General features: G+C 41.7%; 10 protein-coding genes across 16 annotated transcripts; 2 read left to right on the top strand and 8 right to left on the bottom strand.

The window, feature by feature from the left end:
- The first annotated feature begins 41,597 nt into the window (after positions 1–41,597).
- On the top strand, positions 41,598–46,791 carry tardbpa (TAR DNA binding protein a). 3 transcript variants are annotated; one of them, XR_011695205.1, is made up of 7 exons: positions 41,598–42,382; positions 42,549–42,712; positions 42,816–42,956; positions 43,963–44,133; positions 44,225–44,309; positions 45,129–45,275; positions 46,077–46,791. XR_011695205.1 is itself a non-coding variant. In XM_071520146.1 (5 exons), exons 1-5 carry the CDS (start codon positions 42,142–42,144, stop codon positions 44,696–44,698), a joined length of 1,191 nt encoding a protein of 396 aa, XP_071376247.1. In that variant the 5' UTR covers positions 41,598–42,141; the 3' UTR covers positions 44,699–46,067. The 3 variants fall into 3 exon arrangements, 1 of the variants encoding a protein (XP_071376247.1); XR_011695204.1 differs by having other exon boundaries at positions 44,225–44,345; XM_071520146.1 differs by lacking the exon at positions 46,077–46,791 and having other exon boundaries at positions 44,225–46,067.
- A 939-nt stretch (positions 46,792–47,730) lies between these two features.
- Positions 47,731–48,302, bottom strand: sst6 (somatostatin 6). Its single transcript, XM_071520137.1, has 2 exons — positions 48,213–48,302; positions 47,731–47,919 (listed from the first exon to the last, which is right to left on the bottom strand). Exons 1-2 carry the CDS (start codon positions 48,300–48,302, stop codon positions 47,731–47,733), a joined length of 279 nt encoding a protein of 92 aa, XP_071376238.1.
- Positions 48,303–51,106: 2,804 nt separating this feature from the next.
- On the bottom strand, positions 51,107–59,080 carry pgd (phosphogluconate dehydrogenase). Its single transcript, XM_071520141.1, has 13 exons — positions 58,983–59,080; positions 58,415–58,490; positions 58,096–58,275; positions 57,882–57,947; positions 57,672–57,790; positions 57,360–57,429; positions 57,096–57,230; positions 56,771–56,960; positions 55,326–55,456; positions 54,325–54,458; positions 53,297–53,396; positions 52,541–52,663; positions 51,107–51,693 (listed from the first exon to the last, which is right to left on the bottom strand). Exons 1-13 carry the CDS (start codon positions 58,988–58,990, stop codon positions 51,574–51,576), a joined length of 1,452 nt encoding a protein of 483 aa, XP_071376242.1. The 5' UTR covers positions 58,991–59,080; the 3' UTR covers positions 51,107–51,573.
- Positions 59,081–63,060: 3,980 nt separating this feature from the next.
- kif1b (kinesin family member 1B) lies at positions 63,061–125,673 on the bottom strand. Of its 3 annotated transcripts, XM_071520138.1 has the most exons (47): positions 125,420–125,673; positions 123,989–124,142; positions 106,815–106,891; positions 106,479–106,658; positions 104,650–104,718; positions 103,661–103,839; positions 102,740–102,851; positions 101,966–102,043; positions 101,794–101,859; positions 101,131–101,206; positions 100,428–100,506; positions 100,141–100,283; positions 97,240–97,373; positions 95,393–95,472; positions 94,507–94,582; positions 92,964–93,043; positions 92,400–92,506; positions 91,915–91,998; positions 91,336–91,516; positions 90,793–90,865; positions 82,595–82,700; positions 81,924–82,072; positions 80,344–80,522; positions 79,410–79,547; positions 77,888–78,139; positions 75,443–75,561; positions 74,799–74,884; positions 74,303–74,432; positions 73,751–73,904; positions 73,182–73,272; positions 72,932–73,050; positions 72,715–72,770; positions 71,247–71,355; positions 70,875–70,941; positions 70,536–70,620; positions 69,770–69,875; positions 67,638–67,752; positions 67,393–67,526; positions 67,134–67,195; positions 66,875–67,020; positions 66,416–66,676; positions 65,937–66,008; positions 65,709–65,830; positions 65,365–65,517; positions 64,848–65,040; positions 64,345–64,463; positions 63,061–64,251 (listed from the first exon to the last, which is right to left on the bottom strand). In XM_071520138.1, the coding sequence occupies exons 2-47, from the start codon at positions 124,092–124,094 to the stop codon at positions 64,209–64,211; spliced, it is 5,346 nt and encodes a 1,781-aa protein (XP_071376239.1). In that variant the 5' UTR covers positions 124,095–124,142; positions 125,420–125,673; the 3' UTR covers positions 63,061–64,208. The 3 variants fall into 3 exon arrangements, with proteins under 3 accessions (XP_071376239.1, XP_071376240.1, XP_071376241.1); XM_071520139.1 differs by lacking the exons at positions 63,061–64,251; positions 64,345–64,463; positions 64,848–65,040; ... (22 more) ...; positions 81,924–82,072; positions 82,595–82,700 and adding exons at positions 84,323–88,481; positions 99,361–99,402; XM_071520140.1 differs by lacking the exons at positions 63,061–64,251; positions 64,345–64,463; positions 64,848–65,040; ... (22 more) ...; positions 81,924–82,072; positions 82,595–82,700 and adding an exon at positions 84,323–88,481.
- A 998-nt stretch (positions 125,674–126,671) lies between these two features.
- Positions 126,672–149,220, bottom strand: ube4b (ubiquitination factor E4B, UFD2 homolog (S. cerevisiae)). 2 transcript variants are annotated; one of them, XM_071520134.1, is made up of 27 exons: positions 148,932–149,220; positions 147,465–147,684; positions 145,782–145,917; positions 144,718–144,805; positions 144,216–144,360; positions 143,842–144,067; positions 140,299–140,440; positions 139,713–139,813; positions 139,380–139,494; positions 138,874–138,957; positions 138,094–138,150; positions 137,210–137,326; positions 136,818–136,916; positions 136,608–136,721; positions 136,021–136,219; positions 135,222–135,360; positions 135,034–135,133; positions 134,776–134,903; positions 134,452–134,550; positions 133,943–134,178; positions 133,052–133,178; positions 132,444–132,588; positions 131,997–132,131; positions 131,605–131,796; positions 130,338–130,512; positions 128,599–128,745; positions 126,672–127,827 (listed from the first exon to the last, which is right to left on the bottom strand). In XM_071520134.1, the coding sequence occupies exons 1-27, from the start codon at positions 148,953–148,955 to the stop codon at positions 127,763–127,765; spliced, it is 3,555 nt and encodes a 1,184-aa protein (XP_071376235.1). In that variant the 5' UTR covers positions 148,956–149,220; the 3' UTR covers positions 126,672–127,762. The 2 variants fall into 2 exon arrangements, with proteins under 2 accessions (XP_071376235.1, XP_071376236.1); XM_071520135.1 differs by having other exon boundaries at positions 135,222–135,354.
- Positions 149,221–149,903: 683 nt separating this feature from the next.
- nmnat1 (nicotinamide nucleotide adenylyltransferase 1) lies at positions 149,904–158,387 on the bottom strand. Its single transcript, XM_071520147.1, has 9 exons — positions 158,286–158,387; positions 157,737–157,876; positions 156,910–157,093; positions 155,113–155,237; positions 153,776–154,159; positions 151,484–151,807; positions 150,953–151,131; positions 150,687–150,788; positions 149,904–150,568 (listed from the first exon to the last, which is right to left on the bottom strand). Exons 2-9 carry the CDS (start codon positions 157,849–157,851, stop codon positions 150,509–150,511), a joined length of 1,473 nt encoding a protein of 490 aa, XP_071376248.1. The 5' UTR covers positions 157,852–157,876; positions 158,286–158,387; the 3' UTR covers positions 149,904–150,508.
- Positions 158,388–158,463: 76 nt separating this feature from the next.
- Positions 158,464–162,106, top strand: lzic (leucine zipper and CTNNBIP1 domain containing). The gene is made up of 7 exons (XM_071520133.1): positions 158,464–158,644; positions 158,950–159,086; positions 159,290–159,425; positions 159,555–159,653; positions 159,800–159,895; positions 160,150–160,231; positions 160,338–162,106. The coding sequence occupies exons 2-7, from the start codon at positions 158,986–158,988 to the stop codon at positions 160,391–160,393; spliced, it is 570 nt and encodes a 189-aa protein (XP_071376234.1). The 5' UTR covers positions 158,464–158,644; positions 158,950–158,985; the 3' UTR covers positions 160,394–162,106.
- A 295-nt stretch (positions 162,107–162,401) lies between these two features.
- On the bottom strand, positions 162,402–204,062 carry clstn1 (calsyntenin 1). Of its 2 annotated transcripts, XM_071520142.1 has the most exons (19): positions 203,830–204,062; positions 187,774–187,896; positions 184,105–184,134; positions 182,355–182,550; positions 181,237–181,445; positions 180,363–180,512; positions 179,758–179,943; positions 179,249–179,497; positions 176,570–176,691; positions 176,230–176,392; positions 175,774–175,821; positions 174,399–174,556; positions 173,904–174,052; positions 172,311–172,555; positions 170,244–170,414; positions 169,212–169,357; positions 168,855–168,990; positions 167,210–167,394; positions 162,402–166,068 (listed from the first exon to the last, which is right to left on the bottom strand). In XM_071520142.1, exons 1-19 carry the CDS (start codon positions 203,909–203,911, stop codon positions 165,874–165,876), a joined length of 2,943 nt encoding a protein of 980 aa, XP_071376243.1. In that variant the 5' UTR covers positions 203,912–204,062; the 3' UTR covers positions 162,402–165,873. The 2 variants fall into 2 exon arrangements, with proteins under 2 accessions (XP_071376243.1, XP_071376244.1); XM_071520143.1 differs by lacking the exons at positions 175,774–175,821; positions 184,105–184,134.
- Positions 204,063–222,578: 18,516 nt separating this feature from the next.
- Positions 222,579–246,759, bottom strand: ctnnbip1 (catenin, beta interacting protein 1). The gene is made up of 4 exons (XM_071520144.1): positions 246,660–246,759; positions 238,222–238,336; positions 236,252–236,342; positions 222,579–224,834 (listed from the first exon to the last, which is right to left on the bottom strand). Exons 2-4 carry the CDS (start codon positions 238,315–238,317, stop codon positions 224,776–224,778), a joined length of 246 nt encoding a protein of 81 aa, XP_071376245.1. The 5' UTR covers positions 238,318–238,336; positions 246,660–246,759; the 3' UTR covers positions 222,579–224,775.
- A 1,722-nt stretch (positions 246,760–248,481) lies between these two features.
- Positions 248,482–254,625, bottom strand: pik3cd (phosphatidylinositol-4,5-bisphosphate 3-kinase, catalytic subunit delta; the record flags this gene model as incomplete). Its single annotated transcript, XM_071520136.1, has 11 exons — positions 248,482–250,006; positions 250,572–250,704; positions 250,813–250,958; positions 251,712–251,835; positions 252,586–252,753; positions 252,850–252,928; positions 253,056–253,165; positions 253,817–253,983; positions 254,072–254,171; positions 254,260–254,403; positions 254,504–254,625. Coding segments are annotated over 11 exons (1,431 nt in total), but the record flags the coding sequence as incomplete, so codon positions are not given.
- Positions 254,626–255,000: the final 375 nt, after the last annotated feature.

The raw sequence follows: 255,000 nt of genomic DNA, 5'->3' as shown, positions 1-255,000 counted from the left end.
GCAACAAGAAAAGTAAAAAAAAAAAAATTGCAAATGGGCATGACTTCGCGGTGCAACACACAAACACAATCGGGCAAAAATACGCCTCTCAAATTGCTCCTATAGTTCCACTTTGCCTTTGAATGGAAGATGGAGGACAGTTATGTCGGGATTCTCCTGTCAGCATATAAAGATCTTGACAAACAAATTAACGCATGGAGGAAATATTGTTGGTCTTCCTGGTGTGTAACGTTACCTGAAGTAGTATCTAATATTTTAGCTATAGGCTAAAAACGTAATGTTAGCTTTCTAGCCTACCTATGCCATCACATCCAAATAGCTATAGCCACTTAGCTAGCTAGGTCACTAGAATAATTTAAAAATTACGTTTTCCAGACATATGATTATGGATTTTATTTGGGTATAATGAAATGAATAAAATGATAAAATACAAAATAGGTCTATATAAACAAATCATGTTAAACAAACTGAGAATTTGCTCTGATAGCCTACTTGACCCAAGAACACATCAGTGAAACACAAGCGAACTTTATATAGAGCGAAGCAAAGTGGTCATGCTCGGTCTGTGTGTAGGCTGCTGTTAACACTTTTGCCTCTGTTGTTTACTGATGTCATGTTAAATGATTTCTGCGTATTGACATTCAAATTTTTCAAACAGTTACCTCTGGCTGCCATTCGGAGCCGCCAACATGCAAAGTTGTGTCACTTTAAGAAATAGTAGTGGGTCATATGCCATGTACTGTATATGTATGTTCACCCCTTTTCACATTTTGCAAAGATTGCACTTCTATTTGTGTCTGGTTTAAGTGTCATAATTAATCAACTACTATTTATTTTTATCAGCATTTAAATTTGAATATCATATTGCAATGATGCTGTCTGGAAAAAAAAATGTTACTGAGTCTATTTACAGCTATTTACAGGATCTATTTAAAGTTTACCTTCCTATAGGCAAAACACTAATGTCACCTCCTCTCTTTGTTTTCCTTCTCTTTCTCACCTTTCCTACCACCAACCGTACATCGATAATTTACTGTAAAATATTCTGGGCATGAGACTCCTTGAAGGTATTCCAGGAGCAAAGCCCTCAGGAATAGTGGGGCTGTGATAATGTATTTTAAACTTGAACTTTCCTTATCTAAATTCTGCAGTCTTGTGAACTATTGACAAACAGATTATTGCCAATTAGCAGTTTTGTGATGTGCCCTGTTCTACATAATAAAGAATCGAGAGGATCGATAGCAAAGTCAACTAACAAGGTAGATAGTGCTTTAATCTTTACCTTCCTTGTAGAGTTTAGGATGCAAGGATAGTGACCTGGCTTGCACGTGATACACTACAATACATTTTGGATTATTGTTGATTGATTTGAGGGGCAAACTGTAATACCATCTCATCACACCTTAGGAGTTCATTGCCTTTCAACTTTAGTACAGTATTTAAACTGTGAACAAAACAATGACCAATTCACAGAAATTCAAGGTTAGGTTGAATAATTTCACACAAGTACTTTATCTCATGCTTTTTTTAAGGGGATTAAAGGTTTTGAACGGCATTTTGACTTTTCTCGATGAATGCGTAGCCTTTAGCACTTTCCGCTTTTACATTTGAATAAATTCAGATTTAAAAAATTCTCTTTTATAAATATTGTAGGGCTTGTTCATAGTTCAGATCCATCTCCTATTATCTGCGGCTGGATGTTGTTACATAGTGTGCATATTTAATGTTGATGTGGCCTTACAGCACATGGCTTGCACCAGCTCTCCTATCTCTTAAATCAGCAACATGATGACTTACTCAAAAACATTAATGCTCTGTTAATAGCTAAGGATGTAAGTGGTAAGTGAAGAAAGTGGACTATATGGGACAGAAGTTTCTGTATGTGTTATGGTGTGTGTGTTGTATGCACTGCACCCTGGGATGTGTTAAGGCAAAACCCCCACGGTCACTGCAGAGGTAGAAGCATCCCATCCATCAGCGGGTTCCTCCTGATGTTGCAATACTGTGATACAGAATAATAAAGAAGTAAGAAAGACCAGAAAATCAATAGATTATTCTGCAGATCACTTGATTCAGTAATGATCCAGTCCATTTATCGCCAACCATTGATTCATAAGGCCTGCTCTCAAGGGCGTACCCACCCCACCTCTGCCCTGCTGACTCCTTTGCCATTGCTACCACTAATTATAAAACATTAAAAGCTAATCACATGGTAGGCCAAGGTTAGAAAAGACATACAGTTTGGTTAAACTAAAGTGCTCTCTCCATCTTGAGAGAATCGGTAGCTTTGATTCTAATAAATTCATATTCATACAGAGGAGCATGAGGTGAGGTGTGTTTATGTCAAGAGGATATAAGAGGAATACTCTTGATTAAACTGATTATGAATAGCAACACATGGCACTGTATTGCTCTTAATGTACATAACGCTATTGTTTAATTCAGGGACACTAGGTCAACCAAGGTAGGGCTGAGTGGATCATGCTGCAGCATTTAATAATATGAAATAAATCTTTGAAAACACAAGCCTTGCAAATGTTTAATGAGCTTATGTCTAATCACTATATGCATGTGATTATAGTGTGTGACACTGGTTGTGATGTAAAAACAGTGTGAACAAGTGCTATTTTTTGTGGCAAAACTGACATTTTGATCAATCAAAAAGACACATGCCCTCCACAAGCCTCCCAACTGTCCACTGGCAAGAGCCTGATCAAGGTCGACTTATTTTCAGTCACATTGCATGGGGGGCCAGAGAACTGGCGTTCACCTTAATTAAATAAAGACATGTACAAATGTCCTCTAGCAGGCGGCTGTCTTATGGAAGTTAACAGTGGTGGCAGCTGCCTATGTATGGTAAACAGGGAGCATTTTTGAAAGGTGATGGTGGATACTGAGGGAGGAGGGGGCGAGGGGAAGCGCAGATTGGACAGCTGTCGCCGTACCCACCTCACTGTGCTGACTTAGAGCTAATGCTCGATCAAGCCTTTGTATATATTTTTCCAGTGCATTTCAACACGGCGTATACCTCGTGTTTGAGGCCGCGCAGAGACACATTTGGTGCGACAGATGTACGCAACACATGAGCAACAGAGGGCAAGAGCTGAAATTCCTTAGCCAGTGAATTACTCTCACTGTCAAACTTCTGGGATGATCACGAATTTCTCATGACCTCACAGAAACTCAGTGAAGTATGTCACCGAGCGGTACATTTTCTCACATACAACTTCACATTTTTACCAAAAACAACATGTAGACAGGTGTAAAAATTGCTTTAAAGTTAGCAGGAAAGCACACAAGCTGGATATTTGTCTCTTCATCCCACAGCAATGTGTTTTCTCCATTTACACTATTTACATGTTCAACCAGTAGACAATAAGAGGTAGGTGGTTACTTCCTCAATCACTTCCAACAGGAAATTGAGGTGTGGGCCTTCCAAGAAGATTACAGTATGACAACATCTAAACTTTTCCAGAGAATACTGCATTCTGAGGGAAGAAAAAGTTTTTTTATCCAGAAAAGTAACTTGAAAATATTTCTTTAAACAATCTATATTAGATATTAACGCCATCCAGCCTTATATATGTGGCCAAAGTTACAGTAATGCTGGTCACACATAAGAATGATAACTAGGAAAGGGCCATTGTTAAAAAAATAATAAGAGAAGCTATATTTACATGTCCGAACTGAAAAATGCCATCTTCAACAGCGCTGGTCACCGAACCATATGGTGATGATAAGATGGCGAGGTAAAATCTAATTTTAATAAATTCCTAATCAGCTTGGAGGGATACTGAAACAACATAGTTAATGGAAATGTGTGGAGTCAGCAAGGTCTTTCACAGCTGTGGTCTTTAATAAGATTTGAGAGGCATTACAACAACATTGCAGTCAATGTCATGTTGAGCTGCTCCCTCTGTCTGTAACTCCGGCAGAGGGAAAAAAGAACAGACAAATTAGAGAAGCTAGGGGAGGAAAACATGGTCATCTGTTTCAAAAGAGCTGAAATCTGATCTCTGGGGGGAGAGGCATAGTCGGAGGTACTGTATAGCACATATCTCCTTCTGATCGTTCACGCTTTCTAATTACAGAAGGTGAGGAGGGCCATAATTTTATCGTATTTGTTTTGCATCACTGCAAAAATAGAAAATGAGGGCTCGCCAAGCTGCACCAATTTACTTCATTTCGACCTTGATTAAAAGAAAATTAATTGCCACATCTCTCATTATGTTGCAGGCAGCATTTGATGACTCGAATGGAAAAACTCAAAAATAAGATGCAAAGGCTCAGAGGGAGTGCAAGCTCAACCCGCATGTTCAGGAGACAGCACATTCCTCTAATGATGAAAATAAACAGGCCCTCTCAACAGAGCCATCACAAGACAATGACAAAGATATTTGCCCTCATGTTACAATAAATTCAGGAATTTGGGATATAGTAGGAGATCGCAGAACTTGGATATTTTGTGTATATATACTCTTTGTGTATGACACAGGTTTATCATATGGTATTATGTTTTTAGATTACAGCCCAAATTTGTGTGTGCAAGTAATACAAAATGATTATTCCTATTTTTTTAAATAGATTCATCAATAGGTTTGTTACTGCAAAGAACTATTGCTTTCCACACCTGGATTATGAGCCTTCGAAACAAACCATTTTCCACAGTTGTTACAGAAATCTGCCCCTCATAAATAATCACAAACTGAACATTTAAATCCTATTTATGTCCCTCAAGCCCCTGCGGCTCCTCCCCTCCCTAAGCCACCATATGTCTCTGTGGATCAACTTCAGAAGTTTTCAGTAACCATGGTGTATGATTACATGAGAATTTCTCTCAGAGAAGGTCTTCACGAGGAGTAAAATGCTAAATGCTATTTTTGAAATGAAATTCTCCTTCATGTGGCTGCACCTGTTTCCCTGGGAGAGTAAAGAGAGCAGACGCCTGATAGAGTGGGCCTGACCCTGACACACACCTAATTCTAAAATATTTATTAGCTTTTGACACTCTTTAAAGTCAAACTCTGGGACAAAGGGTACCCTGTTCCTTTTGCACTTGTTTGACTATACTTATTCTTTTCTCTCTTGGCTGAGCGGCTTCAGCTGCTTCTCTGTGACTACAGTGACAGAGACATTAAATGCGACTAGCTCCAGCACCCACCGGTGCTGACCTCACGCAGGTCGACCCGGCACCAGCATCCTTCCACGCTTGGACTCAATCAGCGGGACTGAAATTAATGTTTTGCTGTTGTTGTGAGCTTGTGCATGTGAATTTTTCATGCTCAGGTGAGTTATTTGTAAGTGAGCGTGAGCATTTAGGCGAGCATGCGTACTTACTTGCGAGCATGTGCGCGGGGGGGAGGGATCATTATTTGGCACGCCTCGTCAAGTCATCATGAAGGCAATGGAGACATTTGAATAATTGATTGAAATAATGTAAAGTAATCCAGCCAGCTTTCATTCTTGGCTCACCTGCTCCTAATTCTGAGACTGCTCTCGATTGACAGGGGACAGAGAGGGACATTTAAGGACATGGGAGTGACATGGAGGAGCACATTTTACCCACCATTACCCACCGTCTCTTATTTCTCCACTGTTCTTACCAGTGATGTAGTGCTACAAAATATGGTGTGTTAACTAATACCTCCAGTCAGTGATCATCATAAGGCATGCAACCACCAGTACAGGGAAACATCATTTATAATTCCAAAAAAACACTAATTTATGCTTTTTTCCTCCTTAAAATACTGTATCTACTTTGAATTAATGTAAGAAAGATTTATGTCAGTCTAAAAAGGAAAGGAAACTCTGTCCCACATAAAAAGGTGGTCAAACATCCCTTGTTCTTGCCCTAAAACAAGCTTGAATTAGCCTTTGTTAATTTGATTTTAGGTGTGGGACATTATTATATCCACTAAGGTTACATGAGAAATTTAAACTCATGAGAGGAATCTGTATCTTATAGCTGATAACCTTTAGGGGTCCAGAGAGCAAAGCACATCAGTCATGCGAGGCTGAATGTCTTTGTGTAGACTGGATCTGAGTAATCAGCTCTGACTCTGTCACTCTGTCTCATTGTCTCTCTCTCTGATAAAATTATATGACTGACCACAATTATTCCTTTAGCATCTGAATGCTCACAGGGTCCTTGTCCCTCTCCAAATTCCATTAAATTCTTTATACATATCTAATTTTTCACTTTATTTTTCTTTTTTTTTTTCTTTCTGACTTACATTGAAATGAAATCAAGTGAGAGTGTAAGATAAAAGCACACTTTAGAAATGTGTGGCATGATTTAAAATGCTTAATTTTTGTTTACCTTTTAAGGCCCAGGTCCAACATCCCAAACATTTCATCTCAGAAATAAGACAAGAAGCAATATTTATGCATTTATTGTAGGTAAGTGTCATATTAACAGATGCATACAGTCACACACTCATGCACACACCTGCTCCTACTAACGCCTTGCAAATGTGCAATTTGTTTATGTATTCTTAGGTTACAAATCGCTTGAATAAATATGGTAATGTTTTACTATTTTGTAAAATTTAGAGTAGGTGCAATGGTGCAATGGTGTTGCTTTTCCACTGGTCCTGTAGATCTATGATGGCGTAGCCTGATGTCCTATACAGTAGTAATTTGAGGGAAAGTACATCATTAGACTTCTGTATTGATGCTAGCATTGGATTATGGCACCTGGGATTGTAACATCACATGTTGTGTACTGGCAAATGTTTCCTCACTGCCTCTGAATTCTATGTTTGTATGATGTTTTTGAAACCCATATTTTGTTTTCCCAAGCCTGTTTCCACCTTAAGCAACAGAAGGACCTGTGGCAATAGCAATAAGCGCTTGCTTAACTCTGAGGCTAGGTGTTGAAAAGAAGTTGGTCCTTCACAACTTCCCTGGCAAGATCTGCAACCCCCCCTCCCCCCCAGCATTTGTTGAAATACCATAGGGACAAGCTGAGTTCTTTTCAGTATGTCATGGTGAGTGGTGTTGGGTACAGTATATCACCTGATATGGCGTTTATCCTTGAAAGCCTTGTTGAATATCTCAAACTCCCCTGGTAGGGGCAGAACTTGACATGTCTGTCCTCGCTACAGCTGCTATTGTACAGTCATACTGTTCTCATTTGATACTTCGTCATAATTTAAAGGCTCGACTGAGGAAGGGCATGGAAAAGGAACATTTTTCAAGTATCTAATCACATGTTGCATAACCAGGCAGTGTTTCCATATGATCGGGCAGTGAGTAGTTTGTCCTCCCCTCCTCCCTATTGAATAGCGCCTCACTGAAAGTGTTCAGTTTTAGGACACAGAGGTCACACCTGTTGTGGAACTTGATAGAAGGCTTATTTATAAACTTTCAGAGCTCTAAATTCCTCCTTCAGAGAAAACGCTGACATACAACGAGTGAAGGAGGTCAGCTGAAATGCTTGTTTATGAACAGAGCGGCAACTGGAAAATCCATATAACTCTGAAATGAGGAAATTAACAAGCCATCTGATCAGGTTGCTTGGGGGGCGTTAAGGTTGAGGGAGGATAGCTGTGATTTGGACGATCACATTGAGGGGAGCAGAGCAATCTCCGGGCAGAAAGCAATCTAGTTGTATCCTTTACAGTATATCAGCTGCCATAATCATGACTTTATTAAAGCCTGCATTGTATTGTGATATGAAGAGTGATTAACAATGCAAACAATGGATTTATAACAAACTTCACAGCTTATGTATTTTAACTATACATTGTCTTTTTCAAACTACAGCACTCTTTAAATCACGTTGTGTATTCTAAGCGACCTCTGTCAAGTCTTTGTAGTAATTTGAAAACTAAATATTACACAAGGTCCGCCTCCCAATCCGCCAAGGTTAAATGCTGTGCTTTGCTCCCAAAAAAAGGCAAAAGTCACCACGGGGTCCAGAGAGGAGCGTCTTAATATATTGCCTAAATTTAGGTACTGAGTTATGGCCCAGGAGATATCTGGGTGGGCTCATGTGACGTATGAAAAGTTCTGGAAACGCTGAGTGGATTTGCAGTATAAGAGGGAATACATCATGGCTGTGGGGGAGAGCTGGGAGCTGACTGATTGCATGACAGGTGCTGGTTGATGTGTGTCAGATGTATGCCCTTTAGATACAATTTTTTAAGACTTGTGTATCATTTTGGTGTTTTATGGGAATACAGTACTGTATATTGGCACACAGGGAATGATCAGAGTGTAAACATTTCTTATTTTTGACCAAAAGTGTTCTTTTGCTTTACAGTGAGAATGGACATTTTTCCCCTAAGTCTTTACTTAAATATTTAGATCTAACAATAATACAGATAAATAAAATATCAGAGCAGTACTAGCAGCATCACAATCTGATCAAAGTTGCAGCTCTATTTCAGTTTCTCAAGCACGCTTTCTGATAGAAGAATTAGGAAGGGTGCTAATATAAGGATCATCATATTCTGCTGAGCCCCTCTCTCTCGCTGTGCCATGTAATATAATGTTGTTCCTTTAACATTTAGCAGGGTTCAAGTCATTCTGCACTAGTCAGGAAGTTGTAAGGACTAGATTGCGCACAAGTAAGCAGATACTCCACACTTTATTATAGACATCTGGGTATAATATTAGTCATCTCTGCCAATACCAGCAAACCTAACAGGCAAACCATGTGACAAGGGGCAATACCAGACAAATCGATGGCACAAAACAGATTGCATTGCAGAGATTCCTCTGCTGACAGGCCACGGGATAGTTTTGGCTTTTAAAAAATAGCGACATCTTTTAAGGTGACCCCTAGAGTGCTTCTTATAAAATTACAAGAGACAGAAATCCATTTGCAACTGTGCTATAACACTGAGATTACATTGTTACTTTAGAGCCTCGGTGCAAATTAATTTGAGGTTCATTTCATGTATTATATAAATGGATGGTGGTAGGAAAATTAAATCCCAGTATTGCACATTTCTATATATTGTTTTATTTCTGCAGAGGGTGTTTTGGATCACTGTGCTTGCCATTCAATTGGCCAGCAGGGCAAGGTTCCAGCAGATTTAACTCTTTTATAGCCTCAGCTGTCAGGAGGGGAGGGGGACAAAAACCATCTCAAATGTGTTGGTCATGTAAATAAAAAAAAGAGCAAAGGACATATGCATATCTAAAAGTCAGGGATTAATTGTTTTGGGAAATACGAATACCTTGATTTAAAAACAAAATCATTACATTCTCCCTGGAATGAAAGTAAATGCATTGGTTATCTGTGTTTCAAGATAATAAATTATTTCTCCTCAGCCACAATTTCTCTAATAGGAATCCAAGAGCGACCAAATGCCAATTTGAGAATTCCCCCTGCTCATAAGTGCTCAGCTGAACTTGTCTCTGCATTTTATTTGAAGTTACAAACTCACCTGGCAATGAGATCCAATGAACAGCTCCAGATGATTTAAGATCCATGTTCTCAGGACCGGACTGCAGCAGAGTAGAACACAAGTTGTGTTATTGCATTACTTTGTGGGCTTTAGACTTTTAGTTGCAGCTGTAAATCATTTAGTGCATGTAGGTTTTCATTTAACTGTGCCTATAGAGGATATGATTAACTGGTTAAGAGGTATAGCAGGTGATGCTACAGTGTGGACCTACAGGAGTATTTGTTGTACTTTAATTACAGGCGCAATATTCCACCAGGATTAAAAAACCTGACTGCTGCACTGACTAAAATAAGAGAATGTGACTATTATTGTAAACACCAAGTATACAAAATCTATGATAGAACTTTTTTTTTTTACCCAAACCCTACAGGAATTACATTCAAACCAGTGAAATGTTTGGATGACTGACTTGAACAAAATATTATTCAGAATATGTATCATCTATGCAAATGTATCCCAAAATACTCTATATGGTCTAATTTGCAGCTGACAGACATGTAATAACGTGTGTAATAATACACAATAGGTCATATTTTCACAATGCCACATATTTTCAGTCAGTTCAGAGATCTGAGTTTCAGATACACAAGGTTCTTCTATGATCCCATTTACTTTGGAGTTTGGTGACATGGTGAGTCATTACCTGAGTCGCCATTTATCATATCGGGCGTCTCTGTTTCATTTTTGCATCGAGCATTATCGTTATCTGTAAGGTTGTCACTCTCCGACGGGCTCAGCACCCCTGCACCCAACACCAGCCACACATATGGAAACTGCGCACACAATGTCAATGGGGCGGCCCTGTCAGGTATGAATACTGGAGCATCTCATACCCTATCTGGGGACCTTGGAGCCATGTGTCGACAAGCATCGCACTGTTAGCTACATCGCCTGGTCATATTGGGGACAGGAAAGAAGTGGCGGAACAGAAGCACTCCAGATGTTCTTCATCAGTAGGCCACAGGGGAAGTCTGTTACCACAACACCTGGCTCATTCTGCTGTAAGCTGGGAGGCAGAGCAGGGACGCTCTGCCACAGTCTGGCTAGCTGAGTGGAAGTACACTAAGGTATCCACTGTTCACATGGACACTGATGTAAACTCCTATCTTGGAAATTTAGCAGCAATCTGTTGTATATTCACTACCATTCGCAACCCAGGTACCAACCTCCATTATTTCCTATGGAATGAAGCCAGTGGAACAGTGGCCCCCACCCAACTCATCCACACACACACACACACACACACACACACACACACACACACAGTATCCCTGGAGTCATACAGTCTTTAAGTCTATATTTGGAAATACACTTCCATAAAGCTTTGCATATATAACACAACAGGGTTTCTTCAAATCAGCAGCCCATCAACTGAAAAGATTTGGACTAAATGAGCTGATTGCACCTCTTCTCTGTTGAAACTATTATAACTGACATTGTCCTGAAATAAATTAAAAAGCAAATGCTCTGCTCAACACAAGATGAATGAATGAATGAATGAATGAATGAATGAATGAATGCTTCATGGCACCAAATTCTTGGGATAGTGTCTGACCACAACTTGTCATGAAGCCCACTAAGGCAAAGAAACTACATCTGAGTATGAAATAAGCTTGAAATGAGTAAAAAATATGCCAGCTGAAACTTGAATTTCTGTCTTGTGTGTGTTTGAGTGTGCGACTGCAGCTGTCACCTTGCAGGGTTCAGATTTGGAGCTGTCATGCTGAGGAAAATGGTGTTTGTTTGCATTCAGGCAGAGAGGAACAGGAAAGTGAGGAGGGCAGCGGCCCAGGTGAAAAACGACAGATGCCACGCTCAATAATACCAATGTTAAAATCTCCTTGACCTGGGGGTCAGCAAAGAGCAACCCCAAATCGTTTCATATTTTCCTTGCAGGATCAATGGCAGCATAAATTTGGGCTCAATGACAAGAATAATTTAAAACAGATCTATAAACGATAGAATGCAATTCCCTCCGGACAGAGATGCATAACAATTTTCCAGATTGACAGGATGAACCTCGCAAAGCTTTGCACGGGATTCGCGCACATGCGGATGCGTAAAACACAACATCAGGCGTGTCCGTGCAGGAGCGAGCCGAGCCCCGCTTCATGGATATATATGTGTCTTTATCTGGTGAGTTCAAGTACATATCGAGAAATCGATCTTTTCTGAATTTCTTACGCTTTTCTGCTCTGATCAGCAAGGATAGGAAGGACAAATTGTTTAACATAGTTGAATAAATAATTCTATCAACGCTACCCCCCCCCCTCCCCCCTACACACACACACACACACACACACACACACACACACACACACACACCACCTCCTCCTCCTCCTCCTCCTCTCCAGCCAACTGAGGCCCGCTCTCATCACCTCCAGAAAGAAGATATATTGTAGCCAATGTGAATTGTAAATCTTTCTAAATCAACCTCAAAATGGATGCTGCTGCAAAACATGAGAATTGCCTTGGATATTGGCTTTAACTGTGTTTGATTTTTCCCGTTTTGAATTGAACTGAAATAGGACAAAAGTGAGACATCTGCACATAGGCTTATCAAATCCAAACCTGTCTGTTCAAGCCTATATGCAGACACCATTTCCCTGCTTAGGGGACAAGATTATTGGAGTTCACGCTAATACTGTTTTGCAAAGCATAAAAGCCTCTTGCTGATAAATATTAATTTGAGCCTTCATGATGTATTTGAAAATTCCAGCTAAAATGTCACCACATGGAACATTAATGTAATATTTCAAGGCCTGAGAGCAATACTCATATTGATTGCATTTATTTGACTCTGGGGAGGAGAAATAATTCTTCAATGTGGAGACACATCTGGTAGCCAAAGATGCGAAGCAGGGAATGAGAAAATGCAAAATAACAATAAAAAATAATAGGACTTGTATTTAAATGCATTATCCCAGCATTGTTTTGATATCAATGCCTTATTATAGCCTAGAAAAAGACAGATGCACCCAGGTCTTTTACTGCTACCTTTGAAAGGTTTAATTTTCTATCAAGTGTTTAATGCCCAACAAGAAGAGAGCAGATCGCTTGTATTGAGCTATTCTCTCTCTTCTCTGCCATTTGCAGCAAGTCTCCAATGACAAACAGCTAAATGACAAAAGTCCTGAAACCTATCCTCCCTTTTGTATTAATACTGCTTTTCTCACAGTAATAAGCTACACAAACACTTTCTACTTCTGCCTTTCTACATGTGCGAGTTTATGCAGAGACAGCCAACTTCAAGGCTTTGTAATGTAAGGCTGCTGTCCTTTGTTATTAACGATATTGACTCACATCAGGTCAGGCGTCTGACTGTCTTTGTGCAAATTAATTGAAATTTGAGTAACGGCACCTTGACCCGGAGCCCGTGCGTCACCAGCCGTACACACTTTATTAATTGCATAAAAAATAATTGGGCGTTTTGCGTCTTGATTCATTTGTAAACGGCCACGTGAAGATATGTTTGTTTGTTTTTTGTTAAACTATTTACCATTAGTAATCAACAATAACCTTGCATCCCACTGCACCTCTTACCCAGAATGTGGAAAGATGAAGAGAGATGAAGAGCGATCCAAAATTCGTTAATGGCACAAGTTGCATAAAGATGAAGATAATTGCTCCGTTTTAAAAAACAGTATATTCACTGTCTGTGTAGCCTGTGGGCATGTCCAGCACCGAAGATATGAACAGCATGTATAATTACAGTTAGTCTAACGATTTTGTTATGTATGCCACTGAGTTGTTGGTAAAGCTTTACGTTAGATCTATGGAAAATTACCGATTGTGCCCCTCTGCGCCACACAAATATTCATATCAGTAAAAACTGTATCGCCAAGTGCTGATGAAAATTTCTTGTCCTATCGTCTTCCTATATCACACTGATGCTGTATAATTACCTTGAAATAACAACTGTGAATATGATAGCGATTTCGTTAAGATATACAGAATAATGAAGTGCTTCTCACAAAAGTTTTCTCACTTTTAGCAGAAAGGCTCTCCATCCTGTGAGCTGCTGGTTTGAATACAGCACGGCTAAAGCGCCTCCCACTGGCACGTTTCAGTACCTCAGCTCCCACTGACAGTGTGGGAAACAGTTTGCCAAGTTATTGACTTTTTATTGCGCTTTCTTTCTTTTTTTTCCAAAGATGTAAAAAAAAAAAAAAAAAAAGAATGTTTCATATTATTGCATTAATGACATTTGTCAAAAGAAACTGTGATCGGCATGACATGATAATGAGGCAAATGAGGACCCAGTGCAGGAGACCAAATATGACATTTTGGTCCAAATGGTGATGGTTGGTGTCTTGAAATGAACTTTTTGGGCTCATCTGCAAAAGGCTTGTAAACTACAAGAATTTACCTGCCAAGAATATTTTTTTACCTGCTAAAATCATATAGATTTTTCAGAGAAATGTCCCTAAAAAAAACCCTACTTGTTTTCAATGCAATTTTCATGTACAGAATCAGGTACTGTGTATGTTATTATCTCCAAAAGTTAGCAGCCGGTGTGGCAGGTGACTCTTGGTTGATTTATCCACCAAAGACAATTTTTTCTGGCGTTTGGTTCTTGGCAGGTGTTAATTTCGGACCTTCCCCCTCACCTCCACACTCAGTGTCAGAGACAGATCTCTGGGTCACCCGCTTTTGAAAAAAATCTGCTTTCAAACATGAATGTTGATCCTGTTAATTTGCATTTTTTTAAGATTCTTTGGGGGCATTTCGGCGTTATTGGATGATTTCCATTGGAGAGCGACAGGCAAAATGCAAGAGAGAGAGAGAGATGATATGTTGCAAAGGTCGAACCTACATGCCACCATGACACTCCAGTCCTGTTTACTTTGAAATCTATCAGTCTACATCAGTGGTTCTCAACCATCGAGGCCCAGGAGTCTGCAGGTTTTCGTTCCAACCAAACACTACAGAAGCTGATTTCACCGGTTCATTCTCCCTCTCTGGTTGAAGCTGTGCAAATCAATGAAATCAGCTGCTGTAGTGTTTGGCTGAAAGACTCTCGGGCCTTGATGGCACCTGGCTGAGAAACACCGGGCCGCAGCAAATAAATTGTTCACATTCCTGTCTTACTTTTCATTAAACTTTTGAATTCGCGAACTTGAAATACCAAGAGGCGTTTCCTGCTTCACTTTTACTGCTTCACGCCACCAGGAACCAGGAAGTTTTCTCAAAATTCATAACAATAAACATCCAGCCAAGGATATCCTAAATAATGGATTTATGAAAACCCAAGACAACACCTTCAAAAAGCAAATACCTTTTATCGCCATCTGTAGCAGGCACCTGGGAAGGTGGTCTTTGTGTGTAGTAGAGTGAGGAGGGAAATCATGGTTTTGGCGCAGACAATGTGAGCATTTAAATAAGAAATGGAATCCGAGCCCTACTGTTTACTTTATTTCTCAATTCCCACACCGCTTCATGAAAGCAACACAGAAAAAAGAGCGGAAAACAGAAACAGACAAGTTTTCTTCAGGTGTAAAGAGACAAATACCTCAGGAAATGTCAAGTTTCAAACCATACGGGCAGGACAGAACAGCGGCACAAGGCATGCTTATGAAAACAGAATGTCAGTATACCATATGTGATAGTTATCAAAATACTCTGGTGTAATCTCTCTCTCTCTCTCTCTCTCTCTTTCTCTCTACACACACACATAAAACACACACAGGCGCTTTTCACTTTGCTTTTTGCTCGTCAAATGTGGGGGGAAAACAGTAAAGAATTTGATTTCACATAGAATTACAGCTACCAAGAGCGCATTCTCTGGTTCTGAACTGCATATGACATAAAACAGAAGTATATATATATGTGGGGTAGGCAGGTCAGCCAGGCATTAAGCAGGGGAACAGTGGCATTAGTAAAGTAGCTGCACTGTGTGGCAGGTGATTTAAAGGTTGTCACAGTAGCAGCAGAAGTGTACAGAGACAGGATTCCCGTCAAAGCTAATATTTGTGATGAATCGCTGTCACGCGAGGGGTAAATGTAACACTAATAGACATGGGGAGATCTACTGTTAGCTGGTTTTGCTAATGAGCATATTCTTTCAGAGAGGTGGTGTCACTACGGCGTGCTGCTTCCATACAGTAAGGAGAGAAATGAGGGGCGCTTATATTGGATTGGGTGTAATGAGAGTGTCATAGCCGCGCTGCTGCGAGGAGCTCAGTGAGAAGAAGTCAGATACCGAGACCATAAGGCCCATGATGCTGTTTAGAGGCTTTGTTAGAAGACGGTGATCTTTACTCGTATTTATTATAGGCCATATCTTGCAGAATTGTTCAGCAAAAAGACCTGCGATACCGGTCACATGAGACCCTTTGGGTAAGTCTCTGAAATGCTGCTTTTTCAGCCTGCCTGAGACCTTGTAAGCCTCTTTTGGGTGGCATTAGGATGCGTCTGTCTGCAGCGAGGAGGGGGATTTTCTTTTCCCTGATTGGCAAGTGTTTGGTTTCCGGTTTAGAATACCCAGCTCTAATCCAAGTGCTGTTACAGCGACACCCAGTATGGGGCCGGTTCCTTCACGGGGGGGTCGGGGGGGGGGAGGTCACGGGGAAGTCAGAGTGACAGAGTGACTGGGACTCCGGCAGACTAAATATCTCCCTCCGGCAGGTGGGATGACTATCTGGCTGACTCCTACATGTTTGGTTTCCTCCGTGAGCTCAAATCTGGTCTGTTACACTCGGACAAAATGGACAAGACAACTAGACCTACACGTTAAAATAATGATACTGACATATTTGTTGCGCCTCTGATGATACACTACAGCAAGAAACACAGTAACTCTGAAGTCATTCCTCATGCTAGACTTCCACCCTTTTGCTTTTCCAGCAGCTTTAGTTGAACCATAGACTCAGACAGCGTCATATTTCATTTTCGAGTACTGATGCCAATGTAGATTTACAAATGTGCCTATATAAACCAGCAACCACAAAAGAGGAGAAGTCACTGATCTCACAATTACTTAGTCCCTTTGGCCGTCCACCCATTCTTTGAACTCTATCTTGTGAACTGAGCGCGCCTTCCTCCATTGAAACGAAACGTGGCAAGACCACATGATGTTACTCAATCCATTGAGTATTCACAATTACAATGCGGTCTGTTGCATTTGCCCGAGCCAAAAAAATATCCTAAAGCCTATCAAAGTCTGAAGGCCTAATTTGTCTTGTTGGGGGTCTCACTCAATCCCCTGCATCCAAGTAACACACCGTGCTCTTTCGCCTACCGCCCCCCACCCCCCCCCCACCCCCCTCAACACATTCAGCCCGAGCCCTCAATTGCTTGTTTAACTTGACACATAATTACTGTGGAAATATTTGTGTATTTTGTACGAGTGCCACAGCCTGCATTGCAACCGACTGCCAAGTCCTCGCAGCTCCCACTGCAGCTATCGCAGCCAGAATCCCTGATTAAAACAAGATGCTTTCATTTGGGCCAGCTTTGGAAGAAATCACTCCCAGAGATGGGCCTCTCCCTGCCAAGCCCTACTGCAGCAGGGTCTGCTGCCGTGTGTGGCAAAGCCGACACATGCACACTGTACCAAAAGAGCTGTTTTTGAACCCAAGCGCGCTACTGATCTAAGCCTGTTCCTTTAAAGTGGTGTTTTGAAAGACCACTCAGTCGCTCAGAATCGTGAGGTTTTCAGATATAAACATCGGGGTTGAGGCAGCGGCGTTCACGTTAACTTGTGATATTGCTCTGAAAGGATCGCTTGATATTTAGAGACAGTTGTAATTAATGAAAAAATGCAGGGTGAATATGAGAATCTCCACTGACAGGCTGTGATGGCACATCCATGTGGCAGCGATGAGGCAGCGACTGGACGTTTGAGGAGTCTGGCTCCAGTGCCAGGTCGACCAGTCAGCCTTGACTCACCAGCAGCACAAATCTGCAAACTCCGGAGAGTCACTTGAGTTTTGTCCTGAGACAAGTCATGCAACTTGAATGCAGACCATGTAATATTGAGTCACCGATAAATAAACAACTTGTTTCTCTGCTCATTTGGAGTTTGAAGTTGATTTCAGGACCCAATAACCACAATATAGACTTCAATAATTATATTTCCTACTGTAGGTTGTGATGTACAGTAGCACATTGCAACACATTCCAAGTAGCAAAATAAGTAAAACAGACCACTTCAATCAATGTTGGGGGCCACTTTCATGTAAATTGGGACCTCATTCACAATATCCAAAGCAAATTATCATCATTAGATTTCCAAAACCGTGCCACTGATTTGTCAAGCTGTGAATGATAATGAAGTTGTCTAGTTAATGAAGGGCTGAAGATGCAGGCTTTCACAATCATGATCATCTTCTATATAACCCTTATGAATATTTAAGGGTCTTAATTCTGTATATAATTGTGCACCAAAGCTTGGCATCTCTATAGACTTCACAAATAAAATATGTAATGGGGTAGACAGACCCAGCTATATTCCATTAATCATTGAAATTAATTAACTGGCGAATATACAGGATGTTACACTTATGGGATCCATGGGGAACTGTGAAGAAGGAAATGTATGGCTCACCGAGGGTGCGCGGATTTCTGTGAATTTTGTGTGTGTGGAACACTTTGTTGAAACTCTTGAAGCACTTTAGGAGTTTGTTTATGTCGTTCAGCATTTATATCCTGAGGCAAAACGTACCATTAAATTGTTTTTGTTCTGACAAGAGAAAAACATGATTTTTGAACGTGCTTTACATGCATGTTTTTTCATTTATGTTCATTCTACAGCTCTGGAATACCATAATAAGTTTTGTGTCATTTAGGGGAAATAAAATATCTGATTAATCTTAATTTCACCACTTGTTCCATTCCCCTTGTCCGTATTATAGCACTATAGATATACAGTAGCATGTCTTTTGTATGTCTAGATTATAGGGAGTGCTTAGAGCTGAGGAGCACAAGGCTGGAAATCAGGAAGTAAATGCTCCATCGTATTGTGATCCTACCCAGCGCCTGTTCCCAGAACAGCTTTGGGAGTAAACCAGAGTGGATTTGAGTGTCATGGTGGAAATCCTCAGTCAAATAAAACAAAGTGGGGCTGCATCGATGCTCTGTCTTGTTTTATATGATGGCTTGAAATAAATGAACTTTAAATGGAACCTTGGCAGGGACGTGGGCTATTGATCGATTGAAGCAGGAGCTGAAGTTTAAGGGCACAGCTTTCCCGGGGCTGGGGCTGTAACTGGAGTAATGAAATTGATTAGGCCAAGGGAGGGTGACAAGCCAGTAGAGTCAAGCCCTTGATGTAAGGAAACAAGAGTGCCATCTAATTGGGGTGTAATATGGGTCTTTAGAGGACATTAAGCACACAAGTGGCGGAAGGGAAGCCACTTCACTGGATGGAGCCAAGATGATGTTGCACCGGTGTTATTATTTTGTAATTATTCACCCAGCTGATTGCATTATGGGAGTCAAAATTGAGAGTCCAGCCAAAGGTCAGCTTACCCAAACTGTGGCAGGACCATTTAAAACAGTCAACGTCCACAACTGTCTCCAGTCTGATATTTCTCAGTACCACAACTACACTACCAGTCAAAAGTTTGGACAAACCTGATTGAATGTATACTATGTTTTTCATTATCTTAAAGCCATTTGATCTAAAGGCTTATGCTTAAATCCTTGAAATGTATTTCTTAGACAAATATAAAAACCGAAATGTTGATGACTATATGAATTAATTTCTTGCCTTTCCATCAAGGCAAAGGGCGGCTACTTTAAAGAATCTAAAATATAAGATAGTTTTGATTTGTTTAACACTTTTTTTGGTCACTGCATAATTCCATTTGTTTTATTTAATAGTTTTGATGCCTTTACTATTATTCTAAAATGTGGAAAATAGTTAAAAAAAAAAAAGAAAGAAGAAAGAAGATAAAGAAAAATGTGGTGTGTCCAAACTTTTGACTGGTAGCGTACACATAGGACAGAATGAATTGAACGTTTTCTTGTGTAATGATGAATCTTAATCAGCGCTGACCAATGTCAAGTATCAGCTTGTAATGCCTCGCCCGGCATTACTTCACCCAGCTAGACCTTGTGGTTGTTGTGAACTAAAGTGTAACTCTCATTGGGATCACGGGGAGTGCAGTGTCCTCCCACCGACAGAGGCCCTGTCCAGTACAGTGGCATTTATCTCCTGGCCTGAACTGTCTCACTCAACAGGATGGCCAGAAGTTACGGTGCATTACAAGCACTTAGTGCAGTGATATCAAGGTTCACCTCCGATTTCCAATCTCAGGCCAGAATAGGGGGCTGGGAGGCCGTCATTAAAAAGCCATTACATGCCCATATTTCATATACCAGTCTCTCCTATGTTTCAAGGTGTTAAAAGCTCAATGTATATTTCCTCTATATTTAAGCGGCAGGACAACGGAGCAGCACATAGCATCTCACTAGCAGCCATTGACCTTGGCCTAGCCAGCCTTCATTAGCTTTTAGACACTTATCAGTCATAACTGGGTTTGTCCTCTCCGCAACGCTTCCTCCTTCACTTCACTTAGGCTGGCAAATAATGGCTGAAATCCATTTATCTGCCATTTCCAACAAGTGCGTGACATTAACAAATTATCTACTTTTCACTAAGTATGGCCAAGGTACCCTCTAAAGGATTCCACCACTCTGCTGGCCAAGGTCAGACCTTTTTAGAAACTGCCTTTTTTTTTCCACCTGAGCTATTTTCTTTCCTTCCCATCTTTAAATATTCATTCTGCTTTTGCATGCCGGGCTGAGATTTTATGAGCACTTTCAGCCATATTTCTCCAAACACCCATCTTTATTTGGTTTTGATTATTTATGCTCCACTCTGACTTTATAACTCACATCCCTAGGAAAACATTGATCCAAGAGGCAAATGAATCTAATTAGGACCCCTTTCCTCTGTGCTGGATATTGACTTGTTTTGAAAGGTGCCTCTCCATTTCAAGCGAATGTCTCTGGAATGCTCAGTCCCAATCTCTTTAAGGAAAACTTTTGACTGCTGATGATTACCGAGGAGATATTTTAGTCCATAAATGCAATCCCGTATAGATCTATAGAAGAGCCTAGTGGTTCATAATGGATTATATGAAATGCACCAAGGATGTTATCAATGTACCTATTCTGCCAACAAAACAACTGGTAACTCCCAGTTAGCAGTTGTTATTGTAGTTGTTAGGGCTTTGCTCCTTTTATCCCTTTTAAATCTTTTTATGTTATGTCCCTTGCATGTTAATTTTAAATGTAGAGAAGTTGTTGTTCAATCTCTGCAGTGTGCTCTTCTACCAGGCTCAACCTGTCAGTCCAGTCAACAAGGCCAGTCTAGGAAGTGATGATGTACCATTAGTCAGGAACCATCTGAGCTAAGAAGAATCTTTGTTCTTGACACAGAAAACTTGTGTTCCATCTCGATCAGCGAGGAAATGGGGCCTGGCGAAGCGTGTGTCGTCCCGCATTTGTCTTGAGTCCCCGTCCCAAGGCGCCGCTGCTTGTTCGCAGCATTACGCTGCTGGCTTTTGATGTAAAGCCTCTGCGTTTAGCCATTTCGCGCAAACCCAATTCTAAAATATTCCATTGCATTCCATGTACTTGATTTCTATTTAAAATGGTCATGATTATTTTATTTTGTAACATTAATGGAAGTACATTTGGGGTAGAGGGGGTTTGGTGAGGCATTTGCAATTCATATTCCCTTGCATGATTACATTAAAAGTATGTTCTGTCATATTTGATTAATGTATTGTGTTTTCCTTAAAACAGGATTAAAATATGAAAACCGACAGAAATGAGGCTATTACAAAGAATTATCAATTTTTAATAATCTACTCAAGGAAAAAATGAAGTGCTGCTCAGAAATGCAGAGATCAAGATTCTGCAACATTTTTAATCAGTGTTAGGCTGCAAAAACAAGCCGGGCGTCTTTGTTTTAAGGCACTTTGCAGGAGCACAGACACAATTAACATGAAAGGCTTCCAAGCCAAGCTTTTATGTTATGAAGCTTGAATTAGAAACATTACTGACCACCATTGCCAGCTATACATGTTGCATCATACTGCATGGGGCGTTTATACTAAATTGTCCAGATTCAGACATTTTTATGAGTGTATTTTTGAGGGGAAAAACTATAAAACGACGCTTTCTCTTCAAGGAATACTCTAGCAACAACATTTCAAAGTACAAACAGCACACTCCCTTGGTGTATTTGGATATCTTTTAAATCTTCTTATAATTTACACAAGCAATCATAAAGTTTAATGCCCACTCTTTAATTTCAACACGCGAGCGCAAATGAAAACATAAATAATAGAGAAATACAAGCTTAAATACTGGTAGTGCTAAGACTGTTGTAAAAAGCACTTTACCTGTCAGTTTCTTATGAGCATATACATCATTATATTGCATCTTTAGACGTTTTCTGTGTAGCAAATTCTGAAATATATTTTCAGGAAATGTTGTCTATTAATCTCTTATGGGAAGACATTTTTCATGGTACACGAGCGAAAAATGCTACATTCATTGAGATATTTAACCTTGTGAAAACACTCCAGAAAAGCAGCTCGGGCTCTTTAGTCAATGTCAATAGCCATTTTTGGAACAAAGTGTATGTGTACTGGAATAAACGGGGCCTCCAATTCCGCTGTCAGCCATTTAGCCTGACCGTGGGTGACTGTGAATTAAAAAGAGGGGCCTTTATGTGCGACCCTGCAGCACAAAAGGCTACATCCATAACTTATAGAGACAGGGAGGCCATTAGCCGCCACTGCCGGGCCACCTTTACATAATATGGTGTGGACTAATCACTGAGCTGAGGAGTCATACTGCCCTAAGTCTACTGTATATCCACTCCATCCACATGCAAGAGATACGAGGTGAGATCCGGAAATGATAACAAACTGCACCGGGTCGCAGAGGTGCTTGGTGTTGTTACCACTTTGATAACCATTTTCTATTAATGACTACACTCTGCGTTAATCCTCGGGTAACTTTTCCCATATGGGATCTATTGACCGTTTGTGTGTGTGTGAATGGGAGCCTGTTTCTGAAAACAAATCACATCCATATGGCCATATGATGCTGGGACAAATAAAAATGTCTCTGAAAAGCCAATTATTAATGCTGAAGCGGGGCTTTTCTGAGGGCGAGTGAAGACAACAAAGTGTGATTGAGGAACTAGAACCACATGGGCCGGGTTGATGATGCTTACAGAGGAAGTTCCAACAACAAACCATTATCAGCTGTCAGTATGGGAGAGTGTGAAGCCATATGAGCTGTGGTTTGTCCCAGGTTGAAAGGGGACTGATCAGTCCGTAGGTGCATGTCATACACTATCCCTCACTATCATCTTTAGCCACTTATTCAACTCCATTGTGTGTATCCTGCTGCAAATTTTCTGTTTTGTCAGAAGTAACCACATTGAGTAAAACCGGTCCATTGTTTGATATTGTTATCATACTTGAATCTTAAGCCATACAATACGCTGTCATACTATCTAATAAAATGACACACAAGTGTCTTTGATTGTGCTCATCTAAACCACTTAGGCTCACAATAAAGTTGCTACTTGTACAGAAATCAGGTAAACGATACCGTGTATCCTGCTTAAAAAGGATTTGCAAACCATTTGGACTGACTGCTCTTCATATTACCTTAATGTCTCCCAAAAGGCCAAAGCCAAGAATGAATTATTGATAGCCATCATATGGATCGCACGCTGTGGCTCCACACGCCTATTAGAGGGTTTTGTTCATTCATTTACGCTAGCTTGGACTGCTGCCTTGAACTACGCATCACTCTCCTTCTTTTACTTTTATCCATTAGCAGTTAACAATAACTGAGAGTATGCAGGTTGCAGCAAACAGCGAAAACAAAGTGACATCGTGGAGATCATTTGCATGGTTTGTGGTGTGCTGAGATCATAGTTTACTGTCTGTAATTTGACCTTTGACATCTCTGGTTAGCTTCTTTGTTGTGCAGTCCATTTAGGCTTTCCTCCATTTCTACAGGGAAATTTGAAAAGGGAGACAACACTTTCTGGTGAAATGATAGTTGGGATGATAATTGCGAAGTTTAAAAACAGAAATCTAATTGTGCGGATCCCCCTGGAGACTAATATTGGACTATCTTATAAAAGGCCCACGGTATCCCTGCAATGATTTATTGCTGAATTCCAGTCATTTTCAATACATTATAGTTTCCAAATTGTGTTTAAATTGAGTGTAGAGGAGAAGAGGCCATTAGGAGATGCAGAAATGAAGATTATATTTAAATATTCATGCACTCGGTACCTTATTATTGAATCTGTACACTAACAAAATCAATATTAAGTGCAGTTTGACATAAATTTATTTATGAATTTCGACTTTCTAAGTACTGGCGTTTTTTCACTCAAAAAAGGACGAGTATAATGCTGTAATGATATCAAAACAGAGTGTCAGGGTGCATTAGGCTGGGAGTTTATGAACCCGCACATAAAAACTCGGGAGCGTCCCTGTAGAAGTGCTTACTGGGCAGAAATGTCGCTTTTTACAAACATCAGTCATTTTACAGCCCTGTATCGCAGAGCGCTCCTCGGCTGTGGGTGATAGTTAGAGAAAGATGCAGTCATCTTGTTTGTCCTAAATGAGATCTTTGCAGTAAGCCTACTTGTATTAAGGCCTGGGAGTCGGACTGTGTAACATTTAATTAAAATGGATGTCTTTTGTTGTGCCTAACCTGTCCCCTTAACTGTTTTTGTTTTCAGGCCATGTCTTTGTTTAGATGACAACACAATGCGACACTTATGACATGGGGACTGTGTGGTTCAGAAAATTTTCTTGTTGGCATGAATCTTAATACGGTAGCATAAAATAGCATGTGATTGGCTGTCCCTTGTTGAAAGCCTCAAGGAGAAAGATAAATAAATTACCAGTAATAAAGTATCTGTTAAGAGTTTCTTTTTATATTATATTGTGTTACTGTGAGCACATGAATAGCAAAATGTCCCATTCGTATCACACATGCTTTACACACTGTATAAATATCTACAAATATAATGAATTTACATAAGTTTTTAAAACAGTTTTTCATCCTTTGTTTATAGAAATGCGAGCAAAGTTAAAAGGCTCTTTATTGGAGAAGCCACATCTCTGGACACAAGATGATGCCATAAAAGCAGGAAGGCATGGAAAAGCAAAACATCAATCTGAAGTAAGAGGGGGAAGCAATAAATCAGAGAATCATAGCGCTCAGCCCCGCCTTTAAAATCATTTAAACAGATTCAAAAAGCCTGATTCTGCTGGAGTCTGTCTGTAAGCACCCTTATAAAGCCTTTATGTGCCCTAGACACAGAGAATAAAACCACAAAACCTTATTGAGAGGAAGAAAACTGATGCCCTGTTCCTGAGAAGTGGATGCTTTAAACGCCAGTATCGGTATCGGGATCGCAGAGCGGAGATAAGTAAGTAAGGATCGAGGAAGTCGTCCATCCAAAGCATTCCTCTAATATGTTTTACAGACCTTTTCAGGTCTCTGTTTCAAAGTTGTGGTCCACTCACACACAGAGTTAAAGGATTTATATGAGTTTATCAGATGCAGAGTGCATCTAGATGTTAGCGTTGTTTCAACATTGTGCGCTAACGCTCACCCCCAGCCACAAAAAACACAAATCAATTACAATTTCCTTATTTCCTCATTGAGACACTTATTAGCTGTTCTGCTTCAACTCAGTGCCAGTGCATTAGGTGGATGTAGATGTAATAGTGTGCATCAGTCAGTGTAAAGTCATGAACAGGACCGGGATTTTACCTAAGGCACATTGCATGTCCATGTGACAGGTCAGTTCCACTACATTCACAGACCTTTTCTAACGGAACTAACAGATATTTTATTATCTTTTGATAAAAAAGCATATCTATAACCCATAATCCTATTAGGGATCTGGAGCATCACTAATCCATGGTGGATATACTGTAGTTGATCAGGGTCCCAGGATGCTCACAGGTCCCTCCTACAGTAAATATGGCTACCAGCCCCACATGAAATGACAAAAGCATCAGCCTTATGAACTGTTATAGGAAGGCAGCACATAAAAATCAGTGTCCACCTGTGTCCATTTTGACTTAGTTCCTCCATAGAGCTGACACAAGAGAAAAGTTAACTCCAACTCGAAGATATAATGTTAGTATCTGTGCCATGTCACAGTCTAACCTGAGGGAAAGAGCTCTCGCCTGTAGAGGGGTCCTGAGGTTATTCAAACGAGTTTTAGATGGACAGTCACTCAAAAAAGTATCTGTAACGGGGACTCCGCTAAGCAGCTAGAAGATGGATGGAAATTGTATAGACATTTTATATAGAAATTAATTAGAAATTAAAATAACAGAGAAATCTACTTTACTGAAATGGTTACTCCCTGTTCTGGGCTTGTCGCACATTTCATATGTTTTTCATTTGTAGATTCTATCTTGAACAATATTTTCCTTTCAAATTTGTTTAACTTGTTTTTTTACTTGCTAACAAAGCCGAAACCCATGTCCCTCCAACACTTCTTTATAAGATTTGAGGATGCAAGGTCGGCTCTCCATCAGAATAATCAAGCACAGCAAACATGGGATGTGGCATTCAGTTATGAATAGCATCCGAGTGCAGGCTATGAGGTTTCAAAAAAATAAATCAACCCCCCTCCTGTCACTGTATGTGAAAATGTAAAGGATGCAGTTACAGTGAGCTTCTCCTCCCTGGTTTACTATGGAAGCCAATGGAGAAACTGGACAGGAAAAACACACTTGGATTGCACCGTCTGTAGTCTGTTTTCGCCTATAGCAACAGGAAGGTGATGATATATGTTTGAAGGGAGTGGGCACAAACACCCTCTATAATGGAACCATATATCCACATACTGTGTCTGAGTTTGAGTCCAGTCTATACCCTAAAATGCCATTAAACCTCATTAAGATGTATTGAAGTGAGCAGGGTTAAGATTTGTTGGGAAGAGAAACAGAATAAACAAAAAGCAGATTTGTAAGGAAAATATTGTTTAAAGGGAAAAAGCAAAGGGTGTAAATACTAGGTTAATGTGTTTTTTATGCTTTGATAAATTTCTAAAAAATTTACTTTTCACTTTTTCAAGAATGTATTTGATGGATCCCAGACAAATACAATCTTTGGTAATTTGGTAGTAACTTTGTAGCACAACAAAATATTTTTGAGCCACTAGCTGCTCATTATCAAATCAGTCGTACAAGATGAACCCATTTAGAGGGAAATATATTCAGTTCACAGCCAAAATCCCATTCACTTTTTAAATAATTATAATATCAAATTTAGACATTCATTGAGTCTGGTCAGTGAGGACATTTTGAGCGAAAGGGCTCCTTGCATTGTGTTTTTCGCCGGCTCCAGTGTGTCCTCTGCCTGTTTCAACCCCACAGTCCTCCTCCTTCCCTGTTCACCCAAGAAATGGAATCATAAAAACCGTTCATGCTAAATGAAAAAGGGCATCATAAAGCTGCATTACATTGGAGTACACTCCTCTGCACCTTCCATCCTTATCAATATCATCCTTCGTCTCCTCATGCATCTCTCTCCCCCTTGAAACAAAGCATAAAAGCCATAGAAAGAGGCACAATCTGTCATTCCTGTAATATAAGATAAAAGTCTTTAAAAGCTAAAGGTCCAGGCTGTTTTTTCCCCTCTAGCCAGGAGTCTTTAAGACTGCTCCTCAGGATTAGCAATATAAAGAACTATATATTATTTGCAGAAGAGCTTAGCGGGCAGAATCTGGGCATCTACACATAAGTCAATTTATATTAGAATTTCCATACATGCATTTTCTTGTTACCGTCAATATGCAAAAATGGTACTTACTAACAAATAATGCATAATGTACTAGAGGCAGGGCATCAATAACCGCATTTGAGCTTTAAAAGAAAATGCAAAAAGGGAGAGAGCGTAAAGATAGGCCATATAAAATATATAACACATTAAACACGAAAACGTCAAAAATATAAAGCTGGCTCTTTGCTCAGGAGACAGCGGGTCATTTATCTAGGAAGAGGAAAAGGAAATAAAAAGCCTCCATCCAGAGCTCTTGTGTATTTCATTTACTAACAAAGTCAGGTTATCTCTTTACAGACAACTCTCTTCATCCTGCCAGGCCTCCGCCCTCCACTGTGGGGCAATCAGAGGGAGAGAGAGAGAGAGAGAGGGAGAGGGAGAGAGAGAGAGAGAGAGAGAGAGAGACAGAGACAGAGACAGAGACAGAGACAGAGACAGAGACATAGAGAGACAGAAAGAGAAATGATGAGAATAAAATGTAAATCCCTCATTATCCGAGTTGCTCTTTTAATTTAAGGGCAAAAAATACTCTTTTTTCAGCTGACATACAGCATTGAAGTCACAGCAAACTACAGGAAAATGAACTCGCACATTCCATTTAAATGGGAAAACACCACAGAAATAGAAAGGATTAGAACAGAATCCATTCTGTTTCGGTGGAGTACACACTCGGACGAGGTGCGGCTCCTGCCAAGGTTTCTTGTTTACATTCAACATCACAAACTATTCTTCCAAAAAGGATTCGCGGAGAGAAAATGGCACTTGAAGAGCAGCAGTTTGGGAAAGCACTCCTGAATAGAAAACCTGTCAATGTACACCTCCTTCGGGCACTTTGGTACACCACATAACACATGTTTCTCTCTGCTGGTTGGCTCAGATTGGAGAGGATGTTGTGTAGTTTGTGGTGAGGTGTTCTGTTGCTTCTGTTGCATTTTCTCCCACTGGTTTGACATTCAAGATCGCTCAATTATGTATGAACGGCAAGCAATATCCTTTACCATCAGGCCCCAATGTAACATATTTCATTTTCAAGGGCTGCAGAGCACAATCAGACCCTCTGTGTAATTACGACTTATTAAAAATGATTCCAAATTATCAGTGGATCTGTGGGCTGGTGTCTGGGTCCAAACTGAGAGCTGTTGCACTGTATTACTGGCAGAATACCTTCCCATGGGTTGATGGTCTGTCAACCAAGAGCCATGTCGTGGCTCTCAGATCACTGAACATTGAACACTACAAATTAATAAAAGGAAAATGACAACCATTACTGAACTTGTATACGTGCTATATTGTGTGAGTGTGTGCAGTATGGGCCTATTGGAGTCAGATGTTTTTGTACTCCAGAAATTAGTGGCTTTTGGGAATAAACATTATTGGAAAGTCGCCCTTGCTGACTTGTTGCAATACACTTTAAGCACTTTCGTGACTAGTTTTTGCTCCCTATACACAGTCTCATAATGAGAAAACACGGTTCAGCAGAGAAAAGACATCTCAAACAGCATGTTTACCCTTCACACAACATGGAGGAATTAAAAATGGATGAGCGCCCCATCCATTATTTCAACCTCCAAATGGCAAAATCTGTATAAAGCTCTGAGTATCCGTCTGGGTGAAAATAAATAAATCAAATATGCACTTCAGCGTTTCCTGCCCTTTTTCAGCATAGGATATGGTGTCGTGTTTGTGGAGGGCGCATCCTGCTCTTGAAAACATGATGAGCTTTCTAAACATATATAAATAAATCAGGAGTTTTCAATTAGGTTTCACATCTTTTCTGTTAATTCAAATGATTTTGTCACTTTTCTGGGGCAGTGCATATAATATTTAGATTGCTCTCGTACTTTTCTCGGCCCTATTCTCCCAGTTGAATTTTCCCTATCTGAAGTATTCTAATTTGCGAACATAGTGGTGTCAGAAGTGATTTTGCAGTAAAGTCACTAATTATATGTAACATCAAGGCAATGTGGAAAAAACGTTAAAAATTTAGCATCACAAGACAAATGGAAAAATGCGTGCTGAAACAAGGAAAAGAAGCACTACATTCACAGTTTTTCAATTAATAATACATGTTTTTCCTGGCTTCACGAGGACTCGCCCAGAGTGACTTAAGTGTCCAAACCCACTCTCATCTTTATCTGGGAAAAGAGTGTTAGCGACTTTTCACAACAGCAGTCCTCTTTGCACTAAATCATCTATAAAAAAACATTTGTTTACTGTGTGGTACATTGTTCTGTGGGCTGACAGATTCTATGTACAGACTTGCAAAAACAATGGGAGGAAAAAAGAGAACAGTGAGTTAATGAAGATCATAACTTATAGAAATAAAACCTATTTCAACATATCAGAATGTTAATCAGCTATATGAGTATGAGTCTTTACAATGGTCTGAGACTGGAAACTGAAAAGTTCAAATCTTTTCACACTCCTGTTGGGAGGAATGGCAGCTCCGGCCAATTCATTTATGTGTGAATGAAGTGTTATTTAAATTGCTTGGACCGTTTTCTGTAAATTGTCTTTGCAACAGGCCCTTGGCAAAGTTGTTATTGACAATATGAACTGGTTCTTAATTACCCCACCTGGTTACAACAAGATTGAATAAAAGTATTAGAGCCTGTGGTTCGCTGTGGCTCCCCAGCCCATCAGCAAATGGCTGCCATGTGTACCGTATAGAGGTGCTAAGGAGGTTGATAAACTGTTGGTACATCAAGCTGACAGCAGCTAACATGACCTGCCCTCTGAACTCTGTTAACCCAAAGTGACACAGTGGGTCACACTTGGACCGACAAACAACTTTGCTTCGTTTTGACGGTATTTTTCATGGCTCCCTTTACACAGTAATTATATTCTAAATCATTATGTGTTGTAAAGTCTATTGACCCCTTGTAAACTTATATTTACCAAGCTGGAACAGTTAATGAAATATTCTTTTAATTAGCACTCCTCTTAAGGGTGGAAGATCTAAAGGGCTCCCTGTTTTGTTTTGGCTTTGTGGTTGACTGAAGGGTGCAGATCCACTGTTCTAAGATAAAACACTAATATCTTAATTAAGACGTGCCGTTTAACTGTTTGCAGGCAAAGTCAACGCCATTTTCTGAACCTCTGCGCCAGAGGCAACACCTGCAGTATAGGAATATTCACCATGCTATGAATCAATAAAACAATATCATAATTTCTCCTTTTGTTGTTTTGTTTTTTTTAGGGCCGGGTCGTTTTTCAAGCTTGACTGATTGAAAGTGGTCTGGCTACTCAAGGTAACAACTGGAGGGGGGGTTTCTTTGCTTCTTGTATAATGCAGTCTTTGGCAGGCTCTCTCATTGTATTAGATACATTAGGACGGAAATGTGCACTAACTTAAAAATGCTCATGTGAAAAAACATGGAATGTATTAAATTAATGGTCTCTTTTGCCTCAGGGCAGTAATGAAAAGGGACCCCCAATGAGTTCATTTTTCACGGCTTTGGTTATGCATTCAACACTCTAATTGAATTTCAATGTAAGTTTTACAAAGTCTTTATTACAGTGACTCTTGATGTAAATTACATGTGATCTATCGTGGGACTTTCACCCATTAAGTAATTTAATTGTGACATGCACTTTCTACGCACCTCATGCTTTTATGCCTATTCCTCCTCATCCAAATTGTCAGTTTCTTCTATTATCGGCACTGTTTATGTGGATTGAGCAAAGTAGTCTGCATATACTCTAGGCAACATTCATGAGAACAGCTCCTTAAAAGGAGTAATTACTTGTCTCCCCCACGCTAGGAAAGGGGACAGCGCCCGACAGCTAAAGTATACTGGAGTATACACAAGTCACAAGAATTTGCAAGATGTTCACAGATGACTGCACAAAGCGCATTTTCTCTGGGAAAAGTAGATTATTAGATTTATCCTGTGAACAGGAAAAATACAACACATGCCACAAGTAGAATTCATTAATATCTCCAAATTTCTGCATAACAAGGTTGATTTTCTTTCACCCAAAACTATTCAGTGGCTGCTGTTACATGTGAATTATTTTTGAAAGGCGTGTTAGAACACCTCTTATAAAAACACCACGTAACTGTTGTGTCTGGAAAAATGTGCAGGCATGTGTGTGTCATACTGTATATCCAACAGAATTTGACTCAAAATCCAATTTGAGGATTTGCACAAAAAAAGAGATACTACTATTTAATGTTTTCTTTGTTATCTTGTTTGTGTCTTGTGTCTCACACAATGTGAACTGTCTGAAATGCAACCTGGCAGTCAGTCTTCTCTGTCTCCATCTAGTGTTTCTGCCTGAACGCACTTTTCAGCACTCACACATTCACAGCATAAATAGAGAAAACCGTCACAACCCTCTTCTCTCACCATTAGGCTACTTTATGAGCACAATGTCTGAAAACGCTAAAGGTGGAACTGTGAACTCTGTCATTGTCAGTAGCGGTGAGTTGCTGCTGCTAAACTTGAATAGAACTGACTGTGTGTGCACACGTGTGAATGTGCATGAGTGCGCTGCAACACTGAAGTTGAATTGACCAGATCATTAGAAGGGGGAAGAGGCTTGACCTGATATTTCCTCTGTTGTTTGGTCAGGAAAGGGACGTTATTGTAAAAGGGGCTGTAAAGATAAATAACCTTGCCGTTTCCATGGCAAAGGCACAAACACTGACTGCTGAGGACAAAAGAGCAGAAGACAATAAATCCAACACTGTCAATTTTGTTTAGTTTTCAGAGTGTTTTTGAGGGAAATATGGTTTCAAAACAAGAGGCCGTGACCATTTTTCCACGGAGAAAGGGAAATCAGATCAGTTTTTTCTCCTTTTTCTGAGCAGGCCACAGTTTCATCTTGTATATTATTTTCCAGGCCACGCCATCCTGATTAGTAATAGGAATATCTGATACCATATTTTGCCTTTGGGTCAGGAAACTCCTTCTACAGCTGTATACATGTTTTTATAGCCTTTGAAAGAGAGGGCATTGTCTTTAAATTCCTAAGAATGGTTTGTCCGACCTTCGAAATTAAGTGGAAAACCATCCCCAGCAGTTTTTTCACAGGCTAAACAATCATGGGTAAACATGCACCTTTGTCTGGTTCACAGGGTCAGATAGAGTTCACTCCACTGGAACAAATCCTGGCTCAAACTTACCATCATCAACTTTTATTATAATTCCTAAAGACATAAAAGTGTAGGCTTACATTTGGATTTGTACTTGAACATAAAAACGGAACAGGCTCATTTCAGGACGTTCCTCAAAAACACTGACAACCTCAAAAGCTTCAGGTTGAGTTGTTTGACTCAGTTGTCTTCTTCATCACCATTTATCTCAGCCACCAAACCAGATCAGGTCAAACCCAATCTAGGATGTAAAACCTCCATCATTACCCTCTCCGTCCCTCTAGCACCGAGTCATCTTCTCATCCCGAGAACAGAGGAGCGGCCTTATCGCTCTAATACAAGAGCAAACACAGGAGTCTTTACAGCATGTCGTCTCACGGCGAGATTACTGCCCTTTGAGAAGCCCTAAGACACAACCAATCCTGAGTAGTATTTTATCTTGACAGTTTGCAGCGCTTTGTTTGCCTTTTCTGTGAAGCCCGGGGATAAAACAGCAGCCTCGGCGAGCTGTGTCTGATTAAGATCTAATTGTTAACATTCACTGTGCCTTATTATCAGCCTGTTGTTGCCATGCACGCAGCAGGTAAAGGCCTTTTTAGTGCTGGCAAAGTGTTATGAGAGACTCTTGCCTTACCACACTTGTGTGATGCTCAAGTACTAGTTAGCGCTAAGGTGGCAGGAGAGGAGCCCCCAGCTCGTCGACATCAACAACAACAACAACATCAACAAACAGGAATTGATGGCGAGTGTTTATTATCTGGTTTAATTGCTCATCATCTGGAGGATCTGACAGTTGCGGTTAATGAGAGAGGGAGAGGAGGCACGCACTGTTGGCAGCGAGCTTCATAGTGTAAGACGTGTGTGTGTGTGTGTGTGTGTGTGTGTGTGTGTGTGTGTGTATAGGAGGCTGGTGGGAGGAGAAGAGGGTAGACCACATTCCAGCTCGACAGACGCAACAGAGGCACACCAAACGCCAAATCGTTTGTTTATCAAATTATCAAAACAGTCCCTAAATCAGGAATTTCAAGGTCCCCTCAAGCATCTTGTTAACCTGTGTGCCATTAGCACACATTACTCTACACCATACACACACCCGGAAACATGTGGACACACACACGCACACCAGGCTGTGTACAGTAATCAGATGCCGAGCATAGACAGGATATCGCTGAAATCGAGCCCTTTCCTCAATTTTTCATCTGGGCTGCAGGCCTGGCCCGGCTCCAGCAGGGACCTCCCTGACATTGTGCAGTGTCACGCACACATGCAGCCATGGCTTGACAAAGGAAGCGTCAAGACCAATATAGGCCCTCAGGCAAGTGCTATTCCTCTTCCCCCTTCACATGGTGCTCTGATCACTTTCAAGCATTGGTAATTAGCACATAGACCACAGAGAGGGTCTAGCGGACAGAGCGATGCTCCCTACAGGAGAACTTGACTGGGAATAAAGGGAGCAAACAAACATGTGGAGAAGATGGAGGAAATTGCACATTTGCAGATGATATCGCCCCTCCATGCAGTGCTATCAGATACCAAATACACAGACACACACACATAAACACACATATAAACACACACCACCGCAACCACCATCACAGACTCTTTGTCCCATTCATAAATTTCTCTCGTTGAGAAACATGGGCATCTCTTAAACAGGGCATACCCGCCCCTTTTGCTACTATTCCAGCTCAGCAGGCCCACATGGGAACAATTAGGGGCATACACAAGTTTGGCGAAGGTCCGTAGCAACCAGCCGCATCTGTTTTTATTTACCTTTTGCACTCGTGCTGGATAATGTCATGAGCACATCTGCTACTGTGCAACGTAACCGTGGTTACATGCGTGGTTGACCCATGATTTCGTAATTACCCGCCGAGCGAGATGAAGAGGCCCAGCAAACCACTCAAAGCCCCACATACCCTTCCTCCCCCTCTTCCTCCCTCCGTCTCTGCAGTGGCATGAAATCCCGTCTACCTCTCCAAAACATGCGAGGCCCCGGTGCTGAGAGCTGCAGGCCGAAGAGCACAGAGTGCTGAGTGATATTTAACGACCAAAAAGTGTGTGTCACAGTGATTTTGACTTCATTTTGATGTCATTAAATGGCCTTTACAAATGTCAGTTAATGGCTCTCAAGTTATACCATCTATGGTAACACTTTACTGTACAATGACCTTATTACAGTGTAATATCCTGTTTATTAACCTATGGAAAAGTAAGTAAACTACAATATAACTGTGTAGGTACTTGGTGAATATCTCCCTAATACATAATGTACTTACAGCAGCATAACAACACTGTTTTAATAGTAATTTAAACACCATTCAAGACTTTGAATGGTGTGTTACACCATTGTAAGTACATTATATTATTGTGTACTTACAGTACTTTTCCACAGGTTAGTACACAGGTAAATACACTGGAATAAGGCCACTGTAAAGTGTTACCTGTCAGACAACACTGTATCTGTGCCTTATTAACTGTTGTTCTTGTTATGTTGTTATGTTGTCTGTGTATGTAACTGATGTCCTGTTGTTCACTGCTGCCTTCTTGGCCAGGTCTCTTTCGTAAAAGAGATTTCTTTTTCATCTCAATGAGATATTACCTGCTTAATTAAAGATTAAATAAATAAATACAAATTAATGACAAATACTTTGTGTTTGCAGTTTCATGGTGGTTTATGAGAATTCAAAGATCTTCTACAGATCCGTGTAGATCAGCTCAGTGGGATTTAAATGAGAGAGAAGCAGATCTGTATCTTACACAGGAACTTGTAGGCTTGGCAGAATGTTCCTAGTTTAAAAAAATGATGACACCCAAGTACAACCGGTCATGTAAGCAGGCTCAGATTAGACACAGGTGGCAGATTTAATTGTATGGCAGCATGAAAGATGGCTCCGCGTTGTTTCAGAGCCCTTGAAGGCGCACCAGTCTGAATGAAACAAACAAAACCGGTTTTCACCCTTTTCTAACATCTTGTGGTGGTTTGAAATGGTGGAATTTCACGTTATGAGGCATCTTCACACAACAAATTGAAAGCAGCCAATCAAGACCGGACTTGTTTATAATAATGATGAGTGATTATGAGCAATAACAATGAAGACCATATATGGATGACTTCACAGAAGCGGGTGTGGGGGTTGGGTGCCACCATGCTTAGCATCTCCCAGATGTGCAAACCATATGCTGCGACTGAAATTAAAACAAAAAAGAAACACTGAAACATGAAAGGGATTTTTAACTTTGTAAAGACAGTTAACAGTCTATACAGATAGAGTAATGGCCGAGAGAGGCCACATGAAAGAACGAGGGATGTTGCTGTACTTTTTGCACCACTTATTCCATTTCCTGCTCATAAGTTCACTGAGCAGATGGGGACCAAAGGCACAAGGAAATTTAGATTTTCTGCCCCACAGCCCATTGTATATGATGCATTTAACTGCGTAACACTGCACTGTTATCATTTACAGAGCCTTTGGTGCATACCAAGAGGTCACAATAACAAAGGTGAAAAAGAAAACAAGAGTGTCACTGCATCTTATCTTTTCTTAAGTAATTTTAGCTGAGAGAATTTGGTTCACCAGTGTGACTGTGTATAGAATGAATTCATGGTAGTAATAGTTACACCAACAAATGATAAAGCTGGAAAAGATAACTGCCAAATTAAAGTGAACTACACTACATTATTGGTTATTGATGAGTGATAAGCCTTTGCTCATGCACAGCTCAATTACAGACAAAAAGCAACTGAGATTGAAAATAAATCCACTGCAAAAAATATTAAAAACTGGTTCATTTGGAGTGTGTGAAGTGCAAAACCTCTTAATATTTCTAGAAAGGCAGCTGTCCCATCTTGAGAATTTACAGAAAACACAGTCAACAGCGCCCTCTCCTGTTCACAAAGTGTACTGCAGCTGTGCTCCATAAAACAATGCTGAAATCATGCTTAGATTCAGAAAACTGATTTAGTTTCTTTAAAAAAAGAAGTAACATGTTTGTGCAGCTGGTTTCAATTTGCTGAAAAGAACAATTTCACCCTGACAAATACAAAACTTATTGCAAGTGTGAGATTCGGTGTGGAGAGGACATTCAGCGTCATTCAAAAGCAATCCTTTATTATGAGTTTCAATAACACAAGGCTTTTCAGGGAGCTGGCACCAGCCTTAACAACTGCAGGGCCTTCTTTACATCAGCCTGTTGTGCAGGTTGGATGGAGACATGTTTATTAAACGCATGGCTTGTCTGTGTCTGGATATTGTCCACCCTGAGGCGATGGCTGGCAGAGAGTCCTGGCTGTATTTCTGCTTGTGTAATCAACCTTCACAGCAGTGACTGACCACCGCATCACCTTTCACGACTGCAAACAGACATGCAGCACGCAGCACCGATGAGATCTTAAAAAAGACGTGAATGAAACAGTTGAAGCTCGTGTGGTCACATCATAGAAATAGCATTTGAGGTGTAGTTTCGCTTCAAAACTACCTTTTCCATATAAAGAGATAACTGAGAAAGTATTTAGTTAGTCACTTCTACTGACTCTATCACAAGGCTTTTGTAGATGTTGCTGAATTTAGCAAACTGAGGCCTTCACCACTGTGACGTGTGGATTTATATGATCTGTAACTATATTTGACTGGTGAAAGGGTGACAGAGGTATGCCTGGTTTGCTTGGCTTCTTGAGTCATTTCCAACAAATGGTCTGATTGTGTTTCCATCGGATGTTACGGATATTTGTCAGCTGACAAATCACAATGCAGGTCGTTTCTTTGGATCTTAAAATAGGTTGTTTTCTGCTAGAGTGGATACTTTGGATAAAGCTGTTTGAGTTGTGGCAGTTGTTCACATATTTTCCATTATAAGAACAGCTTCTTGGAATTATTGTTTGTCAGATTTCTGCTCCTCAGAAACCCACTTGTACCTTCTCAGCTTTTGCTGTTGTTCTTCAGATTTCTACATGTTGTGTTGAATTTTTAGCATCCATTTGTTCAGTAGCAACTATTGTGAGGAAAGACGCTGCTGACGGCTCAGTTGTAGCTGATGACCCAGGGAATTCTAGCTGTACTGAACTACTTACAGTGGTTGCATCTTGAAAATCTAAAGATTCTGTTTCAGTTGTGTTGATAGTGGTGGTGCCATTGACAAACTCTGTAGATACATTTCCACTTTGACTGTTTGACATCTCATTAATGTGGAAATTAAAACCGCTGGCCTCTGACTCTATGTAAGGTGAATTGGTGGTGGAAAAGTCTGCACTTGTCTCCTCAAATGGAGTTGCCTTGTCTGGTTTCACTGCAGGGATGGTGGAGGAGTCAGAGGGTCGTTCTGTAGTTAAAGACTCCAGTTTTAGGGTGTGTGTGGGAGGGGCAGGCGCTGTGGTGGAGGCACAGGGAGGAGGTGTGATGTGTGGCACAGCTGGCCAGGCTGCAAGATTTAAACAAACATGAAACAAATTAAGATCCAAAAGCTATATTTATGATGTTATATTTTCAATTTTATATGTATTTCCAGTTGAAAGAGTAACATTAAAGGGTCAGGTCAGTCATTTTAAATAGTTTTACAAAGGTTCTCCAACCATTAAATTAACAATAGTGACAGAATCCATCTCGCAACACCATTCCTCTGCAATGCTCTAGTTATATAACAGTAACTCTCTGGTAGCTTCTCTGCAGTAACTCCATAAACACCTCCCTTGGTAATATTCCACCAACTTAGCCTGCTAGTCAACACAAAGATTGTAAAAAATGGTCATGTCCCTAAAATCCACAAAAGCAGTGTACTGTATGTTAACAACCGTGTTCACTTTTACATCACATTGACTATGTGGAAATTGTAATAACAACTAGCCCTAATGTCACAACCAGTAAGATTGCAAGATATCAGGTAGAAGTCAAATAGAAATTAGTCACATAAGTGGTGACATAAGGTTGATATCTGATAGGATTTAAAAACAATGCTGTTTAAAATGCAACTGGTAAAGTTTAAAGAGTAACTAGTAAACCTCTATTTGTGACTAGCAAAAAAACTGGATTAGTTAGGCCTACTACACTAAAAGCCTTTAAGTGGCTAGTAGTCAAAATGACATGCGATAATTAATCACCCATTTAGTTTTACTGTTCTCATCAGGCAACGCACTTACCTGTGCATGGCAGTGTGTTCTCCATGGTCCAGTGCATCTTGTGATTTGTCTCTTTGAAGGTGAGCACAACATCTACTCTGTAGAACGGCTGCCAAAGTTGTAGATTGTCTGTACAGGACTGTAAAAGAAGCTTGGTTTAGAAATGTGTAGACTGTAATGAATCCTTATGAGAAAATGTTAAACGAAATACTTAAATTTCAACAAATGCTCCAAACTAGTCCAACTGCATTACACAAAATGTACCATGTCATGTTATCTGTGGTTTGGAAATATGAGCTTTTTGGATTTATGACTCATCGTTTGTATCATTATGACAATTTGAGAGAGCAGCACCAACCTTGGTCTGGAGGATTTCTGCTGTAGGAATAATCAGCTGCACAAATTCACCTGTCTCATGCACAGTGAATGTATCTGTCTGGTTCACTGACACACTACTGACTGTCAGTGTCTCAGTCTCTTGGCTGCCTCTCTTTGTCAAACCCATGCGTCGTTTGAAAATGTGCAGCACGGTCTCCTCTGCTGTGGACTGGGTCACTGAAATTTAGATCAGGGATAAAATGTGTTTCTGGGAAAGGCATGGCAAAGCCACAACTCATGATGCAACACAATGGCAAGGGAAAGTGTAATTAACTTTAAATACTGGTTCTCTCTTTGCCACCCACCATTTGGACACGTAGCTTCCATACTATATGCATATTGGCCACTGACCAGCTTCAAGGCTAAAAATTCCCCTTCTTTTTCCATTACCTGTGAACCAAAACATGTTGAATCAAAGATAATTCAGAGTGGATTTCAGTTGTAATGTTGCCAATGGCCACTAGGTGGCAGGATGCTGCTTCGGGTTTCTTACTTGCACAGGACTCAGGATCTCCCTCCTCCTCCCTTGGACTGTTAAGTCTGGTCCGTTCATGTCAATGTTGACCTGGATCAGACTGGCATCCTCCAGAGCCACAATAAGGTTCCCCCTCAGAGACAGTGACCAGTGCAACTGTAATGCATATACAAACATGCAAACACACAAACTCAGAGAGACAGACAAGATCTCTCTCTTTCTCTTTCTCACCCATCCACAAACACATGTGTGCCCATTTATGATGTTTCATTTACTTCTGGGTAATTCAATGTAGGATAGATTTCAGTGATTACCTCATTATTCCAGCTGTCATGGGGAACCTGTCTGGTCACCTGCAGACATGTTATGACCAAAAAAGTTGCTATTTCTTTATGCAAGACAAAGCTTATCACAATAACAAAGCAATCCAAAATACTTGACAAAAGAAAGAACACTTGAGACAGAATAATGACAAATGAAAATAGTTAATCTCTATTCAATTAATTCCAGATTACCTGAATATACTCTGGGTCACACTGGATGTGTTCTCTGTTGGGTAGAATAGAAACCACTGGACACTTCATCATGAAACTGTGAGGTCTGCCTCCAAATCGATTTATCCTCTTCACCAAATTCAAGATAAGGAAATTGTAGCCATGCTAAACAATCAGAGCAGAGTTACAACCAGGCCCAGCTGCAAAGGTCATTTCAGAGAAAAGATTCAATATATTCTATATCCCAAAGAGTGACATACTGTACCTGTTGCCGGACAAAACATCCAGTGTAACTGACTCTGAAAATATAGTTCTTGTCAGTGTCTTTGTGTAGTGAGAATCCACAAGCAGACAGCTGGAGGTTAAGATGATCCAGGGACGCAAGGTTGGCTTGTGAAAATAAAAAGGGATTCAGAGGCAATAGATTTTTTTTTTATATCATATCATAAATTCTGATTGTGTCAGGAACAATTACCTCGAATCTGTAAAGCCCCTGACAGCCAGAGTCCCAAACCTTCAATCCTCACACTGTGGATCCACATCTCCATATATTCTGAGAAGCATGACACGTCTCCTTCTGAAAAGACAAACATTTTCTCAAACACAGTGTGGAGGCACCATTGATAGTTGTAGACATGATAGAATAGAAGGGTTACCTGTTAGTTTTACTGGTGGGTTATCCATCCAGTCTCTATTCTGAATGCAAATCACAGTTCCCCTGATGACACACTGTAAAACACTGGAGAAAAGAAGGTCGAATTGAGCTTATATATTTTAAAGATGGTGAATAGTTTAACTCACTTGTAGTACAGCATTATGCTACTCACCAAGTCACAAGCAAGATGTCAAATCTGATCTGATCCATGCCAGTTCCACTGAAGAAAACGTCAATGGGCGGTCTGACCATAGCCTATTTATAGCCTAGGTAAGGGGACTGGTGTCACTGGGAAAGTAAAAAAAACAAAAAAAAAACAGCTGTGTTTGCTTTGAAATGTGAAAAGCAAGTGACAAAAAGAAAAGGCAGGGAGGGATCAGAGTGGATCCAGCATGTGTGAAAAAGAAGTGTTTAAGCAATTGTATTCAAAGCTAAATCAGCTTGAAAAGCTTTTTGTTATTAAAGAATGTGTGATAGTGATATTGATATTTGACTGATATTTGATGGATTATTGATATATAGTGATTGCAGTCTCACTTTATATTTTTGTGAATGGGACTGGTCACAATTATTTTTATATATTTGGACAAAAATTCACTCTACCACTGTAAGACAGGCTATATGACATAAGTCTTCAAATGCAATTGTGGATTCTTGCTTTCCGCTCAACTATTCTATTTTTCATTGTATGTTTTCATAGAATATGCCTATTCAATAATATAGCTTACACAAATTGCAGCCACGTTATCGGGGGAAAAAGGTTAAAATCAACATATATCACCGTCTGTTTTACAGATCACACAGGGCACCATATTGTTTAATAAAACATTATTTTCTTGAATATATTTTATTTCTCAATGCGCACCTTTTGTTTGGGCTTTTAGGGTGAATCTATATGGAGGGGTACATCATGGTACTGTAACCATGCTCACTGCAAGTTCTGAAACGCAAAATAAATTTTAAATTGAACCACATGGCTTACAAAGGCTTACTTTACCAAGCCAACTCACTATTGGTGATATAAGGTGCAATTATTGGCTAAATGTATTGATTATATTTATTCGCATCCCCATAGAAAATAATAGTGTGCCCTCCCAACTCGATGATGTCATCTCTACAAGATGAGCAGCCATTTTGTTAGCTAGCTTGAGGCTAGAAAGATTAGCCAGCGCGTACAGCAGAAAATACTGCAATTTTCTCGAAATTCGGGTTTTGGTTTCACCGAGTAAATTGATTGGTTTCTGTTGTCGTTTACGTGCGATACTTGACCATACCGTCATACATGCGAAGAGGAATCGTGTATTTGTTGACAAAAACACGGAGCACGAAACTGGACTGTCCATTCATTTTTGCAAGCGTGTCTGTGGTTGCTAGCTTGCTAGCTAGCTAACTTGTCCAGGGCAGGCGCGCGCTGTCAGCGGTGAAGAAAACACGCAACGTTCATGGCCGCCAGCTATCAGATTTTTGAAAGAGTTTTGTAGTGAACGTTAGCTTTCTCGCGGTTTTCTATCATTTTGTCCGCACACAAATCCACATTTGTTTTGACTGCGTTTGCGCCATAGTTAGTTCAACCAGCTAGCAAAAGTTAACTTGAAAGGCCATTGCATTCAGTCAAGCAACTGTCGTCCCTACAAACCAGCGTGCATCAGTCTACTTGTTACTAACTCTATCTGGATCGAGGCTTGGCCATTCAGAGACCATGTCGGAGTTGTACATTCGGGTGGCTGAGGATGAAAGCGAAGAGCCGATGGAGATCCCTTCAGAGGACGATGGCACTGTTTTGCTGTCAACAGTAGCAGCCCAGTTTCCTGGGGCTTGCGGCCTGCGGTACAGGAACCCCGAATCCCAGTGCATGCGGGGTGTCCGACTGGTCGAAGGGGTCCTGCATGCACCGGAGAGCGACTGGGGAAACCTGGTGTACGTCGTCAATTACCCCAAAGGTGAGACTGGGTTTAGTATGACCGACTGAGGTTTAGCATGTAGCTTGATTGTTGTGTGCCACCATCACCAAGGGTCAAACTTTGACCCTTTGCCTCATTTAAAGTAGAGTGCTGTTTACACTTACACGGGCTCTTTACTCATGCAAGGTGTATCCTTTCATTACAGACAACAAAAGGAAGATGGATGAAATGGATGCTGCCTCAGCTGTAAAAGTCAAACGGGGCTTTCAGAAGACATCAGATCTCATTGTCCTCGGCCTGCCATGGAAAACATCAGAGCAGGACCTGAAAGATTACTTCAGTACCTTTGGGGAAGTCATCATGGTGCAGGTAAAAACATCTGATCTGACTTCTTATATGTATTTTTAGTCAACGTTACTGGGTAATTAAAGAGAGTAATTAATCTCTCACCCACTTTCTCCATTCTCTCCAGGTCAAGAGAGATGCAAAGACTGGAAACTCCAAAGGGTTTGGGTTTGTCCGGTTCACTGATTACGAGACGCAAACCAAAGTGATTTCGCAGAGACACATGATCGATGGAAGATGGTGCGATTGCAAACTTCCCAACTCAAAGGTATTTTTGGGCACCCTTTCTCTGAGGCTGGGTGTGGACAAAGACCTCATGGTGCCATTTGTTTCTGATACTATGGGTTTCAGTTCAGTACACTGTCGATAGTATATTGGAGCTGCATGATGGCTGCCGGTGTCTGAGGACTGCTGCCAGTCCTCAGACACCGTTGGGCAAAAGTCGAACATGCAAAAAAGCAAACTGAAACTGTGTGATGCGGCTATAACTCCATTTAAATATATTGATAACATACGCGTTATATAACTGACATTTGCAAACAATTAATGGACACATTACAAAACAATTGTTTATTATCTCAGCCAACAAAGTTGGAAGGAGGTTGTATTTTCACCTTTCTGTTTGATATATTTGACTGACATTTTTTGGACAGATAGCCCCTGGCCCAAGGATCAGTTGATAAGATTTTGGTGGTGTCTTTTTTTTTTTTATGATTTTTTGTTTTTTAGTCTTAACTATTATGCTGTGTTCGTCTACTAGTGGGAAAATCCAACATCCGGGACTTTTAAAGTTGGCTGCTAAACAGCATTGCATTCACCTGCTATTTTGTCAGAAAATTAGATCCGGAAGACAAGTGATAAACAAACATAGATTGCAGCTTTGTAAGTTGCAATCTGTTTGTTTATCGCTTGTCTTCCGGATCTAATTTTCTGACTAAATAGATCCGGAAGACAAGCAATAAACAAACATAGATTGCAGCTTTGTAAGTTGGAGATTTGTTCAGAATTGGCTGGAGTTTGCCCTCTAGTAATCTTTGAATTCTGATAACTTTATCAAAAATATGAAAGCTGCAAAATGATTACTACATTGACACTGTAGCAAGTAATAAAGGTGAAAAATATTTGCCCTAATTTTACAACTTTAATGTAACGTGTGCTATTGGGCTCTGGAAAATCTATTTTGAATAAGGTAAAATTAAATGTTTTTTTGTTTCACAAGGTATTTAACATCGATTAAATACATCATGGCATGCTATGCCTCTTCGTCCTCTCAGGCAGGTCCAGATGAACCCATGCGCAGCCGGAAAATCTTTGTTGGCCGCTGTACGGAGGACATGACCACCGATGAGCTGAGGCAGTTCTTCATGCAGTATGGCGAAGTCACTGATGTCTTCATCCCCAAACCCTTCCGGGCGTTTGCTTTCGTCACGTTTGCTGATGACCAGGTAAGATTCTCTATAAAAATCAGAGTTTGAGTGTCAGTTGAGAACATAATGATGGCTGTGGTGATCATCTCTTCCTCACGTCTTTCCACAGGTCGCCCAGGCCCTGTGTGGAGAGGATCTGATCATCAAGGGCGTCAGCGTCCACATCTCCAACGCTGAGCCTAAACACAATAATAGTAGGCAAATGATGGATCGAGGGCGGTTTGGGGCTGGTGGGTTCGGTCAGGGTTATGGCAATAGTCGCGGCGGGCTAGGGAGCAATAGCAGTGGGGTTAACTTTGGGGCTCTTGGTCTTAACCCAGCAATGATGGCTGCTGCCCAGGCAGCGCTGCAAAGCAGTTGGGGCATGATGGGCATGCTGGCTAACCAGCAGGGTCAGACCACCACAGCAGGCACAGCCACTACAACCCGAGACCAGACCTATAGCTCTACCAGCACCAGTTACAGCAGCCCCAGCTCAGCTAGCCTCGGTTGGGCTGCAGGCACTAACTCGGCCTCCAGCAGTGGCTTCAGCTCCGGCTTTGGCACCTCTATGGAGTCTAAGTCTTCTAGTTGGGGAATGTAGAGAGCTTTGAGTTGGTCTTTTTGTTGCTATTAGGCTAATCTGGTAAGTATACCTAGGGGGGAAAACTAGTCATATCTCATGTCCCTGTTATTTAAAAATATATTGCCTTTCATTTTGTTGAAGAGAAAATTTATACATATATGTGACTAATTATGTAGCCAAGCATTGAATGGGTGAAGTGTTAATTTTGTTAGTGGGAACTGCCACACTACCTTTTTTTTTGTTTTTGAGAAAATGTTACTTTGAGATATGACTGTGCATGCAAGGTATATATTTCTGAAACATGCACGAGTATCTCCAGAGCCCCCCGCAGCCAGTTGTGAAATGGGCTTGATATAGTTTAACCTCTGTATGCAGTTGATTGTATCTTTTTTTTGTTTGTTTTGTTTGACGTTTTATGGAACCGCCTTCATGAAAATCTCTTCTACAGTTCACCAACTCTTTTCCAATTTCCCGGGAGGAAGCGCCTCATGGGCCGCAATGTTCGACAGCTCTCAGTATCAATTCCCTTCTTCCCATGTGTAAATGCTTTGCCATCAAAGAACACAGCTTCACTCTGCATATACTGTGTTAGACGGTGGGTGTTGTCTTTTTCCTCTCCCCTTTTTCATGGATATAGAAATCTTGTCTGCTCTTATCGCTTTTGAGATCAATGAGTGGGATTGGTGTTGGACAGAGTGAGAGACTGAGAGTGAGCGAACGGGAGAGCGCAAAATGAAAGAACGCAAGTGTGAAAAGGACTGTTTGTGCAAAAAATTTTTAAAGAGCCAAATGCCTGCGAGAGTTGAGAAGAACCTGTGGCTTTGTGCGAGTGTGAGAGGAAGAAGCAAGTACGAGTGTGTTCCTAATGACCATCACAAGGACATTTATTGCATCTCGAGATCCCTAAGGTCTCTCCTTTCACTAATTATTTTCTATCAAGCTTAAATCTTTAAACAAAAAAAAACACCGTGAAATGTTAAACGCTATGAGTATTTGTATTCTCTCGTAGCTTTTTCTTGCTGTCTGATTTGATGTGAATGCTGTGTATGGTGTGTGCTTTATTTTCTCCTTGTTACCACCCTTTTCTGTGTGAAAATGTGACATGGTGCCGGTGAAGTCTGTGTGGGAAAAACACTGGGGGCAGCTTGAAAGTGTGTGTAAGGTTGCAAGTGAGCTCAGTGTGACCTCAGAGGTTGAAGTGGCGAGTGTTTGACATGTCCCCACTGAAAGTTTGTGTTTGAAGTGGTTATGAATGCATTTTCTATGTTTTGTGAATCAAAGGGAAGTCTCCAAATAAAACTGAATTTGACTAGGTATAATTCCTTCTTGACAGCGACTTATTTTTGACTTTTACATTAATTAATTGAACTGCCAACGCTTTAATTCGCATGTATAGGGACCTTGGACACGGCCAGCCCAGGTTTTCGTCCGAATCCAGATTGGAGTCAATTTTGGAGAAGCTGAAGACTGGAGTGTGGTGCATTGTTGGGTGGGCCAGCACAAGCCAGCAATGGATATGCTGCACGAATGCCTTAATCCTGAAAAGGATCCTCTTCACCTTACTAGCAAGAACCCTTGGACCACCCCATATTGAAATTTAGAGCGGACCGTACCTAATTGGGCTGAGGTATTTGTTGATACCTTCAAATGAACAAAAGTAGGACCAAAGTCACACCTGCAGTTCTAGACACTTGCAGTTTGGCAGTGATCATGCTTTTCTGTCTGTTCCCCTAAACTGTTGTTGAACACCAGACCTGGCGATAATATCAAAGATTCATTTGTGTCGGTAAATGCTTTGTCCTAATAACAGCCACTGATAACTGTAACTGTTACTGGTATAATTTTAAGTTCAACATTTTTCTAAGTAGGTTTTCTTTTCATGTGGTCATTATGTACAATTTTAATCGAGCAGGACGTGATTTTTTTGTTTTTTTTGTTTGTTTAAACCATGATTGTAAAGTGGTTGGAATGTGTAAGAGTTAAGTAAATTTTGCAGGGACTTTAAAAAAAAAATGTTGATTGAACATGCCAGCAGGAATTCACACTTTGTGTATTGATATGGAATTATTTTTAGTCCAACAAGAGTGTAAAATAAAAGTTTGAATTTTTAATCACCTGTGGTTCTCTCTATGTAGATAAGGTGTAGTGTGATAGCATTGTGCTTAATCTCGGTGCTGTTTCAGTTTTCTCTGGAGGTTTCTCATTCCCTGCTTGGTGCAAGGAACAGGTTACAAAATGTTGCAGGTGTAGTTTGCTGTTCAGCCTTCTGGTTGTGCTGATGTACTACTTTGTCATATCTGTTGGAACAGAAGACTCCTAAATTATACCTTTGTTACACCTGATTTTATCATTGTAATCCATCTATTAATGTCATAACCTTGTTTCTGATGGGGGAGGTTTTGCTTTTGCTCATTATAGTCTACATGAAACTTCCCAGTATGGACATTTACCCTTTCTAGACCTTTTAAATATAGGACTGGGACCCCTGAAGCCCAGCCTTAAGGTAAAAATGTTTGTCTTGCTGCTGAAATGCTGTTGAGATACCTAGTCAAAAACAAAAATAAATGCAGTCTGAGAATGTTTTTGAACTGAAGCTTAATATATTTTGAAACTATGCATTCCTGCTGGATGTCATCAACCAGAGCCTGTACTTTCACCTACTGAACTGTTATGAAAAAGGCCTTTTATTGGTGATTCCACAAAATGGGGTAAAATGTAAGATTGGTGCTTAGCCTGCCAGCTGAAGTGTCTGTTTTGTTAATAGGAGCTGGATGATGTAAATACAATTACAGCAACTTTCTTGGTCTTTATAGAGAAAAGCTAATGGATGATAGTGAAATGAATACATGGCAGAGGGTAACAATTTATCCTCACAAATTAAATTAATGCATGGCCAAGAGTAGCAATTAACATACAAAGACAGTGACCATACAATTACCGTACAGAGAGTCGTGGATCACAAATAATCCTTTTATAATTGTAATTTATTTTCAGCTTGCGGTCATAAAGATGGGATTGCACACTATGAATCGGTATGCTTTCTCCCACTGCTAGCAGGTTGAGAAGGTCTTCCAGAAGAAGTTCCTACAGGGCGATCTGCTCCGGGACGGGATGTGGTTTCTGAGCGACCTCTCCTCCAGCTCTTCATGGAGACGCCTTCCTGGATCCATGTACTCAGACGGTAGCTCATTCATTCCTGAAATCATCTGCTGCAGGTTCCTCTGCTCCTCAGCCAACTCCTAGTGGAGGAGAAACTTAGACTCACCCTTGATGTTTTATACCAGTGGTTTTCAATCCTGGTTTTGAGTACCCAGAATACTGGTGGTTTTCTGTCCAAAGATGTAGTAAAATGCAGTTTATTGCATTCACCTGGCATCCCAGGTGTAAAAAAGTCCCCGATTAGATTACTAGAATGAAAAGCAGCAGGACTCTGGGCCCCCGAGGAGCAGAATTGAAAACCTTTGAACCCTAAAACCTCTTAAGACAGCAGGTGATACAACACGGGCAGTGAGGCAGAAGTCTATACACTTACTGTCTTCGGTCTTGTGTAGCTCAGTGGGTGACACATGGCACCAACACAGCTGAGTTTGACTCCCACTGGGGCCACCCATGCTGAATACATGGGCACTTGTGACACTGCAAGGCGCTTTGGACAGAAGCATCCAACAAATTGCAAATTCAGTCATTTTTGCCAAACCAAGTTAGACACATAAAAATTGATTGCAGTTAGCATTAATTTCATTGGAAACATAAGATTTGATGTAAAATCATAGTAAATCTACTGCTAGAGGACTATCAACTCACCTGATTGTGCCGAGGTCCCAGGTTGTCATCTATGGGCAGAGCAATAATAGTTTCCCTTATAGCACATACTGTGAAAGCCAGGTGGACTAGACTCACTAGCACTCTCATGCTGCTCTGTGTGGAGTAGCTGCTGAAGATCTGAATGGAGCTGCCGCTGCCTGATTTATAGGCCCTCACACAAGAGATTGACGCAGTAGACAGCAGAGGCAATTAGCCAAATGGAGCCACTTTCCATGTAGCCACCCACACAAATTTGTCATCTCCATATGTATTCTAGTTTGATAATCACAGTTAGGATAAAGCCATCTGTAAAAAAAAAAAACAGTTGGATAATATTGTGAAGGTTGTTTAAACCAGAACATAGTGAGCTCTATCGTTCTATTTTGTTTTCTTCTGAATTGCCAAAACAGGAGGCTGACCATCTGCACAGTAACAGAATGAAAAGAAAAGTCAAAAGCAATCCCATTACTTGAGGCTTATATATTTAGCTCATACATATAAAACGGACAGACAGAAGCTATCAACACTTCACTGCACTCATAGCAAGTAGTCTCCCAGTTTTTTTTTTATTGTTTGCTCTTTCAAATGGAGAAAGTTCACTTCAACAAACTTGCACTTTCATCCACTTTATGTCATGCAACAAAAGCTTAATATTGTTAAGTAACGACATATAATTCAGCTGTTGATGTACACTATATATGGTCATTGGGTTCAGTGATGTTGTGAAAAAGAACTTTGTAGAATCCAGGAAGTAGGGGAGTTTTGGTCTTGATGGAAAAACTTGTTTCCATGTGTCCTCCACTCTTCCTCCTCCTGCATTATGCATTATTGCACATGGCTTCAGATGTACGGCCTGGTGTTTCCTTACTGCCTGTTCACCTGCTCAGTTTGAGGATGACTCAGCAAACTCATCATCCCCCCGCACTGCCATCACTGAGCTGTAATAGCCTCTTGTGCTCTAATGCAACCTCCGTATGACATTAGCCCTCATTAAGAATACAAGGCCCTAATTGTAGAGAATGTTCTTTCCTACGGATTAATTGGGCATTAGAGAGAAAGAACCATAACACACACATTTAATTTTTTCAGCAAGGCAGGGGCGTATTAACCAGTGGGATGAATCAAAATAGCAAAGAAGTGCTAAGTGGGTAGAGGGTCTCTGGGGACCGCAGCAGTGACGATCTTAGCTTTGATAATGGAGCCGTCTTTTTATAACTGAAGTGAACAAGACGTGAGCAAGCATATTCATGGCAATGCTTATGCAATTTGTTTGTTCTGCTCTCTGTGCACCTTCAAGATCAAAGCTCTGATGTGAAGAGTCAAACAAGGGGGTCTTTAAGAAACGCATCTGTTAAGCTTCAGTGACTCCATCTGGTGTCCCACAAAAGTTGAACAGAAGCACCAACAGTCTCCTAAAACAATGACCTCGCAAGGACCAAAGCTATAGGAGCAGCAGGTGCACTGAGGTGAGGCTTTGTTTATGGTTCAATTACAGGTGTAACACACTGCTGTCAGTTGCAGCGTCCTTCAGTAGTGTGGCGTGAAAGCAGCACTGTTATTTACTTCAGGAGCCTGACAGTACTGTTGAGAATCCCTCAATTTGAGGCTTTAGAGAGAAAGCAGGGCACGCAATGCAATGCTTAGAAGTAGTAAATTAAAGGGAAAGCTTTCATCACAGTTGGAATACTTTCTTCAATTATTACTTTTTTCTTACTTGATACAACAATGTGCTGAATAGCTGCCAGTTGTCATCCAGAACCAACACTAGAGCTTTTATCTGAACCAAGATGATCCTTTTTCTGACTAAACTGGCTTGGCAGGCAGCACCTTCATCAATATTAGACGCACTGCAGGGTGAGGATGTTGTCCTCACATTTAGAAGCTTTTTCACACCAGCTACAGTTGACTGCTCTATTTTAAGACCTTTTTTTTTTTCTTCATATCCTTTGTCAAAAGTGGCAGTGTGTGCCAGTCATATTTAGGTCTATGCATGAATTTTCAGTGTCAGAACAGTGCAGTCCAAGACCAATTTGACTGTGTCCAGTCCACAGATAGTGTAGCTATGTTGCCTTTTCTGTTTTTGACCGGGCAGACACAATCCACAATCAGACAGAAATTACTATTATTCAGCTTACAGTGCATTTCAATCCATTTACTAGTGTGGATATATATTGCCTTCATATACTGAAAAGGTATATGTCTTATAAGTGTATCCACCTTCCTTTTAATGAAATACAATTCTCTCTCTCTTTGTATGAAGGAACATGTTGAGTTAAGTATCTCAGGGCCATCTGCTGGCCATCCACTGTAAGGACAGTAAGTAATATGCCAGTGTACATTTCACTATGGGACAATTCAATTTAACTAATTTTGATCATGTATTAATATTCACTGTACATACATTAAACATTTATTGGCCGACACTGAGTAAGGCTAGTGGAACAAGTGTCTATTTTTGACCAGACAGTCCTCTTATATATACTGTTTATATATAAGGAAACTTATGTCACTCACTGCCAAATTTAACCCATGCTACACACACACACACACACACACACACACACACACACACATCCCAATCCTGTTTACAGCGCCTGGCTGGAGAGTAAGGACCACGCAAGCTTATTATAAAGGGATTGAAATCTTTATTTAGCCTAATACATTACAGTGCAATGGTTCACCTTAATCCAGCGTTAACACCGTGAACCCCGGGGCTGACATGACTGGTGAACATTAGCCTGATAGCCAGCGTAGGATCCGCCCCTGCTTGGAGTAAACACTTGTTGCTCCCCCTGTTGTGTGGCGACTGTGATAAAAGTTCCTACACAAAACACGCTCCACTAACTCAAAAGGGGGGAAGAGTTTACAACACAAGTATACTATGATTCCACTTCATGATAAATAAAACTGCAACAATACTTTTAGAATGTTTCAGTAGGGTAAAAGTTTGATTAAGGTGGTTGGTCTTAAATATTCAGGTTTGGTGTTGGAGAAGGAATGTGTAACATATCTTCTTTCACATGTAACTTCCCCTCGTCCTTGGTCTTCCGTCTTTGTGTGTGTGTGAGTGTGTGATGTGGAGACGCTCCTTAGGCGTTATAGGAGGAGGAGGAGACGTTTCCGCCGTGGCCCGTCCAGTTGGTGTGGATGAATTTCCCGGGGTTTGACAGCAGTTCATATGTGTGGGCTCCAAAGTAGTCTCTCTGGGCCTGCGGAAACAGAAACAAAAAAAAAAAAAAAGACAGGGTTGAGGTCAATTCATGAATGAGCTCATCAATTCCAGTTCAACTGAGGAATTGAAATTTTAATAAACCTACAGGACAAAGTTGGATTTAATTCAATTAATTTCAGTGCAATTCCATGTTTTTTTGTTTTTTCTTACCACTTATCTGAGATTACATGTAGTGTTATATATTATCAATACTGAATATCATAAAATGTTAAAAGTATCTTTCAAGTGATATTTGATGCATAACATGTAATCGTAATACATACATTATGATTGAATGCATTTGATTTGTCTTTCATTTGATTGATAATGTTTGATTGATAATGTTTAGCAAGTCAAGACAAACTCTCTTAGAAGTGGAACTTCATGGAATTTAGTGGAATTAAATTCTGTTTCCCGTCATTCCAAATCAATTCCAATTCTGTTTCCTTAGAGCTGGGTGCAATTCCAATTCCAACTCCAGGAACTGAAGTGGAATTTACCATGCATTCCCAATTCAATTCATGAATGGCCCCAACCCTGATAAAAACCTCTGATACCCTCAGAGAGAGCCATTTCCTCTTTATGCTGATACAATGATTTATAACATTATACATTTCCTGCTTTGAGAAGTTCTTCTAAACAGAGTCCAAGGGCAGTATGGGTACTCAAAGTTATACAAACACACACACAACACTGTCAGGGTCTTAAATCCCACTAGCTCCAAACACAAACACACTGACATGACGTCCCCACACTACACGTGATCTTTTTTAATCTCATCCACGGTTTGCCATATGTTCAGTGGGGTCGGCTGACCTTCCACTGTGTGAGCGAGTGTGTCTCACCTGGAGGAGGTTAGCTGGCAGCATATTGTGTCTGTAACCGTCATAGAAGGACAGAGCTGTGGTGAAACAGGGCATGGGGATGCCATGCTGGACTCCAGTGCCGACTGCCTTGCGCCACGACTCCTACAACAAGAGTGGGGACAAGTAAACACACGGTCAGATGCACACCAGATGACATTAGCTTCAAAAACAAAAACATTACAAAGTTGTTTTAATGAAGCCAAAGAGCAATATGAACAATCTTAGAAGACGAGGTTGACAGAAGACAGACAATGAAAGCATTCAGTGTGCCCTCTCTTAATCAATACAACCCAAAAGAAAGTCACTCGACTTCAGATTGAGAACTAAAACAGTGTCCGTCTTAGGCAGCTATTAAGTAATTTAGTGGTACTGTGGCTTAACTCCATTCCTTTCTAAAAGAGGAAACAACAGGCATCCCCTTCTCCATTATCTTGACACCGCAACTTGACCTGACTTGTAACGCTTCCTTATTAGAGTGATCCAATCTCTGATGTCTGAAGTCCCTGGGTATGGGGGGTAATTGGGGGTGTAGCCTCTCCTGTAGGTCTGCTCCTTAATTTGTGTTGTTTTGTTTTCCATGTTCGGGCTTGTGTGCTCGTTTCTGTTTTTTGTTTATGTATGTTGCAAAATTCAAAATAAAAACATTTGAACTAAAGAGGAAACAACTGCTTTTGTGTGTCTTTGTAAACATGGCTATTGCAGTTTGTCCTTGCACCACTTCCTCCTTCCTCCTACCTGGCAGTCCTGTACGGCATTACTGAAAAAGTTGTCCAGCAGCAAACTCTGCAGTTCAGAGTCTCTGTCAAACGCCTCCTTGATCTTCCCCAGGAAGACACTGTGGGCAGCGGAAAGCACAGTATTAGCCAATAATAAAACAAGATTGTGCTCAAAATAATTGGCCATATCTTTAGATGACTTTGTGTGACATGCAAACAAACAAAAAAATATATCATATCCATTCAGTTTAACTCTGCAAACTGTAACCAAGCTTCCATTCAAACAAACATATTGCTCTTTGAAATGCCTACAGTATATGCTAAAGCTTGGCTGCACCCCGGAGGAAGTGATAATGGAGTGTTATTTGTTTTAGGTTTATGCAACATCATTGCCAGGTTGCGCATATACAATCTGAATTTCCCCATTCTTCTCTCACTCTGATTTTACAGTTTTCTCATTCCAGAATTACAACATAGGGCAGTGCCAAGAATAGAGCAAATACTTCCTTTATGAGACTATACACTGGATCTTTCTTGGAGACTCATTTAATGGAAGAGGTAGGCCTGCTACCCCTCATGAGCTTGAATCATCTTACTCCTTTGGTCTTTAAAAACAATCCAGTCATTGTATGTGCATAGAATTGCATAAACATTTATAAAGTCAAGTGTAAAAACAAAAAAATGATTGCGTTTTTCAAGACGTTCACTCATACGATCATATTGTGGTCACAGAAATATTGTCAGGACACTAAGCTTTGGACCCTGGCACTTACTACTATTACTACTGGCTGCTTGCAATATTGGCGATCTAGGAAAAGTTATTCTACTGTTGCACTTATTGTAAGTTGCTTGGGATAAAAGTGTCAGCTAAATGCCTCAAGCATAAATGACATGAGCAGAATCCATTCCCACTCATCAAGCCTTCTCAAAGATGCACGACCACAGTTTTCAACATCGATGTGAAAGATCTCTGTTGACAGAAGGTTGCACAAGGCGGCAGCAGGACAAACTGTGCTCCGATATGAGGAAACATGAGATTCACTGTACCTTCGGATGATGCAGCCTCCTCTCCACATCAAGGCGATGGCACCGTAGTTGAGGGACCAGCCGAACTCCTTGGCTGCCTGTCGGAGGAGCATGAAGCCCTGGGCGTAGGAGATGATCTTAGAGGCATAGAGGGCCTGGAGAAAACACACAAATCAGTCAGATATAATAAGATAACAATTAAAATATTAATCTCATCAAAAAACTTAATTCCTCATTCAAAATCAGGTAGGCTGAGAACAAGGAGCTAAAACTTAAGCCGGTATGCCGCTTATGAAATGTTTTTGGTCATAGTTTTAAACTGATCTAGGAGCATCATTGTTCAGTGCGTCTATAATATGCATATCACCACGCTTTACTCTTCTGGATGTTTTGAATCCAAAGTTCCCCAACTCTTTGTGAAACAAAGCCACTGCAACACTCAGTTTTATAAACATTCAATACTTTAACCAATTGTGTTCTGCAAGCTGAAATTCCACTTCAGCGTCACCTCCAGAGGGCGCATACATGCAAATTGGAATAGTTAGAAGGAGGACTGGGATAGACAGAATCATAAACTGGCTGTTGACAGTGACTACATTTAATTTTGCACTGAATCCAAACAGCTGAAAACATTCAACAGCGTCAATCCACCATGTCTTGAATTGAATCCCAGTCCACCTAAACTGGTTGACAAAACTGGCACCACAAGTGAAATATGGAACCATTTTGCTTACAGTCAACAAAGATGGGATACCCAAATGACATCTTAAAACCCCTGTTACTTCGTTATAGGGGCATCTCAGTGACTTAGCAAAGCATCTCAGTGACTGTTGTTCTGTGACATTGCTTGATGTTTTTTCTCGTTTGCCTTGGTATCGTAGTAATATAACATTTTTAGATTAGAATTCTGGTATCGTGACAACACTAGTGTCAACATTTCATGCCATCAACCTTTCTCTCGCCAAGCTTTGAAAGTTCTGTGCTTTGAAAATGTCCCACATATTCAGTGATGTGTGTCCTACCTTTCTGATGTCTTCTAGGAAGGAGGCCTTGTCACCGCTGAACTTGACCCCCTGGGGTCCCGAGAGGCTGCGGCTGGCCTCCACTCGCTCATCCTTCAGAGAGGACAGGCATCTGGCAAAGACAGCCTCCCCTGAGACACAGAGAGAGAGGGAGAGTGGAGGAGGGGAAGGGAAGTGGAACGACAAGGTTAGCTCTTTGAACACATCACATGTTGTAGGAGCTGTGCACATCAGCTGTGAGCAGAGTCTGAGCAAACAGTAATTTAAGGTGAATTGAAACCTATCTGAAGAAATTATTGTAGAGGTTATCATTTAGGTAAGGTAGCCAATGCCATGCCCATTGTACACTAGTGAAATGGTAGCCAGCTCACCGCTGTGCCACAGTTGACATCATGCCAAAACAAAGACAATGCCAAAGGCTCAACATGACTCAGCAGTAGTAACCCTCTTGTTACAAGCAAGGCTGGCCTTCACCACATCAGGAAAAGCAGGGATTGCCACATTTAAAAAAAAAAAAGAGAATTTACTTGCCACTGTGTCAAGATAAAAGGAAAAAAACAGTTGGGCAAGCATGACTTGCTAAACACTGATACAGCTAGGTGATGCAATGAGAGGGGGAGGGGAGAAAACAAAACATGTGTCCCATGAACTGTCCTGGTGTGGAATGTCATCCCTATTGGGAGTAGAAAATCCACCCTCACATACTGTACCAGCCTGCCTGTCTGCTCCCCATTCCTCCACACACACACAGGCTCAGCTCTCACACAATGCAGCCTTTTGTTCTGCCTCTATCTCTCTGTCACAGTGGATCCCCAGCACTCACTGGCAGGACCGGAGCAAGGAAATATCAAATATTAAAATCTCTGGCAGGAATTCAGTAAGTGTGAGGGCAAGTTGGTCATAACATTTCTGCTGCAAAGAACCTAGCTACATTATTGAACTTTTATAGTAAATACAGTCTATAATGTCACTGTCAACCAGGGGGACTATGCAGCCTAACAGGTGTCTGTGTTGACTGTTGAGATGAAGACAGCTTTGTCCTGGATTAATCTCAATGCCTGACCTCCAGCTTGCCCGTGGACATTTATGAAACAGTCATACAGTCACAGCAAACACCAAAGCCGCAGAGAGTATCACAAATCCCTCTTATGTCACTTCAGATGAGCAGGCCACTAGAAAAGCCTTCAATCTTCTTAGGAGCAGCCAGACATTGATCACATTCTCTAGAAGAAGCTCACTGGCCAGCTAAACATTAGCCCCACAACTCTGACCATTAGGCCTACTGCACTGTAATTAGTTTGTTGATGCCATGTTGAAACCTGTACAGCTGTGAGGTAATGCCTTTCGCAATGTCACCATGACCACCATTTACTGAAAGCAGCCAGCAAGAGAAGAACAAAGAAACCAGATACTTCCTTGTATAAAATCTCCTCACTTCCTCTTACCGATCAAAGTGACAGGTGTGCCGTACTCCAGGGCTGAAATGGCAGTCCACTTCCCAGTGCCCTTCTGGCCGGCGCTGTCGCGGATCTTAGGCAGCAGATGTGTGCCATCAGAGTCCCTGTATTTCAGGATGTTGGCAGTGATCTCAATCAGGAATGAGTCCAACTCTGTCTTGTTCCAGTTGTTGAAAGCCTGGGTGGTTAAACCACAGCGTGATGAAATGCGGTCAGCCAGGTTGTTTCATCATAACCATACAGGACTGACATGACATGGAAAATGTTGAAGTGAATAGATACAGGTTACATCATGACGGTATGACTGGCTTACCTCGGCCATCTCGTCGTGGTCCATACCCAAAACATCCTTCATCAGGTGATAGGCCTCACAGATCAGCTGCATGTCTCCATACTCAATGCCGTTATGGACCATCTTCACAAAGTGACCCGCTCCCTCGTCTCCGACCTGCCAAAGGAAGGAAGCAGAGGAATATTTTTCAAAGATGATTTGACATGATCATAATTGCTACACCTTTACTAATCAACATGTTAGGCGTTACATAGTTACACATCACTAATAAAATACTCCACTCACCCAGTCACAACATGGTTCTCCTGTTCCAACCTTGGCAGAAATGCTCTGGAAGATATCTTTTATGTGTGGCCTAGGAGAGAAACAGTACCACAAGTGTTCAATGTGATATGAGGTACAATAAAAGATCAAACGGTAACACTTTGAAATATCCAGTGTTTTAAGATGTCAAGTGTTTTGAAGTGATTTGTTCAAAGTCTCACGTAAGTCCAAATTTATCATTAGTACTAGTGTTTGTTTTAGTATGCCTCATGTCCCACATTCAACTGACAATTTGAGGAAATATGATGTGTAGCACAGAGCTGTGTGGCTCACCAGGCCTCTTTATGTCCCCCTGGCATTAGAGAGGGTCCATAGCGTGCTCCCTCCTCTCCACCACTGACTCCACTGCCCACAAACAACAGGCCCTTCTCCTTCAGACTCCTGCACCGCCGCTACACACACACACAAATACAGACACTATGAATATCCTTGGTATGAAATAAAGACAGATTTTTTGGAAAGCAGCATTTCTCATCAACTTACTGTTGTGTCTCTGTATTCAGAGTTGCCACCGTCAATGATGATATCCCCAGCCTCCAGAAGAGGAACCTGAGAAAGAACAAATGGAGCAAAAGCCAATCAATATCAGAGCACCACAAAAAATAAGTGAAACAATATTAAAACCACTATTTTCCTCAGCTAACTTCAGAAGATTTGAACACTGTTCAGTTCATCTGTAACAACTCAGGCCGCTGACCAGCTTGTCGATGAAGTCGTCCACAGCCTGACCGGCCTTGACCAGCAGCACAATCCTCCTGGGCTTCTTCAGCTTGGACACCATGTCCTCCAGAGACTCGGCCCCGATCACCTTGGATCCCTTGGCTTCGTTCTTGAGGAAGTCATGCACCTTGGACACGGTCCGGTTGTAAGCACAGACCTGTCAGAGGGATACAGCGAGTACAAGTGAAGAGGAGGAAAGTGGAACAAGTTTCGGACTGTTTGGCAACGCAAAACAGAAACACAATACTCGGGTAACTGGCAGAATTTATGGAAGCAAATATAACTCATTATCTTACCACAAAGCCATGGTCATTCATGTTCAGGATAATGTTTTGGCCCATGACAGCCAAACCAATCAATGCAATGTCTGCTCTGTGGAAGGAAACATAATCAAATTTATAATGGGCTCTGCTGGGGCATCTGGTCTCACACTGAGCATCAGCAATGACGGTTTAGACTAGTCTAAATAAAAAGAAACAACAAACACTTGACAAACATACTTCTGACTTTTTTGCAAATTATGTTAGCTGAACCCAAAAGATTAATGCATTTTAACTACAGGACGAACCTCCACTTATTTGTAATTTCAAAAGTCCCTGGCATTTCCCAGAGTCCAGAGCACGACTATCTGGCTGGAAAACTAGGTTTGTCATCCGGTTCAATTTTCATGTTAACTGTCATGTCAAACATGCTGCAACTGAAAGACTGCAATGCCTGGTTGGCTAACAAGCTAGCTAACTCCGTTTAAAATAACCGCTGAAGATGATGAGTCTCGGCAAATGAGGAAGAAATTTCTAGAACAATCAGAATGATTCGGCAGTACAATATCAGCCACAGCCGATGAAGAGGCGTTTGGGAACTTACTCAGCCATGGTGCTCAGCGGGTAAAGTATCCGTCTTCAAATGACAGTCGAAGTCACACACCAATCCACTTTTCTTCAGATTTCCTCGTTACTTCCTCGTTCTCCACTTGACGGGGCGAGGGGAACCTCCCGTACGCCCCTACCGAAATATCAGCCAATCAGATAACGTCCAACAAGCTGAAGCGATGTTGTTCAAGAATTGTCATTGGTCCAGATGAGCTGAGCAGAGATATCCGTTCTTCTATTGGCTGCACCCGCCGTCATTCACAGTACATAGATGCACGCCCACAAGGAAGTGGGTACCGTGGAAACCGCCTGTTCCGGAAGTAATTTCTCAGCAGGATCGTTATTATTCGCATTAGTTACTCATTTAATGGTTATGCTGAGAGTTGTCGTCGACCTTTAAGTGTCTATTTTTTCTCCTACTTCCTGGAAATCTCTGGTAGATGACTGTAAAATGTTTCTGCATTAAATCACATATTTTAGTGGCACATGTCTTTACAAGCAAAAGGGGTGGAGGAGAAAGTCTCCACATCCAAAAAAAAAAAAAAAAAAAAAAAGCTGAATAGGCCTATTATTTCTACAGTGGTGGAAAGTGGTGGAAACTAGACTTTCCCACTCAAGTAGAGGTATTGTTACTTTGCTGATATTTTACTTAAGTATAAGTAAAGTACTGGTGCAAAAAAATCAACTGAGGTCCAAGTAAAAAGTGGCTTATTTAAAATGTACTCAGAGTAAAAGTTACTGAGTTACTTTTTAGAAAAGAGAATGATGTTACATATGATCTTTTCCATGTAACTCCTAAAAGATGAGAGTTCAAATTTGATTCCTTTAATTGGAAAATTTGGAAATTACAAAAAAAGTCCACAAAGTAAAGCCTAAGTACTCTTCTCCTGTTTGCTGACTGACTATTTCTGAAGCAAGAGCCACACAATGTGTGCTCTGTAATGCAGTGATTCTCAACCTTTTCAAATCAAGGACCCCTAATTTAGTATACATTAGAGCCACCGACCACCATTTGATGATATTTTGTCTCTCTGACCCAAATCTGAGAATATTTTTATTGTTAGATATGATTTTGTCCAGAATCCCATGACTATCTGTATTGTAGGTAGAGAGATAACAGTGAAACTAACTATGATCGAAACAGTCATTCTTCTACATTCTCTAATTGTGTTAACTTCTTGTAAATGGAATAATGGTGAAGTTTAACAATTCATCAATTTGCTGCGGACCCCGTGGAACCCCCTCAAGGATCCCTGGTGGTCCCCGGACCCCGCGTTGAGAACCACTGCTGTAATGGATGTGATTTAAATGTAGCGAAGCAAGTGACTTAAAAAAAAATACTCAAAAAAGTACAAGTAGGCCACAAAAAAGCTACTCAATTACAGCAACATGAGTAATTAGTTTCTTCCACCCTTGCATTTCTACTGTGCCATGAAAGGTCCAATTCATCACTTTAATTGATCAGAGAGAGGTATGTATAGTTACCCTGTGTTTTTACATGTATAATTCTCATGATAAGCTCATTTTTAACAGCAAAGCATGCAGTTTAAAATCTTCCCAAAATAAGAAAACAGAAATCAGCAGTGTTTAATGGTGCAAACATGTAGGCTGAGATGAGTGTGAAGTTGTGCATGAAGGAGAAGACAAACAGGGATCATTTGTTCTGCTAATGCACAGGTTGTACTTTTATTGTTGCCTCATTCACTAAACAGTTCAATGGTGCAAGATTACCATACACAGAATTAGGATATCTGCATGACACGTCTATGCTATACAGCGAATGGATTATAATTATTACAAATACAGGAAACATATTTACATTTTAATTCAAGCCCCATACAACACAGATATTTACAAAATAAGTATGAAAATGAAACCAATCTGACAAATAATGTACAGTGTTAATGTCTTGGTTTGTCATTTTTTGGTGAACAAATCCAAAGGGAAATGCAATTAACAGATATTAATTGTCAGAGGGGAAGATGCAAAATATCATGGCTAGTTTTGTTTGAAAGGCAGCATGGGAAAGTGTTGAGGTGAAGAAAAGACACCAGCACAAACAATGGTATACTGTCATTTTAGATGTCTTATCACTAGCTACTTTGTATTATATTCCCTGATATTAATAAAAACAAAACAAAAAAACAACTCAAGAGTAACCACACTTGTTTTGTTATAATTCGGATGGCTAGCTAGCATGAGTGGTGAGTAATGAGTAAATATTCTTAAAATCAAAAGCAGACTTTCATTCAAACCACCTTTCTAATAAAAAGGAACGACTAATGTAACCCACCTAATGTAACAGGTTATATTTGAGTTTTTTCCTTCTTTATTTAATGATGGAAAAACACACAGCAACATCCTGATAGTACATTCAACTCTCTCCCAGCTCAGTCTGAAAGAGGATGCCACAACCATCATTTGGTTCATTCTGAGTAGAACAACTAAACCGCACAGACTTTTATTTGATCAGTTAGTTAAACCTTTTTATTAATATGTGCAAAGAGCTGCAAACTAATATATACATTGCAAACAATAAATACACAATCCAAAATAATATACCTCTGCAAATGAGTCGCTGAAGTGAAAATCTTTGCTCTGACAAGTATTCATATCAATATGTTAATATTATCTCATACATGCCATAGTTCAATATAGTGAGGTTAATGCGAGGTACAGTAAACTTTGAGCTTTTGATCAGTGCATAGAAGTTGCTCTATAATCTTTTTGAAGCATTATTATCCTAATAGACCAGTTAGTCGGTACCTTGAGGAAGAAGATTTTCTCAGAAACAATCCAACAGGAGAAGTTTTGCGAGTTTTTCTCTGACCAGCAGGCTGGTTGACCTGAGGGCAGCAGCGCCTTTCTGCCATTTTCATTTGTTCTGAGAAAATGTTTTCTGTTCTCACATCTGCAAAAACTGTCGATACATAGCCAATCCTTGTCACTCTAATAATAAAGAGCAAGTTAGACCTACAGTGCCTCTGTTTCCACACATTTACTGTCCCTTTTAAGAGCACATCAGGCATACTACTGGTTGGTTGGCCAGAGTTTCTTCATGCCCGTTTGTACCATTCACACTTCTACCAACCCTAGAGACAGAGGCACCGCAATTTCATGATTTACTAAGAACCAAATACAGCGGCTATAATTGTACTAGAATGTACAGAGCAAATATTTTCATTAACAGTATTAGAAAAAAAAGCTTTGAGCATATTTTGTCCCTTTGATGCTAAATTCTTTCCGGTAAACCTTCCTAGACACAGAAATATTATCCAGTGTAGCCTATGTGCTCTCTTATGCACTTCTCATAGTCAGATGGTGCTAAGAAATGATCTTGTACTCAATATGTCCGATCTTGCCCTCGTCTTGCTATAGTTATGTGTTAATGTGCAAAATAAGATTAAACACCGATATAGCTATATTAAAAATCAAGAAACAAATGCCCTCTTTTACATTTCGTATCAAACTCCACTGTGGAATAACCGCATAATAATAATAATACAAAATAATCAACAATGTTAGTAAAATAAAAAAATCAACCCCATAAGAGTTAGCTGAGTTAAGAGGTTTAGATTCAAGAATGCAAAAAAAGAAAAACAAATGGAAATCTATGGTGCATCAGTCCAACCTGTTGAACAGCAAGAACTTCACTCTAAAGAGACGTTACCATGACAGTGAATGGACCCATGGTACAGGCCATATCATACAGTTGTCTGTCCTCAAGGCAATGTGCTAGCACCTTCACCTAATAACTGCCAGGGTCAAGGCTAGAACACCCCTCCTTTGTTCCTTCGTCTTTCACCGTGTTTTGTCTTCAGTATCACCAGTGTGCGATGATTAAAACAACGGAACATACAGTATTAGCAAATGTTGAGGTTCTCTGAGCTACGAACCTTCACATGTTGGTGTTAAGAAAAGTGCTAAAAGAGCTAAAAGATCTGACAGGAATGTCTTAAATGAGAGGCAACTACCACACTGATCCTAGCACATATGTACAAATGATATTCTCCTCAGAGTACTGTCCTCCCACCTCCTCCTCATCCCTCCCCCCCCCACCCCGAAAACCTTATTTCTGTAACTTGGTTTACGTTTTGTTTTTTTTCCCCATAACTGAACTATACAGCCGAGTTGAAATGGCAAAAGAGCAGAGACGCATCTGCTGTTACAGGAACAATCCGATGTCATGTTTTCACTGCTGAGATATAAATAATCTTTACGTAATAATCTTGCTCGTCTCTTCAGTTAGCATGTATTTCTGATGTTGAAACAGACGCATGATTGCAAGTAATCACTGACTGACGGCACTATTGGGGTTGGAACTGGTGTATATACAGGGGATAGGAGGGTGGAAATATAACTATCACATGGATAACAGTGGAAATCCAATGCTGCCGTTATGTCTCGCTGAGCGGGGACCTTGATCGATTTCCTGTGTTCACTTTTTGACTCTAAAGGCCAAGTAAGGGGCGGGACAGGGGAGCTAGATTCTACTTTAGGAAGAGGCAGCGGCCTAATGCAAAGTCTCATAATGAAAACCTAAGAAATCACTAGCAGCAATAATTCTTGAACCAGCCTTGCTTTCTGTAGGAGAGCGTAAACTGATATTTCACTTGGAGTTTCATGTATTTTTTTTCCCTTCATGGTTCCCACTGTTTATTTGTAAGTATTTTTTTTGTGAGTAAGCAAACCTGGTCTTCTCCTGAGGACTGCTGCAGTTGTCATGCGGGCACGAAAAAAAAAAAAGGAATCAAAAATAAAACTCTTCTTGAGAGACAAATAACACTGATAGAGACAATTTTCTTTTTACAGACGATTCATAAACTGAAAAATAGTGGCCAGAAGAAACGGTTTCTGAAGAATCGTGCACACACAAGTAGACTATTACAACATGCTACTAGTTAGGGGGTTAGGGAATGACAACAAAGCGGAACGGAAAAGACCAAAACGTCGTCATAAAAACAAAAACACAAAAAGCGGGGGGAGGGGGAGAAATAGAGAGGGGGACAGCTAAGTTGGCAGAGGGTTGCGGGGAGAGAGGGGAGGCAAGTTTTTCAGGAACTGAAACTTTTAGTCGCTTGAAAGGAGACTTAAGCCACAGGTCTACATACAAGAGAAAACCGTCAAGAATCACAATGGTTAATAAGTGTTAACACTTTGTATGTTCAAAGGCTTGTCAGAAGAATGGAAGCCGTGGTTTCCTGTGTGCGGGTCAACTTAGTTAGTTCTTCATTAAGCCACTGCGCCTCCTCGCCAACTTGGATCTGTGGGTACAGCATGATTTAATGTTGGACAATGTTTTGGACAAGGTTGTGTCGCTACATGTTAAGTGTAGTGTGAGAGAACTGAGTGTGTACCTTATCGTTCCTGCTAGCAGCGGGTTAAACGCGTACAGCCAGTCGTTCATGTCCTTGTCGTTGTTGGCCTGCAGGAGGATTCCTCTGTGTTTCGTGCACACAGCAAATGTGTTGGGAGTCTAGAAGGAAACACCACATATTTGTCATACTGCAACTATCCGGGGGTTTTCCAGAGAGTGAAAGTCAGCTAGAAGCCTTCCATGTTGCACCAGCAGCAATAGAAGGAGTGTAGGCAACTTAGGAGTGTAGCTGTCGTTATTAGACCCATGTAACAGTTTTTGCATGCATTCGGTATGTGAATGACTTGCAGAGTGATCATCATGGATGCACTGTATGTAAGCACTATTCATCCTGTGTGTGTTCATGAACCTTTTGCAGTGTTTGTTCCTATCACCGTATACACAAACGGTTATTTACTGTATGAACATTCAGTTATTTAACTGTTTGCAGTGATTGCAAGTTACTAAAGGTACAGGAATCAGCTTGATAGCTAAGAAGTCTACCTTGAGCATGGCCTGCTGGTCTTCACTGTATTCCACCTGTGCTGTGGACAGGTTGAGGACGCCCCGCTCCACTGGGTCCTTGTCGTTGTTGTAGATGAAGACGTAGGGCCGGCGCACGACCACAAAGTGCTTCACCCATGAGTTGGAGCGTGGCTCCATGAAGCTTAGGAAACCCTTCTTAGACACTACCGATCTGATAAGGAATGAAAAGAGAGAGAGATTATTTTTTACGTCAATAAAAATCTGTTCAAACCGTTGTTCTGGGAGTGCTGGGAGTGTTTTTGTAGGGGAGCATCAGATCAATTCGGTTGCTTCTAGTTGAAATCGGCTCAGTAGGTCAAATCAATTCACCTCATTTCTGCTTGGATTGGAAAACAGGATCACCGATTTTTGTTTTGCGTGGGCTGCAGTGTGCATCTTATTGTGACCAATGTTTTAATTTACACTGCGACACATAATATGAAGAGAAAAAGCTCTGATTGTAAGATAGTAAAAGACCAAACATGGCAGTGCTCACCCGGGCCTCATCTCTTCAATATCAGGCACCAGGTTGAGGAACTCGTTCTTGCCGGCCCGGGCCAGGTAAGACGTCTCCAGAGTGGGAACCATGGGGAAGTTCTCATAGTCTGAGCAGGAGGGGCTGGAGGCACGGGAGCTGTTTTCTGGAGTCCTAAAGAACAAAGTATACCAACTCAGTATAATGGAGACAAACTAGCTGTCAAATTTACTGTGTTTTGACTTTGGAAGTGAACTGGGCCTTGCTTGCAACAATTTATATAGAAGATACTAGAAATTAAGCATTACTGGTCTATAACGACATTTAAAAAACGAGTGTTTGAAATAAGTGTATGGAAGTTTTACTTCTGGTCTAGGGAGCCGCAGCGGGAGTCAGACAGAGACGGGCAGGTGGAGGAGGGGGTGAGGGTGGCGCTGCTGAAGCTGGTCACCGACGGGTCGCGTCCCATTGGTGAGATGTCAGACAGCTGGGGGAAACAGAACAAGAGGGAGGCATTGAGCATACTGGCTTCTGTTTCCAAGGCAAACATTGCATAAGAAAAAACAAAATTTGTGTTTTTTTCCTTTTCTCACCTTGCAGTCGCTGATACTGTTGCACACCTGGTTGTATTCGCTGTTGAAGGTGTGAGTCAGGAGGCGCAGGCACTGCAACAAAGAGCAAAGGAGAGTTCAGTCAGTTCATAGCACAGGACGGAAAGCTTGCTGTGACTGTTTGTAAATTAAATGTCAGCACCACCATCAAAACGGGCCAGACAAAAGTTTATCACTGTGAATATCCCACTCATTCATCCATTCGACAGGTTGACAGGGCAAACACATAGACACATTCACACCTATGGGCAACTTAGATTCTCCAATTCACCTGAAATGTTTTTGGACTGTGGGAAGAAACCTGAGCAAGAAACCGGAAACCCATATAAACATGGAGAAAACATGCAAACTCCACACAGAAAGGACTGGGGCTGAGATTCAAACCCAGGACTTTATTGCTGTGAGGCGACAGTGCAAACCGCTGAGCTCATCCCATCCCATATTACATAATTTGCTCTCACCTTAGTTGCCAGCTCCTTCTCGCGATCCACCAGGCTCTCGATGTCGGCCGAGTCGTAGCCGCTGCTCTCGCTGGGCGTGATGGCGCTCTCAAAGGTGGTGCTAGAGATCTGTGAGGAGATGGAGGTGGAGGTGGACAGGGTGCCTGAGCTCATGCTGGACGACAGGGACTCACTCAGGGACTTGGCGGTGGGAGCTGATCCCACTGGGGGCGTCTCTCCCAGCTTCTCCCTCAGCAGCAGCAGGTGGCGGGTCTTCTCCACCTGGACAATGGAGAGGTGCAGGGCGAGGTTAGGGTCAGGCTTTTCCACGAATAAGAAATATTTTATTGAGCACCAATATGTTCATGCAGATGAACATATTGACGGATATTTTCAAACATCTCTAAGAGGGAACTTTTCTTAAAGGAACTTTCTTAAAGTCCACTCATGGTTGGTTCATATTTGGTTTTGAGGACCCACCTCATGCAGCTGCTCCATTTTCTCCAGCTCCCACTGGTGCTCCAGGATGAGGCTGTCTCCTCGGGGCCTCCAGCCAGCCAGGTTCTCCTCTCCACGCACGTAGGCCACCGATGTATCCAGGATCTTCCTCCTCCTCCGCTGCATCCCTGCCCAGGACAAAAACAAACATCAGCGTGGAGTTCTAAGAGGAACAAAGATGGGCCCATAACTTGTCCTATAACATTTCTCTAGGCGACGCTGTAAGATCTAGACTGCTCACCTGGGCTTCCGGTGTCAGACATCTTGCACAAGCTCAGCTCATAGATGCCAGTGACTCGATTGCTGTAATGGAGCAGAAGAGGCTCTATTAAAGGTGTGTGTTGTGTCAAGGTCTGACTTCAAAGGCATGTGGACTTCAAACATGGCACACAAACGTATCGACATGACATGGCAGAAAGGTGCTTATTCATCAATGAGAGTGTATGCCAACTGTCTTTAATTGGTAGAAATGGCCACAAAATGGCAGCCGGCAGCCTTACCAGTCCGGGGTTTTGGAGTACCCACTCCCAAAGAGGTTCCTAAGGGAACGGGGAGGGGAGATCTTTGCGTCTCGGGAGTAGAAGACCATGCAGATGTCTTTGGTAATAATGGCAGGCTGGATGCAGTGGTCAAGCTGTCGAGAGGAGACACAGTAAGCATGTCAACCATGTTGGCAACAGTAAAGTACAAAGCTCAAGAGAGGCGTGATGCTAAATGGAGCCAATATAGTGGAGCAGTCACCGACCTCCAGATATGCAGACAGGGTCATGTAGATCTTCTCTCCATATGGAGTGACTCGGTTGAGCAGGAGGGAGTTGTGCAGGGAGCTGTCCCACACCGCCTCGAAACGGTAGAAAGTCCTGAAGAGACAAAGCAAAACTTCTTTAGCTCCAAACAAATGAGAGAAATCAACCCACACAGTACTATCTTCTGTGACTGCAGTGCTAGCAATGTCAAACCACTTAACAATCAACTGTGAAAGATCATTACACAAACACTAGAGTGTGTAGGACTGTGGATGCATACAGTAGCAGTGATTAAACTATAAGTCACCACACCAAAAGCAGGGCAGATCACAGAGTAAGTAGCAGCATATCATTTTGTAAAGTGAGACTTGTTGATGACTTGTGAACACTCCTCAGATATTAGACAGTCAACATTCCAGTGTGTGTGTGTGTGTGTGTGTGTGTGTGAGACACTGAAGGAGTCCTCCATCACACACTCATCCCTAGTGATGACAGGATGCGAGGAAACACACTGAGGTGAGACCTCGAGAATAGTTACATCATGAGCAGGAGCCACACTAGTTAAGCAGAGTGTTAAGAAATGTGTTGAGAGCATGGCGTGCTTCCTGTTTGATAGAACAGGCACAAACAAGAACGGGGAAATTGGGGAAAAATGTACTGTATGCCATGTTAAAGCTATGGTATACATGGTATCCCTTACAACATTAGGGAAACACAAAATCTTGTTTAAAATATCTTTCATATCCCATTCCTAATTCAAAACAATCAAATTGATATTACATGAACTGCCATGACTAATCTGACAGTGTTACGTTAGAAACAAGGTCAAGGGATGGAATGAAGATTCCTCATTGAAGTCAAACAGACCGCTTTGCTGATCTATAAATGAAAAGGATACATCAATTTATCGCTCTCTTACGTCAGATCATTTAATAGTTCTGTGTCTGTCTACTCTCCAAGATGAACGTCAGAGACAGGTTCTTTCAGATGACTCATCTATACAGTTCCTGTCTTTAGCAGCAGGGGGCACTCTGACCTACAGACTGACTGCCAGGCTCAAACCGCCCTATTGGTGTCCCATTGGTCTACCTACACATGCTGTTCATGGGTTCAAGACTTGTAAAGTGTGTGAACAGCTGAAAGAAAGCATTCGCTTGGAATCCAAGTGCCAAAGACAATCAACATACCACTGTGGTTTGAATTGGCTTGTAGTATTCAATAATAAAGTGTTATCAAAAAACACAAACTAACACAAAAGGGGTAGCATTTGCACGTAAGACTGCCTTTAATACTTGTCCAAAAAATCATTAGCAATGCAAATTATTAGTATTTTTAGACACTCAATATTGATGGAAATAAAGGCAGTCCTAATGCAACATGCTAGGAAAATAAACTTGACAATGAAACATAAATTGTGGAAAACTTATTGCTATAACTATATAGGACTAAAGAGAGCCATAAAGCTCTTTCACAGAAGGAGCTTTATGTTCTCTGGTTGCTGGTACCTAGCAATATCCTTATCAATAGAAAGCCTGAGCAAAATCAAGAGTCCAGCCGCAGCAGGAGGAGAGAGAATACACAGAAAAAAGAGAGAAGCAGAAACAGTCAGGCAACAGAAACAATGGAGCAAATTAATAGAGAAATTAACAGCAGTGAAAATGGAAATGGTCATGCAATGACTCCAATGTGCATTCAGTAATACAGAGGCGAGCACACACACACACACACACACACACACACACACACACACACACACACACACACACGACTTAAAGATATTGCCACATTCTGTTTCTAAACTGTGATTGCTTCTGAGATTAAGAAACCAACCATGTGGCAGTAATGTGATTGCAGCAGTATAAATTGAGTTGACTATTTCTCTTGTTTGCTGCATTGTTTTAAAATGTGTTTATATTCAATATAAGCCTATAGTGACTGTAAACAGAATGTAAGCAATGAAACTTCAGTGCTTACACACACAATGCCTTACAAGACTATAAGATTTTAATACATATAAACGGCTGTATTTACACTATGAAATCTTGTGTTTATGTCCTATTTTGTATGTAAAACTGTATTTTAGGTAATCCGAATATTGCTCAACTAAAGATCATGGGGGCATTTCTCCTACCTGTTGGAGTTGTGGGATGACTTGATGTTCTTGGCAGAAATAATGTTAAGGGACAGGACAGCGTCAGCAGCGCTGTCATCCACCTCGGCCTTGTTCCTGATGCGACCTGGTGGGGCACAGAGCAGCACAACGGATCAAGATCACTGCTATCAAAACAGCTCAGATCGCACGCATAATGGCTGAATTGGGTCAGCAGGGCGGTTTAATGGTTAGACACATTGTCCTGTAACTGAAACCTAACAAGTTCAATCCCCACTACAGCCAGTATGTACATTAACTGTCATATATCCTGTCAAAGTGTCCTTGAGCAAGACACTAAACTCATGCCTGCTCACTCAATATCAGTTGTTCTGGATGAGACTGTCAGCAGCTAAATGAGTAAAATAAAATTGTAATCATTTGTCCTAACAGCTATATAAACCTACTTAAAGAGAGAGATGGCTTGAGCAGAAACAGAATCAGTGAGCATAAATAGACTCTCCATACTGGTATAACCATGAAAAGTCATGCACTACATTTTCTGTGCTGGCCACACAAACTGAATTCCTTCAGGGCGATAAAAGGTGTCGTATCATATTGTCACTGCATTCATTGATCTTGCTGTGCGGATGAGGAAACAGTTACACAGCAACATCCTGTTCTCTCAAACTGCGATAGTCTGGTGTGCTTCAACACCAGCGGGGGGAACAGAGTGTTTTTTGTCTCTCTGGTGCCTGCTCGCTGTAGTGAGGTAGAACCAGTAAATCCCCGAGGGAGGAGCACTCACCCACGACCAGCTCACGGACGTCCTTCCAGTGGAGCTCGCTACCCTTCTCATGGATGAGAGTCACCGTGATCCTCCGCTGGATCCCCTGCAGCAAAGAAGACAGGAGCTTAGGATTAGAGTAGACCGCAACACACAGCTAGAACATAATTAAGTTGCTTGTAAGCATCCTAATAACAAAAGAGACATGTTTTATGGGTTTGAAAGAAAGCAAACAGGGTGGCCCCAACTGTTTTTGTAAGCTAACAGGAAAAGGTCAAATCTGAATTTGTCCACACATTGATTTTATAGATCTAGCGACTAATGTGGATGTCTATAAAGAAATGGGTGGAGCTCCTGTACCTGATGCAGTAGGTAGGTGCCGTGGCAGGGCAATCCCCCGCTGTGATCCACTACAGCTGGGATGTACCTGGTGGAGAGAGAGAGGTCATGCTGAGTCAGGACACTTAAAACATTTGAAATCTGTGACACCTACTGCTTGAAAGTAAAACCATTACCATTAAATATTATTCAATTTATTGGATATCTTGAGCCTTTAAAATAGTAAAATTTTGAGGATCTGTTCTTTTAAAAGAACAATGAACATCAGATGACATTTTTGGTCCAGATGAACATACAGCAAAGCTTTCATTTGTTATTGTGTGTGAACATGAGTATGGACGTGTGTAGTGTGTGTGTGTGTGTGTGTGTGTCTACGTGTGTGCAGATACTCACTCTCCAGTGGGCTCCAGCTCGCTGATCTCAAACCAGACCAGCAGGTCGTACTTGCTGACACACTGGCCCAGGTTGGACTTGGTAATGGTGTTCAGCTTGGTGGCTGGAACTGACACACACACACACACACACACATAAACCTTAATATAAAAAGACACACTGGTATTCGCCTAAATTTCATAAGGGAGAAGTGAAGAAAAAAAGGATAGAAATGCATGTCCTTTCTATATTCACTGGATAGGTAAATGGAGATTGAAATGTGATGGGTGTGAAAACCTTGGAGTCATTGGCCTACAGAAATATAATAACCAATATCTAAGTGATCTGTTAATTATAAATTCCATTACCACTGAAAAAAGCAGGACACACAAGCACAAGGGAAATGACTATGACACATCATATTCAAAACCAACAGCTGCACGTACTGAGGTGCTATGAGGAGCTAAATCACAGATTACACCCGCGCTGACAACACCCTGCTGTCTGACACATCAGGATTATGTGCCTGTTGAAACAGCCTAATCTCTGCTGCACACAGCTACACATTCTATATGCCTTCAGTAGCCTTAGATATGGCTGAAATGAGCATGTATTATTCCAAAATAAAGGTAATTGGACTGTGGTAGGGGCCCGTAAGGCTTAAGCCTCTGCATTCTGCTTCATGCTGTGAATGCAATGTCAGTGATACGGTGTGATTATGATAAATATTCTATTTTATTGTATGAGTTAATCCGCAGCATATGCAGCAGATTTACCTATAGGTGTCAGCTCAGGCGCATTTGTAAGCGACACGACTGAGCTGAATAGACCTAAATAGCCTTGCAGCAAGTTGCAGCGCACAGAACCACTGGGGAGCGATATCTTGCTATAGCCTGCAGTCACAAAGCACCACAAGAGCACAGCACAGCACTAGTCTAATGGGTACAACACAGGTGCATCTACTGCTTCCTCTTTTAGCGACTACAGTGTCCGCTGTACCAACCAGGGTGCCTGGGCACGGTTAGCACGGGGTCAAAGGGCACCGGGAGGAAGGGGAAGTGAGAGAGCTGGTCAGCCCCGTCGTCCAGGCTGGCCACAGCAGTGGAGGCCAGAGCGTTGGCGTGCTCAGACAGCGTGTCCAGCACCTGGCCGTTCACATAGCCGCTCATCAGGTAGCGGACCAACTCTATCTTACGGGCGTGGTCTGGGGTTGCAATGTGTGATACGGGGGGCGAGTGGTGAGAATGATCGAAAGAGGAGAGGCGGCAGAGGGAAGATGGAGGAGTTGTGTATATGGATTGTGAGGGAATGATGAAGTGTTGGAAAAGACAAAAAAATCCAAAGGAAGCGAGAAATGAAAAAGAACAAGTGTAAGGAAATAGGAGGCATGCCAACATAACCATGATGAACAGAAAAAAATGCTGTAATGATGGTGAAACGTACAGAACCATTTTGCAGCTATGTGGTGTAATAACTATGAAATCCTTACCTGGCTTAGACAGCGGCATAGGAATAGGATAGTACTTCCTTGATGGTGTAGGAGGACTGGTAGGAAAAAAATAACAAATAACTCAACATTACATACACTCTCTATTTGTAAAGTACATTTAAGGTATTTTAGCAGGATGCAAGTAACTGGTTCCACTAGTAAAACATTCTTTGGTGCTATATCTCCATAGAAGGATCGTTATCTTAATCCCACTGACCTCATGAGGTCCTGGCCATGATGGTGCAGAGGATGCTGCTGGTAGTGACCGAACACTTCAAACACGATGGGTTTGGTCTTGATGTACTCAATGAACGACTCTGTCACCTCTACTGAAACCTGAACAGAGAGGACAACAAAGGAGGAGTTATCAAAAATTACAAACATAATGTTAAATTGTTTGTATGTGTGTGTGTGTGTGTGTGTGTGTGTGTTTGTGTGTGTGTGTTTGTGTTTGTGTGTACACTCACATTCTGCACATGGTAGAAGCCCAGCGGAGCTCCTTTGCCTGTGTTCTTCAGAGGCTCAGTGGAGAACGCCTCATCATGGCGATGCAGGAAACTGAGGACAGAACAGAAACTGTCATCGATGTGTCGCATGTTATTGTGGAAAAGAAACCTGAATTTGATCAACTTTTAGCATTTAGCTGATAACTTGTTATTGCTCTTGTTGTCCTATATTAGCATTATGAATTAGTTTGTTGGTTTTTGAGTGTGCCATCAAGAGAAAGCCGTATTGGTCGTCCTTTTGATTTCAATTTGATGGTGTACTTACTGGCTTTTATGAATTGTTGTGATACGCAGTATATCTAGGCAGTAGTCTCTTGTGTCTTCCATTTATTGTAGTTGATTGCTAATGGTTTACTTTTATTTTACGACAATTGTAACTTCAAGAAAATGGTATAACATATTTTTTCATTATGTTTTGTCATTACTGCTATATTTTAATTCGTCACATATATATTTCTTAACACAGCACATGCTGCACATACAACTGTAAAGCTGTGATACTATAATTTAAGTTATCAGAGTAAACTCACTTGAACTGGCAGAAGATGTCGGCGTATTCGGGCAGGATGCCGCTGGCCTGCAGCACGGTCACACGGAAGGTGAAGATGCTGCCCACCTCCAGCTGGCCTGCCAGACCCTCGCCATGGCTCAGCTTGGTCTCCACCACGTTCCCCAGCTTCAGGTCTGAGGAGAACCGCAGGGGAAGGTTAGGACTCGTCCTGGAAATGACCTGACGCTGAACTTGACAGGCAATGCGATCTGCATATGAATACGTGGCTCTACACAATACAGTCGCCACTGGTTGCTACACAAGTTATCAAGCTTGTGATTTGTAGAGCAAAGTCTGCTGTTCGCTCATCAAATAGCCTTTGTATACATTCCTTCACAGTCCAACCGCAAATTACTGCATGAGACTCATTTCCATAACTAAACCTGCTATCCCCCTCCATGTCTCTCAGCCTGCATCAAACCGTTTTAAGTCGTCCTTTTGCATTCAATAGGACCATCTGCCCAGCGTGTTTCCCACTGGGCTGTGAGCTCTGATATTTACGAGCGGAGAGGTGAAGGTCTAGCAGCCGTACCCATGTCATTGATTCTGTTGAGCTCCTCCGAGGGCGTGATGACCTCTGAACTCTGGCCCTGACCCTCCACAATGCGCAGCTCCTCAAGGGACAAGCCGGAGTGGGTCATAACCATGGAGGGGAAGTCATTCTGATTGGACGGAGAGAGAGGAAGAGGAGGAAGGACATTAACATATAGCTGATTGAGAGAAATAAAACAGTCAATCAAACCTGCACCTGTGTAAGAAGGTGTTTTTAATATTATTTGTTCAATAATGGATAAATAAGGTTGAAAAATTACATTTGCTATTCCATCTACTTATTCACCCATTCAGATATGACTGGGACAGTAGATTCCTTAGCAAAAGTGATATAAAAACAACAAAACACAACCTCATTCTGACCTCCTGTGCTGACTTCATTGTTTTTAACCTAAAGACTGTACCAAACAACAACAACAACAAAAAAAGAGTGTGTCATCAAGTTTGAAACTACCTTTGTCTGACTCGGGGCTTACCTTTTTGAAGTACTCATCATCAAAGGAAATCTTGGCGGTTCCTGACTGTCTCACTCCTGACCCGTAGTCTGGAGCCTCCTCATCAGCTACAGAGAGACAAGTCATCCTCTCATCAGAAACTATCACAGGCACGGAGCCGACTGAAGTTATCAAAGCACATCAAGCAGAATACAGAAAGAAACTCAGGGAATTCTGTCTGCTGTTAGATCAGCGGCTTTGAGGGCACTGTGAACATTTTCATATCAATATCCAAACAGAGTTGGACTTGAGTTGCATCTGTTTGCCTGGTTATGGTTTAGTTTGAGTGAAAAATGCTTTGGAATCAAGTAGTGTAGAAAAGGCAAAAACAATGTGATACAAATATAATGTTACACCATATGACACTAATAGATGAATATTAATTGAAGGGGCAATAAGTATGATTTTTAGATAATACATCTGCGCAGGTTTGATAGGGTTGTTGATCAATACCAATGTTTTTCTAGCTTTTATAACTCTAACGCCCCTTTAATATAAAAAAAATCACATTCTAAAAACATTTTCAAAGAGCAAAAATTGAAAACTAGGACGGGTAAACCTTTACACAGAGGGAATCTCAAAGGGCTTGTCGTTATGCTTATTTGAGAACAGCTTGAGCTACTCACCGGCAATAGCCTGGACCCCGACACGCAGGAAACCACGCACTTCGCCCTTCTCTGTCACTATGGCAACACGGTGAACCAGGGGTACAGGGTACAGCAGGTTGCTCAGGTACACAAAAGCTCTGCGAGTAAAGAGTGAGAGGGAGAACTGAAAACCTGATTCTACTCTGCTTAGGAACAGCTGCCGCATTGTATAGTCGGTATTCATTTTAAGACAAAATGAAGATATTTTGTGAAGTGTGACGTTTTTATGTTTTAGAATTGTAATTTCATCTGTTACATTTAATTATGCCTAACACAAGGAAATCAGACATCCACTTATTGATAAATATCTCATTAGTCACATGGAGACAGAAAATCTATAGAGCAATGTATAAAATCTATAGAGCAATAACTATGACTCATCCTGGTGACTCAAACCTCTTATAATATGCACAAAAGGAAGAAACATTTGATTCAACTTCCAATAAGTAACAACAGATGAATGACTGCAACAACACATTGCAATAAATTAGTGACACTTAATATGTTACTGTTAGAGGATAAGCCAAAAAAACAAAAACAAAAAAAAAGACAGAAAATAAAATCACACATGAAATCAAAGCAGCTTAAACCTTCCACTTTATGTTGAAACTGTAAAGACAGCACACAGCAGGAGTAATGAAAGATCAATTGAGATGCAGCAGTAGTAAGAGAGTGGTTTATTGTGTTGTGGTACGACAGCGTTAGCTTTAGTCACACACACAAACGCACACACACACTGACATTTGGTTTTGTGGGAGTTGATTTGCTGCACCCCTGGTGACCTACTCTTTCTCGCTCCGCCGCCCCTCCCTCTCCTCTCCTCTCCTCTCCTCTCCTCTCCTCTCCTCTCCTCTCCCTCTCTCCCTCCCCTCCCTCTCCTCTCCCTCTCTCCCTCCCCTCCCTTTGCAGGAAACTCAAGGCCAAGGCGGAGGAGAGATATCGCTCTGCCAAATCTCTGAAGTCACGCTGACGCAGGTAGTGCGCCACGGCTGTTAAGACCACAGCGCAGGGAGTCTGGCTGGGTTGAAGCCTGCATTGATCTGCCGTCTTATTCTGGGATTGGCATGCTGTGTTTATTACAGAGCTGTGATGTTTACAACACTGTGGCTACAGGCTGGACACAAGGTGTGCTGTGATTTCAAATGCTGCTACAGCGTACTATTTCTATTTATTCTTAACATTGTAGTGAAACAAATATACTACAAGCAAGCATGATTATGTGAATGCCAACTACCACTGTGTTAATACAGTCCCAGTACAGTGTTAAAACAGAAGGTAAACAGAAGGTATAAAAACAAACGGTTGAACCAGCATTTAAATAAATCAAAACAGACAATCAAACAGGGTTCAAATGATGAAAAAAAGAACAACTGACAGACATAAAAAATGACAGACAGCTAATAAACTTCGCCACGGCAAATACTTCACACACAGATGGGAGTTAATACAGTCAGTACTGCGATGGTGGCAGGGGATGAAACACCATGCTGGGAGGAGGTGGAGAGAAAAGGATGCTGGCTTTTTCAATTTCTTGGGAACTGACGCGAAATTAAATGAAACTCACACAAAGTAGGCCCGTCCTCGCAGAAGGGTGACTAATCGTATTAAATTCAAAACTGTTCCAATTTATCTCTTCAAGGCTGCAATGAATAGAAGATCTGATTTTGAAATGATTCTTGCACCGTGGAGGGTTTTTTTTGTGATTCTCTCTAAATTAATAAGTGATATACTTATTTGCTCGTATCTCTCAGCTTCTGACTTGGCCTGAAATAACACTGCTTTTGATCACTCATTCACCCTGTTCCAGGAAAAGATATGTAAAATGACGATGCTTTATTGGATATAAGCTGTTGGGGGTAAAATCTGTCTATCCCTATTTCACCATCTTCACAGACATATATTTGAAAGAACATAAATTCATCTAAGAATCCTGTTTCAAACGTTTAACACCACTGTTTAATGATGTGGTGTATTGTAGTCATGTCTACAATACTATCTTGTATAAATCTTGTATACTCTTTTTTATTTCTTACTTTTATTCATTTTGAGGTGAGATGTTTTATAAGCCCTATAGCATTTTTTTCTTACCTGCACAAATCTGTTTTTTTTTTCATCTTTCTGCCTTTGTTGTTTTGCTTTATCCTACATTTCTTCCCACTATCTATTAGTCGTTTTTCTCAATCATTTTATAATTTTTTCTCACTGTGGCCACTCATTCTAAAAATTTATGTTAGGTGCTTTGAATAAAAAGCATCCAGCAAATGGCATGTGTTATATTATCTGTGTGTTTTTAATCCCTTCACTGTGTTCTACATCTGTGCAAATGAAGAAACGACACTAAACCCAGCCAGCACCCGCCCAGCCTCCTGTCCCAGCCTGAGTGTGGAGGAGGTGGAGGTGGGGATGCCGTGGCCGGTCACCAACCTTCCCACCAGGATGAACCAGGGGGAGCGGTCGTAGAAGGGGTCCTGGCCGTCGCTGAAGATGTCCGAGCCCTCCTCCGTGCCGGCGTCGGAGCTGGTGTCGTCCACGAACGCCTCGTCGTCGATCAAGTCGGACATCTCGCTCTGGCGCTCGTCAGCCAGCTCGGTGATCTCCGAGTCGGTGGTGGAGAAGGTGGGCGAGGGCGTGCGGTCAGCCAGGCGCTCGTTAACGCAACCGTGGAAGATGGGGGAGCTGAGGGAGGGGGGCGGGAATAGGGGGTAAAAAGGGATGGGTGGGGGGGGTTGGTGGTTTGGGAGCAGTGGCAAGAACCAAGTAAAGGGAATAATCCAGTTATAGAAGAGTTTGGAGAGTTACAGAAATCACTGCGGCTTAGAAGTGATATTTAACTTTGGTATAAGATTCATAGTTTTCCTACAAATTATATCTTTACATAGTTTACTGTGGTATGTTTTTTTTTGTTTGAGTTGCTAAGCAATCAACCACCAACGCTGGCTGCCCAGTTAATCAGTAAAGAAGACCCATGCTAACATTTGTGTACCTGCTCGAAATATGAAAGTTAGCTAAAGCAGAAAAAAAAAGCAGAGAAAAATGCACAAATGCCAGTGAAGAATTCATTCTCTAAGGAGCTGTTAACCTATTATCAGAGGTTAACAGCAGTCACACCAGTCTATTGAAATATGGAAATTGTGTACCAAAGTGAAATGCCACTGTAACAGGATTAGCCTGTGAATCTGCTAATGTGCACTGGCTGAAAAAGGATAGAATACAAAATGCTCTTTCTACATTATCCAAATCCACTATGTTGTTAACAAGCTTTTGTATGAACTGGAAAAGGATGATCTCAACACAGGTATGGCATTAGACACAGCGAAATCATATGAAGCATAAATGAAAATGACACAGTATTATGTTTTTGAAGCAAAAACACAATTTAAGGTATGATGCGGGTCAAAAATGAATCTTAATACACAAAACAGCATTGATAAATGAAATGAAATCAAAAAACACAAAATGAAAATCACACATGAAAATCAAACTATGAACAGAACTCGAACAAAAAATAAATAAACAACAGGATATACATGAGTAATATGAGAACGTCAGACATAAATGATAAAAAAATGCTATCTAAAATGTGAAATTATTGAAACATATGGCTCTAATGACAGAAAATGAATCAGTGTAACAGTATTGGACCATGAAAATGAATAATGGAAAGGAAGGCAAGTAAATGCACAGACACATTTTATGCATGATTCACAAAAGCTCCCTAGACACCCGAGTGAACCCAAATCATATGAGAGTAGGCCACAAAAACAAAACCAGACACTTTGATCTCACACGCATAAATTAACTTAATTTCACTCTTACTATTACTTATAACTAAAACTGCTGAGAAACAACAGGCACAACAAATGCTACTCAATTCACAACTACATAATTGGTGGCGTATAATGATGTGTATATGTGTTTTTTTCCCCCTGTTGTTTGTGCTACATACCTCCCCACTAGTTTGAACCAATGGAAGCGGTCGTAGAAGGGGTCACTTCCTGTCAGAGTGCCCTCGCCGTCCTCCTGATTGGAGGAGGCCATCTCTCCGGCGCGGTCATACATCTCTCTCATCTGGTCCAGCCGCTGCCTGCAAATCACAGCACAGCGCACTTTGCATTAATGAGAAGCAGAAAGATAATGTGCAGCTCACTTAACGGCTGTCACAGGAGGAAAAAAAAGGCAGGAACAATTACAGATGTCACCACAAAGTCTCACAATTTATTGCGTGCTTGCTGTAGCGCTGCACTTTTGGTTGTATTTTTTGACCACCAGGAAGCATGAAAAAATTTGCTGTTTGAGATACAAGAATTCTTAACATTTGCGCAAAAGTGCAGTGAATGCTGCATTAGGGATGGGAAGACATGCTTCTCTCACGATACGATTCAATACGCGAAATGGGGCTCACGATTCAACACAACCACGATACAATGTTATTAATAAGAGCACAATGACAACAAAGTATGACTGTGCAGAATTATGTGTATTTCTGAGCCACAAATCTTTCCAGCATTGGCATTGGCTGGCTAGAATGTAAACAACAATATCATTACAAAGCGCAAATAATATAATTTGGATGGAGAGCTTGTGAGACTGTGGTGGTCAAGCCATCTTATTTGTGATTACTACAGCAGAATAAAATATAGCTAATATTGCGATTTATTTTTATGCCCCATGATACGTATTGTCACATTTTTGTATTGCGATATTGAATTTCAATACATTGTCCCATCCCCAGAACTCATGCATGGTAGATGCAGGATAGGGGATTTCTACCACTTAAAGTGCGTAATGGATGACACATTGCTCTTGTGTGACTCAATATTGCACTTCGAAACAAATGTAACTAAATCCAGGACTAGTTTAAGATATGGTGTGGGCCTTACTTGAGCTTCTCCAGGGACCAGTAGTGTGTGGCTCCATTCTTCAGGTCTTGGACCTCCACAGCCACCACTGTACGGGGGAAAGGCCTGGAGTCACACTCCTTCTCTGGCTCCGGGGGCAGGAGCTCAGGAGGCAGCGGAGAGTACAGTGTGTCTGTCAACAAGACAAACTGGAACTGAACCTGGGGAAGTGGAGGAAAAGAGTGAGTGGTTAGTAAAAAAAAAAGCCAAGCCAAGGGAAAAAAAACAAGCATAAGTCATTAAGTCAATCCAAAGACATAGAGGACGCTGCAGGGTTCATTGCTCTTTGCAGAAGGGCTCTTAATCACTGTAGACACACCAAGGTTGAAAGGTCACACAAATCCATACTTCCCTCCATTTTGTGCCTTTCTCTGCCTGATGTCCAGCGGGGGCAATGAGCTCAACCAAAGAACAACACTGGATATAAATAAGAGACGGGCAGAAACCTGAAGATAAATAAACCCCCCCTCCTAAAACATCTATGTGACAGAAGACCCATCTCCAATATCTATCACCCTGCGCCTACCACTCGATACAGCTACGATCAGAATATAAATCATAATGCTCTGCTGATGGGGAAGGTGGAGCATAACAGACTGATTTATAACAAATGCTGTTTGTTCATCTTTGACAATAAATCACAACCCAACCTGGATGACTTAAAGGACCGGCTCCTGCATTATCTCAAACATACGCTTTGAGTCGACCGTCCCATTAATTAGAGCGCAAGCATCAGTCTGGGCTGAATAGAAATCTTAATCAACCTTGTGCTGCCCTTCGTGACATCATCATGTGGGTGTAGGTTTAGGATTCTGGTCAGCAGGTAATGCCGTCATCGTGCTTTAGAGTCAGAGAGCCCAACACGCCATGTGGGATGGCTGTGAGGCTGACACACGTCTGTAGGTGTCATGTTATGCTATTCAGCACAATCAGAATCAGCCAAACTTGTTACAACCTCTTCAAATCTTGTCATCTACTGTAATATGGACATACAGAAATGGATCAGTTGTTGAAATGCTTTATTTATAATGAAGATTGACACACGCAACTACTCCAGCACGCTTTAGTATCACACGCCCACACAATTTTTATTAAACTTTATTTATTATTTAACCCCACAATTGTTAATATTCTATTATTATATGTATTCCTCTATTGTTTATATTATTTCTACTGTTTTAATTGCTTAGTGTATATTGTATTTCTGTGATTATATTCTATTTGTCCCTGATGAATCCTATTACTTTTGCTGCTACAACAGCTGAATTTCCCCACTGGGATCAATAATGTTTCATCTTATCTTTCAATAATCATTACAATTGCAATATGATAAATGAGATCATCAATATGACGTTTTGCTGTTCTCTATTGATCTCGTCACTAGGTAGCGATGATATTATCCAAGACTGTAAACAAACTACTAGCACTCCTCTGTAACCATGACGACTGTCACAAAAAAATACTTACACCTGCTACATGATTTGCTAAGACGGTCACAGCTGGCAAACCTAACTTGTTATTATTATAATTGGGTAGATAAATTTAAATGGAATGTTGTTTACCTTCTTCTTCAGCTCCACACTGATGGCATTGGCCTCCTTCAGGTAGACGGCGTTTCCCCACAGCTGGTCGCGGAGGGAGGTGAACTGATGGTACCTCCACTTTCTGAAGGCCCACTGAGCCAGCTCAAACTCATGCTGCGTCCACGGCACTGCAGGGCGACACGAGACGGTGTGTTACCATGATGTGTATCCACATAAACACACACACACACACACACACACAGAGAGTTCAAACAGACTTCAAGTAACACGGGTTTACTTTGACCTCGGTAAAATGTGTGTGTAGTAATTATCAGTAGTTACATTAGTAGTGCGTTTTCCATTTTTAGGCGGATTAGAAGATATGTTAATTAACTGGATGGACTGAATTCCCTCAGCGGGTAATTAGTATGGTAATATTAACAACTTTTCATTAAACTGAATTAAGTTACATGTGATATGATTTCCTTTTGATGTTTATGAGAGAGAAAATACGATACGCACATCCCAGTAGTTTAGGCTCTGGACAGAAAATGTGAAATAAAAAAATATAGATGTCAGAGAAGATTTGTGATTCTTTATAGTTGTTTACATATCAAATATAACTTTTCATTTGTCCTATTTTGTATTCAATAATATCTGCTTTGATACATCCCATTCGCAGGACATAAGCTTGCTGAAAATATACACACCTTCTTCCTCCTCCTCCTCTTCCTCGTCTTCTTCGTCAGGTGTCTCGGCTGCCAGCGAACGGGTTTCCACCTGTTTCTGAAGCTCCTGCAACTTGCTCTCATAAACCTGGACAGCAGCACAGAGGAGAGAAAGAAGAGAGGGAGCATGGAGAGCTGCCCATCAGCCACAACAACAGGAGGGGAGCCGAGCCGAGCCGAGCCGAGCCGAGCCGGCCGTCAGCAGCACACAGCAATCAGTACACAGCTTGTGTTCAGCGTTTCCAATTTTCCATTTTGAAATTCCATACTTCATCCAGACTTTAATTTCTACACTAGATTTGAAGACTTTGGTCAGTCACAGTGGCTGAGCTACATGATTCTCATCTAGGCTAAACCAGTCTGAAGCTTTAGATTATTTTTTAACAACAACAAATACTGCAAAAAGTGAAATGACAGTGGGTTTACAATTTCATAAAATGTGTAATGAAATGTGAAATGAGTGGGCAGTTTTTCCTTCACTTTACTAGACCTGCATGTTGGATCCTAGTCAGATTGTATGTGTAAAATGTAGTGGGAGTTGGGGGTTATAGACTTTCACTTAAAATAACATCATTGTTGTGAGGATATACAGTACATATATGAATGCCACAAAAAATCCTGTGTCCATCATTAAACACCCATAACCCTGCAACTGAATAGTTAAAGCAGCAGAAATATTTGAAGAGTTTTGTTCCAAAATTAGATATCCATTCCCAAAAAAAGTGCAATATAACACAAAATTAAAGGAAATGATTGCACTTAGAGGATAGTGGGTTGTTTAAGTTCCAAGCGACAGATTGAATGATCAACTTAGGTAATGATTTTTCTCCCAAAGACGGATATTCAGCACTTTGGAAAGGTACTCTTCATTTTCAGTCAACTAGATTTACAAACATCATGTGAGGGAAATGGCTGGAGTGGAAGAGGAGAGGTGCTGGTAGAAGCTGAGTCGAGTGTAATCCTATGAGGGGCGCCATCAGTGCAGGACAGGCTGTGGTCCGGATGACCTCATCCTGTTTGTTCAGTGTCTTCTGGGAAGACAATGCAGCCTTTTCATATATCATTAACCTCCTCCCTGCTGTAATCCTACCAACAAGCTAAAAGCAAACTAGGGACAACGCTACATAAGCATTCTCAGAATGTGCAGACTTGATTCAAACACTCTATTGAAATCCGATTTCTAATTAAATTGATCTGCTAGAGGCGATGGAAACACTGAAATGTGTACTGAAATGAACTGTTGTTTCAAAACTTGAATATCCAAATTACTAGGATGAAATGATTAAATGTATTGCCTGAAAATGATGTTAATGGGATAAATGACAGCAAATCTAACTTTCATCCCCATCTCATGATAAGTGAGCACATGAGAAATTGTCATGCTGTGGTCTTTAATGATTGCAGTAACGACAAAAGACTTAAATCATAAAGTTTTCTAACACTTGTAGATACAATTCTGTAGTCATAATCATGCATATTAGTTTTAAATGTATCATCGTTTTGGAAACCGTAATTAAAACTATTATTCGAACTGCAGAACCACAGACTTGAGTTGTTGTAGCGTCTCAAACTGTCTAGTCTTCTCTGCAACTGTGTCACCCTTGTATAGTGCATGCACGCAGAGATCTAATTCAAACTGTCTCTAAACTCCTTCATTGACAGTGGTAAAATGAACACCAACCATATATACGGTAACAAATAACTGCATTTGGAACATGTCATTTTATTTCAGTCATACTTTGAAAATAAACCTCCAGCAACACAGGGTTTCAATATATCCTTTTTTTTTTTTTTTAAACCTGTGAACAATACTGCTCAAATAGGTATGTTTGCACAAAGTGCTTGATTAAGGAGCATCACAACTTGGTACACAGCCACAATGAGGCACTTGATATTGCAGATTCAGATAGTAGACGTACAACACTCAACAGACACTTAGAACTGAGATCTAACACAGACATATATGTATATTTCAAAAGAACAGTATACTGTACATTGTCCATTTGATGTTGTATACTTTTCCAGCTTACCTGGTAGCTGTCAGCACCAGAGCATGCGTTAAATAACATTCTTTAAAGGAGCACTTATTGGGGCATGAAAAAATGGAAGCAATGGCATGCAAAGATAGTCATAAAGAAATGAGCACTTAATGCTGAAAGAATAGCGTCGGGTGGAGAGATTAGGCTTATATATATATAGATATATCATTATAACATTTGGTTTGTGTTACAACATAGTAAGGCAGAATATATATACTATTGTCAAAACTTAGAAAAAGATAAAAGATAGAAAATCGTTTCATCATTCTGAACCCAAGTTTAACTTTTTGATAGTCCTCAAACATATCTTGTGATACTGCTGTGTGCCGTTTTGTTTCTCTAAAATGGTTTGAAGGTCAACTGGTGTGAAACTGTTATAATCACTGGGTTCTTTTAAAGCTAAGAAAGCAGCAAGGATAAGACAGATTGACAGGCAGACTTGCTGCTCATTCAAACAAGCCTCAGCCACAGCACAGAGGCCAAAAAACTGACGTGGACGACTGATTCACAGACTTTATCTTAATCGGATAGATCTATCAGGATTGTATGGGTATGTGGCATTTGATAAAACTAAAACATAGCAGTCTTCAAAATCTCATTTGACATGGATACTTCTCATGAATAACATTATGCAAACACTTCAATTCTTTGTCCTCCCTCCAACATTTTTCAAGGCGAGTCTTTGGGAACCATGACAACACCCTGTTGGACATCCATTTCAAAGAAGCTGTACTCTGTGTGCTTACTCAGTGAGCCATAAAACCAAAATGTAATTTTTAAGACCACATGAAACAGAAATCAGAGCTCAGTCTATGATTTGTGGTTTCTACAGGAAGAGTGGGGAAAATTATTTTGGACTGGTTTGACTGCAACTTTCACGTAGGCATATTTTTTGTTACATTTTTTGGGCTGTGTCATCCCCCATGCCACCTACCTTATGGTTGGGTACATCGCATAGCAATTCTACCAAGTAATTTTTCATTTCATGGGGTCTTTAATGGACTTCAAGATTTTAGAGAGAACTTAGCATCATGGCATTAGTGAAAACATCCTGGTGGGAAAATATACCAACACATAAAATGTGGTAGTTTCAAAAAGGAACTTAAAAAAACCTACATTTTCAAGAATTTTGTTTAACTTATTGCTCAACATAAACATTTGTGTACTCATAAAATAACTGATTATACAGCTTATCGATGACTTGAAGTGCAAAGTAGTGTCTGTAATACAAGTAGGGTGGCAGTCATACGTATGAAATAAAAAAGAATGTGTAGTGTCATTTTTAATTTTAAAAAAATACGTTTGAAATCAAGCAACTAAGTGGCTTCTTAATTTATTTAGAATTCTAATAAATCAGTATGTTACTACTAAAAAGTTAGTTTTAGTTAGTTTTGGTAGATAGTTTTCTTTTGTGAACTGTAGGTGAAAACTTCAGTATTCTTTTCAGAAGTACATGTTAAGCACTGGATCAAAAGGAAGGCAAAGGAAAAATTGGAGAAGAGGTCATTAATTATTAATGATGTTAATGAATCAAAAGGCACTTTTTGAATACCGCTTTCTTTTACCACTGTTTCAGTCTCCATTCAAATGGCACGTAATGGACTAGTGGCATCAAGCCACTATAATTAATTTTAAAATGTCCAACCTACTGGTCCCTTGATTCCAGATCTAGGCCAATGAAGATTTATGCTGGACAGAAAATGTTAACTAGTAAAGGAAAATGATTCCTCTAGCCCAACATTCAATCACAGGGATACACAGACAGAAATAAATGTAGGGTGTTTTCTGTTCTTACCTTGGGCTACCACAAAAGCTTTGATGACTATTGGGTACTTTAATGTGTTCATAATGGCTCAAAACATTCATGATAAATCAATACTAAAATGGTAAAGATGTAAACTCAGAAATTCAACCATGAATATGTTTTGGCAAATCAAAGCATGATTGATGAATCCTCACACCTGCTGAAAAATATACAGAATAGGCATGGCATGTCTCTTTTGAAAACAAGTCCCCTCATCATCTGTTGGCTTCGATTCCTTATGACAGTTCTCCCAATGCAAGTGTTGACAGAACACACAATGCAGCACAACTGATACAACGGCAAAGATTATGGTGATGATAAAATGTCTTCTTATAATACATACAATTCAAATTTGGATCAACCAATAACACACTGTTCAAGTGCAAAAGTCACAGTTCTAGCTGTCTGACACATGATTCTGAGCTGTTGTGATCTGTAATGCATTTGCCTACTACAAGTATATCCAACTAGTTCCTCATCCCACAAGTCCCTCTCAGACTGTTGTCTCCCTGCTGGCTTTTAGGTTGGGGGCAGACATTTGCCTGCGCATTCTTGGAGGCGCCTGAAAGTTGATTGGATGGTTAGCTTGGTCAGTGTGATGGTACTGCTGGTAGCCATTGAAGCCGGCATCTGTATAGGGCATGCTATTATAGTGGCAAGGCTGTTGTTGGGGGTGTGGCTGGGGATGTGCTGGCTGGTTTTGGTAGTGGCGGGGCTGGTAGAAAGCCTGCGAATGCCTCCTGTTGGTTTCGGCATGCTGCAGTGACTCCATTGAGCCAGAGGACCGCTGGCGGTGATTAAAGGAGTTGCTACGGCCTCGTTCATGGGGCTGCTGATGTTGGTTGTTCCTATGGTTATGTCTGTAACCCTGGCTTAGACCCTGCTCCAAGTCATTGCTTCTGCGCTGGACTGAGGGGCTTGGCAGTGGAGGACTGACTTGGATAACCGAAGCAGCCATCCTTTCTCTAGAATATGCTCCTTCCTCAGCCTGGCCTTCTCCCTCTTCTTCCTCTACAGCTTCTTTGGGCACCTTCAGCTCGATGACCTGCTCGTCTGTGATAATGATATGGGTGCCTGGGCTCCAGGAGTTGCGGTGCTTGGGGTTGCTTTTGAAGGGGAAGCGGAGCTTGCGGTCTTCTGGGGGTATGAAGCGATGTGGTCCGGATTGCCTGCGGAGCTGCTTGGAGATCTCTTGTTGTTGAAGGTTCTTCAGGCGTACCTGCTCCTGACGCATCCAACGCATGTGGCCTCGTTTGAGGGTCGAGTCATCGCCTGCACTTTGGCCTGTTTGCAGTTCTGCCTCCTCTCCATCAGGCTTTTCAGGCACAGGAGGTTTGCCTTCTCGAGGACTGGGAGTTCTAGCTGCGCTGGTAGAGGTGCTGATGCTGGGAGGCTTGTCTTGACTTTCTGGGGCGATGAATGGAAGGACCTTTTCCATTTTGACCATCTTGTTCCTGAGAGCGCGGATCTCCTCGTCCTTCATGTTATTTTGTTTCTTCACCTCGTGCAAGATGTCCTCAAGTTTGTCAATGTGCACCTTCAGTTCATCCATGACAACCCCTCCTGCTCGGGACCCATTGGTGATGACATCCTCAATGCGCTCATCGCCAACCCCTACAGTGTCCCATACATCCCGAGCCACCGCCCGCCACGAGTCCCGCTCGTTGGGGTCCTTCTTGCTGTAGCTAGCGCACAGCTCCTTCATCTTTACAATGGCCAGTGCCTCAATTTCCTGCCGTGTGTGGCGGAAGTCGTTGAGCGCTACTTCGTAACAGATTTCCTTGACCGCCTGGATCTTCAGGTCAGAGATGGTCACCCATTTGGAGTCCTTGGTGATGCGGCGGCGCTGAGGGATCTGGTACATTTTAACTGGCTCTCTTCTCTTCCCACTGCTGGGTAATCCACACTTTTTCACTATGGTTTGTAGCTTGCTGGGGGGCAGCTTTTCTCTCAAGGAAGTGATCAGTCTCCAACTCTCTTCACAAGACCTCTTATCTGAGTCATCCCCACTATCAGAGTCGCCATCCTTGAGAAAACAAAACAGGAAACAAACCAAATGGTTCCCAACAAAAAGGAGAAATTACAATGGGAAATCAAAGAGAAGAAGGATGGCTTTTTAAAAAGGAATGAATACAAGTATGAATATGCAACATGGGAACTTCTATTATGAGTAAAGCTCTTGGTCAAATCGGATCGCCAACATAATATTCAAGAGCCAGGACAGGATTCTGATGTTCAGGATTCTGAGATTTAGGACATTTACCTAGATGACTCTTACAGTGTAATAACAACGTCATCTAAAAATTTTGCATACATCATTACTGTACAAGATGTATGGCAACATGCAATATCATTCCCAGAAAAATATGTCCAAGATAAAATCAAGTTTTAGGTAAAACAGCTTAAAAGGAAAATCTAGCATAGACAGTGGCTTCCATTGACTTTCTTCTCATTTTGCCTTTCTAATATTTTGGCTAGTGAAATTGTTATTGGATATGAATTAAATCATCTTTACTATAAATACTTTCACCTATTGTTGGTATTACTTTACATGCCAACAAAATGCTAGCACGCAAATAAGTGATTTCAAAAATGGGGAATTCAACTAGGCCAATATAGTTCCCAATGTTGCATATTGATATTAAAAGTAAAGGTAAAGCATGACTATCGTGATTAGAAAAAAATATAAACAGAACAGAGAATAGTTGATGATTGGAGCACTTCTGTATTATTTTGTGATATTCCTCTTCATAATTGAAAATTTGGATATTTGACAGCTGGATCCCAAACATGCTACAATGGCATGCAAAAAACGTAGATGGATTTTGGAGCTTTTCCCCTTTAGAAGTCCAGAAGATTTGAGTGGCTTTAGTATTAGCAGTGAGTTAGAAGACAAGAGTGTTGTTGCAGTTTTATCGGAAAGCCAGTAGAGAGAGGACAGGCAGAAGTGAGGTTAAGTGTTAATCCACTACAAGAAAGATGTTAGTTGAAAAAAAAATGCAGTTTCTCATTTTTTGTAGACAAAGGACATTACAGATCACAACCAGTTGGAACAGATACTTCAAATCTTGTGTATGACAATGTATCTATGACTAGAACTGGACATGTTATATGTCATTGGGAGTCTGAACACTGTGCCTGTAGTTCTGCACATAAAACCACCAGAGTATGGAAGAGGTCTGTGATTCATTGATTCAATTGCGAGCAGTAATAACTCTGTTGTTGAGCCATGCCCTCAGTGTGCTACAAAGACACCAGGTAAGGCTAGCAAAGGGAGGTAGCCAAAGAAGTCAATGAGAAACCACATTGTCGCTATCCTTCAAAAACTACAGCAGGATTTTTTGTTATCACAATGCATTGTACATGTCAGCAACTGCATTGAAGAGATGAGAACTCAGGACAAAACAGAGCGAGAAAACTAGAGTAGAAATCTAATCCAAGCAAATCAACAGCGACCTCAAGGTTGACCAGCTCAACAGCAAACACTGCAACTTAGTCCAGAACCAGTACTGAATGAGTTAAGAAAACATGCTATTAACATGAACCATGCAAAAGCAGCGTCATTTCATAAAAACAAGACTATTTGTTTCGATATTGATCATGTTAAATCGGCTTTAAATCAATTTTGACCTTCATATCAAATGAACATTCTGCTCTAAGGTGCTGTTTTGCAAGATTCAGTTCCACTCTAGAAGACACAAGAAAAGTGAAAACAGGGATTTGGAAAGGGGAAAGCTTTACAATCTAATTCTCACTGAATCAAATTGCTACAGAAAATCAGTCAAACTCAAGAATCAAGGGGATTGGGGGGGTAAAAGCTCAACTATCTCAAACCAGAACAAGTAGATTTTAACTTCCATGCAAGAAGAACAGACATGCGCTAGGAGTAAAAGTGTGATTCACACACACACAACAGAATCTCAAAAAGTGTCAGAGCTCAGAGTGAGAATTAGTACTAGTCAAGACTTCAACGGAGCAAAAGCAAAACCATTGTCCAAAAAACAAAAACTTAGCTATCCAATTATATATTAACCATCGAGAAACCATGCTTTAACTTTGTAACCCACTTTAGACAAACAGTGCATTCTAAAGTACATTTCACTCAAAACAATCACACAACTAGCAAGTCATTTGGGTCACTCCAGAAACTACTACAACTTCAAAAGAGCATCATCAAAGTTCAGGCTTGGCTTCTATTAAACCCACCCTGCAGTTATTACAAAGTTGGCTACATGAACTTCTAGCACGATGACTTCTTACTGGCAACATTAGACTACATAAAGTCTATAAAGTGGGTTTGATTGAATTCCAGCCTGATTCTTAACACTTGAACTCACCAGTCTCTGTTGTTCCAGAAGTTGGTCTGCTTCTTCCTTCTCCTTTTTGTACAAGATCTCCATCTCAGTGAGTCTAGACAAATTAAAAAAGTATTCAAAAGCTCATTACACAATTCATAATACACAATCCATATTAGAAATTACAGTGAAAATTCTCATTATTATGCTACAGAAAATGCAGCACTAATTCCCAGTGATCTGTCAAAACAACATGAACGTTTAGCCAAAATATGGTGTATTTATTTATCAATTCACATTAAGTCATGTAAGTGCCACAATATCACTCGTTTTTTCCCCCAAATCTGCCATATTGACCTGCCAAGACTACAAATTCATTTTTCTAGATTTCAGCTTTGCAAATTTCTCAATTACTGTCATAAGAGTGAATTAGCGACAAAAAATGGTCGATGATTGTTCATAATATTCTTATTTTCCTTATGAGTATTTTTTCTTTTTACCAATATTAATATATTCCAAGAGACTCTGTACATTGTTGGCCATGGGGGCACCCATTCAAATTCCACTTATGTCTGGATCCTATACCTTTTCTCCATCTCGTGCTTCATGTCGATGCCCTGCTTCTCCAGCAGCTCCCGCTGGGCAAAGGTCCAGTCCACTGGCTCCACGGGGGTTTCAGCCGACGGGGTCTTCTCCCGCTCGGCCCTGGCCTGTTCGGGGTGGTTGAACCGGAACACATGGTTCTTTCCCATGATGATGCGGTTGCCTGAAACAAGATATGGTAGAAATTAGCATGGAGACAAGTGAAGACATCATTCCACTGGAGCTGTAGAACAGTGTGAATATAACTGATCACCCCAATTTTGGTGTTTTCCATTTATTTGAACAGAAAGGGAACAGACAAGTTTCATGACCCTATAATAGATCAAGTCCATTGAAATGTATTACATAAATTCAATTAATCCTTGGTTATAGGTAAATCTGCCATTTTTTCTCAATTCCTGAGAAGCTGTACTTTTGGAGATATAAAGATTTTCATCTGACAGGACTGATATCAAATTATTACACAGATAATACAAATAATTTTCAGAGAATATACACAAATAAGAATTAGCACAAACAACGAAACACAATATGATAATATTGATATATGATAATATGCACCTGAACGAAGCTGGACTGAATCCTCAACTCGCTTGCCATTGACGTAGGTTTCTGATCCCTCGCAGGGCACCAGCATAACGATCACTTCAGCAAACACAGAACCAACAAATCATCAGTGACTCATACTTTTCCTGAACAGCTCATTAACATTAACTGTTAAATGGTGAAGGACCAATATCTACGCCAAGGTGTACTGATTAATGACATTCATGGCATGACTTTTCCATTAGCCAAAGGAAATGAATAAAGACGAGTCTACACATGCACCCATTCAATCCACTGAAGCAGTACATGGGCTTGGTTTTTGCATGTTCAATCTAGGAAGTATGGGTATCTGTCTTTAAATAATATTTAAAAGGGATCAGGAAAGTGATTTCCATCCTTGTCCACACAGATCAATTAAAGAGCATCCAGAATTCCAATACACACACATAAAGACACCCCCACCGAAACAGACAAACACACTGACAGTAATGGTGTCTTACCATCTCCATTGGCATTCCTCTCACTGCGGAAGATGCAATGCTCTTCTCTGATATGAGCACCACTTAAAACGATGTCTTGACGTCTTTCAGCATCTGCCTGGCCCACCCTGCAGTAATCAAAGTAGCCATTTTGAGTGAGTGATCACTGCCCTCTAATTCTATCGGCAGCCATTTTGGCAAAAAGTCAGTGGCAGGGGTTACCGCTGAACCTTTAAAACCATCGCTTATGAGAAAAGGCAGCACTTCTGAGGCCCTGTAAGGTCTTTCATCTTGGATCCTGTCATTCGTTATTGTCCCCCTCGGGCATGACTGTAACTAAATACTTTACGGGAAGAGTCTATAGACGGGGCCAACAGGACAAAGAGGGGAGGAAAGTAACTTTAGACGATACAATTTTGGTCATCAACGGCAGATTTTATGCCACCTTCTTCTGACTCTGAAAGTCCCTCTTGCCAAACAGAAAAAAGGAGAAATGAAATGCACAGTACTTTTTCAGAGACTCTAATTCTAAACTTTTCCAGACCTTCTGCAGCATTTCGTTGTTTGGATTCAAGTTTCGGTTACCTTGTAATTCCGTCTTTGATGTAGTAGAGCAGACACTCTGACATGAGTGGATCCTCATTCAGGTTAACCAGGTGCGGAGTCTGCAGAGGAGGAGACATGAGAGTGAGGTACAGTCTACCGAAAGAAAATATTTCTGGGATTTCACTACTTTCAACGGTACTTCAACAGGACAGAAATTATGCTGCACTTAAACTGGGCATAGTTTCATATCAGTATCATCAAGGACTTTCAGTGATACATGAATATCTCCTTCATGACAGTGGACTGAAATGGCCACATTGACACAACGCCGACACCTCTAGTGCCTGATACATCACAGTACTACTACAAATAATGCTAGGAACTACTCCACCATGCAACCAACCTTCTTTGGGGAAAAGACCCCATTAAAGTCTGTATAGAGATCACAAGGCTTCTCAACGAAAAGCTAACCAATGGAGAAGCAGCGGGTGAAAGGAGAAAAAAAGAGAATGAATGGAGGACAAATGAAAATGAATGAAAGGAAAAAAACAAACCAAAAAACAGGAGGGGGTCAAAACCATGCCTGAAGAAGGATTAAATTCAAAAGAGGGGATTTTTTTTCTGAAACCAAAGCTGATCTAGTGACAGTTGGCTCTGAACAGTCAGTGATTAAAGGATAACTGATAGCTTTTTTGCCTCTGTCATGAGCTTGACTCTGCTGACAAGAGCATACCGACACACCTACAGGTCTTTATATTCCTAGCATATCAAGCTGCCTCTGCTGGGAGATGGGTAAGTAAGGAGAGTGCAGGGAATATACCATTCGCCCGCAATTTAAAAGCCTCATGAGAGCACTAATAGGTCTAAGCAGCTGAAGGAAAGGGGTGACAGCTAATACTCCAGTCTCTTTACAGTGCCAAGTATATTCAAACTTTGTTTAAGTGGCTAATGTAAAATTTAACCTCCAAATAACTGTATGCAGAGCCACTAGACAAGTCTTAATTTGACCCCATCATGTTGAAAGCTGTTCACATTCTGAGTGTCAATCAAACACAGAGCGGAAAATGATACTCTAGATGTTTCACATAGTAGAAAAAGGGTAGTAAATGCCTGGCCTGGAGGAAAATGCACATCTATGCACATGATGGCAGCAGCTGTGAGGAACTATTCTGAGCATGGAAATACACTTATGCTAACAAATCACTACAAAAGACTTAAGCTCTGCCAGTTACGCGGCTACATCTAGTGCAGGAGGGGTAATTTATCTGTTGATTCAATTGAACAAACCTTCTTCGTAGGAAAAGAATCAAACTGCTCATCAAATGGACTTTCGTGGCTAAGCTGAGTATGTGGAGGAGGCAAAATAACACAGGGTGTAAAGAAAAAAAAAAAGAATAAAGTGAATGAACGGGAAAACCCAGTCACAGTTCAGGGAGGGTTCCTTAGGAAATGATATCACATGGAAAAGAACGCTGATGATGTGATGGAGGAAGGGTGTGCATCACCATCCATGGGAAAATTTATAACATCATAGTCACCAGCATCAATGTGTGTGCGTGTGTGTGTGTCATGTGTCTCCTACCTTTTTAGGAGAGAAGACCCCCAAAGTGCCTCCATCTTCACGGATTGCCACACCCATCTCTGCAAGCAAGGCCTCCCTAATTGCGAGGAAAAGGTATTCGTAAGTTCAGAAAATATTAGGTTAAGTAAAAGTAACTTGGAATGCATCATCAGTGCCTTCACACAACAGTACACAACCCCAGTATGTGGATTCATACTCATACACTCAAAATAGAGATTTTGGCTATCATAGTAGATGCCCTAAAAAGTTGCCACACTTCATTAGACCAAAGATTTGATCCAAGGTTGCTTATGTAGTCATTGCTCTTGCTCCACAGAATAAAAAAAAACTCACATTAACTCTGTACATTTGCTTGTGCTTGTGTATTGATAAGAGGAAGACGATAAGGAGTGATGGTGTGCGACATTACACCAAGGGACTTGTGGCTTGACAACAGGCACAGAATGGCACCAGTGAGACACAGGGGGAGCCTCAATGGACAGACAGTAACATGGTTGATGTGACAGCCACAGACGAGTGGAGGAAGAGGGAGAAGGGGGAGAAGGGAGAGAGAGAGAGAGAGGGGAGAGGGAGTGCGGGCAGCAGAGTGTGACGACAGAGCGAGGAAGGGAAGTGGACAGAATGGGTGCAGAGGAAATGAGACAGACGGGTGAAGAAAGCGAGAGAGAGGGCACAGATGGGTGAGAAGGCAGACAGTGACAGGACTGTGGAGGGAGGGGTGGGGGGTGGGGGTGGGGAGGGTCATAACAGACCAGCATGTCTAGCACTGGCAGGGCACAGATGAGCGGAGGGAGAGGTGAAGACACAGATAGCGAGGAGAGGTGATAGACAGAGGCTGGAGAGAGATGGAGATGGAAATGCACGCACACTAACTCCCAGTACTGACCTCTCCATGCGGATAGCCTCCGTCTTTCGCAACTTCTCCTCCCAGGTTTCATTGAGCTCGGCGATGATCTTCTCCGATTCCTGAACACAACATGGAGAGTGAGGGGGAAAGACAATGCAGCCAGTATAATGTGATCTGAACTACTAGCAGTGTCGTGTGGGAGCAATGTGTTTAGCTAGCTAACAACAGGCCACCGCAGTATCTGTAGTTGTGAAATTTAGCTCAGCATTTTGGTGACAAATCTGCTTTTTAAACCCCAGTTGGTACCTGCTCTTTCACTTGAAGAAGCTTTGGGGTCAGGTCTCAAAACTTAAGATGGTGGGGCAAGTCAAGACACGTTTTCCCACTGATACTGTTGTGTTAAGCACACGTTGTTCTCTGCTGAAAGCCTGGGCTCAACTATCTCCCAGTAAATAAGAAGCAAAGTATGGCCACTAAGCCCATTCTCCATCTATAGCCATCTGTTTTTCTGGACATTGAAATAGTCTGTGACATGAAACCCTGGAAGATTTATCAGTGTAAAGGTTTAATCATGCAATGTAGGGGGATCTCAGTAAAGATTATAATGTCTTATGGTATTTGTAACGCAATAATGATGACTCTACCTTTAAGAGAAGGATCTGCTAATCTTCATTTTTGCATCATTAAAACAGCCACAACATCTTCAAGGTTACTTAAATATTAAAATGATTTGGAAAACCAGTACCATGTTGTTGTTTTTACTCTGTTTTCACACACAAACATACAAATCTGTCCCTCATCCTTAATATAATGCCAGAATTAAAAGCTATATTGAACTAAATGTTCAAATAGGGACTGCTAAAATTAACAACCAATGTGAGACACTCTACTCTGAAAAAGTGAATATTTGCCTCAGCATTACAACTAATAGCCACTAAGACTGGATCTATTTTGGTCTAATTTTCTCCCTATCTGCGTCGGCGCCTGACGTCATCGGATGACAGATAGACTGAGCACCGTGGTTGCCATGGAAACTGCAGCTCCTAACGGTTGCTGGTTGCAACCCTATGCGTTCCCTCGTCAACAGAGCGTGAGGTTGACTGTGAGCGTGAGAGAGATATAGAGCACAGAGGCCAGATAAGGATTGATAGCTAGAGAGGATTTTGATTGTGTGCTGCTTATATGCTAAAAGTAAACAATAGAAATCTTGACATTAAATGAACTGTGAAGTTAAGGAAGAAAACTCCCACACCCAGCGAGGTCCAGACCTATGGGAGACCCTGATGAAGGCCGTGTATCCGAAAACATTACTTGCATTCCTTCTGATTAAATGAACTGTGACCCATTTACTCCTTTACTGAACAAATATTACAGTGTGCACTGCATCCCATTGAACAAATATTACAGTGTGTGCACTGCATCCCGCTTCATCTGTCAGTGCTTTGATTTTAAGTCTGTATCAGTTGACTTTGAATCAGCCTACCAGTCTATTCATAGATACTTCTCTGTTTATAAAATACTATAGACCTTATATAGTGAGGCATCCTTTCAAATGTTAAATAAAAGGTATATTTTCTTGCACTGTACATTTCCACAAGAGCACACTGCCCCATATAGCACTGCACAGTTCTGCTATTAGCCCTACATGGGTGGCGGCCATAATGCAGGGCAAAGGGAAGAGTGTGAGTTCTAGTATTTCCCAGTCCTTAGAGAGAAAAAAGCAATTTCAAAACCGTATTTTGGAGAGTGTAGTAGCTAAAGGTGGGGGGTTTAGCAGAGTGGACAGATAGCTGTGGGACGCTGCTGCTCCCTTAACCACAGACAGTAAAAGTGAGTGATCTGGAGCCTGCAGAGGCCCACTCAGGTGTAGAAGGCAAGTCCTTTACCTTGAGCCTTTCGATGGCCTCCTCTCCTCCTGGGGTGGACATGATGCGCTCCTGGATGCTGGTGACAGACTGCAGGCCCACCTGGCTACACAGCGAGCCAGAGGATGGGGAGGCTGTCAGGGAGCCAATAGGGGCTGTGGAGAGATGGCCAGGGCGTTGGTTCTCTGAGGCTAGCAAGTATCTATGCTTATTGTTGTGTATGTCTTTCAGGTCTGAGCCAACACCAGGGGAGGAAAAGGGAGAGAGAGAGAGTACAAGAGAGAGAGGTGGGATAGGCCCGGGAGGGGACAGGGAGAGGAAACCACACAAAATGGAGGAACCAAATACCAAAAAGGAAGAGAGAAAGAAGGAAAATGGGGAAAGGGAGAAGGACAAAAAGGAGGAAAGACCAATGTAAGACACACATTGTAGGTCAAAGGGTTAAGACAAACACCCAGCAGAATGGTCATCTAGACAGAGCAGCAGTTTTCAGGCTAAGAGTCTGCTTGCCAAGTTATTGCATGCAGAATAGACTACTACTATTCAACTTCCTGAGGAAATACATTAGCTATTAGCTTTTATTTATATTATATATTTATAAACAGCCACTATGTGTTTTTACCATAGGCCAAACTTACAGTCCATCAGCCATGGAGCCATTAACACTGAGCACATAATTTCTAGTTGTTATAATTCTAGGATATAGTGTGATAGTACAGCATTGCTCATCTTGAAAACTGATGTGAATGTGAATATATATTTCTGCGTGAAAACTGCTGTCAATGCATCAACTGGAAGATGGGAGGGAGACGGAGGCTGCAATAAGGCCCAGAGGGAAGACAGATGACACGGGTTGATATAGAGACACATGCTGCCAAAGTTCAGCCTGCAGTTCAGTAGTTTTATTCACTCCACACACACACACAGACAGACACACACACACACACAGACACAGACACAGAGACACACACACACACTCTCATACAGAGCCACAGCAGCCTCACTAAAGGTCAGCCAGCCCATCTCAATAAAATGGCCTCGAGGGCATCTCAAGTAACAGAGACTGTGCCCCGTGAGCCTCGAAGAGAACCAAATTAAAGAAACTTGTTCTCTCAACAAAACTTTAACGACTGGCCAATCAAAATTGAATTTAAATGTTTTGGGAGGTGCTGACATTTATGAGATAGAAATGTGCAGAAGTGCAGACACCAGCAATTTAGGCTTTTCTGAAAGCAGAAAAATAGGAGTGCATCAAGGCCCAGGTCTTGATCTATTCAGCTTTATAAAAGAAAATAACAGGGATGTAGCATCGTAATTTATGCATTTCCCCTGCATTTTAAGTAAGGCAGGTGAACATCTATTCTTATTCAAGAACACTTTGCAGCTTAGGAGTGTTTACAGGGAATAGCACAAGAGACAGGACAGGAGGGAGGAAGTGTTTGGGATTTTGGAGAATAGAGCAGAGGAAGGCACACTAGCAAACAGTAACTATTCACTGCATACTATCAAAACACATCAAATTAGTACCCACTGTGGATACAAACACCTCTAGTCTGGCTACTTAGTAATGTAAAATCATGCACCTTTCCGCCTGTGGCTCTGAGCCTCAGTTTGAACACTGAGAAGCTGCATTCTAAAGACTTGAGCACTGTCACCTGCAGTGGATAATTAGTAAAAGGAAACAAAAAAAACAGAAAGACCACAAGCTCACTGGCAAGAAAAGAAGTTTGAGAATGTGAGTTAAGGACCCAAATGGTGAGAAGTGATGTGGGTGGGTTGGGGGTGGGGAAGACAAACGAGATATTTAGATGGAATTGGAGGTTAATGCAATCAAGACATTCTAAAATTAACTTGTGATATAGTTGGATTTGAGCCTGCAAATAGCTGCCTCACCCCCATCACTCTGAAAAACAAAATCAACACAAGCGCAAAGCATGCTAACTCTCGCCAGATCACCACACCTCTGGAAGCATTGCATTCCCGAGTCTCCTTATATTAAGCTTTTGCGTCTTTAGCATTAACATGCAAAGCTGGGGGCAGAATTAATATATAGGGAATGGGGGGGGGGGCATAAGCAATGTTAGCCATCAGTATTAGGGCAAAGAGCGATAGACGATGCAGGACCACCACACATATACACACATTTGCTTCCACTTCCTGGGCAATCATCCCCCATAGGCTCAACTGAGGGGAGGCAGGAGAAGATGAGAAGGGTCAGAGGTCAGGACCAGTAGAATGGGAGGAAAAGGTTACAGACATTTCTTACTGAGCTGGATGAGAGCGAACAGGATAATGAGGATGAGAAGAGATGGCATGGGATGACTGTCACAAAGTGCCATGTCATTAAGCATGATCTATGCATGCATTAGCAAGTAGGCAGGTTATTCATTAATTCAGATATCAGAAGTTATTAATCGGCTTATTATGTCTCTAACTGACTAGGCTATGAGCCATTACACTTGTGTACAGCAAATGAAGTGTGATATTTTAATGTAGCTTTACCACTTTATTGCCATTTACACTATGTTGTCAATGAAAATAAGCCACCATAGCCATGTAAAATGTTTCATGGGATTAACTTTAACATGTAAAGTATAAAACATTCCCTTGAATGTGCTGTAAATTAACACTACTGTAGTATATATATATATAATACATATAATAACATGACTCACTTTACTCTGCAAGGAGGCATAATAAACCAGTAGCATGGCGAATATGTTTCTAAAAGCTATTTATGTCTATTTAGTTTTGCATTAGGCACTAGTATAGGCAATGCAATGGACACAAAGTTGGATGGTTGAACAAGATGAGATAACAGAAGATGTTGCCAGCTTGTGGTAGGCCCTGAGAGAGAGAAGTAGCCTGAAATGCATGCCATGTGGCCTCTGTGGCGGCCTGCTGTGAGAACACTAAACTCACTGTCCAGGATGTCTCCCAGGCCCTGAGCACGCAGCAGGTCCTTCAGTCGGGCCACTTCATCCTTCAGCTCGCGCACCAGCTTGTTGTTGGGATCCTCGTTGATGACAGCATTGCATTTGATGTTCTTGGCTCGGTCGGCATAGCTGTTGAAGACAAAACAAATACAAGAAAATGTAGGATCAGATTCACTGGATGGACTGGAAAGATGTCCAGCCTAGACTGTAATGCAGACAATTAACTGGAATCATTCTGTAAATTATCATCTGTGTCTCATATGGAAACATTACCGGAGTGTGCTGAGGGTTTCATCATAGTTGATGTCTGCAGGACTGAGGGCGGCTACCATAGCTGTTCTGGAGTTTCCACCTGATAACAAAAGATCAGTAAATAGGTCAACTGTGTGTGTATGTGTGTGTGTGTGTGTGTGTGTGTGTGTGTGTGTGTGTGTGAGAAAGGCCATTCTTCTAATTCTTCTAACAGATGTACAGTTGTAGAAATATACAAAAGTAGAACAGGCCGAAAATAGACAATTTCCACTGCACTGTACACTTAAAAAAACCAACAACTAAATGCTCCACACTTAAAAAAAAAACACCACTGATACAAACATGTTAGGAATACTGATCCCACTGATATAAGCCTGTACAATTTTGTTAGACTGAACTGCTATGTTGATGTGTCAGCTAGGATTGAAGATATACACCTCTCCTCCATGCATGTCTGAATCAAGGAGAGGGTTGTGCTTGTCTAGTTAGGTTGAAATACAGTCTGCTGACAGAGTGATTCTTAAATTGGCATAGAGTAATGTTGCTCCAGTCTCCCTCCCCAACCCCCCCCACTTCTTATTACAGGATACAGATGCTTCCATTTTTCTCGCTGGCCAGGAATAAGGATTTTGCTAAACAGTTTACATACATTAATGCCACCAAATTCCAACAGTAATGGATTTGTCATGCGCTATAAAACGCTCTATGATTAATGTCTCCATACCGAGGTTCTCCCTTAGCAGCCATGTCAGAACGGAGTCTCTGTATGGGATGAAGTCTGACTTCTTCTTCTTCTTGCTCTGCAGTAAACAAAAAAACAATTATTAGCTTTGTTGGCTGGGAAAATATAGTAATTACTTCAATGTTGTCTGTATTAACACTGGAAATGAGAAATGGTAAGAAAAAACTGGACAACGGTTCTAATGTACAATGACAAACACCTCATATCTAGTGGAAAAGAGGTAAAGTAAAATGAGTTGAGGCCTGATTTGATGAGCTTTTGCTCCTGTGCAAGAATTGTGGCTTTTACTGTCTTAAAGGCGCCACACTTAGGTGATAAAAATGGTGGGGGGTGAACAGTGCAGCCGCAGCATAAACGTTGCACATGGCAAAAGTTTGTCAAATCTGGCTCTTTGGGAGGATTCAGAGGTTAGTGGTTGAGCTGTCAAAGGGTTTACCTTGCTGGTACAGTTATCCTGTGTAGGCAAGCATTACCAGGACGAGAGAGAGAGAACAGAAGGGCAGACAATATTACAGCATGCCAGGCTACAAACATTCATTCCCCGATAAGACAGGGAGAAGTTGTAGAGGGTAGGAGAGAGGTTGAAAGGGAGGAGGAAGAGAGAAAAGAGATAAATGGAAAGGGGCATCAGGATGCAGCACTCACCACTTCGGCCAAGGCAGAGATAACCTTTCCTAACGTGGTGAGAGATTTGTTGATGTTCGCTCCCTCCTGCAACCACAGAGAAAAAATAATTATTCAAGAGCCATCAGCCTGATCAATCAACAGTTAAAAAATTCTATTAATGCAGCATTGTCTGTGACAATGGGAGTCTTACCTTTAGCCTGGTACCTTTGGCTCCGGTGGAATCTGCTCGCTCACTCCCTGCCAAGTCTACCAGACTGATTTTGCTGACCTGAAGGAGGAATAAATGCATTTTAATTCACCCAGCTAATTAATAATTTACAAACTTACATCAGTCCCTTAAGTACTGTAGCTAATAGCAATGAATGATAACAAAATGAGAGAAGATAAGAATATTATTGCAACAATGGCAGCACTGATTCAAGAATTCAAGAATTGTCAAGACGTCAGTAAGCCAAACCATTAAAAATATTTGGATAATATCATTTGCACAGGAACTGACAACTATTCCAACTATTTGGACATTATTGTCAAGTGAGATGCAGCTCGGCAGTAAGCCCTGATAGAGAGATAGCTCAATACAATAGGCATTGTGTTTACAATAACACAGTGGTCTTTGTATCTCCACAATCAGAGGAAATGTTGGAAGTCAAATCCCAGAGGGCCCTTTTTTCTCCTCTGGTCATCACTGAGCAAAAAGGGCCGTGGGAGACATCTAAGGCCAAATCAAAGGAGTTAAGTGAAAACAGGCGGTAATTAACGAACCAGCATGAGGAAACATGAGATCAGAATCATAAGTTACAAAAATTATTGTGTGTAAATGTTTCACAACGGTTTGATGTAATCTTTTCCATGATCCAGCCATCTGCAGGACAATTAATTTCTGGGATCAACATGCATTTCCATGGTTACTTTGGCAGTTGAATTTAAGAATCAGAAGGTCACTGTCTTTCCAGTCTCCTCTAACCTTTTCTGTGGAGAGGTCCGTCTCGCTGTCGTGTTTCCTCTGTGTGAAGACGATGGTGAAAACAGCATGGGATCTGCTGCTGGTCTCATTCATGTTGGTGGCAGCCACGGTTCTGTAGGTCAGCACATATGGGGATAGTTAGCTTAGAAAACACACAAAATTTGACACACATATGATTTTAATGCATTTTTCTGAATGCATTACTTGAATTTAATGCATATTTTTGAATGCATTACTTGATTGAATTCTTTTACTTTTTAAATGATTCTGTACCAGTGATGGTAAATTCTCATTGGAATGGTCATTTCTATTACCAGTGCTATCACCACTGGGCTTTACGCCTATTAGAGTGAATTGAATCGAAGGGATTATTTCGCACAGCGGAGAGATGGATAATACTGTGAGGACACCAAACATAAATACACAAGGCATACTTCAGAGGGATAGCCACAGGGGAGATATGGGCTTTACACGCCATGTTCTAGAAATAAGCCTTCTGAGTCAGCACAAGAAGATTAAGGCAGGGTTCACTCCTCCCCATAGGGACTCTCGTGACATGCACACGCACACGCACACGCACACGAAAACACACACCTGTGCACACACAGAGACCAATTCCAAGGAGAAATGCTCACTACCTGCAAGGAAAGTTATGGTGTCCTAAATAGAACAAACTATTCCTCAGCCAACATGAACTATAAAGCTATCAAAAATCTATGTGAGAAGAACATTTTCTGATTCCAAATCATCCATAACTTATCAAAAACAAAATTCACCATAAATTATCCTATAATAGTAAGCCATCTTTTGAGGATGTAGGTGTCACACAGTGTTACCTCCACCATCACAACTACCATCACCATCACTCCCCCTTCCTCCCTCCCTCCCCTGATCTCAGTGTCGTCCATGGGCTCGGCTCACCTGGCCTTGTTGCCTGCATCCATCAGGTCAGCGATGTCCGTGTAGGAGGTGACGGCTAGCTTGGACAGGTCCTCCACGTAGGGACCCAGCAGAGGGTGCTCTCGCACTCGTAGGTTCCCTTTGTTCTTGGGGTTGAGCAAGTCCCGCACTCGCTCACAGTAGATCTCCATGTAACTGACCTAAAAACCATTGCATAAGGGATAGAGCATCAGTTCAGGTGTCCCAGAGTGACACTGCAAAGCACTGACATGGAGCAGAATATAAACTTATCTGATGCAGGTTTGAATGATGTAGTGTGTTACTGCATAGGAGGGAAGAATAGCTTCCTCACTGAAGGGCGAGAGCAGCTTTGCTTCAGAAGTACTAAAAAAAGGGCTGAGCAATATCAAGATTTTGATTTTTGATTTTATAATGATGCTTGACAAGTTTACAAAATACAAAATTAAACTTTTTGAAAAGTACTTAATTCTAGCATAACAACCAATAAGCTGACACAGCTTTCTCCTCCATTCAGATTGATCACACTTTATACTGTACCTATAAAAAGTAAAACTGAAACACATCTGTAGAAAAACTCATATCATAAACTATATATATTATATTAAAAACAACTTGAAAATCTTTGTGTAGATCCATATCAGTATGCCTTAACACATGATATACAGCCCAGCCCTATTTAAAGTCAACAACATGACTCAAAGTATCTCAACTTAGAATCACTTGTTCCAATTCTGAGAGTTTTATTTGCTTTCAGGTTTGAGCAAACAGGACAATTCAGCTATATATGTTATTCTAAAAAGGTAGGTAAATGCTTAGGTAACCCCAGAGCTTTGAAGCTCCAGTCAATTCAAGATTGACGTCAGAGTAATATTGTCAGAGTGTCTGCAAGGACAAGAGTGGGAATGGTTCATTAGAGAGAGGTCAAGTCAAGAGTCAGAGGCAGGGGGCGAGAACTGGATTTACAGACGCCAAAGCAGTCTGAGACTCACCTCTACCGAGTAGGAGAGCTCCCCTTTGTTGTTGTCCGCATTGATTTTCTCAAAGAGATCTTCACAGAGCTGAGAGGCAGAGAAAGAAGATATTTTAGTGCCAATTAAAAGCATTCAGCGAGGTAAAAGGGGAGATGAAGAGGGAGGAGACCTGTGGATCAACAGACACACAAAACACTAACAAACCGTTTTGTGTAGCGCTTCTCAGGGTACTCAGACACTTTTCATTTGGCAACAAAATAAAATCAGGATATAAAAATCTAGAATACAAGGTATTAGAAAAGTGAAACTTAACAGAGTAAATATTGAGTAAAATGGGTAGAACTGAACATAAACATGGAAACAACATGGAAAGCAATTTTTGAAAAGGCAGATTTTGAGGGCTATTTTGAAGGGGGAGTGAACTATAGTCTCTTTTGTGTAGAGTCTTGGCTGTAATGGAGAAATCCCTGTCACACCAGGTTCAGTGTTTGTTTGTGGCGAATCGATACAGTAGTTTGCATTGGTTGATCTGAGACTGCACTTGGGAGTGTGCTAGTGGAGGAGTTCAGAAAGGTGGGATGTGTGTGTGTGTGTGTGTGTGTGTTGGTGGTGGTGATGGAGAGAAGGGGTAGGATGTGGAGGATTATAGAGATGATGAGTAGTAGTTTGAAGTCAATGCGTTGTTGAACTGGGAGCGGGGGGGGTGCGGTCTGTGGAGCAGGTGTGGGTGCAAGTGACTGTAAACATGGGAGTGAGTGGTGGTAGTGATAGTTCTGGTAGAGATGTAGAGTTGAGTGTCATCAGCATAGTAGTTAAACCAAAGACTGATGCAGTAGATGATTTGATCAAGGGAAAACATATAGGGGAAGAAGAGGAGGAGACCAAGTACCAAACCTTGGGGGACACTGTGGAAGACCAAGGCTAGGTCAGATTTATAGTTACTGATGCCAACATACAGGTCTATCAGACAAGTACGGTCTAAACTAAGGATGGGTCATAAAAACCTGAATATTAATTTGTGAGGATCAACGTCGACTTTTGGGAAAATTTCAAGAAAGTAAAGCGCAATCTTGTTCAGTGGAAGGTATGTGGAAAGGTGTCGTTGTATCATGGCTCCATGACTACGCTGACATGCTGGCAACATCATTAGATGTGTGACAGAAGCCGACATCTGAGGAGACAAAGAGGTCTTTGGTAACTTTGAGGTGGGCAGTCTCTGCAGTTGAGTTGCAGTCTGAATGGTTCATAGAGCTGGATAAATTTGGTTTAGAAAAATTACAGCTGAAGGATTGGTACAGACTGTCCATGTATTATACAGGTTGACCAGGTCTACGACTCAGGGGTCGTGTTGAACATTCAATGATCCAAGTCATCAGCTATAGGAAACCTGACTGAGGTCAAGGAAAGAGGTTGCCTTAGACAGTGTGTGTTACCTTGACAGTTGAAATAGAAGGTTAATACAGATTTCGCCAGATTGCTTATGAATGCTGAATTCAAATGGAGAGGGAAAGCCAAAAATATGCCAGCATCCTCTGACATCATCTCTCATCCATTCAATCTCACCTCATGCCGCACCTCATTCGCACACAAACAATTTGTTTGTGAGGTGCTGATGCCAGGAGACTAATTTCATAATGTAGTATGCTCTCAGTGTTGACTGTACAGAAAATAATGCTTATTTGCTTATTTTTAAATGGCAATACTCACTATTGATGACCAAATGCATGTATAACATTTGTGCTGAAAAATGCTCTCTTTCCATTTATTTTCAAGTACAGTGGGCCCAATTTATCTGAACCTCTGCTATGCCATCCGGGAAAATCAGAAAGGTGTATTGTGGAACAAACCATGGGAATGATTCCTTCCTGCCCCTCCTCCTGCTTGCCCATCATGGTGTAGGACTTGCCAGCTCCTGTCTGGCCATAAGCGAAGATGCAGACATTGTAGCCCTCAAAGGCATGCTGCAGCATTTCCTTGCCAATGTCATTGTACACAAGGTTCTGTGATGCAAAGCTGGGGTCTTCCGGCTGTGGGAAAGACAGAAAAATTACTTGAAATGCACAGATTTTCAATGGCCCCATGGTGTTTCAAAATGACAATACACTATTTAGATTGATAAGTCTTCATTCTTGTTGGTCATTAGAGACATTGGAACAGAGACATTGCAAAATATTTAAGCTCACCGTAGTGTGTGACCAGTAAGAGTAATCAAAACTGAAGGTCTTTGCTGGTTCCTTTGGGGCTTTGGGGTTGAGAATTACTGTTGGGGAGAAAAAAGCAGAACACATTAGTAATGTGGCTGATAACATCTGGTTCAAGTGTGAAGATGAGATAACGACCCACTTCCACTTTCTTGCAGTTTCAGTTTAAGGGCTGCATAAAGTGAATTCTGTTTTGTGGCATGTAGGCTTATGATATTTCAACTATTTGATTATCGGATTAATATTTGAATGCCCTTCCACCATAGCATAATATCCACCAATTGAAAGTAGCTTCTGTGAAGTCAGGGTGCTTAAAGGGATTATATATACATTTCTTAATCAGCTCTAAAATCAGCTCTAAAAAGACAAAATTTTAGATCAAGTTCAAGTTTGCTTATTACATCACAACATATGGTGATGTTGCCATCCACAACCTTCATTTATTTATTCTACTATGGCTGGCAAATACAGTCTTTAAAGATCCTGTTCCTCAATCAGAGCACTAATGGTGATATATTTGGAACTGAAAGTCACATGGACCAGGGACAGATTATGAGCCACTGGCTTTTTTGAGAACTGCAAGTGATGTGTCAGGTTTTACTAAACATGCTATCTTTAAATCAATGTCTTAATCCGTTATCTGCATTGAAGAAGCACTGCAAAACAGAGAAACAACAAACAATAGAGAATACATTTTTACTAGTAACACATCTAGCCTACTCATACTAACCCACAATCACCTGTTGTGTGTCTGCAACTGGTATGATGATGACACAACATTTCTGCCCCTACACAGCCATTCCCTATGGCCACACAGACATTTCTTAATGAACAAGAATCTCCAGCCATGCCTGGCATGTCATCCCTCTCAACCATGCTTGCTGGTCCCACCGAGACAAATGTCCAAGCTTTCCACACCAACAGAGGGTTAAGCCTTTTGCAGTGGGTACGGGGGACAGGGAGAGGAGGGGACAGTGTCATGAGAATGTATGGTAGGATATTTGTAGATATTAGAACCCCAGTTGGTGCTCAAGTCCCCCAATTGACAAAGTGTGCTCGCGTTGGCTATAGTTGCCTTGTGTCAGGTCCAATGCAGAGAGTTGGCTGAGGCTAGACAGACAAACACATACTTCCACCATCAGAAGAGAGGGGGGAGGTGAAGAGGAAGCGCAGAGGAGAGAGAAAAGGGCGAGTGGAAAAAAGGGATCGAGAGACTAAAGTTAACGGGTGTGCTTGTGGACCTAGCAACGATCCAAACAGACCAGCAATAGAAACCAGAGGCAGGGTGAAGGGAAAAAAACTATGCATCTACATTCAAGGATCAAATCTCAGTAATAACAATACTATCTGGGCATACAGTGTTTTCACTATCCCAAAGCAAATCTCCAATGTGAGCCACAAAGCAGTAATTAGCTCTTGTCCATGCAAATTCCATGCTTAGCTAATGGGCAAATTAAAGCCAGGTCTGGCTACTCAACACAAAGGTGCTTGAGAGGCTTTTGCATGAAGATGTCCCCCTGCAGAGTGCCTGTGTGTGTTCAGGGGATTTCAGCACGCTAATCAATAATGCAGGAGATGTGGAGAGAAGGGGATTGCATATCGCCCTCCACAGGTCACATGCTGACAGAAAAGCACAGTGTGTCCTCAGAAACCGGAATGCCAACTGCTTTACGCTGAATATGTGATGAATATGGCAGCTGTCACTGTGCTGAAATTCAAATCTTGGTAGGAGGCTGCAACCTAGCACAGGTAAAAACTGTGCATTTGTTTGTACCCTCGACAGTCTTCAAGCAGGTTAAGGTGCACAAGCGGAGCAGCGGCTTCCATATTGGGCACTGGAAGAGGAGATAGAGTGAGACAGGGGGCTAAATACAGCCCCATTTCACCTTTGACCCGCCTCCAAAGAGAAACTGGAGCCAGGGGACGAAGAAACGAAGGGGATTTACGTTACCAATGCCCTTATTCCCCTTTCCTGGAACAATCCACAGTGGCTATTAATGAGGGGGGCTGCCTAAGCTCTGTTCCAATGCCACTGAGGCAGCTCAGCAGTAAAAACAGAAAGATGATGAGACAGGCTCCCAGTGCCACGTTAGGGCATGGGGACAGCGGGATGACCATGGCAGGCCAGGGGAATGACCGTGACAAACCAGCCCTACTGGGGAGCAGGGCTGCGGTCCAGCGAGACATGACGTGAGCTTTGTAATCTCTGAGCGTCTGTCTGCTTCCCTGGTCCAGTCTGGGGCTCTCTTCCTTCAGAGTAGTGGGAAAGGACGAAGTGAGACAAGGAAAATGGGCGGTTATTGTGGGGTAAAGTGTGCGACACTATCGCAAAGCCACACGGTAGCAGTCGGTGGGAGAGAGAATTGCTCAGCACTTAGAGGTGATTCATGCTCACGACGCGGCATGTGAACGCCTCTGCCCACTCCATTGCTCTCAGAACAGATAGCTGCCTCCTTTCCCATCTGGTCCTGTCAGTGCGTCACAGGAATCAGTCTTTCATGAAAGCGTCTATAAATGTGTAGCAAGGGCAAAGACGTAGAAACTACTGCACAAATGGAAGAGTACCCTTGATTAGATCCACTCACAAAAATGGACAGGGGTGGCAATGGCTGCATGTATGAGCAGTCTCATTTTCTTATTCCTTGTACTTTGGGCTGAGGGAACGATACAGAGCTTCTAAAAGTATATCCAACTACGCTGTTGTGGCACTCATCGGCGAAACAGCCGTCACTGAATGTTGAAGAGCGAAGCAGAAAGAGGTGAATTTTATCCCCACCACCTGAGCTTTAGTAAATCAGACAGGGTTGTTTGTGAGAGTGCTCCATATAATACAGCATGTCATCGCCTACTTTGCTCCCCCTGTCTCAATTGATTACCAGTCACTCAAGTCACTGTGAACGCTTGAATCTGTAAAGCGCACTTAAAAACAGAGCACTGATGCATAGATAGGCATCTCACAAACGAAGATATCAATCATGAATCCCTCTGCTTTCCATTTATAGTAAATTTTCCCAGTAGAGTCACATCCTGGACTTAAAATGGCAGACACATCCTTCTGCCTAATGAACAACGTCATCGCTCTGCCCTTCTCAACCATGGCAACAGGTATAGGACCAGATTCTGGTTGCCATAACAACCTCAACTTGGCACAGAAGGGGAGGATGCAGCACATCGCGTTCTGTTTTCTCTCGCCTCAAGCATTCCCCGTTGCTCCTCTGTGGGAATTATATGGAGGGCAACTTAAATCCAGGTTTATGGACAATTACAATACAATTATTTTTCAAACAGTATTCCAGGATCCAAATCCTTTAAAACTTGTGAAACAGGCAAAAGGCACACTGTGAAAAGTATTAGGATTTGTAACTAAGACATTAAGCTACTTATCATGTCAGACCCCATAGGCAACACCAGAAACAACTCTTACTGCACAAAAACCTTTTAATTCCCAGTAAATGAAAAATTTCAATAACAAGGGTATTATGATGAAAAAACATAAATCGTTGATTTTAAATTTGAGATTGTGATCCATGCTTGGTTTAACGTTCTCTAAATAATCGTGATCTCTAAACAATCGTGTCTCTTAGTGACACAGAAGGTGCTCAGTGATTGGCCATGTACCAGGAAGCCTTTGCCCAAACACGGGTTTCTCAGGCACAAGGACAGAATTTGAACATACCAATAGAAGGGTAACATAGTCAGAGGGCTGCCTTATCAATACTGCATCATCATCATCAGGTCATCAGCAAACAACACCTACTGCCATTCCGGATGACATACAAATCTATGTGGGGGAGCTCAGTGGGAGACATGACACTCTCACGATGACAAAATCTAGCAGAACCCCATTTACAGCGAAGAGGCAGACACAAGCTGCTGTGTAGCGTTCTGGCTCTCTGGGTTGCCAGGTTATGAGGGGCATGTCAAATGTTTATTCTTCCACAACGCTGCAGCTCTGCATCTTTAGTTCCTCTTCCACAGCATATAGGGCTAATAGGATGCTGGAACTCCCCAGGAACTCTCCATTTCAAGGCTGGGTGGATACCAGTTAACTAACCACATCCTGCTATCTAAAGAACATCACGCAGCTGGTTGTAGCCGGCAGACATTTTGTGCCCGATTTTTCAACATGGGGCCTATAATCCGAATGGGAAAGCAAAGACACCCCCGGTAATTAGGTTGTTAGGTGGTCTCCGAGCACCAGATGGGGACTAAAAGCTAGCCCCATTCACCTGAGACAAGCAGACGAGCAGGGCCTAAAATGGCTGAACATGTCTGCCTCTTCTCCAGTGACCCTCTAAGGACCTGCTAGCTGTTAGCTCGAGCCGATCAATACCTGCTAGTGGGGGCACTGCCCTGCATCAGAGACAGGGGATAAGGGCATTAAATAAATGCATATTTAAGAACAAAAGCAAAACAAATGGCTGAACAGCTTAAAGAACCCAGACATTCATTGAAATAATATCTGTGCAGAATTGTAATTACCACATGTGCTTCTTTCAGCAAGGCTGAGGAATTTTAATAGCTTCCCTGGGGTCTGTGTGCATATGAGCAGCGGTGTGATGTAACAGCTCACTCCTGGAGAAAATTATTTCATTGAATTCTCTCACAGGGTTCCAGAAAAACATTTTTCCACTGGTGTCACTAACTTTTTGGTTTTGTCATCATTCAAGAGTTTAAAATTATGTCCACTCAAGGACTGAAATCTCATTTGTTTTTAACCTAGAGTTCCATCCCAAACAATCAACGCAGCAGAAATACTAAAACGAAAGTATATGTTGCTGGACAGAGATACCTACACAGCTGTCTCACTTACTAAATCAAGAGGCACAGAGCGACTTTGTGCTGCAGTGACAGAATGAAGAGGACAAAATGCACATCATTCAATTAATTTAATGATTTTCTGCTTTAGGTCGTGTACACTAATACATCAGTTTACTGCATTTGAACTCAAGTTAGCAAATATTAGAGTGAATGCATGATCTGGCCAAACAGTTCCCAAAGAACTTAATCACCTTCCGAGAGAGACCAACGGGCTTTAGGTGAGGGCAGAGAGAGAAACAACAGCTCTAAAATAGACTAGCCTTTATCAGAAATCGTCTAAACTTTCATAACTTTAGAAAACATGAAACATTGCTTTAGTATTTTTTGTTCCTTATGGAAAAGTATGCATCATTTCAGAGAAGAGGGTTTTTTGGTTGCACTGGTGCAACTAAATAAAAAATTCTGTAGTACAACTGGAGAAAAGAGTTACAAAATGCAACCAAATGGTCACACTCTGTCTCATTTGTTCACCCTTTCAATCCCATCCACCCCAACACAACATGAAAACTGCACACCTGTGTCACAGTTTGTGCATGAGTGGTGAAGCAAAGCAGTTGTTGACGTGTGCCGACGGTTTTAGCAGCGTCCCAGTAACTTTAATACTGTTCTTCGATCTTAAAGAGGAAACAGAAAGAGTGGATGGGGCACATTCTGAGTCGGCCGCAGACATGCTCAGCGCGTTGTATCCAATCTGTTTGGCAGAGACTGTGTGAAGGCTTGGTTGTCATGGCTGTGGCACAGGTGGCAGAGTTGTCACTGGACGTAGCTCAATGCTGAGGGCTAAAAGTAGTGTCTGAGCACTGCTGTACACGTTCGCCAAACAGCTGAGCCTGCTGCAGCCACAACACAGGACATACAACATCTCCAAAACAGAAACTGCCATGTGGTATCTTGATTACCCCATTGGATACAGTACTCATTTGCACCTTGCCTAGTAAACCCCTCATGGCCTTTGGTTAAAAAAAAATAACCACAAAGCAACACAATGCCCTTTTGTTGAGTACTCCTGCCAAATAAGCCTGGATCTTTCCGGGCATGGCAACGAGTTCAGCTAGTCTGGAAACCTGCCTCGTCACACCAGAATCCATATTTCTAGGTTTATAGGCGTTGACTCAGACTCGGAAGTCTACACAAAGGGAGGGCCAAATGTCCGGACTACAACAAACTTAAATCCTGTTAAGGTGAAGACCTTCATTTCATTAGTTGAGTCATTACTTTAGAGTAATTACTGTAACTCTAGGGGGAGACATTGAATTCCCACTGACGAATCCTCCATTTCTACTCAGAAGGCTGATCACGTCATTTTTCTCTTTCTACCGGGAGAGGAGAGGGGGAAAAAAGCACAGGAAGACACTAGAACAATGCACTGAATGCAGGGTATTGCGGTTGACAACAGAGCCTGCAAAACACATTAGGTAATCTGTTATGACAAGCCTTTATGTGGCCAGTCCCCTCTATCACAGACAATGACCCTTTTCACATTGCCTTACCCCCCTGCCCCCCTTTCCTTTTTAGAAAAAGTGATCACCACATTTAGAAAAAGGAAACTCTGCCAATGGCGGGGCATTTTTGTTGCAGAGTGACTGAAGCCAACAGCACGTTTCAGCCTCGAAAGCCCGCATTGGCACAGCTAATGTAAACTGCACATAAAAAACACAAAAGGGATGCAATTATAAAAGAATATTGTTTTTACTATAATTGCTAAAATGTGACACCTTAGATGGAATATTATTTGAAATGCACCCAGTGAGAACACAAAAAGGTAATATGAGGTAGACCCAAACACAGTCAGAGTGCATGGTAAAAAACTGCACTACGTCTCATAACCAGAAAGTCAGAGGTTTGATCTCTGCAACACAATGTTTCCATCAGGCGCGTGTCGTTTTGAAGTGTCCTCGAGCAACACACCGAACCTCTACCTGCTCACACACTGTAAGTCGCTCTGGGTCAGACTGTCAGCTGAATGCCAAAAACCGTAAAATGCTACGCAGAAACGTGGCTTTTGGTGGGGTTGTCTGTCTAGCTGGAAAGCAGTGGGAAAGGGCGCAGGCCTGGCCTATATGCCAGCTGTTCTAGCTCTGAGTACTGTCTATTTATACAGCAGCAGATGGCAGCTGGTGCCTCGCATGCCGACAGACTGTCAGTGACAGGAAGGAATGGGCAGATTTCAGCCGCCCAACCTTTCCGCCACACTCCTGGCCAAACCGAGCTGCACTCCCAGACCACAGACATTGATAGCTAGCTAGCGCAGTGAGTGCCTTCTGATGTTCGCAGCTTACGCAGACTCACTGAGTCCAGGGTGACAGAGGCTATAGAGAGGCTTCTAGAAGCCACCAGATAGAGAAAACATGCTAAGCCAGCAGGACTCCATTCACAAGCTAAACAAACACAGAACTAGCCTACAACAAAGAGAGGGATATTAGGCTGCCTCTCAGGTGTTGACATGGAGAGTTAAACCCACATGGCACACATGACTAGCATGGAATCAGGGCTAAAATGACAATAAATCTCCAAATGACACTTCGATTAACAATAAATCTAGTGCCTTTACTGTGTCTGGCCAAAACCGGGACACATCGCCTGACGTGTCCTATAAACATATTTGTCATTCGCACTTCAATGTAACACTAACAAAATGATACAAGATCCTCGGTCAGAGATTTCAGCTGTTTTCACAACTCTGAGAGGCAGGTCTTTTCTGGAGCAGGTCCAAGGAGGATATTCTGCTCTCCTGCAGGTGCTGCCTCAAAGGTCAGAGGTCGTCCCAAACACATCCTGTGTCACGGACGGCTGCCTGAGAACTACAGTAATGCATCCATAGTGTTAGAGCACTCTGGCATTTTCCATCTTAAAAACAGCACTAATGTATTGAGAATTCAACGTTGCCTGTGTCAACCTGTTCACAAAGGTCTTTGAGGAAGTGAGTCAATAAAAGGAGACTAGACTTGGTTTTCAGAGAGTTTCTATCATGAAAATGCCTAAACAACTGGTTTCACAGATAGTAGCAGGCTACTTCTATGCCTTGTCAACTCAACTTAGGTACATCAACATCAGGGGTTATAATATTAAAAAAGGTAGGCTAATCAGTACCTCATGTATAATCTGGCATAAAATGTGACTTTGCTGTGGAAATGGTACTAAAACCGAGCTGCCATGGGAGAGATATTGACTTCCAAGACAGAGTCCACATCCAGGAAAGCTCCCACTTTAAATTAGCGCCTTGTCCTGGAAAGCTTTCCAAACATCAGCCGATGCAGAGTGAACTGTCCATCAACACAGCTTAAGGCCGAGGCAAGTGCTCTCATCCCTAAAATGAAGCTGGACAGGAGTCAGCGGCCATATACTGTTGCATTTGCAATAAAGACAAAATCATTCTGTTTGTAGTGTGTAGTAAAAGCCATAATGGGGAAAACACTGTTGTAGGTCCGCTTTGCAGAAAATCCTTTCATTATCTGTCCATGTAGCCTCAACACAGGCCAGTATTGGAATATCTGTTATTCCAAGACAATTACAACTTTGGTTTGAATTTGAAAGTATCTTTAAACCTCATCCCAAATCTGTCTCTGCACAAACATACAGCAGTTCCAGCTCTGCAACACATCATATGACCCAGGCAGAATGGCTGAGTGTGGGCAACAGTGTAGACCAGGCTGTGCAGACAAGAGAGGTACACAGCCCCTAACATTCACTGCTCACAACAGACGCCCATTTTGCGGAGCAGTGACCTGGATTTCCTCATCTAGCCTCCGCTCAGAGACCGAAGCCTTGCTTTAAAATGCTTACTGGCTTTATGTAAGCATCGCAAACACAATTCTAGCCCATATAACTGTGCTAAATACTTTTTTTTTTTTTATTTGATAAAAAAGATGCTACAAAATATGTCTGGCTTGTTCTGTAAAGCCACAAAAATAAACAGACTGATGCTTAGAGCTAATGTCAGATGACTAACACCTTTTATCTAGCATCTTCTCTGTGGTAGACGGAAATGACGAACAAAACTGTGTGTGTGAGTGTGTGTACCACTGATCTCAATTAGCTGCAGGGCATTAGCACAGCAGCATGAGACAGCTCTATTTTGGAGCAGCAGAGGTTTCTATGAGCCAACCAGAGCGAAGGACAGCTCTTCCAACTTATTAAATAAGGATTCATAAATAATTCCCCCCTACCCCTTCCCTACCACCCTCTCTCCTTGCTTCATGAATAATACAAAGTGAGTATGGTGCCCACCACCAGGCTACCCGTGCCTGGACTACAAAGCTCTGCAGCTAGTCTCTGAATTCAGCCTTCAGCTTGTGGGAGGAAACCAAACAACAAGCCTTGAAGGAAAGCTCTCTCCGCAAGAGCGCAAAAAAACTAAAAACACATTCACTTTCTTGAATGTGGGAAAGTCCAGCCATTTTACCCGCCTTAAGTAATGAGCCAAAGTGTAGGTGAAGAGGAGCAAGCCGGGAGCGCCATGACCTCAAAACAAACGCACCATTATCAGCCTTTTAGCCCCGGCTTGCATCATCAAGTCGGGGATGAATGGAGATGGATGTGGGCTGCTGTGAGCACGACCTGATTTAAAGAGACAAGTGAAAAACCCACTGGTTATGTGGAGAAGACAGTTCAGTGCTGATACTGAACTGAAAAGAACAGAACATTACATTCTACTGTAGATTCATCGGTACATAATGCAAATCTATATTTAGCCACAGACCTGCATAAGTATGTCCTTGGTTAGCAAGTCAGACGATTTATCAATAGATTCCAAAGATTACATAGAATCCTCCTCTCAAGAGAAATTATACTACAATATATCAGTATATGATTTAATGGTGTGTGTGCGCCTATTGTAGATATAAATCCTCCAACTTTCTCACTTGTGTGTCAAATTATTTTCTGGGACAACTACATCCCTTTGTCCTCCACCTTGTTTACTCAAAGTCCACAAACACCTACAAGAATGCATGAGCATGCACGTGCACACACACACACACACACACACACGTTCCTAATTCCCCACCCTCTTTGTACAAAATTGGCCAGTGACCCCTCTGTTATGCAGACAATCTCTAGCACCGTTCATCTGATTACGCACCGCCATAAAACTGGGACACATTTTGGGGTTTGGCAGAATTGCATTTCACCAGACTAATTTAGCATTGTGCTGTTCTACCTTGTTATGCGAGGGAGGACAGGGGGAGTAGGCTGGACCACTGGCCCTTTATCTCCAGTTATATTAATAACCTTAATGGATCTGTTTAGTCTGGAGGCCAACAGCCAATCGAAGCAGCTCCCTATAAGCATCCATCTCTTCTCAAGGAAGGAGAGAAGGGCTCTATACTGCAAAAAACAACCATCTTAACAAGTCATTTAATTTAGTCTTTAAATATTATTTTCTTAAAACGTATGAGACAAAAAAATACCAATGGAGTGATCTGCCTTATTCTGTGGTTTCAAGATATCAAGATTGTTGTTCTTGTTTCAAGATTTGAAGAAAATTCCTGAAACAAGTGAAGCTGCATTGGAAACGAGCAAAATTATCTCACCCCACTGGCAGAAATTTTTCACTTGTTTAAGAAAAATGACATTTTGTGACTGAATATGAGACTAAATGATAGACATGTTTTGCAGTGTAGCCACAACCGGCTAGACAACAACCACAACTAGACGACAATACAAATACAACAGCTTTGCCTTTTCCTTGGTTTAGCTCAACCTCTATGCGTACTATGCATTTCTTCGCCTACAGCCTTATAACTGGAATCCCATCATTCCTGGCCGGGTGGCTGTATGTGATGCTGCCTCACGCTCTCCTGCACGTGATTGGTGCTCGTGCATGACTTTCACTGTCTCTGCTGCTACGGCTGCGACTGCATCTCCCCCCTCCCCCTCTCAAGCTAGCTCCGATCCTATGCTCTACTCTCACATCCCTCATTTTCTGCAGGGATGCTCACACAGTCCCTCTCCATCCCACAGACACACATACACACACACACACACACAGGCATACAGGAGGAAACCAATAGTGAGCTAAAACACAATGAGATGCACAAAATCTACCAACGCTGATATAGGAATATTTCATCTGTATAAGGTGAGGGCTGAAACATTGCTGCTCATTCATCATTTTGGTTAGTATGCGACCTAGAGCTTTTGCAAAGTAACCAAAACATCCAATAGGTCATAGACTGGAAATTAATATGTAATTATGAAAGAAAAGATTTAGGTTGGAATGATGAACACGTCAATAGTGGTTCAACTAGAATTCAGCTTTTCCTCAATGCTAATGTCTTATTGTTTGAAGACATCTGTAGCCAATCCCGAGGCCCTATGATGTCAACATGAGAAATATGCCAACAACCTCACCAGGCATACAGTCTAACTAGTGACATCATTAGTCTGTCAACTATCAAGTCTTCTTCTGTGTTTGATGTGTTCCGATGTTAAGATATTTGCAAAAAATAAAAAGTTGCTAGGGATGTTATGGTCCCAATTTAAACTAGAACTGTGCAGCCACATTTTGTTATACAAAACTAACCAAACTAACCTTGCTAATCTAGAAACTGTTTGGCAGTTAGGTATGGGTAAATTATATGGGTTATTGCTAAAGTGAATCTACTCAACACTATGCAAAGTGGTAACAAAACTCTGAACGTGTTGAATAGTGACACCTCCAAACAGTGTAAACTGAAACAAAGGCAACAAAATGGAGTAGGTGGTGAAAAGTCAACATAAGTGAGAGGTGTGAAAACTGCAAGTAGCTTGGTCAGCTAGAGAGCTGAAACAGCACTGTACTAAGAGGAGGCATTTATCACTTTCACCCTCTGACCTCTGCCAGAGCAAGTGGATTCCAGCACTTAGCCTATTCCTGGTATGCAGTCAGTGCCACGCTCTTGTTTCTTGTTCATTTCAAAACACTTAGTGATGAAAGAGGATTTCGGTGCCAATGAGAAAGGCCACAAATGTTGTGTGATAAGTTTGAGTCTTTACAGTGTAATAACAGTGATGGTATTTCTGGTAAAGCTCAATGACCAGAATATTCAAATGTTAGGCTATGCTGTGTCTGACTGGAGATGAATAAAGCTGACTGTATGAACAGGACCTCACCAAAACTAATTGTGAATGGAATCATGAGAGTCTATAATGGCATCCTGTTGAGTAAACATCACAAGATGTGCTTCTGATCAAGACAGGCAGACATGGCCCAGTTCTAATTCCAAGAAATTTTGTATAAGCTTCAAGAAACTCTGAACTCATTGAACAGCTGATAATGAAACCTAAAATTCAATGGCGTTCAGGATCTGAGCCAAAACACACACTCATACACACACCTTGACTCACATTCATAAAATCAACATTATCCCAACCCAACAACCCATCGTCCCTACCTTTCCAATTAAGTAATTGCCAAATCTAAGCATCACATGACAACTTGCTGCGCTAAGTCCAAAGCCTGACGCAGCACGAGCTGATAACAGATACAGACATCTGCCTGTCCTCCCTCCTCATTAGGAGGTCAATCTGGAATGTGTGTGTCTGCTCCATAACTGGTGCATGTGTGCAAGTGTGTGTCGCTCAAAAACAAAAATCTCGGCATGAGGCGGTGAGGAATGCAACACCCTGAGTGAGTGTGTGTGGCGATGTGCACACCTACAAGCATCAGGGGGATTACGGCGGAAGGGCGTGGCGACCTGAGGCAAGCCGGAGGATTACTGGCCCTAATCAGGTCAATCGGCCCCCGTCTGCAGAGGGTTCAACCTTCCCTCTGCCAAACCCACGCTCCCCATCCTACCCCCGCTTGTCTCGTCACCTCTCTCTCCTCAATGGCCACTCATCCACTGCCATACACATCCATTCATGTGATTGGCATTTGCATTGGCATTTTTGTCAACGACTACAGCCTCACTCGGATGTGTAACTGACACTGGGGCTCAGCTGATCCCTCCCTGCAGGGTTTTTGTAAGGTCAACATCCACTTAGCTCGCTCTGAGAGGACACTCAGCAGAATTGTATCTGAAAAGTGGAGGTTTAACTGATATGGTGACCTTCTGCAAGTTTTATCAGTTGGTTTACTCTTAGCTTAGGGGGCAATACTGCGAAACATCCAGTTCTTGCTCAACAGTGAAAACACGCATAAGCTAGGCCTTTATCTTGCATGAATGCTGTTCGATACGGCCATATCAACATCATTCCTATCACATTTTCCATAATGGAACAGATCGATCAAGTGCCAAAGTGTCGAAAGTGTGAATGCATTTGAGCGCAGGTTTGTTCCACTGCAGTTAGCCTGATGCACTTCACATCACAGAGGATCTGCAGCGTCAATCGGCCATCCCAGGCTATACATACACGAGTGGCTGCTCATTGGCTGAGGGTGAGAACATAACACATGCGTTACGTAACCAGCCAGAGACCACTGTGGAGAACACATCAGGGCCCTAATGAAGGCAGGCTTTTGATGTTCTGCCTTTCTCCACAATCATTCGGAGTACCAACGCTAACTAACGCAGCAGCCCATCGCGTCACCTCTTTCTAATTACATTCGCTCTGGTATGTCTGAGAGCTTCCACTGAAAGAGGCCTTTGCTTAGTTCCAGCCTGCTTACGGAGGCCTTGGACAGATCTCATGCACACTGGATAATCAATTTGCCGCCGCGCTGCCTGCTCCCTATCCTTGTCAGCCCTGCATGGTGAAAAGGAGAGAGAGGGAGAGAGAGAGCGAGAGAGAAAGCGACAGAGAGAGCAAGAGCATATCCTGCCCTTGCACCCATGCTCTCTTTTTTGCTGTGTTGTTGACACGCACACACACACACACACACACACACATATCATGCCCTTGAGCGAGTCACAACAATACGGGGAGTGTCATGGCCTCGTCCACACAGCTGCCAAGCATCTACAAGCTGACCAAGCATCTCCATAAAACATCCCAGTTCTGTCAGGCAGCTTTCAGTCCCAGGTTAAAATGTTAGCTATCACCAAAGACCAGAAAAAAATAATAGAAATATATATTCAGAGGGTTGACAACAAATTGATCTGCCTCATTTGATGGGACATTCCACAGGAAAACCTTAGCTTATCAAACACACATGTCGTCCACTTGACTGAGCTACTTCTTTCACACACACACACACACACACACACACACTGGCATTTCACTATTAACACTGTGAACCAGCAAAAGGATGACTGGAATGATGTGTCATTATAGAGTTTGTGGGAAATTTTGATTCACCTGAATGTGTTAAATGAATGAATAATCAGTATGATATCCAATATGTGAATGAATAATCAGTATGATATCCAATATGTGAATGAATAATCAGTATGATATCCAATATGTGAATGAATAATCAGTATGATATCCTATATATGAATTTGTCAGTATCCCCGATAAGCATATATTCATTTATTAACAATGGTGTCCCCAAATGTGGTTTGCCCAATGCAGGCATATGAAGCCAGGCTGATATCATTAATTATGTTCAAAGCATACCTGTGAGGTCAGCGGTTAAGGGAGTAGACTAAGGGAGTAAGGGAGTAGACTAAGGGAAAAGACACCAATTAATTACGATGAATGGTGGAAAGACCCCGAGACAGGTAAACAATGATGTATCGAGATGAAGGAAGGTTTAGGGGAAAATCAGAAGGAGGGATTTTGCAACTCGGCCCAAAGTGGGAAGGGTTGGCAAAATGGCATAAAAGAAGATGCATTGTGGAACGAATTTAGTTGCTCCATGGACCAGCTTGGTTTACATGTATTTTGATTTGCATCTGGTAGTCATAGAACCCTGTCACAAAGTAGTTGGTGAAAACCTGGAAGAAAGATATGTCAAGATAGAGAATGAAAAGAAAACACTGCCTTATCATAATGAAAGAGGATCTCTCAATTAAATATTGTGCACAAGAAATGAAAAATGAAATGAAAAGTCCCTGAGAAAGACTTATTGCTTATTACTGAGGAATAATTGATGCAGAACAGGATACATGAAACTCATGCTTAGCCGATCTACATGTTAAAAGGGCTTGCTTTGAAATTAATTTGTTTTGAAATTCAAGGCTGGGCTCCTTTTTATGTTACATAATCTTAACACTGAAAATGAATGAGTATGACTATCTATTAAATCATTATGCAAACCCTGACAGCCTCTTCACCTCTAAAACAAACCAGTGGTGAAGTGTTTCGACTAGAAAGCAGCAGAAGCATGCCTTCAATAGATACACAATGTGTGAGAAAATCTAGTGAACCATGAACAACTAGAGGAAGGGCAGATTTTCTCCCTGCCTGTCAAGTCGTCTCCACTGCGTGTGCATACGTGTGTGTGTGTGTGTGTACAGGTGTATGTGTTTGTGCATGTGTGCGTTTGAGCCACTAGCTACTGTACGATCCCGCGGCATCCTAATAAGACAGCATTCTCGGCATACCATCTGCAATGGAGTCCTGATGAAGGGAGAGTATGGCCGCCTGCCAGCCTCCCATTCTGCTCTGCAATCTGCCCATGTGATAGGAGGTAGAGTAGGCACTACTGCAGCCTCCTCCTCTCCCTCGCTCACTCGCTAACCCCCCAAAAACACTGCATATTCTACTGCAGCTCTGCTACAAACCGCACGAGTCACCCTCCAGCACCTTCGAGTGACTTTGGCATAATGAAAACCCAAGGATATGAAGTGAAAGAACTGGGGATTTGACACAAAGCTTCTCTTTTGGAGAAGTGTGAGAGATAAAGGGCAAGTGAGCCATAACTGGTAGGGAGACTTGATCTTATGGAAGATTCATATAGGCTTAGTCTAATGGGGCTGATAGGACTGACAGGCAGAACCCAATGCAAATAAAAGAGAGCCTGCTGGTAGAACAGGTTTCTGCCGTCACACGCTGTCCTGTTACTGGGTCATTAAACGCTCCCATGCTAACTTCAGGGAGATGCCGTTCATCTGTCGGCTTATATGGGAAATACAACAGAGTGTATGGAGTCAGCTAGCTCTTTATAGTACCTGGTGACTCACAGGCGCAGGTGAGCAGGCTGATTCACAGACTACAAACCTACATTCAAGTCTTCTTGTCTTGCTGCCATATAATCTCCCCTTTTATTTCTCACAAACACCTCTGTTACAGCAGACAGGCATGACATCGTCACAGTTTTATACACACAGTTGCCATCAAATTACGATGGTACCACAAAAACAAATTCTGGAAATGAGGTTTGACGTTCATAGAAAGCTATACATTGATTAATCTGATGCGGCAAGAATTAGGCCTACATTTTCTAAACTTTTCGCTAGTAGGCATATTAGAATGAGATTTCAGCTTGGTTTATTCATTTGAGCACAGGCTTTCATTCTTCCTTCTGCAATTTTCAATTTTGTGTAGTTGCCCTGCCCTACTTTCAGACATATTGCACATCTGTACAAGCCAAGAGTGACTAAAGCATGACATTGCTGAGCTTTCACATAAAACAAAGGCTTTGGGAAGCATATTAAGTGTATCTATACAACATCCATCTTAATCTTTGATCAAATCACAAATCATATCGGCTGACACTGCAAGTGAATAGAAATTAAGGTTGTTTTTGTCTCAGGTACTCAGTCCAGCTCTGCTTCAAACAGGACTTGCAATATTTGACAATTTATGCCAAAGAAATGACCAAAAAGATTTACATTTTCTTGTATTTTCATAACAAAATCTCATGACTTTTACTTCCTGGAAAAAGGAAAATCTTTAGTGTACCAGGAGACGTATATAAATATTCCAACCAATAAAACTGCCCCAATATCCTGTTTCAACAGGAAACGCATCACGTTAAAAAAAAAAAACTACAATGAAAAACAGTTTCTCTGGTAACTGATCAAATTCTGGCCAAAAAAAAACTAAACCAAATGCCCCAAGGGCATCCTGTTTTCAAACTATTTGCGTAAACTAAAAGACGGCACAACCACACACCACACAGTGATAACCGCATCCTTTCCAAAACACTAACAGTGTGATAAAGCTCTGGTGAATCGGGGGTGGGGGGGCAGGCTGTGTGGTGACCTGCGGGTCTCCCAGTATGGACCAACTCAGCGTTTCTCACACTGAGACTCCTCAGGCATGCAGCCCCTTTCAGAGGAGGAGGAGGAATTTCACTCTGTAAGCCTTTTATTCTCTTTCAGGCTGTTTGTCCCCAACCGTCCACCATTCAGTTTGCTCATTCTGCTGCTCCCCACTAAAGACCCCCGAAGGAAGGACCAGGCGGGAGCACATGTGACGTGCTGAATTCATATGAGCAGACTAGAGAGCAGAAATTTAGGCCACAGGGTTTGTATTTGTGTGTGTGTGTGTCCTTGTGTGTGTGTGTGTGCCAGTGGGCGACTTACTGGTGGAGTTGCCTTGCATCTGAATGATACATTTTGAATCCTTGCTCGTCTCCCTGGAGTTGAAGGGTCGAACCCGGACAGCGACTTTTACAGACGCCCCAGACATGTTTCCGGTTGAGGACTTTCTCCCAGTTAGATTGCAAAGTCGTCCCTCCTGCAAGAAAATGTTTAAAAAAAAAAGAGAGATGTTTGTATCTGTTTGGTGTGGAATAACGTGACAAAAGACTGTGTGCTTGTTTTCATTTAAGAATATAACAAATTGACAATTGAATGCAACAATGAAATAGCATAACCTATTATCAGTAAATACAAACACACTGACACAAGTCTAGGCCTTGCATTGAACTGCGGCTGCTGGGAGTCTCATCATAGCCCCCCACCCTCCCCAAATTTCCGATCATAACAGCCTACAACAAATATGGCCGACCAAAGCCACTGAAGCTCTTTAATATTTGGTAAACAGCAGCCAATCAAACCTTACCAGTCAAATTAAGAAAGCAGACTGATGAATAAATCTATAGTACAGGTGGAATAGCCTTATGTCCAATAGAAAATATAAATAATGTCTACAATTACCAATCTGCACAAATACTACTATATTTCCTATTGTAATATGACTTTGTGACGTCTTTACAGTCAGTTACAAAGCCATACATCTCGCGCCCCATGACTGCACGAGCCAAATATCTGATGTTTTTCCATCATGTCCTTGCAGTCAGCCATACTTGCTAAAGCATACGCCCATGAAATCCTATCTACCCTATTTGGTATAGGCTACAGCAGGACAGTGAGCCGGGCCTGTCTGCTACATCTAACACTGCTGATACAGAACTGAATAGAGCCAAATTCTGCTTTTTTTGAAAATGAAAATCGGCGATTATAAAGTAGGCTAATCCCCCGTGTCTGTATCTAGAACAGTGCAGGGAGTTGCAATGTTGTTTTTTTTGGTAACAGACAGATACATTGTTCATGTCGGGCCTGGACTAACAGGGATGAAGCAATTTAACTAGTAAATTCAAACGGATGCAACGTGTCAATCGGTAACCGTTGGATACAACTAGGTTTTTATAGGATATAGATTTTTGTTTGCCTTGAAACGTTTATCAAATTGCCATGGCTTCAGTCGATATGGCAAGAGAGAGAAGTATAGTGTCTGTCTGCAGGGCTTGACGGAATATACCAGACATACTGTGCTCGTAAACAAGTATATACTTTGCCAATTGGATAAATATCTGCCATTATGTTGTAAACTACACCACAAACTGTCATTTAAACTGGGACGGCGGGGCCAAAGAAACATCCAGACACTCACGCGTGATGCGACTAATATAATCCGATGCTAAACAAACCGTCAAAACTGCATAGAGTCAGACTAAAAATCCCAACCTTGTGTTCTGTGAACAGCGAAAGAGATTAAACGTTTTTACTCACTTTTTTTGAAGATGCTCACAAAGACAGCAGCAACACCATAGGAAAGCAGCAAAAAAAACTAGCGGGCGTCAAATGTGCTTTGCGTTTTTTATTTATCAGAATCTGCGAGCAGACAAACTGTTATAAAGTCCGCTTTCGTGAAAAACACCCATTATAGCTGTATCCTCCGCCGAGATGGACGTCCACTGCGCCCGGTGCCTCCTTGACGAGGTTATTTTCCAGTTTCAGATAAAAGGCGGTCGTATATCTGCACACAAGCGAAGGGAGAATTGATAGATTGCCTTGATTTACCGAAGAGATTACGTCAACTCCCTCTCGGCCCCCGCTGACTGGCAGCCGGACGAGCCAATGAGCGGCGGGACAGCTGTGACTAATGCGTCGGGGAGCCAATGGCGATGCTCGGACTCGGAAGGGGAGGGGTTTTCTGACCGTGACGCCATACTGCAGGATTTCTTCCCACCGCTCCCCGTATACCGCTGTCACCGCAACACCCAGGGTCATTGGGGAGAGCGCCGTCTAGCGGCCAAACGGAGGCAACTGCATTTTACAACGGGCCTTGAACTACCATCAATGCCTCACTGACAGAATCACTATGTATTTTTTTGAGATCTCTACTTCCATACGACAAAAAAAAAATCACATATACTTAATGTTTAAAAAATATGTTTCAGATATACAAAGTATGGCAAAAAAATTCACGTTCACACTTGCACATGTGGATGATACTCATTCGGAATATCTTTTGGATATAGGTTACCTGCCCATATGTTGCACATAAAAATAAAGAAAATGTTTTGAAGGAATGCCATCTACATGTGCAAATTCATATTTTCTCCCAGTTTTGTGTGTTTAAGACAAATCCTGAGGTATATGTGAAATGTATTTTTTTCAGTATGGGATTTGTGTGGTGTGCAACAGATGTTAGCCGCTTTAAGACCTTGACTGCTACACATTTTTTTTATAGTCATTATTCAGGATAAAATGCTGCAGTCTACCCTTCCTCAGATACTGTATGTTTTAAATCCTGTCAGTGAAATTGAGGACAGTTCCCAGAGTTAATCCATTAGTTTATAACGTTTACAGGAAAAAAGATGACTAGGCTTATGCGTTTGGGAGGCTTGGTTCATTGGCAAAAGAAAAGCTCCGAACAAAAATACCTAGGAATCAACCAAACAGAAAGAAAACAATGAAGGCGCACAATAAAGGTCAGTTATACCCCCCACAAAAAAGACTAGTTGTGAACATATGTGCATCATCATTTATTTCAGTTCAAAATCCTAGCTTCCAAAACAGGTATGTGGTTAAAGGAAATTATTTCCTGTACAGTTAAGGTCAGCAAGGTCAAGTTAGGTACAGTGCGCTTTGAGAGAGACCATCTTGAGGTGAGATGTCGGTGGATCTGAAGAACAGACTTTTAATGGTGCGCTCCTACAACTGTGTCTCTGGTGTTCATGCTACATTCTCTCGTGTTCGTTCAGCTTCGCCATAAACAGGGTTATTAGTCCATGAGGCGCTTAGGAGGTTCTGGACTTGAGGCCATGCACACACAAGAAGTAAATTCACTCTTTATCAAAGTCAACAGGGAAAGAAATGGGACTAGAAAGGACCAACTTAACGGATTCTGGTAAACCGATGCTTGACTTCCCACTGTACTCTAAAGAAAGCAGACATTTAAGGTTAGAGTTTACGCTGAGCTACATCCTTTAGGTATAATCCCATTTACGAGCTTCGTCGGCCACAAGCACAAATTGTGCGTATGTTTGTTAGCTCTATGATTAGGAGCGTACGTTACGTGGGCTCCATCAAGCTCGTCATTGTCACAGTCTTGATAGTGAAACTAAAGGACAGGCAATTTTATCAGACCCTGCCCCATCCCACCCAAATGCATTGCCCTCCCCTTCACATAATTAAAAGTCTTTAATGAAGCCAACATACACATTATTACAAAACGGATGGGAACAGTAAAGGAAAATGATCAGTGAAGTGAATGAATGCACCTCGCTGGTAGACCTGTAGGTGGTGGAATCTTATCCTCGCAGCATTATAATGCATTAACTAACTCTCGTTAAATATATGTATATATTTGAATATATACACAAAGTCATGAGCAAAAAAACTTTTAAAAGTCTTAACTTTATTATGTTTTGTTTTTAGAGCCAAGGACCTTCAAATGATGGTCTGAGACAAAAAGGATAAAAGGTGGGTAAAAATCAAATAAGGTTTCCTTTTTTCATCCACAATGCTTTTTTTTTGATGTCGTTGGTAGTGGTGATTCTGATTCAGTCGAGTTGGTAGCATCCCTTAGTGATGGTTAGCAGGGCGGACGTCGGGAACAGGGAGTCGCTAGATAAGCCGTCCTCCCTGTTTCTCTCTCATCCACGCCTGGATCCTCTCCTTCAGTTCAGGGACTGTAGAAATGAGAACAGAACGTGAGGAGAAGCCTAGAAACTGACCTTCACAATCAAATATCAGGGTCGGAGCAATTCATGAATTGAACTGAGAATTCCAATGGTAAATTCAATTCAATTCCTGGAGTTGGATTTGGAATTGGAACTGACTTGGAATGACAGGAAACAGAATTGAATTCCATGAAATTCCATGAAATTCCACTTCTAAGAGAGTTTGTCTTGACTTGATAAACATTAGAAATCAAACATCATGAATCAAATAAAATACAGTTAAACAAATCAAATACATTCAATCATAATGTATGTATTTTGATTACATTTTTTGCATCAAATACCACCTGAAAGGTCCCTATAACATTTTATAATATTCAGAATTGATTGATGATAACACTACATATAATCCCAGATATGCGGTAAAACAAACAAACAAGGAACTTCACATAATTTCACTGAATTAAATGGAACCTCCTGAAATTCCAATTCAATTCCAATTGTTTCCTTTAGTTTTGTTTTTTTTTCTAATTCCAATTCCAATTCCTCAGCTGAACTGGACTGATGAGTTCATTCATGAATTGACCCCAAACCTGTCGAATATGCTGAAAACATTCAATTTTGATAGTATTGTAGGTGTCCTGAAATCATTAAAGACCAGGCAATTGTTACAAGCACAAAACAGGTTCTTGCACTTGCACTCTTCTTTGCATGTCTATCCTGAACAGCAGCTCTCCTTGCTTTCCATGCAGTGGTGAAAGGGCATCATGGTGTGGATACCTGACTCCAGCATGCTCTCTGTGAGCGGCTGTCTGTTGAAGGGGTCAGTAGGGGAGTTGAGCAGGTGGCGCAGGATGATGGAGCGGTCCATGATGTTCCCCGAGGGCAATATCACAGGGTCAGTCATCAGTGTGTCCATCAGAGGGTCTGTTATAACACAGTCACACACAGGTTTAATACAGGATTAAGGCTCAAACACACTTGACGCAATAACCAATGTGCATCAGTTAAAACTCCTAATTTGATGCTTCATTGGTGCGCTGCAAGTGGGAGATTTGAAGAACCAGCAACATCAACACCTGTATTTTTCCACAGTGAAGGGTCACATTACTATTTCATATTTACTTTAGAGAGACATAAAAAGATATTTCATGGCCTCCTTATGTCTGGAGAAGAGTTAGTAGACCAGCTACACTATATAGGGTTCACATTTTGTCCATATATCTGAACAATGGTATGCCACTAGCTAAATTACCCACTTAGTTTGCAGTGTTTGTATGGCTTTTGTAAGTAATTTTCAGAAAACAGCTGTTTTGGTCATCTGTTGCTCCATAAATGAATGAATGAAACTGCAAATATCGCACTTCATTTGAGTTTCTGCATTTAGAATTAAATTTAAAAGGCATGGATTGCCCGTTAGGTTTCCTCTTCTGTTAAAAAAACTAAATACATTTTGTCTACACGTGCTTGTGTCAGCTAGAGAAATGTCCAAAGCCAACTTATGAAAATATATCTCAGACCCAATATATTTTATGTGACAGCATAATTGGTGCACCTATCAAAACCTCAGGAAAGGAAATAGCCAATAAACCCAATAAGGGAATCAGATGAAATGTGCCCTATATTGAAATGTCACAAGGTTGTTACAGTACGACTCATGTGTTACACGTTTAAAAATAAAACCTGCCGTGGGAGATTCTAACTGCATAGAAAGCTGACACCCATGTGTCTTGTACGGCACACTCCCATCGAGTGTGGTGGGTAGGCTGGTATATCTGGGAATCAAAGGTGGTATGTGGGCCACGTTCCCATTCTAGATTATATTAAGTCTGTGGTTATAGGATAGCCCTGCTCTAAGCTGTCTATATGACCTCCATGAGCCGCAAAATCCCCTGCAAAATGTCTGGAATTCTACACTGATAGAGGTTGCTCAAGATCCTTTCTGTCTGCACCGACTGATCTGGGATCAGAGATGATTTCTTAGTTAAGTGCCTTTTTCTACAAAGGGCAAAACAGATTGAGTGACTTACTGACTGAGTGCAGGAAAGCTAATCACAGGATTCTATGATTTCCCCCCCACCCCCACATTTAAAAATTACCAAATTTATTTCATGACTGGATTTGCAGATTTTGGGTGATGTTCAATATGATGAATGCTGCTGTTGTTGGCGCAATATGATTGCTAAGAATGTTCTTTACAACAACGAATACCCTATATGAAATGATAGTGGGTCTATAAGTACATAAAATATATGATCATATGTATCAGGACTGAACAACATTCTTGTAAAATTCTTAAAATTTCACGACCTGGAGATCATTAAAATTCATTTTCCAGATGTGCTTACGGACCCTGTAATAATGTTAAAGAGAAAGGAGAAATGTGCGAGTTTATACACGGAAGCTAGGGGAAAACAGTACGCAATCTTCCTTGAGCCAATTTATCTCTTCATTAGATATCAAAATTTCAAAAGACCTATAATTTGCTGTGCTCAGAATCACTGAGGACACACACACACCTTTGAACTCGTCAGGAGCGTCACTGTAGTCCATTTCAGATTGAGAGTTCTTGGCGACTATCTCCTCCACCTTCTCTGATAGCAGCTTGAATTTTTCAATGGCGATGGTGGACTTGATACCGGCCTTCCTCATCTTGGAGATCACCTCCTCGAAGAGCTCTCGGCTGTACGACCGCTGCAGAGAGAGAGAGAGAGGAAAGAAGGAAAAATGTTTTAGGGAGCTGCAAGGGAGAGGGGCATCTTTGAGAGGACAAGAGTATCCATTCTTATTAATTATGCATAATTCTCATAATCATATTTGAGAAATTCTGCACTAGTTCTGAACAGAGTCTGCACACTGTTTTCCTAGGTCTTTTGCTTCCGTTTCATTAAACAATAAATTCAACCTCACAGTATCATTTCACAGCTTTGTTCACTTTCTTAAAAACCAATATGATGACATTAGTGTGCAACAAGCAGCAGCTGGATCAAGTAAGTGTTTCCTGTTGTACAAGTTCTATTATACACAGTCCTGGCATTAGACTCACCTGAACAATATGATTGGCAAAGACATTATCAGTGTAATGTCACGGGAACTGTATCACTCAAAGTATTCATCATACACCAATCACATATCAAATGCCTATAGTCAATACGTAAATCTTATTTTGCATTTAGCAGTGGTTGCAACCAAGATGTGAAATCAAGTAGATGTTTGTGGTGCTGTAAGTCCAATAAAAGTAATGTAGAACACACACCAGGGGAAAGCACACACTGTTTTCTGATGCTGGTAGTGGCTCAAATGTTTAACTAAGCATTTTACTGATTTCTGTGTTATTAAGCAAAAACAACACCAGGAGAACATTATATTACAGTTGTAGCACTTTTAAAACCTTTTCAGTTCAGACGGTAAAGCAAGCATACTAGCTAGTTCCCAACATACTGTGTCTCCTGGCCAAAATGTACAGATTCTAGCACTTAAAACACATAAACAATGTTTTTAAACACATTTAAGGATAATGTAATACGTTCTCTAAATACAATAGAGCATTCATGCTCATGTGTTAAAGTGAATAAAATCATGGCTGTGAAGATCTACCACAATCGCCTGTGGCCATTACTTGTGACTAGATCACAACTGTGACGTTATTCACCATAACACACTCCCTCTTGTGTTCTTCTACTTCAGTTAGCAAGTATTTTTTATACTGGAGTCAAGATTTTTGATCTGTAAGAGGAAATGTTAGTAAGGTCAATATTGGTAAGGTTTATTCCCATCTGTGCCAACCTGGTCATCTGCAATTGCTTTAGCAAAGCGGGCACAGTCGAGCTGCAGGTAGATATCAGTCAGCTGGTCTAGGAGCTTCTTGGGCTCAAAGCCGTATTTCTCTGGGTTCTCCACCTTCAGGTCCCGGCATTTGGGCCCACAGAGCTGCTGGAGGTTAAAGTTCAGCATGGCTGCTAGGCGAGGCCCCAGCTCCTGGAAACAGAAGAAGACACTGTCAAGAATAGCTAGTCCTGTTCAACATGTCCACCTCATACAGAAATTGTTGCCATCACAGTAATTGGCTTATATTTGAGTGCACACTGGGGAAGACAATTCCCCATAAAGAGCCTAGAGTAGGTAAAGTCTAAGCGTGACCATTCCTCTGAATGTCCTGTGGGGGCAGCAGTACTCACAGGCCTGAGGAAAGGCTTCTGGACCTGCTTAGTGAGGATGTGGAACATGTCGACTGTCTCTGTGGCCAGAGCCAGGTAGGAGCGAGACACTCGCTCGTCCTGAGTCAGCTGGGACTGGCGGCTCTGCTGCTGCTCCTGGAAGTGGGTGGGAAAAAAAACACTCAACAACCAACGCCACCATTTCCACAATAGTTAATCTTTGTTAAATTAAAAGTTCACCCAAAACATCACTGTAGCGACTTAAAGCAAGTACATATGCCCCAGCTGGCACGATAACCATCTTGATTTGTTTTGTTTGATTTCTTTTCTGTATCTCTTTCTTTCCTTTTGTTTTGAGGCAAGATGTTTATGTAAGCTTTTAACTCCTTTTGAAGTTTTAGTATTGTATTTTACAACGACCCGGTGAATGAATATAAGACTTCATTGTTCCCATGACTGAGCACTGACCCTAGGCAGCTGCTCCCACTGCTCCTTGTTCTTCATCTCTTCCTGAACCTCGTGGATGCGCTTCAGGGACTCCAGGCTCTCGTCTAATAGGAAGGTGGTGTCGTTGATCAGCATGTTGATGTAGCGCACAAACTGCTTCCCAGAGCTATGAGGAGGGGAAAGCATGATACAAGATAGATGAATAGGTCAAACTGGATTTGATCAAAGTCAGACTGCCCCTCACTCAAAACTAAACTGCCATTTTTGCTTCACCAAACTTTTAACAATCATCGTGTGCCGATTGATTTCAACAATGATACTGTACAATGATATACAGTAGACTTACTATCTAAACCCAATTGGTAGACATTCAGGATAATCACATTTTCATGTCACTGAAATGTATTGAGATTCCAGACCAAAACTTATTTAAAATATGCAATATACAAGCCTGCAAATTCTCATTACAATTTTAAAATTACAGCTAAGCTCCAAGTAATTGTTACTTTTAACTTATATCACTCTAATTACCATTACTGATATTACAATTAACTCATGCAAAACAGCCAACTTTCAAACACTTTTGCTTTCCAACCAGTAGCTCTTCAGTGTCACTGCAGCAAACTCACTTGAACTCCTCCAGGAAGGTCCCATGGTGGCCAATGTTCTGCCAGAGACTCTTGAAGATAGTGCTGATGTGGTACCGGATAGTGAACTTATCGTAGAACTCACTGGTGGCGCCGGTATGCTCCACATCTGCCGAGAAAAGACAGTTTTGGTCAGTTTTGTGGGACAATGTCCCATTTCTTATAGCACTTGGTGAACTACGAGGGTCAAGCAACTGTGTACATCCTCCTGTCAACCAATCATTGTTACATATACTGTATATGTAATCCCCGTATTTGTCCATGAAACACACAGATACTGTGTGCAGTATAGGCGTGATGATTTGAATTCAAATATAGCCCAAGGAAGGAAGAGAATACACAAGGAAGCGTCATTTTACAGTATTATACTGTATGTCCTGCAGGGAAGAAAAAGCGTAAAATAATGAACCGGTTGCACCGGTCACAGTGCATTCCCAACAGAAAGCAGTAGCACAAGACAGTAAAAAGGGGAAGCACACAAAACCAGCGCACCCTGAGGAAAGGTTGTGAAATGCTGCATGTGTTTATGTAACCTTCTTAAAATCAACTTGAGGGTAATTTTTGACCCCGCATGTACTTCCCCATTTGAGTGTCTTGCACTAACCTACATTTTAAATGACCAAAGATCAAGGTAAAATTAAATCGGGGGAATTGCAACATCAATATATTTGTCAAATCACCTACGATCTACCAAACACTACTAATTACTTGAGAATCTGTTCTTTAGTGGATGGCTAACTTTGTATTAGTATAACATAAGGCATGAGAATTACTCTTTTTTACAGGACTATATACACAATATTGATCCCATTTCCTATAACTCATCAGAACTACAGCTTGTAGACCTTGATGGCTCTTCCTCTATGGCCTCACCAGTGTAGAACTTCATAAGGGCAGGGACCAGTTGTTTGACAGACAGCGGGTGGTTCTCCATCATCTCAGAGAACCGCTGGGTGCGTGGCTGTACAGCCGGGTTGGTGACGAACAGCACCTCCACCAGCTTGGCGATAAGGTAGGGGTTCCTGATGTAGTTCTGGCTGCAGATGAACACCACCAAGAAGGTGACGATGTCCTGGACACACGGCTCATATAAAACCTGGGGAGAATACCTGAGAGAGAGGAGGAGGAGGAGGATGAGAGGGAGGAAGGAATGAGAAAAGCGGAAGTGAGAATAATTCTTACATCTTTAATAAAAAATTTAAAAAAATCTGTAATTGTTTGTGTCTGTTCAAGTTTCATTTTTATTTATCTTGTATTATATTGTCTTGTTTTTAACCAGAGGTGTTACAGCTTGAACATTTATTATTCAACATCAACAGGAGAGACGAGCTGGACCTATGAGACAAGCGTGCAATCAATAAGACTGACAACTATGAACTCACTGCACAACGAAAAGCAGAAACTCAGCCACGTCTTCAATGTAGAATTCAGGCAGAGCAGCAAAGCTTTTGGGAATCTCTGGGTTCAGTGGCAGGGTAATGCTGTATAAGGGATGAGAAAAAAAAAAAACATGGTACTTCATTTTTGTTTTTGATCCACTCTGAAGTGAAACACGGCATGACAGACAGCGGAAATAATCAAGAGGGACACTTGTCCCAAAACATAAAATTGACAACATTTTTTCTCTTTGTGCGATGCTACTTCTATCGCTTTCACATCACATCACACCAACAGCGACACGGTCTGTCAGTGGTAGTGCGACTCACTGGGGGTAGGCAGGGTCCACCATGCGAAGAATGAGCTGAATGACCGTGCTGTAGAACTGCAGACATCTGCGGAGCAGGTTTTCGTCCAGAAGGCCCGCGTCAGCACAAGCTTTGGCCCGCACCAGTTTCTGACAGGACAAAGTCACACATAATTAGCATAACATCTCTGTAAACGTGCTCTGTCTCATCATTCTGGATAGGCTTGATCAGAATAGGAAGGAGAGACAGTGGGTGCATTGACAAAGATGATGAACCAACCTTGAGCTGGGTTTTGCATCGCTTGAGCATCTCTCTGTGTCGACTGGCCAGGGGAGAGTCTTTCCATTGGCTTTCACTGTTCTTCAGCTCCTCCACAGTCCTAATATGGGAGACACATTAGTGTTAATACACACATACTGACTATGCTATGAGTAGCTGTGTGTGTGTGTGTGTGTGTCTATATATACCTGTTGAGCTCACGGATGGCCCGCAACCTGCGGATATAGCGCCTGCAGCCTGGCAGGATGGACAAGTGGTGGGTGTGCAGTGTCAGGAAGAAACACTCGGTGGGAAACTTGGGTTCTGAGAACTTGGTGGGATCTTCATCTGTCAACACGGACAGATAGAATTAAATACACACAATATAGACACAAATAATGCCATTCAAAGAAGACAGTGTCATTTAGTTAAGTATCACTTGAGTGCCTAGACAAAATAACTTTTATGATGCTTCTGGAATAACGTTTGAGCAACATGTTGGTTATTTTGACTAAGCAAGACATGGGAAGTTTGGTCAAGTGTGTCAAAGGATTTCAGTGTGGCATAAATAAATGGTACTCTATTTTAATCTATGACATGAACTGGGTATGGAACAACGTGTATGTGTTATCATCTTGAAGATGAGCAAGGTTCCAAATAAAGCAGAGGCAGAAGGAATATTGACACAATAACGCAAGGATGATTCATCTGAGATCAATTGGATCACTTCTGAATCACACACAGATCTGAGTTGATGAATCACTTTAAAGACTCATAAACGTTCAAAATGGCTCCTCTCTACGTAACCAACCGATTTCTCAAAATAGCAAAAGTTTATGGACCATACCAGTGCTACTGGGCTGGCACTCAAACACTCATATGAATGTACTGCACAAACAACTCACACCAAACTTCAAGCACAAAACTTGTTTGCAAAAACAAATATTATCTGACCCCAACTGGGTTATCCTGACAATAAATCTTGTATTATCATGTTTGTCAACTCACGCAGCTCTGCCAGCCAGCTCTTGAGCTCCTCCATGGTGGCCTTCAGGCGGGTCTCCTCTGGGCTGACCACAAGGCGACAGCGTGGGTGGAAAATGTAGTAGGGGTCCACTGTCTCCAGCTTGATCTTCATGCTCAGCTGTTGTAGCACCCATAGGAAGTTCAGCATGAAGCCGTCTGTCGACACCAGTTTGTCATCGGTCTGGGAGAAAGGACAATGAATATAGAACAGTCAGCTGCAATGTAACAAGCAATGTAACTTTGTAACGAAAGAAAGCACAGACTAGGCAGTCCCTGACACATATCCTGTGGTTTTCTAAACCTATATCATACAGCAGAGCCGTATTTATCCAAATCCCTTGAATTCAGGAGAATCAAATGTTCAGGACACCGAAATTTAATGCAATGAAATTAAATGCTCTAATTTGCAGTTGAACTCTTTTGTTATTTAGGTTTTGTCATTATATAAATTATCCTAATACAAATGTTAGTATTATCAAGAATTATTGAAGAAATTGTACACAATATACACTGACATTTTTTGGTTTGCAAACCTACAACATTATTCTATTCCAAGTATTGCTACTCACCTGCATCTGGGCTTTCTTCACATTGCAGTTGACTAGAGCTGCCATGTAATTAAGAGCCAACTCGCGAGTTTCTCCATTCAGTAAGATGTTATGAAGGACTTTGAACAGATCACCCTGATGAAGACAACACAGAATAATTTAACCACATGGTATTACTCCATATTTAGTGCAGAGGAAAGCTGTAAAAGCCATAAAGAAGCAGAGACGCACCCTTGCTGACTCCAGATAGTGCTGCAGGGATTGGCTGACCACTCGAGTGTTCTCCATGGTGATGGCTGGGCCGGAGAAGTACTTGTCTCCTACTTTGGTCTGAGGAAATGCAAGAAAAGGTAACCCATGAATCCTAACAAACTGCAAAAGAGAAAACTCATAGAAAAACAGCTGTACATCAAACACTTGACTTCTTGCAATGTTATTTTTATTTTCAGCAAGTAAAAAGAGAAGAAGACATATTTTTCTTATCGCTCTCCGATTTGCTCTCCATTCTCACAGTTCTAAAATGTGCAGCAAAGCCACTTTTCGTAAACTGCTTTTGCCAGGACCGTGAAGTACAAGAATACAATGCAGTGAACTAGTCACTACAGTTCAGCTGTGCGACTCACATCATCCTCGGCGAAGACAGACAGGCTGAAGAAGGCTCCCAGGTAGGACAGTCTCTGGACCTCTCTGCCACAGCCAGGGCTCAGGGGTTTGGGACACCAGAGGGGCAGCGACGTTACCTGCACACACACACATTACACAGAAGGAAATATAGGTTTATATGTGTAGTCAATTCATAATCATTTAAAACATATTTTATGGCCTAGTGATGAGAGTAAGCATCCTGTCATAAAGATTCAATCCTGTGTGTCTGTGTCCATTAACAACCATATCAAACTGTACTTGAGCAACTTGACACTGTATGCCTACCTGCTCACAAGACACTGTGAATAAGTGTGTCAGATAAATGCCTAAAATGCAACTGAAATTCAGAGCTGCCTGCATAGAAATATGCAAGAGGTGTGATGTTTTTGAACCCAGTCATTACCAGACAGTTAGCAAGTGAACAAGTGAGTTTAATGTAACTTCAAAGAACTCTGATTTGAGAGAATGTTATCTGGCTAAATTTAGTCACAGTCCTTCTTCATGCACAAGGGAACTTTGTCTTGCCCTTCTCCTAGACATGAACCAGGACGAAATGTCATGAATAAAATAAGCAGAGCACATTCCTCTGTGCTGCTGTCAAGTGGCCCTGCTGGTATCTAGCTGAGGAATTCAGCTAAAGGTATGGCTACAGCAGGACTGTTTACTTATGCAAGGAACAACAAAGATAATGGCCAGGCATGTAGTAAAACACACAATTCAAGGAAATACTACATGTACCGTGAGCTGTTTGGTGATGGTTTTATTGGTTTAGCTAGAGCAATAAACAGGCTTAACAATCTGAGCTGTGAGTGCATAATGATGAATACAAAGTATCGTAATGTTGGCTGGACACAACACTCACCAAATTGCACATTGGGTGAGTCTTTCCAAACTTGATTTCACAGAGCTCAGCTAATGCCTGTAGAAAGAGAACAAACACATTAAATATGGTTCTTTAATGGAAACTTTAACCAAACTGTCTCTAAATTTCTCTAAATCTGGCAACATGGCCAATTTTTGTGGCCCTCAAAAAAAATATATACTTTATTTGCTTGTTAATTTTGATATAATCAAATTTACAGTCTGACATTTGATGAGATGAGTTGACAATTCAAGATCTAAAAATGTATTACATACTTACTACTATTGTAAGAAAAAACAATGTCCAACAGTATTCTCTGGAAAGAGGCCCACTACACATTCTACACTGTGGCAATCCAATGCCAGTATTTATTCTATAAAATTAAACACCTATTGTTTACTTAAATACACCAAATTTAAAGAGGTCCAAAACCAGATTATAAAATTTTCTATTCCTGTATTCTGGCATGAGCGGTGACTACCATAGCGGGAGCTTTTCTCAAGGTTTCTAAATGAGCTTGTCAAACTAGCAAGAGATTCATCATCATACTTTGCCTAGAGGAGAAGCAGCACAGTGGGGACAATCCATTATATATTTAGACATGCTTGCACACATACATACACGTCTGGGGCTGTCCATCTGCTAAGTAGACAGGCTGTCTGACTGGCTGCCAGACAGCATTTAGAAGACCACATTAAGCCCTACATCCCATGTAACCGTGACTACATTTAAGTCTCATCTCCTGCCTGGTAGGTAGGGCCAGCACATAGATCTCCTTACCATGAGGGGGAATTTAAAGTTGTCACTGTCGAAGGAACATTCTTTCACTGCCAGAGCCAGTCCATGAAGGATGGGAATGAAGATCTGAGACACAAAGATGAACAGAGAGATAGTGAAAACGTCATGCATATCAGTGGATTTATGAATCTCATTTTCACCCCACAGCAAAATCTTCAGTGTGGGTTTTTGCATGTTTTCCGAATTGCTGCAATTTTTTCCCATGGGAAAAGGTGTTTTAGAGTGACCTCCTAAACAAGGTATTGGAGTGAAACTGCGTCTATAATCCCTGGCCAATTTCAGCTGCATGCCAGAGAAAATCTTGGATTTTATTGAACCTGAGCAAATAATGAGCATAAGCACTCCTTCCCCCAACTACATTCAATTATGTAGATAAGGCTGTTCCCTCATGTATGACAATTCTTATCTCCAGATAGACTCCAGATAGATATTTTAAAATTAGAATATGATTGGGTCAATATAGTGTAGTGGCCCACTGTGCTCCCCACCTGTCTGAAGACCTCTTCCTCCTGGTGTGTAATGCGCACCAGCTCCTGGATGAAGCCGTATGGAAGGTTCCGGCACAGCATATAAGGTACCAGCAGAGACTGCTGAAGAGGGCTCCTTTGTGGAGGCAACAGAAAGAGATGCAGTGTACCAAAAAAAAAAAAAATAACAACTTGTGTGTGGAGGCAAGGTGAAAGAGTAGTTGCTATGGAGACTCATTCAAAGAGAACATAAAAGGAACAGAGTGTACCCAATATATAATGACAACGAGAAAAGAGAAATAAGAAAGGGCCACAATGCAGTGAAATGTCAAATTGACTGGCTGGCTTGCCTACCTAGGCTGGGTGAGGGTGCCTTGCAGGACCAGGGCAGCATGGGAAATACATTGAGAGCGAATGTTGCTGAGGAGCTGGCTGACACTCGGGTGGCTGCACATCTGAGAGAGCGAAACAGAAAGGGGGAGCGGGGAGAAGAACGACATGGTTAGAGGTGCGATAAACATTAATACTGTCAATTTCACAGCAACTCTCTTCAGATTCTGCTGAATCACTGTTCCTGGTGGGAGCAAAACCTCCTCTCACTTCCAGACCTACTGGGATGTGGTGGCTAGTCTCTGTGGAGACCATGAGAGAAGGACAGGCTGTACTCTTTTTTTGTACCTCAGGACAGTTTATAAAAAAATCTCAGCTACTGTGCTGAGTAAGCCAAAAAAGGATTTCAGTATCGGTTGTTACTATTAGAAAGGTCATTGGGACACATGTGTATCTAACAATCTTAATCCTCTAATCTGATCTCTGAACAGTTTTTCTTCTTTAGTAAAAAAACAGACTAATGATTAAATCTAAATAATCTGAATAAAAGGCAGCTCCCTGGTTGACAAACATTTATGTGTCTGGGCCACACCGGCAGCCAGCCAGCTACCTTGGGAGCCTTCCTCTCCTCCATGCCAACACTGTCAAAACGCTCAATGAGGTAGTTCAGCATCTCCGTCTCTTTGCATGCTTCAATGGTGAAGCGATCGCTGGCTGAATCGCAGGACATCCCGCCTCCAGATGCACCCAGACTAAAGAGAAACAGAGAGGGAGAGAGAGAAGAAGGGACAGACAGAGAAGAAGGGACAGACAGAGGCTCGTTAAAACAATGGGCAACAGGAAGGTACATCCACAGCACTGAGAAATGAGAGATAGATGATTAACAAGCAACTCTCTTCCTGTGGTCCTGAAAGAAACATGAGGCATTAGTGACAACATTGCAACTCAGGCAGCATCTCAGCGCTGGGCTCTACAGACTAAAAAGAAAAGAAAAAAATCAAACAAGGCCTATACATTAGATTTCAGCCAATAATCTTAAAGAGCTGTTTGTAGCAATCCTTTGAAGCAGGTAATGGGATTTTCCAGGCCACTTTTAACTGGCAAACGTGGTGACATGAGTTTTATTTGCTGTTAGTGGTCAGCTTTAAAAGCCAGACCTCTAGTATGTGAGCTGCTTCACAGCACAACAAACCTCAGGGTATAAAGCCATTAGTCTTGTTATTTCTCCACAGTACACAGGCATTGCATGGATATAACCTCTGTCACTATTTTCTTGAAATTAAGACTAACTTCTTAAATTGACATTCCACTACAGGGCAGCATGACATATTCTATTTTCTCCTCAAGAAAATAGAACAGAATAGAACAGAACAGAACAGAACAGAACAGAAGAAGTAAATGGTGGAAATCAGGCAGACTATCTAGAAATATTCTATCTAATTACTGCTCATATTCGAGTTTTCCCTGAATAAAGAATTCTAAGTTGAACTAAACTCCATTGTACCTTCACAACAGCAACACCAAATGCTCTCATTTCAGCTCAGCTCAGCCTATATACTCTTTACTCAATGGCAGCGCAAAACCCACATAGCGGAGGAAACAGGAAATTCAAACCCCCCTTTCTCACTGTAGTTTCCAAAAATAATCTGGATGAGGTCGGTTCCATCCTAATGATACCATCCATGCATAAAATTCAGGAACACACTGCTCAGCTCTACTAAGCCAAGTGCATAACAGTCTCATGCTGTACTAAATGGGCTAAATGATGTTTAATGGAAAGTTTCCCTTTAAGTTTATACGTTGTCTTTCAGGGTGGAGGATCATTCCTCTGGGATAATCTGATTGTCCCTGGCATTTTGGGATGGCAGGGTGATAGTGGTTGGAGAGCCCATCCAAGTGGTTGGAGAGACCATCCAAGTGGAACCTGGGTTCAAACTCTGTGTACGCAGGCATCTACAAAGCTGAAATGTCCTTCAGCAAGACAGAGAAACAGTACCAGCTCCATGGGTGCTGTTCTATAGCTGACCCTGACCTCCCTGGAGGCAGGCAACTATCACATTATCATCACATCAGTACAGGTGCAAAACCTCACCAGTACCTCTGTCCATTTAATAGTCTCCTAAACACATATACTCCAAATAAAAAGTGAAGGAAATTATGATGAAGGCTTGGGATTATGGAAATATTGGCAATTTGAGTGACTCCTACAGGCCTAATTCACCATGAAAGTGGATGGATTTTTGGGTGCTACCACATCCTGCAGCTGGGGTGCAGAAATTCACTACTTTCATTTACTTCCCCTTTTGCTCTAACTGCACACAACTGCTTACTACCAGATGACGATATCACAAGTCTGATTGGAGGCCAAAAAACAGTTAAGGGAAACTGAAAGATGGCTACACCTCCCTCAGTCTATCTTTCACCAGTCCACCCTGGCGTGTTTGTGCGCTGTTAGTGGCAAGCCACCTGGGCACACTGAAGCATGCGGTGGGCCCATTACTGAGCGAGCACACTCACACACACACACACCGTGCAGCGGTGTACCTGGACCCAAACTGAACCCGTGCAAAATCCTCCTCCTCCTCAGAATCTTCATCACTGCTGTCCTGAGACATGTCAGAGAGGGCAAAGAACAGGAACGACAGCGGGCTGGCGTGATGAGGAAAAGGCAAAGGAGGAGCGAGGGAAGGATTGGAGGAAAGAAAGGATGATGTGCAAATATGGGGAGACACAAGGAAGGTGAAAAAAACATGAAGACTGATGTAGAATGGACACAGGTCACAAGAAAACGGGGGAAGGGAAAAGGGAGCAAGAAGGAAAGGACGCAGGAGGGGTGCATGCTTGCTTTAAGACTAGTTCTTGTGCTGTTTTTTTATATTCATCAATGCCATTTGTCTGCAGATATAACACAGTGTCAGAACACTTTCTCTCTCAACGAATAACAGTCCTGTGATTTTCACAAACAGTCATACCAGAATATGTGGTTAAGTCTTTAACAAGCTGGCCTTAAGCCATTTCACATTAGCTCCATTGCTGGAGCCTTTTATAGCAACATAAAACCTATAAAACCCATTGGTTAAACTGTATCTTATCATGCTCATTTGCAAACAGGTTAGATTTCCTAAAAATTAAACATGTGTAAACAACAAGCAACTGCAATTCTGCTGATCTAGGAATTAAATCTTATTCTACGGTTTCACTGATTACAAAGCGCTTTAGACAAGAGCATCAGCTAAATGCATAAAATGTAAATCTAACTTTATATCAGAAGCAATGTACACAATAAAAAGGATTTTTAGTTAATGTTGTCTGATGTTTAGTTGCAAGCCTTTTAATTCAAACCCATACTCAAATCATGTGGGTCACAAAAGGTTAAACTTTTAGTATGATTGCTTGCAGGTGCACCACACATTGTCATACAGATGGCTGACGAGGTACCTAGACGGTGGGATCCCGGCAGCAAAGGCAGCTCGTCTGGTGTTTGATCTGGGCGAAGGGGGGACCATGGGAGGGGATGTGGAGGTGGGGTGGGGACGACGCCGGGGTGAGCTCAAGGGGAGGGATTGAGGGCTGGGTGGTGGCACAGGGACTGGGGTGTTGGGGGGTACGGAGGGTCCTGCAGGGCTAGGAGAAGGCATAGGGAGACTAGCTCCTCTGTAGCCTGGGCTAGGTGGAGTGGAAACCCCCCAGGGAGAGGTGACAGAGTAGGGCCGGTAGCGCTGGGAGATGGGCAGGGGGGCGGATGGGGGGTTGAGGGAGAGCCTCGGAATGGCAGGAGTGGGTGGGCTGGGAGGCACAATGAATTGTGGGGTAGAGGGAGTAGATGGTGCGGAGGGTGTAGTAGGGATGGGGAGAGATGGGGAGGTCATCCTGGCTGCATTCAAAGTCATCGAGTGTGGACTACACCCATACAGACTGTGGACAACATTGTGAGATGGTGATTGGCAAAAATCACCTAGCAACAATGAGGAAGTGTTACACAAAACACCAAACTAAAATCAAAAATACCATGAAAAACAAGGCGGCTCCCAACCACACATACCATCAATAAAGAAGATTTTCACGGATGACAACACAGCCAATCCGCAACCTAAACTTTGACTTTGATTGTCTGATATCAAGAAAGTGCTTAACGTAGTGTCTAGGTACTTGCCTGGACAGAGAGCTGGCTCCAAAGGACCCTGCACTGGGGGCCATGGGGCTGCTGCCCTGGCTGGAGGGCTGCACCAGTGTCAGACGGTGGTCGGGGGATTTGGCAGCTGCGATTGGCTGAGAAGTGGCGGTCAAGCTGGCAAAGGGGTTGTGGACACGCAACTGGGTGGACATCATTAAGACCTCCATCAAGATCTGACCAATCAGGTCTTTGAAGTCAGAGAATACTACAGGAGAGAGGGAATCGATAATAGTCAACATACACTGACATCCAAATCCGTGGATCTGTCAGTTGTAAACAAGACTTTGCTGTTGCAGAGTGCAAGGTCATTCAACTTATGCTGATGGGAACCAGCAGGCTATTCAACGACCTACCGTCTTTAGGGTTCTGGTGGAACTCTGCGGCCAGCAAGGGGAGATAGATGACATCTCTGTCCTGCTCCTTCCAGGATACACGGAGGATCTTACAGATGAGCTGCAGAGCCTGCTCTTCAGAGACATCTGAGTTGGCAGAGGTTTCCTGAGGTTCAGAGGCAGAAGGACAACAGCAAGGGCTCGATTACAATCTATAGACATTTAAATTGTATAAGTGTATAGCAACGCCAAGTGGAGTGGGTGATGTTATGATTATTGTGATTTGCAATGTTTGTCAAAAGACAAGGTTCAGTGTGTCAAACCAAGAATGGCAACTACGATAAATCCCCAACTACCTTACAGGAAATACACAAAAAACCCAGGAGTTCCCTTACATCTACGCATTTCAAGACTCACTTGATCTCAGGAAGTGTTTGATCAAAGTAAAGTAGGCCAAGTGTAGACTAGACAATAAAGAGAGGAAGAGCCTCTCTGTTATGAAATGTTTGTTGCTGCCATTTACCTTTTCAGCCAAGTTCCTCTTCTCCCTGCGATCACTGTCCTCCACCTCCATGTTCTCTATCCCTGAGTCCACATCCACCTGGGACATGCTGGGATATAAACAGAGAGGCATAGTGCTCAGTCAGTCTCCTCATCCACAACCACACCACACAAACACACAACCTGTGCTAAATGGTCCATACCAAGTGTCTCAACTGAAGGACAGAAGGAATGACCTTGAAAGATTGACCAGGTCTCCTTTGGCCATCTCATTCACTACAAACTGTACAACCAGGCTGATCCCACATCTTCACTGAGAGGCTCGACTAATGTGGGCCCTACGTTCCTGATACATTTATGTGTGCTATTAGTAAACTTCATAATCAGATTTTGTGAGAGCAAACCAAAGCATGTGGCCATGTTATGAAACACATAACACGCACTTTGATGAGAGGTTACTACAAACATTGACCAAAGCTCAGAGCATAAATTTCAGCAGTAGATCAGACTGACTTCAAAAGGAAAAATCCACCCTCAGATACTCTTACACTGTTATATATCAATCTGTGATATTCACTGCACTGCAGGAGTTATTTTGTGATCAAGTGTTGCAATTTACTTTTTTGGTGTGCCCACTTTTCCCTCAATCTGCCTTGTCTACTTCTACTTCAGTTAGTTATTTCCTACATTTCCCAGAACGACTTTTGACAGACCCCAGAGATTGCGCCTGAACAAGGTACATGATCAATAGCTGTTTTTAACAGTGTTGAAGTGTTTAGGATGGATTTTTCCTTTACAGGACATCATGATTTAAAAGGATAACTCTTTTTCCAACCTAGGCTCTGGCTGAGTCAGTATTTAGCTATTTATATACAAAAGACACAACATATGCAACACATGCAATAAAATACAGTAGGGCAGCTGTAACCACACTGTATTGATTCAGGATGTGTTGCACCACTAGTGCAACATTCAATAAAGTAAGTGTCAGTGATTGCAAACATAAAAAATATGATCCTTTAACAGGGCTGAACAAGACCTTACAGAGCTGAACAATAAGCCATTCTCTGCTAGGGAAATCATCACCTCTTTTCACAGGAGGCGGTGTCAATGTCCATGCTCTGGGATCGGGACAAACTCTGGGATTGAGTCTCAAGGCTGTTAGAGGGTGAGCTGGAGAGGGAGCTCACGCCCTCGCTGCTCTGACTGCCATATGCCACCCCTGCAAAAAGCAAGACACAACAAATGAGCACCTTCAAAGCACAAACAATTAAACGTGACACGGATATGCCATAAAACTTTAAATAATTGCATCTTTCTTATAAACTCTAGAATAGGTATTATATTAAACCAAATATACTCAAAATGTATTATTTACTATCTGCTCCTAACAGATGCAACAACTTCCATAGCTGTTTAAATGCTCCCACAAACAATGAAAATGCATCTGGAAGTTGAGAAAATATAATCTCATTTAGGCAGTAGCCCAGCTAACGTGAGTATCATAAATGATAGGCAAGCCAGTACCAGGGCACCAAAAACAATGTCATAGCAAGTGATCAAAATATACAGAACAAATTCAAGTCACAGAAGACAAATAATAAATAAATAATAAATAATTAACACGTCACCAACAAACACAAAACCACAAAACCATTTAGGTACACTCAATAAATGAAACATAACTTCACAGCCATTTGAAGTTTTATATTTTGCGTCAGAATTATTACTAGTATCACCAATATGGAAGAAACTGTTGTCCAGCCACATTGGGTTAACAAAGATTCAGAATGGTGTTCTTAAGCTCTGTGTGGTGTGCCATGGCATTGTAAAGCCCGATTGCTGTACATAGGTAAACACAAAGCTGATTAGCACCCAGATCTTATTGTGGATAAAAGGGCAGGAATTAGCAATTCTCTTCCTGGTTGCACAACAATCGGCATCATTACCGACCATTTAGCCAAATAAACAAAACCATTTGCCTAAGTAAATCAGCTAATAAACTGATATTGTCAAAGCAAAATACTCACAACAAATAAAATGCCAAAAAAGCTTTAACAGTAAGTTAACCCTCAAGAAGTGGAAAATGACACATATCTTAGTATCAAAAGCAGCACTGTAAAACAGTCAGTCATAAAAGGTAGCCTAGTGCACCAAAGAGGCCACATCTATGAGCCCCAACAATGCCAGGAGATTGTTTTTGTGTTCATCCATCCATATTCATGGCTCACTAGTGTTGTTTCTAGAGCAGCATATGTATGAAAGCATCAATCCCCACTCTGCAGCGGGGCCTACACTTCATGTCAAATGCGGACACTGGTTAGCACAGTAAGCTGCTGCTGTTTTTGTTGACCACATTACTCGGTGTGCATGACTGCCATTGGCTGTCTAAATAACAAGGTCCCTCTGAAGTGCTCTCAACCTCATGTCACCCAGGTTGTTTACCTTCCAAGGCTCAGAGGCAACACATCGCAAGGCCACCAGATTAGGATGATTGGGTTACACTGACATATTAGAGGGAAAATACAATAGTGCTATGACAACAACTTTAGACAGTTGGCTGGAAATGTTAGCAGTTTTGTCCATTTCATGTGTCCTGATCTGTTTTTACATCAAACCCAGTAAACAAAAAGTACAATGTACTTTTGTGTACGGACGGCATGCAGAAGTCAACTAAACTACTTGCCTACAATCACAGCATGAAACATGGTGAAGACTAGAAACTGACAAAATGTACTCTGATACTTGTGGCTCTTGTTTTATTCATACCAGAGGCGCCCATAGGGGATGTGGCGGGGGTACCACTGTGGACATTGAGCCCCAATGATTGAGAGGCAGCTGGTGGCAGGGGCTGGGGTGTAGCGCCTGAAGGTCCAGGGAGGGGTCCAGGTGGAGTCTCTCTCTGTGGGGATGTCAGGGGGGTGCTGAGAGGGGTGCTAGGCTGTGATGTCTGTCCTCCTGCCAGTCGGGCAAGTCGCCTTCTGCGAATCTTGAATGAAGACACACACACATTTTGTTAAACACATTCAATCAAATTGTGTTGAGGCTTTGTTACTAATGGTACTGACTTCAGTACATACTGTAGTACAACCCTATATGATTTAAGATTTTATTGTAACAGTATTGTGCAAATGAATATCAGCTGTTACACGATAAGCCACATTCTTAGGCTTCTATATGTTACTGGCACAGTCAGCCCAGCCTTGACAAAATGTAGGTTCAGGTAACTTTCCTTATCCCTCTCAGCATTGCTAATTAGCCTCAGAAAGGAGAGCTACAATTTAAGGCAGTGGTTTATCGGTTTGTACATCTATTTGTATCATCTATTTATTAAAGAACCACATGCCTTGTTGTATAGATGGGATCTAACCTACAGTACAGACAAAGGGGAAATGTCACCACTAGCTAGTCCCAACTCAGCTGGATAGCTAAATAGCTGTACGTTGAGTACGGTAGTAATTCACCGGCCAACTTGCAAGGTCGATTAAATGCGGCTCTACAGGGTGACACTAGAAGTATAAGTTGTAATAAGTTGTAGTTCAATGAGAAGTGTCCAGTGGCCACATAGCCGGCCCACAGTTGATTGCACAATGGTGGCCAGTGTGTTTTTTATGCTGAGTCGTCTCGCAGGCTAATTTCTAGCTAACGCGTAGCAAAACAACGTTAGCAAATGTTAGCTTAGCGCAGGCAGGCTAGCCTATCAACCCAGCAAGCACAGCATTTGCTACAAGTGTAACTTGTAAATAACTGGCAAAGGAGCAGTATTGCATACACTTGCAATTATTTTCACTAAAACAATGTTAACGTTATCTATGTACCAGCTTATACATAGCTTCTATCTTAGCTAGTGCTCAATCTAGCTAAATGAAATTATCTCTAACGGTAACACAAAAATACGACCCACAAACATTTCTTGCTCGGAGTACTATGTTAGGTTAGCTCACTCTCCTCGAATACATTTCATATAGGTAGCTTTAAGTAACATGAACTGAGGCATACTGGCGTTTAGCTAAATGTGGCATTTGTCGTGGAGGCATTTATTCTTTTTAGACTAAGCTAGCCACTTAGCTTTAACAGAAAAATAGCTAACAGCCAGGTCAGCTAGCCTCAGAGAGAAAGAGAAAGGAAGGGAGGAAGGAATAGGCGAACAAAAGTCTAAATTGCAGTGAAACAAAGTTACGTTAACTGCCTGGTAGTTATTTTGAGAAAAAAAGTGCATATCCATTTTCACCTTACCTCATCAGCGCTCAACTCCTCCATCGTAGCTAAGTTAGCTAGCTATTTCAATTTCTACAACTGCCTTGATGTGTGCCAGCCAGAGCCAGCTAGCTAGCCTGCTGTTAGAACCAAAGGTGCATAGTCTAACTCGTTCAACAAAGAGATGTCAGTCGTGATTGTCTTCAAGATAAAAATTAGGAAGCCAAAGCAAGGAGGATAGTAAGAGACAATTCCTTCAAAAAGTCTCTCGTTTGATAGTTTTCTACCAAGAATGAAACAAATAGAAAAGTAGCTAGCTATTATACGTCAAAATACAAGAGCGGCCATTTTGGTTTCATATGTCACGTGACGGAAGACTACTGGAAGCATTATTGTGGCTGTGATGTGCTCCAATAAATTCAATAGTTCGCTTAATAATTTGTTCATATTCAGTGTAATGGGATGAGTGGATATGGACGTCAGGGAGTGAGTAAGCATATAAAAGCATTGGATAAATATTTGTTTTCACCAACAAATAATCAGCTCAGCCCATCACAGTTAATGGTTTGTAATTTAAAGAAAAATAATATAGACACAAATGTTTCATATTCTTTCTTTAAAAAAAAAAAAAAGCTGTAAATGTGCATAGACTATTTGTTAAACTCTATTTGTTTCATAGGAAGACACTGTCTACCTATGGACACTGAGTTTAACAAATAGTCATGGGGTTACTCCAACAAATAATAAATGGTACTGGCATGTTGATGCTGGCAGTAAAGATGGCAAAACTTAATTCACCAACAACACATAATGACCCCATTCTACTCTATGACAGTTCCTATACCATCACCTGTGGGATGAATGGTCCAACACTATCAGACTTAGAGCAGCCTAATGGTAGGAAGAACCATTGTTCAACTCTAGTTTGTTATTAAAGATAGAAAGAGGATAAACAATACCATTTCAAATTTCTTGCAAAAACTTGTTTTATTGCACAAAAATTCACATACAAATATTACAAATATTCCACACCTTTCTTTCTTAATTCTGGGGGACATAAATGTCTCTACATTGATGAGAGATTTTATTTTTAGCTTGACGAAATGTCTACTGGACAGCACAAGCCATGAAGAAAAATCTCTATTTTGCCCTATCAGATAAAACTCAAGGGTTTGAAGGTGAGATCATGAACTAAACAGAACCTATGCAAGACTGAGTGTCTGAAATATAGCTTAGATTTCTTCAGCCCGCACAATGGAAGCATAAAAATGTTTAAGATTCAATATTTTTTATTTGAAGGCAGTCAGCATCAGTGTTTAGCAAATCACCTCAAGCTACAGAGCAGTGCAGACAACTATCAGATCAAACTGATCCAATGATGCCATCTAGTGGTCTAAATCCAAACCCTATAGGCCTACAATGAGAGGAAAGAGAGACTTTCTCTTTGGGACTGCATCAGAAGAGCAGTGAAGTCATATTACAGAGAAAATACCAGAGAGCATTGCTCTTTAATCTGGTTTTGTCACTCAGGGTTCAGAGCGGAGGACTTAACACACGTGGGTGTCTTTCATCACACAGTAACTTCTCTTCTCGAGAAATCAAACTTTCATTCATCTTCACTCATTCACATTCTTCTTAAAAACCTGCTTGCAGACTTGTCCTTCACAAAACAGCTCCTAAAAGAAATCACAGAAATGAACAAGAGTATTAGTAGAATACACATGTGAATCAATTGGCTTTCTTTTTGTACATTATGTTATGTAGCCCACATGATTAAAATGTCTGTATTCTTACCAGATGAAGCTTATCTTCTTCAATCCAGTGAGCCCAGCCCCGGTTCTTCCTCTCTCCGATCTGTTCACACACTAGTTTATTCCCCTCCCATGTCACCAAGGACTGCAAATCAGAAGAGGAGGAGAGAAGAGAATGTAAATCAGAACACACAGAAACACTTTATATATCCCATAGCCCATATCGCAGAGTCGATGTAACATTCATGATCACACAATTCTCAGCCCTCATCTCAAATTTAAACCGTTCATTTTTTCCTGGCTTCCTACCTTGACGTGTTTGTTGTCTAGTCCCTGGGTAAACTCTTGAAACTCCTGACCCACTTTGAAGGAGAGGGTGTAGGTCCGGAAGGCGCTGAGGGTTTTGATGATGTGCAGATCCCCCTGCCGCTCAATCACTTTCCTCTGCTTCAGCTTCAGAGCAATCTTTCGTATGCAAGGACTGATACCTGAAAAAAGAAAGAGAAAGGAAAAGTGTTTTCCTAGACAAGACAATTAGGTGGACAAACTCACTCACAGGCTGCAAACACACTCACTCACAGTCCCATGCATACCATAGATACCACTGTTGCAAAAGCAGCCAAATATTTATTTTCCCCACTGTGTCAGACAATGTATTTCACTCCCAGTAACCTGATTAATATGCTATGCATGCACACTTTTTTAATTGGCATAAAAAACACTCTGAGGCTTAAAAACACAGATATCTCATATCATTCAATAAAATTTAATATGAGAGAATATTTGTTGGATCAAGAGAGTTAACCAAATAAAATTAAATAAAATGCTGTAAGTACTCACCCAGTGCAATCATGTAGCCCTCAAAGTTGACATTGCTTATCATGTCCCATGTACCACAGAGGCTGGCTGGCATTTTTTCTACTTTTTCGACCAGAGACTCCAGCTCCCGTGTGTGGGTGAGAAGAAAGTGATCCTCAAACTGCTGGGCTGATGAGGGGATCTGAACAGAGATGGAGAACAAACTGGTTTTTGGAGGGACTTGTGCTTTGGAAGGAGGTGTGTCTTCTCCTAATTCGCAGTCACCTGAGGGTTCTGCAAGGATGAAAGAGGCGTTCCCGTCCATGCCCATGTGTAGAGTGGAGAAGGGAAACTGGACGTGTCCGACTGGTTCCAATGCACAGTTCTACAGTACAATAAACTTTTCACAATATCCCTCAGGCATCACACATCTCATGTCACACAAACACAAGTAAACTATTTTGACATTAGTGGTCAGAGGAATGCTTATTTCAGTCAGGTTGATTAATGGTTCCTGTTTGCTGCTGCATCCATTTATCCTATTACATAACAAAATGACATTGGATAGATTTGGAATCCACAAAGTGTAAATAGACTTCAAAGGTTTCCTTCCAAAAAACATATATCCATTAAAAAGGTTACTTGAAATTCATCACTCCGTAGCTCAAAAATGGATTGGCAAAAGTCTTAAAGACTTCATAATGAAGTTGTACTTTAATGTCAGCAATTTTTTTGAAAAGGTGGAAATCTAATTTTGAAGTAAAATTCTTCATTTACATATTTTAAGCAAATCTGAGTGAAGAAACGTGCTTAGACACGTTATTATGTAGATGACTGATGTTTAAATGACACGCCTTGCTGTGTAATGAGGAAAATATGCTTGACAGCGGTAGGTACTATAATAATACATTTATTTTTATTTGTGTAGTGCTTTTCTCAGACACTTTGCATGAACGTGATTTGGCACAGACTATGGATGGAAATGACCCAACTCCTATTTAAACAAAACAAAACCCATGGAGTTAATCCTAATATTAAGATAGCCTTGCTGCTCCTGACATCAACTAGGCAGCAGGTAGGTAAACAGCTGCAGAAGTTATGCAGAAAACCTTGTCTGGGTTGTTTTCCAGCCAAGACTGTGCAAGTGCAAAGCGTGATTGAGTAAAGATGTATCACGAACAAAAAGCATGGGAGTTTCAATCAAAGCTTTCAACGTCAGTTTGTAGAGGGCCAATGATTTTCTACAATGCGTTCATCACATGTTGCCTTCAAGCAGAGATCTTATGAAGCAGGTCTTGATGTCATTGCTTTTGCTAACTTTGATATCATTACTCCGATATTAAAAGTGAATTTGTTAGGAATCAACTCTGATGCGACTGTAATGTAATCAGTCATTACTTCAAGAGACCATTGAAGTTTTTCTTTCAACACACTGCTATCAGGCTGATTATTCAGTTGACTGCAATTTGTTATTTCAGCTATTATCTTCTGTCAATGAAGGTGATTAGTTGAAGAAAAAAAGGACACAACCTCTAACAACCAGCATTTTAATCAAATAGGAAAGGTGTCAATGTGGCACTTCCCTTGTTAAGGAACAGAGCAGGTTAGGAGTTTCTTATCCTGGTGATAATAGCTTTGTAACCACAATGAAGAGCTCCCAAGGTGCAAAACAAAAGAGAGTGCTTTATTTTTTTTTCTAGTCAATACAAATAATGCCTTTAATTTACAAATCTACAACCCTAAGTAAAGATATTCTAGGCATACTGTTTGCTATGTGGATAGAAAAACCAGAGGTACAATATGGATGAGGAATTGAGAAAGGTGTAAACTGGTACAAACTGGTGCAAGTCAAAACATTTTTTTGGTAAAGCAAGTAAAAAGATTAAAATGTATTTGTTCACAGAATCAGAATCATTCCTGTCCTAGCAACACCAAACATATGCTGACTGTTTCCCAAAAGATTGCGAATCTCTACTTTGATGACCACACAAAACAGTATTAATTGTAGCATGGACATTTAGACTAACTACTGCTACTCAGTTCTGCTGTTTTTGACTGTTGTTACCATCAAACTGGCTGTTACTAAATCTTTTCATTCAGAAAACTCTATTGCAGGTTTATATTCTTACAAAAAAAAACACACACACAAGAAAACACTATTGTATAGAAAAGGCACTGGTGGAAACATAAATGTGTAAAAGTGTTTTAAAATCACAGCACATCAGCACAGCCATAGTATCTCCAACCCCGAGCACCTACAGTAGACAGCTTGCAGCCCTATGGCATTTATTTGGCAGCCAGCAGTGAATGAACGTCCTCAGCTTGAGGAGGCACCCATGTATCTCTGAAGAGGTGCGAGGACAACATCGGCGTTTTTCTGCTCGCTCTCGGCACTGTACAGGTTGTGCTCTTGAACGTAGCGAACCACAGCGTCTGGCAGCAAGTACCTGACACTCTGACCCCGCCGCAGCGCCTGGCGCACGTGAGTGGCCGAAATCTCGTTGGTCACCCATTCGTGGACCACGTGGATGTTCTTGCGATGCTTCCACAGCACTTCTGATTGGTGGATGAACTTGTGGGGGTCATTGCCGCTGCGGGTGACGCAAACTATACCGTAGCGGCCCACGATCTCGGCGATGTCCTCCTGCTTCCACATGTTGGGAATCCCGAAGGACTCCAGGACATCGGCCCCACACAGCAGCATCAGCTGAGGGGCGTCTGAGAGGGCAAGGAGAAAACAGATGAACCTTATGATGGAGTTACTGCTGTCTGCTAGAAGGCAATGCTATGGGACACTGACACTGCTAGATTCAGATGATTTATCTCCAAGAAATAAAAACAAAATCCACTGGACTTGAAATTGAAGAGTTGATTTCAACTGACAAAGTTCTGATAGAGTTCAATTGATGAAGCCTCTCAGATGAGTGTCAAAAGTCTTCAACACTTCAATTTTAAGTCTACTGGATTTTGTTTTTATTTCTTGGATATCTTACTATGTAGATGACTGAAATTAACCTACACAGACACTCAGATAATTTCGTTTTTAACTAATCACTCCTCTGAAGATTCTTTTAAATACATATAGGACTACAGGGTCATTAATGGTTACAATTTAAAAATACTGTATTGTGATTACAGCAACTAATAAGCTGGCACAAACTGAAACTAGTGTTGAATGCTGACTCTTGGCACATGAATACATGCCACAGTACGCACTTCTCCTGCTAGTGTGTGTAAGCATGCACAGCCCAACTACATGCTAGAGATTCACAGAGGTTACATTTCTTTTCACTTGTGTGAAGAATGTTGTAAAACAAAGTGGGAAACCACAGTGTTTTATCTACGTCAGTATTTGCGTACTTTGGTTTTTTCTTTTTCACTTGTTTTGCACGTTGTCTGTCTTCAGGTGTTTGTGTGACTGGGTGTCACGCAATGCACAACACCACACCCAAGTATCTGTCTGTGTCCTGGCATTATTTAAGCACTGCCCCCTATCATGAGCTCATTGTCCTTAAGAGCGCTAATCTGAATATAGTAAACCCATGAATACAGTGGCAGCCGGATCAGACTGGTGCTGTCACCTGTCTGGACTCAGAAAGGAAAAAGGAGGGGCAGAGCAGCAGACAAGAGACAACAACATTAAAGTTATACAGTCGTTGTACATAGCCTACCTCTCCTCATGCGATAAGACGGACCCTCGGAAGTATTCTCCTCTATGCGTCTTTTTTTTGCGTACTTGACAGTGTCCACCTCATCGTGGTTCTGCTCTGCTGCTGCCACTTCCCCATAGTGATGCCTAAGTGAGAACAGACAGCAGTCGGCACAGCAGCGAAAGAAATTGATTTTTGACATAAAAGTAAAACGTGTGGCACTAGAAAGCAAGGAGGGTGGAAGTGTAGGGTTAACTGGAAAGCGCTGCATACAGTTTCCCATACAGGTCATATATTAGTCATAGTGGGTATTAGTCACACCTCAGCAAACACCAGGTAGGCCTAATGATCAAAACTGCATTTGATAGCTTGAATCTCATAGTAAATATTTGTTATGTCCCCTCCTGTTCCCTTTAAGATTGTAGGTTTATTAACCTTCAGGAAATAGATTAAAGCGGCAAATAATCTCTTTGAACTTGATGCTGCCTTTAAAGGAGTGCCTTGACTTCTGTAGTTTTAATCTGTTATTTTGACTTCACAAGGCACTTATCACACGATTCCTGCCCTGTTTTGATTTCAAAAATTCTATCCAGACCTTCATTTTTTGACTGGATTTGAAGGTTTTGGTCTGTGTTCAATGATTCATGTCATCCAGCCCCTATTAGCTATGCCATTTTACTATATAGATGAAGATTATTCTTTACAGCAGCAATGTGTGGTCTTTTCCAAACTTCACAAGTTACCCAATTCTTTTTCTAGATATTTCTAGATATTCCAAACCTGCCACATTGTGGTGGAAAAGGTTTCTACAGCTCTTCTTCTTCAACACCTTGTTCCTCAGCTCATTAGTTTGTGACAGGCATTTGTTTGAGTGAAGAATGTCAAAAAAAAAAAAGCAATTTAGGAAAAGGACAAATGCAGAAACTTTTCTGCCATTACGTAACAAGACAAAAATGTCATGGCATTTCTATAACAGCTATATGTAAATGATGGCATCTAATTTATTGGGGCATCAGTAAAGGGCAATAATGTCAAACAGATAACAGATCTCAAATTTAAATTAGAACTTAACAATCAACTTTTCAAATATATTTGTGATAATGGATTCAGAGCCACATCACTCTATTTTTATGGCTGCAGAATGCAAAGATGACACTTTCTAAATCTAAAGATCAAGAGTGATACAGACATGGAGTGAAAGGGCAGTACTATGTGCCGCAGCATATTAAAAACTACCTAATCAACCTCAATAAAAATCCATCAAGTTCATACTGTAAGCGTGAATTCTTGATTTTCATTTGCTTATACTGTAGTTTCACACATGGGGAAGTATGGCTGCAAGGCCTTGATGCTAATGTACTGTATTAAAGAAGTGATAAAAGAGTTTATTACAATGCCAGGAGAATTCAGCCAACATAACAATCATTTGTTAACATTCGCAGCATCTTAATGCCAGGATTTATCAATAGCACATTAAATCGTAAATTGCTGAGGGTTTGTCTATTAGTTTAATAGTCATTACTTGTGATGAGACTGACCTTGGGTTAAGCAGTTTGATAAATGGGTGGCTGGAGGTATAGTGATTGATGAATAGGGAGTAGAGGAAGGGAGAGAGCACACACATCCCTGCTCACAGCCAGGCGCTCTGACAGGTCGGGTCTGACAGTCTTTGGTCGATTTCCCTACACCTATAATGTCTGTCAAGTAACAACCCTGGATAATACCAGTGTTAGCCTGCAGCAAGCACTTACATTCAAATTCACAAGACATACAAGGTGTCAATCTTCACATCTGCCAAATTAGAGTGCTTGTACTCACCGGACAACTTTAGCCGTCTCCACCCACTCCGGCTGTAAGCTCTCCCAGGAATCGACTCGGATCCAGTCAGAGTTGTCTGCTGCCAGTCTGGACATCTCCACACGGTGGCAGGCCTCAATCAAACCCTTCTTCTTATAGCCGTCACCCACGGGAGAGATGATGCCTCTCACCACCCTGTACCGACCTGAGGTGTTGTAGTAGTGGGGATAGAAGAAGACAGATAATTAACAGTTTAGGAAGGCTTTTTCCTTATTAACTTTAGTTGAGTGATTACTTTCTTTTGTTGTGTTATGTTTTGTTTTAACTCTGTAGCACTTTCAGAGACACTGTGAATGAAAAGTGCAGTACAAATAAAATGCATTATTATTATCATTATTATTATTATTATTATCATTATTATTATTGTTAGTAACAGTAACAGCACAGTAGACGCTGTATTTTTTGGTAGATAGATGATCAATTTAGAATATACAAAGTACAAGTGACTCTCAACTGATATGATGGATTGAAAAGCCTCACTTTAAAGAACAAGAAGAGGAGCCTCACTCTAATGAACAACTGGTCTCAATTAATTTCATACAACACTTGACTCGCATAGCTCCTCCAGCTATGATCTATAACATCACTGTTTGTATTTTATTGACGTAATATGTGTACTCATATTGAAAGTTATCATTTATTATCTTTCAGTTTCAGTTTCAGTTTTGTACTGGTTGTTTCATATATTTTTATACATTTGTTTCTCATCTTTTATAAAGTGTCTTTGAGTATCATGTAAAGCCCTTTACAAATAAAAATGTATTGTAATGATTGTAAATTCACTCAACCTGTGTCTTCCAGGTGATCTCGAGCGAGTTCAAACATCCTCAGGTGCATGTTGGTGATGGGATTGAAGGACCCACAGGCCAGCAGGGTCACTTTGGTTACATCTTGACACTCCATGCCTCATACTGGAGCTGAGGTTTCACTACAAAAATAGTAATAAGTAGAAGAAATATATATCATCACTCTGTTCTCCAGGGTCACAGGTCAAGGATGCCGTTTGCTCTCTGACCTTTACCAGTAATTACTATGTAATAAAGTCGCTGAATGTCGACTTTGAATGTCAACTCATGATACTGAAACTATGTAGATACAGTCATGGCTTTATATCGCACTGTAAATCGTAAAACAATTAACGGTTGGCTAACGTTAGCCACATTTCTGCAACCAGGCAACATCAGCTGACCAAGTTACAGCGTCTACCAACATTTTATAGGATAATGTAGAATGCCATGAACGCAAATCACTATTTCAGAACAGAACTCTCACACAAAAAGGAGGAAATGTCCGCGCATAATGTGAAATTATGTCCGAAAACAATTGCTAATACTCACTGCACAACCCGGCAAAACAGTTGCGTTCTGCTTCTTCTCTTTAAAATGCCACTTTTCTTCCGGTGTCACTAATCCGCCCTTGGTTGGACTACATTTGTGATCAAGCGTTCTGATTGGATAGAAACGACCAGGAAGAAGAAGGCCGCACCCACAGCTCGCGAGCTACGTTCAGAATCACAATCCCCACCATCCACAAAGCCTTCGACAGACACTGGAATATTTGGCAACCATATAGTTCTAAACCAATGATTTAGTTAATTTTATGATAAATTATTCAAGTATATGCAAACATTTTACTTCTGGTTGATTTGAGCAGGCGCCACACGACTATTAACCGACTGTTTACAAAGAGAGAGCAGGTGAGATCATGTCTGTTATGCTAGCTAACCAGCTGCATAACTTTAACGTTATGAGCGTCCAACAAATAGATCTATCCACAGTTTGGTGTCGAGCAAATTCACAACTATTGTGTTATAATACTATAACATTATGGCAAGGCAGTCTCTACGAGCTTAATTTATTTGCTTGTTACTTACCAGTTAGCTAGCTAGGTTGACGTTAAGTACTTAGTTGTGGCATAGCAATAAACGGTATCGTTGCCAAGTAATATTCCATAAGTAATAGTCCATATTCCGTTGTAATCTCTGTTTTGCTTGCTCTGTAGGTTGAAAGCAACATTATAAAGCTCTTCTGTCAAAGTATGGCGTCTCGCGGGAAATCAGAAACTGGGAAATTGAGGCAAAATATGGAAGAGCAACTTGACAGACTGATGCAACAGCTTCAGGATCTGGAGGAATGCAGGTGCAATGTACACAATTATCCTCGAAATTAAAAAAATATATATATTAAATCATTGTGTGTAGAGGGTCTTAACTGAATGAGTAGTTATGACTGTTTCAGATAGCAAGTAAATATCTAGTCTGGGCCAGCTATTGGTGTGAAAATGTTTCTATATGATATCCCGCATCTATACTCATTTCCCTTCCAATCTGTGTGCATTCCAGAGAAGATCTGGATGAGGAAGAGTATGAGGAGACCAAGAAGGAAACCCTGGAACAGCTGAGTGAATTCAACGACTCTCTGAAGAAGATCATGACAGGAGACATGACACTTGTGGATGAGCTCAGTGGAATGCAACTGGTATGGGCTTGGGATGTGGATCTACTGTGTAGTAAGACTGACCTAAGAAGGTTATAGCGTATATAAGAGGTTGTAGCTGGAAATAATCATGAAATGGTAAAATTGTTCTGATGTCTCCTTCTTCTTTAGGCAATCCAGGCTGCTATTAGCCAAGCGTTCAAAACCCCAGAGGTGATCCGACTGTTTGCTAAGAAGCAGCCAGGACAGCTGAGAACCAGGCTAGCAGAGGTTTGCACTATAATCTTGAGGATATACATATATTTAAATGTATAGCTGTCTGTGTATAGTCCAACTACTCATGCACTGTAGTTTAAATGTGTTTGTGTGTGTGTGTGTGTTTTTCCCCTGGCCTAATGGTGTGACATTCTGCGCAGATGGACCGAGATGTCATGGTGGGGAAGCTGTCGCGGGACGTGTACACCCAGCAGAAAGTGGAAATCCTCACAGCCTTGAGAAAACTCGGAGAGAAGGTCAGGAACACTAACAGCACAGATGTGATGCTTTTCCATGGATGATTTAGAGGCTTGTGACCATGACTCCCCACATTAACTCTTAAAGCTGCACTGACTTATTTCAGTCATTTAGCTGTCAGTAGACTGATGTGACAGCTGCTATAACAGGCCATATACTCATTTCAGGAGGAGCTGTAACATTTGAGTTTTAGACATGTTATTATAAGTATCTGAAATAACTTCTTTATTTTTGTTTCTGTCCGTTCTGACAGCTCACGACAGAGGACGAGACTTTTCTAGTAGAAAATGCTACAGCTACTCTCAGCCAGTTTGAAAAAGTCACCGCAGACCTAGGTGAGAACATTGCATGTGCTTCAGTTGGAATATTTAATCATACACGTTTTAATTATCCACAGAGGCTTAAATATTCATATTTACCTTGCTTTGCCTTCTTTTTCAGGGTCAGAAGACAAAATTATGGCTTTGGCTAGCTCTGGTGTGAAACCCAAGGCATAGTAATAGTAATACTACAAACTGTCCATTTTAAGTCAGCGTTTGTTGTTAATGCCAAGAAAGAAAAGTGCCAACTGACCATTGATCTTGTAAATAATCAATGCACTTGTAGGTGTTTGTAAACCCTAATATTTTTAACAGTATTGTTTTATATCCCCCAAACTTTTGTAAATGTCTTTTATTTGTTCAGATAACTGTAAATTGTCTGTATTATAGGTACTAGAGTATGATTTGATAAGTAGTTAGACATATGTGGAGCATAGGACAGGCAGTTCATGGGAAATATTTTCTTGTGATTTGTGCTGTATTTCTTATTGTGGTGCTAAGACTGTCAGTCTTAAACACTTAAATCATTGGTGTATTTATGATGATGATTGTCTTCACAAGTGCTGCAAATTATCAAGATGTGATTTCTTTTAACTAAACTGCTACCTACAGGGATGTGGACAAAATAATGGAAATACCACTTGGAACAAGAACTTTAACTCTGAAGTAACTAATCAAATTACAAAGGCAGCTACACTAGCAAGTCATATTAAGTTGTCATTAAAGTAGCAGTACTTGCCAGCTCTGAGATGTCCGACAATCACCACTTTTATATGTGAGTTTACAAAGCAGCATGAGGGAACTTACATAGCTCCAAAGAGGCCAAATAGTCAGTGCCCAAATTGCAGGTGTGTCAGTCCAAAAAACTGCAAAATTATTTAATGCCAAATATGGGCAAATCGAAGCTCACTGGCAGCAATAAGATGGATGGATGTAACAAGATAGTTGCTGAACACCACAAAACTGCCTCAAAAATGACTTAAGAATTGAATCAACACTTCTTTGCTTATCTCAATGAAAACTACACATTATGAGCTTCCCAAAGCTTTTATGGCAGGGCTGCCATTCGGAAACCACTTGTATCCAAAGCTAATATCCGAAGATGATGAACCTGCTGTAAGGTGCAGAAAACCTGGACCCCTGCAAAAACATAATATGGTCTGATGAGTCTTTCACTCGTTTTCCTACATTTGGAGCCCCCAGCCCACAGTGTTTGTTGGCAGCTGTTAAACACTGTGGTGGATCTGTGGTGGTTTCAGCAGCCGTATCATGGCTGTCATTTGGTTCGATGATTACTCTGCACAGTCGTTTAACAGCCAAGGAATACGAGGTAATTTCACAGGACCAGACCAGTGATGTCCCCATATTTCAAGATGATAATGGCCTCATATACTCTGCTAAGCAAATTCAAGAGCTGTTTCACACCTTCAGTGGCTTCCCCAATCACCAGACCTAAACATGATTGAGCCTTTATGGGACGTTCTGGACCACAGAGAACGAAGTAGATTCACATCTCCTTCATCCCTCAAAGAACTGGAGGGTCCCCTTCTTGTGGAAAGGTCCGACATCCCACCACACACAGTTCAGGACTTGCATATAGAAATTGAAGGATTTTTTAAGCTGTTCTGATATATATCACATATTAGATACATGACATATTGTTAGGTGTTTCCGTTATTTTGTCCCCCTGTATATTCATGGATTATCAAACATTTCAAATTGTGCTTCAGTTATTCACTGTAGGGTCAAATATGCAATGCTTGACTTAAATGTTGAATTATATCTCATTTTCAACTTGAATCTGGTTGAAACCGTTTATGAGAACACTTATACAAGTTTACAGTGTCAACCTTAAGATGTATTCAGCTTGGTATCCATGTCATTTTGAATGTCAGTAAAAAATGAAGTGAATTTAATCACAAGTGATGTTTAAGTTTTAGGATTTTATTTGATTTGTGTATTGAACTCTTGTCTCCACCTTCCATTTTGGTCTTTACAGAGAAATGCTCTTTCACCACCAGGGGACACTAATGCCTTAAAGTTAAAACTGTTTCATATAGCACTACCCAGAGTGTTGTTGGTTCATGCACAAGTACTGTGAAATGCTTATGATGCACTAATTATGAATCCAGTTGTCAAATGCTCCACTGATGACAGAAGAAGGACAGAAAGAAGTTATACCCCATCTCATCATCCTTTATTTTGTTTATGAGCAAGCATCAACTTCACTACAATTTGCCTTTCAATTGGTAGAAAAGTGAGAGCAGCCCCAACAAGCACAAAGGAAGCATCCAACCGTTCTGAAAACATCGTCACCTTCCATTTTGAGCAAATATTTAAAAGAAAACAAAAAAAAAAAAAAATGTTTTGAGTGGCGTGGACTTGTGAAACAGACAATCTTGAGAATCAGTAGTGTACCACGTCTCCTTTTCTCACTCCGGTCTCACAAACCCCACATGGAGCATACACAAATGTGGTTCATGCAACGTAAATTCCCCTTACATTGTTGTGTTACCGTATGGCTGCGTTTTCAACTTGTTAGGCAGTGACAATTCATTTCAATGCAGAGAAAAATACACGTATCTCAGGCTGATCAGAAGGTAATACGACCCCAGAAAACTTGAGATGCCAGAGTCTCTGTGAGGAGACTCAACTTCAGAGTCAGTGTGCACATATCTGTAACCCATTGCATTGTACTTTTCAGGAAAATGATAGATGAAATATTGACATTAAGCGTTTGATATAATGACGTTGTGAGATTTTTGGAGTTGACAGGCTTATATCCTAGTTCTTGTGAATTCCATGCTGCCCTCAAAAACATCTGTCAGCAACTCAGGCAATAGTACACTGTTCAAAATTACCTTCCACTATACACAAATAGGTAAATTTATACCCACGTATGCTGCCTAGAGCAATTCAATAATGTACATCTTTTTAGAGGTGGATTCCGTCAATATGATTTAGTACAATATCTATAGAAGATACAATATGGATCTACTTTCTCTACACATCAACATGGACACATGACATCTATGTAAAACTTTTTCACTTTTAATAAAACTAGCGGTGGACTATTGTTACAACAAAATGAAAGAAAATCGCATCCCCAGCTCTGTAAGAAATCTAGCATTAAATGGTAACAAAATAAGAAAGAAAAAAAAAGTTTGCCACAACTAAAAGAGCATGGATGAGTGTTTTTTTTTGTTAGATGTGTTAATTGCGCTGTGATCGGCAAAAGGCACTCCCAACTCGGCCGGCTCAGACTCGGCCCCCTACAGCGGGCCCAAGTCATCATGGAGGGGAGACTGTCAACCACATTTCCACTGCTGACCAAAGACCATAAATAAATTGAACCTAAAAACAAATACAACTGAGCGACTCCTGACATATGGTTTGCTCGAACCCTCAAAAGTGGCCTGGAAACTGTCTCAAAAAAAAAAAAGAACCTTATATGAAACTTGCAAAGCATTTAAATGGTTTATTGTATTCACGATTTTGGCCTCTGAAAATAGATTTGCATGCAAAATATGAGACCATCTGCGCCAACTTTTCTAGTCCTTTCCCACCTGATAATGCCACACTTTCTGTTCACTTAATTGGACTACATTGCCCCGAGTCTAGTCTTACCGTATGCAGGTTTGAAAAATGTATATATTTTACTTGGAACCCGAAAACATTAGACGAACATTAAATCGTTAGGTGTAGAAGTACATTTGTGTCTGGTATGTGAAAGATATACAACAGTGATGAAGAACAGCCATGTCTGAGAGGAGATAGAGGTTGGACACATCTTCCCAATTAATTGTATAAGTTTTATACTAATACCAGAAGGAAAATAAGTTTACCAAATGTAAACAAATATCTTAGAACAACTCTACAGTACAGTTCCATGTACAATAAAATCTAGTGGTCTACTGCAAAAAATATTTCATTTTAAGATTCAAACAAGAATAAAGATTCATTTTTAAAGTGTTTTCCTATCGCAACATGTGCAGTTTTCCCCTCAGCTGGAATTCCTTGAATCGGAGAGAAAGAGTGACGGGGAAAAACGCTGCTTATATTGTGATAAGCAACCAGTTTAAAAATGCATCTAATATATTATTTCAGGTTAAATAGCCGTGCCATGAAAAAAATCTTTAAAAATATTTTTTTGCAATGAAGCAATCCTGAAATGTACTTTTCATTTCTCTCCTCAAAAACAATGCCAGCAACTGCACTATTCAACCAAGCTCCACTAAAGCTAGTCTGTCAACATAAATCTGCTCTCTCAGTAGTTTGCAGGGATTTCGTTCCTTCCTACTTCTGTCACCACAGCAGGACTGGAATATGGAGGAAGGGCTTTTTAAAGCTGCTGAGGAAATATCTCTACTTGTCCAAATGCATTGGCAGAAATATTAGTACCCATGTTTCAAGATCAACAGCGCTATACCTGGCCTGGTGTTTGTTCCGCACACAAGCCGAGGTTTGTACATATGCATTTTCTCTGAGTATGATTACTCTGAACGAAAAGAAAAACCCTTCTGTACAACAGTGAAATATAATTGGGAATGAAATACATTGACGCCTCGAGAAGAGCGTTGCCACTTGTGCAAGCAAAGCAAAGCATGTGTGAAGCTGAAACCATCGACCAGTCCTGCCTATGTGAAAGCAAAATAAATGATTTCCTCTTTGCGAAACAAAAAAGACAAAATGGACACCACTTTGCCATGGAAACCTCCGCTTAACAGTCCTGGGTTTCTCATCTTGGAAGCAGACATTTTTTGTACAAGCATGATGGAACAGCTTTTTGCGAAAATTTTGCGACATGCTACAGCCTCTGTGACACAAATATTCTACATTACGTACTGCGTCATTTTAGATATTGGACCCCCTTGTGTAGGCCTTCACTAACACATCGACTAATTACATGGTTTCTTTATATTTACAAAAATTTTTAAAAAGCAATTTATTCCTCTACACATATGACTTCTCAAATATCCTCATGCACTAAAAGAAGAAGAGAAAAAAAACCAAAAGAAAATGCGGTCTACTTGTTCAAAGCATCGTCTCGATTCACTCTGTGGACTACAAGTCAAGAAAACCCAAGTCAAAGCTATACGTGATTTTAGCGGCAAACAAATCTAAAAACCAATAATGCAAAGAATATACATTTAAAAAAAAAAAAAAAAAAAATCATTCTCCATTTGAAAGCCTTTTACGTCTGAGAGAAAACAAAAAGTGCAGGGTTGGCTTCCTCACGTAGTTCAAAACAAATGTAAATGTAGGCCAAGTTTTCCTGGGAATTAAAATATAATAAATAAAAAAATAAACAGTAAAAATCAGCGATCCGGTGATTACTATACTACACTGAGTACCACCACTAAGATAACAACAGGAAAACCTGGACCATATATACGTTGAAGGGATTTTTGTTTTGTTTTTTTACATCATGGCTCCTTGGAAATGAAATCGTAAGGGTGTGTGTGTGTGTGTATATGTGTGTGTGTGTGTGTGTGTGTGTGTGTGTGAGGGAGAGGGCAGTATGGTGAGTATGAGGATTTGAGTGAGAGTGGGAGTGAGTGGTATGTGTGAGGTGCTTGTGTATGCAGACAAGACTGTGTTGAGGGGTGTGTGTGTGTGCGTGTGTGTGTGTGTGTGTGTATGTGTGTGTGTGTGTTCTAGTAGGTGAGGGTGGAGTCGTCCCACTCCAGCTGCTGCTGTCTGCTGGCCCCCTGCTGGTCCTCTGGCTCCCCGCCTTCCTCGTCCTCGCTGCTCTCCGACTCGGCGCTTGTGATGTCGTCTTCCTCCTCGCCGTCCTCGCTCTCCTCCTCCTCTTCCTCCTCCTCCTCGCTGCTGTGCTGGTCCTCGTACGTCTGGATTAAAAACAGAAGGGAGGGGAGGGAAGGAGAGAGAGAGAGAGAGAGTCACTTTCTGAAACAAGAATCTAAACATCTAGAGATCAACACTGCTGCACCATATGTTACAGCTTTTTATTTTTTTAAGTGCCACCAGGAAACTTTCTTGTGTTGGCGGCTCCAAATGGCAGCAAAAAAACTTCAATACCCAGAAATCAAGTAACTTGACGTCAGTAAACTGCACACAGCACGCTCATGTTTACCAACCCGGGCCGGTCTGTGATGCTTTACATCAAAGGAAACCAAAGAGACGAGAGAGGAAAAAGATCTAACGTTGGAGAGTCCAGCTTTCTATGGCCGCTGCTGCTGCTGTTTGGATTTCACTTGATTTGTTTCAATCCATTACTTCTTCTTGTGTACCTGACGCCAGAATTTAATTTGGGCAAATAGGGTGAATCTGCAGAGTCTCAATTAGTGTGGACGGGACGCTCTTCTCTATTCTCTATTATCTCTCTTCTCCCACTTTGTGATTTAGGCTAAGACCGGTGTATTTTCACATAAAAATCTTGCCTAGTGCAGCTTTAGTTACAGCACTACAGCAGTATGTTTCAGGTTAAAAGGTTAGTGACATAATGGGCCAAATGTGACTAGCTATCAACAGTATAAGAATGGTAAATTAGTGTGAATTGTAAGCCTATATATTACCTCAGAATTATGAGGCATGAACCCACTGCAGATACGCACACCCTCCCCCTGAGCCTGCGGGTCTGATATTGGACCGCTGCCTGTTAAAGTGCTTACACTAAAAATTTTACTTTGTACATTTGCAAGACAAGCTTTTATGTTTGTCTTGATGCCGCTTTCTTGGCTGCTTCTCCCCGCGAAAAAGAGATTCTCAATCTCAACGGGAATACCTGGTTGAATAAAAATAATCCAAATATGAATCCTTTATATTCATTATCAAGGTAAAGCTCCTCAGACATCCATAACAAAGTCTCTCCCCGCACCCCCCCAGTGGATTGTCTATGAGGAGAGCTCAGATGAAACTAGGCCACACAGTCGCTGCTATGCAAGGGTTTGTGATTTGGATTGTGCCTCTGTGTGAGCGGTGTGTGTGAGAGTGTGTGTGTGTGTGTGTGTGTGTGTGTGTGTTTTTTACCTCCATGGGGTTGACGGTGATGGTGAGGGCCGAGTCGTCCCAGTCCATCTCGTTCTCCTTGCCGTTCTCCTGGTCCCTCATGGTGCGCTGGTGTGCGGCGCGGATGCGGAACACGCCCAGGATGATCATGAACACCAGGAAGCTGACGCACACTACGATGACAATGGTGGCGGCGCTGGGGACCACTGTGAGGAGGCAAGCAGGCACGCACACACACACACACACATAAACAACAACACACACACACAAAATGACAGGTTAGAGGTGAGCTGGGTTCAATTCACACACGGGCAAAGTAGTAAAATCTCCTTTGCCGCTTCCCCATTGCAACATGTGTGGCATCACAGCTTGTGTCAGGGCATTTGGAGGGCATTAGTTTTGTTTTAGAGTTAGCGAGGACAAATGTGGATCCCTGCTGCGCCCGCACAGAAGCTAATGGGGTTTAAGTGAACTGCAGAGGAATGCTGTTGGCAGCTCTAGGTGTGTGTCTTTCTTTAAATAGCTCCCCTGTCCTCCTCCAACCTGCTCCACTTTGCCCCATGCTAGCAGGAAAGGGCCTCTCCTGTGTTGTGCCAGGCTTAGCGAGCTTGTCAGCCGAGAAGATTACTGATGCTGGGAAATAAAAGGTTGTGCTCAGAGCACCGCCTGTCCAGATGTCACAGACAGCACTCAAGTGTAATCCCTAAACTTGTGCCATTAAAAAGTGGGAAAACAACCAGTGTTTCATATGTGCCCCACTTCTGGTTAATAGACTATAATCCCCAGCAATGCTTGCCATGCAAGAGGCCAAATATCTATATTTTTTTTCCAGAGCACAGAAATTAAGCAGATTACTTGTTTGATTCTGAGGTCGGTCTTAACTGTAATAAGAGATTAGTAAAATAATCTACAACAATTACTGTGATTGGGGGAAGTTTTAGTATTTTCCCTTCTAAGTTCAAATCAAAAAAGGAAAATATTATTTTGAAAGGCAGATGTGGAAGTGCTTCTGGTGATCTGGGAGCCCTGGTCAATCTAAAAATGTCCAAAATGAATCACTACTCATGATTCTAAAAGAAGCTAGTGGATTGTATCACAATTAATGAAAGCTTTAAAAACTGGAAGGTTCAGTGGTATACCAGAATTTGCCATATGTGTTAAGTATAATTAACTAGAATAATTCTTCAAAAATGCTCTTCTTTTCATTGTGAAGAGCACAGGGGAGGAAAAAAAGATGGCACAGACATTTCAGCCTTCACTCGCACCCTACTTTCCTAGTCAGAGAAGAGGAGTCTGGTTCAGAGTTGGATGAAATTGAAAATGAAATTCATTTATATGTAGTCATTTATCAGTCATTTATATGATGAATCATAACTATTTCTGCTACTTTCCTTTGACTTCAGAGATGCTTCAGAAAAGGGGGATTCTATGTACAAAGTTTACCTGGGAAAAACAGTCACATATTTGGTTTGCATGATACCTCAGCTTTTGAGCAGTTGAGGAATACGTTTGTACATACATGGATGTGTGTTAGCCCATGTGAGCTAGAGTGCCTCAATTAATAAATCTGTAGTGTATTTGAGCCCTCGCGTTTGAACTGGCTCTGTGTGCGGACTCATCTTCTGAATAAGTACAGGGTATCTGCCACAGGCCAGTGTTTCAGTACCTGAGGCCTGGTGAGCGTTGACCAGGTTATGTCCAGACAGATCCACAGAGGCGTGGTGGACAGGGTTGATGAAGTTGGGCTGCACCATGGCGTTGTTAGCATGCTCCATGGGATTGGCTGTGTGGATCACGTTCACCTGGGGAAAAACACACACACACACAAATGTATAGAACAGTCACAAAATGTTGTAAATAGTTCTAGGCGTAGCTGAAATACTGGGAGGGTAAACAAGAATTATGTCTCCTTCCTTTATATGCTGAATGCTTCCCTGGCGGTATGACAAGGACACTATTTGCAAATCCTCTGTTGTGAATGCGTCACTGTTGGGCGATGCGAGTGATAAATGTCCAGTCATACCTCGACCTTGAAGTCATTGCTGATGTAGCGGCCGTTGAGTTCGGAGCAGACCAGTTTGAACTTCCTGTCGAAGAGGGCCTCGGTGTGCCAGTTCTTGTAACGAATGAGGTGCAGGACCTGCTCGTAGTTGGCCATGGTGTTCACACCTGGAGCACAGAGAGGGAGGCTTGTGTCAAGATGACATGTGAGCAGAAATCACCAGAAACTGTGGACAGTAGGCTATATCTGACCGACAGAAAAATTCTCTATATTAGTAGAAAGCATGTTGTGGGATGGCATGTTTGTAACAATGACAAAAATGGATTTAGACACTGATAATTCTAGTAGATCTGATATAGGCAGGACTAATTTTAAATCGCTCTGAATTTAAGTGTCAGCTAAATGCCTAAAATGTAAAGTAAATGTAAAAGCCTAAAGTATGTACAGTATGTACACATATGTGAGTATATGCCTGTATTTGTTCACATGATACGACACAGCACTACATTGTGCATCTTGTTAGGGCTGAGTATCGATACTTTTAAGGTATCGACCGAAATAACCCAGTACCAAGTAGTATCGAAACTTCTCCAGTCAAACGATACCTGCATTCGATATTTTTTGTACACAGATCTAGAAAAAAATGACTATTTGTGTGGTTTTGCTCTCAGCCAATCACCGCAAGCGTTCTTCGATTTAATGCGACGTGTGATTGGCCCACTACCGCAGCAGCTACAACCCATACAGTCTGTGGTGGTGAAGTCGAGCGCGGTGTATGTGACGGAGTTGGCAGTTCAGCGTGCCGAGAAAACGTTAAAAAAAAAAGGTATCGAATGAAGTACTCTATTGGTATCGGTATCACTTTAAGGGTACTGGTATCGGTACTGGTATCGTAATTTTTTAAACGATACCCAGCCCTACATCTTGTCAATATCCTTGAGTGTGTGCTTTAATACTGCCTGTATAGATGAACCTGTTCTGGCTACAGGCCTCATCTGACACTATGGCTACATGCTAGTCAGGCGAGCCCAGCCCCGGCTCTGTGGCCCGTACCGGTGATGACGAGGCCCAGGTTGGATGAGCTCATCTCCAGGCCGCGCTGCTGCAGCTGGGCCAGGTCCACCTCCAGGCTCTCGTGCTCCCCGTCCAGCTCGTCTCCCACAGCGGTCACTTCACACGTGTCCAGGTTGTGCATGATCTCCTCCGACACCACCGTCTCTTGGACTGAATGAACCGTGGAGAAAAAAAGGATTTGGAATGAAGAGTTGTAGGGTGCAACTTATGATTGTCTGCTGTTACAGTTTTTCTGACTTGTTTACACTCCAACACTGGAACTTGAGACACAATCACAAAAACCTGACAGTTGTGCCAAATACTTGAACCAATTCTGCAAAGATCCAATCGCATTTTCTGCTTTTCACTCAGATTAAAAATCACACTGCAGACAACTTTGTACATTTTGCACAATCTTCATAACTAAAATCTGTTGTGTTCACGTGGAAAGCACTGCCAATCAAAATGCTAAACTGAAATTACAAGAGGAAGGGTGAGAGGAAGAGGAGGAGGAGGATGAGGAGGACAGAAAAAGAGGAAGAGCAAGGAGCGCAAACATCCTGGATGAGACCACGTGGTCAGCCATGGTTTAACAATGAGGGAGTCTGGGCAACGAGTGCAGCCTCTCCACACCTGAGCAGGAGACTTCTGTGAGCATGGTACTGGTAAACAATGCCATTCAGGGAAATAAAGAGTTGAATCATTGCAGACTAAGCCGTGCTTCACAATACTGAAAGGCTGAGCTTGTTGACACTGAACCGAGTCCTACAGCCAAACCCAACTGAAATGTATACAGTGATTTATTTTATTTCTGTGTTTGTTTTATATTTCAGCAGGCTAGTAACATGATAACATTTTACAAGCGGCTACTGTACATACATACACAAGCAGTAAGCCTAACATAGGAAATAAAGGTGTGAGCCTAGAGATATTCATAGTAGTGTTTTTCATTGAGCCTATCAGTGTGTTCTTAGAAAGATCTATTCATTTGATGGCGTGTGTGTATCATTTAAAAGCAAAATTCAATGTTGAAATATATAACATGATTCCTGAGTTTTGCATTTTGTGCCTGTGATTTTTGTTTTGTGTTGAAGAGTTTTGAGAAAATGAGGTATAGTTCCAGAAACTGTGTGTAAAAAAACAAAAACAAACAAACTGTAATATCCAATCAAAATAGGGTAATATTTTAATAGTCCCATCTGGGGCAGCATGTGTTTTTCATTAAGCTTATGACACTAATTAACATTTCATGCACATTTGCACCTTTTGACTCCTGTTAAGCAATTTTTACACCTCTACTGTGCAGCTCAAACACAGAGCCTGAACTCTGCCTCTTGCTGTCCAGCGTGGCAAATTAGTTTATTATGGAGTGCAAGGTGGGGCAGGGTGTTTACTGTAGGTAACAGCAGCAGATCTCTGTAAGCCCCTTTGTCCCATATGGCCTGTTGTTCACCACAGCACATTGTATCTCCCTCTATCTATGTCAGCTCCCTTCTATTGTCTGTCCTCCTCTCCCTCTTTTAGCTCACACACAAGCCTAACAGATGGCATGGCTGGTCAACTGCCCCCTCCCATAAAGCATGTAGTAAACAACTTATCCCTCTCTCTCTGCCTCTCTCTCTCTCTCTCCAATCCCTTCCTCTTCCAGCCGTAATCCTCTGCGTCACCGGCTATATCTACACAGCTATCAACTGTAGATTCACTGTGCCTTAGGGACCCATTCCAAGTCTAAGGTAATTCAGCTGAGGCAACGGATGAATCATCACTCCATATCATACCGTTACAGGAGGCACAAAACTAAGATTAGGTGCGCGGCTGTGTAAGAGAGTAGAAGCTCAGTGTGTATATATCTCAGAGGATGGGTAGTGTGTTAAGCAAATGACAAAAATAATCCACTGAAAAATGGGTTAGCTGTATCTACCAATTCCGTATAATGTCACCGTGGGACAGGAGTCCTATTGGTGTTCTCTACTCTAGTACTCTCTGTTGCCTCGCACAGGTATCTTCCACTGTCAGTGTTGTGTGTGTGTGTATGTGTGCGAGTGTGTGTGTGTGTGTTTCCCGTACCCGTGGGGTCATCGTCCGCCCCCTCGACGGCCTCGGGCTCGGCGTCGGCCTCCACCTCGCGGGTGATGGTGCTGACGATGCGCAGCTCGGGGAACAGCGTCACGCCCTCCTGGCTCTCGAACTCGGTGGCGCCGCGGGCGAAGTGGTCGATGCCGCTCAGGCTGATCTTGGGCTCCTCGGGCTGCAGCACCATCACGTAGCCCTCTGCGTCCGGCACCGACACGCACGTCTCCTCGTTGAAGCACCTGGGGGAAAGGACCAGGGGTTTAGAGGCATGGAATCGAATCAGGATCATTTAAAAGGTAAAATGGTGTTTTCATGAAGTTGTCCTTGTTGTTGGTTGACTCTCCGCTATCAAAAGACACAAGAAAACTGCATTTTCACGGAGGGACTGTTCACAGGTGGGCAGGTTGGACCATAACAAACATGGAAAGTGACTCAGTACTTTGCGTTTAATCTTGAGCTGTCACAAACTCCAGATTCCTCAAAATAAATCAATTCCAGCCACCAGGATGCAACCATGGTGTCTTAGGAAAAGGAAACAGGGTTTTCAGTGATGAACGCACAAAAATGCACTGCCGTACCATGTGTGCCACTTGTGTTACTTTGAAAGTTGTGAAGTTGCAGGTTGTATATTATAGGACAAGCATAGAGGGGGATAGCTCAAATATCTGCAATGGTTTTGTTTTGAAGTTTTATGTACACTTACTGGTACGCCATGAAGTACCACTAAAAATATGTCAGTTTCCAGAAAGTAAACTGACAAAAAAGTAAAATTTATTGTTAAATAGGTATATGTTATGGTATGGAGAATTAGCATCTTCAACTCCTCCAGTAAAATGCTTACTGCAGTGTTTCCTTTCCATTCATCTGGGTGCGGTGGCCCCCAACAGCTGGAAAGTTGCCCTCACAAGTAGAAATTGTAAATGCAGGGAAAAATTCATCATCTGGCCATTGCTGCACAGCCCGCCCAGGAAAACTTACTGTTGCTGCAGATTTCTGAATATCCAAATGAGAATCATTCTTAAAACTGCAGCACCTACTGGAACTGATCCTGGAATAGCCTCAGGAGAAAACTCTACATATCTACAAAAAAAAATCCTATAGAAAACGCTGCTTATTGTACATAAAATCTCTGAAGGCAGCCTAGTGCATTCTATGCCCGTGCAACACCTGTGAGTGTTCTGCTATTTTGTTATACATATCAGTCCATGAATGATGAATGAAAAAAAAAAAAAAAAATCGATGTCAAGGAGAATAGGAAAACAAAATGTTAAATCCAAAACCTTTTCTACCTCTTGTTATTCCCCACCCCTGCTTTCCCTTTCTCTTCCAACCTTTCATGTTTATTCCCTTTGGAAAAGAAACCCGGTAAAACTCTGACCTCCATTTTACCTCTACACACCTTCCTTCCTTACATTTAAAATAGAAGAGACAAACCCTTTCGGAATGCCGATTTAGTAGCGGGAACCGGTTTCGCAAACTTCTGGCTGCTGCTGACTGACAGGTGAGGCGACACGACGACAGAGCAAGAGCAAACGGAGCAGAAATCATAACAGAGAGTGAAGTATTCTCGGCCTCTCTGGCACTTACTTGACGGTGGTGGAGACGCGCAGGTGTCTGATGCCGGGGGTGGGGAACTGGCGGGAGTTCAGGTAGGAGATGTGCTGCATGACTTTGTCGAAGGCGTCGATGTCGTCGCCCTCCACGGACAGGGAGGACTGGTTGGGGTTAAACTCAACCTGAGAGAAGAAGAAAACAAGATGATGGATTATGGGATGTTTGATTTGAGGCTAGAGTGAGGCTGCTAGAATGTAAATAGCAATTTAAAATGTCATTACAAAGTCCAAATAATATAATTTTGATGAGGAGTTTGTGAAATTGTGATGAGCAAGCCGTCTCATTTGTGATTACTGCAGTAGAATAAAATGTACCGATACGCATTGTCACATTTTTGTATCGCAATATATCGAATTTTGATATATAGTCCAATCCCTAATACTGCCCCCTATCCAGGTCCAGCCTAAGCCTGGTTGTGGCAGAGTGTGTTGTCTACATAAGGTCTCCAGAGTGGTTTGACCTCCTCACCTTGACAGCTGAAGATACTTCCTCAGGCAGCTGCACATCCAGGCCCTCCTTGCAGGTGTACAGGCAGTCGATGACCTTCTTGTTTTCCAGCTTGCCAGAACGGATCATCAGCCCCGCTAGATTCCCCCGGAAAAACTGGGCCATACGAGCGTTGCCGCCTGGATACGTCGGGACGGGGATGAGGAGAAGAAAACGGTAACACAGAAAAAAAAAAAGAAAAAGAGACACGTAGTTAGTCAAGTGTACAGTCTACAGACTTAACCTTTCCTGGGCTGGCGATTCAAGCATGCCGTCTCAATGTGCAAAGCCGGTGTGACTGGAGCTCATGCAAGTTAGTATGTGTGTCCTTACAAGGCCTGGAGCCCAGAGAGAGAGGCAAGAGGATGATGGATGAGCTGATACAGGCCTTTAGCTACATGCAACATCTGCATTAACATGGTGGACCACTGCCTTAATGTAGAAAAAAAACAACAAGAAAACTCAAAGATGGGATTATCTCTGGTTTGGAATTGAGCTGCGGTTAAATTAATCCTCTTTATTCACCTTATCTTTCCAAAATACTGGAACCATCTTGAGGACTGCAAAATGCTCAAGTGTCACCAAATGTGATTTGAAAGACTGCTCATCTTTATCAGCTTGGAGCCTTGAAATTTCAATACGACTTAGTATTTCAGTATTGTGAGGTGCGTCAATCCCGCCGAATGTGAGGTGAGAGAGAGAGAGAGAGAGAGAGAGAGAGAGAGAGAGAGAGAGAGAGAGAGAGAGAGAGAGAGAGAGAGAGAGAGAGAGAGAGAGAGAGAGAGAGAGAGAGAGCGGTGCTGCGGACGAGCTGCGTCTGCCTGCAGAAGCTCGATGAGCATCGGTCTGCGTCACTGCAGAGTCGGTGACTGGCCCTCCACATCTCAAGGTCACACAGGCATTCAGTGGAGTTTTATCTGTGTGTGTGTGTGAGTGTGTGTGCTGCTGTAGCTTGGTTATCTGATATGGAGGAGCTGGAGCCAGTGCTCCTGACCCCAAGGTCACGTTCTGAAAGAAGAGACGGCCAAAATACTGCAGCCGGTTCAGAGGTTTGTGCTCACTTTCTATGTCTATTTCTGTTCTGGTTGCTGAGGTGAAGATGAACTGCATCCGTTTATGGAGACGAGCACAAGAAATAAAGGATGAGGAATAAGCAAAAATGAAGCAGGCAGCCATGAAATCACATCAATCATCTTATCCATACTGCATCATGCTAGAAAAACAGTTAAAAGAATCCTTGTGCAGCTAGAATGGATGGGAGTCATTCTAGTCGAAATGGAATGAGGATGCAGTTAGCATGGTGGGACATCATGAACACATGGACGTATTTGAGGAGTAAGGGAAAGATTTGAGCAACCTGGAGCGGGCTCAGAGACTGTCTCAGTGTCATTTTGTCCTGAGTTTTCTGTAAAGGACAGAAACAAGAGAGCAGGGAGAGACAGGGAGGAGCGTTGAGGATCTGCAGGAGAGATTTAGATGCTACACATGACGGTCATAGTGCATCATCTGAGGATCTAGCTAGGACAGAGTTAATACTGTATCGGTTGACATAAAATAACATGCACATAACATTTTTACACAAGTACTAATCAAAAGGAATGATAGATCTGCAGCTAGAATTGCAATATTTATTTATTTTAGTCAAATCAATAGCAAAATGCTTCAGAAACTCCTTACAGTACTTGAGGGGGACGCATGTCTGTTTTTTAAGATGTATCTGTGCTTCAATCTTGCTCCTGAATGATTCTGTCACAGAAGAGACTTATGACTCATTTAATTTTGCAGCATTCCTCAATAAATTGTCAGGCTTTACCTTGCCAACAGGCACCAATAGTGAGCTGAGTGTCGATCTTGGAGGCGTGCAGGGGGTAGTCCTCCGTGACCAGGAAGGGCTTGAAGGTGGTCCCGTCCACAAACAGAGACACGGTGGGGAACTCCACGTTCAGCACATAGTGATGCCACTCTTTGTCACACACCTGGAGAACACAGGAGGGGGAATGAACAGGTTGAGGACAGGACAGCCATGATTTACATGACTATGAGCTACGCTGTTCGTACCTCAAACCTCAAAGCTTCCTCTGACTAAGATTCTCATAAACTACTTAGTTAGAAAACAGGCTGTCATAGGCAGTTTAGAGTCAGAGGGGGCTGACCTGGTCGAGTTTCCAGTGGAACTCGGCTGGTTTGTAGTTCTCGGCCTCTGATGGATCCTGGCGCAGCAGCAGGATCAGCCTGCAGTTATGGACGTACAGCGAGTAGTGGTGTCTGTTCATGTCTGCAGAAAGAATAAAGGGAGAGGAGATCAGGGTTAAATATCGAAGAGTCTCTAAAATCATCATGTGAATGATTGTCATCACGTGTCTGACATGCGAATGTCAGAATGTGTAGATATTCTGAGGATGGGTGGTGCCAATATGCATCAACATGGAGTAAAAAAAACAATATTCCTTTATTTATAACTTTAATCCAACTGCTAAATCTTCTCTCTAGGCAATAAGATGTAAAAAAAACAATTACGGCAACAATAAAAAAAGTAAGTGTCATAGATCATGAGTAATGCCTGTCTGGTCTGCAGCCTACTGAAATCTGAAATCTTATGTAGCTTATAGTATTACAGTATTACATAATATTCCATCAAACCTGCTGCACTTGGCATTTATAGATGATAATTGTACATAAGAGGGCAATAAAATAACATTTACTTGAAAGCAATGGTGCTCCCAACTGCATAGAGCGCAAGCAAAATTTAGAGTCCCAGGACTTTTCTGAAATGTGTGAAGACTGGGACAACACATTCATTCATTGCATTTCCTGTGCTTTTGATTCTCTACATGTTTCAGCAGACTCTCACATTTGCAGTGAACTCTGAGTAGAGACGGGTTTTCGGTGAGATGTTATCCTTACCAATTCCTATTCCTCTTAACAATTTTCTCATTCTCAAATCTGGAAATACATCTCTAGCTTATTTCCTGTGAGGAAGCCAACGAAAACGATAGCATTCAAAAAAGAAGGACTGAACAAGATATGCAATCTTCCTAGAAAAAGCCAACTGTTTGTTTTAAAATGATTCAAATAATTTACATAATAACTTCTGTTAATATGCATCTATATGACTATAGCACTGATAGGTTATAAGCCAATATGTCATATGATGTCATGTGCTGCGTTTCTGATAAGAGAGTGAGGTTATAGTCCTAGATAGTTTCAAGTGCACAGCCTGTTGAAGCTGTCATACCCTCATTAGGCCTGTTGTTGTCTCTCTCTCATCAGTTATTTAAGATTTACGCCACAAACAACAGTGGGACGCACTTACATGAACATGGTAACTCGTATCAAATGTCAAAATGAAGATTGGAAGCAGGGGCAATCGTTTGGCAATCATTTTTGGGGAATTACAGTATCCATAGTGAGGGACAATGAAGCTGCAGAAACATCTCTGCCCTGGCACTAAAGAAGTCACCCCAAGACTTAATTTATTAATTTAATTTATTTACTGTAGTCCAGGATGCACAGTTGAGGTGCATTTAGATCACACATGCCACCAAAATGCTTAAGAAATGAACAGATCTTGGTCTACTATGTATTGTTCATCTTTCCATGGAAAACTGTGCTGAATGGAGGTCATAAATGTTACTGAGATCATGGGTATGGAAGCTTCCGGTCGAGGGCACAAGCCGTTCTGATGTAATCCGTCTTATATAAGCGGTGGGAGAGCAGTGATGAACCACCTCCCCCTCTCACTGGTCATGGGAGACATTGGGGCTTTACGGTCAATAAGATCAAGGCGCTTGTGACCACACACAGATACACACAAAAAATTAGGAAACAAAAAGGGAAAGGTCAGCAATGAAATCAGCAAACATTCTGCGAAGAAGTGAGAAAGAAAAATGCGAGAGGAGTCTGTTTCCATGTGTTAGACAGCCAGCTGAGCACATTCACTGATTGCAGCCTGAAGGTACATTATGCCTCTATTAGTGAGTTATTTTCAGACACCATATGTGCCGCAATAATGAGCCGAAACATCCCTAGTGTGCTACTTTAACTTACATGCCCAAACAACTAAATGCAGGTTATGATCCTCTCTGCAGACACCAGATATGATATCTACCCATCTGGTCTTATCAACCACTTCTTATTGGTTTAATTGTGTTTTTCTTGCTTTTTATTATGTATGTTTATTGTGTGTGTTTTTGTTCTGTGTTGATTATTTTTGGGGCTTTTTTTTGCCTTTATTAGACAGTTCAACATTTAGAGAGACAGGAAAGACTGGGAGAGAGAGAGAGACAGAGAGAGAGAGAGAAGGATGACATGTGACAAAGGACCTGGCCACCAGGACACCCCTATTGTGTGATTTTACTGTACACCGTGTCAAATTTACCTCACAAAACAATAATGTTTGCAACAAATTGAAATTTAAACCGGGACTTGCTGTACAGGTGGTGCTATCACCTTTATTTTTGTATGTTCATTGTGAGTTTTTAGTGTAAACCCTGTCAAATATATCATACTTTGATGCAGTACAGGTGGTGCCATTACCTTTATTTTTTTTATTTATTTTAACATTTTTTTTTTTGACATTTTTGCCTTTATTAGCTAGTTCAAAGTTGAGAGAGACAGGAAAGATTGGAAGAGAGAGGGGGATGACATGCTTAGACCACTGATCCACCAGCCCCTATTGTACATTTTTACTGTAAACCGTGTCAAATTTACCTTAGAAAACAATAAAGCTTGAAACAAATTTAAATTTGAACCGGGACTTGCTGTACAGGTGGTGCTATCACCTTTATTTTCGTCAGCTTTGGAATAGTTCTGCTCTCATGCGGGGCCGTTACCTGTCTTGTCAGAGTTGCAGAGGATGGTCTCCTTCTCGTGGGCCCCAGGGCCGTGCCTCATCCACACGGAGATGGTGAAGGGCTCCTTCAGGCTGGTGCTCACCACGCCCTCGGGAACCTTGATGGCCTGGGTGCCGTTAAACTCAAACACCTGGTCGCTGTCGTGCCCGTTGTCGGTGGGCAGCCCCACCGTCCAGTTGGCAGAGCTGCTGGGCGCGGGCAGAAGCTCCACAGTGCCGGCGCTGGCACCTGAAACCGGACGCAGGAGGAGAGAGGCCGATTTAGACCAAAAAATGACCACGAATACAGAGGAAGATGGCTCAGTTTGCTCATCTAATGATTACACCTCACTGGGTAATCTTAATTAATCAACAAGGGGGATCGATTCCAACATTGCACCACCAACAATAACTGTTTGCAGTGGAGTCTCCAATTAGATAAATTAAACTCACTACGCACAATGATTACCTGGAAGATATACATCAAATGTTTGGCTAGCGGTTACTCACCGCACAGCTTGTGCAGGGACTTCTCGGAGTAGGTGTCTCGGTCGCAGCCTTTTCCAATATGGTTGGTTTCCAGCTCAATACTGGCCTGGATGGAGGTGATTGGCTCATCGCAGGTCTCCAAGTGCATGCTGGGGAAAAGGGCCAGGCTGCCCGTGCCAGGCTCGTACTCAATCCTCTTATTGAAGCCTGAGAGGGAGAGAGAGAGAGAGGGAGGGAGAGAGAGAGAGAGAGAGAGAGAGAGAGAGAGAGAGAGAGAGAGAGAGAGAGAGAGAGAGAGAGAGAGAGAGAGAGAGAGAGAGAGAGAGAGAGAGAGAGAGAGAGAGAGAGAGAGAGAGAGAGAGAAAAGATGCCCTTCAGCACAGAAACGATAACAGGCGGCCAGTCGATAGAGGGGCTGTCAATAATACTTATTCATTAAGGAGTACTTCAATTCTTTCAGACATGATAAAAGGGCTTATGGCTTAAAGGAGTTAAATAACCTTTTGACAAAGGCACACAGTGTGTACTCGCCATGTACGGTGGAGTGCTTTTGTTTAACACAGACACGCCCAAACAGTAAGTGATGGTGTTGGCGGGCTTAAGGGAGCAGAGGGGAGCTTTGATACCTTGCCAGCCGGGCTTGCAGGTGGGCTTGACGCTGATCTTGACCAGAACGTCCTCGGAGGCGCGGTTCTTTCCACAGTCGTAGGCGGTCACAGTCAGCTTGTACATGCGCTCTTTGCCGTAGCTGAGTTTCTCTGTGTTCTTGATGAAGCCTGAGCAAAGCAGAAAGAAAAAAACAAAAAAAACAACACAGTATGAGCGCCAGTGCTTCTCTTTGTTTAATTTCAAAGCTGCAGCTGTGGTAGGAAATAAAGAAAACCACAAATTATTCAGACGAAAGGCTTAAAAACCACATGAAGTGATAAAGTGAACCCCAGGAGTGTTTCATAGTCAACCTGCAGTCAGGGCTTGTTTTTATTGACATCTCTTAGCAAGCTTTACGGCTCATTACCGAGGTAATGTGTATATAAAGACAGAATAGCATGCTGGTGATTTTAAAAAAGTGATTGGCTATAATCATATTTCATCTCAGCTACTTTGTTTTTCTTATTTCCCCCTAAAATACTAATTAATTGCTAGTCACTAAACTGTTAAACTCACATAACCCCAGTCCATATTTCCTTTTTATCAGAGTCATATCAACTGAGCTTGGATTTCTGTGGGGTCTTTAATTTTTCTTTACAAGACATTAAAATTAATAAACCTACACTCCAAGATAAATGTCTGATCGACTTGGGTGACATTTCAAGGGGACCGTCCTCGTCTCCGGGGGCAACAGGCTGTGGTGAATCCTAAACAACAGTCTTGCAGAACCGTTGTTTACACAGATCAATACACAATGTGATCTGAGTCAATAAAATCGTGGCTCTTAGGCGCACCCTGCGGCTTTTTTTTGACAGACACGCTGACACCAGGCTGCTATGTGACGGTCCTTACCGTCCTTGTCGACGGTGAAGGGCACGTCGGGGGTGACGATCTCGTAGCTGCAGATTTGGCTGAACTGGAAAGAGCAGTCGGCGTCCACCGCCTCCACCTTCAGGATGCTGTCGTACTTCTTCCCCTCGATGACCGTGGCTTTGTAGGACTTCTCCTTGAACACTGGTGAATACTCGTTGATGTCGTTCACCTGAATGTGGACAGTGGCCCTGATGGAGAGATGATCGGGTTATGACGCCGTGACCAAAAGGAATGATGGAAAACACATTCATCACAAATAACTTGACTGTTTTTGAGCACAGCAAAGTGTTCCATTGTTACCCTGGATGGAGAAGGAGGAGGAGGAGAAGAAGGAGCAAAAAGAGGAGGAGAAGAAAGAGAAGGAAAAGAAGAAGAAGAAAAAGAAGAGGTGGTGGGGGAAGAAGAAGAAGAAGAAGAAGAAGAAGAAGAAGAAGAAGAAGAAGAAGAAGAAGAAGAAGAAGAAGAAGAAGAAGAAAGAGGAGGAGGAGAAGAAAGAGAAGGAAAAGAAGAAGAAGAAAAAGAAGAGGTGGTGGGGGAAGAAGAAGAAGAAGAAGAAGAAGAAGAAGAAGAAGAAGAAGAAGAAGAAGAAGAAGAAGAAGAAGAAGAAGAAGAAGAAGAAGAAGAAGAAGAAGAAGAAGAAGAAGAAGAAGAAGAAGAAGAAGAAGAAGAAGAAGAAGAAGAAGAAGAAGAAGAAGAAGAAGAAGAAGAAGAAGAAAGAGGAGGAGGAGAAGAAGGAGGAGAAGAAGAAGAAGAAAGGGGAGGAGGAGAAGGAGGAGGAGAAGACTTTGAAGTGGATGGTTGAGTGCCTGACTCATCCAATCAATATCATTCTAAACAAAGTACTGGACCAAGCAATGAAAAGTCTTTCACTCTTTTTTCTTTCATCCATTTTCTTTGCCCGCTTATTCCCTTTTCAGGGTCACAGGGGGCAGGGGCCCATCCCAGCATGCACTGGGCAGGACAGATTGCTCTCTGATTACTTTAAACACTCAAAGTCAAACTGAACACAGTTTGGTCGAGGCAGAGGAGAACACACACACACACACACACACTCAGGCCAGGTACAGGCTCTTGTGGAACACCTTGTGGTGACTTACTTGTGGGATTTCTTCATGTTGGCTCCGTCAGGACCCTCTCCACAGTCGTAGGCCTGGATGGTGAAGGTGTGCTCCTTCTGCAGCTCGCAGTCCAGCTTGTCCTTGGCCCGGATGACCCCCTCGCCAGTGGACTTGTCCAGGACCACTGCCTCGAAGGGGACATTCTGCCCGTGGATCCTGAAGCCGCAAATCTCACCTGAACACGTCAAGAGTCAAAGGAGTGTTTGCTCAGAATAGCTGATGGCAGGCGGGAAGTTCCGTTCTCCAAACCAAAAGATTATGTTAACAACGAAACCATGAATTCACGCATACAAAATAAGATCAGCCAAAGGTTTTGGGAGCCAGGGGGTTGTAGATTGGGGTGGGTGGTGTCTGTGGAGGAAGCCAAAAGCACTGTTGTATGGGTGAGTACTTGAGGGAGTTGGGAGAGGGTGTGGGACATTTAGTATCGTAGAGAACTGAGTGTCTTTTCCAAGCCACTTGATAACATTGCATCCAGTCATGCAGGTAGAAAACCGAAAAAGATGTGGACAGGCATTTCACAGGAGTACTTAAGATATTTCAAATCAAACTCATAAAACCAAGCTCAAAAGTAAGGAAGTACAAAGAGAATACTATTTGTGTTGAAGATTGTTTATCTGTGCAATGAATAAAAAATACACCCTATCTTAGAAGACAAACCATAATTAAAATAAAGAAAGGAAATAAAAACAAAACCATTATGATAAGGTGATCCGGCACCATTTCAGTCAGTCATCAAATCCTAACTGTGTGAGAGAAAAAATAATCAAAGTTCCTCTGGGACAACATCTCCATTAAAGAGTTTTCTTTTTTATTAAGGGAAGTCTTCCTGTGCAATTTTGCCTCTCACCCCAAACTATTGAGGAATGAATACAAAATGAAATCATAGAGAACTGAATTGGTACAATAACAGTATTGAAACAAAAAGTACTGGATGAGAACTGGGGTTAGAAATATCAACTTGCTTGACATCCACATCAAATGACAACTGCAGCCATGCTATGGTAGAGATTAGTGGTGGAGAATTAACTTAACAATCCCACTAAGGCAAAGGATGCAACAACAGAAACTTTGCAGCAGAGAGAGTTTGCATTAGTTAACAATCTCAGCGGCTTTCCTTTGAAGACTCTAAAATGTCAGGAGAGTCCACAGGAGTCATTGTACCTGCACAGATCTACAGTTGATGCCTTTATGGTATATAGATATTCAAACAGGTTTACATTTTCAGGATTTTGATCTTCTTAAATATCAATTTGTGTGTCAATTTCTGTTCCAATTGCATTTACCATACCAATTCAATCAATTTGGTATTTTAGATTTCACTCTCTTAGCAAATTGGCTTGAAATTGGCTTTGCCTTTCATAATGGTTGATTGATAGGATTTAATTGGCCAAAATGGCAGCAACATGACTGAGAACTCCTGTTTTCAAAGTGACTTTCTTTTCCCTGGGTACAGCTGAAAAACTGTTAGGGTCTGCAAACTGCAATGGATGTCTCATGCACAGATATTTCTAAGTACACTCAGCCCCACATCACACTTTTCATCCAGTTGTTGGAACTCCAAAAAATTCAGGGTGAGAAAAAACATAAAGTTGAGAAACCAAATGGGGAGGAGATTACAGAGCATGACAGGAGTTTCCGTGTAAAGTGTGGATGCTGTTTTTTTTTTTGCGTTAGTGGGTTAATAGTAACAACTGAGCACAAGGCAGAAGAAAGAGCCCATCATCACCTTCTTTGGTGAGGGTCACCTCAAAACTCTCTACAAAGAAGGGAGAAAAGATAAACCCAGATCAGTCAAGGAAGAGGCAGAAGTTCAGAGATTATACAGAGAGGACAGGAAGGAAACATACTCTTGCCATATGCTTACACAATCACTTTGAGAAGATTTGAAAGGAAGAAGGGGTTAAAAAGACATCTATGAAAAGCCACTTCTGTCCAAGTCTTTGCTGTTTTGTTAATGGTTCAGGCAAACTCTTGGAAGAAACAACTAGAGAAAATGCAACAGGATTTCAAATGGCAACTGACAGGAAACTTACATTTTTAACATCAGCCTTATTTTCAGCAATTCATGCTCGTTAAGACACTTGCTGTCAGTGTCGTTCAACATACATCAAGTTCATCTTACACTGAACATATGGTTTCTGAAACCTGGTTGCTTGGTTGATGGATTCACTTTACTTGATAATCATTAAAATATACACAACCAGTCAAAAGTCTAGACACACCTGAAATAAATGGGCTATGTTTTTCATTATCTTAAAGCCATTTTGATCTAAAGGCTTCTGCTCAAATGCTTGACATTTGTTTTTTAGACAAATATAAATAGTGAAGTTGATGCCTGTGTATGAATTTCTTTCCAAAGCCTTTGGCTTTCCATCAAGGCAAAGGGCGGCTACTTCAAAGAATCTAAAATATCAGATAGTTTTGATTTGTTTAACACTTTTTTGGTCACTGCATAATTCCATTTGTGTTATTTCACAGTTTTGGTGTCTTTACTATTATTCTAAAATGAGAAAAATAGTAAAAATAAAGAAAAATGCATGTGTCCAAACTTTTGACAGGTAGTGTCTATATACAAGGTGATACTGCAGTAAGAAGACATCTTCAAGCACACTTCTAAAAAATGATCGACAATGCAGCCCTGAAGCTTATATCCATTTTAGTCCTTTTCTGCTCGGCTGACTGTTTTAGAGCCCAGTCAGGGCCTCTTGTGGGCTCGACCTGACCATTTTGTTTTCACCTAGACAATTAGAAATGGATTTCCCATTAGAGGCTGCTGTTCAGGGTCAGTCATGCAATGGGTGCTGTGGGCCTCCGTGTTCACCCCAGCTCTAATGACCGGCTCACACCGCAGCTTGGGGAATTCCTCCGCATTTCACCGGTCAGGGCCGCTAACCTCCTGCTTCTGCTATCACGATGACTGTTATATATTGATTATACAACTCCTGACCTGCGGTGTTCAGCAATCTTCCGGCGCTACATAAACACAGCGAATTATACATGTGAGAATATTAATTGAATAACGAGTCGATGCATATTCAGCGGTGTGGCAGCTGTTGTTCCCCCCTTAGCAGGAATTAATGCTGTAGATGCAGAAACGAGGCGAGCGGTTGTTAGAGAAGAGCGTTTTCTCCTGTCACCTCGTCTAGTGTTCCTGCAGCGAGCACGTAACCCAAATCTCGTGGGTAAAAGCTCCGTGTTTTGTGTCCCTCGCTTGTTCTTGAGCACAGCCATCCATGAGTGCCGAGCTCATTTTCAAGCTTGCGAGGGCTTAGGTTTCAACCGTCTCTCCTCCGATCTGCCTCGCTGGACCCACCACACACACACACACACACACACACACACACACACACACACACACACACACACACACACTTATACTGGTACTTAAAGGTCTCATACTGTACAAAACAGTGTTTTCCTTGCCCTTCTATATGTAAGCATTTGTATTTTGTCATTGTATCTAATAGCTGAGAAAATGTGAAATCTGAAATTGCTCCTGTTTTGTTGTTTCCTTATTTAAAAATCAGGTAATTATACAACCATTTTGATTAGTGACATCACTCAGGGCTGACAATATGCGTTTGATCGCCCCAAGGTGAATAACCACTCCCACTTCACCGAGTCTCATTTTCTAGCTTTTTCTCGTCAGAGCCGAAAGCCCAACCCTCTGATGATGAGGCAGCCAATCAGAGCAGCGGCTCATTAGCATAAAATCAACGCCCACAGAAAACAGCCTGTTCTTTACAATGGAGACACTGAAAGGCTGCAACAGACATTACAAAAGCTGGATTTAGGTGTTTTTTGCTGTACATTTCACAAACGTTTTTTAAAGACCATAGGGAACTGTAAAATATGGGACCTTTAAAGCCAGTCCAACAGTACATCATGCTGATACACACACAAACACATATGCCCACACGCCATACATTCACCTATTCACTCTGGTATCTAGTGATTTGAGCCTGTGATTGAGCGTCCACGGCCTGTGGGTCAGCTCCACAGTGAACCTTGTTTATTGGCACAGAGTGGGACTGACTGGGAGGAGGCTGTCACGGCAGAGACAGTCACCCCCGCTGCCACGTGAAGCCAGATTGCTGGCTCCTGGGAGAGCCAGTTCGCAGGGACACACTGTCCATTTGCAAAGCCCCGCTCATCAAAAAGGGAGCCCCGACTGAAAGGAGAGAGCGTGCATCGAGCTCTGTATTGAACGCTAATTTACTGTGAAAGGAGACGGACATCATGCAGTGAATGGGAATACTATTCGATTCCACTCCCTTTGAAATTATGGGCTCTTTGTTGATTTGCTGTTTGAGTCAAAAGGTAGTATGAATCTAAATCATACATCATAATCATTTTGAAACAATCCAGTTTCATACAACATAACTTTGTTAAGAATAACACGTGACATTTTCTTTAGGATAGTCACTTGGATGGTAAAAAGCTTACTAATTTAATCAGTGGAAGTAATCTGAGATAAAAATGGTCTCATGAAGGCCAGTGGGAGCGTTGGGTAGGAAGGGAGTAGCTGACAAAAGATCACAGAACTCGTGGAGGGATGGAGGGAAATCATTTCCAATGCCATGGCGCTTTGAATCCTGGCCAAAGTCAATCCTGATGTGATTAAAAACTCCAGGCTTAATGCTGCCTTGGCACATAAAGCACTCTAATTGTGCCTCTCCTCCGGAACAAAAAAAAAAAAACATTAAAGAGAATTTTGATTGATCTGGATATCAAAAGGGCCAATGTAGGGGATATGGGGGCCAGCTGTATACAGCCATGTCGTAAAATATCTAATATGCAGAATGGCATCTAACCAGATATGTCTGCTACCAGAAGTGCATAAACTGAACGGCTATGCAACAGTTAACATAGAAAGTAGGTAAGATTTGACAGTTATTCTATCCTTCGGTACTGAATTAATGGTAATGTGTATATATAAACTCAAATTCACAGAAAATATATGGAAGAATTTGTGGTATATAATTTATAAGGTGGAAGAGAAAGAGAGACATATTAAACATGACGTACTCATGATCACAAAATCATCACACAGACTAGATTTAGAGTTGCACTTCCCTCATCATAAGTAAAGCTCTTCCCTGTCTGATTTACAAGACTCTTCAGTTAAGTCTATAAATAATCCATGTGCAATATGATCACGTCTCTCCAAAGTACACATCAATTCGCTTGCAACTTCTCTCAAATTCACCGCACTCTCAGATGAACCGTTCCTCTGTGTCCAATCGTGGTGTATAACAAGATCTTTAGGGTACTCAGCGCTTAGTATGTGTTTTCTTTAATTGTTACGTGAAATGAGAGGAAAGGAGAGAAATTCAAGGTAAAGTGAAACTGGGGGAATACAGGAACAGCAGCGGCATTAAACCTCCTCTCTCACCTGCATAGCGCAGCGGAGCATCCTTGTCCAGTGCAATTAGAGGCGGGTCCAGTAGTACTTTGTCATCGTTTTCCGTTACGATCCCGTGGTACGTCGTCTCAATCCATGGTTTGTGCTTATTAACTGCAGGAGAGATAGAGAGACAAAACATCAGTGTATAGTCTTTACTAACAACTCAATGGGCCCACCCCTTTTGTTTTTCTCTCACCTGCACTAATTAGCAATTTGCATCTCTTCTTTCTGTGGTTTTAAGGTGTTTTTCCATTATATTTTTAGAAGCATCAAACGTAATCACAGAATCCGAAAGTCCTTAGCATCATCTACAACAGGGATGGGCAAGGGTTTGTGGGTTTTCAGGGGGAACTGATGAGTGAAATCAGCTGGTGTAGTGTTTGTTTGGAATGAAAACCTGCACACTCTTAGCCCTCCATCACACACGGTTGCCCATCCCTAATCTATAATGTGCTGACACTGTATTGTTCAATTTATCCAAACTGAAGCCAAATTGTTTGTAGAAGATTAATGATAGCCCTTCCTGTCCTAGGTAATGTTCAGAGAGACAGACACAACCGCGATCCATATTAGTGAATGAGGTTTGACAGGGGTATCATTGGGATGATTAAGGCTCTGGCTACGACTTTCAGCCCAGAGTGTGTGTACAGCAGCAGTTGGGCTCATTACGGCTTTGCGTTCGAGTCGGCCTGGGAAACAACCCAGCTGCAGACAGAATTCTGTTTTAGCTGGCGGCTGCAGAAAAAGCTGCAGTGAGTGACACATTTGGGCTGGATTAGAAAACGGCGTCGAGGCAAGGGAGATGGAGCTCTTTTACAGCCAATATGTGCCCAGTCCAGAGTCAGAGGAGCGGCCGGCCTCCCTGTGCTACTGATCCGCATGCTGTAGGTGATGCTGACCGGGGCTGACAGCACACTGTGGGAGACAGAGGAGCTGAGAGAGCTAACTGGACCAGGCACATGTCCTCTGCTTAGACTCAATCTAGAGACAAGATGGCAACACCAAGTACCTCCAAATGACCCTTTACCTGCAGTTTGTTATGGCAGCCTTAGTAGAAACATGACATCATCTAATGTTAATCGGGGCTCCAGAGAGCAACCATTTGATTGCATTTTGTGACCCATTTTTCCAGTAGTGCCACTGACTTTTTGCTTTGGTTGCACTGACTCAGTCTCTGAAAGTCTCTGTTTGATTCATTCTATTCTCCACATACAAAAATATAAAGGCAATGTTTTGTGTTTTTTACAGCTATTGAAGAATGTAGGCGATTCCTGATGAAGACTAGTCTGTTTTCTAACAGCAGAGCTGGTGGAGCTCTGTTCAGAACTGCCGTCTCTCTGCCCTCGTCTAAACCCCAATGTCCTCTTTCAGAAGGTAATCAATTTCAATGTAAACAGTCTGATGAATTCAATTTGGCCGGGTCACACATTCAATCTAATACATGCTAACCACAACCCGCTGTGATAGCCTCAACAACCAAAAGCAGAAAATCAATTAATTAAATGCACTTTACTTTGGCGCAGGTCGAACACCGCCTAGGCTGTACGCATGTGGCCCAAATGTAATGAATACAAAGTAGGAAACTGTCCTGGTTAAATAATAATCCACCTCAGGTTAATAATAATCTATCTCAGCCATGACTAAAGCTTGGAATAAGATTTAAAAAGCATCATAATCTGCCAGAGGTGGTATGGAGAGCTTTCTTTTGGATTTGTGGAGACATATTTCTTGAAACTAATGCTACATTCAAGTGCTGTCGGAAATAGCAAAATTGCTAAAATAGAGTGCACATGCATGACCCAACAAAGTGGTAAATACAACTGGAAAAGTGGGAATTTTCTATGATGCCCAAGTTCTTGAGATATGATGTTTAAAAGTGAAGAGTATGAAATCCGCGTCAGCAACTGATGGTAAAAGTCTTGTATTTTATTGTTTGGCATTCTGTGTAAAAACAGACGACTTTTGGCTAATAACTTAAAAGTAAAACATCAATAACATGCCTGATGCACATTTTCTCCTATTCATTTTGCCACTGTACGACAAAGTAGCACTGTGCCACTTGATTTCTAAAATAAAACAGCCTCCAAAAACTACTGTCACATGGTCCATTTTGTTATCATTTCCAACCAAAAGCACTTGAATAGTCATATTTCAGACTTATTTATGATATTTACGAAGTAGGAGCTTACAAGGAGCACTTGAAGGCAGCATAATGCGCTTTACATGGTACTCAAAGACACTTGTATTTTAGTATTTCTGAATCAATTCAGTGCATACATGTACTGACCTGTTTATTTATAACATACAAACTAATACTCTATGTAATGAACTGAGCCTCATTTCAGAGGTCAGTTCTGTCAGACAGGGCACTAAGTTGATCACTAATGAAAAACAGCCAATTACTTAAATCTACAGTTGGCCCATTGCCTCCCTTGCTTCTCTATTGATCACACTGTTGCAGAGATTTGTCCAACCATTAGTGTCACTTGGTTTGGTGATGTGTGCAATATTTTTTCAGGTCTGTCACAAGGCAGACGGATTCTGCTTTGGTTGTCTGGAATAGACCTTGTGGTTACAAACAAATGAGGATTCAGTCCATGACTTGAGACAGTTTTAGTTTTTCAGTGCTAACAAATGACAAAACCAAAAACTGTTGTTGCCCAACGTTGTTGCTTCATTAGTTACTGTAGCACATCATCTATGTTTATCCAATTAACAGAGAACAATGACATGTTCTAGGCACAACAACATTCATTTCAATAGGCAACATATTTCAAAAGACAGCACATTAATTACTGTGTGAGACAGTCTCCAGTACACACTACTGGTGCTGCCAAATTATCTGCTGGTGCCACCAACCAAAACTCTTGGTAGCACCAATGGAAAAGTTTGTCCTGAGCCCAGTTAATAATTTGTCTACAACTATGTCACTGAGGGGACGTTTCCTTTATAAACTAGCCTAAATGTTACAAAAGGTTTAAAAATTGCACTCATTCATATCATTGGAGATCATAACAGAGCTGCACAACACATCCGGAATTAATGGTGGCATAAAAATCTCCCCCTTAGAGCCATTATAGTTAATTCTCTTCACTGTAATGCATTTTACACAGTGAAATTAAATCTACTGCAGCTTTTTTTTTTGTAGAATGTCTCAGCAGCTGATAGTCATCGTCTCACTAATGGGAAGAGGCTTGATGTTAGGCGCCACAATCAGAGTTACAATCAATATATTATAGGCTCCTAACAGTATCCTGATAAGAAAGAGCCAATAAAAACATAAAGAACTGATGGGGGCATTTACATAAGACATTAAACATCCATCTGCCAAATCCAATTTCAGCGAAACAAGTTATTATTATGTGATATTATGTAATTTAGAGCATTTTTCAGTGATTACACAATCACTGAAAATTAATTACAAGCTATTTGCACAGGACTGGTATTGTACAGGCACAAAATGGAGTTGAGAATTACCCACCAAACTCCAATTTTCCAGATAGATAAGTTCATACTGGGGTATCCTAAGATTGAAGATGGAACTAGACACATCCCCAAATTTGCCAAAATGCACACATTAAACATGTTCTAATATGCCTAATGACATGAACAACAACATTTAATGCACTGCCTGTAGCAAAAATAAAATGACACATGTTAATTGCTCAGTAAAATCTCATTTTAAAATCTAGTTATGATAAATTACCAAGGACAAAAAAAGGACTGAGCAACTCCAGTGTGTCCTGTAACAAATTTTCATAAGCACTAGTAACAGCAAAAAAGTAACAATTTCCATGTTAAAAATGTACTGCAAACCAGCTTTTTTTTGTCCCTGAAATTACATGATTGTTCATTCACAGAAGATTTGTTTTCTGAGGGGGCCTTTGCCTTTGCAAAAATACAGCAGGTAAACTTAATTTGTGGTGGAATTTTAATTTAACCAATTACAGATATGGCAGAATTGCACAGAATTTAAATTACTGACACCCTCAGAAATTATTACCACTTGACATCCCCAGGTAATACTAGTCCTGCATAAATAGTGCTTAGAATGTAATATATTAGGTGAACATTTGGTGATTGTGCCTTACTTGACCGAACAGAAAGGTTGTGAGGACAAGTCGTTTTCTTTGCCAGTAACTTGGAATCGTCTTTGCTGTGTGTCTCGTGACCTGAAGCACAGCGGCTGTCTTTAGACAGATTGCCAGGCCAGACTACTACAATAATCTGCTTTAGTTTCCACAGAATCCCGACCTCTCAGAGGAATTGTTAGCCCGGTCACATGCGGGGCGGGCCTCCCATTTGTCCATGGCTCCACTGAGGTCAACTCAACCAGGCTTGCCACTGATTGGTACGGCATTGGCTCGCTGCTTGTCACCAGCACCATTAAAATGGCTTGCTTTCTATAGTAAGCAGCATTCTCAAAACAGGTTCATGGAAAACAGCTTGGGCTAATCCTAACCAATAACCTCTGACTGAGCCAAGCAAGGAGGATACAGAATAGTGTGTTTCCTTAATCTAACAGCACTATGTCCAACATTTGTGTTGTGTGTATCTGCACCTTCACCAATTTTTGAGACTTGAAAAAGAGTGTTACTTTAATCTGTGCATTTCACCCACTGTAAAATAATCTGCCATCTAAATGCCCGCTGGCACAGGTAAAACAAAATGTGGTGATTTGGAAGTCGGACATCTCTGCCGCAGCCAATCAACCTTGTGCGGGGTTGTTCAAGTTCAGTCTAGAGAGATGAGTCATACTACAAATAGAGGCTGTATGATGGGCAACACAGATCAGTTGAAATAATAAGGAAAGAGAAAATACGGATATGCTCACAGATTGCAGACTATTACGCAGAAAATTGTGACGGGGGTGACTGTAGGCACGAAAACGAACGAGCCAGACCCCCGGAGGCCTTTAACAAATTCAAAGCAAACCACAAGACTGCTGCGGATCATCGTTAAAATCAAAGCTCTTTTCATTCGCAGACACCTCCCGTGAAATGCAATCTAAAACACGATTGAATCCAAAGCGTGAAATGCACACATACATTGTGTGAAATTGCCAACAAGGCCCTTATGACAAGATAGCTTCATCATCTCCCTCCAAGCCGCAGTGAATGGGAGGAACATCTGTTGTGCTGCGACTTGCTTCACACAGAACATGTGACACAGAGCAACAGAGAAATTGAGCACTAATTTGCACAAATGCAGAAACCATTATTCTTCTTGCTGGTGCTAATTGGATGATTTAAAGCCATTCCTGCTTTCAGAGAACGTGAATGCCATGTTATTATTATCTGAATTATAAGGGAGTGGCTAGCCTTCAGAAGGAGGGGAAGCTTTAGGGTTGAGATGGGAATGAGATTAGGAATGGGCCTTTGAAGTGGTTGATACGGTTTGTAAAGGGCCTGCTGCCGTGGCAGAGTTGAGGCTGTTTGGCATGGCAGAACGCCATTTTCTTACTTCAACTTGAGGAAACTAATTCATCTGATGCAGTGCACACTCACCACTGCTCCAATTATGACCGGGAGTCTATTAGTCCTCCACCCAGATGAAACCACTTGCAGATAGTGAAACCTCAACCTGATAGTTTTTATAAATAACCAGCACTGAACGGATCAAGCCTGCTCTAAAATACTGCAGAATACGATGCCCTCAGAAGCACTTAAATAGATGTGCTGTGTCTGCTGTAACAGACAGCATACAAGCACCGAAAAACAGCTTCACAACATTAATTTTATTGGTTGACCCTAAAGTATGTGTTTAAGTTAAAAATGGTAATTGCCAGGGGACATTTATATTGAATATTTCACTCACACTGTTCCATCACTAATTATATTTACAGGAATATTACAGGGACAGCTAATGAAAGCTGACATAAGTCAGGGATTTAATCAGTATTTATGAATGCACCATGTATCTATAATGAAGCTCTTGTACAGGTGCTGTGAATGTGAGATCATCTGTGAGAAGTGTTACATTTAAATTCAAGTATGGTTTGCTATGAGAATACAACTGAAAACTGAAAATATAGTCAACCATGATCTGATATTACACCATACAAAAGGTGATACAAAATGTGTGTCACATGTTGCTTAGTCCCATGTAGAAGGGCAAAAATAAATCGTCGTCCTAAATCCTGACGTGCCAAGTCTGAACCTAAGGAGGTCAAAACCACGTGGGTCAACATTATGCAAGTCAAAATGCCCGTTCAATTGTCTATGGAAAACATTTCATCTACTTTCTTCTGCAGCACGTTTCAAAGTCCATGGTATGCAGGGCACAATCATTTTGTAATCAGAGAGAGACACTTTAAATCTGCCTCGGCTACAACTGAAAATCAATTGAAAATAACAGCTGAACAGCAAATTGCCTTCCTGTGTTTACCATGAAAGCTTCGCATTCCTCTCAAATCATGAGGAGAGAAGACAAAAGAAAAAGCGGTGAGACTTGTAATGTTCAAACCGTTCAACTGTTACAACACTGAAAGCCTTGAAAGCCAAACATTAAGGATGGCGGCTCATTAAACCCGTTTAATGCGTCTAATCGTGCAACAGTGCAGACTGATAGGAGCAAAAATGACATCAAGGGGTAAAGAGAGGGGGCTGGCTAAAAAATATGACATCATTGTGACTGCATGCATACATAATGGTGTTAAGGATAAAAATGGACTTTAGTGACCCATCATCCCATTTCTGGTACAAAGAAAACTTGGGCATCCAGATAAATATTAGAGTTAGGAAGTTAGGAAAGGAGTTAGGAGTTAGGAAATAGATATATCAGGCCGATATTGGCCTTTTATTAAATATTGGATATTAAATAGACCAGTCAATGTCGGGTTCTCTCTCACCATGGGCTACATAAAAACAGTCTATAAAACCAGTAATTCAATTTTTATTTTCTTTCATTTAATTGTTGAATAATGTTTTTATTTTTAATCAAATCTTCATATTAAAAAGGTACTAATCTATCCCAGAGTCTCCCTAACCACTGAAAAGCTGTGGTGAGTCACCCTGCCTGAAATAGCTGCTAACCATAAAAGAATTTCATTAGTCTGGGTTTCAGTAGAGAGTTTTAGTGTCACATGATGGTCTACATACTATTTCTGAGGCTTTTCCACCCTGTCACAAATAAAACTGTGGCGGGAAACACTGAATACTTGACATGAACATGTAATAATTTAAAGATACTGAATATTAGCACAAAATATTGGCTATAAGCAGCTTCAAGCCAAAAATATCAGCATCTGCCTTCAGAAACCCATATCAGTCGAACCCTAATAAATAAACACTGTATGAATTTATACACTGGGGGACAAAATATAGACACCTTAGATCCAGCATGGCGAATACTCAGGAGACACTCTGCTAAACCCAGAGCATAATTTAAGACCTGTCCCGGCAGAAACAGAAGCCTAAAATTCCTTCAAGAGCCTTTGAGAAATTAATGATGTGTCAGAAGCCGGGGACAAACACACACACACAGATGGTGGGCAACTGGACCCACTCACACCCGGGCAACACTGTACCTGGTATGCAATCCTGTTACACAGCACATAAAGCCACTGACATTTAATCCCATAATGGGATGCGTCTTATTTCATTCACTCACGAGGTCAAAGGCCTAGCAAGATGGCAAACAAAAGGAATGAAGGCTGTAAGAAAAAGCCTCTGGGACAGAATCCTGTTTACAAGCTATTATCGTTTTTTTTTTCTATGCATGTCTAATCTAAATAATTCCTTGCCTTGACTAATTATAAGAACATGATACCACCATACCACGAGTAGAGAGGCAACCATCATCGGTCCCAACAACACTCTGTCACTTCCTCGCTCGTCTGTTTACATGTCCAAATGAAAAATAGAGGGAGAGCTGTGTGATGTTAACGTTCTGGAGCGAGAGCAGGGTTTACTGGATTTGAAACACAGCTGACTCCTGGCACGGGTGGACAAGGATAATCTACATGGTGAGACCATGTGTGCCAGGTCTGTGCTGCGCCAAGCCATCTACTGATCAGCTCTCAGTCTGCGCCACCAGCAGCGTAAATACAGATGAAATGAACAGTGGCCAGGACCGCACCACTGACTGTGTAGAACTGTATATCGATTTATGCTGCCATACTGAAACATTTCATTTAACTTGCATCTTGACTATTTCCAACTACAGTAGGCAGTAAAATAATTTTGTTCCTAAAATGATTGCGACTTAGAATCATGATTAATATTTGCGATCACAATATCCAGCAAAAATAATTAGAATCATCATTTCAGCCATAATTGTGCAGCTTTAACAGTGATCATCAGTACCTAGAGGCACTTCAAACACTCTGGCCTGAACTATGAGGAGGAGGAGGAGGATAGTCCACCGTGTTTCTAGTAAGGAGATGAATATGCTCATATATATCAGGCTCTCTATGATATAAAACCATTTATTATCCACTATGGTGTGCACTGTATTTTCTGTGCTGGCCTTGCAACTGAATTTCCCTCAGGACAATAAATGGTATCGTATAGTAAAAGTAAAGCCTTGATAGGGCCCTCATCCCTTTGCATAAAAACGTCTGTGCATAATCTGTCGATTGTCTTTCAGAAGGGAACGGGAATAATTTAAAATCAACACTATAAAACCTCAAGGCAATGTGTTAAGATTCATACATTTACTGTGAAATCACTTATTCATCAGTGTGACGCCGTCAAAAAACCTGACAAACGCTCCAGCTAGAAACGCCTGCACTCCTCTTTCATATAGCTACAAAAGAAGGAGTAAAATATTGACCCATTCAGACAGGCACAAAAACAAAAGCCCCTTTATGGCAGCACAGATCTTTTATTGAAACCTAACCTATACAGTTTGACCTATTAACCGTGCTGAAACACTTCCTGTGAGAATTTTAGGGCCACAATAGGTCGTGGTAATCCTGAGATTCAATGGGACGCCCACACACTCTCTCTCTCCCTCTGTGTCACTGCTGTGACGTCTCTTCTTTACAGGGAAAAAAAACATTGTGTCTCGCCAAATGCTTTGCACGTTTCCAGCTACTGTATAACCTTCACTACCGGCGCAGACCTAACCAGATAAGATGACGGCAGCGTGTTCACGGGCTACTGGTCGCACTAGGCTAACCAGAAAAATACACCACAGCTGCCCAGACTGTAGCAGCGTCACCACAGCAGATGATCAGTCTGTGATTATCAGATGAAGCCTGATAATGCCTGGGAACCTCTCAGGGCTTGTTGTGTAATGACGATGACACAGCCAGGCGTTCAGGCCGGCGGCACGTTGTGGCGCTCTGCTTCATCCATTCAGCTCATATTTAGCATTTGATGGCAGACAGCAAGACATCGTGTTTGCTTCTTACATGTAAAGCTCAGCCACATCTCATTGTAAGGTCGGTCACACTCTTGAGTAAAGCGATGTTCACGTGAACATTTGTGATGCGTCATGTAACGGACAATATCCCATGTATTTCAATAGACCAAAGTCTTGACGGATGGCATTAGATTGATGGAGTGCAGTGCATGAAAATATCACAACACAGTCTGTCAAAAAAGCTTAAACTAGTTGAACTTTTGACAGAGCGCAGGCAAACGTCATCCATTAAGGGACATCATGAGCCAATTAAATTTGTGCAGACTGCTTCAAATGGTTTCGAGACCCACCCACAACAACACAGCCGAGGTGGTTTCAACATAGACTTGTGACAGATGCCAAATGTCCCATGTGAACGCCACCTAAGACTTGCGCTTCAGTGCAACTGTAATGCAATTACGGGATTGCCACTATTTTATTACCAGCTGACTTCACTCGGGTGATTTCAGATTACATTATGATGTGGTAAAGCATACTAACTACTAAGCTACCATACTATATACAAAGGGCAGTCTCTCTCCCCACAGTGCTAAACTGTAAAAGCCATCAGATATTAAATGTTACCATGATGGTACACACGTGGCATGTATGGTACATTATAAACAATGGGCTATTATGAAATATTTGATTCTAAGTGGCTGGGTGGTGCGGATTAATTCTGTTTAAAATACAGAATAACCAGACGCCTCTGGCGCAAATGCTTGATTACCTAGAACTGTGAATTAATTACAGTTAATGGCAAAACTGCAAATCACAGGCAACGTTAGTGACAGTAAGGCTTACTAGGATAAGGTTAACAGACTGTCGTTAATATTTGTCCCATTAGCTGCAACAGTAATATTTCCCTTGCATATAAATCCCATGTTAATTAAGGGAAGGGAGTGACTGTGTTCCAATCAGACCTTCAGGTGATACCAGGGAAATAGATCTTGCTAGCAAAAAAAATATATATTTGAAATGTAAATGGTTGAAAATATGAAAACAAAACACACCACTTGCACCCACACCGCCTTAAGAGTGTGTGAACAGAGGTAAACTATGACTGGTTGTCAAACTCAAACTCTGTACTGGTATCAGGCTATTCAAAATCCCTGTGCTTGCCCAAAAGCAGATTTTCCCTGGTAAACAGGTGTGCTTTCAACAAAAACAACCACAGGGCCCCTTCAGTTCAGAGAGCTGCTTCAGGGCCTCGCTGATGTCAGACAGAAACAAACAAAAAGCAGAAAACCGCAGCCAAAAAGGTGGAAGGTGTTGGATGCATGCAAATTTGAGTCAAGGAAACGACTTCCATTGTGCTGATGAGTGGCTCTCTTAGCTCCATGGACCAGGAAGTAATCAATGGACAATCAGCTCACGGTCTGAGACAGTGGACACACTTCTCTGTTTGCCTCGCCTGCCAAGGTCCTATGCTTGTTGACGCAGGCCGTCTCCACCACAGAGCGGTGACTGTTCTAGGAGGCCTTGAAGACCCTTAAGGAAAGCCCGGACCCCAGGGCCTCCGCTGCCTAAACATCCCGCTCACACAGGACGGCCTCTCAGTTTCCCTACCAGGCAACAACATTTGTTTGTCCTCTACGCAATCACAACCGTCAACCGCCCAACCAAACGAACACCCCCGCGCGCCCCGACAACCGGAGTGGCTCCTCTGAAGAGGGGGTTGGGAGCCGCAGAGCCTTGAATGCAACTCAATCACCTCTCTGTGTGAACGGCACAAAAGGTCCAGTGAGAGCGAGGCAGTGAGAGTGAGACGCCCAGAGCTCGGCACAGGCGCTCGAGTGTAGCTGACCTGTGGCTCTGGGACTGCAGGTAATGTGCTCTCTGGTTACCTGATTCACATGGAGCCTGAATTTTAATGCGCACACACACACACACGTATCGCTCCGCAGGGCCATATTTCTCCCGGTAACAATGGAGCTCTAGGGAGGAGGCCGGGGAGCCAGATAAGCAGCAGATCTGCCTTATGGCTTGAATTAAAACCTGCAAACTCCGGTTTATATTACACTCGCTCAGTAAAATAACACAATACAAGATATGCATCAGTGGCTATTGCTTTCACAGTTAAGATGTTAAATTTCAATGCTGGCATCTTCTCGAGAAGATGGGAGTCAATTTTCTTTTCTTTTCACAGCGGTATCTATTGCATGCTATGGGCTTTGGGATGTTTTATTGCAATATATCTCCACTGGTCTGACCTTATTGCAGGAGTCAATGCAGCTTCTGTAACGTCACGCCATCAAAAATGTTTACTTAACCATTGTTTTAATTTTGATCATTATACAATATTTGGACACACTAATTAAAAGCCTTGGCATTTTTGTTACTTTCTGCAATTGCTGTTTTGACAATTCCATCGTACTGTGCGTTGGCAGTCCCACTGTATCGTATCAAGAGCGAGGGCTCATGGGAATGTAGACTCCCTTCTCACTGCCGGACACAACCACCCAGCCAGCTGACTGACTGAGACGCACAACTTAATATTCACAATTGAATGACCCATTCTTGACAGTTCACTGACTCCATTCAGCCGGCGAAGGGACCAATGAGAGGAAAGTCACCACCGGCCCAAATTGAAGCCACTATTCTCAGAAGCCCAATCTTTCTGGCGCTAAGTGGCAAATTACCGAACTGAAATGCTTCAACAACTTAGCACTTTCCGAGGATTATCTCATATACACATTCTTGAGGGGCTCGAGTCGCGATCCTGCTAACAGTGACCACATTGTGACGCGCTCGCTCAAAATCCCGGCCCCGAAGTCTGGGCCGAAAAGCTCTTTGTTCCACTGTGAATTCTATGAATAAATGAGGCAAAAATTCAAGAGTTAACTAAGAAACAGAGCCTCTGTGCAGGGCAAGTAAACTGTTATTAAGGGCAAATATAGGGAAACACTTTGGTTACAGTTTAGATTTACAATGTGATACTCTACTGAAGCAGTATTCAATTTGTAATCCCATTGTTAGCAAGGGTTTCCTTCACCACAGCTGTATTTACTGACTGATCATGTTTGGGCCGTGAATCCCGTTGGTGACAAGACACTTTTGAATGCGTGAAGCAAAGCACTAAATGTCAAACGCAATGGGCTCCATCAATCAAAACCACCTAGAGTAACACACTGGAGACAGCTGACATTTTCTTTGTTATTTCCCAGCTGAAAAAGAACTGACATCTTCACAGTGAAACATCTGTACTGTATTGTAACAGGACAACAAGTATCACATCTTCCCTCGTTGGTCATCGCCCCAAGTTGATATTTAATGATGTTGTTTGTGAGGAAAAACAAGGCTGTAAACTGACCCTGAATGATGGCATGCAACAGTGCTACTAGAACAGCATGGGAGAGGCAAACAATGTGGCTATTGTCAGCTGTACGCTTCCACATAGTTTTCGTTTGCCATAATACAGCAAGACATGAGATGTGTCACACTGCATTCGTCACACAGCTTGTTGGTGTCTTAAAGCCTAAAAAGGGAAATCTGAGCGTCTTGTACAAACCACAGAAAATGTGAGATAATTTGCCCGGAGTCTACCAGGCCTCTGATGGTGGCCCACCTGCCTTTTGGCTTCTGGGGATGCACCAAACATGAGACTTACTTTTTATGAGAATTTCAAGAGACAGACATTAAGGTTCCACTGATATGGGTTTTTACAATAATTATAAATTGGCCGATAGCCACATATTGTGTGCCGATACTCAATATCTTTGAATATCTTTGCTTTCCAATATCTTTTTTTCATTTTCATGCCAAAAAATGACATGTGTTCAGTGTGTCCCCCCAGAATTTTACTCGTCAGGGTGGAAAAGACTCTGAAACAGCATTTTAGACCATCAAGTGACACTAAAGCTCTTTAATTGAAACCCAGACTGATGAAATTCCTTTAGGGTTAACAGCTCTTTAAGGCAGAGTGACCCACCACACGTATTCAATAGTAGGTAAAACTGGGATAAATTACTACCTTTAAATAAAGAATTAACTTACACAAAACAATACAGCACAAGTAAATCAATAAATGTGTTATGAAAATGAAATTGCAGGTTTTAGAAACTGTGTTTATGTGGCTTTGTTCAGGGAGGAACCTCCATTATGTTTGAGGTAGACCGCATGACAGATATCCAATATTCAGTAAGGCAAACACCGACCTGATATATCGGTCCAACCCTTAACAGACGTGCAATTTTCTATGGATCAATGTGAATTTCTCTAATGAATGTAAGACCAAGCAAGACGACCGAGTAATCAGAAGGAACCCTTACACATCTATACTTAATCCCAGCCCTGTGAAGAGAGAGCATATGTTAACTCCCTTCCACAGAAAGCAGGCTATCCAATTTGTTCGACTAGAATTTGTTAATGCGATGATGAATGAGCCCAGTAAACTTCCCAGCAGCCAGCTTTCCCTTTGTCTGGGTCTGTGTGTGTGTGTGTGTGTGTGTGTGTGTGTACACAGAAAAAAAGCCCATGCATCTCAGGCCCGAGCAGCGCTAATGTTTGACTCGGAGGAACATGGGGACATCCAGCAGCTGCTCATGGCAACAGAATAAGAAATAGATTACATGGGTGTAACTGAGACCTTGGAAACAAGTGAGGAACACAATGCACGACTGGAGAAATTGGATATAAGACACTCGGGAATTGCTTACAAGGTGCCTCAGAAAACATTTACACTGGTAGACAACAATATATAAGCGTTAAATGTCTAAAATGCTTACTTAGATGCTTGGACAGCCTGCCTCAGATGATACAAAATGTCCCAGTTTTACCCACACTGACATTCCCCTGCTGGCAGTGTAAGGAACCATATACTGTATCTTGGATGTGCTTTAAAAAATATTTTCAAAAGATCCATCAAGGTTTGTTGTTTCTCCCCATGTAATTAGTGACAAATGTTCAGTGTAGGCGAATAACTGAGAACCTCGATATCCTTGCCAATGCTGGTAAATTCCCCTGAATGTGCTGCAGCTCTACCTCGGTCTGTTTCTATAGTGATAACAGAATATCAAGGCAGGCACAACTTGAGGAAAAAAGCCTGGAAACAAGGTGTTTGAAAGCTACGGATGGTGATAGGCAGGACCGCTAGGCAGGACCGCTGCATGGGACTGCTGCAGGGCGGGCGGGTAATGAAAGAGAATCAACATGAAACAGGAGAAGAGGCCATGAAAACAGAGAGCTGGGCTACAGGTGCGGAGGTGGAGCACAAAACAGGCGACTGACCTTTAGACAATAAAAGACAAACCAACACCAAGATTGGGATTTCACAGGTCCCTTAGCTGATAAGAGCAGGGAAGTCAAGCAGGTGCACTATGCAAACACACACACACACACACACAGGGGGAGTTTGACACACTCTCTAACTGCCTAGACCCATTTCCCTTTGATGGGTGCAACTGAAAATCAAGTTATTGCTTTACAAATGGCAGCCTCCCATTGCCATGCATTCTCAGCTGCTTGACATGGCAACAGGCTTAAAAGATGGCTGAATTATGAGCCACGGGATTGCACAATCTTTCTGGCTACCTATTCTTTTAGTGGTCGCATATAAAATGGGTGTGCCATTAGAAATTGATCAATCCAGTGACTAATATGCACCTGCCTTTATGCAACTTGACACCAGAAAACTCACACTGAGGGGGATAACATGAATATTCAGGCTGTAAATTCATGCTATGAGGGTTTTCATCTCACACTGAGCTGCTGGAGGAGCTGGACCGCCCTGCAGCAGAGAAAGGCATGTTTCTTCTCAGTGTGTGTCCATCAGTGACATTGCAGTGAGGAGGAGCAGCAGCAGCACTTTCGGCCCTCTGTCGTAAGTAGGCCCAGACCTACTAAGGGCTTTTACTAAGCCTGTGATCACAACACATGAATTTTTAAATCCACCCCGACAAAACAGGGCTTGTGAAGAGGATCTGCAATGCGTAGCCAAGCTGCGTCCTGGTGCGACCACGGCGCTGCCAAACCCCAAAGCATTTATTTAGGCCTACTAATGGCAGAATAAAACCTGTGTGGTTTAATAACACACATAAACTGAGAAGAAGAAAAAAATACCAACAGCCGCCTAAATTGTGATGTTTATTCAAGGAGACCGATGAGCCTGTGCAGCTCTTGGACAAAAGCCTAAACTGGGTTATGAGAGGAATACAGGCAGCAGATACAAGCAAGTTAAAAAGAAATCCTATGAAAGTCTCTGTATTGGGTCAAACATATTTTAAACTTAAAATAGACTGTTAAGAAACGCCTGGAATAGACTGCCAGGCAAAAATAGACTGAATGCAGATGATAGAGGGGGTCGTTGCGTGGCCTTGATATTATCTATAAAGTAGTCTACTTCGGGTGTTTATCATATAAGACGCAATGTTACAAAGTAGTAATAATAATAGTAACAAAACAGCGTCTGATTGAGGCTAAAATAGATGCAGTGCCGCGGGATGCACTTGCCACCGGCGGGATACTTTCCATCCCTCCGCTGCGGCTTCAAAGCTGACCATCCCTGAGCAGGTTATTGAACACGCATCCCTTTGGAGCACATACACACTACTATCTTCACTGTCTGAGCCTAGAAATAACGACCAGGCTGCGGAGAAGCTTCAACTCCCACCCCATATTCCCAGACAATAAGGAAGCCTGTCTGACATGTAGGTAAAACAAATAAAACGAGATAAATCCCGGCCGGGGCTTAGTTACCTTTAGCTGCCTCCACCGCACATAATAGTCCGAGGACCAGTCCGACAACGGATGCAAATTGTTTATTCCCTCGGAACCGCATCCCGAATTCGAGTTAAAAAAAACACACGGGGTGGGTAAAAAAAAAATAAACAACCTTCTTCTATTCCCGTCAGTCAGGTGGAATATTTGTCTAACAAGAAAAATAAAATCCAGAAGATGTGTTTCGGTAACCACGGTAGCTCTAAGATGGCCGTCGTCGCCACCGCCGCTCTGCTCTCCCCTTCAATCACCGCTCTCTCGCAGTTTTGCAGCCTGCTGCCTTCACGTGCTGTGGGAAATTTGCGAATGAGAGTTGAGCGCACATGAGCGACCACTTTTTCGATGATGGTGTGACGTTTTGGAGGCGGGGATCGTAGAAGTGCTGACAACAATTGATGGTAAAAGCGGTGTTGTTTTTTGTTTTACAATGTACTAATAAAAAACATCAATTACATTAATGTTGTGCAATTGCTCCTCTTCATTCTGCAGAAAGCTCAGTGCCGCCCAGTGGTGTACTAGTCTCGTCCAGTGATTCTCAACCTTTTTCATATCAAGGACCCCTAATTTTATACACATTAGAGCCATGGACCCCCATTTGATGAGATTTTGTCTCTCGGACACAAATCTGAGAATATTTTTATTGTTAGATTTGATCTGTAGAGAGATAACAGTGAAAACTATGACCAAAACAGTCATTCTTCTACATTCTCTAACTGTGTTAACTTCTTGTAAATGAAATAATGCTGAAGTTTAACAATTTCATCCATTTGCTGTGGACCCCCTGGAACGTCGTCAAGGTCCCCTGGTGGTCCCTGGACCCCACGTCCAGGGACCGTGGGGTCCAGGGAGAACCACTGGTCTAGTCTGAGGAGGTGGGCATATACTGTGAAATTATATGACCCCAAAAAAACTGCTGGTCTGTTTTGTTATTACTTCAGACCCAAAGCATTTGAATGCATAGTCATATTTACGACTAAAGCCTAGGTGAGCCTAGATGATTTTAATGCTGATTTTAAGCCTAACTGGATCTGATTTTGTCAGGCCGAGTCCAGTCGGGCTCATCTAGTGTGAAGCAGTACAAGACTCACCAAGACTGAAATCTGAGCGTGACACTGGTAACAGCATATAGGAGATACAGGGGGAAGAAAAAGAGAATGAATCGGAGGAGAAGTCACTTGTAACAACAACAACACCCCGTCACCTTGATAGTTTATATCAACAAGATTTCCTCTTGATAAGTTGCTATACGGTTTCATTTGGAGGAATACATCTCATATAAAATGGCAGCATGCCTGGATCAGTCCACACAAATACGCAGTTACAAATTAAGTGAAAGAAGTCTTAGGCTATACAAAATTCCTTGTCAGTGTTATTCTTGTAATTATATCTCTTCAAAATGCATTTGTAATGTAAATGCAAACTGTAGCTTGTGTACCATGGAGAAAGAAACACTAGAACACAGATTTTGTAATTGTATTTACACTGAACTGATCTGGAGGAATGGGTAAATGTTTTTGAATGACAGAAAGTGTGTGATCCCTCGTCTTCATGTGTGACGCCCCCATCTTTGTCCCGTCGCCTGGTATGAACAGATTCCCAACCAAGCATTTAGTGTGAACTCCCCTAGGTGGACAAGACATGAACAGTCCTGTAGTGTGACCCAGGCTTGAAGAACTCAGAAGTAGGAGCTCACGAGGAGAACCTGAAGGCAGCGTGTATCCAACGAGACCAATGGCCAGTGACGTCAATACTGTTATTGTGGGAGCGCATGCAGCTAGTTTAGCACAGACGGCTAAACTAAGACCGAGGGCGGGGGCCAAATGCCTTCTGTTGCTACAAAGGGGTTGTAGCGGGCACACAGTGATCATAATGTGAAGTGCATGGCTGAATTACCAATAAGACACACAGGGCACATTGACGGGGCCCCGGGGCCAACAGGGACCCTGACAGTTCTGCGTTTGCATGTAGATACATTTGTAATTTAATTGTAAATTTGCACCCTCATACTAATTTGCATACTACTTTGGCTCTAGTCAGTGGTTGTAAGCAGTTTTTAGTATCATTTGGCAGTGTGGGGGGCCAGAGAGCATGCTGGCCCTGAGGCGCTGGCAGGATAATCCAGGCATGTTAAAGTGGATGTTGTTGTAAGGACACAACATGACTAGAATGTGTGAAATGGGCTTGCATGTATGTGCACACAAGCAAACACACACAAGCTGCACACACACAGTGTTACCTCGATCAGACACACTGCTTTCAATCATCCCTGCCCCGGCTGCCTGTGCCTCTTTAGACAAGTGATTCCAAAATGCTGTTTTATCCTCTAGTCTAGTCCAGAGAAGCAAGGTGTGAATTGTAAAATCTGAGGGAAACATCCATGCTTTGGTTTTTCCCAATGCTTAACAGCAGAGGAGGGATATTTATTTCAGCAAGTCACTCATAGTGAGAGAGGCTTGTACAACATTCAATAAAAATGAGCAACATTTTGTTCATTTATGAGTTAACCACCATCCTCATCCCTCATAACAACTTCAGACTGCTGTAGCAGGCCTGGCGATGTGAGAGTAGCAAGGCTGCGAATTGCAAATGTGGGTGGGGGTTGCTATCTAATCAACACCTTCAGATAAAGATAGCGCCCTTGAGGGGAAGAGGATGCGATGCAATCAGATAAAGAAAAAATTACTTCAGAGCATGCGCATCACTTTTTTCATAATGCTGAGCAATCTCAATGTACTCACACTCTTTCAGACACATTTCTACAGGACATGAATCTGTCTTTATATTCTTACAAACCAGTCTGGCTATTTAAACATGGAAAGATAATGGTCCTTGAAAATGAAAAGTGGGTTTTGAGTTTGTTGATATCGAGTGAACATGAGATCTGGTATTTGTGCGGTTTAAAAAACGCTTTAGTGGCCTCACAACAGCTTCATATTTTTCAGATTTGTGCAAGCTGGTAAGGCACGGCTACCATCAACACCAAGGGGCAACCTGCTGGCTCAGTAAGATGCATACCATGTACCTGCGACATAATGGGTTCAAATCCGACCTGGGACCTTTGTTGCATGTCATCCACCTCTCTTTCCTTTTCCTGTCTCTCTACTGTACACTATCAAATAATAACTAGAAATGGCCTAAAAAACAATCTTAAAAACCATCAGGACAAGAGAAGCACATACATAAATGTTGCGGCAAGAATAATGGCCAAACATGAGAGCTCAAGCCACATCTCAAGAGTTGCAATTATCATAGAGAAGAGTCCAGAGAATGGCCCCGGTTGTGTGAGGCCACAATTAAGTGATGGGTCTATAAACAGGGACGGTCTATGGCCATCAGGCCAGCAGCAGAGCCGAAGCACAATGCCCGTTTGTTTTCAGTTTGGCAAGACATGAAGTGGCCCCGGGGAGAAAGTGGAAGCCCCCCCCCCCACAGATGTCCAGTCCTGTGGGGAAAAGCAGGGGGGACAGAGTGGCCATTGTCATTCCTCTGGGGGACAATGGCAGGCGATAGGAAGGCTCGGTGGATACGTGTGAGCCAGCAGCGAGCCATCAGAGAGGTGTTACTTCCTCTAGACCACGTCTCCCACCGCTGGGAGTGATCACTCTCTTCAGGGATTGTTGTCTTTGACAGCAGGCTTACTGACAATCACTGTCGTTCTTCACTTTGTAGTTATAATGCATTGAGTCGGTTTTTTTTGGTGTGCATACATACATCTATAGGAGTTAATGAGCGTTTTCTCACCAGTCTGGGTAGCTGTCGTTTTCAACACTTTACTTTCATTTTGAGTACCAAGTTTTAAACAAATCCTACTTTGAACACATCTATAAACAAGAAAATTTCATTATCTCAGTCTGGATCCTCCTTTTCAAAATGTTGGCTGTTTGCAATTATCAATATTGAGAGCTGGAGATAAATCCAAATAGTGATGGCAGCACATTCTTAAGATAGCTCAGTTTGGTGGTTGAATGTTGTTGAATTTCAGTGAAAGTTAATGTGATGAAAAGTGAAAATCTTCAGCAAAAGGGAAATATTGTTTTAAGTAATAGTTATCTAAACAATGTATATAATTATACACAGTTGACACTTTGGGCTCCTCATTCACTCATGTTGCCTTTGCAGAGAGTGCACCCCACTATTGAGTTATCAGAATTAATAATACTGCTTTGCTGAGTGTAGAAATTGAGAGCAACCACCCCACAAATAGAAAACGTCCTCTTCATAAATGGCTTCTGAGCATAAAAAGAGCCCAGGGTTGCCATCCGTCTCAGAGACTGAGCTCCCCCTCTGGAGCCCCCAGACAAGGATTTGAGGATTAGATATACCGCATTATTAGGGTGATCGAAGGTCACGAACGCCTCACGGCTGTTCACAATATTCAACATCCTTCCACCTCAATTTCCATCCTTCTGCCTCAGTTTTTATGCTCTGCGAAAGGCAAGTCAGTTGGAATATATCAAAAGAGAATTCACTGTGTGTCTGAGGGACAGAGGGAGGCTACGCTGGGGTTTGTCCGCCTCTCTGGTTTGTGTGTGTGTGTGTGTGTGTGTGTCAGTCAGACAAATTCAGTTACCGGCCATAGGAATCACCATAGCATGCTGTTGGAGACATTACTGTAGGCTGCAATCATGGTGGGTGGTTGGCAGCAGATGGAGCATGAAAAAGAGTGTGTTATCATGGGACTCAAAGCAGTCGTGACCATTAAACGCAGCAGCTCCTCGATACGCTCTTTCCTCTCGGGGATCTGGACTGCAGCTTGTGTCTTTAACTACTGCAGGATTCAGGGTTTCATTTTGCCTTCACAGCATTCAGCAGCATGTGGGAGCCCAATATTTTATGACAGACACAGAGGATACTGGATATAACTGCTTTGAAGGTGCTTATTTAGGGAATCCAGAGATTTAATGAGGTCCTTACATGTGATTTTACATTAATGATGCATACAGTGCAAATGATGATTTGTTTGTTAGTGTCATTGCTGAAAGGAACAGCAGTGAGAAAGTGGTCAAATATTTAAGTGGCCCAAGGGGGGGAGCTCATAAAAGTTATTTCAGAGGGTTTTAACGCTTCATGCCAATATGCCTTCATTTTTAATTCAGTCTACATTTTTTGTTGAAAGATTCATTTTATATCTTTGCTTAAACACAGCGAGACTTGAAGCTTGTTTTTATGCCTCAATACAGACGTCCCTTTGACTTTGGTCATGAATACATTTTTTAAATCCTTTGGCTGGGGGATGAAATTAAATCTTGCTTGGGAAATTCCATATCTCATCAAATTCTCTCAAAGGAAATATTTAAGCCACTGGGTCCGCATGTGCAGGAGTCTGGCAACATATCAAGCAGGGAGCCGAAGCCACGCACCTTTAAGTCGGCTGTGCCTCATTCATACATTCTGGACGGGGAACATTTAAAACTTATCCTCTGTGATTGATTCCCCTCCACTAAAGTTGCTGTCATTTATCTTACAGTCTGGGCTGTCGCTCAAGGTCATTTATTAACCGCCGAGGCTCCACCTCATGCTCTTCTCTCACTCTCGTTCTCAAAAAGTGCTGTCAGATGTCTTTTTTCTTTTATTCAAGCCCTCCGCATTCACCAGAAGCCAAATTATAATTCCTGTCAATAATAGCGAGCAAGTTTTTGCAGTTCATCTCGTGAGACAGGAAATCTATTTATTACCGTGTTTGTGTGTTTTCATTTCCATATTGACGCTGTGCAGAATCATGTTTAGCTATTTTGGTTTGTGTACAAAGAGGTTGTTGCAGGCAATCTGTGTGTTTTGATAAAGTCTGATGCAGAGGTTTGGTCTGACAGCCATGAGTTATATTCTACACCGTAAATACACTTTTTTTTTTCTGTCACAAACTTCTTATCAAGCCTCTTTTCAGATTATAGATTTGCTCTGAATGCCCTGCTATTATGTTTTGACACTCTTTTTGCTGTGGAGTAGCTCTTAGATATTCTGTGGCCCTCTTCATAGTCAACAGCTAGTAGTTTCAGCTGTCTCAAACCCCATTGTTACTGATATGAGGGCCAGGACACTAAAACACATGGCAGGAGTGAGTGGGTATCTGACAGATGGAGGCTTGATCACCTCACAGAATACCTCAGTCTCTTCCATAGAGCTTTCCACACACGCTCAAAGACCCTGAAGATTAGGCTTTTCAGTCGGCACCTTGGAGCACATCCATATTCATGAGAGTCATGTATTAATCTGGAATGTTTTACCCCTGATATCAGCTGTCATATAGGTTTGATTTGATTTGCATTCATTGTGCACATCCTGAACAGGTTATGAAATCCAAATCCATGCGTGAAAATAATAGCCGCTTGTCCTTCTCTGTGCCGAGAATTCCTCCAGATGGGCACCGAGTTGCTGAGGGGGTGTGTGTGGGAGTGGAGTGGGTGCCATGTTTTTGATCTTCTCATTTTTAAGACCTTGACCTCTGACCCTGCACAGAAGGTCACCTCTGACATGCCATAGGGAGAGTTCATACCGAGGGTCAAGCCGGAGTCAAACTCTCACCTCCTTGGCTTTATTACCTCGGAGAGGTTGGAGGCGGGGGGCACTGACATGGCTGTCACATCGTGTCTAATCAGTCATCTGCGATGGGCATGGCCTCTTGGGTCCCCGGAGACGCCCAGTTTGAACCTTGAAATTTAGGGTCCCGATGGCAGCTGAATATAGACATGTTGGGCACTGGAAATGTAAAGGTACTGCTATAAAATCTAGATAAAGTACTTGGTATAGAAGATAGCTGTATATGCATACACATCAAATCTCTTTGCAAATCTCTCTCTGTCTTTATCTTTAAATAAGCATGCTAGTGGACACACACACACAAGCTTGCATTCGCACACCCACGCTCCAGATAAAGCTAATAACCCAGGCGCAGACCCCAGACACATTGCCCACCCATAGTATCAAACCCCAAGTTGACACAAGTCTGTGATTAAAATCTGCGTCCTTGTGTTTGTCTATGGGAAAACCTGCTGTCCAGACAGCGGAAGTGAGCAGTCTGTTCCCTCATTACCCTTGAAGGAGGCTCATATGGCGAGTGGGTGATATTAAAGTGGAGGAGGTGAAAATGGCTTGGAGCCAGTCCACACTCCATCCTCTCTACTCGCTCTGTGTTGCAGCGGTTGTGGGAAGCATCCTGATGCTGAAACCTGTACAGAAACATGTTTAAATATGGTAAATTATATGCTAACAAATCATACAATAGCTCAGCATTCAAACCTATTGAGGTATGCCCTGTTAATCATGTTGGATATTCAAGCAGGCTCTAAAGGAGACACATCACTTGCAAGATTAAATCAAGCTCTCCTCATTTTCTTTCACGTATTTAAGTAGGATTCAACTACTGTTTTGCCCAAGTTTAATCTGAGGCCTAAAAGCTAAAGTACTCCCTTCTGACCGTTTTGACTTCAATTCAGTCTAATGATGGTTATTTGTGCTCTTCCTCCTTGAAACCAGCGTCTGATCCCTTCCTGCGATATGAAGCTGGAGGTTAGAGCAAGCTGAACCCTGGCCGCTCTCTCTCTCTCTCTCTCTCTCTCTCTCTCTCTCTCTCTCTCTCTCTCTCTCTCTCTCTCTCTCTCTCTCTCTCTCTCTCTCTCTCTCTCCCAGACATAAAGGGAGTAAATCATACAGACATATCAGGGTTATCAGGGTTTCTGCAGTCAGCCTGGTTATTGTGCCTCAGGTCCCATCACGGTTTGTTTCTGCTCTGCTCCCTGGCTGCTCATAATTATGTTGTTAGACGGCCATTAACCGAGATCAGCGGTTGTTAACTGGCCGGGTCAGCGCTGCAGACGAAGGCTAACTGAAGTACTGTCGGTCACATATAAGTTCATGATCCGCCCATCGACAAACGCTTGAGCAACCGGAAATGACTTTGCACTTTGATGAACTATGACAAATTATGCTAGAGCTTGCCACATGCTATATTTTTTAGATGTCTTGTATTTAATTTGAAAAGGTCTCCTGCTATGCTGGGCAAAATCAGCTTATCAGAACTGGGTGATGCTCAGGATGCTGAATCTTATGCATCCATTTGGTTAATTATGTGATTCATTAAGGGTCTGAATAGATTTTGTTGAGCTTGCCTTTTCCTTAAAAACTCTGAATTGCATCGAAATTAGGTGGCATGTGATGCTTTTACTGAATATTACATAGTGTACTTCTATACACTGTGGGATTTATTCAAACAAAACCTCTGTCCCGGGACATAAATATATATAAATAAGTTCTATGAGTTGCCATACATATTGTGATGTACTGGATATTACAGTGGGCTGTTTATATAATATGTATGTGTGTGTGTGTGTGTGTGTGTGTGCGTGCATGTGTGTGTGAACTCATAGAAGCACACTACATGTAATATTCAGCAACTACATCACTGTATATGTCAGCTCATATACCTATTCAAATATTCAGGACAGAGGTTTTGTGTGAATAAATCCCATGGTGCATTAGTGTTGGGATCCCCTGTGACCTCACGTGATGAGGAAGCAGCGGATTTTGGCTGGTGAACGTTAATGGAGGATTAAGGTATTATTGAGTTAAAGGGCCTTCTCTCTCTCTCTCTCTCTCTCTCTCTCTCTCTCTGTGTGGTTGTTTGTCGAAGGGTTTAACATTCCACTTTGCTTCTGCTTTCTGCACCAGCATCCTTCTCTCTCTCTCTCTCTCTCTCTCTCTCTCCGCATGACCTTTTAATTATTGATTTTCGACTAGCTATGGCTCATCTCTCCTCTCATCTCTCTCCTCCTTTCCCTCTATCAGACACTGCAGCTCTCTATCTTTTTCTCTCTCTTGCCCTTTTTTCCTCCAACACAAAACCACAAACAGCCACATGCACGCACACGCACACACAGCCTCCTTCTCATTCTCTTGCACTCCCTCTCTCCCCTCCTCTCTATGTCTCTGTCTCCCTGACTGTCCGCATATTAAAAAGCCTCGCGGTGGCTGCTGGCTGCAGTGTCAGCAGGGGGAACGGGGAAGGTAATTCATACCCGGTTGTCACCCAGGCTGGAAGTGAGTGAGCGCTCCTCTTCCCCGAGGAGACAGCGAGAAATGAGCCCAGCAGAAGAGCTCCCACCCATCCATAATCTAGCACCCCTCCCCGCGCTAACGACAACCTCACACACTCTCATTAAACACCACGACGGCGGCCGCATGCTCTTTGCGCCGTCATATTTGCACAGGAGCTCCAGTCGGAGCTCAGATGGAGATGAATGGGGATCTCTCCGCGCGCGTCTCTCCCCGCAGAGCGCACACCCGCAGCTATAGGTGTGAATGAATAATATTAATATTGGACAAAACCACACATCATTCCGCTGAGGAGATAATGCATCAGCCCCTCTCAGTGAGATGCGGCTCCTGCTCTGGGAAGGCAGTAAGGAGAAGGCTGTTTGTGGAAAGCCCTCGTCATGCTCACACCCACGATGGGAGTGTGTGTGTGTCTGTGTGTCTGTGTGTGTGAGTGTGTTTTCCATGCAGCAGCAGCCCAGCCATGAGGGACTGTACTGTAAATAGGCTGTCATAACTCCCTCTGGGGCTCTGTCAGGAAACCAAGGAGCACTGACACACACACACACACACACACACACATGAACACAGATACAAATACACAGAGATATGCACACGCAGAAATAAGCAGACACTCACATGCGCATAAATAACGCTGTTGTCAGGTGAAAGCCTTATATCTCCAAAAAAAAATCCTTTTCAGGAACTAAGAAGAATAGCCTTGTTTTTAGATTGACAGCCAGGCATTTTTGAATTTATCTAATTGGTTTTGAAAAGATTTTCATGAACTCAAGATGTGTATCATTTTATTACTGTAACCCACAGCGGACCATGTAATCCTTCAGTTGAAGTTAAAACACAAAAATCACCAAAATTAAGAATGAGTTAGGAGGTTTTCACCCAACAACAACAATATGCACACACGTGACCACACAGACACAAATACAAATACACAGGTCTACACACACATACACACACACACACGTTTATATATTACTGTACTTGTGAGGACCTCTATTAATTACATTCATTCCCTAACCCTTAACCCCTAACCTAAACCTGATCTTAATTCTAACCTTAACCCTAAAAAAAATCCCATAAAGAACTGAGGATTTTCCTAATTTTTCCATCTTTGTGAGGACATTTGGTCCTCATAAGTATAGAAGCACAAACTCACACACTTTCATGCCAGCCAGACCGCTGCCAGGATACTCACACAGTTCAAAATAGGCATTTACGTACACCCGCCCCCAAAAATGCTCCCAGCTCCATTCCTCCTCTCTGCGTTGCCCCCAAGATAATTCTGTCCTGGGTATTCTAGGAATCTGTCTCAGGATAAGATAATCCTGGGACAGCTGCTCTCTAATTTTAAGTGGAGGGCCTGAGGATACGGGTGTCATACAGGGAGCCAAGAGCCGGTGGATGTTCAAGTCGGTTAAAAAAAAAAAAGAAGCACGGTGTTTGTGTGAAATATAATATATGGGAGAATTTCACTTCATTGGCTTTTTTTGACACAGTGTTCCCACGGGCCCGAGAGGTCAGCAGCAGACCTCGGGGCAGAAAGTGAACAGACAGTCAACTCATGATTCACTCTGACAACTTCATCCATTGTTGCTATAGCAACAGCACCTGCAGACAGATGAAAGGTGACACCTCAGAAACACCCCCTATGTGCCGCGAGTGGGATTCGAGCATGTGTGTGTGTGTGAGGTGATTGTCAAGTGAGTGCTCATAGGTCGGTAAACATACACCTGTTAAGTGAATATGCGTGTATGTCAGTGTGTCTTTGTGTGTGTATGTGTGTGTATGTGTGTGTGTGTGTGTGTGTGTGTGTGGTTGTCTGTGGACTGCATAGGAAGACAGTCCTCAATCCAGATCAAAGATGGACCAAATTTAAAGTCCTCTTATTGATTTACAGGCAACTGGCTGGTCAAACACTCATCAACATATGCTAATAATATAGCATGTGATATAATCCATGTTAAATAAGCCATATTGTGTTTATATTGAGTATTAATTATATTGATTATTGTTTATGGGATGCATGTCTATGTCATGTAATGTATATTTGTTTATTGTGTTATGTCATGTTAAAAACTTTAAAAAAGCTCAATAAAAATAATGTTCAAAAACCAAAACAAACGACTGCTAATAATGCTGCTGTTGCATCAGTCATTATTTATGCCATTGGATGAATTACTTTGCAGTGGACTGAAATGCTTCGGCAATGTTAGTTCTCCTCCATTTATGCCAATAAATCTTACAGGAATTGGTATTGGCATTTGCATTTGCACGTTCTAACATGCAGGTCAAACAGGGCGGCGTAGTGAGTAAGGAGACCGCTCTTCAACCTGCGTTCAAGTCTCCGTGTCGGCAAACACCCGCCAGGCTGAAGGGTCTTTGAGAGAGAAACTGACTTCCTGCTGGTCTGCAGCCGACCCCGACCTCTGCTGCCTGCGGAGGAGGGAAAATGAAAAGAGAATTTCTCTCTGGGGATCAATAAAGAATCACATTAAGATATCAACAAGAGCTAAGCAGCAATATCTAGAGGAGAAGGAAAATGGGTGCTACCATTGGATACTCTTACACTGTTCTATATCGTCAATCTGTGATATTCACTGCATTCCAGGAGTGAAGTGTTGTAGTTTGCATATTTGGTGTATCCATTTTCCTTCAACCTGACTCGTCTACTTTTGTGATTTCCTACTAGTAGGTAGGTGTAGGTGCAGAGAGCGTTAGCAATAACAGTGGAGCAAGAGGTTTTCCAGTTGAGAAAAATGAGAGCCCCGTACACAAAGTGCAACATGTTGTGGCTGCATTACATGCTGGTCAATTGAGTCTACTGTTGGTGGAGAAATTGGTATCTCTTTGTACATCAGTGCAAAATGGCGTCTCTTAAGCTCTTGCTATTTGAATCTAAGTGGCTGACACCAGAAAGTGATACTTACTGTTAATGTTTTAGATAGCTGTAAATGTTCTGCTATCAAACTCCATTATAGCTGCGATGGAAATATCTCAGCATGACATTGCATCATCTACATTTGGCCAATTATCCATGGAAATGAGAAAAAATACACCACCAATCAACAAAATAGGCTCAGAAATGCAAGGTACATCACAATTGCTTTTTATTTTAACAGCGTTAATGTGTTTTATGATGGATTTTTCCTTTAATATGGTTTGTAATATGGTATGTCATTGGTGCAGACACCAGCCTCATGATGAGCTAACATGATGCTCACAACATGCTCAGGGTAAATTCCATCAGTCAATGCTTCAACCATAGTCATGATTTGCATTATGGCCAATTCCAATCCAGTAATTACCTTTGCCTCCTCGACTCGGCTCAGATGGGCTTGACCCCTGGGCCGAGCACGGTCAGTAATATTTCCTGTAGGTCAGCAGTGTCTTCCTTGGCTGCACAGTGAGCCAGGAGTTACAATGTCAGAGCTGGCGTCGGGTTCCTATAGGCTACCGACAGACGGTGGTAGTGGTGTGATGGATGTTTCCTCTGCCAGCTCCTGCTGAGAACGCTGAGTCATTCTCCGCATTCCCAGCATTCAGCGGGTTACTGCACTGGCTTCACTGCTCCAATTATTTATCTTGGGTCAAAGTCCACAAATAGCTCAACCCAGTGGGTCACAATACCTGGCTTTATCCTGTCTTAATGGTCTGAGTGCAAGTAATAGGACTTGGTCTTTTGACATGTCTTGGATGAATGGGGTTTAAATTGAGGAAATGTTGGAACTGCAGAACAAAAACACCAAGATTTGTTCCCCTTTCGAAACATATTGAGTCTGTGTTTTTGCTCTATAGACTTCATCATCTGCTGAAAAGAAAAGAGAGTAATACATACATCTTTGAACTTGAGAGCTTAGTCCCTTTCATTATTCAATGCCAGAGCTTCTGCTGGCTGTGCATCTTTTTTCCCCTCCCCAACCTCCTCAGGGAGGAATTTTATCACTTTAAGGTTCTGCTTTTTGAAGTCCTCCCAGGACTGAGATTCCTCCTGCATTGGGCATATTAAGATGAGAAAGGAAGTTCGGAGCATTTTATCAGATAGCTCTTGGCCCCCTTTTTTATCAGAAGTCATTCTGGAAGAAAATAAAGTTGGAAAAATGTATCTGAGCGTTCAGTCTTGAAAAGGACAAAACTTTATCAAAATGGCACATCACACAAGGGCATTCGTATTATGAATTCCTGTCAGGCTTTCAGGTTTGACGCACCAATGCAGTCAGCTCCACCTCTTGTATTATTGTTGTAGTTGGATCCACTCTAAACATTGTCTGAGTATGCTCTTCCTGCAACAACAGCACATGTCGCTCATGCACATTTCAGTCGACACGATGCATAGCTCTGGCCTGATCGCACAGCCAGAATCTCTTTGTTATGACAGCCAGTTATAGGGCTGTCTCGTTAGTTCAAGGCTGGAGTGGAAACTTGTGCGTCTGATTCATAAATAGTAATATATTTATAAGGTCACACTTAGCCTGTTTATATTTGCACACAATGTAGTCTATGACATTTCCAATAGACCTGACTTGGTCCTTTGGGGACGCATTGATTCTCTTTATGGAAACTGGTTGGCACATGGGCAGAACTAGAGATAGACTGGAGCCTATCATAATTATAGCTCAAGCCGAGAGTTCTAATTTTCCCTTTAATTTTCTGTAGATAATTAATCTGCTTTATTACAATAGATATGAGACTATTATTCCAAATCTGACAGCCAATCTAAGTCACAGATTACTCTCACAACCAATCAGCACACTCAGAAATCCTGATCAGGCACTTTTTACTCTGAGTTTTGCTCACAATCACAACCAGAAATCACCTCCAGGTTCTGTCAGATAACATATAGGGAGAAGAAAGCAGCACAAATTCAGGAGATGTGCTCTCAACCAAGAGACTGAACACATGTCTACGTTCTTCCCACAATATTCTCCTCTTCACATAGAAAGTCCCTCTATGTGAAAACCAGTGATGACATCTCCATACATTTCTCCCACTCACAACTGTATCATGCACAGGAGCTTGATGATGGCAGTAAATCTCAAACAGTGGAAGGCACTAAGTGGAAATCCTGGGGGTGGACAGGTATGTTGATCCAAAGAGTATATTGTGGAAATAAGCTTCTGTCAAAGACATATCGCAGTTAGGAAGAACTTGAGCAGCTGGCTTGCTTTAGCTCACCTTCAGAGGAGCAGTGTGCCTTAATACTCAGATGGGAAACAGAGCGGAAATAGTGTATCTTTGTTACAACTTCAAATACGCCCACTTAAGGCTGGCGGTGGATGGATTTAAAATGGGATCTGTGTTTCTTTAAATCACAAAAAGAGATGACTGTAACACAGGTGGAACCACAGGAGCAAACCCATGACCCCACAACAGCTAAACCAACATAAGGCCCAGATTCAGAACAAGCAGGTGCAGCAGGAGCAAGTGCCTCAATCTGGTAGCTATACTGAAAAACACTGAAAAATGGTCTTTCATACCAAGGGGGCAGGTGTCACTTCAACTTTGGGGGGGACCAGCAAATGACACTGACATACTATGGGCACAGTGGGAGCTTAAATCCAACTAGGTTTCCCCTCAGTTCATCAGCATGATTGAAACAGAAGATGCAAATTTACATGAGAAAAGAATGGGTGTATGAGAGAGTGAGGAGAATTACTGATCAATGTGAAATACAGTAAGACATTGCTAAGCTGAACCCCTGATCTGAAGAGCAAACATTCCTCAAAATATGAAATATTTTAGTCTTATCTGACATTAGTAAATGATTAAGAAAGTCCATATGCTGGGTAAGAAAATGGACATAAAACAAGGCTTCTCTGGTGTGTCGATTTCAAATTAATTAATTCAAGAACCAAAAAAAGGGAAATCTGCATTCTCAAAAAGATATCTTGATTGATTTATTTCACATGTTCCAAACAAAAAATATGCAGCTTGGCAAACATTTTCCCTGTAGGCTTCGTCAGGTCATTGTCTAATTTGACATTGAAATGCATTAAAAGGAGTTTCACCAAACAACTAAGGGATGGACTTCTTGCAACCAAAGCCAATCACAAAAACATGTTTTAGCCAAACTCGGCTGTGCTTCTAAAAAGGCAGAGCGAGTAAAATACAGTATATGTGTCTGAAGCAGAAATAATTGGGGGTGATAATTCATCCATCTCCTAATATTCAGAGGGACATATCTCTGCCTCAACCCCAAATCTATGCCGATGCTATCAACTTCTTACAATCTTGTTCACCTACACCTAAAACCACAAAGAGTAGGCTGCAGCAAGAGTGTCATTTGTCCTTGTTAAATGTTAAATACCACATGGTCACTGAGACATGAGAAAAGCTCTGGATTTCATGGAGCAGGATGTGTTTTGTCAGCACAACCTTACTGCCTCAGGCTACAATTACTCTACTTCCAAAAAAAACAAAAAAAGTTTAATAGATACTTGCATTTGAAACACATGTCATGCTCTAACTGAAGCCCACAGCAGCAGCCAAGCTCTGTCCTCGTTGATGCATTGCTAATCAGCTGTTCTGTTTCTGAAAAAAAAGAAAAGAAAAAAAAATGTCTCCTGTATTTTCTTTGTGAAAATTATTAACTTAGGTACATAATGGCATACTGCGACATGCAAAAGATGGATCAAACTCATGTCTGACGGATTTATAGATCAGAGAGGGAGACAAAACAAAAAAAAAAAAACAGAGAAATTTGAATGTCTGAAGCATAAAGGGAGGTGAATTCCTGCAGTGAAAAAGGCTTTAGATGCTACTAGTTGAGGGAACTGAGAGCAAATCTCATCTATTAGTCATGAGGTTTAGGGTGGACTAGAGTGTATCTGCAGAGCTTTGTGTGGGGCTGTGAGTAATTGTGCACTGCTGCATCACTCCACAGCATGCGTCCTCTCTGCCAGCCTGACGCTCCTTTCTCTTTGGTGGATCCCTCCTGGCTTTGCTTAATAATGTTGAGTCATAAGGTGGGAGGGAGAGGAGCCTCCCTCGCTTCTGGAGCTGCCATGCTTACGCTTTGAGCTCCGTCCTGCTTTGAAGATGAAAGGGGGAGCTGCTCATATTCATTTGGTCTGTAAAGTTATATCCTTCCTCTCAAATTTGTGGGGTGGAGTTATTTCAGCGCTGTGTTTCCCAAGTAGAAAATCACCTAGCTCCTCACAATCTCTCTCTTTATTATGTGATGTTAAACAATGGGGGTTAAACAAGAGATGTGTGCCACAGAGCTGAATTACCTGGTTACTATGCACACCATGGTATGGAGGGAGTGATATATTTATCTTAGGTCTAGTGTGAAAATAGGTTGTGCCTGAGTTCCCTCCCTGAACACTTCATATTAAGTATTGATGCGTTTGTTCCCACTGCCGTGCAACACAATGCTGCCGAGATGATTTAGCTGATTCCCCTGTCAGCTAGTCTGTGAGTTTGTTTTGGACGGCTGAACCGCCGTCTACAGTAGGCTTGCATCCACTTTTTGGCATAAATGTCATGTCAATCATACTGTGGCACGGTGTTTCAATGTTTAGCACTGTCCTTGCACAGTAAGAAGGTCCTTAGTATAATTCCTGGCTCTGGTCCTCTGGTCCTGAGTGGAGTTTGCTTGGGTTTACTCCTACAGTCCAAAAGAAAATGCAAGTCAGGTGGATTGGAGACTCTAAATTAAATATCGGTATGAATATGAGTGTGTTTGTTTATCTGTTAGCTCTGATAGACTGGCAACCTGTCTAGGGTGTTTCCCTGCCTTCTGCCCACTGCATGCTGGGACAGGCTCCAGCGTCCTGTGACCTTGACTAGGAATATGCAGGTAAAGGGAATGAATGAATCATGCTGCAGATTTCTTGCTGGACTTGTTCTTTCCATGCCTCCAATTGCATGGCCTCACATTTGTCCCCTCTCCATTTCCATCCTCCATCTCCAAATTCATCTAAGAACAAGCAACTGTGGTATTAGACAATAAAGCTTTGTCATGGCTCTTCTATATATAACACTCATACCAGGGTCCACTGTCAATGCCAGAAGTTGGAAACTGGATATTCAAATTCAAACACATACTGAAGTCAGTAAGTCACAGACATCTCTGCCATCTGTCTTATTATGAATGTTGACAAATGCTGGAGCTGAATCTGGACAATACAAACAGTACTAAAGCGACAATCTCCACCAGCATGTTGAATAGCAAACCTTGAGTTCATAGACATTAATTTAAAGTGCAGTTTCATCCTCCTGTTCTTCAACAAGTGTTGCTAGTGTGTGGACTCTCTCACCCCCACAGCACAGAGCCGGCATGCTGTCCTGGCACACTGTTGGTTGCATAACGTGATGCGATGCTGCTGGTGGCGGTTATCGGCCGGCCGGGGCAGAGATGCGCTGCTGTGTGCCGAGCTCTGGATCTGTTCTGTCTGACATCAGATAAACACAGCGTCCAGGCTCACGTGTACAGTGTGAACCGGGAGCTTATGGAGAGATGTGCGGCGCTCACATGCTTTGTCTACATTACAGCCTTCAGCAGGCACTTGTTGGCCACCGTTACTCCTCCATGTGACTGGAAACTCATTATGACGGTGTTCAAGTATTAATAGAGCATCAAATCCGACTGCGGTATTAAACAATAAATTTGTGTGTTTCTTCTCTACACAACCTTCACACCAGGATCCACCGCAAATGCTTAAAGTTGGGATTTGAATATTCGGCGACCACTCAGGTACCCAACTTGTTTTAGTGAGAAACTGAAGTTTTAATGTCAGCAAGTGAAAGTGGCAGTCCAATGCAAAGTGGTGCATGAATACTGAAAAATTTGCCAACAGCTGGTGTTATTCCCAGAGCTTGCTCCCTCTAAATCGCAGGATTCTGATGCATCTGTGAAAGATAGCATGGGAACAGTGAACAGATGTTCATCATTAGCAGTGGAAAAACATGGCACCCCATTCTCAACTTGATGACCAGATAGCACCAAATACAAACATCTGCCTCAATTAACACCTGACAGGCTTAAGAAGCTGTGACTATTTAGAAATATGGATTTGTGTTAGGTAACAGTCCTTTTTTTTGTCCAGTGGATATATTTAATGTCTGAGTCCCACTTGAGAGGTGTCATTGTGAATCTTTGTGGAGCCGAAAGGCCTGAAATGGGCAACGTGAAGAGGCTGAGTGCTTCAGAGCTAACATGGACTTATAACAAGAAAGTTTTTTAGGGGAAAACAATGGTTTGATACATTTTTAAAGCAATTTCATAATGGCTTGGCATATAGAGCCAGCAGGGAAGGAGGCTCATGTCTCAAAATGTATAAGATTTAATCAAATATGCATACCTGTCTGTATATACAAACTGCATTTGCCACGTATCAGATTGAACAGCAGACTCCTTTTCATCAAAAGCTGCAACTGTAGATGATGAGATACAAAGAAACCAAGATTTTACCCTTATTATGACTGCTGGAAGTGATGAACCCTTTGTTTTCCTGGATGTTCAGTAGCATGTTATCCTGGGCCCCTTTTGACCAAGAAGCACAAATATCTTGCACCAGATTTAGGTTAGCAGTTGCCCAGCATGTTTCTTATGGCTTTACCTGGAGAAATGTACCCATTCTGTTTTTTAGGAATCGCATTCTCGTCTTTGAGATCTAGTGCATGCACGTTTGGTGGATTTCAACTTGGTTATAGAAAGAAAACAACAAACAAACTTTGCACTGTTTAAAATTTCTTTAATGGTTCAGTTGGTATAGGATTTGGAAGCATTAAGTCAAGACATGGTCAGCAGCCATACAAAACCAACTAATTGATGTCAACCGAGAAGAAAAAAAAAATACAAAGGCAACACAAAAGAACTCAAAAGGACAACTAGGCAACGTCAGGTCATCACAGTAAAAAGATACACATTTCTAGTCAAACTGAACAGCATGCTGAAAAATCAAAAACCGGTAGCAAATTCAATGGTGGTAACCACACACACACAAATGCGCACACACACTGACATTCATCCACAAACTGAATGAAGGCTGTAGAACAACCCTGATAGGTAAAATGTACAGTAAGACACCTTTTAGAGAAAAAAAAATAATGCATAGACAAATTAAGAATGTTTTAAAACAAAAGTAAACATAAAAAGACAAATTTCTTTGTCATAGGCGGACAGCGTGACTGATCTGTTGGCTGTGTACATTGAGAGATTGCTGAGGACATTCGAATAGAGGTTATTGCCAACAAGATATAATGGATAACATTTACCCATACAAAATGATATTTTTTCTAAAATATTTTAAAAGAGCTAGTAGCTTCCACAAACGTCAAGAATGTACAAGCGATGGTCATTGTGGCAAGGCTTTTAAGATCCTCATAGATCCACTTCAATGAACATTATAAACCACAAGGCAGACATGCTTGGCTTCAAAACATTAAGTTACAATTATTTAAGTTATACAAGTTAACAAACTGTACTTAAAACACATTAAATATTGAGCATGTCACTAGAAAAACAAGTCGGCTTTTAACAAACAAAAATATTCAATTGAACTATTCCAGTTGAGTCAATTAACACAGAGAAGATATATTTTGTTTCACGCAATTAAATCACCGAAGGAAATAAAGTTGGAATAAAAGTAGTTTCCCTTACAAACTTTTTGCACCGAACCAAACATAAAATCTCTGTGCTAAAGGTCAAATTGTATTTTTTGCAAATATCCCACTGATAACAGTGCATGATATACAGTACAGTCAGAAATAGCACACAGTTCTTAAGTTTGGCTCCATGTTTTTAGTTATAGCTAGTTAATTAGAGTCTCTATCCTTATTTTAGTGTGAATCAAGAGCCACCTTTGCAGGGTGCGCTCGTGTTAGGCTTTAGTTTTCGCTATCCTCTGGTTCTTCTTTTATGGTGTATTTGAGGGATAGGGAGTCGATCAATTCAAAAAACAATAAATTAGAACTACAGCTTGTCACTCATCAGACACCTTTCATAATCATAATGTTAATTTTATCTTACAGATAAAAAAACAACAAAAAATACAATTGGCACAATCAATTCATTATTGTATTTTCCCTACTGTCTGTACAATAAAAAAGGTTTTACATTTCACAATAACCCAAAAACCTTGTTTTGCCTGGGGAGAATGTGTACACCTGTGTTTAATGTTTATGTGAATATGTCATGTGTCTGCTAGTGTCTTAATTCTTCTGCTTTTCCCTTGAGGGACGCAGAGTTGCACTCCCAACAGCCTACGGTTCAAAATAAAGCAGCAGAAGAACAACTAGTGTGACATAATATGAAAGCCTTTATACACAACAGCTAACTCAAAACAAATTCAGTCCCATCAGGTAAGCAGAAATAATAAAAATCTCTTCCCATAAGGTCATCAATCACGACACTCACTGCTTGACCAAAACTATATTTCTCTTTGCTTGAAACAACTGCTCATTGGTCGATTCCTCCAGTGACCAAAGCATTTACCACATAACACTGCCTAAATCCCCACCACAGACAAAAAAAAAAAATACAAATCAAAACAAAAATCAACCCCCTGAAAACACCCAACATTTTATACTCAACCACACAATCTGTGAGTGTTTTCATTGACTGCCTTGTCGCCAAGGCTCCAACCCACAGCGACCCACTCGAGTGCATCTCAGGTTAATGGTGTGCCAGCTTGTATACGGAGGAGTAGGGAAGGAAGAGGCTGGGGGAGAGCGAGGCAGCAACCTCCTGGTGTCTCTTCCCTTCCTCTTCCATCCTCTCCGGGTGCTCCTCCTCTCCTGAGCTCAACAGTGTTGTATTTGTGGTGTTTGGGTTGTTGTGGACCACGGGCGGGCCGGGAGGGGGGTGGGGGGGTTGGGGGCAGGGTAAGGTGGGGTGCAGTGGGGTGGGGGTAGGGATAGGGTGGGGGCCCAGGGTCACTGTCGCCGATCCTCCGTCTCTGACCGTGAGAACGCCATCACCACGTCCTCCGCACCTAAAACACAACGGGGTAAACATTAGACGAGTCTGCAGAAACGCTCAAACAATCCAACACCGACATTCACCAATTCAATATTATCGTTTATCATCTTTCGGTGGAATCATATCGCGATAATATGGTGATTTTGGGATATCGTGACACACAAATTCTGCTGTCTACATCACCGATCACAAGCAAATTTCATTTAAAAATGGCCAACATTTTAAGGAATATTATTTGAAAATTTCTGTTTTGGTTGACATCACACCTAACATTAGCATACATTAATTTGATTATTTAACATGTGATTTTGCATGAGTGAGCCGTACTGTGATATTTATTGATTGTGATTATCATGATATTCATTTCAACCATATCGCCCCCCAGCCATAATTCACCCAACATGTTCTTCTGAATCAGTGAACAAACTGCCAAAGGCATCAAAAAGGGGCATTACGCATAAAGAATCCCATTTACTCAAACCATCTGGGAATGGGGGCTGTTAAGTGGAAGGAAAGGTTGAATTATTGAAATTCCAAAGCCGAACCAAAATATGAACCAAATTTTCAGAAATGCTGGAAAGCTTGTCCAGTCTTATTTGCAGGCTGAATAATTTTAGTTGCATGTGTCAAAGTGGAAAAATCCAGAACTTATGTACAATCATTTAAATATGCTAGTATTCCAGTTTATTTACTCAATATGTCCATTCAGTAGGCTGGTCAGTTCATTTGTTTGAGGTTCAGATAGACCAGGTTCAACTGCAGTTGGTGTTTGATGACTAACTTCAGTGCAGAACAGATTAATATTTACTTTTATGACAAACAGGAAATGTCTCATTGTCTGCTTTCGGCCTTGACAACAATACTAGGTGTGACCCGCCTGTAATGGGCAGTTTCTGTCCATACTGAAGTCTGAAGACTATCAGTGAACCATCCAGTCACTCTGACAGACAATACACAAAAGGGAATGACACTTGGATCACTGTAAATCCGGCCAGCCATCACTACAGAGCCAAGAGGGAATATACTGCCATGAAAATCCTTTTGGTGCACGCAGGTAATTTCATCTTCTGCCATGTTCACCTGTTGTGCCAAGCCACCGGCTCTCATCACAGAGCCTGAAGGATGATGACACATCGAGGGCCCCGCTGACAGCAGCATCCTGCTCTGCCCTGATAACATTTAGATCTGAGGCCTCAGTACAATTCAATATCCACTGCTGTTCCAGCTCAGTCTGCGAGAGGCGCGGGATATGTGCGGATAACCAATACTAGATTCCAGCTGATATTACGAATCTCGCTAAGCTGCGGAAAAAACGAAAAATCAATGGGCCCAAAGAATAGAGACTTCATGATCTTCACGAGGTCTGGTTTCTTCCTGTTCCCTTTGTGCTTCACTCACTTCTACCAAGTTAATGAGGACCAACTCATAATTACAGTTTAATCTGAGTTGAGTCAACTAATGAATCCTGCCAGCTACACAATAGGAGTTTGTCAGCTGGCTACTGTTTAACATGGAATTATTCATTAGTCTATTGCCAACTGTGATTCATCAAGTCTTATGGGCTCTTGCAGAACTGCCCAGACAATTTTTTATGATGAAATATTTCACAGTAGCTACAGGTGAAATGTTTTACTGGAACAATATTGAATATAATACACTCTACTCTTTGACCGTGTCATATATCCAACCATTCCTTCACACAGGCCTGATTAAAAGGCAAAGAGTTGTTTCAATTTGAGTAATTTGGTTTCTAGACCCTCCAAAAAAAAAAAAAAAAGCGCTAAAAGGACTGCTGCTAGACGTTGCTAGGATATGCCAAGTATTAAAACCACTATTGCACTGTCATGCTTGGCAGCCTGGTGAAGCCCATTTGCTTTTTGGAAATGGTGGTGAATTGGTTGTGAAATGTCTGAGAACTGCCAGTAAATTGCTGGTCTGCTCCAACCCTTTATCAATGAAAAATACCCCTCTCAGAAGCGAGAGGGAGGAAATGACGGCTAAGTGCAACAGCCCAAAATGATCCTGCAATACAATTTAAAAAAAAGAACCATTTGACAAGTTATCATCACATAAATATCATCAACAACAAACTCCACACCTCTGCAGAGGGTTGAGAAGTGTTTAAATGGCAACTCTTGCACATTTGCTATAAAACGCCTCTCCGCTCCACAGCCCTCAACTGCTTGTTAGATTTAATTATTGTGGAGAAATGAAAGTAGGCCAGGGACTGTGCGCTTCCACATGTATTTGGCACAAAGGGCGGACCCTCCTCATAAGATAGCACAGACCTTCCAAGCACAGCCATTTTGTGTTCCATTTGGCTATCTCTACAGGGAAGATAATTAGGATGTTTCTATGCCGCATTCAGGTCGGCGTGAGCTTGATAAGGCGGCGGCTCTATGGGGAGGGCGCCTTTTAATGCAAACTTCCACTCCCTTTCAAGTTCCCTGTCCCTTGGGATCTCATTGGCCTACCAAATGAGGCTATGGCAAAGAACAAGCCAATAGGCAAATTCAACACAACAAGGGGGAAATAGAGATGGAGTGTTAAAATTGATACAAACACAAAGATAGAATTCAACTAACAAAATAAATCCCATCTGCTGTGAGCCAACACATGGTGGATAATGATGCTTCAACACGAGTCAATTATGTAATATCACACAATAGCAACTCGATCTGAATTATACTACTGCTGAATTACATGACTGTTCAAGGTGATGCATGAGTGCAATAACTTACAATAACATCCATCTGTCACAATTAGGCCTGTGACTATATGAAAATTTCACAGTGCGATTATCTTGGCCAGAATTATCTCGATATATGATATTATCCTGATAGTTATTAATATGATGAAAACCTTAAAAACAGCACTGTAATATGTTTCAATGACTGAAAAACTAATTTATCCTATCAATCACAAGACATTTCTCTTTCCTAAACATGTTTTAATGCAAGACTGTAGAACTTGTGTACAATATTTATGTAAAATATTGACTTTTTGCGTTTGTTATTCAGCCTCCCAACAAGTCAGCGGTTATCGTGGTGGTCACGGGAATAAAAATGTCATTACTGTTATTGTTTTTTACTGCAATATAGAATAATACTGGTTATTCATCCCTAGTCATCCCTAGTCACAATACAGGCCTGTCTGTGATCCTGCATTATTCTGTGGTTGCGTAAGGGAGTTCACCCTGTGTAACTGGCTGGTTCAGAGGAAGGACATGTCACACTCTGCGGAGGAACTTGAGCTGACTGACTGGCAGAAACAAACTCAAAATAAATCGACAGAGCCAAGTGGATGATGGGAACTAGGGAGAGACAGCAGTCTGGCCCGGCTATATCTGCCTTACTTGAGCACTTTGCCTGAGAGTCATGTCTGGACCTCGCCCTGCCATAAATATATATATATATATATAGATATAGATATATAGATATAGATACACATGCACACACCACACAAACAAGCTCCAGCCAGCAGGATGGGAACGTCAGGCCCCTCTGAGCTGTTGCCTAGCGACGGATCAAAATCAGATTGCATCACTGGACGGCAGGATGCTACCGCCTATGAGCAAACAGCTGCTGGCTTGTTTCAATCCAGCTCCCTCTCTGGCCATCCTCTGACCCCTCCCTGCCTCCCTCCCTCCCTTCTTCCCTCTCTCACTGATCCCTTCCTCACTCTGCCCTATGGGGGAAATAGAGCTGTTCATCACATTTTAATACCTGTTCCTGGCCACGGATTACATAAATAACAGCAACACGAGCATATCATCCGATTTGTCCTCCATGAATACTTTGAAATGAAGAATGGCCTTCTCATTCATTGCAGCAATTGTCTTTCCAGGGAACAAAAAACATCCTTGGGGATAAAATAATAACTGTTTCAACATGAAAAAAATGAAAGAATATTGTTTTTCCCCCCCAAGAAATAGTGCACAGTGGATTGTGAAAGGAAGGCAGGGAGAAAGACAAAGGAGATACCATGCAATATAAACCATGTGCCAGATTTGAACATGCAGCGTCTCGAGTAAAAGCTATGTGCCTCATCTCTTGGAGCTACCAGGAAAAAATTGTTTAAAATATTATTGTACCTGGCCAGTACTATAATTTTCACTTTCTCTCCATCTATTCAGCTGAACTAAGACACGAAGACTTGACATTTCTGACAGGCTACAATTCAAAATACGGTTGAGGTAAAGGTAGCCAAATATATTAGTGAAAACGCACAGATAAGAAAGCTGCAAATTCACACAAAGGGAGTTCATAGGGGATATTAGAGGCTCCAAGCTGCGTGCCTCGAGTCCCGCCGGCCCGAAGAAGCAGACAAGCGGCCATGTAATGACTCCGATGTCGTGGTGATGTAGTACAGAGTTATTAGTCAGAGCAAGCAACAAGCAGCAATTTGAGGTCACAATCTGTGCGGGGTCAGCCGAGAGGATAAAGACATGGGATCCCCCAGCGGAAACGACAGCAGGGGCGGGTTAAGAAGCAGCACGCTCAACAGGGGCACAGTAATTTTACTTCTACACAGAGCCTTTGAGCACAGATTTACCATTTCAGAGGCATAGAATTGAAACTACTAGCATCTTCATTAAGTAAAGTCCCTTCTACTTCTTTGCTTAGCTAATTTGGCCTGAATGAGAGTGTCAGCTAAATGCCTAAAGTGTAAATATAAACCATTTCAGAGTCACAGAACTGTCTATGTCCAACTAATAGCATCTTTGTTAAGTATAAAGTCCCTTCCACCTCTTTGCTTGGATAAATTGGCCTGGATGAGAGCATCAGCTAAGTGGCTTAAGTGTAAATTTACATTTTATTTATAGTTTTATGTCTTTTTCGAGCGCTTCTCTCTTCCATGATCAGTCTCATGTAACAGGATTATTATCAAGGCACTTTGACCCCGACTTCTACATTCCTTACTATTGCTTGCTTGTAATTCTGGTGATCTAGGAATTGAAGAACACTCTCTGGATAAAAGTGTCAGCCAAATGCTTAAAATGTAACATAAATGTAATATAACAATATGAAGATGGCTGGACAAGATGGCATTTTCCCTGCTTCAAGTTGCAGGATGTCGTTTTGGAGAGAAACTGTGAACCTCCGAAAATTTCAAATGAAGTCTATCATATATGCAAATGAATTATTTAAGATTCCATAGAGAATGTCACATTTCTGCAACACGGTTTGTACTTCATTTCACATGGTGATATTTCAGAGTTCTAATGAGCTTTGAAATTAGGGTTAAGCAATAGCAAATTATTTTCTGTGAGTCATTTTTCTCCCCCAAATGGCACAACACTCCTTTAAAGATGAATTTAATGAATTTGACATTTTATGGGCCACTGCACAAGGTAAATTAGCTTACCCACAGCAGACACTTTTTGGGGAGCAGGTCCAGAACTAATTGAACTGGGTCTGTCTGGTTCTACTTGGCTTCTACTTCCTATAGATCATTAAAAAAAATGAAAAGCTATGGAATGCCTCCCAAAAACCAAGGAGCTAATGGGTGCAGATAGAGTATCTTATTTTGTATAAGCTATGATACAAAATATAAAGCTCTTGCATGCATTAATCTTGTGATCAAAGCTCTGGTCAGGTCCTGCTGGATCCAATAAAATAATTCAGTTTGAAATTAAAAAACCTGCAGCAATAACACTTGATGGCACCTGGACCTGAAGTACAATACATCGTAAGGACTCAGGACTGGGTAGGTCCAGGTCAGATCACTGGGGTTTTTCATTGAACATGTACATTAGGTATTGATAGATCTTTCTGGTGGTGATATTATGCATTTCTATACTGAAAGGGAAAATATATACATCTCCAAGGACAGTGCTTTTGCTCCAGAGACTGTGGTGGAAAACTATCCCTTGACATTTGACTATACAAACACATAGCTGTGAACATATTTGGGATACAGGAGGAAATTAAGTTTCTGTATTTTAGGCTATTGAGTCAGGTAGACAAGGGAATAACGACGTGCAAGAGCTGCAGAGTCTCTAGCTCAGATTTATGCTGCAACAAGGAACAAAATAACGTTAAAAATCGATAAAACTTTATCCTGGCCAGGTCGCTGAACAAAGATGGGCCCTTCGTTTTGTGCCAAACGGCTTTCACTTGAAAAGCCAGGTTTAAGGATTGCGTGATATGGGGATTGTAAGACGGACAAAAAGAAACAAGATAGTGTATTGATTGCGCGAGGCAGCGGCCATCTGAAACGAGAGAGGCCATATTTCTGTGAGAAGGGACGGGACTGAGAGAGATTGGAATATCACACTCTGGCTGCGTAATTACCACTCCAGCTTGCCTCCCGGCCCCCTAATGAGACCTGCTCCAATCTACCAGCGCTGTGCGTCGCAACAACACCAAAGCCCACGGGGGAGCTCTCCTTTCCCGGGACGACTGCGGTTGCTATGGCAACCCCTCCGTGTCTCTACTCTTTTGTTGTGGCCCTCAGATGTCCTTCTGGGGGGAGTTAAGTTTCCTCATCAAATGAGACAGGAGAACAAGTCCTGAGACGGCTGGTTTTATGTGCAGCTCTGAGATACCATGTTGTTAACAGTGACATGATGTCAGTTACAGCAAGTCTTGAATTTGGGAGTTTAAGAAGAAGGAACAACAGCCGAATTATATAGATAAAACTTCTGTATGCCCCATATTCCCACGTCTCTGTACCATTATTTCTGGATTCACTTTAAGAGACACATTTATTATTTAGAATTATCCGAACTGGAGCGTATACACTGAGAAGGAGACCCCGAAAAAAAAAATAATCCAAGGCCCATGTTAATGAGTTCACACTTCATTTCCAATCAGGATAAGATAACAGCGTTTAGACACAGCACACAAAGTCCTGCTCGCCCACGATCCTCTGTTCCTCTGGGCCGCCAGAATTCAGTTTCATCAAACAAGAAACACAGCAAGAAAGCAGAAGGGAAAAAATGCTCAGCTCTAGAGTCTTTGGCAGAGAATTCTTCTTTGGCCCGATTAAAATTGCAAAACAAAATTCTGCATTTGCATGTATGGTAATCAGCCAATTAAAACTATCTGAAATGCAAATTCAGTGATAAAAGAAATATGAGTGGCAGCCTGGGAGTTGATTTTCTCTTGTCCCTTACAGAGTCAGAACTGGAATAACATTTGACAGTTACTAGGGTGTGAGGGAATCATTCAAGGTTTGGGCAACATTTCCAAATCAGGCGTGACAAAGCATGACAACACATGATGATGTTGAAATATCCTTGGATGGGTTCCAGTGATGACAAGTTGTTTTCTTATGAGACTGTGCCTAACTGACAGCAGCAGTGATGTTATCCATTTAGTACATCTGCTTTTCTGTGTTCAAGTATTTACTCTTCCATTTAACATTTGCTCAGTATAACGCAGCCTTAATTTGATATTTTGGAGCAATCAGTACCTGACTGGTCTCCACCACTCACATCACATCTCCACCATGTCCTTGGACTGGATCGATGAGGCCATGACTGACATGTGTCACTCCAGGCTAAGACCCCCCTTGAGGACACGGGTGTCAAGCCATCCTGCATCAGCATGTTCAAACTTTGATCCGTTTTTAAGCTGCTGTTGCTGCTTTTGGTGGCTGGACATGAGGGCAAAAAACCCCCAAAAAACCTCTAATTGTGATTATTAGAGAGAATATTGCAATTGCAATTTAAACTCATATCATCAGTTTTTCTTGTCATACATTTTTTAGAACCAAAAAAAAAATGGATGTCAATGTGCGTGATTTACTGAGTTTGAGTAATTGTACTTGATTCATGGACCAAAGATTACCTGTAGCACTAAACTCCTTGTTCAGAAATCCATTTTGGACGCCACTCTCTCTAAAGCAATTAATTGCAGCCTCTGCGATTTGGAAATTGCAGAAGTTCATATTGCAATTTGGATTTTTTTTTTTATTAATTGTTCATCTCTACTGGGCATTGTGGCTGAATGGATTTGGTTTCATGCTTAAGAGGGACAAGTCTCTTTGGCTGAATCCCATCTGAACTGTGCAGGCGTGCATTTTATAGGGGGCTACAAAAATTTGGTAAACTTATGAAGTAACAAATTAGACAATATTGCTTTACATGCTTAAAAATCGTGAGTCATCCATTTTAGACCATTACTCTTACCTTCAAAACAGCGAGGTGAGCAGTAGTGACAGAATCCACTGTGTGCTTTTTCTCAGTCTGTTACCAAACCAATATTATATTAAACCAAAAAAATAAATATTCCAGCGCACACCAGGATTGACACTATTTTATTAACAGATTACATTAAAAACAAAAAGGACCGAACTACGCGTTTCGCATGTTGCTTCATCAGATTCGCTCAATATTATATTATTCCAATTATAAGCTAAGGCCGGAGCAGGGGGTTAGCTTATGAAACAGCTGCAGGAAACTGTCAGACAAATGATACCAAAGAAGCAAGGAAACAACCTCAACCAATCCATTTTCAAGGTAAAAGAACCATTTTACAATAATACGAAATGGACGACTTATCCCTTAAATCATCCATCTCATAATTGGAATATTTTTTTTGCCCAAACCACCTGTCCTTTTCCCGTACAGAAGACAAACAGACTAACAAGGTCTGAGGGCTGAGTGTGTCAAATCGAGGGGGGGGAAAGTAATGATACCAATCAGACAGACAACCTTGGTGTGGAAAACTGCTGGCTCACAGATGGCCTCTGTCTGGCTGCTGTACCGTATGATGGTCTATTTGGAAAGACAGCAGTCAAAAGATGCCGCATACAGCAGGATGAGGAAAAGGGACTGTACAGCACAAGTCATATTATTATGAAGTGAGAAGAAGGTGAAGCACAGCAGAGTAGAACTAATTTATCTGAACCCCCTCTGGACTGGATGTCGACTGGGAGAGCAAAATGTTCAGAAAGCTGAAATGCACCTTCTGGACCAAAACTTGCTTATCACAAACAATTTGCAATCTAAATTCCTTTTCTGATGAAGAGGATTACAACAATTAAATGCAATTTATATTTTTTTCCGTTAAACAAATTAATTAAATTCTTATTTTGTAATAATATTTTCACATTGCTATTTCTGTTGTTTGAAGTCTGGCCTTCTAACAAATTAAATTTTACTGACCTACGCGCACTATGCACAATTACAGTTCTTAACACATTACTATGCAATTTGTTATGCAATAAATGTTTCCTTTTATCCTGTTTTTACCCCATCGCCAAGCCTGAAAGAGATCAAACAGTGGACTTTCCTCTTCATGTAACTGTACCTCAAAGGATCCGCAATGTGCTGATTCCTACCAACCGCTGTCCTTCAGAGCAGGGCTGAATATTTAAAAGTGATTAAATCACAGCCTTCTCCACTTTGCCTAATCACAGTCCTTTAGACAAGATGCAGACCAGTAATAATTCATTGGCACACTGAGGAGGTGGCAGGCTGCCAAATGACACTAAATGTGTCTGTTTTTGTGATGTATAATGCATACTCGGAGCACCTTTGACGAGTCATATTCGTCTATAATTAATGAGGCTCTTTCCTAACAGGCGCAGTATTGACACAGTTCAGAGACGGAGCTCTGAATCTACTCTGGGGCTTGGAAGAGGAGAAACGGCACACATAGCACAAACTAGCTACACCGTAGTTGTTTAATCAGAACAAAAAAGATCCATCTTAAATAACTTATAGAAATCATCGCTAATTTCACACTGTACTCTTCTCCTTTAAAAACTGTGGTACCACCTGCCCCATGTGATGCAATGCTTTATGTTCCCATACTTAATGAAAAAACATGGTGATAATGCAAGATACATTTTTCATGATGCAATAAGCCTGATAAAAATGTTAATGATGCACCCACTACTGAAGATTGAGGCTGAATTTAACAAAATATTATGACGCAGGTTATTGCCCTATGGGTTAAAACAAAGATACTGGAAAACGTCAGAGAAGGACAAAAGGACAAAGTCAGCATGCCGTTTACTTGCTAACTGCGTACCTTGTATCATCATGAACCCTAATCCCTCTCCTTTATTCTCAGACACAGAGAATCACATCTTTATTAACCAATAACTCAGACAACACTCATTGTTTCCTTTCAGAGAACGGATACAGAGAAGCAGACAGATAACAATTCATTGTAGGTAGAGTGTCGCAGGCAATTTTCTCAACTCGCGGCTTCCCCGGGGGACTAATAAAAGACGGGACTGAGCTAGGCCTAAGCCCCAGCAGAGCCACCACAGAAGGACAGCAGGGGCCTCCAGGGCTCCCATCCCAGAGCCGCATTTGGACTGAGCCTGAAGGCAGCTGATAAGCCTGGTTGAAAAGTTAAAAAAAAATAATAAAAAAAACCCCTCATCATCCTTGAGAAATTTGCTGCTGCTTTCTCAGGTAACTGCAGTGGCAATCCATCAGCTATATTTTTTAATCTAGCACCCTCTTGTGGTGGAACCACATGTGCAAGCTGGGTGGGGAAAGTAAGGTCAACGGCGCCCTCTGGTGTCACACAACAGAATAACCACCATACACAAGGTTTGCTTATGTATCATGTAGCACCAAAAATCTTACCAGAGCACACATGAACAGTGGCTTGCTTAGTCTAAGTCTCTGTGCTATTTGTCAGAAGGAGCAGTGAAACTAGGGATGCACTGAGGATGAGTCACTCAGTTCCCATCAGACAGTCACACTGTTTGCTGTATGAGTAATCTCACAGCGCCGGTGTGCCGCTGAGCCCGCCGCAACAGACCGCCAGGAAATCTGTTTGGCCTGTTCGGTATGGACTCCAGAGTGTGTATAGAGAGGTTTTCCCTGTAGTACTTCTGTGATATGTGAGAGGTAGTGTTTGTGGGGCTGTATGCAAGGTTATTACAGTAAACTAAAACTAAGACGAAAACCAGCTGTTCCACTGAAATAAAAGCAAAAAAAAGACAGGAAAAAAAAAGAAAACTATCTTGTTTACTTGTAAAACTAAAGAATACAAATATGTGAAATGTTTTTAGTTTTCATCTTTTTGTTTATGTGCAGGGTAAAAAAAAAGAATACGTTTTGAGAAGTTTTAGCTATTTTTACTGAACAGTAATTAAAAGATTCATGCAAATAATTATTGTTTGTATTACACAATGTCTGTTGCAACCACATTCAAAATACCTGTTCTGAACTTCTATCATTAAACCTTTAAAAAAATACTACCCCTACCAAAAATACTAAAACTAGAACTGAACTAAATAAAAACAAATACACTAAAACTACCAAACACAACACATGAAAACTAAAACTAAAACTAAGAATAAACAAATGAAAAATCCCAAACTGTGATAACTCTTGCTGTATGAATGGATTTTACATTTGTGTGTGTGTGTGTGTGTGTGTGTGTGTGTGTGTGTGTGTGTGTGTGTGTGTGTGTGTGTGTGTGTGTGTGTGTGTCTTATGATGGACAGCCTTACCCTGGTCTATGTTGTGCTGTGGGAGTTGACTCATCTGACTGTGGACCACGCCTGCGTAATTCCGGAGAAAAGCCTCTTCACTGGGCGTAAGCTGAAGGGAATGACAAAGTGATACTACAGGTTATCAAACAATGAAAACAAAGCAAAAACCCATCCTTAGAGAGAAATTCATGCATGTTTTTGTCATGATGGACAGTTCAGTCAAACCAATTCTCTTCCAAAAAGGTAGACGCATTAAATTTTGGACCCATAGAATATTTGAGCTTTTACAGTCAAAGCTTCAAAAAATAATTTCTTCTTTTCTACTGCTCTCAATTCGTGTCCTATCGCACATCTCACTCTCTTAAATGATCGTTCTAGGGTGACAGGAAGATTTTGCCTATCACTCTGACCCTGTCGCTAGTCTAGAGATATATTATTATAGATGTTTATTCTACTGTTGCTGCTCTTGATAAGAGTGAATGGAGCGGATGTAATTTCAGTGTAGTCCTAACAGATACCATCACTGTGTTCACAAAGTCAGTCACTGTCAGTGGAGCATCTCATGAAGTTGTCTCTTCATGACATGAAGAGTGTTTGGCTCTGGGGTTTATAGCTTTGGGAGAGACTTGTTCATTGCTTGTAATTCTAGACTGAACTGTATAAAAATCATAATGATAAAAGAAATAACATATATTACGTCTGTATTGAGTGGATTTTCCCTTTAGCCTAGACAGACCACTGTGACTGGAACAGCCCAGAGTGATTGATAAAGGCGACAGCTTTAAGCCATGTGAGGGAAATTTATACTCATCGCATCAATAGTTATCTTAAATCTGAATATGAGGCTGCTTCTATTATTGCCCAAAATTCAGTCTTAATAAACCTTGTATGATAAGAAAAACTTGTGTTTCCTCAGTACTGGGGCTGAGCAATAATTCAATATTATCGTTTATCGTATTTCAGTAGAGTCACATTGTCATAATACGGTGATTTAGGAATATTGTGACACACAATCAGTCTAAATTGATGATAACAAGCAAATTGTATTTAAAAACTCAACAAAATGAGGTGTGAATATTTCTGTTTTGTTTAACATCACACCTAACATTACCATTCAGTTCAATAGGATGAACATTAATTTGATAAACATGTGATTTTGCATACATGAGCCATATCGTGATATATATTGATATAAAAAAAATCCTTATGATTAGCGTGATGTTGATTTCAAAGTCCTGCATATTCTCCAGCTTGCGTAGATGCAGACTGAGCATTTACACCATCAAAGTCACACATAACCGAGGATGACGTCAGGCACTGATGCCTCCCTAAAAAAAGCCCCCTTCACCTTTAAGACTGCCTCTTTTAATCTCCTCATGAATAAATAAAGCTTGCTAGATATAGTTGTTTGCTTCTGTAGACTCGTAACCATTAGGTTGCACCTACGCGTTTGTCCTCCAGAGGCTGCGAATAGCCGACTATTGCTCTCTGCCCCTTTCCTCCAAATTGTCAGGAGTGGCGTTTTCACCAGAATCCTGTCAGTACTCCAGTCAAACAGCTACAGCAAACATCATCTCTGTAGCTGCTGTCTGGCTTAACCTAGCTCAAACTCAGATTGGATATTTGATGATGTGTATCCCTTCTAGATGTGATGCGACTTTGAGGGGTGTAAATCTAAAACAGTTATTCCCAGTGGGGTCTGGGGACCACCAGGGGTCCAACAAAATGAAGGAGAATAGTTTAATTTCACTCAAAAGCACAATGAGAGAATGTATAAGGATGACTGCTTTGATCATAGGCTTCACTCTCCCCACTGTAATCACCTCACCTACAGAATAGACATATGCAACTCTATACTAAAGCATAACCAACTAAAAATCTTCTCAGATGGGGATTGGAAAACATTGTTTTTTACTCACAATAGATGACTGCCGAAACATAAGATTTCACATGACCATGATTTGTACTTGTGAAGGCACTTTACTTACATTTGATCCCATTTTCTTTAGCATGAGCAGGACCCGCACTTTCTGTTGGATGTACATCTCTTCAGGAGACTTCCCCGGGGCCTCCTCGCGGTTCATCCCCCCTGCTCCTGTGGCTCTGGACACACAAACAAATCCCACATTATACACAACCTGAGGAAAAAATCAGGGCTAGACAGCAGCTTATTGTAATTTGTGCAGTGGGTCGTTTCTGCCAAATCAAAGACACGCTCTAAACAATGCGATAGTGCTTTACTGGTTGTTATGTCAGCTCTTATGTTATCTAGGCAGCTAATTAGTGTTCTTTCTTGTTTTCTCCTGTTTTTTCCTTATTGTTATGTGTGCGTACAACTCAGAAGAAAACTTTGAAACCACACATGCGTTGGTAACCATTGTATAAAAACCATAATACCCTTGAGGACGTTCTTTGCTGTGATAACGACTACAAAAGCAAATCAGGTATGTATGAGGACGATTTGATTTCCAATTATTAAAGATTTCTCATCGGACTCCTCACACAGACAACCTTAGGCTAGGGCTACTGGACAAATACTATTATTAGGAAATATAACAAACAAACAAGCCTGTGTGATGAGCAATTTATTCATATAACACCTCAGTAATGATATAGGAAGTCAGGGGCCTCGTCTCAGTGTAGTCACAGTGCAGGTTTGGCACTTCACAGTGTGAATGGCTCTCATTAATATTGCATGGTAGTTTTCACACAGATCTCGCCCCTGCCTGCTCCCTCCATCTCTTATTCTCCCTATAACTAATGACCTATTTTCACTGTCAGTCTGAAGCGATGCAAAATATAGGCAGGGAAAAAAAAGGGAGGGAAAGAGAAGGCGATAAAAGGAGCTGCCAGCGCTAATGCGAACGACAAAAAAAAAAAAAAAGGGATAGGTTCCGCTGTGACGGTACACACACACACACACACACACATCAAGGTTGGCTGTTGTCGCATTAGATCTCTGTTATAATGCACCACCAAGATGACGCTTAAAGTGTGGCTTAATATCTTCCTTGACAAACGGCCAAATCAGTATTCGATAAAGGCAAATTTCCTAATTGAAATTGTAAAAGATCTATCTATCTAACTATCAGAAGAAATAATTCACAGAAGAAAGAAGAAGGCTAAATCTACTGGAAAAAAAAAAGAGGGAGCTTTAGTGGAGCGAATATCAGTATGCAAGTCAGATTTTTTTCTCCCCTAAGAATCTTTCATAAAAAGCCCACGGGGGCCACAGTGACTATGATAGTTCTGGCAATTTCTTTTGGCCTCTTATCTATACAAAGGACCACTAATGCATGTTGACAGGCCGTTTGATGTGGGGTTATATTTAATTGAGGAGCTGGCTCGCCATCCCCCCTTCCCAGAGCCCAGGGGGAGGACGAATGGGGCACCGTTGGCTGGCGTTTGGGTGCCACTGTGAGCGCCGGGTGGATTCACCCAGCTCAAAGCAGCTGGCGACCGCGCTTCTGGCTATAGCCTTTAAAATTACGGCAACCTTTCGCTGTATAGTGCAAATAACTACGCTCGCAGTTGACTTTGTCCTCTCAGCTGTATCCGGTCACGCAGAAAAGGTAACAGGAGCATAACCTGGCTGTCAGCACATCTCGATATTGAATGAGGGGCTACACAGATGAATATATTGGTTATTCACTGCAACTTGAGTGTCACACACAGTTTAACTGGAGAGCGGCTGAGGACTCAAAGCAAGAGAGACATGAAAAGATGGAGAGAGCTTGCCTCTGTCAGTTCAGTTGCTCGGTACACCTTTGGGGATTGGGGATTGGTGGTGGTGGTGTGTGTATGTGTGTGTGTGTGCGCGCGTTCGGGTGGGGGGTGGTGGAGAGAGGATGTTGGCAGGGGTGGCGGCAGTGTCTCAGATCAGCAGCAGTGACACGTTTGATCATGTCTCCCCGCTCCTCGCTTCAGACAAATGGGAGAGCCAAGACTCCAGGCAGAGAAGCTGAGGTACCTACCAGCTACACGACACATGAAGCATGACAAAAACGCAGGAACACCAGTATGTCTGCCTCAAATGCACACTGGGTATAAAACGGTCACTGCGGATGGGAGGATAAAGAGCAGAGGATGAAGAGGACGACTGGGGAACAGGCTTGCTCTAATTGCCAAAGGTGTCTTCTTGTCTTTTCGTGGGGTTTCAAGGAGAGATGCAAGACGATATGACAAAGAGCCATTAATATTCAAGCTTATTTTGAGATTTCTCTTTGACAACTTAGCCATTTTTAAGTCCGCTGCTGCTGGAGAAAAAAGGCACATATATTCCACATTCATCTTCTGTATAAATAGGCCTTCTGCTTTCACAACTGAGGCATTTGTGATCCTCTGATGTTCGCTTTTGAAGTTCAAAAACTGGCCATATTTAGTACCATCCCTGCCCGGGCCCTGACTGTTTTGAAAGTTGTAATTTGTATTTTTGTCATCGTGAAGAATTCTTTTATCTCATCATACTTTCACAAGGATATTGTGTAGAAGAACAAAAGCGCTACACAAAATCCCATAAGGAGAATCTCTGTAGGAGGAGGAAACGATGCGGAGAGGGTGATCAATGATGTTCTAACGTTGTCGTGACATGTTTGTAAGTCACTTTAAAAAGGGACTGGGAAAAGAGTTAGGCGCTATTCTTTTGTCAATTTCACCTATTCTGCTTCGGGTTGGGGCGGGACAGAAACACAGACTTGTAGATGACTATTTTGGGACGTGGCACGAAAACATGACAGCGCACTAGATACAGAATTGGAAACAGAAGAGCTCTGGTACTCAGTGAATTAGATGATAATATGTGTACAATGATGATTCAACAGTCTGCATGTGATCATATTACGGGTAGATTCATCCATGTAATCTTATTGGTCCAAATAGATTTCCAACCATGCTGGTAATTCCCACAATGCTGCAGATGGTACTCGGGTGCCTGGTACCCGATGCCTCACAGTCATGGCCGTAATCACAGAACGCCTTTCTGGGTATTATTGCTATATTAAAACATTTTAAACTCACCGGGGCAAAGTTTACTCATATTGAAGATGATTTCAAAGCCCAAAATCAGGCGAGGTGCACTTGTTTAAACGGTCTATCGTCCATATAGGCCTATATCTTGACATAGGCCTATTTGAGAAATTAATATTTTGTTGAGGTGTATTTCCACAGCGATCTGGTAAGATTCGTCATCCCAGGCTGCAACTTTCAATTACACAAACCCGGGATCGACAAATAAACTAGTTCCATGGAAGTGAAACTGATTCCTCTGTAATGTGACTCCTAACATTTCCTCAAGCTGCGTTCTGATTGAATACTCTAGGGAAGATACAAACCCAAAACTCTTTTCTATTTATAGAGACCAACTTCTGAGTCACATGTTTGCTACTTCAGCGAAACAAGGCCCATCTAGGCCATCCCTTGATAGGTTAGACCTAAGCTATATTCTATATAATATTTGTGTGATCCAATTACAGAAGCTATGGTGACTTTTAAAGTATGATAATTCTGGGGCGAATCAGATAATAACATCCTAACAATGCCTGTATCTATCCAAAATTAGATATCGGTTCCATTTGAAAAAACACCTGACACCTCATACAAAATGATTGCCGATATTTAAAACACACTTACAGAAAAGCCTTTTATGGAATAAGCCATATTGCTTATGTCTTTATTTGATTTTCATCATGTTTTTATTTTGTCTTTTATTGTTGTTGCTGTTGTTTTAATTTAGCATAACTCTGTTTTCTGTGTTCTGTGAAGCACTTTGTAACTGTGGTTTTGAAAAGTGCTACTAAAGTTTATTATTATTGTAATTTTTCAGGATGAGAGCTATCAAGTGACAAATTTTGCTCAAAATGAATAAATAGCATTATGGAAAAAAAAACCTTCTAACCTTGTAGATAGTAAGGTCATTCTAGCATTATTCTGATATACATGTTCTTCTGTGTAACATGTCTTGAGTCATTTCAAGGGCCACAATAAGGATCCTGTCAAGATCCTTTGTGTGTGCCTGATGTTAGGTTCTAGAGGTGGGCTAGCTCAACACTAATCCCTCGAGGGATGCTCAGCCAGCCTCAGACGTACGCAGCTAATATTCCAGACGTAATCAAAGGCTTTCTTTAATGCTGATCTAGGCCTAATCCCCCGCCCTGCCGGTGTTGGGCTCTTGTCAGCGTTGTGATGTTGGGCTGTGCTGGAGCATTGAGCTGGAGCCCCAGGAGCTGTCTGAGCCTCACTCGGCAGCCGGGCTAAATCTCAGCATCGCTGATACTGAGCTGAGTGCAGAACAACACGAGGGCCATCTTTCTAATCTGTACATACCGTATATACAGTGTATATATGTATAGGCTATACATCTGATAGCTTATTTGACAGGCCTGGTTTATGGGATGGAGGATGCTGGATGTGTTACTTCTACCAGTGAAGCAGGTGTGCGCTGTAATGAGGAGAGATTTCTCTTTTAATAACTTCTGGAACATTGGTGATGGATGTTATAATAAATAAAACTTGACACTTGACACTGCGCTTCCAGTCGCTTGCTCTGAGCCCCGCTGCTGCACAGAGCGCTGTTCGCTTGTGTATTCAAATTTATTAATTAATATTGAACGTGTTGCGTGTCCAATCTGACACTGCACGTCCTTGGGTCCCCAGCAATACACCTGCCAAGTGTGAAGTAGATCGGACGAACGGTTCTCGAGATATGCGAAGGACACACATACAGACAGATTCCTTGCTTTATAGTATGATGACCTCAGCATCTACTACAGCTACTGCAAGATTTTCTACAGCTCCTGCAAATGAGATTAGGCTAGAGTCAAACGGATATATTTGCTGCATGACAGAGACATTGCCACAGGGGTGCAACATTTCAAAAAGACATCACACATTTAGTAATGCCTCTTAAAGAACAGAGACAGGCCTATTCATGCAAGGCTTCTGCATTTTAAAGTTCTTTGTGTTTGTACGCATTAGTGTCCATTAGTGTCTCTGTGAAAACAAAAACAAGAGAAAGGCTTCTCAAGACTATTGCAACACTGTGCCTACTCCTCTTACACTCTGCCCTGGGCCAGGGAGTGCAATGAAGGTCTGCTGCCAGGGATTACAGTATGCAATGTGATAGGCCCTCGCATTTGCCGGGGGTCATGAAGGCCACGGGCCACAACAGTGTACCGGTCCGACCACACATGGGCCAGTCTACTTTTCAAGCCTGTCATTCGCTCTGGAATCAGCTGCTCACATAACGCACAAGTCTGGTTGTTTTGCAAACTGAATTTTTTCAGCAGGCAGAGGAACAGGGGAAACAGCACTTGGGTTTGACTCATAAACTGACGCTGAGTGGAGTTTAGCATTACACAAATGCCGCTAAAGGCCTGAACTTTATAGGGCCTCGAGTGGTCAGTAGCCTCGACAGACAGGAAAAGTTGAGAGGTAGAAATAATTTGAATTCAGTCTTGAACTGGCCCAACATCCCGAGCGAATGTGTGAGAAACTGAAGTAGGCTACATGCATGGTGTCGATGCCAGCTCAGTTGGCAACATCTAGGCCTGTTTCTAGGGAGCAGCTGTGTCAGAGCAGGTACACACACACACTCACACACACTCTTTTCCATTGATGGTGAACCATGTCATGAAACCTATTCAAATGACTAGGTGTCAAACTGAAGTACAATACAGCCTATACACGGCCTCCAGCCATTAAAAAAATAATTACAAAAGTCCTTAGAGCAGCCACAGACCCAATAGAGCTGTCTCTCTCTCTCCAAGTCAGGGCCGACTGAGGTCCTGAAACGGTGTGAGCCAGACAAGCAGACACTGCAGGCCAGAAAGGCTCTGGCTTGGTCCTACTGGATGTCTGCATGCTGCCTTTGTGCGAAGCTATCTCCTCACATGTACAGTGCCCACAACAATGGCCACAGTATTTGGGGACAATAGTGATGAACTGGATTGTGAAAATATGATTGATAAGTAGGTCATGTCTTGTTGTCACCACGTGAGGCATGAACTCAAACAATCCTTCTAAACTATACAGGCTTAGTTCATAGCTGGGTCTCTGGGTGTGCTTAACTGTTCCTCAACTATTCCTGTGCCAATTTAAATTGAAGCTAGGACCTAGCGAGAGTAAGTTACAGTAAGCAGCACCTAACATTATATTTCACATATTTATACTAATGCTATTGAGCAGTTTTATTTAGCTTTTTCCAAGAAGCACAGACAGTTCTAAAACCTTATTCCAATGAATTAGGCTACTACTAGGCTAAATAATGTAAAAACATTGTATATGCTACTACTATAGTGACAGATTTTTTTCACTTTAATGTATATGTTTAATGACTTATCAAAACATTAGCAAAAACATTGTACAATTAGACTGATTTCAGAATATCCTCATCATGTTTCCGTTGTACTTTATTTCATACACTTGTATTTTTCATACACTAGTCTACATTACACATAATTGAATTTGGTCTATGATCTCAGTACGTCTTTGCTTGCACCACATGGGCTCTCTGAGGAATTGAAACAGAAGCTGCTGCCTTAAGCTGGTCCCTTGGGGAGACGGCTGCAAGATTTCAAAAGCGGCAACGTCAAGGCACGGCATAAAATTCTGTTCTGTGAACTGCTATATGTTCTATGTGGTAGGAACAATACCTCACAAGATCTGTGCATGTCTCAGTTGTGCAAAAAAATGAGCAGGATACCATGCATGAAAGACAAAGAACTAAGAGTATGCCATCTTGAGAAAAATACATTCAGAGACTGGATAACGCAACAATCCGAGTGTGTGACTCAAAAAAGGAAGGATCCAGTATGAATTTTAAGTTTCTTTCTTTAAGCAGGTAAAAGACTTCAGGGCATCTGTCTTTTGGACTGGGCGCCTAAGCCAGGAATGGATGGAAACACTTCTACTGGATAGTACCTTACTATCAGGCTGAAATAGGCTTCTAGGTGGCCTGGGCAATGCTGAAGGGCTGACAAGTGCTTGTGCCAAACACAGAGCAAGAGGCTGAGAGATGAACCAGCCCTCCCCTCTCAGTCTGCTTGCAGGCAGCTGATGAGGTCCCCCTTGGGGCCTGGGGGGTTGAGCCGCCGCTGAAGAGCACCTGCCCCGACTGTGAGGAGGCGAGGAGAGGAGGGAGGGGAGGCCAGGGGTCCTAATCTCACTCCAAAATCCAGCCAGCTAGGGGAATGTGCAAGCTAAGGCGGCCTTGACATACGGTGGTACATAACCAAGTTTGCTGGATGCCAGGAGGGTTCAGGCCAACCCTGACACCCACTGGCTGCACCACTCATCAATGCCCCGGTGCAGGCAGGGTGCCAGCTTCACAGCTGAACGTGTTGTCAGCTATCTGACATTTGGGCAAAGCAGACATTGTGAGGCAGGGTGGCACAATGCATTCATGGGTGGCAAGAGACAAAAATAGAAAATGGTACACTGGTGATGTGGTAGTTGTGTGAAGGCAGACAATCAGCAATTTGAAAATGGAAACTAAATTTTAGGCAGAATGGGGGAACCATGCTTAACCAAATGACAAGAGAATTTTTTTTTGTGTAGATAAAACTAAAGCAATTTTTCAAAATGTAAATTTAGACCGACTTTGAGATTACCTGATACCTAGTAAGTCTAAACAACTCCCTTGACTGACTGTTAGATGTTTCCTAATTGGGAGATATGGGTCTTCAATATAAATTACATATAGGCTTGCATTTTGTATTTGTAGCCTCCTAAATTCACTAGGCTATGTGCAGAACACATAAAACGCTTTGGAGATCGTTGTTTTAAGTCACGTTAAGTGCAATAACTTCTCCGTATGACTGAAATGATCTGAAAACTGTAACAAAGGTTTGTGAACATAACACTAATAGTTGTTGGCTGTATGTTATATTTACCAGTTTTGGTAGCTTCTTTTAAGAAATTAGCAAACAAACATGCTTATATACTAAACACAGGAAACCAAAAAAGTATTCTTTTTCCAAGAGATGGATACATATCATATGTGACTGTGCAAGGTTCATGTTATCATGTAGCAGGACACAAACTGTTAAATTTGTAGCAGCTCTCTTGCTAGCCAGAAGCAATCCTTCAACGCCTTTTCGATATTCCGTTCGTTGGCTATATCCGTCGTACAGACCGGTATTGACAGTTTTGTACATAAGTTAAAATTTGCGTTCATGTTAACATGCACAAACGTTGCATTTAGTCTCAACCGAAACCGCGTTACGCTTTGCAAGGCAAGCCATGCTAACCTGCTAAGCTAGCTCGCTAGCAAGCCCGAGACAAAAGCCTGAATGAAGTTCCTATGGGTGCAACACCATCCAGGTACCGCTGCTCTGCCAGAAGTGTAAATGCCGGGATTCAAACAAACGTATCGCTTTCAAACCCCCCGATAATGAGCGTCTCGTTGAAAAAACGGCACATATGAGCTTACCCCTCCTGGTCCAGCTTTTCTTTCTTCTGTGTTCTGTTTGAATGGTGTGTTGTTTTAGGAGGGCGTCCTGTTCCGGGGTCACATCCCTCCAGTCGGCTGAGCTACGGCGATGTGACTCAACGCAGCGAGACTCCCGCTGTCGGTTCATTCCCGGCCGCTAGGGGCGCCATCCGCACAGGCAAGAATTACAGCCTCGACTCCAAGGCTCAAGCATCTACTGTGAAACCGGTAATCCTTCAAATTACACGACATTAATTACGCGGTAATGACCGGAAATAACGAAGTAATATCCAAGTAAAATATATGTAATAACTAGCATTAGAATGACTGGTAATAACAGTGATATACAAGTAAAAAAAAAGGTGATTTTACCAGTAGGCCTAATTGTATTAGATAAATTGCACTACCTCACCCATTTGAAAACTTAGAAAGGTACTGGAGGCGAAGGATAAACTAATCCAAAAAAGGAAGAAACACACGGTCTCCATTGATTTATCTTCCACAGAGGGGAGGGACAATCATTACAGAAAGTGACTACACCTTTGCAGAAACAATCAATGTTTTTTCAATAGGTTTTCACTTGCTTATAATGCAGAACACATACAATAATACATTATATATTTCTGAAAAGACATACCAGCACTATGTACAATATTCACATATGTATATAAACGTACTCCACACCAACTCTACACAAAAACAGAAACAACAGAAACCCCAGAACACTTGCCTGGTAAAAAGCACTTTTTTTTTTACTTGTATATTACTCAGTAATTACCAGTCATTCTAATGCTATAATTAGTTATTACGCCTATTTTGCTTGGATATTACTTTGTTATTTCCAGTCATTACTACATGATTATTACTGTAAAACCTCCTTGGGCTCAAGACAGACATTTTCCCCATAACAGCAGATCTGTGATATTTTTTGCATATTGTTTTGGCTGTGGTGTCAAATAGTTTCATGTTAAGTGTCATGATATAAATATGCTGAGTTGGACTTGGCACAGGATGCTGAAGGCTTGGCTCAGGCATGTGTCATTTTGGAGTTCGAAGTCCCACAGACTTCTATATGGAGCCACTGCTGTAAGTTACTATTATTTTATTCAGGAGAAATGGAAGGAGAAAAGTATTTTTCTGCAGCATTGGTGCTTTAGGCCTCTCACCCATGATGGGCCTATTTCTTTAAGTAGAAAGAAATAGGTAGAAACTCCCGCAAAGGTACGGTCTGGCCTTTGGCTTGACCCCAAAAAGCCCCACTGAGGCAAACTGTTTATTCAGTGTGTTTCCCGTTCAACAAGGCAAGGGCAAAGAAAGACTGCAGATAAAGGACCAGGTCTGCATCAGACCTACGATGACATGAAGGTTCATTTGTTTTAGCTGCACGCAGGAATGTAGGCCAGGCCTGAACCCCACAAGTTTTGTACTATTTGGCATAATTCATGAATTACAATCAGTTCAAAAGGCAACTGCAGTATATTTCACAACTTGTGAAAATAGCACATATACTTAATAGAGACTCACTAAGCCTAGAGCAGCAGACTGACTTGCTGCACTCCATTCCACACTGAATATTTCAGTAGCTTATGGTATCTCAAACTGCTCGCCATGTACTCTGCAGCTATGCTTGGCCCCCCCTTCATCTCTGAATAGCAATTTGTGCAAACAAGAAAAATCATTTCAACTGTTATGCCAAATGCAAAAGACTCCCTCATCATTAAAAAACATCCCCACACCGGCTTCTTCCATTCAAATGATCCTTTTAGGACTGAAATACGTAAAGTAATTTGAGTCTGCCATAACAATGAAAACATACATGGGCTCATTTAAACAGAAAATCATTATTTTGCACAGCATTAGATATGTCAAAGTACAGAGGTGATTGACACTCTAAGCATGAAAGTAAAATGGCACGTTGGTAAAAAACAAAAAAACAAAACGCAATTGAAATGACAGTGCATAACTTAAATATCGGAAACCAACACACATGTACACACACACACACACGCACATACTTGCTGCATCATTCCAAATAGTACAACTTGTCCAGATTTACATTTTCAAATGGGCATTTGGTGCATTGACACATTTTGAGAAAGAGCAACAACAACAAAAAAGACAAAAGGCTGTGGCTTTACACTCCATAGTTTGTCTCAACTTCCCCATCTGGGCTTTACTGCCTGATGTGTTTGATTGTGGCATCTGTTGTCTTGGTCCAGGTCTCTAATGATTAATATGGTTAGGTTGACATCTACGAATAAAACCCTAATTTTTGAATACAGTTTGCACAGACCTGAGATCATTTCTTTCTGCAGATGCTTATGGTAGTTTTATTATTAATCTGTAGTAAACTGTTTGGTTAGGATCTGCTAGGTTATGCGATTTGGTAGCCTACACATGGGTGTAATTCCAAATTATTTTCTCATGTTACAATGAAATTTCAATGTTACAATGCTTCCCATCCAATAACCCCCCCCCCAAAGGCAACATAAGTCAAGGCAATATTACACATCAAATATAAGTGAAAGTACATCAGTAAAACATAGCATCTCTTTAAAGTACCTTCAAAATGCCCGATCATATCTTTGTACAAGTACTTCAAAAATCACCAAATTAAATAAAACAAAAACAACAAAGATACAATTCAAAAAAAGATGCAGTTGAAATGGTGGAGAATTTACACAGCCATCCAGTAAACCATATGAAAGACTTGAGGTGGGACAGCTGACCCTCGCTCTGAGACTGAGCGATGTCATCGAACGCCACCTTAAAGTTTTTTGCAGTTTGCTCCCTGGTGAGTAGTACAGTCCGTTAGATACACTTTCAGTCTTTGCTTCAGCGCTGATTCAGTAGGCTTTTTTCTTTTGCAGGAGCAAAAATTTGCGAGTTAAACACATCAGCAATGCATTTTAAATATCTCTGCTGCTATGTCACTACGATAAAGGCATATTTTGATGAGAGAACTTGACTTTGAATGTCTGTGTGTGTTGAAACTACGATCCTTGATTATTTATGTCATTGTCTTTGGATGCCTGCAGTTAGCTGTTAGTTCCTCAGAGCAGAGCAGGCCAGTCAGATGTAAACATTTGCTTCTTTGAATGGCATCAATAAAGTAAAACAGTTCAGTGCAGTTTTTTCCCTTTTGACTCCATAGGTTAAAATCCATAATTTTTGGTTGCTCTCCTCACGTCTCCTCGGTTCAGTGTTCTTCACGGTCGGTTGTCTTTGGCCAAGGAGTGCATCATCCAGTTCACCTTGGTCTTCCAGCTCTCCCGCAGAGCTTCAGTGAACTTGACTTTGAAATTCTTCAGTGCCTCTTCCTCCGATTTGCCCAAAGCTAGAGAGTCCTGTTGAAACCAAGACAGCAAAACATCATCATCAATATTATTATTCACACCCTTCACATCCAGCCCACCACCTCTTCCAGCTCTTGCCCTCTGGGAGGCGCTACAGGTCTCTATCCACCAGGGTTTGGGGTCAATTCATGAATGAACTCATCAATTCCAATTCAACTGAGGAATTTAAAAAAACCTACATAACAGAAACATAATCGGAATTAGAGCTGGGTGCAATTCCACCAGGAATTTAATTATTTACCATGCGTTCTCAATTCAACTCATGAATGGCCCCAACCCTGCTATCCACCAAAACATCCTGCTTCAAGAGCAGCTTCTTCCCTGGAGCCATCAGGACACTGAACTCCTACCACTAGTCGCTCCCTCCCATACTTGCTGCAATATACACATTTTGCATGCACTTTGTATGCTGTATCCTGTATTTATGCATTTATGTATGATGCCAGAGCTAGTTAAACATGCTTTATTGACAACAAATTACACCGGCCTTGGGTGTGTGGCTAATAAACAATCTAATCTAATCATCACCAATATCACCAGTATCATCATTACGTACCTTTAGATACTGGATATCCTTGAAGGAGGAGAGCTCAGGCAGTCCTGCTGCCTTCATCATAGCGAAGAGGTTGACAAACAGAGTCCCATTCCGACACAGGATCTTATAGGCATGCTCACAGTGCTCCCTGAACCTGGCAAGGTGGATGCACAAACCATCAGTGTCATTATAAAAGATGTGGACAGGATCCTAGAACGATATGCTGTCTTATATATTTCAGTCACAAAAATTGTTATTGTACCTCTCAAACTTCTCGCTGTTGTTGGTTCTTCCTTGTTGGATCACATGGACAAAGTCATAAGTCAAGATGAAAGGCACACGCTCCCTGTTGATCCCTAGTTTCCGCTTGAAGTTCCCCAGGAAGTGTCCAAAGTCAATGTGGAATAGCTGGTGAACAAAGGTGAAGGTGAGTGGGAATTAGCTCCTGACCACAACCACATTTCTACAAGATTTTTTCAGTTATTCTCAAAGGCTGGCCTCACTGACTGGTATCTGTAATTAAATAATTTTACTCCAAAATGAGATATTTACCATTTGAAAAATGTGACATGTACTCTGACAAAATTATTGTTGGCAGTAAAGTAAAACTCACAACGATCGTTTAGCTTTTTGGCTACCCTGAACCCTTGACTTACAAAATAGTAACATTTCAGAGGAAGGAATCAGTTGTGTTTTTTTAAATACTAAGCTAACATTTTTCAGTAGTTATAGCATTTTGGAATGAAACCCTTCAACTCTGCTCTGAAACATGAACATGCTGTCAGAAACCAACCCAATACTGGTAGAGCAGGCCTTCTGATTATTAAATATCTAGGATTAGTTTTAACATCAATTCTAAGATTAGTTTTAACATCAATTTGAACCAAACTATGGTTCACTAAAAGTAACCCATCAACTGTATTACCATACTGAATTATCAAGCAAAATAAACAGAAATTCAGTCTGAATTCAGTCTAAAATGACAGTCCATTTTACATATGGCTCAACTTTATGTCAAATCGCCCCCTTGTGGTAGAGGATTTTTATTATTATAATAAGGTAGAGCATACACCAACTTGTACTGTATATTATATGTATTTAATGGCACAGACTTATCAGTGTTCTAATGATTTCCTGTGGGGAAAAATATCTAAATCTCACCTGTCCAGTTTCCCTGATCATGATATTGTCATTGTGACGATCTCCAATGCCCAAAACGTAAGTAGCTACACAGTAGCCAGCACAGGACAGCGTGAACTCCTCTATTGCTTGATCGAGTTTATCCCTGCTGACAAAAAAGGTCAGAGAAATAAAGAGAGACAGAAAAGAAGACACAGAAAAAGAAAACAGTATTAGTGGGTATTGTTCTAACATTCACACGTCACTTCTCTACACACTGCATACCTAGTTTTTCCAAGTAAGGACACATAGTCAAAACTTTCTCCTTCACAGGCACGTATGCATATGTGTGTGTGTGTGTGTGTGTGCTCAAACACACACACATAAAATTATGAGGCAGGATTTCCTCACTGTCACATGAAATATTCACAGAGGAGTTCCTGAAGCCGATAAATGATTGACAGTCATGTCCTGTCGGGGGCTGGTCCAGACGTGCACAGGGTTCACTGTGTTAAGTTTTTACAACTTTTCTCAGCTCCAACATTTCAAGCTAATAACCAAGCTGTTCTGTTCTGTCAAGCAGTAGACCGGGTCGGACTTGCCAAAGTGACGTACAAAGGCTTATTCATTACATCTAAAGTTTATCTCCTCTAAGAGCTTTTTGAATGTGCAAGACCTTCAGACTGCCGAGCGCCAAATAAAAATCTCCTCACATCTTATCTAGCCAAGGTTGTAGTCTGCTGTACACTTTTTATATTTCTTTCATGGTCAGTTTGAAGACAAACACTTACAGACGACAAACCGCACAAAGACATCCATTCTTCTCTGAAATTTCCAGAAAGCTCAATACTGCGGCTACAGTAGAAGATTGGCTTGCAACAGACACCATTAACTTATAGTTGTGCGTCATACTCACTCGGGATTCTTGGATTTGAGCCAGTTGAGCAGGGCATCCTTGTTGAAGGCAGCGGTGGCGGCACTGTTGCTGTTGTTGCGCTGGATATTGGCGATGGTGTCGGAGTTCTTCACCACCTCGATGAGCCCCGTCTTGTTCCCGGTGGACAAGCAGCCGTATGGGATCATCCTGCCAGTGGAGGGAGAGATTTGTTCACTACTGGAAACCGATCAGGTTGGCCCCAAAATGGCTGCTGTGCAACGCAGAGAGGACAGCGGCTCATACCTGAGATCCAGCCCTTCTTTTTTCCACAGGTTCTCCATGAGCTGGATCATCTGGAGGGTCAACATGTCTTGTCGTAGATCTGGAGATGATGAGTGAAAGGCAGAGTAAAATAACCTGTAGTATTGCATGTTAACAAGTCATGAAATCGTGTGGGAATACGTATGTGTGTGTGTGTGCCCATGTGTTCAGGTCTTTCTGCATCTCACCATCTCCATTCTTGAAGATGATGCCCACCATCTCCCCCTGCAGCCACTGGGTGTTATACATCAGCCAGAGCGGCTTCATCTTAGAGTCCATAAACCTGCATCTGTCCGCACTGCAACAGCAAACACATTCACTATAAACACATGATCACTCCATCATAACAGTGTGTCAGGGTCAGAAATTAATTAACCAAAATTCCCTTGAAAGTTCATAAAATGCTGTGAAATTAGAAAAGTGGCAAGATGATTAGGAGTGCCCTTTTTGCATTTCACCCTGCTCAAATTTTATTCATTCAGTTGTCAAATATTCATGCATGAATGTGACTACTGTCCCCTGTGGGCCACCATAGCTGTTTCATTGGAGCCTATCACTGGTTAAGTCTCTCCACTGCGAATCTGAGCAAGAAAAAAAAGCGAGTGGTTCTGATCATAAAACAACCAATATTGTGAAAAACTCAAGAAACGAGGGGTGGAAGATGGACTGGCTGGAGACAGAGTGGGAAAAGCAGCACCATCCTCTTTTGTAAGAGTATAATGTGGTACATTAGGACTTAAAATAAAACAAATCTTAGTGGTACAAATTTAGGGTTTATTTACCAATATGCAATGCAAATAATATTATTTCATAGCTCAACAAAAAGGGCATTTTAGGGGCATTTTGGTCCCTTTCGAGGGCCAAAAATCCACTCAAGGGGGCAAAAAAATTTCCTCTGACAAAAACATTAATTTCATTAATTTTGTGTGTGTGTGTGTGTGGCACTAACCAGATCTCAGAGAGGATGACGCTGGGGTTGAGAGGTGACAGCAGGTCTGACAGGGCCTCCAGGTACGACTCCTGTCTGATACAGAGCTTCAGGTCCTCTGCTGTCATCTTCTGGGAGCCGGACTTGACAAAGTCACTCAGGGCTCTCATTTTGCCCAGAGCCTCGTTCTGCGTGGGAGAGGTAAGGAAAGGTTAGGACCTGGCACAAGAAAAACAAACACATTTCAAAGACTGTAGCAGATGTGTGGGTGATTACCTGTTTGGTTAAGCTCTTGATGTGGTGGATGTTCCCCCTGCAGTAGGCCTCCAGAATCAGGCCAAAACGCAAACTCACTGACGCCACATGCATTTCTGACCTACAATAGAGACAAATACTTCAGTCAAATTTTCCACTCAAGACTGGAGATGTAATCATCTAGAGTTTTCTGTTGAACAACGTCTGACCTGAGATGCCAAAAGAAAAAGTGTCCTATCCTCTTATTGGATAAAGCCCTCTCCAGCAGGAAAGTGGTGAGGTCGCAGTCTAGGTAGGACTCGTACTTCAGAACCTGGACCAGCTGGATTAGGTACTGCAGCAGCTCATCATCACTGTGGACAGAGAAAATGTTCCATAAAAAGGTCATGCTGTTGACATGGCAAACACAACAAATTTGATGCCACATGGAAATCAGCAAAAGCATCTGCGTACCTGAGCTTACTGAGGCATCTGATAGTGAAAGAACGGACCGTTGGGTCGGGAAAACTGTAGTCTAAGAGCTCCAAGGCATGGAGGGCAGGGAGGTCCGGCCAGTTCCTCAGCAAACTCACCATCTGAGGAGAAACAAATCACCATTTTCTACCATGATGGGAAGAACTAAAACACTGATGTATAAGAGGACAGAGGAAACCTGTCATGAGACCAGATGACAGGATTTATTTGATGTATTTTCACTTTATAATTCAATATGTTTTCAAGATGTTTATTGTTTGGAATTGAAAATCTTGGTCAGTGTTTAGTATGATGTATGCTTACCCTTCACAACACAAATAATACAATATGTGAAATGACTGATAAACAAGTGGGTCTAGTCAGCAACAACAGAATGTATATTTATATGCACCAAGACTGAGCAGCAGTATACTGTATATTTTTAATACTTTTCCGGATGTTTTGTACATTTCCCAAACTTTTAAAGAACTGGAAAT

This window comes from Centroberyx affinis, unplaced genomic scaffold, assembly GCF_046629955.1.
Source record: "Centroberyx affinis isolate AG114_WGS23_722 - 3 ecotype Tasmania unplaced genomic scaffold, CSIRO-AGI_Caff_v1 ptg000772l_1, whole genome shotgun sequence".
Classification (NCBI taxonomy): domain Eukaryota; kingdom Metazoa; phylum Chordata; class Actinopteri; order Beryciformes; family Berycidae; genus Centroberyx; species Centroberyx affinis.
Note: the sequence above shows the minus strand (reverse complement) of the source record. Positions and strands in the feature narration are given on the sequence as shown.

Coding starts and splice junctions, on each gene's coding strand:
- tardbpa (XM_071520146.1), top strand. CDS start 42,142: ATGTCGGAGTTGTACATTCGGGTGGCTGAGGATGAAAGCGAAGAGCCG. Junction 42,383..42,548: donor CGTCGTCAATTACCCCAAAG/GTGAGACTGGGT, acceptor CTTTCATTACAG/ACAACAAAAGGAAGATGGAT. Junction 44,134..44,224: donor TCACGTTTGCTGATGACCAG/GTAAGATTCTCT, acceptor GTCTTTCCACAG/GTCGCCCAGGCCCTGTGTGG.
- sst6 (XM_071520137.1), bottom strand. CDS start 48,302: ATGTATTCAGCATGGGTGGCCCCAGTGGGAGTCAAACTCAGCTGTGTT. Junction 47,920..48,212: donor GCTACACAAGACCGAAGACA/GTAAGTGTATAG, acceptor CTCCTCCACTAG/GAGTTGGCTGAGGAGCAGAG.
- pgd (XM_071520141.1), bottom strand. Junction 54,459..55,325: donor TCCTAGAAGACATCAGAAAG/GTAGGACACACA, acceptor TGTTTTCTCCAG/GCCCTCTATGCCTCTAAGAT. Junction 52,664..53,296: donor ATGCCGTACAGGACTGCCAG/GTAGGAGGAAGG, acceptor CTCTTGTTGTAG/GAGTCGTGGCGCAAGGCAGT.
- kif1b (XM_071520138.1), bottom strand. CDS start 124,094: ATGTCTGGGGCGTCTGTAAAAGTCGCTGTCCGGGTTCGACCCTTCAAC. Junction 102,852..103,660: donor GATGCAGGCAACAAGGCCAG/GTGAGCCGAGCC, acceptor GCTGACCTACAG/AACCGTGGCTGCCACCAACA. Junction 75,562..77,887: donor TGGTTCATCCTGGTGGGAAG/GTTGGTGACCGG, acceptor CTTTACTCGCAG/AGCTTTTGTGTACCTGAGCA.
- ube4b (XM_071520134.1), bottom strand. CDS start 148,955: ATGGAGGAGTTGAGCGCTGATGAG. Junction 147,685..148,931: donor AGGAGTTGAGCGCTGATGAG/GTAAGGTGAAAA, acceptor TCTTCATTCAAG/ATTCGCAGAAGGCGACTTGC. Junction 133,179..133,942: donor CCTTATGAAGTTCTACACTG/GTGAGGCCATAG, acceptor TTTTCTCGGCAG/ATGTGGAGCATACCGGCGCC.
- nmnat1 (XM_071520147.1), bottom strand. CDS start 157,851: ATGGAGTGTCAAGATGTAACCAAAGTGACCCTGCTGGCCTGTGGGTCC. Junction 154,160..155,112: donor GTCTTATCGCATGAGGAGAG/GTAGGCTATGTA, acceptor TTGCCCTCTCAG/ACGCCCCTCAGCTGATGCTG. Junction 151,132..151,483: donor GGGCTACATGATTGCACTGG/GTGAGTACTTAC, acceptor TTCTTTTTTCAG/GTATCAGTCCTTGCATACGA.
- lzic (XM_071520133.1), top strand. CDS start 158,986: ATGGCGTCTCGCGGGAAATCAGAAACTGGGAAATTGAGGCAAAATATG. Junction 159,654..159,799: donor TGAGAACCAGGCTAGCAGAG/GTTTGCACTATA, acceptor CATTCTGCGCAG/ATGGACCGAGATGTCATGGT. Junction 160,232..160,337: donor AAAAGTCACCGCAGACCTAG/GTGAGAACATTG, acceptor CTTCTTTTTCAG/GGTCAGAAGACAAAATTATG.
- clstn1 (XM_071520142.1), bottom strand. CDS start 203,911: ATGCGGTTCCGAGGGAATAAACAATTTGCATCCGTTGTCGGACTGGTC. Junction 184,135..187,773: donor TGCTCCGCTGCGCTATGCAG/GTGAGAGAGGAG, acceptor CCTTCTTTGTAG/AGAGTTTTGAGGTGACCCTC. Junction 174,053..174,398: donor AAGTATCTTCAGCTGTCAAG/GTGAGGAGGTCA, acceptor TTCTTCTCTCAG/GTTGAGTTTAACCCCAACCA.
- ctnnbip1 (XM_071520144.1), bottom strand. CDS start 238,317: ATGAACCGCGAGGAGGCCCCGGGGAAGTCTCCTGAAGAGATGTACATC. Junction 236,343..238,221: donor TAAAGAAAATGGGATCAAAT/GTAAGTAAAGTG, acceptor CATTCCCTTCAG/CTTACGCCCAGTGAAGAGGC. Junction 224,835..236,251: donor ACAGCACAACATAGACCAGG/GTAAGGCTGTCC, acceptor GTTGTGTTTTAG/GTGCGGAGGACGTGGTGATG.